The 266,795-nt window shown below is 44.7% G+C and overlaps 1 protein-coding gene across 1 annotated transcript; it reads left to right on the forward strand.

Annotated features, from left to right (window-relative positions):
• Window positions 1-87,204: 87,204 nt before the first annotated feature.
• LOC308355045 (contactin-associated protein-like 3) lies at window positions 87,205-236,805 on the forward strand (the record flags this gene model as incomplete). The annotated part of the gene is made up of 23 exons (XM_080822949.1): window positions 87,205-87,231; window positions 94,074-94,650; window positions 120,097-120,207; window positions 130,390-130,583; window positions 159,511-159,658; window positions 167,822-168,025; window positions 168,681-168,865; window positions 169,947-170,090; window positions 173,185-173,446; window positions 177,868-178,014; window positions 185,897-186,068; window positions 193,964-194,070; window positions 198,140-198,259; window positions 210,330-210,530; window positions 213,736-213,892; window positions 219,729-219,856; window positions 227,037-227,207; window positions 228,328-228,546; window positions 230,742-230,981; window positions 231,741-231,971; window positions 233,408-233,541; window positions 234,340-234,427; window positions 236,714-236,805. The coding sequence occupies 23 exons, from the start codon at window positions 87,205-87,207 to the stop codon at window positions 236,803-236,805; spliced, it is 4,059 nt and encodes a 1,352-aa protein (XP_080679075.1).
• Between the last annotated feature and the right edge of the window lie 29,990 nt (window positions 236,806-266,795).

A 266,795-nucleotide genomic window follows, 5' to 3' on the forward strand; every position in this document is an offset into this window, starting at 1 on the left:
AGGGTGACACACTCAGGACTCTATCTAGTTCTAATATTTATCATGTCACTGAGCAAGTAACTTACCTTTTTAATTTTTTATTTGAGAGACAGAGAAGGGGGGGACACAAGCAGGGGGAGGGACAGAGGGAGAGGGAGAAGACGACTCCGCACTGAGCAGGGAGCCTGACCTAGGGTTCGATCCCAGGAACCTGGGATTATGTCCTGAGCCGAAGGCAGAAGCTTCAACGACTGAACCACCCCAGTGCCCCTACTTAACCCCTTTTCCGCCTGTTTGCCCACCTCTGAGGATATTATGAATATTTGCTTTTAGAACAGCTTCTATTTTTAATTTAAGAATAGTTTTTAGAATTGAATGAAATAGAGGTCACTTAGAATAGTACCTATGAGAGTAAGCCCTCAAAAAATGTTTTAAAAAATCTGATTCTTGGGGTACCTGGGTGGCACAGTCAGTTAAGCAGCTGACTCTTGATTTTGTCTCAAATCAAGATCCCAAGCTCCTGGGAGAGAGCCCCGCACCAGGGTCCACACTCAGCGGGGACGCTGCTGGAGGATTCCCTCTCTCCCTCTGACCCTCCTCTCTCTAGCATATGCTTGTGCATGCACTCTCTTTCTGTCTCTACAATAAATATGTCTTAAAAAATCTTATCCTGAACATTTGGTGGTTGCATAATCGTTTTCATAACTGGGCAGTATCTCCTCGTTTACAAAGCACTTTTATACACATTGTCTTATTGGAATCAGGATATGGTCCTGGGAGAAGAATTTATTGTGTTTATTTACAGAGGAAAAAAAAGAAAACCAGACTTAGAGCAGGGGTGTGCTTTGTTCATGGCTGCAGAGCTAAGAGATGATCTTCTGATTTTCAGTCCAATGGAGGAGAAAAAGAAAAAATCCAAACACTGTAACAAGAGCCAATGAAGGGCACTACAAATTGCTAATGGAATCAATGCAGTAAGACGATGCAACATTTATAAATACTTACCCACCCAACGGTGGAGCAACTAAATATGTAGAGCATATATGAACAAACCTAAGAGAAGCAATCAGCACAAATACCATAGGGAACTTTAATACCACACACTTATCTCAATGATACACCATCCAGATAGAAGATCACAACGGAAACATCGGCCTCAGACAACCCGTTACTTAGATGGACTTGACAGATACACACAGAACCCTCCATCCAAAAGCAGCACATGGAATACTTTCCTCTCAAGTACACCTAGAACATTCTCCACCATAGGTCATATATGAGGCCACAAGACGAGTCAATAAACTCCAGAAGCCTAGAATTTTCCCAAATGATGACTGAAATCAAATCAACCATCTTTTCCAACCACAGTGATATAGAACTAGAAATCAATTACAAGAAGAAAACTGGAAATTCATAAACACAGAGACTAAACAACATGCTACTGAACAACCAATTGGGTTCATGGGCAAACCAAAATAGGAACACAGAAATACTTTGAGGCAAATGAAAAAATCATACAATGAAACAAAATTTACTGAATGCAGTAAAACAGGTTCTAAAATGGGGCACCCGATTAGTCGATTAGTCGAGTCGATCAGTCGGTGGAGCTCTGTGACGCCTGATCTTATGGTTTGGAGTTTCAACCTCACGCTGGGCATAGAGCTCACTTTATTTTTTTAAAGATTTCATTTATTTATTTGACACAGAGCGGGAGAGAGAGAGACAGAGGCAGACAGACTGAGCAGAGTAGAAGGAGCAGCAGGCAGTAGAAGAGGGAGAGAATGGCTCCCCGTGCTGACCAGGGAGCTGATGCAGGGCTCCATTCCAGGACCCTAAATCCATGACTTGAGCCAAAGGCCAACAACTAACAGACTGAGCCACACAGGCACCCCTTAGAGCTAACTTAAAAAAAAAAAAAGTGGTTCTAAGAAGGAAGTGTATACTGATACAGGCCTAACTCAAGAAACAAGAAACATCTCAAATAAGCAACCTAACTTGATACCTCAAGGAAACAGAAAAAGAACAAATAAAGTCCAAAGTTGGTAGAAGAAAGGAACACATCAGAACTGAAATAAATGAAATACAGACTAAAAAGACAACAGAAAGATATTTAAAAAAAACAGATCAACAAAGAGCTGGTTCTTCGAAAAGAACAAAGCTGACAGAGTCTCAGCCAGACTCAAGCTAACAAAAAAGAGGACTCATCATCAGAAATGAAAGAGATGTTCCCTGATACCATAAATATGCAAAGGCTCATAAGAAAGTACTATGAACAATTACACCCCAACAAGCTGGATAATCCAAAAGAAAAGGAGACATTCCCAGAAACATACAACCTGCCAAGACTGAATCCTGAAGAAACAGAAATCCGAACAGACCAATGACCAGTAGGGAGATTAAATAAGAAATCAAAAACTTCCAACAAACAAAAGTCCAGGACCCCATGGTTTCACCAGTGAATTCTATGAATCATACACAGAAAAAAATGAATACCAATCCTTCTCAAACTCTGCCAGAAAAACAAGAGGAAGGAAGGCTCCCCACCTCATTTTATGAGGCCAGCATGGCCCTTATCGAAACCTCCCAAGGTGCCCCAAGAAAGTGACAGACTATTATCTGTGATGAACGTAAACATAAAAATCCTCACCCAAATATCAGCAAACCAAATTCTACAATACAGGAAGAGGTACGAACCCGTAAGATTTATTTCAGGGATGCCACAGTGGTTCAACATCCACAAATCAAACTAATGTGCCGCATTCACAAAACGAAGGGTCGACGTCATAGGACCATCTCAACAGATGCAGAAAAAGCATTTGATAGCGTTGCTACCAAATCACTGCCCCCCCCACCTGTGCTTCTGCCACCTGGCTCATCCCCACACCCCGTACCACTGCCACACCACTGTGCCATCCCCCCACTGCCACCCTGCTGCGCCCCACACACCCGCCAAGGTCCCTTCCACCCCCCATTCCCGACAGGCCGCTGCCACCAGCGCTGCCACCCTCCACCCTGCTACTCCACAGCACTGCCTCTTTGTCCCACAACGGCTAACCCTCGCCATAGCCGCCCTGCTGCCCTGCCTGCTGCAACTGATGCCCTGCTGTGCCACCCCCATTGCCCTTACCGCTCCCGTGTGCACCTCCCAGCACTCTGCCACCCTGCTGCGCCACCCTCCAGTGCTTCTACTGCCCTGGTGCCTGTTGTTTCCAACAGCACCACCACTGCTACCGCGGTCACCCTGCTGCTCCCGCCCATCTCCACTGCCCCACCCGGCCCCCAAGCCATGCTGCACCATGGCCATGTACCTGCTGCGCCACTAGTCCCTCCCAACCACATCAGGGCCAATCCCTCCCGCTTTGCCTCTCTGCTTTGCCTCCACGTCTGCTGCCGTCCAACTGCGCTTCCTCAAGTCACTTCCTTCCTCAAGTCACTGCTGCCTCACTGCCCCTCCCCCCGCGCCATTTCTTCACTGCATACTGTCCCCTTGCTGCCGCGGCTGTGCAGAGCCACTGCCCTGCCCACACAGCTATGAACCTGATGCTCTTGCCCTGATGGTCCCACCAAACACCCCTGAGCATCTACCACCTGTTGGCCCCCCTACCCCTGCTCCGGTGCCTCCCGATTCCCTCCCCGTTGACCTGCTGCTGCCGCCCCACTCATCCCAGCCTTCTCGCAATGCTGCCACCACCTGGGTGCCCCTGCCTCGTGACCCTGCAGTCCACAGCACACCCCTCCTACTGTCCACCTTACCACCGCTGCTGCAGCTAAACTTCTGCCCTGTGCCCCAGGCCACTACTGACCTTCACTGTCCAACCCCATTGACATGCATTAAGGCCCTACCCCACCCTTCATGCCCTTCCTGTGCAGTTGCTGTGCCGCTGCCTCCCAGCTGATTCCGTCCCCCCTTCACACGCCACCACTTGCCGGCCACCCCACATGCACCCGTGCAGCCACGCTGTCCCACCCCGCCCACCAGCATGCTCATTACTGTCCTGTTGCCCCACCGCATTGATGAATCCACCCCTCTCTGCTCTCCCCACACCTTTACCCTGCCGAGTACACCACACCCCCACTACCAATCCTCTGCCCCTCGCCATCACTGCCCCCTTACCGCTACCCTGCTTCTGATCTGCTGCCACCCTGTGTCCCACTCTTGCCCTATACGTCCCGCTGCTTTCCTGGGTCCTGCAGCTGCTGGTCTTTGTAGCCCAGCCCTACGCAGGCCTGCCCTATTGACTTGCATGACTGCCCCACTTGCCACGCTGCCCCCTGCTGTTCCTGCCCACCCCTCCCTGCAGCTACCACCTAGCCGCTACCCCTACCCCCCACTCTGGAGCTTTCCTGATTCCCTACCCCTGTTGCCACGCTGCTGCCGCCCCAAGTGTCCTACTCCACCTTCCCTGCACTGGTACCACCAGGCGCGTCCCCCACGCAGGCCCTCCTTACTACCTTACCGCTGCCCAGCAGCTGCCTGGCCCGCCCTGGACGTCATCAGTGGGCCCTAAGAGAATTCCTGCATAAGGGCTGGCGGCAGGTGTGTTCTGGAAGTGGGTTGGAGATAGCGGCACAGGAGTAAATCCCAAGAAGGAAAATGCTGGCGTAATTATGTTAAGTGTTAAAATAGCCTAAAAAGCTAAACTTAAAGTGCTTTCAATGTCTCCTTCTTTTCCATACAGTGACTTTATTCATCATATTGTGCACCTGAAAATAATATAATCTTAAGTTAACTAACTGGAATGAAAATAAAAACCCTAAAAAAGATAAATAAAAATCTTTTAACATCATGTGCATCGATTGACATACAGACATTAAGGAAACAGTTTGCATAACAAAATGTGTCTATGTGTCTAAGTGCTCTTTCTCAACCCAGGCTGGTCAAAATCATGGGAAAGATGAGTTTTATTTGTCTTCAGAATCACTCACTGTTCTGGGCTTCCACGTATAGTGTACGGACATATGAACAAGCTTTTCTCAAAAACTAAAAGAAAAAAAAGCTCCCAAGAACCAGCACTAGATGTCCACCGTAGAATTGCATGAACAGAAATGCCCTCGTTGGCTTTGTTGTATGAGAAGACCTTGGGAGATACTCATTTGAGAAATAAGTGTCGAGTGAAATACATCATAAACAAGAACTTCTCCCTTACCGTAATGCTCACTGGGGAACTTAAGTCTCCATTTTACTTTGCTCTGGTCACCAGAAAAATCAAAATTTAACAGCACACTTAGCCCAGTGATTATGTTAAATTTATGCTTTGCGCTCTGTTAGCAGTAGAACTGAAACCTTGGGGCTGACTCTGTGATCATACTTGTGTTACTTTTAGGATAAGATATGCATTAATATGAATAAATTCACCCCTGTTATGTTTTCCACGGCAAGCATTTTCACTGACATGATTTCATGGGATCTTCATCACAGTCCAGGTGAAAGTAAAGGTAAGTGTTTATGGTATATAAAAGGTAAACAAAGGTAAATGCACAAAATATGAATCTGTGAAATAAGACAAATGCAGCCCAGTAAGTTTTGAGACCTAATGGGCTGTATTAATTGATCTACTAATGACTTGGATAGTATCCTATCCAGTAGATAGAGGGGCGCTCCAAGTGGCCACAAGAAAGAAACGACTTCCAAGATAGCCTGTGAGATGCAGTGCATGGGTGGTGCAGTCAGATTAAGTGTCACACTCTTGGCTTTGGCCCAGGTCCTGATCTCAGGATCTTGGGATCCAGCCCTTCACAAGGATCTGTGCTCAGCACAGAGCCTGTTTGTGTTTCGCTCTCCCTCTCCCTCTGACCCCTCCACAAATAAATAAATCTTAAAAATAAGACAGCAAGGGAGAAAATAAAACATAATCAGCTAAGAATCCATTGTTTTTAGCAAGATCACCCTCCTAAGGGAAACAGAGGGGGCCAATCAGTAGACTTCCTAGCGCTGACCAGGAAATTCCCACCTGAACTGGCTAAAGGTTTTATAGTTCTGGATGTTGAAACTGCAGTTGGGTGGGTATTAAGTCTTGACTTACCAACTTAGGGCCTTAAGCCATGTGAGGGCATTTTGAGCCTGTGGTTTTCCTTTTCAACAACCCCAGCTTTTGATCAAGCTCTCAGCTTAACTGAGAGATCTAAATTGAAGGCATTAACGCCACTCTCAGCAACTGCTCTGAAGTGCTCACAGTACTTGTTGCTCCTCAGTGTAGTATTCAGAGTTCTTGACCTGTCTGATTAACTCTTGTGATGTTCACAGGTCGCCACTGCAGTCTTACAATTTTTGAGTTGGTCATGCTCTTTTTTTTTTTTCCTGATGTTCCAGTCTTAGAAAGATCATTAGTGTGCAGGTTAGTGTCTCGGTTTTGCATTTAGAGCTTTTGAGAAAACATAAAGCACCACACAGATTATATTGATTATGATAAACCAGATAATTCCCAATGTTCGGAGTGCAACTTGAGGCTATGTACTCCAAGACTCAAAGCAATTAAAAACAAACGAGTAAGAAAGACCCTGCTGAAGGAGTCGCTCTTTTAAGCCACGTGGCTTCCTCAGTAATCTGATATTATTGGGCTTCAACTTCCCCCAGAACTGTTCATCCGGGTTTAGCACATGCTGTTGTCTACTGCACAGACCCAGCCTTGCTCAGCTAAGAGATAACCAAGGGCTGTCTTATTTTCAAGAACTCCTTTGGCCAGAGTGGAAGGATTCTCGTTGGGCAGACATTGCTTTGGCAAGGGGTCCTGCAACAATTTCAAGAACGAAGGAAAAGGTCTTGATCATACTCCATCTACGTTTGTCCCTAACCAGGGAAGTAAGGCCAGCCAAAGACATGAATCTTGGAACACAATTTTTCCTGGTAGTTCCCTTCTAACTCAGAACATGAATGTAGGGAAGTTAACCAATGAAATGTCTTATTTAGCTTGAGTAATTTCAGACCAGGGTTGACTTTTCTGGTAGCCTGAAATAAAAGGTAGCTCTAAATTCCAGAGGATACTGCTGTAGTAATGACCCGGTTGGACAATACAGATGAGGGTGTTACCTTTCCAGGCCATTGCCAGAATAAAGGAAAAGAGAAGAGAGAGAAATGATCACATGTTTGGTCAAAGCTTAGAGTCTTGATCCATTGTCTTGAGTGAGCACGGTCTACCTAGATGTCAGCTATTTCACTTTCTTCCAAGTAGATTCGGAAATATCAAGGGTCTGTGCAGGACCAGGTGTCAGGTGGAGACTTCTGTAGCTGTGGGATGTGCACTGGAGGCTCAATACCTATGAGTTTTGCAGAAGGAGACTTAGCAAGGTCCCTCTTTTACTGGCTTTCAAGGGTTGCCTTCCTCTAATGATGTGTCTCAAATACTTAATCACCAGGCTGAACTGTGTTGGAGAGGATCCTTTTAACTGTGATCTAGGAAGGCTTCCATAACCTGTTGATGACAGGCTTGAGCACTGGACATCGCAGTCTTACAGTAGTTGGATAGACCAGCATGCAACACAATGGATCAGTAAAAGGTTGTACACTGAGACAATTCAACGAAGTCTGCAAGAATTTCCTAAAGGCTCCTGTGGTTTGCCCAGTGAAATATGTGCCCTGGTCACTGGCAATCACAGAAAGTGTGCCCCAAGGGAGAAACCCATTTTTAACAGGGTCTTTGTCACAGTGCAATCATCAGTCTCTCGCAGGGAAAGGCTTTAACTGATCCAGAAAATACAGAAACAACAACAAAGGTATATGACAAACCCTACTAAGTGGCAGTGGAATGAACCCAGCTGCAGGTGTTCAAAGGGTCCACAGGAAGGAGGCCTGAAGCCTCTGGAGACAAAAAGTTGTTCAGGATTATGGACCTGACAAGTTAGACACTTGGTTAGACACTAGGTAAACAGGTTTTGTTTGTTTGCTTTTTTTAAATTTTTTTTTTTATTTTCAGCATAACAGTATTCATTGTTTTGCACCACACCCAGTGCTCCATGCGATACGTGCCCTCCTTAATACCCACCACCTGGTTCCCCCAACCTCCCACCCCCCGCCCCTTCAAAACCCTCAGGCTGTTTTTCAGAGTCCATAGTCTCTCATGGTTCACCTTCCCTTCCAATTTCCCTCAACTCCCTTCTCCTCTCCATCACCCCATGTCCTCCATGTTGTTATGCTCCACAAATAAGTGAAACCATATGATACTTGACTCTCTCTGCTTGACTTATTTCACTCAGCATCATCTCTTCCAGTCCCATCCATGTTGCTACAAAAGTTGGGTATTCATCCTTTCTGATGGAGGCCTAATACTCCATAATGTAGATGGACCACATCTTCCTTATCCATTCGTCCGTTGAAGGACATCTTGGTTCTTTCCACAGTTTGGCGACCGTGGCCATTGCTGCTCTAAACATTGGGGTACAGATGGCCCTTCTTTTCACTACATCTGTATCTTTGGGGTAAATACCCAGTAGTGCAATTGCAGGGTCCTAGAGAAGCTCTATTTTTAATTTCTTGAGGAATCTCCACACTGTTCTCCAAAGTGGCTGCATCAACTTGCATTCCCACCAACAGTGTAAGAGGGTTCCCCTGTCTCCACATCCTCTCCAACACACGTTGTTTCCTGTCTTGCTAATTTTGGCCATTCTAACTGGTGTAAGGTGGTATCTCAATGTGGTTTTAATTTGAATCTACCTGATGGCTAGTGATGATGAACATGTTTTTTTTTTTTTTTTACTGTTTTAGAAGACTTCCCACTGCTGTCCATTTATCATTTGAATCATCTTAAATGCCCTATGGTGGGTGAAGGAATGAAAAAAACAATCAAGAAAAATGGGGCTTGCCAGGGATCTGGCAAGATTTATGTATTTATGTATACATATATTTATGTATCTGGGAAGAACAGAGTGGTTGTCTTGGTTTTCCCGTAGCCCTGACTCTTTCTTTAAGTCACTCCCATTCTTTACCCACCTTCTTCTCTCTGATTCAGAAGGAAACAGGTGCCATGTTACAAGGACATCAGGATGGCCTGCATCTGGCAATGAGGAGCCATGTTTTGTTGAACCAGAATGGACCTTATCTACATGAGCCACAATCTTACAACTATAATACCAAAAAAAAAAAACTTAGTATGAAGTTTTATTTGACAATGATTCCCATGTAATTTAACATATCAAATAAGCTAAATTAATTTAGCAAATCCTTAGGGATGTTCCAATTCAAAGAGAATGAAGTGGGCCAATTCTCCAAAGGAAAAAAAAATTTTTTTTAAAGATTTTTTTATTTATTTGACAGACAGAGACCACAAGTAGGCAGAGAGGCAGGCAGAGAGAGAGAGGAGGAAGCAGGCTCTCCACCAAGCAGAGAGCCCAATGCGGGGCTCGATCCCAGGACCCTGGGATCATGACCCGAGCCGAAGGCAGAGGCTTAACCGACTGAGCCACCCAGGCGCCCTTCCAAAGAAAATTTAAAAAAATCCACAAAATCCTTCATTCTCTTGAGGAAGGACAACCAAATTCTGATGTTTTACCAGCTTACTTTTGATTGGAAAATTCTTCGTTCCAATCTTAGGCCCTCCTGACCATGCATGACATTCCTTTCCAAACATTCCCTTTTAAGAAGGCTTTACAACTTTCTCTTTTACATTCAGATTTTTGTCCTGAGTTTACCCTCTTTAGGTAACCAGCTTTGCTGTAAAACAAAATTCCTTTCTTTTTTATCCTGAAAAAAAAAAAAAAAAGATTTCCATTCCTCATTCCTTTACTTATGAAAAACACATATCTTACTTTCTTTGCATTCTGAGTTGTTTTTCTTATTATTTTCAGTAGCCTTCATTACATTACTTAGAGTTCTTAACTCTTGGAAAGTTTCATTTTTAAAGAAAGCAGTTGTGAACTGTGAACAAGTATTCTTTAGGTTGGGAAATGTATGAATGCATTTCATAATTTGATGAAATATGTGCTTCTTCATTAAACAATCTTTCAGGAAAGCAGAAAATGCATTTAAAAACAAGCCCAGTTTCTTTGCAATAAGGTAACCAAAAGGAGATAAACTCATGTTCATTTTCTAATAACTTAGTATTATCTTACCTAGTAATGATCTAGATATTTAATGACAGTAATTTCATTTAACCATTGACCTAACTCACCAAAACATTAAAGTTTCAGTTTTCCAAAAAGATTTGGAAGACTAAGACTTTATCTAAAATTTCTAAGTTTATTTACATCTATTCAATGTAACTTGTTCCTAACAGTTTCACTGAGATTACCCATAAAAATTGTGTGAGACATGGGATGGGATCAGTGAAGTAGGAGATGAGGACTGCAAGTTGTGCTTGTCCTGATGTGCACATGTCATGGATAGAAGTGTTGAATCACTGTACTGCACACATGGAACTAATATAACATGGTGTGTTGAGTAGCTGGAATTAAAATAAAATCTTACAATATAAAATAAAAATTAATTAAAATTTTAAAAATTTAAAATTAAGAAACATAAAAGCTTGTCATTCTTCCAAGCTATTTTTTTAACATTTTGGAATAGAGATCACATCTACTTATTTTAGTAAACCAAGGCACACAAAAGTTTTAATTTTAGTGCTGATAACGAAAGCCAAGTCTATTTGCCCAGATCATATGAATTTGGAACACATTTAGGTTAGTTTCTATCTTTCTGACAGTTTTAGAATGCCCAATTCTTACAAGTACCTGTAGCTCTCTACAAATTAATTTGGCAATATCCATCCAGTGAGAAAAATATCTCACATTGACAACATGTATTTGTGGACACAAAGAGCACTGCATGGAGCCTAGTGTCACTAACACGTATGGAGAAAACGTTAAGATCAGTTTGTGTCCGTGGAATATTAGGGAGACTGTGCTAGAGTTTAGGCACAGGATCCCTTTAGCAGTTCGTATTTTATATTTATGTATTATCAGCAGTTTGTGTTTTCAAAAGGCACCTTTCCTTTTGTTTCCCTCAGTCTCGGGCATCTGTAGGTTGGTCTTATATTTCAAAGATACGATAAGATGTATAACTTTAAAGAGAAAAAAAGCCAAACTTTTATAAGCCCCCTTTGATAAGCAGGAGAAGTTGGGAGATCCAGAAAAGGAGTAGGGGAACTTTGGATTGCTGAAAGAGCTGCATTTACAGTTCTGCTCAGATTTGTGAGGACAGTTGCTCTCAATGACTCACAGCCTTGTATTTACATGAAATGACATCCTGTGTTGTTGGTCCAACCTATCCAGCACATGAGCTTCAATTTGCTTCCTTCCCTCTGGGTGTGTAACTTGAATTTTAAGGATTTCTGGCAGTAAGGAATGACCCTGCTTGGGTATAAGATGGGCTCCCAAAGAGGGTGCAAAGATACTCTCTCCCAAGTTCCAGAGTCACTCACAGCGAGAGCCAAAGGAAGGAACCAACCAGCCACAGGTCCCCAGCAGGCAGAAAGCTAAGAACAGTTATGCAGGATGCCTCCAGCAAGAAGGCAGTAGCCTATCTCTGTGAGAGAAGGGATCCATCGGGATGGGTCTGGACTTGGAAGGATGAGACAATGTGAAATTTTATTATCCTCTCTGGATCAAGCACTGCAGACAGAGAGATCTGGAAGGAGCTAATTCTGCTAATGGTTTGTACCCATCCCTCTACAGTGCCAGTTTTTGCAGGACCCCTTCTGTAGGCCCTGGACTTTACTAGAATTTCCACCCGGCTGTATGATACCTATATAGTAGCTTGCCAGAAACCATCCAGTTTCATCAGGTCTGGGAAGAGCTCGCTTGGGGACCCTCCCATGAAGGTAGATACTGTACATGACCATGTCAGACATCTGTTTATGGCTGTGTAGTCTGCAGAGTGGAAAAACTATTCAGACTAGAATGAGTGCTCAAAGGAGCAAAAAGAGGAGCATGAGGAGTTATGTCAGTCTTCGATAGGTTTTTCTGTTTTTCTGTTTTAGGTACTTCTCCAACCTTTAATTTGTCATTAAATTTTTACAATGAATGTTTCAATGACTTTGGAATTTTGAAACATTTTAGAGACTTCTGCTTGCCAATTAACAGAGGTGTCTTAGTCTGCTTAACTGGAGAATGCTTGCTTCTAAGTGTATTTCTTAAGTGATCTTATCTAATTGGAAAGTTCCCCATTTTGGACATTGTATTTCTAGGTTCTAATTGTCCTGAGGGCTGGCAGCAGAATGGTAGGAAACTAACCACTAATGGAATTAACATCCATTTCTGCCCAGCTATATATCCACAAATAAGTTGTAGTTCACATTTCTGTCAGGCCTTATTTTTTTTTTTTTAATTTTTTATTTATTTTCAGCGTAACAGTATTCATTGTTTTTTCACCACACCCAGTGCTCCATGCAATCTGTGCCCTCCCTAATACCCACCACCTGGTTCCCCCACCCTCCCACCCCGCCCCTTCAAAACCCTCAGGTTGTTTTTCAGAGTCCATAGTCTCTCATGGTTCACCTCCCCTTCCAATTTCCCTCAACTCCCTTCTCCTCTCCATCTACCCTTGTCCTCTATATTATTTGTTATGCTCCACCAATAAGTGAAACCATATGATACTTGACTTTCTCTGTTTGACTTATTTCACTCAGCATAATCTCTTCCAGTCCTGTCCATGTTGCTACAAAAGTTGGGTATTCGTCCTTTCTGATGGAGGCATAATACTCCATAGTGTATATGGACCACATCTTCCTTATCCATTCATCCGTTGAAGGGCATCTTGGTTCTTTCCACAGTTTGGCGACCGTGGCCATTGCTGCTATAAACATTGGGGTACAGATGGCCCTTCTTTTCACTACATCTGTATCTTTGGGGTAAATACCCAGCAGTGCAATTGCAGGGTCATAGGGAAGCTCTATTTTTAATTTCCTGAGGAATCTCCACACTGTTCTCCAAAGTGGCTGCACCAGTTTGCATTCCCACCAACAGTGTAAGAGGGTTCCCCTTTCTCCACATCCTCTCCAACACACGTTGTTTCCTGTCTTGCTAATTTTGGCCATTCTAACTGGTGTAAGGTGGTATCTCAATGTGGTTTTGATTTGAATCTCCCTGATGGCTAGTGATGATGAACATTTTTTCATGTGTCTGGTAGCCATTTGTATGTCTTCCTTGGAGAAGTGTCTGTTCATATCTTCTGCCCATTTTTTAATATGATTATCTGTTTTGTGTGTGTTGAGTTTGAGGAGTTCTTTATAGATCCTGGATATCAACCTTTTATCTGTACTGTCATTTGCAAATATCTTCTCCCATTCCGTGGGTTGCCTCTTTGTTTTGATGACTGTTTCTTTTGCTGTGCAGAAGCTTTTTATCTTGATGAAGTCCCAGAAGTTCATCTTTGCCTTTATTTCCTTCGCCTTTGGAGACATATCTTGAAAGAAGTTGCTATGGCTGATATCAAAGAGGTTACTCCCTATGTTCTCCTCGAGGATTCTGATGGATTCCTGTCTCACGTTGAGGTCTTTTATCCATTTCGAGTTTATCTTTGTGTACGGTGTAAGAGAATGGTCAAGTTTCATTCTTCTACATATAGCTGTCCAGTTTTCCCAGCACCATTTATTGAAGAGACTGTCTTTTTTCCACTGGATATTTTTTCCTGTTTTGTCAAAGATTATTTGACCATAGAGTTGAGGGTCCATATCTGGGCTCTCTACTCTGTTCCACTGGTCCATGTGTCTGTTTTTATGCCAGTACCATGCTGTCTTGGTGATCACAGCTTTGTAGTAAAGCTTGAAATCAGGTAACGTGATGCCACCAGTTTTATTTTTGTTTTTCAACATTTCCTTAGCAATTTGGGGTCTCTTCTGATTCCATACAAATTTTAGTATTATTTGCTCCAGCTCTTTGAAAAATACTGGTGGAATTTTGATTGGAATGGCATTAAAAGTATAGATTGCTCTGGGCAGTATAGACATTTTAACGATGTTTATTCTTCCCATCCAAGAGCATGGAATGGTCTTCCATCTTTTTGTGTCTTCTTCAATTTCTTTTAGGAGTGTTCTGTAGTTCCTCGAGTACAGATCTTTAACCTCTTTGGTTAGGTTTATTCCGAGGTATCTTATGGTTTTTGGTGCTATAGTAAATGGAATCGATTCTCTAATTTGCCTTTCTGTATTTTCATTGTTAGTGTATAAGAAAGCCACTGATTTCTGGACATTGACTTTGTATCCTGCTACATTACTGAATTGCTGTATGAGTTCTAGTAGTTTGGAGGTGGAGTCTTTTGGGTTTTCCATATAAAGAATCATGTCATCTGCGAAGAGAGAGAGTTTGACTTCTTCCTTGCCAATTTGGATACCTTTTATTTCTCTTTGTTGTCTGATTGCTGTTGCTAGGACTTCTAATACTATGTTGAACAAGAGTGGTGAGAGTGGGCATCCTTGTCGTGTTCCTGATCTCAATGGGAAGGCTGCAAGCTTTTTCCCATTGAGGATGATATTTGCTGTGGGTTTTTCATAGATAGATTTGATGAAGTTCAGGAATGTTCCCTCTATCCCTATACTTATTTTTGACCGTTATATTTGACAGTTACCAAGCCAGTTCCTTAGGACACAAAACAAGCTTAGTAGGATCTTGCCATGTTTGCTAGATATCTGTAGCATTTGGGACAATAGCTGTTAGTTGTACAATAAGCAGGTGGACTAGAAGGTGGTGAGCTTGACTCATCGTAATGGAAGGATCCTAGGAGCTAAGACTTCTCTGAGCAGAGCTAACAGCTGGCAGGGATGTGTCCTGGAGTTGGGGATTGTGTGTGTGTTCCAGTGTTAGCTCTCCGTACACGAGTTTTCTTGAGGTTATCGGCTGTCCTACTGTCCTGCCAACCCACTCCCTGACCCACTTATATTATCAAGGGGTGTTCTTGGGCTGGCAAGGGCTCTAATGTCTTTTGAATGTTTGACCAATGCCTTCCAATTTTTGTTGGTTATTCTGCCTCTGAGATCCCTATTAGGAGTAGTCTTTATCTACAAACAAATGGAGACAAACAACAGTGTACACCTTGGTGTATGGGCAGTAAAGATACTACTGTGTTCTGGACAAGGAAGGCTCTGTGTGCAGCAACAATAATCCCAGGAACCATGTTTGGATTATACTCAGGGTACTGGGATCTGAAAGCTTAGGGGCTTGGCTCGGGGCAGACGTTTCTGCCAGTTCAACTGGGCTCTGGGCAAATATGTGCGCTCAATAGAGCTCTAGATAAACAGGCCAGCTCAGCTGGGCTCTGGGCATAACCCTTGGCCAGCCCATGCTGACCTGAAAGCCAATTAGATCAGGAGCCTGAATAGAAAGAAAAGGGAGCTGAGAACCAAGAGGAACCCATCCACAGGACTTGAAAATAGCAGGAAAGACAGGGAACACAAAGGACTCAAGGCTCCCACACCTGTTTCTCCTTGTGTCTGAATGTCCATGGAAGGCCACTTCTGATCCCATTGCTGCCACCAAATTTATTAAATAACAAAAATTCAACCAAGTAAATGTTAAAGATACAAAGGCTGTATTAATCAATCAATTCATGAGTGAGGCATCATCCCACCTTCCAAATGTAGGTGAGCTCCAAAGGATTACAGCAAAGGAAAAGAAGAAAAAAGGAAATTGATAACAAAAAGTCCATTGTGGGATGCCTGGGTGGCTCAGTGGGTTAAGCCTCTGCCTTTGGCTCAAGTCATGATCTCAGGGTCCTGGGATAGAGCCCCACATTGGGCTCTATGCTCAGCAGGGAGCCTGTCCCACCCCCCCCCCCCCCGCCATCTGCCTCTCTGCCTACTTGCGGTCTCTGCTGTCAAATAAATGGGTAAAATTTTTTTAAAAAAATCCATTGTATTAGGTATTATTTCCCTCCTAAGAGGAATGGTAAGGATCAATCAGGAATTTTCCTGGGGTGAACAGGAAACTCCCATGTTCACTGCTTCAAGGTCTCTTCTGGGGTTGAAATGTACTTGAATTAGACAGGAAGTTTTCATTTAGTGACCTGGGCCTTAAGTTAAAGGTTGCCATTTTGGGTCTGTAGGGTTTTTCTTTTTAAGATTTTATTTATTTTTTTATCAGGGAGAGAGAGAGAACACAAGCAAGAGGAGCAGCAGGCAGAGGGAGAAGAGCAGGGATCCAGTGGGACTTGATCCCAGGACACTCAGATCATGACTTGAGCATAAGGCAGACGCTTAACCAATGGAGACACCCAGGCATCTCTATGGCTTTCTTTTTAACAGATCCAAGAAGATGAAGACTGACTTTAAAATTTTAGACTTCTATATAGAAAGCTCTTCACAGGTCTTGTTATGTGCTTTCCACCCACTGCTGAAAAATTGCTCTTTAAGAACAGGGAAAAGTACAAACAAAAATTCCTTCTCATGGGCTCTCTGGAGCCTTAATCTGTGATGTTAATGCTCAGGAGTTGACTTCTGAGTCTGGTGAGTTACTGAACCACTGCCTGGCCAGGGAACATTCAGCCGTCTGCACACACTTTCTAAATATGACTAGAGTCCGCACCAATGAGGCTAATTTGGGATACCATGCCTGAATCACAAATAACCTTGAGTGGTTAGGAAAAGTATATTGGCCTTACTGTAGTGATCCTCCTTGGGACAGTAGTTCATCCTGCATCGCTCCCACACCTGGCACATACTAGAGCTGTAATAACGTTTGCTGAGCAGCATTTACCAATGGTAAGGAATACATTCCTGTGTACAATGGAAAAAGAGGCACGTTAGACTCACTCAATCTTCACTTGAAATTTCACCTTACTGTGATATATAAAATCTAAATTTGAGAAACCCAAGACCATATTAAAACCTCAGCAGCCAAATTATTATTTTCTGTAGAGCTGCAACGTGGCTCCAAGAAATGAACAGCATTTTGTTGCCTTCATCTTATTGTTTGTGATTTATACTTTGGGTAGAGCAAGATTGAAATGAGAGGGTATTTGAATGTTGAGTAAAACATCCCTGAAAGATGTATAATTGTTCTTATTTCCTGATCGAGTGAGATCATCAAAACTGGTCTTTTGTGCGTTTATTGTGTGTGAGGTTGCTAGGTGCTTTCATGTGTATTGTTGCATTTGATGCATACAATGACACTAAAAACATCACTGTGACCTTAATATTTTGGATGACAAAACTAAGGGGAGAAAGGGCAAGTGATTTTGTCTTTCTCATTTTCTCTGTATGTTCCAAAGCCTATACTATTTCGATTCCATGGGGACATATAGCAGGACATTATGCAACTGTTAAAAACATCAACATGAAAGAAAAACTTCTAGTCCTTTTTTTTTCCATTAATACTTGACAGAAAGGTACAGTATTCCCTTTGGTGGAAAAAAAGTTTCTAGGAGGTTATATCTTTTTCTGTAAGCACATACCTTTGTTTATTGAAGGAGAAAGAATCTCTTGATCAATCCTTCCATTATTGCACTCATGTTTGATGATACCTTTGTGTCCTTTATCCATTGACACTCCAGTCACAGTCAGCCAGCTGAATTTCATGTATGTGTCATTTGTTTTCCTGGTGTCTCCCAGCCGGGATTTCAGAATTGGTTTGCCATTCTATTCTTTCCAATACATCTTGATAAAATCAGGGGGAAAGTCCTCAAGAAGACCAAGATACGTTCCAGCCCTATGGAGTGTTCTTCGGCAATTGAAGGAAGAAGTATTGTGGGCTTGAGGGAAATATCTTCATTGGAACTTTTATCTGTGGGGGAAAATGGAATAGCAGATAAAAATATTATTAGAGAAAAAAATATATTATTAGAGAAACACAGACATTAGGTGGTTTGGAAACACTCAACACATAGTAAAAGGAAGGAAACTTGTTATAGAATTAGTCTTTACCATGGCCTTTCATCCACAATGGCTTAGGAGGTACTGATTGTTCTTAGCTTCCATAGGAAAAGAGATTCAAGACATTATGTAACTTGCCCAAAGTCACAGCTTTAAATGGCAGAGTCTGATTGAAACATGGAAGTTTATTATTTTTTTTAAGATTTTATTTATTTATTTGTCAGAGAGAGAGAGAGGAGCGAGAGCGAGCACAGGCAGACAGAGTGGCAGGCAGAGGCAGAGGGAGAAGCAGGCTCCCTGCCGAGCAAGGAGCCGGGTGTGGGACTCGATCCCAGGACGCTGGCATCACGACCTGAGCGAAGGCAGCCGCTTAACCAACTGAGCCACCCAGGTGTCCCTATTATTATTTTTTTGAAACATGAAAGTTTATTAAACAATACATAGTCACTTGTTAGAATGGGAATCCATTTCCACAGGTGTTTGATAATGTATTAGATTGACCTTTTAGCTTCAAATGTGGATCCCACATCCACTTCTAATCCTGAAGTACTTCTCTTTGATTTCTGATTTTATAGAACATCTTGTTCTCACATGAGAACCAGTCTAGGATTTTGATTGGGGCGATGTTTAAAGTGGTACCCTCAAAGTATTTGCAACACCTTAAATTTAGAAGCAATGTGCCTATATCTCTAAAACCTCTATTTGAAGCATTTATGATTTTCAGAAATGTTTACTAACCTTATCAAATATTGCACTGATCAGAATTTGTTTTGCTTTAGCAAATCTTCACTAAAAACACATCTTAAAGATTTCACTTTTTTTTTTTTGAAAGAGAGAATGAGTAGGGGCAGGGGCAGGGGCAGGGGAGAGGGAGAAAGCAGACTCTCGGCCAAGTAGGGAGGCTGACAAGACACTGGGCTCCAACCCGGGACTCCAGGATCAGGACTTGAGCCAAAGACAGATGTTTAACTAACTGAGCCATGCAGGTGCCCCTAAAAGCACATTTTATAATCAAGTTTTATTTGAAGTTAAATCATGACTAAGAAGACGCCATTTTTTGACTCTTAGCATTTTCCTTCCACCCCAAATTAATCTACCCTCCAAGCATCCTGACTTTTTCATTGACATGACCTGTTGAAAAAGTTATATATAACTGGTGTATTAACAGTTATTGTTCCAGAGCTTTTTGCAGACCCAATGTCAGGGAAACATCATGGTTTTCAAGGGCATGTTATCTGAATGTTGAAATGTTACCAGATTATACTTTTATTGTTAATTTAGTGATTGAAATTATACATAGTAGAACCCTTTCCAATTTGGTTCCCAACTGAAACATAAATGCTTTACTTATTTTCTCTTTGGGCTACTTTAGAGTTAGAATAATAATTTCATTGGCAACTTCTTAAGAAAAAAAAGAATTGAAGGCACCTGGGTGGCTCAGTGGGTTAAAGCCTCTGCCTACAGCTCAGGTCATGATCTCAGGGTCCTGGGATCGAGCCCCACATCGGGCTCTCTGCTCAGCGGGGAGCCTGGTTCTCCCTCTCTCTCTGCCTGCCTCTCTGCATACTCGGGGTCTCTCTCTGTCAAATAAATAAATAAATAAATAAAATCTTTAAAAAAAAAAGAAGAAGAAGAATTGGATTTCTTCCTTGAGAGGAAAGAAAAAAAGTTCTTGAGAATTTCTGCCTGTGCAACAAACTTCCTGATTTATTTTTAAGTTCCTGATTTGTATAAAACATCAGTTAAAATACAATGATGAGTGTTTTCTCATGGTGTAAATAGAATTGGATCTAATATACTTGTTTAACTTTGTACTTCTTGCTTATAGTGCAAATAGTATTTTTTATTATAATAGTAAGACTCTGTATATTTTCCCAAAAATATACCTTGTTTTTAACCTAAAAAGCATGTTATATAAAGCAAGATTTGTTTTTCAAAGTAATGATATTTCTGTATTTTTTGCCTCTAGGCAATGCAGTAAAGAATCTAGTCGTCATAGTAGAAACTTTGGCTTCTTATGGGAACACTTCTGGTTCATCATAGAAAAGAACTTGAAAATAAAATTATGAACTTGGATAATTTCTAGGTGGTCAAACATGATGCTTACTTCCTATTCCTTTCCCTTAACTAGATTCCCGAGTTTCATTATTTTCAGATAAAATGAATCTTAAACTCCCACAACTTTCTCAATGTGATAGTGAACTGAGCATTAAATAGTGTCCTTGGGAAGCAGGGGCAAGATGGCGGAGAAGCAGGAGACCCTGTTTCAACCCGTCCCCTAAATTGAGCTACATATCTACCAGAACACTCTGAACATCTAGGAAATCAGTCTGAGATGTAAGATTATACACTTCTGATCTCTGTGAGAGCAGAAGACACCAGTTGAGAGGTAAAGCAGAGTGGGGATGCTCAGACTGTTATCAGAACATAAACAGAAGGGGGAGGGAGCCACCAGAAGCAACCCCATTGGAAAGCAATTCCCCAATACAAAAGTGCCCTGTGGTAGGGGACCAGCAGTAACTTGGAGTCTGGTTAAAAGAACTCAAAAAGAACAAGAGATCTTAAGGGGCAACTGATGGAATCAGGCAGTCACGAACATGGCCTAATCCCACAAACCTAGGATGGCCACTACCGATGACAACCCATGCCAGAGAGAGTGTGGCAGAGCCTCCAGTCCATGGCCCCTGAGCCCCCAGCTTTCTGCTGCCTGCACCACCACTTGGCTGGGTGCACTCCTGCCCGCACGTGAGAGTCTGGTGTGAGCTCCTGCCGGTGCTCTCTAGGTCCACAGACTTCCACACTCTTCATGCCCTGCATGGACCGTGGGGTCTGTGTGCACTATCGCCCGTGTGTGAGAGTCTGGTGTGGGCACCAGCGGGTGCTCTCTGGGACTGTGGCTTTCTGTCACTGGCCAAAGGATCTGAATGATTCCAGGCCAGGCCTGAGAGAACGTTGCATGATCTCTGGTCAGGGTGCCTCAATGGCAGCCTCCCACGAACAAACCCTGCCTTGGGCCTGGACAGTAGTCCTGGCAAAGGCAGCCTCCGGAAAGGGGCTCCCTAGACCAATATCACTCACAGTTTTAGTGGCACGGAGGTGAAGAGACAAGCAGGCACCTCTGGTGACCACTGAGGCAGTGGCTGGGGGAGCGCACTGATTGTGGGAGGTTGTGCTGTTCAGCGAAGTTTGCGGGGGCGGGGTCGTCTATGTTTTCGGGACCACAGAGGGGAGTAGACTGAGGCTTTTCTCAGAGGCAGAGGTCAGGGTGCAGTTTGCTTTCCACTAAACCTCCAAAAAGCCGCCAAAGGAAAAAAACCTCCAGAGAACAAAACCCTGAAAAACCAGTTTCCACAGAGCCCAGCCCCTTGAGAGGGGTCGGGGAGACTCAGCCCAAGCAAGACTGACTGAAAAACAATGCGGCAGGCTCCTCCCCCATAAGACAAGCTAAAAGAATGAGAAAACAATCACCACACCGTCTCCAAAAACTATAAAACTCCAATATCAGGGGGAAAAGCAATATATTAGCTAATGGTATTTCCCTAAAACCTGTAAATTTCATAGATATAACTTTTTAAAAATTCATTCTCAGGATTCTTGTTTTTTAAAAAATTTTTAACATACTTAACATACAATTAGAGGTTTAATACAACATATTTCATAATAACTTTTTTAACTTGAATGTTTTTCATACATATACATGTGTTTTACTTTTTCTTTTCTTTCTTTCTCTTTTTTAAATATACATATAGATATAAGCGTCAAGGTATTCCTTTTTCCTTATTCAATACTATCCCTGTATATAAACCAGTTTTAATCTCCCTTTATCTCTGGAAAGTTGAGTCCTTTAACAAAGATATCAAGATAGTCCCAGGAAGAACCAAAATAACATTCCTCACCCACACTGAGGATTTATAACCACCTTCCAACTTTTTCTTCTGTCAGTGTTTCTGCATATCTTTTTTTTCTTTCTGGTATTATAGAAATCTTATTCTTGGAGTTTATTTTGGCTTTATTTCTTTTCTTTTCTTTATTTCTTTTTTTATTTCATTTATTTCTTTTTTTCTCATTTAATTTTGTCAGTCTTTTTGTTTGTTCATTTCTGTTCATATACATTATGAATCTTACTTTGGGGGCTCATTTTGGCTGGGCCTTCTCTTTTTTCTCTCTCCCTCTCTTTCTCTCTCCCTTTTTTGTTTTTGTTTTTTGTTTTTTTCTTTCTTTTTGGTGGTGACTTCCGATAGCTCTGCAATGTTCCAGATTGCACCTTGCCTGGATCGTGGTTGATATATTCAGCTGTACATCCCCTCATCCACCTCTCATCAAAATTACTAGGAGGAGGAATACCCAACAGAGGAAAAATTCAGAGACCGTGACCTCTGGTACAGAACTATTGGATATCAACATAAACAAGGTGTTGTAAATGGAAATCAGAGTAAGAAAAACAGAGTAACACCTAGCACTAGCTAGGTTTTCAAAGACCATTAGTGGAAACATAGAATCTCTAAGGGCTGAAGTGAGAGCAAATCTGGCAGAAGTTAAAAATGCTATCAGAGAGATCCAATCTAATCTAAATACTCTAACAGCTAGGGTAAAAAAGGCAGAAGATCAATTTACTGATCTAGAAAATAATGGATAGAAAAGAAGAATAAGGAGGAGGCCTGGAACAAGTAGCTTAGAAGCCATGACAACAGACTTAGTCTAAAAAGGATGCCATGAAATGTTCCAGTGTCAAAATTACTGGGAAGAATGAGGGGGAGAAGAAAGAGAGAGCCCTAGAAGATATAGTTGAATAAATCCTGGATGAAAATTTTCCTAACCTGGAGAATGGAACAAGTGTTCATGTCCTAGAGGCAGAGAAGACACCACCCAAGAACAACAAGGCTAGAAAGACCTCCAGACACATAATTGTGAAATTCCTGATTTATAAAATCAGAATATGTCTTCAGGGCAGCTAGGGGGAAGAGACCCCTTCATACAGAGGGAGGACCATCAGAATAACATCACACCTGTCCACAGCAACCTGGCAGGCCAGAAAGGCTGGCAAGACATATTCAGGGCAACAAATGAGAAGAACATGCAGCCAAGAATACTTTATCCAGCAAGGCCATTCAGAATAGATGGAGAGATAAAGAGCTTCCAAGACTGGCAAGGCTTAAAAGTCTACATGACCACCAAGCTGGCACTACAAGAAATATTAAGGGGGGAGGGTTCTATAAAAGAACAAAGAACCACACAGTGACAAAGAACAGAAATTTACAGAGACAATCTATGGAAACAAGGACATCATAGGCAACATGATATCAATAAAAGCGTATCTTTCAATAATCACTCTCAATGTGAATGGCCTAAATGCCCCCATAAAATGGCACAGGGTTGCAGATTGGATAAATTGACAGGACCAGTCCATATGCTGTCTAAAAGAGACCCTTTTGGAACCTAAAGATAGATCCAGACTGAAAGTGAAGGGATGGAGAAACATCTTTCATGCCAACAGACCTCAAAAGAAAGCTGGTATAGCAATTCTCATATCAGATAAATTAGATTTTAAACTAAAGACTGTAGTCAGAGATACAGAAGGACACTACATCATTCTTAATGGGTCTATCCACCAAGATGATTTAACAATTGTAAATATTTATGCCTCCAGTATGGCAGCAGCCAACTACATAAGCCAACTGTTAATCAAAACAGTCAGACTGATATGAATAATTAATAGTATGGGATCTTAACATGCCATGCCACATGTAATAGACAGATCATCCATGCAGAAACTCAATAGAGATATAAGAGCTTTGAATGACACATTGGACCAGATGGACCTCATAGGTATATACGGAACATTCCACTCAAGTGCACACGGAACTTTCTCCAGAATTGACCACATACTGAGTCACAAATCAGGGCTCAACCAATACCAAGAGATTGAGATTATTGCCCACATATTCTCAGACCACAGTGCTTTGAAACTGGAACTCAACCACAAGAAAAAGTTTGGAAGGAATTCAAACACTTGGAAGCTAAAGACCACCCTGCTTAAGAATGTTTGGAACAACTAGGAAGTCAAATAAGAACTTAAACAATTCATGGAACCAATGAGAATGAAGACACATCAGTCCAAAACCTATGGGACATGGCAAAGGTGGTCCTAAGGGGGAATTAGATAGCCATCCGAGCCTCACCTCCCCCCCAAAATTGATAAATCCCAAATACACTAGCTCTCTTTACACCTTAAATTACTGGAAAATTGACAACAAATTAAGCCAACCCCATGCACAACCCCATGCACAATCAAGATTAGAGCAGTGATCAATGAGATAGAATCTAGAGATACAGTGGAACACATCAAAAAAGTCAAGAAGTTGGTTCTTCGAAAGAATCAATAAGGTCAATAAAACAAAGGCCAAACTAATCCAAAAGAAAAGAGAGAGGACCCAAATTAATAAATTTGTGAATGAAAGGGGAGAGATCACAACTAACACCAAGGAAATAGAAACAATCATCAGAAATTATCAACAGTTTTATGCCAATACGTTAAGCAATCTAGGAGAACTGGATACATTCCTGGAAACGAATAAACTTCCAAGACTGAAATAGGAAGAAACTGACAACCTGAATAGACTAACATCTAGTAAAGAGACTGAAGCAGTGATCAAAAACCTCCCAAAAAACAAGAGCACAGGACCTAATGGATTCCCTGGGGATTCTACCAAACATTCACAGAAGAAATAATACCTATCCTATTGAATTTTCTTTCTTCAAATTCTCTTGAAAATTCCTTAAAAAAATAGCAACAGAAGGAAAACTTCCAGACTCAGTCTATGAAGCCAGCATTACCCTGATCCCCCAAACCAGGAAAGGACCCCATCAAAAAGGAGAATTTCAGACCAATATCCCTGATGAATATGGATGCCAAGGTTCTCAACAAGATCCTAGCTATTAGGATCGAACAGTACATTAAAAAGATTATTCACCATGACCAGGTGGGGTTTATCCCTGGGATGCAGGGGTTGTTCAGCATTCGCAAATGATTGTGATACAACAAATCAATAAGAGAAGAGAGGAAAACCACCTGGTCCTCTCAATTGATGCAGAAAGAGCATTTGACAAAATACAGCATCCATTCCTGATTAAAACCATTCAAAGTATAGGGATAGAAGGAACATTCTTCATCTTCATCAAGTCCGTGAAAAACCCACCGCAAATATCATTCTCAATGGGGAAAAGCTGACAGCCTTCCCTTTGAGATCAGGAACATGAAAAGGATGCTCGCTCTCACCACTCTTGTTCAACATAGTGTTAAAAGTCCTAGCAACAGCAATCAGACAACAAAGAGAAATAAGAAGTATTCAAATTAGCAATGAAGAAGTCAAACACTCTTTCTTCACAGACAACATGATACTTTCTATGGAAAACCCAAAGACTCCACCCCCAAACTACTAGAACTCATACAGCAATTCAGCAATGTGCAGGATACAAAATCAATGTACAGAAATCAGTTGGTTTCCTACACGTTAACAATGAAAATATAGAAAGGGAAATGGGAGAATCGATTACATTTACTATGGCACCAAAAACCATAAGATACCTGGGAATAAACCTAACCAAAGAGGTAAAGGATCTGTACTGGAGGAACTCCCTGATGAAATCTCCCTGATAGCTAATAAGATGAGCAGTTTTTTTCCACGTGTTTGTTAGTGTTTGTATGTCTGCTTTGGAGAAGTGTCTATTAATGTCTTCTGCCCATTTTTTTAAACAATGTGACTATCTGTTTTTGAGTGTTGAGGTTGAGGTGTTCTTTATAAATCTTAGATATCAGCCCCTTGTCTGTAGTGTCATTTGCAAATATATTTTCCCATTCTGTAGGTTGCCTCTTTGTTTTGTTGACTGTTTCCTTTGCTGTGCAGAAGCTTTTGATCTTGATGAAGTCCCAAAAGTTCATTTTTGCTTTTGTTTCCTTTGCCTTCGGAGACATGTTTTGAAAGAAGTTGCTGTGGCCCATGTTGAAGTGGTTACTGCCTATGATCTCCTCTAGGATTCTGATGGATTCCTGCCTCACGTTGAGGTCTTTGATCCATTTGAGTTTATCTTTGTGTACGGTGTAAGAGCCTGGTCGAGTGTCTTCTTCTACACATAGCTGTCCAATTTGCTCAGCACCATTTATTGAAATGCCCGTTAGGGAGAGGGCACCCTGCCGAGAGACTGGAAGAAGGCAACCCTTTTACAAAGGGACTTTTTAAAAAATAAAAAGTCTGTTTGCTAGATAACAACTGGATGTATGCATTTAAACGTGTCCCCTTAGTCTGCTGACCAGGAGCCCACTGTGTGCCCGGTATGGAATGCTGTGGAGGACGAACCTCTCCAGGGCTCTGCATGAGTTTTAATGTTTTCAACTGTAAGAAAGAGAAAACCCAGTTAGAAATATCTTTAAACCGTAGGAAAAGTCAGCCCACATAACAAGAAGGCCAGAGTAGGGCAGCTCCAGGGTTGATGCCTTCGGGGGCTCAGCGATGTCATCAAGGATCAGGTTGCTTCCACCTTTCTGCTCTACTATCCTCAGCGTGTCCTGCCCAGAGGAACCCCCACCTCGTGACCCCAGCATAGCTGCCATTGCTCTGGGCATTCACAGGTTGGCCTCAACAAGCATACAGGACACCAGAAGGAGGCAAGGGACCATTTCTTCGGGGTCTATTTCTTGACTAGACTATTTGTGGTTTACCCGGTGGAGCTGGGCATGGGACCCGGCCCCCTCTGAAGACATGGAAGGTGAGCCTCAGGAAGTAAGACACAGCATCAAATATTAGCACAGGGATGCTGACTAGTAATTCCTTCATCATCTCAGATGCCACAGGTCCTCATGGCAAGATAACGAAGGCATTATGGACTAGTGTCTCCTCATACCCTCACCACAGTAGCCAGAAGATATCAGACAGCTGGAATACTCTGGCAAGAGCCTCAGGTGTGCAGTTTCTTCAGCAGCCCTAGAAAGGAACCACTGGGGACACTCCACATCCTCAAATCTAGCAGCCCATCTCCTGGGTGATGGTTGCCTTTACGACATGCTCCTCTGTATCTTGTGACTGGGTTTTGTCCTGAATATAAATGTACTTTGTTTTATTGTTGTTAATGTTTTATTTCTGTTGCTTTCTGTTTTCTGTTTGTCTCCATTTCCCCTCCACTAGTTATACCAGTTCCCGTTCTTTTGTCCTTGACCTCCTCCGACTCACAAAGTCTCTGGCATTTCACTCAGACATGGTTGGGTCTTGCTTTGGGATCTCTTGGGAGGAGTTTTTCTTGTAAGAGACAGATTTGTCCTGTTTTCATCTACTAGTATATTTATACATACTCCTGTGATCTGTTCAAAGTCTTCCTTTGTTTCCTGTATATTTCCGTATTTTCTTCTCTTCTCTGCTTTTGGAATTTATTCTGATAATATTAAGGTTCAGTAAGCATAAGTTTGATTACTCTGGAGGATAACTTTTATAACGGTAAATAAAGTATATACATTTTAAGAGTATACGGTAGAGTATGGACATAAAACTCTATTTCCTGATTTTTAAAATTTCTTCCTTTTGGTTCAAAACCCAAAAATGGCTTTAATGACGTGGTCTTTGACTGAAGACTATGGAAACTAACAGACTGTAAAAAGCACATGGTCTTGGAGGCAGACAGACCTCTCTGGCAAGGCTGGTGGCAGGCGGCCATCTTTTTGTGGGTGTATTCTGTGCAGTGAAGCTAATTTTTATGGTTACCTTTTGAAGCATGCATCATTTTGATGTTCTTGATAATTCTGATTTCTACAGAATAGACTTGAAATTAGATGAATTAACCTTTTTTAAAAAAAATAGTAAAAGCTTTTAAAAAGCTTGGTAAAGACGTGCTAGCCTAAAGGAAAACACTTCAGATGAATGAAAAAACATCTTTTCTATGCCTCTCGTGAGAGATTACTCTTTGATTCTAAGTTAGAAAAGGGAAAAGCCCTGTTTGATTTTAGAAGCCACTTGGGTGCCATTTAATCCAACAGCAATTGTGCATGGAAGACCGTAAACAAGAGCGTTCCAGAGAACAAAAGTGCAGTGAAACAGCATCACGAGCAGCTCGAGAGATAAGGCAGGGAGAGCATTGAAGGGACAACTTCTCAGGGCACCTGGGTGGCTCAGTTGGTTGAATGTCCAACACTTGATTTCAGCTCAGGTCATGATCTCAAGGTCGTGAGATTGAACCCTATGTCAGGCTCCACACTTGGCGTGGAGTCTGCCTGAGATTCTCTCTCTCCCTCCCTCTCCCTCCGCCCTTCCCTCCCATCCCATCCTCTCTGAAAAAAAAAAAAAGTATCTTATCATAGATGCTTACCTACTGTCCATAAATAGTTACAGAAATATAAAATAGGGGCACCTGGGTGGCTTAGTGTGTTAAAACCTCTGCCTTCGGCTCAGGTCATGGTCCCAGGGTCCTGGGTTCGAGTCCCGCATTGGGCTCTCTGCTCAGCGGGGAGCCTGCTTCCTCCTCTCTCTCTGCCTGCCTCTCCGCCTACTTGTAGTCTCTGTCTGTCAAATGGATAAATAAAATATTAAAAAAGAAATATAAAATAGTTAAAAATTCATACACAACCATGTACATGAGTGTAAGCTTTAGTATCTGACACTCGATTATAACAGATTCAGCCAAATACACATTTTCAGAAGATCTTTATTATGAATGAAAAACTGATCAAAATGGAAGGAAATATTTAGATGATGAAGAGCTATTGAGTGGGCCCAAGAAATTGCGCCCCAATCAAATAGAGAGAAGGAAACTTCTTGAATTTTGAAAGAGTATCATTTCCAAATTCTGTGAGGAAGTAGTCCTTTTTCTTATTTTCTGGAATGTAAATCACATTCTGTAGGGCACAGAACAACCGCTGCATAGAGAGTGCATGGTTTTCTATAAATAGAAAAGATTTGTTCCATGTTCCTCATAATTTAACTGAGAGGACGAATCTACAAAATGATGATCTGCTTTTGTGCTGCAATTTAACTCTTGGAGGACCACTACACTCCAAGTGCTTTGGGTTTTGATGGCATAGGTTAAAAATTGCAGCAATGAAGAAGCATTGCTAACATGGACCTTTGGGTCAGTGGACCCATCAAACAGGTCTTGCATTTCCTCAAGATTCTCTAGGTTGCTCCAGACTGCTTTTCCCTTGGCCACAACCTTCTCTGTCTTCTGGGCATGCTTTTCATTCTGCATGCTTTGCCATGGGCACAAATATAAGTACAGGCTAATTTTTGCCCTTATCCTACAGAAATTTGTAGGGTAGATAAAATGTGCACAGAAATAATTGTAATAGTAGGAGGGATTTCCTATGAGCCCCGAGAGTGCTATTACTGTGATGGCAAACAGCAGCCCCCTCAATGATATTCACATTCTGATCCTCGGAACCCAGCATCTGTTACCATACGTGGCAATGGGATTGCAGCTTCAATTAAGAATTTTTAGAGGAACTGATAATACTGGATTGTTTGGGCGGATCCAGTGTAATCACAAGGGTTATTATGAGTGAAAAGGAGAGGAATGGTCAGGCGTCAGAGTCAGAGATACTATGCTGTGACTTTGGAGCTGGAAGAAGGGGCCACAAGACAAGAAATTCCAATACATCTACGAGTTGTAAAAGTCAAGGAAACAGATTTTCCTCTAGAGCATCCAGAAGGAACATGGCCCTGCTAACATCTTAATTGTAGTCTAGGAAGAACTGTGTGGACCACCGACTAAAGAGAATGAATCACTGTGAATTGTTTTAATCCATTGTCTGCGATAACTTGTTACGACAGCAGATAGGAAACACACGGGAAGGAAGTGCAGAGAAGGAATCACATTTTCAGCCGGAGCAATAGAGGAGATTTTACTGAAGGAAGAAGCATTTGTTGACCTTGGATGGGACTGTGACCTTCAAGTGAGGTAGTGCCATGAACCAACAGGCAGAGCAGTGGCTGTGAGGCATGTGTTGAGGTTCTTGTGAATGGTTGCATTGGCTAACCTGGGGACGTGGGAAGAGGAGCTTGGTGGCAGGACTGGGCAGGGATGGCAGGACATGGAATTGGGAACCCGGGCTTGAGGTGGAGTTACTTGGAAGAGTCCAAGCTCCAGATGAGCTAGTGTATTCTGGGAAACGCATCTGCAGTGGTGTCTAGTGGGAGAGGGGAGGGGGGAGAGCACTTAAGAGGAGGAAGAGACATGGCCATGGGCACTGAAAAGTGGGGTGGGTGAAAAACTGGGGGCCTGATAATGTGTAATTGTTCATTTACTCATTACAGAGAAATCTTCTCCAATGAAGACATACAAATGGCTATCAGACCCATGACAAAATGTTCATCATCACTAGCCATCAGGGAGATTCAAATTAAAACCACATTGAGAAATCTGTCTCAAGTGTTTTCCGATAGCGTCTCTCTGACTCTGATACCTGGCCATACCTCCTCCCCTTTTCACTTATGATGACCCTTGTCTAGATTCAGATCTGGGCACCTATCAGAAGCTGACACATTACAGCATGGGGGGAGGGAGACATACCAGCTAAATATCCCCACACATCCAGGTAAAGGCACCATAATAAGAGATGACGGAAAGGGGGGGGGGGCTGTCCTCGTGCTGCACATTATAATGGTGACAAGGTGAGCTCACCCTACCTGACCTAACCCTAACCTAAGGGACCCACAGTGGGGAGGAAAGGGTCCCACTTATCTCACATTTGTATGCAATTGTTAAATACTCTCGCTCTCTGCTTTTTAATTCCTAACAAAGGTTTGAAAGGATTTTCTAAGGAGACTAGGTCCGAAGGAATTTAAGACTCCTCTGGCTGAGTCCACTCATTACTCCCATTAAAACTGGTTTGTTGGTAGCACTTCAGATAGTTACAAGTGTGGGTGCCTGAGGGCAAGTGAGGGCCCCAGCAGAAGCCCTTGAGCTGCAGCATGAACATGAGCTTGAGAAACAGACGAGCACAGGAGGGCGTCCTAGGAACCTGGTGTCAGCGGATGCATAAAGTCAGAACAGCTAGCAAAGACCTGGAACATGGAAGTTCTTCTACATGGTGCCCAATATCGTAGATGTTCCCAGCGCACTGGGAGTGTTAGACAAGGAGAGTCACCAAAATAGGGGCAGGGCAAAAAGTGCAGTGAAATGCAGGGAATCATGTGACCCCCTTTAAGTAGGGAGTGACACAACTGCTTATGCATATCGATGGCCACCACCGTGACCATGCACAGAACAGGGTCTCCCTCCTCCTTCCTCCATCCCCTCTTGCTTCTCCACATTTCCCCTCAGTCAGTGATTTTCAGACTGATTTCCACAGACACTGGGGGTCCCTGTGGTTTTCCTCGGGGGTGGGCTGGCATGGAGGTGGTAGATGAAGGCTCGAGCAGAACCCCGACATTTCACCAGTGATTCCATCAGAGAAACACCTCGTTCATCTCTTGCTGTCTTGAGCTTTGGGAAGGGCTGCTTCTCAAAAGCAGAGACGGAATCTCCTGCCCAGGCTGGCCCCATTTCTGTTCTTTCATTACACAGACGAGTGCGGAACCCGAGGGTGAAAACTACATATCCCGCGGTAGAGAAAGTTTCCCGATTCTTCTCTGGAAGAGGCTTCACTTAGGGACGAGACAAAGGTGGACAAATGGAATGATTCTAGGGGGTCTTCCCCAAATTTATGAGCGGGGCAGCTTAGTGCTGGCTCATGCTGAGGTGCTTTCCTTCCTGCACAAGTGGAATTTGTGGAGGGATGGAATTCTCCAGAATGGAGGGTAAGGACTTCATTCTCCCAAGGAGCTGGAGCGGTTATGTTATTCATTTAGGACAGAGCTAAGGTCCTTGGCTAAAGCTGGTGGTTTAACACACCTCCTGGCTGATTTCCCCCATTAACAGGTATCCGTGAGGAGTGAGCTTTAGTTAATGACACCCGTTATGGTGTGCGCTCCATGGGTTTTGACCAAGGTGCAGTCACATACCAACCGGCAAAGTCATTTCCTTCTTCACAAAACTCCCATCGTGCTTTGCTTCTGTCACGGAACCCTCCGGTCACCGGCAAGCCCTGATGGTAACGGATCTGTGCCCCATCCCTTCTGCTTCCCCTTTCCAGGATGTTACAGATGGACTCAGAGACTGGAGAGCATTTCGGGCCAGGCTTCTTCACGGTGAAATGCATTGCCGAGTCGTCCACATGTTTGCCTGGGTCAGGTGTTCCTTCTGTTAATGGGTCGTGTTCCGTTGTATGGATGTAGCACAGTTTGTGAACTCACTCCCCTGGTGAAGGACTTCTGGACGGCGTTCACTGTTTCAGGACTAGGACAGAAGCTGGATTTACAACCCTGGATGCTGGTAACCTTGATTAACTCACAAAATGAGACCAGTAAAGGAGTTTATCTGTCCCCATGCACCCCACTTTCCTGGTCACCAGTGGTCTTTGATGGAAGGAAGATATAGGGAAATGTGATTTGACCCTACTCGCTTTCTGACCCCCGAGGGAAAGACAAATAGTCCTGGAAAGCCTGAGGGAAAGAGAGAAAGGGAGAGAGAGAGAGAGAAAGAGAGAGAGAGAGGAGAGGTGGCAAAACCACTCCCTGCTCATGCAGCGGGAGCCATAGCAAAATACGAAGCTTGAATTCTCCTTCGTGAAGGGAAGAAAAGTGCTCAGGGCGTAGACACAGAAAATTCAGAACCTGAGGTCATCGAATCAGTTGGGCTCTGCTGTGCTTCTCCTTTCTGGAACACCTGCCATAGAAAAAATGTTCCTCAACTCCTCAGGTTGTCACAAGCTGTCCCACACGTTAGCTCTGGTTAGATTTTCTTGAGTCAAGCGTAGATGCAGGGTAATGAGATACGCAACGTTGAAGAAGTGGCATAGGTCAAAAAGCAGTGATGTAAGACAACAGAGGATGTTTGCATATAGTAACTTGAACTGGGAAAACGATCTAAGTTCTCAACTCATTTATTCTGGTGTAATTTAATGAAGGCATGAGAAGTCTTCGGAAAGTTCTAGTGAGCCGAGATACTGCAAATTAAATATGAAGTGGAAATGCTAGCACATTTCTCCACAGGCTACTCTACATTAAATGAGTAAATCCTAAGACTGGATGTTTGATTTTGAAAATTAAAAAGACTATTTCCTGCCTAAACTAGACACTCGGTCTGGTTCCACGTCCTGGGTGTGGCATCCACTCCCTGAAATCTGTGACCCAAGTGACATCTCTTCCTCCTCCAGTGCTCCTGGCTGAGGCTGCTGGCCCAGCCTCCCGGTTCCCTGGGTTTAATCCCCAGGCTGCCTTTGCCCTCTCTCCTCTGGTGGTCCTGCCTTTTGTCTCTTACCCACATCCCACGGCGCCTTGGTCCTTACCACACTGTGCCAGGAGATGTGTGAGCCATGGTTCTGCTTCGTCTCCTTTCAATCTGAAAGCCTCCCCTGGCTCCCTATTACCTAGACGATGAAGCTGAATGTCTCTTGGCCCTTGGCCATACAGACAACACAGTGACAGGCTCACTGAAATTGTTCTGTAATACCGGATTGCTTCCTGATAATCTCAAGCAAGAGCACGTTCTGCATTCCAGGCTCGGCTGCCTTGTCCTGGCCCATCCCCCTGGTGGCTGGATCTCCTCTCCCTGCCTGTCCTCATTCTCCACGAGGACCCCTTAGCACTCTCAGCATGTATGCCTCATCGCCGCCAGGACGGGAGGGCTCGTAAGACCTGGAGGAGCACAAGACGATCAACGTGTCTGAAATAAAGCATGGATTGAGCGGTGTTCAGAGTCCAGGTGTCCCAGCAGCTGGCGGGCTGCCGTCCTCCCCTCCCCCATCCCAGTCAGACGACCGGGCCGCTGCGGACGGGCTGCCAGGCTGCCACGCTCCATCTGGAATGCAAACACTCCAGGCAACCCCTTCCTAGTTGTCAGAGCATCTTCCCCAAGCTGTTTTCACTAACAATGCCTTGGACACCAAAGGTCATGGGCATTTTGTACACCAGGGGCCCAGGCTCTGATACCAGCTGGGTGTGGAACAATTCAGATCCATTCTGATGTGAACTAACCCCGAGCTGGGGAAGACGCCCCAGTCCCACAAGACCATCCCCCACTTCAGAAACCAGTCACAAGTCCTGGGCCACTCACACTTCTGCTGGACCAGCTCTAGCCTGGGCATTCCAGGACCTGCTCCTCAGGTTTGAGAATTTGCTCGAATGGCTCACACAACTCAGGAAAGGGCTCTGCTCACTACTGTCAGTTTATTGTAAAGGCTCCAACTCCAGGACGGCCAGGTGGATGAGAGGCACAGGGCGAGCCATGTGGAGAGGGACAGGGCACTGCCACGCTCTCTTGGGGGTCACCAACCTCCATCACCTCCATGCCTTCACCAACCCAGAAGGTCTTTTTGGAATTTTCAGGGAGGCTTCATTACATAGGCACGGTTGATTAAATCGTTGGTCATGGGTGATTGACTCAACCTCTAGCCCCTCTCCTCTCCCAGGAAGTCAGGAAGGGGGTAGAAAATTCCAGCCCTCTAGCCACATGGGTGGTCTCCTGGCCGTCAGCTCCCATCCTGGGGCCACCAGCCATGTCACTGGAAAGCAGAAGCTACTCTCATTACTCTGACTCCAAGGGTCTTCTGAGCTCTGTGCCAGGACACGGGGACAAAGGCCTAATACATGTTCCCCGTGTTCTCATGGTTCCTTGGCTCAAACCCTCCCATGGTGCCCCATACACTTGGAGTAAAGGCCAGAGTTGCCCAGTGGCCCGTAAGGTGCAGCATGACCCAGCCCCGCTCAGATCTCATCTCCCACCATCTTCCCCAGTCTCACTCTTCAGCCACTGCCAGCTGCTGCGCCTCACACATAGCTGACATGCCCTGCCTTTGGGCCTTTGCACCTGCTCTCCCTTTGCCAGAAGTAGGCTTCCCAGATGTGTGAGCGGCTGCCTCCCTCACCACCCAGGATCTCTGCTCGAGCATCCCCTTGTTGAAGGGGCTTCCTTGGAAGGAGACAGCAGCCTTCTCCTGGGCACTCTCTCCCCTCTCCTCTATGTTTCTCCCTGCTGCTCACCATTTCTGACACCCTGAGTCCCCTTGCTATCCATTGCATGTCTTGCCTCTGCTCCCAGCACTGGAAGTCCAGAGAAGCCCCCTCTGGTGGTCTCTGGGTCTCCCAGGCTCTTGCATGTAGTGGTTCTTTTCCCTTCTGTTGGCTGGAGAGGGTACCGCCCCCCCACATTGGCTGGGTGGGTGTCTGTGAGCATCTATGCTGCAAAGAAGGCAGGAGGGAAGGAGTGAAGCTGCCTGGGCTCAGCCCACCATGACCAAGTGTAAGCCAGCTGATACCCAGAGATATGGGGTGAACCTGGGAGAGGAACCCCAGGTCTTCTGGCTCCCAGTCTCATTCGGTGGACTCCACTGTGGCCAAGATATCAGCATTGGCCACCCGCAGGACTGAAACTTGGAACCCATCTTAGGACTCCAGATCCCACCTGGTAGGTTTTCCCGAGTCAGTATTCATGTCCTGACCTGAGTACGTCTTACTTGTGGGCGGGGACAGACTGCCGGTGGTGGGACTGCCCCGTCAGCCGCCCCTCGCAGGGGCCAGGCCTGCAGGCGGTTCTGGTCCAGGAACAGCAGACAGTGGGGGTGCTGGTGTCACACGAGAGCACAGAGGGTAAGGGAGCTAGTCCGTGGGGACACAGACCGTCTTCTGTGCACTTGCTGCGGCGGAGACTCAGCTCAGTTCCCTCGCGCCCTGCGGCTGGCTCGCTGGTTCCAGCCCGGACCATTCCTCGGCGCACAGGTGGCCTCGCACCTGCTGTAGGTTCAAGTGAGGAGCACGAGACACGTCGTGTACCCCTTTGCTCAAGGTTTTATGATCTTTCTTGCAGTAAATACAAAGACTCCTAATTTTTTTATACCTCAAAGCATAAGAAATAATAATATGCCTATTCCAATAGACAGCAAGATATTGGTATTATTGATCCCAATTTCTGTTATTTATGATGCTTGATGTTCAGTCGAGCAGTGGTTTACCAACCAATGTCTATGATACATGAAGCACATGAACTATTTTTGGCCATACCATTCTTGCTCTCACGCTAATAGAGATGGTCAGAGAGGTAAGCATCTCGTATTTTGCTATTAACAACCTGCTATCTCCCCCTCAAATAATATGATTTTTAGTTGTCCAGCACTTTATAAAGAGAATGTCTGTCATCTTTCATATCCATCTACAAGTGGCTACTAACCACTTTCTCCACAAAACAAGGTTCTGAACAGCCCCTGGTCAGTGGTCCTTGGAGTGCTTACTCTAAGAGTGATCAATATTGACATATTGGTGGACAAATCAATCAATAAATGAATTCAAAAGGGGATAGGTTCACCCAAAATTGACTTCTGACTTAAGCACCATGTATTGTTTTCTTTTTACTTCAGTGTGTGTGTGTGTGTGACTTGCGACCTGTTCTTCATTTTATCCACCCATACAATTCTAACTCATTAATCAAATATTAAAATTTCTAAGCTGTTATATGCCATGCACTGAATATGCATTCTCTGTAAGTTTAGAGTGCAAATGTAACAACCAAATAAATTAAGGAGTTATCACTCACATAAAATCATTTGTCTGGGCCTGGGAGGCTCAGTGGGTTGAGTGTCTGACTCTGGTTTCAGCTCAGGTCATGATTTCAGGCTGGTGAGATCGAGCCCAGAGTTAGGCTCTGTGCTCAATGTGGCGTCTGCTTGAGATTCTCCCTCTCCCTCTCCCTCTGTCCCTCCCCCACTTGTTCTCTCTCCCTCTATCTCAAATAAATAAATAAGATTTTTAAAAAAGCAATTCTGCTTTCCTCACACCTCATCAGAAGATAGTAATAACTTAATAACTTGTAATCAGGAACATCTCGGACCAAAAAACTAAGAGGAAGCCAATGCGGGCAGACTGGTGAAATGATGTCTCTGTGCCTGTTCTGTCATTTGAGAAAAAATATCAGAGGTCAAGAAAGTGAAACAAAACAGAAAGGCACGTGGGCATTTAAAATAAAAAAAGGGAGGGCTTAGGGGTAATTTGTACTTTTGAAGAATTGGTTGCTACAAACTGTGGAGAAATGTGGATCCCTTACTTATATATTTATTTTAATAAGAGCACAGGCTCAGGGTTTCATCCCAGAAGCAAAGCCTCAGAGAGTGGTCCGGAGGGAAGCTTCTGCCCCACCCCATCCCTGCAGGCACAGAACCATCCCCCTTACAACAAAGGCATGCACTGCAGAGATTGTGTTGGGAATGGCACTGGGGGGTCGTGGGAGCCACAAGGGCTGGCTGAAATGCCATTCCTAACGGGGGATGGCCATTCCAGGCACCCAAAGAGCCGGCTGTCTTTCCCTCCCATTCATGTCTGCCAGCTCTGGGCACTGGCTGAGGAACAGGTGTTGTCCAAGGCCAACAACTACCTCTGGAGACAAAAGAAACAAGCAGAGCTCTGGCACTCATCCAGAGTCAGACCACAGGAGCCTTCCTGAACATGAGACACGGAGTGGTTTTCCTCAGAAGACATCTGCTGAATTTTGTATGGAAGGAGCCGGTGATGCCAAAGCTTCTGAAAAGCAGAGTAAGATCTCCTGTAGCCTCAGGGTCTTCAGGAAAGAAGGACCCGTGGCAGTAGGTGCCTGAGATGAGACCTCTACAGGGAGGAGCAAGTAGACACTGAGGGTCTACACTTGACCCTGGCCTGAGGGTTTCTGCTGCATTTGGTGGGAGACCTCTGCTAGGGACATTTGCATGAGATTAGAGTAATAAATTTAGAGATGTGGGGGGAGTGTTGAAGCACACAGTGGTTTCTTCACTGAAGACATTTGAGAGATTTTGAAGCTGTTGTCTGTTTGGCTCAAAGGAAGGTGGAAAAAGGAAGTGGATCTTCTCAACCCAACCAGATCCACCATGGATTCTCAACTGAAAGGTTTAGAGGGGAACTGAAGATACACTAAATCTCACTAAAGTTTACCCAAACTGCCACCCAGTTCTGATCGAATGTAACTCTGACTGGTGTAAGGCTAAATACCCATCTGAGGAAAAAAAAAAAAAGAAATGTAAGATGTTCCCTAGTGCATAAAGGAAGGATAACTCTGTCCTCCTAATGTCTCTGTATCATTTTGTTTAGGAAATTTGAAGTTGTAAGTGCTCTGTCTGCCTCTACGGGATGTGCAAATGCTAAATTGGGACTCTTGGCGTCCCAAGAGTGTCCTTCTTGAAGGTCTTGGAGGTATCTCTTCAAAATACAAACACCAAGGAGTATGACACCCCATCTTTCTGTTTCAGGGGGTTCAAGTTTCAACCCTTAGCTCCAAGTGGTAACTTCCTGTTTGTGAAAAAGACACTGCAAGTTCTAATTTTCTTTTTGATAGTTAGGACAATTTACAAGGATGCAATGGATGAGTGTCCCTGGCTGTGGGAAAGGGTGGGATTCTAGTCTGCCTTTGCAGTATCTTTAGTGGATTGTCTAATGGTTATACAATATCAGTTTAATGCTTACTCGAAAACAAAACTGTTCTCTTGCTTTAAAAAAAAAAATTGTGGAAATGTTTTCTGGGTTGGCAGCAGACTTTATTTTTGTGTTTTCCCAAAACTAGATGTGGGGCATCAGCCCCCACACATCCTCTGACATAGAAGAACCCCTCCAATAGTGGGGAACATCCCTGGGTCCTCTAAGGACATACCTGGCACACTCTCAGAGTGGAGCCATGCAAAGAGGCAAGATGACAGAGCTGGTGACCAAGAGAGACAAGGGATGATAGAAACAGAATCACAGATGACCTAGCTATTAGCAGTGGGAGACAAGGGCTTTTAAATAACTGATTGATCTATTCAAGAGACAGATGGAGAAGATGGAAAATGGAGGGTTTTATCAGAGGATTGGAATGTATGAAAATCAAATAAGCATTCTAGAACTGAAACAATACAGTATCTTAAATTATGATATCAGTGGATGAACGTAAGAGCAGATTGGACAGAATTGTTGCACCTGAAGACAAATCAATAGAAAATATCCAAAATAAGTCGGAAAGAAAATAAGCATGGGGGAAAATAAAATTATAAGAGACATGTAGAACATACTCAAAGTTTCTACGGGATTTGTAATTGGAGTCTCCAGAGGAGAGAAGAAACAGAATAAAGCAGAAGCAAAAATCACAAAGTTTAAAGAAATACTGGCCAAGGACTTTCCAGAACTGATGAAAAAATATTAACCCAGAGGTATTCGGTGAGCCAAAACCAAAACACCAAAACAAGACAAAACACCAGACCTTGGTCTTTTTAAGTAAAACTATTAAAAATCAATGACAAAGTGAGGCACCTGGCTGGCTCAGTTGGAAGACCGCACAACTCTTGATTTCAGGGTTGTGAGTTCAAGCCCTATGCTGGATATAGAGTTTCCTCAACAAATAAACTGAAAAACAACAACAACAACAACAACAACAGTGAAAAAAAATCTTTAGGGCTGCTAAAAAAGAGCCAAAACACTGAAATATTCCTTTCCTTCCTAACTACTTCATCAAACCATTTAAAATATAAATACAAATGGAACCACCACACTAAAGAACTCTTACTACTGTAGCAGAGGCTATAAATACATGCTTGTAGAAGACTGTTCCTGCTGAGTGAGGTTTGTTATTTAATTTGTGAGTATATATTTACTCCTATGAATATGGTTCTGAAAGCAGGACCTTTGGATGAGAAGGCAAAATCATAAAGCAAAGAGGCTATCAGTTGGAAAGTCATAGACATCAACCTCCAAGGGGAAAAGCTCAGAAGAGAAATAAGTCTGGTGCAGAGGAGACATGCAAGAAGAAGCTGGGAGTCCAGATGCACGAGAGCGCTGGAACTAAGAACGGTTACATTTGTAAACACACTGACAAGGAAACGTGTATGGTAAGAAGGATGCGGCATGTTGGCCCGTCATCTGGATTTATGCAAGTACAAGTATCCTGAAGTTCATTGACTAGTCTCTCTCCTATGTTACCCAGATTAAACAACATGACAACATTTCACCACCTTTTTAGTCCTTTTGTAATTCAGCATCAATATTCAAAAAAAAAAAAGCTCCACTGCCTTAAAATTGTTTCAGAAAAAAAAGGGGATTTGCTATGAATCAACTAAAATCACTTTTTTGAGTCATATTTATCCTCGCCAAGTCAGTCTGCTATACATAAAAATCAATAGAGTCTACCAATTTAGCTAAACAATGTGAGAACTCCAGTCTTTGTGGTTAACTTCTGACCTTCCTGATAAACACTGACCAAAAGGAATGAATACCCCAAGCTATTTCTCTTCTACCACAGGAGATGGGGAACCTTGTAACTTTCCCGAGTCTTGCCTACTTTCCATGAAAACTTTGTAATTTCTTTCTGTAAGAAGCTCATTTTTGGTACACTTATCATGTTGGGGGAAAAAGCTCATGTTTTCCCCCTGATGCTGGCCAATGGGGGAGCTGGCTATGTGGGAATCAGCGAGAATAACAAACGTGCAAACTGAGTGAAAGATTTGGATTCTGCCCCGTGAGCCTGCGGTCTGTAGATTGTGAAAGAGAAACACTGATTTTAAAATCAACACATAGAACCAAAAATAGCTCTAACAGATGCAAATAGTATATCTTATTAAAGGTGATCTTTGAACAGCAATCGTAACAATCATTTCATTTGACCACGAAGATGTTATTGTTATGTCCATGGTAACCTGGTATGGTGGAAAGAACATAGAATCAAATGGGGATTCAAAATCTAGTCCACTTCTTCCTGGGTATACTGTCTTTGAGAAGATGTTCAAGCCATTCATTTCTTGGTAAGTAAAATTAAATGAGTAATATTTCCATCAGACAGATGCTGTGAGAATTGAGAGAGAAAAACAAGAAAGCATTGAGTACAGCACCTGACACAAATGTCAGTCCCTGGTTCCTCCATCCTGCCTCAATAGTACAGACAGATAGACATAGAAAGTGTATTGAGTCACCCACTGGAGAAAGGGAACGTTAAGTAAGTGGCCATATGTATGTTGCTAAATGACTAAGGGATCTGAGCAGGGTGGAGGTAAAACTCCCCCTCAGCATGTGTTTTAGTCCTAAATGTCATCTTGTCAGAAGACCTACTTGGATTTAGGGCACAGGAAAAAAAGAAAAATAACTAGAAAATATTAAATGCAGGGTTGGGCTCTCACATCCAGATTTAGGCTTTTCTCATTAAAAAAAGAAAGAAAGAAAGAAAAGAAAGCGAAGTTATGAATGGCTACCATGTACTGACTATTAAGTATGTCCCAGTAACTGTGAGCTTAACTGTGTAGTCGTCAGCCCACTCAGTTGCTATGCAATTCTGAGAAAGGGGTTTTGCTCACTTTACTTTACAAGTGAAGAAACTGAAGCCAGGTGTGAGTAGAGAAGTGTATCAAAGTCAGGTACCCAGGTGGCACATTCGGTTCGGTTGGTTGATTGTCTGGCCCTTGGTTTGTGCTCAGGTCATGATCTCAGGGTCATGGGATTGAGGACATTGGGGTCTGTGCTCATCAGGGAGCCAGGCTGAGATGCTCCCTCTCGCTCTGCCCCTCCTTCCACTCTCATGCACTTGCAGGTGCATGCTCTCTCTCTCTCAAAATAAGCGAGTAAAATCTTTTTTAAAAAAAAGTCAGGAACCTACTCAATGATAGAACTAGCATTTAACCCCAATCTTTTGAATTACAAAGCTTCTATCATTTATTTGTTGTAATGCCTCTCTCACGGTCTACACAAATATACCAATATTTGTTCATTGGTTTCATAGTGAGAATGCATAGTCAAGGGGACACTTAAGGAAAGAAAGAAAGGAAAGAAAAAAGTAGGAGGGAGGGAAGAAGGTTGGTAGGTGTGCTCTCTAGGGCTTAGATTTTTTTTTGTTTCTGATTTAATCATCTCTGACTTATAGACATTTCTTAGAGCCTCAAAAATATAGCACAAGTACTTCTACTAAATCCAAGACAAAATCAAGATTACACTTACTTAACTGAACAATCAGTCCCGCAAGGCAGGTCAAACAAAGCTGCAGTCTTGTCATCCTGCCAAGTAAGTGACACCTGCTTCACTCCCAGTGGAGGAGGCCCCTTATGGTGGATTCTACCCACAAGAGCTGCGGTCCAGGACATCAGTCTCTGCTGGGTTTGCACGAACGGGGGCTGCCCAAGAAGACACGACCCACACAGGCACTGGATGGAGCAATACTTTCCTCCCGTAAGAAGAGACAGGGCAAGAACGGCTTTAGTAGCGAGCTTGTCTCACCCCTCAGCCCATGCACGGCCATGGTCTTCATGCACCCCTCTCAGCTGCAGGGGGAGCACGCCATTTCCTCCCCGGTGGGAAGAAGGTAGAGCAGTGGGCTTGGCCAGGTGCCACATGACACCTACACACACTGAACAGAACAAAGAATTGCATGTCAAGCCGGGAACAGGAGAAGACAGTGTCAAACAAGAAGAAAGGCGGCACAGGCTAGGAGGGCTCCTGTCTCCTGCAAGGAGGTGGTTCACGTCCGAGGCCACTCTCTTGATCAAGAGTTGGCAGACGGCATGACCGTTGCTTCCAACAATTACTATGTCATGAAATTAGAGTTCCATTTTGCTCTTTTTAGGTCTATAAAGCTTGTTTTTTTTTCTCATCTGAAGAAAATATATATGGGAACTTTTATCAAAGCAAATAATCATTTATGAACAGTTTGGAATATTTGTCATAAAAACACGATGCCAGTCACACCTAAAACTAACCAATTCGTGGTAATTTGTGCCAGTAGAAGATTTCAAGAGAAACTGGAATTGATACTGTTATTTGGTTGTAATAAAAATACTATCAGGCCACATAGTTTGATAATATTTTATTCATTTATTTTTTAAAGAGTATTTCTTTATTTATTTAAGAAAGAGAGAGCACAGAGGGAGAGGGAGAAGCAGACCCCCCCACAGAGCAGGGGGCCCGACGTGGGGCTGGATCCCAGGACCTGAGATCATGACCTGGGCTGAAGACAGAGGTTTAACCATCTGAGCCACCCAGTTTGATGATAATTTTTTTGATAATATTTTAAATGGCAATAATAAATATGGAAATTTTTATAATTGATAGAAATAATTGACCTGAAATAATACTGACAAGAGATTAAACTACACATAGTAGAAGAGTTTACTGGGCAAAACCGGACAAATCTGAACCTTCAGGACTTCGGATCATTGTTAACCAATTGAGGAGAGGAATGACCTCATGTCAAACAAGGCACCGTGACAAAAACTAGACTCAGGAACATAGTATATGATATCGCACAGAGCAGGATTGATAAATCTGTAATTTCTATAAAATTAAGACAGAAAAGAACTGAAATTTGTGGGCTGCAAATAATGAGGTGAAAATTTCAAAGTATTTTCCCTGCGCTGCAAAGCCTTTGATCAAAGAATTAGTGGCTATAGGCAGGAATTTTAATGGGAAAGAATCCATCGAGATCATGACAGTTGCACATTTTATGTACAGTGTCCTCAGGGTGGAAATGACAAGGTCAAAGCCTGAATCACTTGAAACTGGCAGGACAAGACAGGAAACTAGACATTTCTTAACAGTGGTTTCCTACCCTTGGCCTTACGTTTTAGAGGCTTACATTGTTCATGGATAAAGTAAACATGTTTCTAAGGGACCAGAGCCCTTGACTTTTCTGTGAGGATGTGGAGATCTCCTTTGCTCCTACCAAACCTAGCACACTTTATAATTTCTTCTCTCTTTAGATGAGTTTCCAATTCTGGCATCTTCTTAAGGACTTTTCATTTTTTTTTTCCATGTTCAACTTGTGACTGTGAATTTTGGCTTCCATTCCCAACTCCTATTTTGCAAAAGTGTTTGCAGAAACCTAGACGTACAATGTTGCATTTTTTATTGGCAGCAGTGAGTCAGACTTGGCTGAGTATCTGGCTACACGACTTACTTACTATGCGACTTTAAAAAACTACTTGTATTTCTCAAGCCTCCATTTCTAAATCTCTAATAAGGAGATAACAGCCCTCGATTAGTGTGTTTGTGGTGAGGGTTAATAAGACCAGCCTTACAAAGGGCTTTCTGTGATTCATATTCCATAAAGGGAGCATTTGTCTGCCTTCCCAGCAGGCGGACTGTGAATCAGATCTTGTTTGTTAATTCTTTCTTCAAACACACCTTCATCATCTCTATACTTGAAGGGGTTTACTCTACACATTCAGATTTCTCTCTTTGAACTCATGCATCCCATTGTCAGAGTCACAGACTCATGTATGTATATAACCGTTGGGATTGTGAAAAATCTCATTATTTCAATGGGTGTTTGGTGTGGAGACATGTGTGAGTCTTCACCTTGAGGCCAACAAATCAGAAGATGACTTCCATTGCAAAGAGAGTTTATTATACTCCGAGGTCCCCACAGGAGGGGGTCTGCACCACCGAGGGCCACGTGGGAGTCAGGAGACTAAGGTGCAGAGGCAGAGGGGATGAAGGGAAAATGTGGCCAAGGACCTATCTTGGGGTCTCCGTGGGATTGAACAGGTGAGGCAGGGTGGGCAGTCTTGGGATTGGCTAGTTTGAACCATGTCAGTAGGCTGTAGGGCAGAGGGGCTGTCCCGAGCTGCCTGGCTCCTGGTCTGGGGCTGGAGCATAAGAACCCAGCACCCAGGGGGAATGGCTGGGTGTGGAACTAACCAGCTGCTCAAGGAGAGTTACTGATGGGCCTCCAGTTGGAGCCTCAAAACTAGGTCAAGACAAGCTAGAGAAAGCTGTACCCCGCATAAGGGTGAAGAAATACGGACTCTCCTGCCGTGGGGAGTGCAGCTCATGCCCTTGGAGGCTGGTTCTTAAATTAGGGAACTCAGGAAACCCAATGTAGCTGGAGGCCTGGGGCCATCTCATCATGGTTCCTGAGCTGGGGGAGCACACCCTCATCGACAGCCATGATGTCATATAATAAACCGGCAGACTCCTGGCTCACACCATGGGCCAGCGAGGGAACCAGCAGTTTGGAGAAGGTAAAATTTCAATTCAGAGGAAAATATAATTTCCTCCTGGGTCTTGGCATAAGCCGGAACGTGCAGAAGAGCGTGGGAGACGGGAAACGGATTAGCGCACGTCTCCGGAAGAGTGTTTTCTGGTGAGGAAAGACCTGTGTGGGTGTGAGGACTGTTTTCCCTGGGTGGGAGGATGCTGGATGTTGTCTAAAGACAGCCTCAATGACAGCAGGCATCAGCCAAAATGCCAGGTCACCAACTAAACTCTTCATCACATCGAAGAAAGCCATTGGTGGTAGTGCATTCCAAAGCAGCTCATGAAGAACCACATGGTTCCATCCGAAATTCCAAGCCAGACCTAGGAAATCGAGTGTGAAGAGGAAGGAAATGGAAGTCTAATGCTCAAGTTGCATTTTTAGCCTTTTCATCTGGGACCTCCTTATCCATGAGGGTACAGCTGACAAAAAGGCTGGACTTGAATTTCTTTTAAAATTATGAGGGAGGGGCGCCTGGGTGGCTCAGTGGGTTAAAGCCTCTGCCTTCGGCTCAGGTCATGTTCTCAGGGTCCTGGGATCAAGCCCTGCATCGGGCTCTCTGCTCAGCGGGAAGCCTGCTTCCTCCTCTCTGTCTGCCTGCCTCTCTGCCTACTTGTGACATGTCTGTCAAATAAATAAATAAATAAATCTAAGAAAAAAGAATCAGGTCAAGTCATTTAGGGAGATGCGTTTCGAGCTGATTTAAAAAAAAATTATGAGGGAAAAAAGTGAATATAAATAATAATGACTATATTAAACAACTAGATTTTTATACTAATACAGTCATATGATGGAACTTTTAATACTTTCTAATGGAGGAAATAGTCCATGGAGCAAATATGCTCACTCAGTCAGTGAGAATAACGGCCCCAGCATTGCCCCCACTCTCCTCCCCAGACCCTGTGTCCATGTGACTCCACGTGGACAAAAAGGACTTTGCACGTTAAGGGTTTGGGGATGATCCTTGAGTACCCGGTGTGATCTCCAGGGTCCTCTGAGGACGGAGCAGGCGTGAGAGAGAGAGGGAGGAGATGTGACCAGAGAAGAGGGGTTGGAGTGACGTGCTTTGAATGTGGAGAATGTGGCCACAAGCCAAGCTAGGTGGGCGTCCTCCAGAAGCTGGAAAAGGAAGACGGTCACTTCTCCCCTGGAGTCTCTTGAAGGGACGCGGCCCCGCTGACGCCTGGTTTCATGGCAGAGATCTGACCTCCCAAACCATAGGACCACCAGTTTCGGCTGCTTGAAGGTGCTGAGTTTATGGACTTGTCAACAGCTTCCATAAGAAACTACGACACCCATGAAAGTCGCAAAGCGGTCCCCTCACCTTTGGCAAATCTCTGACATAGTCGGGCTTTAAGTTCTTCCTCTGTCATGGAAGGAGATTGAAACAAGTCTCATTTGCACACTCAGATGATTTCAAGGCCAGATAGGTAGCGTAATCTGGTGACTCTAGACCCTGGTTAGGAGCAGGAAGGCGGCCTGTGGCACACTGCTGCTGGCCTAGCCAAACAAAATGCACTAGGAGACATGGGTGGGAAGGAGTTGCGTGAAGTCCCTCTCAAAGTCCTTACAGAATTTTTGTCTTTTAAAGATTTTATTTATTTATGTGACAAAGAAAGAGAAAGCCCATGTGTGGCACGGAAGCAGGGGGAGGGCAGGCAGAGGAAGAGGGAGAAGCAGGCTCCCCGCTGAGCAAGGATTCCCCACTCGGGACTTGATCCCAGGACCTCTGAGATCATCACCTGAGCTGAAGGCAGGCACCCAGCCTACTGAGCCACCCGGGCATCCCATCCTTATAGACTTCTACAAGAGACAGGTCAAACTCTTGAAACTGTAAATAAACTTGGAAAAATGTCATATTATATTAACTAGTAACTTATACCAGCTCAAGATTTTATAGTTTCAGGGTGCCTGGTTGGCTCATTTGGTTAAACATCTGCCTTCTGCTCAGGTCATGATCTTGGGGTCCTGGGATCGAGCCCCATGTCTGGCTCCCTGCTCAGGGGGGACCCTGCTTCTCTCTCTCCTCCCTGCCTGTGCTCTCTCTTGCTCTCTCTGTCACTATCTGCCTCTCTCTAAAATAAATAAATAAAATCTTTTTTAAAAAGAAGATTTTACATGCTCACTGTTATCTACATGTAGAAAATGGGTTCCGACACCTGGGAGAGTATTTGGCATAAAACGTGGGTTCCTGAAGAGCGTGCTTTGAAAAGAGAAACATGCCTTTAGACCAAAGGTCCTGAATTATTCCCAAATCAGACCTTTCCCACCAGCATGCGAAGCCCATCTACTTTGAGTTCGTAAATAGCAAGTGTTTGCTTACTTGTTTTTACACATGTTTGGAATCAACACATTTACCCACCTTGAGGGAGGAAAAAGGATTCACTCAGCCCGATTTCCTCTATAATCTCCCTTCCTTCCTGGAATCAAGATTGCATCTAGGTTTTTCTCTCTGGATAGGACTGAAATAACTCCATCAGGAACAGCAAGCCGTGTGCCTCCTGCTAGACGAGCAGTGGGCACTGCAGACAGATGTCACTGCTGCATTTCCCATCCAAGGGAGGACGATCTAATGAGGAATTCCAATGTCTCTTTGATACCAGTAAAACCAGTAAAAGGCATCATTGTCGCCTATAAAAAGAACAATCCCTAAAGTCAAAATAATTCTGGAACTGTGTTCTTCAGCATTGTGGAAAAAAATTAATACATTTTTGCTTTAAGGATTTTCCCTCTTTCTTTAGGAAAAAAAATAAGTGGCGTCCAGAGCTAGAAGAGCTGGTCCAAGTGGCTTACTTGGTATTTGCAAAGTATTTTCCTACTAATTAAATTGTGTTATATCTAAGGTTACATCCATAGTCTCCTAACCTATTTGCAGTTAAATTTTAGTAATAGGAATAATAGATATTTTAAGCCAATGTGATTTCTCAGATGCCTACAAAAAGCCAATTACTAGTATACATTCCCAGACAAAATTAAATACAGTGATAAGAAGATATTTTGTTCAGAGCGATAACAGTTAACTCAGAAAATATCTTCTTAAATTTTATAATTTCAATGACAAGTTTGTTTTTCAATTGATTTGGAAGATTTTTAAGTTTTTATTTTAAATCCTGGTAGTTAACATACGACGTTCTATTAGTCTATTAGGTGTACAATCTAGGGATTTGAGATTTGGAGATTTTTTTAATGAAGGCTTTCAGAATGGTGACTTTTTTTTTCTAGAATCAGAAAAAGTGGAAAAATGTATTATTAGTGTTTAATATCAAAATATCTTTGGGAGACTTATAGTTCTGCCTCTAGCAAATTTATTTCCACGGCATTTAAAATTCTGCAACTGACGAGTGGAAAGCCTGAAGACTCTGACATATGAAGCTGGACTGTCACTTCAATATCACTACTGAATGCAGACCTAGGGCGCCAGTTTGCAGAAAATGAATAATAAACGTATAACAAGCATTCCTGTGGACGGCAAATATGCCGACATCACAAAGGAGACAATAGAAGGCTTACACTGCAGTGCAAGTTGAGAGATGCAGATTTCTAATCAGTGATCAAGCCAAAAAGCCACATCAGACAGATATTAACCAAGTGTTCTGTCCACCAGGACACGAGGAGTCCCATGCCAAACAAGAACTTAGAGTTCCTGTCCCCATGTGATTATCAAGTGCTGGGTAGGACAGCATAGGAAAGCACATTAAAAAAATTTTAAAAACCCCACAAAATACACAAACTGGTTATTTTAAACCACAAAATGATTTGAAGGTACGAAACAACATTTGAGAGAAAATTAGAGAATCACATTTGCATAAGAAAAGGCAATATTGGAGCTCAGTCCTGGATGCCAGTTGGAAGCAGTCGAGTCTGGCAGAGGGAGCACATGGTAGGTAGAAGGAATAAAAACTGGTGCAAAGAGCCAGGCTTGTTCTAGAAACCGGACAAATCCCAGTGTGAATGTGGCAGAGTAGGGACAGGCATGGGAAGTGGCAGAGGTGAGTGGAAACTAGGTCTGGAAGTTTACGAGCACAGACCAGCATACTCCTGTAAGAACACTTCCCAAGGCAGGGGAAAGAACCACCTCCGAGCATCAGAAGGGGGGCACCTGAGTGGCCCAATCCGTTGAGCATCTGACTCTTGGTTTCGACACGGTCATGATCTTGGGGTCCTGAGATGGAGTCCTGCTAGGGCTCCAAGCTCAGTGTGGAGTCTGCTTGGAATTCTCTCTCCCTCTCCCTCTGCCCCTCCCCCTGTTCGTGCACTCTCTCTCTCTCAAATTAAAAAAAAAATATATATATATATATATATATATATATATATATATATATATATCCCTGGGACTCACACAGGGCAGAGAAAAATGCCCGGTCTCTCCAGCCAGCATGGGAAAACTTCAATACATGAGCACTCAGAATAGTTCTCAGTCCTGAAGAGTGGGGAACACAGCAACATAAACTACACATTGTCGGACCTCCACCTAAAAGACCTTGAGAGCAAGACCCAAAAGGATAAAATTATTTTCAAGTAATTTAACTACATCCCAGAACCAAATTAAAGTACATTTATAGAAATACTAAAATATTCAGCTCCAAAAAAAGTAAAAATTACAATGACTGGCATCCATTAGACATTATTGGGCATGCCAAGAAGCAGGACAATTGAACCGCAATGAGAAGGAAAAATAACCATTCATTAACACTGATCCAGAAATGGAGAGATTAAAGCATTTTTAAACAAGGACATTAAAACAGACATTATAACTATAGTCCATATTTTCGAGAAGCTATAGGAAGGAACCTGTGAAGTAGAGGCAGGGAAGTTATATAAAAGATGCAAATCAATTTTCTAGATATTAAAATGAAAAATGCTCAGATAAAAAGTACACAGGATGAGATTAACTGCAGACTAGATATTGCAGAAAAAAAAATCAGTGAACTTGAACAAAAAGCAAGGGATCTTATCCCAAAGAAACTCACAAATAAAAATTTTAGAGACTTAAAAAAGAAATGAATACCAAGAGAACAAGAAGACAGACCAAAGAGAGTGAGAAGATATTTGTAAATCACACGTCTTATAAAAGACTCATATAAAAATATGCAAGGAACACTTAAGGATCAACACTAAAAAAAAAAAAAAAAGAAAAATTGAACAACCTGTTTAAAAATGGGCAAAAAAGCTTAGTAGACACACCAACAATGAAGATACAAGTACGTCAGGTAAGCATATGCAAAGATGCTCAATGTCATACATGGTTAGGGAATTATAACTTCAAACAATAATAAAATACCGCAATGCACCTGTTAAGATGCCCCAAATCCAGAATGATGATGACGTCAAATGTTGGTGAGGATAGGGAACCCCAGGAATTCTCGTTACTGCTGGAGGGAACACAAAATGGTATAGCCACTTCAGAAAACAGTTAGGCAGTTTCTCAAAAAAAAAACAAAACACACAAAACAACTGAATAAACACTTAACATGCAATCTGTTGATCAAACTTCATGGTATATACTCCAGTGATCGAAAACCTATATACACACAAATGCCTACACATGCATGCGTGTAGAACTTTTATTCATAATTTCCCACAAATTGGAAACAACCAACATGTCCTTCCTAAGTGGGTGGGCAAAGGAACCATGCTAATATTCCTATAATGGAATATTATTTAGTGATAAAAAGCAATGACATATCCAGCCATGAAAAAACATGCAAGAACCTTAAACGCATATTCCCAAGTGAAAGAAGACAATATAAAAGGGCTACATGCTGTGTGATTCCAACTCTGTGACACTTTGGAGGACAACACTAGAGATACAGTAAAAAGATCAGCGGCTGTCTGAGGTTTGGGAGGAGAGGGGATAAGGGGGTAGAACACAGGGGATTTTGGAGCAGAAACTATTCTGTATGATTATGATGGTGGTTACATGTCATATTAGTCAGGGTTCTCCAAAGAAGAAGAACTTGCATGGTGTGTGTGTGTGCACGTGCATGCGTGTGATGGGGAATTGACTCACACCACAGGCGTGTGTGTGTGTGTGCACATGTGCATGTGTGTAACAGGGAATTGACTCACACCACAGTGGAGGCTGAGGAGTCCCACAATCTGCTGCCTGCAAGCTAGAGACCCAAGAAAGCTGGGGTGACTCAGTCCACACCCAGGACTTGGGGACCAGGAAACCAGTTATGTAGACTCTAGCCCGAGGATCAGGAGATGAGATGAGGTGTCCCGGCTCAATGGTGAAAAGCAAGGGCAAATTCTTCCTTCCTCTGCCTCTTATTCTATTCATGCCCTCAACAGATTAGGTGAGGCCCACCCACACCGGGGAGAGCAATCTATTTTCCTGAGTCCATCAGTTTTAATACTAATTTCACCTGGAACACACTCACAGATACACCCAGAAATAATGTTTAATCTGGGCACTGTGTGCCCAATCAGATGGGCACATAAAATTAGCCATCACAAATAACAAACCCCGGGTCAACATGACACATGAGTCTCCTTAAACCATACTTATCCTCCAATAAGTACAATAAGAAGGTCATATTTCTACCTGACTCTAACATGATATAACAATCTGACACTCAACAGAAAGTGCACCAACCCCATCCTCGGAAGAGGAGGCAAGGTCCTTGAGTAATATAACTTAATGTAAAATCAATAAAGCTTATGTACTAGGACATAAAATCAGTACATCTTAATGTTACGTGATAATAAGAGAGTAACCCCCCCCACACACACATTCATAACAAAAAAAGAATAAATACCCCAGACACTTGTAGTCCTCATTTCCGTACCTGGTCACATGATTGTAGCTGGTATAGGTCCTTCTTCCCCTGTCTGTTCTGTATTCCCTTCATCTTGAGCAGGCACGTCAGCCAGTTGTGGTTCTTCATCCGGTGGGGTGACCCACGGCTTCATTCCTGAATGGTCTGGGTCACTGGCAGTCCCGCCTGGTTGGGCTGTTGTACGTTTTCTATTGAACCTAATCCCAGAGCATTAGGCTTTGCAAGGGCTGCCTTAAGGGACCCCTGTATTCCAGATGCACACCTCCTCACCTTCACTGTGGAACTTGTAGTCTGCAAATCGTCCCCTCGGTGGTCAGGGCCAATGAGACTGACCCCCCTGACTGTTGATTCAGAGGCACGAGGAGCCCACAGCGGCCGAATGGAGGTGTTAACTCACGTTTAAGTGGAATTGTTGTGTCTCCCGGTGGAAGCATTCATGTCTTTGGAGCTAAGGCCAGCAGGGCATAAGGTTATGGGAACACTAAAGGCTCGCAGGGGTCGCAACTGTCCTACTTCCGTTTTGACCCCCCGATTCCTACACCCGTGAGCCTTGGCTGTGGAGGAGGCAGCACCACGTGTCAGACACGGACTCAGGGCACACATGGCGCCCTGGAGAACCCTGGCCCAGGAGGAGCTTTGCCTGCAAGTTATAGCCGCCCCGGCGGCACTGTAACCGAGTCTTCAAATTTCATGTTTTACTAAGCCAACTGCTTCAGGATGGTGGGGAACATGGGAAGATCATGACTCCCGCCACCGTGGGCCCATTGTCACTCTTGGTGTGCTGTGATATGGGTTTCTTGATCAGGAGCAGTGCTGTGTGGAAAAGCATGCCAATGGATAAGGCGTTCTGTAGGTCCAGAGATAACAGTTTTGGCAGAAGTGTTCATGTGGGGAAGACAAGTCTGTATCCTGAGCAAGTGTCTATTTCAGTAAGCACACAATGCTGCCCCTCCATATGGACGTTATCCAGTGTTATCAATCTGCTACCGACCAGCTGGCTTATCGCCCGGGGGAATGGGCCGTATTGGAGACAGGCTGGACTCCGCCGCTGGAAGATTGAGCACTTCATGGTGAGCATGGCCAGATTGGCCTTGGTGAACGGAAGTTCACACTGCTGAGCACAGGCACAACCTCCATTGTGCCACCGTGGGCACTGTCGATAAGCTCCTTGGGCAATGACAAGGGCGACGGGCGAGACAGGCTGACTTGTATCCACAGAACGGATCATCTCATGTACTTGAGTATCAAAATCCTCGTTTGTGGAGGTTACCCTTTGCTGAGAATTCACATGAACACAAATACCTTCACATTTCTGACCCTTTCAGAGAAGACCGTCTGTATTTCTCTTCCCCATATTTCCTTACGACTGATTTTCCAATCCTGTGCCTTTCAGGTCCCCGACCATCCAGCCAAACCATTGGCCACAGACCACGATCCAGTATAAAACCACAGGTCTGGCTATTTCTCCTTCTATTTATCTTTCAACCAGGTGAACTGCCTGAAGTTCTGTCCACAGGGAGGATTTTCTTCACCACAGTCCCACAGGGATGTCCCAGAGAGGGTGTTGTGCTGTGGCAGCCCACTGTTGGGTCTGTAGAGTAAGCAGAACCATCTGTGAACCAGGACTGCGTCTTCCCTTCCTTTGTCAGTGAATCATAGGGAACTCCTCGAGAGGCCCTACGTGCACATGGAGAGAGAAAGCAGCGTAGCAGGAGTGGGGGCCACGGGTATTTGGGTCACGTCTCCATGTCACTTATGTGTGCCTCCAGGACCTGGTCTGTACTGATCATATATACATGCTACTCCCCTTGGATGATGGGGTGCTGTTGCGCAAGCCCCACTTTGTGGCTTCGTGAGTAAGGTAGCACTCAGTTCATGGTGGACAGCTGAGGTCACCTGGTAACTTAGTGGTCATGGTCAAGTGTTTAGTCTCTTGGCCCAGAAGCTGGCAAAGAGCTGTTTCTCAGAAGGAGAGTAGTTATCTAGCGGATGATAGAAGGGCCTTGCTCCAAAATCCGCAAGGCCTGTTCTTCGATGCGCCTAGAAGGGCCTTCAAAAGGCTCCGAACAGCAACCCTCTCTGCCCCTAGATCTTTAAGCATTGTATGGCCCAAATGGAGCATCACAGGCCCGAGCAGCTGACCAGCTCAGACAGCAGCTTGGACCTCCTGCAGACCCTTCTCTTGTTCTGGGTCTCACTCTAAACTAGCAGCTTTTTGTGTGGTTCAGCAACAAGGCATGAGTCACAGACTCAAACGAGGAACACATAGCCTCCGAAATCCAAAGAAGGCCCCCAGGCATCACACCTCCTTCACGGTGGCGGGACGAGTCAGATATAGTAACAACTAGCCTTCATCTGAGACAGGATCTCTCATCACGCCCCACACCACTGGACATCTAGAAATCTCACCAAGGTAAAGGCCTCTGCATTTTGTCCCATTTAATTCCCACTTCTGACACTCAAAGGTCTCATGTGAATCTAGAGTAGTAAATTACTACTTGTTTCTCATGAGGTTCAGTAAACGTAATGTCATCAGCATAATGGGCTAGTGAGATGTCCTGTGGAAGGTAGAGGCCATCAAGACCCTGAGAACTAAATGAGGTTGGAGAGTTGATACGCCCCGACGTAGGACAGTGAAGATGCATCATTGGCCTTGCCAGCTGAGAAAGCTGCCCCTGGTGTGGGCCTGATGGACAGGTATGGAGATAGAGACATCGGACGGATCAATGGCTGCCTGCCGGGTACCAGAGGACATGGGAAATCACTCAAGCAATGATTGAGTGCCTTACGGAATCCCTGTCTGGTTAAGGACACAATAATCCACTGCCATTCTCCAAGCCACATAGAATGTCCTTGATGGGTGCGCAGAACCCCCAGTCATTCCAGGAATGTAGTGGTTCTCTTGCTTTTCTACTTTCCTAGGTAGATGCAGTGGTTCTAATGGCTCCCACTTGGCCTCTCCTGCAGCCGTAGAGTCACTCTCCAGGTCAGGGGACAAAGGTAAGGATTCTGCTAGCTGCTAAGTTATGTCGATTCCAAATACACCTTCCAGAAGTGAGGGAATAACCACAGGAATAGTCACAAAATAAAACCAAAGCAAGCAGAAGGAAGGGAATTATAAAAGCAGAAATGAATAAGATAGAAAAAAGAAAAATAGAGAAAAGCAAAGGAAATAAGCAGATTCTTTGAAAAGATCAGTAAAATTGACAAACTTCTAGTAACTGGTGAAAAGATAGAGGGAGAGAGAGAGAGCGCTCTCAAATTATCCATATCTGGAATTCGGGGCCTCACCACAGACCCTGAAGACATGACAATGGTAGTAAGAAAATTCTGTGAACGATTCCACCCACATACATTTGATAATTTAGGGAAAATAGACCAATTCTCAATAAACCCCCAACATAAATGAGAAATTCACACCACTCATCCAATATTGGACACATCATTCGAATAGCCCGAAATCTATTAAAGATATTTAATCCATAATTGAAAAAACTTCCAAAACCAAAATCTCTTAGCCCAGTTGTTTTCACTCGAGAATTCTACCAATATTTATAGAAGAATTAACACCAATCTACAAAATCCCTTCCAGAAAGTTGAAGAGGAAATAGTTCACAATTCATCTTATAAAGCTCGTATTACCTTGATGTGAGAACCAGACTCTTCACTCTGGGGAACACATGGATGGTTACTGGAGGGGAGAGGTTGGGGTGTGTGGGGGAAGCAGGGGTGGGGATGAAGGCGTGCACTTGTGATGAGCACCAGGTGTTGTATGGGAATGTTGAATCACTGCACTGTACACCTGAAACTAATATAACACTGCATGTTAACTAAATGAAATTTAAATACGATTAAAAAAAAACCCAGAGTGTATAAGCAAGGAAAACTGTAGATCCATAGCGCTCATAAACATAGATGTACAAATCCTTAACAAAACCTTAACAAGTAAAATTTGACAATATAGCAAAAGAATTGTACACCGCGTCCAAATGGGGTTTGTGCCGGGGATGGCATGCCTAGGCATCTGTCCAAGTGAAATTACAGCTTAAATCCCTGCACCCATTGGCACATCATGGTTTATGGCAGCTTCATTTGTAATAGCTGTAAACTGGAATCAACCAAAATTTTTAAAAAGATTTTATTTATTTATTTGACAGAGATCACAAGTAGGCAGAGAGGCAGGCAGAGAGAGAGAGACAGGGAGAGAGAGAGAGAGAGAGGAGGAAGCACGCTCTCTGCTGAGCAGATAGCCTGATGTGGGGCTCCATCCCAGGACCCTGGGATCATGACCTGAGCCAAAGGCAGAAGCTTTAACCCAATGAGCCACCCAGGCGCCCTGGAATCAACCAAATTTTTTAGAAACTTTTTAGAATAAGCAAATGGTTAAGCAAAGCATAGCATATCGATACTGTAGACCACTATTCCTCAGTCAAACGCATGGACAGTTGCTGCGTGTAGGTATTCTGACAGATCTCGAAGACACGATGCTGGATGAAAAAAGCTCATCTTAGAGTTGGCTTTTGAAGGGCACGTAGTGTATGAGTACGTTTATGTAGCATTCTTGAAATGAAAAAATGGCAAAAAAAAAAAAAAGGAGATGGGTAAGTGATTGCCAGTTTGTAGGGCTGGTGGATGGGGCGGGCTGAGGAAGGAGGTGTGTGTGACTGGGAAAGGGAGGCAGGGGGAAGATCTTTGTGGTGATGGATCAAGTGTGTATCCAGGTATCAGTGAAGGCTACACGCGTCATTTGTGTGTTGTACCAATGTCAGTCTCCTGGTTCTGACAGTGTTCTATTGTTAGTAAGATGTAACCAGTTGGGAAAACTGAAGGAAGATTACATTGAGCCTCTTTGCTCTACTTTTGCAACTTTCTGGTGATCTCTAATTATTTCAAAACAAAACATTGTAAAAAGTAATGTGCTAAAATAGGAAAAAGTCTGTATAGAAGTTTTTTTTTTTTTTTTTTTTAGAATGCTCACTTGTTCAAGACATTTCAACTTTAAGGCAGTCATTTTATCATTGGTAACATAATACGAGAAGCATGATTTTTATAAGGAGACTTTATTTCAGGGAGAATTTAATGTAACTTTTGACACAGTGCATTAGAAACATTACTCTGCTGAATAATATTAGCTCACTTTTGAGACAGGTTAACCATGTGCACATAAATCTAGTAATTGATGAGTAATGTTAGGACAGAAGAGCAGTCTCTTAAGATACATGATACCATGCTATATGGAAATTATCATTAATTTGGGAAATTTTGCAGAGCTCTGATGTCAAGATAACTGACAAGTCCAGTGCTCCTGAGATTTAACGAAGAATATAAAAAGTTTACAGAGTAAATTGAGGTAAATGGATTCAGTGCTGGAAACAGAGTTGCAGACCTGGTGGAGAATTGAGCCTGCATGGTGAGATATTTTCTGAGAGATTCTGAAGAGATTTGGTGACATTTCCAAGTTTGCCCAGGACTGGGGACTGCGTCAAGTTCAAGACTACTCAGTCCCTGATCCATGATCTTCCCTGGGAGCCACCCTCTGTTCCTCCCCCTACGTCCCCCTGTGTCTTCACACACTGGCTTCATGCCTGTGTGCTCTCTGCCAGATTTGGGGCTGCGGTCAGCGTCCCCCACACACGTGCCTGATGGCAGGCTGGGTCTGTCTCTCTCCCAAGAATCAGCCCTCAATGAGTCCCATTACAGCTAACAAGCTTCTCTGCAGCTTAAAATACTTTAGTCAGAAGAAAGAAAAATATTTTAGAAGTCTCTAATTGGAGCGATCTCAACCACATATTTTTCATCACCAGCCTTTGTATTCCAAGCTTTTGTAAGCCCAGTTATTCTGAGACACATTTTTATGGAGAAAGGAGAGGGTCATTTTTTTCCTACTTTAATTGTACCCCTTCGGTCCTTAGAGTTGTCATTACTGAGTGCTCAAGACCGAAAACATTCACGTGTTCATATTTACATTTGGGAAGATTTACTTTAAAAGTGCCCTTTTAGGGACACCTGGGGGCTCAGTCAGTTAAAACACCTGACTTTGGCTCCAGTCATGATCTTGGGGTCCTGGGATCGAGTCCCACATTGGGCTCCCTGCTTGGTGGGAAGCCTACTTATCCCTCTCCCCACTCATGTTCCCTTTCTCTCTCAAATAAAAAAAAATAAAAACTTTTAAAAAATGCTGTTTTAATGCATTCCCACTAATAAAGTCATGATAATACCTTCTGTAACAGGGCAGGATAGGGGACTGTTGTTTCTCTGTAACCTCTAATGTGATTAGGGCTGGGCAAGTTGTGGGCATTGGATCAGTGTGAGCCTGAGACAGTGCCTGGAAACCAGGTCTGGGATGAGCCCACTGGGCAGCCGGCCTCGAAGGCTGGGCCCTCCATCTGTATCATGACCGGCTGGGCCCAGAGCCCATTCGGCTCACATATGCTATGATTCTCTCCCACTACTGCTTAGGGGGATCAAAATGACTTAAAAAGTAGCTTGGGAAGAAAACTCTGCTTGACCTAATATGGGAGAGGATTACTCTTCCCTGTTTTGAGTACTTTCCCTAAAATACGTACCCGCAGTTGTCTGGCTGTCCAAGCGTTTTTCATGAGCTCAGGGGGAGATGCAGGGAGCTGTTTCCATGTGCTTTTTCTCTGCCAACTGTCACAGAAGAAAACCCTGTAACGACTCTGCTTTTGCAACATGACCTGAATAACCAGCTTGTGTGGTGATCACATGTTCTCAGGGTGTGATCTTAATTCCAGTTCTGCTGGGAATGAACCACGTGAGCCCCTTGGAGTCTGTCTCATCGGTACTAAGAAGAAAATTGAGAGCACACGGCTGGAAGTGAGGAGAGTTCCCTGCTTGCGTCTGTGGATGTTTGGGAATCAGGAATGAACTTGCCAACTGCACAACTGACTGTTATATTCTGGAGTCAATGGTAATGGATGAAGGGACAGATCCTACCTTGTTGGCACTTCTGATAGCCAGCTAGGAGGCACAAGCCTTGGACTCAGCAGACACGATCCCCCAACCCAAGATGCAATCATGAACATGCGGGGTAAAGGTAAAGGAGCAGCGGCATTTTGTCGTGGTGACAGTAGTCTTCTCCGGTGGCTACTGGACAGTGTGGGGACAGTGGCCTTGCTGGCTGGACGGGGGAGAGGGGCATGTCTGGGGCAGCTGAGCTAGGCTGTCAGTGCCCCAGGCTGTGTCCTGGCTGATCCCTTGGCGTACTATTTTATAGTACCTGGTTGCAACTTGAACTAGCAACCACTGTTGCTTTCACTTATGAACCGTGTGATCACCTGCTTCACGAATACTTTCCTCAACTGAGTTGAGGATCCTGGATTTGGACATTGTCAGACCCATGGGAGGTCTGCTTCCATCAGCAGACACAACAGTGGCCTCACTGCATGGAGGCTGAGACTGCTTTCTGGTATCCCAGTCTCTGCAAATCCCTGGGCAAGTTGAAGGGAAAAGGGTCATGGGATGGGCAGAAGGCACCCATTCCAGTTATCAGTGGTTCCTAGGTCTTGGCCTCCTTACAGTCTATATCTTTTTTTTTTTTATAAATTTCTTTTTTATTTTTTTTAAAGATTTTTTATTTATTTATCTGACAGACAGATCACAAGTAGGCAGAGAGGCAGGCAGAGAGAGAGGGGGAAGCAGGTTCCCTGCTGAGCAGAGAGCCCGATGCGGGGCTCGATCCCAGGACGCTGGGATCATGACCCGAGCCGAAGGCAGAGGCTTCAACCCACTGAGCCACCCAGGCGCCCCCTTACAGTCTATATCTTATCAAAACTAATGAGGCAGCAGTAATACCGCACTGGTTGGACCATGAAGGTCTCAATGTCCCCAGAAATGGAGGTCTGGTTTGGGTCACCAGGTAAAGAAGGGGATGAGCGAAGTGCTACCTGAGAGTGAAGTGAGCATGGGGCAGGGAGCAGCTGAAGGGCATCACGTCATAATGCCAGGACTGTTGCAGAAGCACATGCTGACTCATAGTTCCTTCCTTGCTCCAGAACTAACTTCCCTTGCCCTCCCCTTGCTTTGTGAAACCACTTATGTAAGCACTTCCTCGGGGACAGTTAAACCCACCATTACTCTGTGGGTTTCAGAGGATGGAGATGTGCCTGCGACCATCTTGGAGGAGAGAACTGGGTGGTGCCCAGTGATGCTAGGACTGGGGCAGGACACAGAGGTGTTGCAGTCTTTACTGTTTGAAAGATAAAACTGTACCGTGTTAATCACGAACACTTATAATTTCTGGAATTCTAAGTGTGTATGAGAATGTGTGTGAATTTGGGGGAAGGCATGCTTGTTATTTTTTTCACTGTCCAGCCCCTACCCGCCTCCTGGCTTGGAGGCAATTCCCCAGATGTGATCTCCTATTGATAATCAACGTGCTGCCTGCCACTATGAACGTCGCTTCAGTCTCCCTCCAGGTGTATGTGTGTGTGGGGGGGGTGGCTCACGCTCTATCCTCGGGGGACTTTTTTTGTTTTTTGTTTTTTTTTTCCCTCTCATGGTCTTTACTTTACATTTTGTGATGAGAGCACTGGGTTTTACACACGACTAATGAATCATTGAACACTACATCCAAAAGTAATGATGTACTCTATGTTGGCTAATCAAACATAATTAAAAAATAAAAAAATAGAATTAGGAAAAAGAGAACACTTGACATAAGATCGAGCCCTTAGCAAATTTTTGAATGCACCGTATTTAATCATAGGCATGACACGGTGCGGCAGATCTCTAGACTTAAGTCAACCGGCAGCCCTGAACCTTGTGCTTTTGACTAAATCCTCTTCGTCTTCCCTCCCCCAGCCTCCGGCCTCCACCATCCCACCCTCTGCTTCTCTCAGTCCGGCTGTTCGAGATTCCTCATGCACGCGAGATCATGCCATTCCCCCCCCCCCCCGGTGTGGCTTAGTTCACGTAGCAGGCTGTGCCTCATGCTCCCCCAGGTTGTCGCAAACGCAGAACTTCCTTCTTGTGCAGGCGGATTGGCGTCCGGTGACAGACACACCCCGCATCTGCATCCGTCCCTTCCGTCGGGCGTCCTCTATGCTGTTCCCGTGTCCTCCCGGGGGTGGATAGTGCGGGGGTGCGGACATCTCTACGGAACCCCGAGGCCAGTTCCTCTGGCTGTGCACTCCGCGGCGGGGGACACTCCTCAAAAAGTTAAAAAAAGCTCCGGGTGGGCACTAACTGGGCAAAGATAAGGGGAGTGGCAGGCTCTCCCCAAGAGGCTACCGTGGCCCTTCTGCCCCTGTACCCCCCCAACCCTGACTCGGGGTGTTTGGTCTCTACTCATCTCCCAAGCAAAGCCCTTCATCCCCCCGCTGGTTCTGCGAGCTCACTGTGGCCTTTACTAAACCCTCCTTTTGTGAAGAAAAATTGTCAAATGATGTTGTTCGCAGCTAAGAACCCTTCCTGCCACAAGGAAGTGCGGCATCTGTAGTCCGGGGTTTACCGGGGTTGCGATTTGGGGTCGGCTTCGCAGTTTCATGACTGAGGAAGTCACGGCTTCTGTCCCTCAAGATCTGTAAGTCAAAACAGAAGTTGAGTCGGACAATGATGGGGACGAAGAGGGGTTCTGCGGCTCTGGGGTTTTGAGAAACACCTCAGGAACCTGAAGGACATCAAAGGGCTGCAGAGAATTTCAGTCATGTCCCAAGGGCATTTTCATACATGCCTGCCCCATGCTCAGTTGGGAAGTCTGTCATGCCATGGAATTATTTATTTTCAGGAACTTTCTGAGCCTGAAACTCTATCTCCAGGGAATGCCAGCCTCTCCCTGGAACAAAAATCCTTCTCATCAAAGGCTGTGTGGGTGGGGTCCCGGGATCCTGCTCTCGCAGCTGCCTCTGTGGGGTCTGATTTTTGCCGTCTGTCCTTCATCACTAGAGCAGGCTCTGGCATGAAACGTCGCTGTTGAGTGTGACGCTGGAACGCCCATGACTTGAGTCCGGTGAGGATTTGGGGCCAAGATGAGTCTTTACACTCTTCCTGGCAGTGAGAAAAGAAACTCAAAGCCTGTTCTGAGCGAGATGGGAGCCACTTAGAGGAGACGACAGGGTCACTGCTGAGGACGGGAACGTTGACAACAACGGCGGGTCGCAGCAGGCACTTGCTGTGGCCGGATGTCCTGAGTCCTTCACTGCGTGAATCCTCTCAGTCTCCCTTTGAGTTCGATGCATTATTACCCCATTTTACAGATGGGGAGCCAACAGAGAGGTTAAATGACTTGTCCAAAGTTGCACACCTGCTGTGAAAAGTTGATGGTCAGAGTAGCCATTTCAGTGCTATTTGACTTTTTAAACTATGTGCCTATATTATTTTTGTGACAAAATTTTTTTTTGTATTTTGTATCAGTGTATTTATTTATCAAAGCATCAAGTGATTTCAAAATCTTCCTAAAATTCAAGATTTTGACATTTTTAGAAATTTTAATTTATTTTTAAAAATTTCTTCTCAGTGTTGTGACTAAAAATTTTTAAAAATCCCAGTTGAATAGAGGTTTATTTGCTTCCTTTATATTTTGTGGGACCTAAAAGTTGCAGTATTATGCTTGCAAAAGTTGATGCAAAATTCGATCAAGATCTCTGTCATGCAGTATTTTGAATTGGCGTTATAGGACTGGACACAAGCTATTAGAAGTGACCTTCTTGTTAGCCAGAACTCCTTGAATTTAATTCTATTCAGGAATCTCAGCTATTGTCTTAATGCATCTTTAAATAGAATTACCAGAATGGCTGGGCACACCCCTACTTGAAACATGACTGGTCTAATTGCTTCTACTTAGTTAAGTAGTACATATTACAGCAGATCTCAAGTTGATTTTAAATTAAGTAAGATCTAGTAAAACAAGGACTAATGTACACTGGATTAACTTGTGTGTTGTTTGGTTTTGTTTCTTTTCCTTGTTTTTCCTTTGAGGAATTTCTTATCTATTTTTTCTCAAAGGAAAGCAGGAAACTAAAAACATGTTAAATGAAGATTATCCATATTGTAAGATCCGGACTTTGGATGAAAAAGACTTTATAAATAATCTTTCTTTTTGAAATATTTATAATAATTCAGGTCATTCCTCATAGTCAGTTGTATCAGCTAGATAAATAAATTTCCAATTTTTTGTATTTCGTACTTACGGAATATTATGTAATGCGATGCAGTCCGCTTTATGGGATGAAGCATGAGTTTAAATCAGGGACTATGGCTTATAATGCACTTTCATTTCTTCTACAGAGATAACGTACACGTTGCAAGAGTTGAGCCTTATTGACTCTACACAGGCATATCTTTTTGGAAGAGGAGTAGTGAGTCTGATGAATAGAATAAAGGTTTAGAAATGGATTTTGGCTAATACACACATGTATTATGAAAATAATTTTATTCTATTCTCTAAAACATTATGTATGAGTCTTTTCCCTGGAAATACTTCCTATGCGAGTCAGGCTTCTTCACATATATGCTAATAGATAATGTTAAGTGTGTTACAAACCTAATTTAGTTAATATTTTTTGAGTTTACCTTCCAGTTACCTCATTTCAATTTTTATAGATTATAAGATATAAAAACACATGAAACTCTGCATTTTGCCTTGTGTGGACTGTCCGTGCATGAGCACTACCAATTTTAACCTACAGTGCCTGTCCCAATGTGTCCAAGAAAAAAATAAAGTCTGGGGTGCCTGGGTGGCTCAGTGGTTTAAAGCCTCTGCCTTCGGCTCGGGTCATGATCTCAGGGTCCTGGGATCGAGCCCCGCATCGGGCTCTCTGCTCAGCAGGGAGCCTGCTTCCCTTCCTCTCTCTCTGCCTGCCTCTCTGCCTACTTGTGATCTCTCTCTGTCAAATAAATAAAAAAAATCTTAAAAAAAAATACAGTCTACACTTACATGCAGAAATTCCTCCATCGCTTCCAGAAAGTAAATAATTGATCAATATGCATATGTAATAAGAAAGCTTTTTAAAATGTGCCTTTGAAATTCGGTGGTCTGTACAAATGTTTGTAGGGTAACACATTTGATGAATATGACTAGAGTTTATGGTACCAGAGGCTTTGTGGTTAGGTGGTTGAATGTCTTCCTCAAAACGTTTGGGTGAAGTCACACCTGTGAAACTTACATGGGAGACATGTCCAGCAGGGTTGTCCTCTCTGATGACGTTACTGCCAGTGGTTATCTTAGTCTCTTAAATTCAAACAGGTAATTGATTGATGCTCCCAAGCCATCTGTGTGTGGCTCTTCAAGTTTACACCAAGTCCCCCAGGACCTAAGGCTTAATCCCAACGTGTGTGTGTGTGTGTGTGTGTGTGTGTGTGTGTCCTATACAGCTGAAGAGTACACGCAAATGTGGTTTTCACTTGATATGGAGATGAACGGGAGACTATAATAGGGTACAGATCACCTCGAAATACCTGCTGTCTAAACATCCTTATCAGAAGTTAGGTTCTCATGTGATATTAAAAAATCATCAGCAAGTAATCATATTATCAGTTTTAGATCTTAAACTCTTTTATAAGATAACTTCCATTTAAAAGAATCACGCTAATTCAATTTCACTTGTGTCAGAATGCATTGTCCCCAATACAGTGAAAATTGCCAGAATCATGCCACAGAATTAAACAGCCAGATACAACAATTGGGAGAATTCACTTTCCAAACATTCTTCCTCTCTCCGTGGCTCTCATGTTTCTTCTTTCTGATGTCTCATTTCTTTTCTTGGCAAGCCCTCCACATAACACAAAGGTTATTTTGTGAATCCCTGTAATCTGGGTGTCCGTCTCTTCTTTCATTCTTCCCAGTACTTCTGAGGACAGAGCCACCGCTGTGACTGGCCGATGGCAGCGCTGGCTGTTTGTACCGTGCTCTTTTGTATTCCCTTCTTTGGAGTGGCGTTCAGCTGAGCGGGTGGCTCCATAAGGAGGATGTGTTCTTCTGCCTGTGTGTGTTGGGGGGAGTGGGGGATTACTGTAATTGTTTTTATTCTAAAATAAATGCTCAAAACTTCAGCCCAAATTAACATTGTGTACAGTTTCCTTGGCATTAACAATGACACTTAAAAATCGTATTGAAACCATCCGTGGTCTGGAAGGAAAATGTTTTAAGGGTCTCTTGCCCCTGTGATTCTCCTAACCTTCACTGAAATCAGTAAAACATTGACATTCACTCTGGAGTTTTATACTTTTAAACATTATTGACTTTCTGGTAAGAAGTCAGATGTTAAGACCTTGGAGCATGCACTCTGGTGAGAGACAAACTATTAAATGCTACTCGTTTAACTTTATGATACAAATCTTTATTTCACCAGCTTTATTGAGATACAATTCACATGTGCACCTGCTTGAAGTGCACAATTCAGTAGTTTCTAGTATATTCACAGAGAAGGCAATCATCCTCACAGTTAATTTCAGGACTTTTTCATCACCTCAAAAAGGAATCCCGTACCCTTGATAGATGACCCCACATCTCCTTAAGCCCCTGAGACTAAGTCACTACTAATTAACTTTGTTCAAATCTCAGAAATGTTCATGAGTCAACACTTTCATATAAATCTCCAACTCTCTCTACCAGTACTATTTCAACTTAAGAACTTTATTTTTGAGCATTTTGGGGTTTCTAGAAACACTGAGTAGAATGTACAGAGTTCCCATATACTCCCCTCACCCTCACAACGCCTCCATCCCCCTTTTCCTATTTTTAACATGTTGTATGAGTGGTACATTTGTTACAGTTGATGGGCCAATACTGAAATATTGTTGTTAATTAAAATTTACATTAGGGCTCACTCTTTGTGTTGTACATTCTAGGGGCCTTGACAAATGCACGATGTCATGTATCCACCACCATAGTCTCCTACAGAGTGTTGCTGCCCTAAAAATTCCTGCAACGCCCCTATTCATCATTCTTTCCCTTGTCCTTAGCTCCTGGCAGCCACTGATCTTTTTACTATCTTCATAGTTTTGCTTTTTCCACGATGCCATATGGTTGGAAAAATATAGCATGTAGCCTTTTCAGACAGGCGTCTTACACTTACCAATATACTTCTAGGGTTCCTCTATGTTTTGTTTTGCTTGATAGCTCTTTTTTTTTTAATTGAGGAATACTATTCTGTTGTCTGTATATTGTCTTGGCTTATCCATTCATCTATTGAGGGTAGATGTGAAGGAGTGTGATTGCTGATCATATGACTGGAGCAAGTTTAATCTTGTAAGAGTTTGCCAGCCTGTCTTCCAAAGTGGCCATTCCATTTTGCAGACCCACCGGTCTGTGGTTTTCTAGCAGTGTTTAATTTAGTGAAATCCAAATTATCAATTTTTCCCTTCAAGAAGTGTGCTTTTTGTGTTGTGTCTAAAAATCATTGCCCAGCCCTGGATGACCTGGATTTTTCTCCTCTGTTAAATACCTTGGTGTTTTACATTTAGGTCTGTGATCCTTTTCAAGTTAATTTTTGTGAGAGGCAGCCTCACCGTTGCTCCTCTGTTAAAGACCAGTTGACTGTATTTGTGTGGGCCTGTTTCTGGGCTCTCTGTTCAGCTCCATTGATCTCGCCATCCATTCTTTTGCCAATACCACACAGTCTTAATTACTGTAATTTTAGAGTGCATGTGGACGTTGGGTGGTGGCAGTCCTCCAACTTTGCTCTTCTCCTTCAATATTGTGCTGGCTCTCCCAGTTTTTTATGAACTTTGGAATACATTTGTCAATATCCAGAAAATAACTTGCTGGAGTTTTGATCTGGATTCATTGGATCAATAGACCAAGTTAGGGAGAATTGACATCTTAACAGTTTTTGATCTTCCTATAAAAGGGAGACAAAATATCTCTCCATTTATTAAAATATCCTTTTAATCGTGTCGATCTTATGTCTGTTTTGTTAGGTTTATACCTAAGTATTTCATTCTTTTGGTGCTAATGTAAATGATGTGTTTTTAATTTAAAACCCAAGTGTATATTGCTGGTATATATGAAAGCAATCAACTTTTATATATGAAAATATACCCTGCAATCTTGCCATAATTGTTTTTTGTTACCAGAATTTTTTGTTGATTGTCTCAGATGCTCTGCATAGATGATCACATCATCTAGGAAAAAAGATAGTTTATTTCTTCTTTTCCAATCTATATATTTTTTATGTCTTTGTCAAATGCTCTTTCCACATCTACTGATATGATCAGTCAGTTTTTCTTCTTTAGCCTGTTGAAATGGTGAATTTCACTAATCAATTTGCTAACACTGAACCAGTCTTGCATACCTGGAATAAATCCCTCTTGGTCTTGGTTCTTTTCATATGTTATTGGATTTGATTTGCTAATATTTTATTGAAGATGTTAGTTTCTATACCCATGAAAGATATTTGTCTGAATGTTTCCTTTATAAATAATATTTTATACGTTTTTGATTTTAAGATAATGTCAACCTCGTAGAATACATTTACAAGTATTCATTTTGGTTCTATTTTTTTGGAAGAGATTTTACTGAATAAGCATAATTTTAGCCCCTAAAATATTTGGTAGAATTCACCAATGAACCCATCTGGCCCTAATGTTTTCTGTTTGGTAGATTATTAATGACTGATTCAAATTCTTTAGTAGACCTAGGCCTTTTCAGATTGTCTCTTTCTCTTAGTGTGAGTTTTGGTGCTGGAACAAATGCATATGTATGCAAAAAAAAATCTGTACAAAGACTTCAGACCTTTCATATATATTAACTTAAAATACATCATGGAAATAAATATAATCAGTGGAACTTTATTAAAATGAAGTACTTCTGCTCTAACAGAAAGATACTGTTGACAGAATGACAGGTCAAACCATGGTCTGGGAAAAAGTATTTGCAAAGACATGTATCTGATAAAAGGCTAGTACCCAAAATATACAAATATCATTTGATTCTTGGAACTCTGGAGCACCGTCATATTTTTGAAAAATAAAAAAAATTACAAATATATAATAATTATAGAAATATATAACAAACTGGTATTTAGAATTAATTTTTGAATGTGATATAAAAAGCTGTTCTTTGATTTGTTTTCACATAAGGCAGATGCAGCGTTTTGCTTGTTTCATTAAAACTATGTAGTTTGATAATATTTTTTAGTCTCATGGGCGGTCTACTGATTCCATGTTAACTTTTATTAATTTCAATAATAATGATTCCCGATGTAGCACTTATGGAGGCATGACCCATTCACATTTTTCAAAAAGATTTTATTCATTTGACAGAGGGGCTGGGGAGAGGCAGAGGCAGAGGGAGAAGCAGACCAGCACTGAGCGGGGAGATGGGCATCAGGCTCCATCCCACGACCCTGACATCATGACCTGAGCTGAAACCAAGAGTCCGATGCTGAACTGACTGAGCCCCTGGGGCCCGGCCCATTTGTATTTTCAAATATGAGCAAGGACTTCCCTTGGGACTAATCTCTGGTGACCAGACTTGTCCCTGGGTCTTAACCAACAAAGTAACTTACATGTATTAATAATCTTTAATTAACTGACTGTAATACTGTAGATACTGAAAGTGTGATCCATGAGTTTGGCTTCAGAAGGAAGAATAGTTTGAAAATAATGAAAAAAAATCCATATTCTGGTCGTCGATACTCACATGATGCATTAGACAAGCTTGAGGGCGCCTCCTCTAACATCTCCCTCTCATGCTGACAGACAATTCCGTCCGGTGGGGCTCAGCCTCACGTCCAAGAATGCAGGATTTCCTCATGAGAAACCTGAATTAAAACAGTTCTTTTTTACCGTTATCCTTCTTTGGTTTTGAAAAGTCTGTTTTGACATAGGAACAGCTTTTTCATTCATGTATGCTCTCGAGTTTTGTGTTGCTTTGTGTGTGTTATGAGTGTGAAATAATGGAACAGGGACAGGCTGCAAACTTCAGAAGTGGTGGAGGTCACCTTCATCACCCCCAAGTGTGGGTGGGAGGAAGCAGGAAGCAGTGCTGCCAGGGGTGTCGGGAGGGAGGAAGGTGTCCTGGGACGCTGCCGTGGGGTTGGCAGTGGCCGTTGTCCTGGACTTATCTGGGACCATCCAAAGCACATCAATCAAAGAAAAAGACATTTGCAGTTCACCTAGCTTTACAGGCTACGAGGCCCCAAGCACAAGGGCACGCACTTGCTGCTAACCTTCCCTTGTCTTGGAAGAAAGCATACTTAACGGAGAATCCTTCCAGAGTTCTGGATTCCTAAATCCACTCAGCCTCAACCGAGGGGTGTGTCTCTGAGCAGAGGAGAGGCTGTGCAAACTAAGGTTTAACACAGGACACCTACGAAGATGGAGAATTTACTTTGGCTTTCTTGACTTTAACTTCATAAGAGCCATGTAAAATAGGCATGTTTTTAAAACGTTTCCTTTACTTATTTATTGGAGAGAGTGAGTGGGGTGTGCATTTGCATGACTGGAGGGAGGGGCTGAGGGGGAAGGAGAGCGAGAGGGCATCTCAAGCGGACTCCCCATTGAGCGTGGAGCCTGTCGCAGGGTTTGATCTCAGGACCCTGAGGTCATGACCTGAGCCCGAATCAAGACTCGGATGTTTCACTGACAGCCACCCAGCACGACCCCCAGCGCTAGCTGTTTCCAACAATCTGCAGAGAGGGGATGGATTTCTACCCGCAGTTTGGTTTGGTTGTCAGAAATGATGGCACCACACAGACACACAGACACACACACACACACACACACACACACACCCTGAGAGGGTGGGAAAAGGTTCATACTCACATACGAGACTTTCCGGGGAAAGCAAGGGAGACTTCCCAAGCTGGTGCTCATGTCAGTAAAAGGGGGACAATATGAGGGAAAAGTACATTGGCAATGATTTTACTTTTTAGGTTCTGGTTAGCTTCAGAAGTGTGTTATTTATATTATTTTTGTATGCCTATTTTAATACTCACTAAAATACCCTTTGTTAACAAACCCATCCACATGAATAGAACTAAATTAAAGTCAGGCCAACGCATGAACCAATGATCCTTGGGATTCGAGAAGGACACCAAGTATCCATTTAAACCAGGGAAAATCTAAATTGTTCTCGGTGCTTAAGAGTCTCTCTTTTTATTTTCTTTTTTAATTTTTATTATTATTTTTTAAGTTTCTTTTCAGTGTTCCAGAATTCAGTGCTTAAGATTCTTTTAATAAAAAGGAAGCTCAGTGTCTGAGGGGCCCTCCTCAGTTGTGAGCAGCACCCCAGAGCTGGCCCTGAGTCTGGAGGGCTCAGGCAGCCTCTGCAGGACTCCTCCCTGTCCCCGGGGCCACGCAGGTGCCCGTCCTCTGCCCTGCAAAGCACTTCCTAGTGTTGCACCGTACGTGTGCATTTTCCGATGATAACTTTTATTTTAGAGAATATTGGGCACAGCTTAACACCTCCTGGCTACAATCCGTTTCCCCATCATGATCCTGGAACTGTGACACCCGGCAGGTTCTCTGGGAGGCCCTGGCGGCTGTCAGGATCCCCCAGCCACACCCCCCCCCCCCGGAGGACAGGGGCACCGTGCAGATTGAACAGCAACAGGACAGCCTTACAGAAGGCCAAGCCACGGCGGAGTAGAGGGCACGCTTTTTATTTACAACTCTTGTCCAATTCCTTCTAAAGGACAGAGAAGAAACAATTAACCCCAGGAATCCACAAAGATGGGGGGACGGGGGAGGCAGATGCCTCCTGAGAAGTAAATTGCCTTTCAGTTTCTAGATTTGGTGGATTGTTATCTGGTCCAATATGAACACCACCATGAGAAAAGCTTTTGTTCTTGTAATTACACCACCGCCGCCTGGCCCCCCTTGGTGGGGGACGTCAGTGATTGGATGCATGCGTTGTAATTACCTCCGCATCCTAAAGTGAACACAAGCTTCAAGTAAATCACGTTTCCTTTTTGTTTACTTCTGTTAACATGTCAGTAGGAAAGAAAATGGCTCTAATGACTTTTGAACTAAAAGTAATGAATAAATAAAATAACTAATAATATTTGATTATGGAGCCATTGTGTGCTCAGACTTTTTGTACAGACATCCGAAAAGTCATAATGAGACTTAAAATGCCTTTATTCACTTATTTCAACAGATGTCAATCTACATTTTGGAATACACTTACTATACTCAGAATATGGCAGATATAATCACAAACACCAAGAATAATTTTGGAATTTTCCCAGAATAATTTATGGAAACATTAAGTCGTGCTTCGGCTGCCCACGTTTCCCCTCCTCTCTCGTTTTATTCTGGTAACCCAGCCGTCAGACGTCCCCTGGGGCCCCCCACTGGCCTCCACACAGGAGAAGCCCCAGGCCCGCCGTCTTCAGGAGCAACTCCGGTGTGTCTGAGGGCGAGGGGAGAGGGGAGCCATCGGGGCAGGGGACAGTGGCGGCCAAGGAGGTGACGAGGTGTCAGAAGGAATGTGGTGTGTGCACCCGCAGAGAGGCACAGGGATGGGGCTCCCCGGAACTCAGCACGGGGGTGGGGGGCAGCAGGAGTCCTGGTGTGGCTCTTGAGCTGGAAGGGACGGATGGGACAAGAAGGACGGGGGTTTCATCCTCCCCCGCGCTGGAGCCTGGAATCTCACCCAAGTGCGTTTACCGGGGGAAAAACCCCATAAAATGCTGTAACATTTCCTGCACCCTGAGCTTTGGAAGTCGAAGCCAGCACCTGTGCGCCAGCCTGCGATACCCTGACTCCTCCCGTGCGTCGCCGTCCCGCTCCCCTGTCCTTGGCTTTGCTCACCTCCGCCAGCTTCCTGCACGTCACCACCTCGGAGCTGGGGTCCCCAGCGCACGGAGCACCGTTTCCAACACCCCCTCATTCAATATTCCAAATGTCAGCTACATTTTCTACCCTTTCAGCTCAACGGCTCCAGGTCTCCGTGTCAAGGTCGTCGGTGTCACTGAGAAGCCAGATCCCGCCTTTTGGGACTGGTTTCCAGTAGTTCTTTCCCCCTTGTTCAGGTGAGTCTCCCCCATCGGTGGACACTAGGCTCCCTCCCTGGCACATGCCCCCCGCAGTTTAGATCCTTTCGGCCTCCCCATATTTGCCTCCCCGCTGGACCGAGCCCCACCTAGCACCAACCAGACCTTCCTGTGAACAAAACAGGAGGAGCGAATCTAGGCACTGAGCTCACCAGACTCCCCCAAAGTGTTTGGTCCCTCACCAGCCGCATTCCACCGTGCCGGGACCCCAGCACACTTTCCAGCAGGCTCCTGCTCCGTGTCTGTGACAGCTCCCTGCCAACGAGCCTCCCGCTCCCCTCCGCTGGTGGCTTTACCTCCTACTTCATTAAGAAAATAGAAACACTTGGCGGATTCTCTCTCCCCAGGTCCTCCTCTTGCTGGCAACGGCCCACATCGTCTGCCAACACTTTGAAGGAGAAAGTTCCCCTGCACCTTCCCGCTCCTGCTCTGGGTCTCTTGCCCCCTCACCGCGTCACGACCTCCTGTCTTCAATCACCCGTGCTCTGTCTGGCATCACCGGAAGTCCTCTCTAAACCAGCTTATCCCTGACACAATATAGTCATGCTCTGGAATCTTCTAAAACGTCCGCTGTAAAACCACCCATTTCCAAGCCTCTACTTTCTGAATTCCCTTTCTTTTCCTTGGGAGAGTGTTTACAAAATCATCACCCATGTTTGCTGCGTCCACTCTCTCCAGCCCTTCCTAGTTCTTCACTTTACTCAGATCTGGCTGGTGTCCTGATGCTTCTGCAAAGTCATGGCTGCCCATGGCCTCCAAATTGCCAAGCACAAGGGACACATTCCCACCTCATCTCACTCAGCCAGTACACGGGGACGCACCCAGCTAAACACTCCGGCCTTCTGAAAATGTTCGCCTATCATCTGTGCAAGCAAATGAACACCAGCCAAATGAGGACAAGCTCTTTATCCAGAGCTCGCGCCAGCCAGGGAGTCAGCCCCCATCGCTTGGGTCGGGCAGAGACTCAAAGACAGATGGGCATGTGGGGGAACTTTCTGGTGGAGCAAAAGGAAGGTTCAGGGTAGCCCCGAGCAACAGCCGCTGGGGACGGCTAACGAGCAGGTGCACATCCGGGGGATGGGGGTTGGGGAGCATGGCTGGCTTTCTCTGGTTGGTCCTAAGGTGGATATGGGACCAAAAGTCAGGAAAGCTGCCAGTTACCAGTCAGCATTTGGCTGTTTTGGCTTCACCATTACAGAAGTTATTGTTGGGCTTCCTGCATTATTCAGAGTTACGAGTCTGCCTTACAGTGGGCAGACTTACTGGGCCAGGTAGAGAGAAGGGGCTGGCTTCCTGGCAGGTCACGGAGGTTTGGAGTCAGTGCTTTTTGTCTATGGTCTGGCCATGGGCCATTTGGATATTTGGTCTCAGTGTCTTCAAGAGTCTTGTGTGCTCCCGACTGCCTTCCCCAGCTGCCCTTCTCCGTGGTCTTCCCTGCCCTCCTGTAAGTAGGGAGATCTCATGTGGAGGAGGCCTTTGTCCTCCATCGATACCCCTTTCTTGGGGGCCTCTACAATCCTGTAAACTTTCACCTGAGTTTGAGAGGTTGGCGTCCTGTAAGCCTGTGTTCTCTGAGGTGCCAGGGTTTATTCCTGCAGCCTCTCTTCGGGGCTCTAGACCCAGACGTGCCCCTGCCTGCGTCACCTGCCCAAATGGGAAAGACCCAAGGCTACGGAGTCACTTGTCAAACTCGGACCGCGAGCTGCCCCTTTTGGTTCTCAGTCCTCCAGGTTCTCTGTGACCTTTGGGATTTTCATTATTAATGAACGATGAGTGACTTTGGAAGCACGTTGAGCAGATAAAAGACAATAACAAATCATGCCGGTGTGTCTGAGAAGTGGGAGACGCTCCCGCCCACTTCCCTCAGTGCCTCCTCTGGGACACACAGCTGCGCCTCCTGCCTCAGGTCCTGGTGGCTCCTGGGCATTCCAGGGTGATGCTTGCCCAGATGACAGTGGGCATGGCCTGGAAAGACGCTGGGAAGGGAGCCAAGGTTGCCTTGAAATCAGGAAAATCACTGGGTTGGTTTTTTTTTTTTTTCTGTGTATCTTTAAACAGGTGCACCTTTGGAAATGCTCCTTTGAATTAAAATCACAAAGTCATACCATTTTTGAGGGAATCTCATTTAAATAGAGCTTCAGACTCCCCTATTTTTTTTTTTTTTTTAGTAAAAATAAGTCTTTTGAGTCATCATACCTAAGTAATGACTGTCACTGGAGCTTATGCTCTTGGGGGCACTGAAAAGAGCCAGGCTCTTTGTTCTTTGACACGCGGCTTCCCCACCCAGCTCCCCTTTCTCCCCACTTCGATTTTGACTTCCCTAATTTTAATTGAACGCTGAGAGCCCAGTTAAAATTTCACAGCCCTTGAAAACCTTTCCAGATCCTTTAAGTCATGTGTTTCTCCCTAGTTATGCCCTAATTTCAGCTGGTTTGTACCTCTACAATGTTTATGAACGCTATCTTCTATGTTCTGGAAGACGTCTGTCAACTCCGCTGCTCTGTGACCTTCTCGAGGACCGGTGGGATGCCTTAGTCATCTTTGGACCAAGTTCAACCCTTGTTCTGGTTCAAAATACTAAGTAGAATGCATCCTTTGACTTGAACAACACTGAATCTTTGTTTAAAATTCATTTTCCCAGGTCTACAGGTGCTAGGTGCTGGAGGGACACAATATTGTTTAGAAGTAAAAAATTGGTGAATACGCTTACAAAATCAGTCTCCTCCCAGCTTTCCCTCACTCAGAGTTGCAAATATCTCCGTTTCAGGTATTTGATTCATTCTTTTTGACGGTATCCAGCAGTCAGTGCAGTTTCAATGAACTTGCTTGCAAGGGAAAGAGCCCCTTTAAAGAAGATGCTGGGACTTGGAGAAGGACAGCTATGGGGAGGGGGGAGAAGACACAGAGGTGTCCAAGCAACCTGCAGAGGTGTCCAAGCAACCCAGAAGAGAACCATCCTTCCTTCCCTCTGGTCCTGGGAAGGAAGAGGTTCTCTTCTCAGAGGCAAGGAAGGATGGTTCTCTTCTGGGAAGACAGTGGAAAGAGCCAGGGCGGGGAGGTGGTGCTGAGGGACGGTGTCCCAGCATTCAGGAAAGATGGAGATTTACGCTCTAACTTTCTAGCTCACATCTCCGCTTCAGACGAGAGAGCCCATTATCAGACCTGCACACAGAGTGCTGGGCTTTAACTACCCTAGGAGAAACAGGAGTCCAAAATTACAATGGCAGACGACAAATATGGGTCTAAGAGTTTTTAACAGAGAAGCATAACAAATATGCTAGGTATCGTAAAATCCTGGCTCTTAGGAACCCAGATAAAAGCAGGGAAGAGGTTGCAGAGCTCCTACTTGAAAGGGACCAGTGTTCCTGTGTGTGGACCCGTGCAGGTGACCCTCCCCTCATGCACCATAGTTTATGGACTGGCTCATGCAGTATGATTCACCCTGGCTCTTTGTTAAAGTACAATTTTCAAAAATTAAACCCATGACTCTCATGCAAATATAAAATGAGTACATGCCATAGATTTAATTAGCTCATTAATAAGAGAACCAGCATGGTGGTAATGCTGGTTGGAGAGAGCAGGATGGAGTGGGAGCCTTTACAGGAGCTGGAAGAGAGAATTCTTCCGTAAGATCATTAATTTTGGGTAGAAAACCACCTAAGTTTCTGTAGTGAAAACTAGCTAAAATCCTGAACTTTGGGGGTTATTTCTTTTTCTCTCAGACGGGAATCATTTGTACCCACTGGACAAAGTTCCTTTGGATTGCTGCTGGACAAGAATCGTTTCTCTACAAGTGAGGCCCGAGGCTTCCAGAGTTCTAACACAGCACCGGCAATATTAAACAGCAAGACAAAGAAGCAAAAGTGCACGCCTGCAGAGTCAGATAACCCTCAGGCAGACCTGGCTATCAACTTTTAGCTTGGCCCCGAGAAAGAGCAAGCTAAAATCTTTTAGCTTCTCCTCAGGTGTCTGGATAGTTTTTCTTAATGCCAATTTACAAGGGGTTTTCTCTTGCTCATCTGACCCACAAGTGTCTGGAGACTACATGTTCCTGGGGAGGGGATTCCCAGATGTATTCTCCAGCTGCCCCACAGTAAAAGTGAATCTTGAAACTGTTCACATGATTTAAAAGAAAAGCCAGACTATGTAGGGTGTGACTCTGAGTGAGGGCAGAAACTTCTCTCAGAAAGCATGGTATTGGTGAAATGTCACAGGCTCCAGGGAGCTGCATCATTGGAGAGAGTGAAACATTTGCTGATATAAGGCAGTGCAACACTTTCTGTCTTCTGATAATCCTGAGGCCCATATTAACACCATACCCAAAATCCATAGGCACGTTGTGCTTTCTCAAGGGTCTGCCACGTGTGCTGAGCTACCATCATGCTTAAAACATGAATTTAATGGCTTTACTTTGAACATGTTTAAAGGGAAGTATGGAAATAGTTTCTTAAATAATATCTGTATATAGGACTCAGGTTACACAAAGCAGATGACGTTCCCGGACACTGCAGCTCTCCCAGGTACCATAAAAGGCAGAGGCAAGACAAAGATACCAAGGGATGGTGCTCAGGAGAGAATACCCCTGTGACTAATGTGATGATTTGATCAACTCCAAAGTTATTCTTATCTCACCACTAAAACACGTTTTCTCCTTTATTGCCAATGTTACAGAAGAAAACTTTTTCCTCCACCCTCTTAGACTCGGTCCCGGAGGGTTGCAAATTAAACTAACAAGATACAGATTAATGGGAGACAAGACGTACAATTTTTATTAATCTTTTATTATGTATGAGAGTCCACAAAAAGGGAGTGAAAATCAAAGAACCAGTTAGACACGGGGGCTTATATCCATTTTTAACGAAGGAAAGGGGGTTTGGGCTTTGGGGGATGACACATGGTAGGAAAGTGCCTAGGAAATGGATGAGAGAAATATATGGTGGGTGAGAGTTATCTTGGTAAGGTTTGTTTATGGACGTATCTCAGCACAGACCCTCTCTTCTGCCTGGTACAGAAGCAGATACACTTTCTAAAGGGAAGGTAAAGCTCTGATTTTAGGCGGAAAAGGGGAGGGAAGGTTCTTGCTGCCTCTGTTGATTTTCAACTGCTTTTAGCTCAGAACAGTCTTGATGTTAATGAGGCCTATTTTGGGGGGTGGCATATCCTGATCCCCTTCCCTAATATTTCATCTCCTTCCAATACATGGGGAAGGAAGGATCTGTTTTCTGTCCTATGATAGGAAGGATCAGTTTTGCTCCCATTGTCAGGAATCCTTTTTGAGTGTTTGTTAGTGAAGTGACATTATGTTCTTTAATTCCACCACGTGTCCGCAAAGAGGACAGGTTCCCGGATGCTGTCGTTCTCAAGATATAATTCCAATGAGCTTCTTGTTTTCATTTTAGTGCTAGAATTCTACAACCTTTGTGCTTAGTGTGGTGGTTTGTTTTTCTAAGTGTAAGACAGACTCCACGGCCGCTTTCCCATCAGCACCCTGGGCTGGGTTGCTCAGGAGCCGTGGGACAGGCTGCTCCTTCTCCACACCACTGTTGGACTCCAGCTCTTCTCTGTCCTTTTATGCTATCGGTGTGTGTGTGATGGTGGAGCAGCAGAGCACAGAAGGAATAAGTGCGATGTGTTCACGGGTGCCTTGAAATGTTTCTTAGGAGGTTGTTTTGTTTTGTTTTGTTTTCCCACAGCACAGAGGACACCTTGGAACATCTCACTGAAGAAGTACCATCTGACCATGTGCCTTCGGGAATTCCAACAGTAAAAATCATAATGCTCGTTGGCTAATATTGTACATTCTCCTTTTTTTGGTAAGAAAGTCTTTCTTTCTAAGCAACTTCAGTAAGGTATAACTGAAATGAACTAAGCCACATGTCTTGAAGTGCGTGATTTGACAATTTTTGATATATATTATATATGTATAAGCATCATTTTCACAATCTAGAAAATGAACATATAACTATCTCCCCAAAGATATTTCTTGCTCCTTTATAAACATTTCTGCTCCCTGTCCTTGCTGTGCTCATCAGTGGACCAGCACTGATCTACTTTCTGCCTCTGTAGTTTGGTTTGTGTTGCATGGAGAATCTGACACGGAGTCACAAAGTACTTGTTATGTTTCCCCTGGTTTCTTCTTCCATGGGTGAGGATGTTGCAACTCCTCCCCTCCTTGCACTTGTCTACATGTGTATTTTTAGTGTTGTGCGTTCCGCTGTACAGATACACCCCAATTTGTGTACTGAGGAATACTTCATCTATTGACAGATGTTTGTGTTGTTCCCAGGTTGGGCTAATTATAAAAAAACACAAACATTTGCTATTGTCTGAGAGAGAGAGAGAGAGAGCGTGAGCAGGAGAGTGACGGAGGGAGGAGCAGGGTCCCCGCTGAACAGGATCCCAGGGTTGGCTGATCCTATCATGACCTGAGCAGAAGGCAGACCCTTCAGCAACTGAGCCCCGGGCGCCCCTGTCATCTGCCTGTTTAGTTGTAGCTGGTATGTGTGTCTGTAAAGTAATTCCATTGTGAATGTTCTTTACGTCTCCCTAATGTCTGTGACCCCGAGCATCTTTTCCTGTGCTAGTCAGCACTCTATCCATCTCGGGGGAAGCTTCTCTTCAAAGTTGTCCCCTTTTTAAAAAAGTTCGGTTGTTTGATTATTACTTTTTTTTTTTAAAAAGAAGATTTTATTTATTTATCTGACAGAGAGACACCACAAGTAGGCAGAGAGTCAGGCAGAGAGAGAGGGGGAAACAGGCTCTCTGCTCAGCAGGGATGCTGAGGCAGATGCGGGGCTCGATCCCAGGACCCTGAGATCATGACCTGAGCCGAAGGCAGCGGCTTAATCCACTGAGCCACCCAGGTGCCCCAATTATTACTTTTTTATTGAGGCATAATTGATACACTTTGACCTTTATTAGCTTCAGATGTATACAAGAATGATTCAATATTTGTACTTATTGTAGAGTGGTCATCGCACTAAGTCTAGTTTAAACCCACACCACACAGAATACACACAGTTTTTTTTCCTGGGATGAGAACTTTAAAAATTTACTTACTTTTTTTTTTTTAAGAGTTATTTATTTACTTTCCAGTGGGCGGAGGGGCAGAGGGGAAGGGAGAGAGAATCTCAGGCTGACTCCCTGCTGAGTGAGGAGCCCACGCAGCCACTCCACCGGGGCTGGATCCCGCAGCCTGTGACATCGGGACCTGAGCCGCGGTCCCGAGTCAGGCGCCCGGCTGACTGAGCCACCCAGGCGCCCCTCGCGAGTTGCTTTCTCAGCAACTTCCAAATCCAAGACACAGCATTATCGAGCATAATCTACGTACTGTACATCACGGGCCCGGGACTTAGTTATTTTACGCCTGGAGGTTGGTGGGTCTTGACCCCTCTTTGCCCGCTCCTGCCCCCCAGTCCCTCACTGCGGCGGCTGCAGTCTGTTCTCCGCACGCACGACCTCCTGTTTTGGTGCCTGTTGCTTTCAGACTCCACGTGAATGAGATCATTCATTTTTTGCGTCTCTCTGTCACATTTACTGCGACGGCATGGTGTCCTCAAGGTTCATCCTGTCTTTGTCAAGCTACACTCCTTCCGGGCCCGTTTTGCTGAGACCCTGATCACGAATGGAGGTTGCACTGTCACATGTTTCCGCTACGTCCACTGGGAGACCATGTGATGGTCTGCCCATCATTTTGATAATGTGGCGAAGCGCATGGACTGGTCTGCAGGTACTGAGCTGTCTTGCGCCTGGAATCAGATCCGCTTGTCATGACATAAGACCCTTTCACGTGTTGTTCCGTTTGCTTTGTTAATTTTTTTTTGAGAATTTTTGTGACTCCTATTTTTTTTTTTTTTTTACATCCTTGTCTGGTTTTGGTATCAGGGGACTTTATTTTTTGTAAAATGAATTGAGAAGTGTTCCCTTCATTTCTGTTTTTTGAAGAGATTGGGGATTGGTATTCTTCTTCTTTGAATGTTCAGTATAATTCAACAATGCAACTGTCTGGTCCTGGACTTTGTTGTTGTTGTTGGGAGGTTTTTGTATACTAATGTAGTCTCCTTACCAGAAATTGGTCTGTTCAGATTTTATTATTGAGTTTCAACAGTTATTTATGTATACCAGTTTTTAAAAAATCAAATCTGTTACTTGCGAGTGCCTTTGACTGGTTCATGATTTCTGTTCCTATTTTCTTAACTGAACACTTTTTTCAAAGAACAGACATTTTTCATCTTGGTAAAATCTAATTTATTGACTTTTCTTATATATTGTGATTTTGGTGTCATATCTAAGAAATATTTGCTTAATACCAAGGAACAACAAATGTTGGAGAAGTTGTGGAGAAAGGGGAACCCTCTTACACTGTTGGTGGAAATGCAAGTTGGTACAGCCACTTTGGAAATCAGTATGGAGGTTCCTTAAAAAATTAAAATAGAGCTGCCTTATGACCCAGCAATTGCACTACTGGCTATTTACCCCAAAGATAGAGATGTGGTGAAAGGAAGAACCATATGCACCCCAATGTTCATAGCAGAAATGTCTACAATAGGAAAAATGTGGAAAGAGCCAAGATGACCTTCAGCAGATGAATGGGTAAAGAAGATGTGGTCCATATACACAATGGAATATTACTCAGCCATCAGAAAGGGTGAAAAACCAAATTAATCATCAACATGGATGGAACTGGAGGAGATTATGTTGAGTGAAGTAAGTCAAGCAGAGAGAGTCCATTATCATATGGTTTCACTTACTTGTGGAGCATAAGGAATAGCATGGAGGGCATTAGGAGAAGGAAGGGGAAAATAAAGGGGGAGAGGTTGGAGGGGGAAATGAACCATGAGAGACTATAGACTCTGGGAAACAAACTGAGGGTTTTGGAGGGGTGGGGGTGGGGGATGGGTTGGCCTGGCGGTAGGTATTAAGGAGGGCACAGATCGCATGGAGCACTGGATGTTCTATGCAAACAAGGAATCATGGAACACGACATCAAAAACTAATGACGCCCTGTACGGTGACTAACATAACACAATATTTAAAAAAAGATATGTTTTCTTAATTCAAGGTCATAAAAATTTTCTCCTATATTTTCTTCCAGAAGTTGTATTGTTTAACTTTTAAATTTAGGTCTATGATCCATTTTGAGCTAGTTTTTGTATAAAGTATGAAATATCAATGGAAGTTTATTTTTAAAAAGTTGACATAAGGATCAAATTGCTCCAGTACTAGTTCTTGAAAATTCCATCCTTTCTCTACTGAATTGCCTTTATACCTCATAATGAACCTCCAAATCATTACTCTTATGTCATAAGATTTTCCCAAACCCAGTCAGATCCCCATCTTGAAAAATCCACCTTAAACCATTTGAGTTCACACTCCAAACCCTACAAATATACTCCCACATCCCTGCATCTGACTATGGCTAAGAATCTGTCAAGATGGTCTTCTTGCTTGATGCTGGAGGTTTGATTAACTCAGGTGTGCTTCACTGAGAAATTACCAACCGACAAATTCCAGTCCCATCTGACAATTTCCCTATTCCATGCTGACATAATTATTAAGGAATGTGTTTGGATGGGAGATGTCTGGTAGGGTACAGAGTCGACCACCCCTCAATTAGACAGAGAACACTCTCAATAATGCAAGTCACACAGCGAGGTTTATTTCCAGCTAGCTGGGGTCCAAGTATCTGCCCGGTGCAGCGGGTTTCAACAAAGACCCCGAGCACTCAAAGCCAAGGGTTTATATAGCATTTTTTTAAAAAACATCCAGCTCACAGTAACTTTCCGTCACTTCAAGGACCATACATACTTTTGGCTTGCGCCCCCCTGGTGGTTTAGCAAGATAAGCTCTCTTCAACATCTGATCCCTGTGCCGCATCCGCCTAGCCGTCCTGGTGGTTTAAGCTGATTAGCTGCAGCCGGGGTGTTGCAGGGTGGGATACTTTCTTGGAACTAAAACAGGGAGGGGGTCCCTGGAACTAAAGCAGGGAGGGGAAAGTTCAGCCCTTGGGCCTGAGATGGCTGCCCAAGCTAAGACGGCTGTACTTATGCTAACCCACTCTTACGATGTCATGTTTAGTTGGAGTTCTTTTTGTCAGGTGTGATTTCCATAGGGAATGTTTTGTAGCACAGCTTACAATTTCCCATTGTGAAAAGGTCCGATAGTGGCTTCTGAAAAGCACCTGGGTCAAAGTCTCACTTCTAACTCTTTCATTTTTAAATTAGAATTCCTCACACTTTAGTAGTTAATCTGCATTTCATAGGAATGTTTCTCACTTTTAATTGTTTATTCATACAAAAAGTACTCTCGAGGAACGTCCATCTGTAACAACTAGAAACTATAGAACTGTAGGACCCAAACCCCTAACATTTTATCCTGCCGTCCCCAGGCAAGGGACACTACAGATTAGAGGCTATGGTAGGATAGATTAAATCCTTGGGGTAGAAGTGCGTGACCCAAAATGTATTAAGTTATTAAATATGTTCTTAAGAGACTCTTGTGGCTATTTCTATTACTAATAATGGATTTGTGGAATTATCATCTTACTGGCCCCGGCCATTTTCCATAAAGAATTTTTATAAAAGACAGGTGATTTTATTTTCGCATTGGAACTGTGCCGACTGAGATTTGCAGCGCTCCGGTGAGGCCCAGAGCACCAAGGCACCATGTCAAGGCTTGTTGGACTCCGTACCATCTCTGTCCACAGAGCCCCCCTCGGGAACCTCACGTCCGCTGGAACCGATCTGGCCCTCTCTGCCCAGTGCCGACCGGCAGCTTTCTTTATTTCTTCTTGCTTCTTGTATACAATCTAGGTCATGGCCTGGAGGAGTTGCCCAAGGGGTTATTTACCGTACACGTCAGGAAACCCCTCTTGTGTGTTCTTCAGTCTGCGGCCATGGCGCTGGCCGTGGTCTGGGCTCCCTCCTTCACTGTCACCGTGTAGCTGCTGTGTCGGGGAGCCCTGGCAGCTGCCGCACAGTCGGGCATGACAGTCTAGACTTGTTCCTGTTCTGGACACGTCACAATCTGAAAATTAAATGCACACCTCTTACAAGACAAATAGAAATGGAATGTTCTTCTCTACACTCCTTATCTGCAAGCTAGGTTCTCAAACCTGGGCTGCTGTGCCCTTTGTCTTGTTTCTGTCTGCCATCTGTACCCGCGCTAGGGGGTGACTTTGGTCCGCAGACTCCTCTCACATTATCCACCCACCAAGTGTCTTCAACCATGTGTTGGTTCTGAGGAATAAAATCTGACTTTCCTGGTGGTGGGTACTAAGGAGGACACGTATTGCATGGAGCACTGGGTGTGGTTCATAAACAATGAATTCTAGAACACTGAAAAAAAATTAAATTAAAAAAAATCCAACTTTCCAAAAATCCCAAGGAAGGAGTAGCTTCCTTTCAGCTAGTCACTGGCACGTTATAGACTTTGTGAGGCCAGCTTTTCTTCTCACTGTTTGGAGATTAATTCTGTAATTCCTTCATTCTTCAGAACCATAATTATCCACATGGGAATTCAACAATTGCTTCTTTAAGCCACTTTGAACCACACTGGGTAGGAAATGTTCTCCTGAAGATTGGAAGATCTAGTTGGTGGGTGGATTGGGTTTCCCTGAACCTTCCATAGTGTTCTCTGCTTCATTGTGCTGAGAAATAAGTTTGCGATGAGGCCATCTGGAGTTCTGAAACACAATTGTCGACATGTATAAAAATTTCTCAAAGCTGTTTTTCTTGAAGTAACCTGATTTTCTTATGATTAATTCCAATGAGTAAAACAGTATCACATATTTAATAACCTAACAGATTTTCAGCTTCAAAGTCATGAGCATGCCTATGGAAAGGAACATTTCATCAGAGATGAGAATGGTAAGAATTTAGGATGGCAGTTGTCATTTAGGGAATTTTTTCTGGGAAAAAAGTTTGGTTAACCTTTTCTGTAAAGGGTCATATGGTAAATATTTTAGGCCCTGGAGGACATATTGCATCTTTCGTAACTACCAAACTCTGACATTGTGGGATGAGAGCAGCCCTAGACTATACCCAATGACTGCGTGTGAGTGCGTCTCCAGTAAAACGTCATTTTTTCATTTTTCATTTTTCATTTTCATTTTCATTTTTGTTTTTTATTTTTATTTATTTTTTATTTTTTAAAAGATTTTATTTATTTATTTGACAGAGAGAGAGACAGACAGACAGACAGTGAGAGAGGGAATACAAGCAGGGGTATCAGGAGAGGGAGAAGCAGGCTTCTCACCAAGCAGGGAGTCCAGTGTGCATATGGATCCCAGGACCCCAGGATCATGACCTGAGCTGAAGGCAGATGCTTAACGACTGAGCCACCGAGTTGCCCCCAAACATCATTTTTTAAAGGATTTTATTTACTTATTTATTTAGAGAGGGAGAGTGCACATGCAAGCAGGGGGAGGAGCAGCAGAAGGAGAGGGAGAGAATCTCACGCAGGCCCCCCACTGAGCAGGGAGCCCGATGTGGGACTCAATCCCTGGACCCTGGGATCATGACCTGAGCCGAAGGCAGGTGCTCAACCATCTGAACCACCCAGGTGCTCCTCAGGAAAACATTATTAAAACAGGGACAAACCAGATTTGGCCCTCAGGCCAGAGTTTGCTGACCTTGGCCCTAAACAGACCTGTGAAGTATCTTGTTAATCTCTGATGCTCTCCATGACCTCTTTTTAAAAAATCATCTCCTCAGTACACCTGATGTAGAGTTGCCAGATTTCTGTCTAGCACACGTATGTCCCCCCCAAACTACGTGATTCTCTGCAATTCAAATTTACGTCGGTGTGCTGCATTTTCCCTGGCAACCCTACTCCAGTGGTCTTTCCTTTGCACACGTCACCCTTCCTTGGGGCTTGATGTCCTTCCCCAGATCAAAGCTAAGGATCCGAGGAGGGAGATTTTAAGGCAACACTGCCTGCCTTTCAGTGAGTTGCCTTTGTTACATGTTTGAAACAATAGCGAGGAAAAGGAAACAAGGTTTTTGTCTTATGCTAAGTATTAGCAAGTCTGTGCTGAAACAAGAGAGATTCCGGGGTTCAGAAGTTCATTCCCATTCCCTGAAAACCTGCCCCGCTCACAGGTACCGATGATTTCTATGTAAGGTTAATCCCAATGGAGGCTGCATGGAGGGCAGTATTTCAGGAGGAGAGGTCGCAAAGGACAGCCGGAAGATGCTTTACACATCAGCGGTGACAGTATCACAGTACGTTGCAGAGGCCTTGGTGCATTCTGCCCATCACGGCCCTCTCGTCTTTAACATCCCAATTATTTTTGTTAATTCAGTATAAAAAATTCAGAGACACCCTTCTTGCCTACTCTGGTTGATTAGTAACTAAGGCATTGTTGGAGACCACGTGTGGGAGAATGTGGAAGGCAGTTTGCTGATTTCACAAGATTAAGGGATTTCATAGCTCATCTTAAAGGACGTTCTGCCTTGTACTCGAGTTCAAATTACATTCCAGGCTCACTCTGAAAGGGATAGAATTGTTTTCCAGAAAATGTTGGCAAAGTTCTGCTCGGCTGTGAGAAGTCAGTTCTCATGTTCTCTGGCGTGTGAGAGAACACTCTGTCTTTCCCCATAAACACTGAGGGAAGGAAAAGAGGCCCGGGGGGCTTCTGACGCTGAAGGTAATGAAAGGCGCCTTCATACCTCCTTGTTCGGCACCATTAACCTTCCCGGTAATTGAAACACGTGGAAGGGGGAGGGAGTGAGAAGCAGAGCCTGGTCTACTTCCTGGCAGGAACAATTTCTTAAGCCCTACTTCGAGCCACCACTTTTAAATCACACCTTTCTAAATCAGCCACAGCCACCACTTTAAAGAAAAATAAAGACTCTAATGATACAATCATTTCTTTCTTCTGATCTTGCCTATGGATAGAAAGTGTGCCCAGTGCTATACAGATGGGCATTTGTTACATAATTCATGTGACTGATACAGTCCATCATGCTGTAACAGTCCATCATGATGTAACAACAAAAAAGAGTGTGTTAAAGGCAGACCACGTGAGATCCATTTACGATTCAAAGTCGTTTTAAACTGACAGGCCAGAAAAGGATTTCATTCTCCAAATATGAAGCCATTCTCTGGAAATAAGATGTGCAAACCCAGAATGAGATGCAGAGTAATGTCACAGGATAATTACAACACAAATAAAATGAACCCAGTCTTATAAGTGTGCATAAAGAAAGAGTTATCATCTGTTTCATCAGTGACCTGGTACTTTTCATCCACAGGCAAGAGCAGTGTCTGTGTGTGTGTGTGTGTGCGCGTGTGTGTGCGCGTGTGCACGTGCACTGCGGGTCTTTATTAACATTTTCCTATTCCAATTATTCTTTGTGCATACAGGCATGCATTTCAGTGATAAGAGAAGAATATTTAGAAAAGCACTTTAAAAAGTAGTTATCTTTGCAAAAGCTAACATTTCCTATAACTAAAAGGCAAGTCATCAAGCTGGGTTTTCCGTAGTTTCACCAGAAACATGTTGGCCATGAGCCTTTTCGCAGCAAACACTTCTGCCACGTTCCTAATTGGCCATAAGGCAATTTTGCCATAAAAGATAAAATCACAAAAAATGAAAGAGACACATTCATTGAAAAGGACACCACAAAACATGAAAAACCAATAGCAAAATTCAAAACACTTTGCTGTGAAGTGCAAAATATTTGAATACACTTAAAATGTGTGTAGATTCATGGCAACACTGCATAGGACTTATTTGATTTTCTGGATTGTACCTAAACACTTGTCTTTAACGTCTTTCTTCATACTTTTTTTCCCCTTTTTTTGCCTGTCGAGTTGTCTCCTCATTGGGCATCACATTTTTTCCCACTAAAATTCTGTCCTTCATTAAGAGGAGTATCAGTTTCCAAAGACCAGAACACATATTTGTAACTGAGTTCCGTGGCGTGTGTGAAAGTCCTCCACACTGTTGTTTGCTCTTGGCATATTGCGAACGTGTCCATCGACAGACGTTCCAAAGCTCAACGGGCAATGTCGGTTCGGAATCGCGCCACTCCGTGGGCCACTGTGGGGGTTAAGATTTACATGCTGTGACGATGAGAGCAGCATGTCAATGGAGAAATGAAACCAAACTGTCCAACCAAACTGCCATCCGACCATTTTTTTTAGTCCTTTAAATTTTTTATGGCAAAATGGCTTCCCTGCTGGTTGTGCAGCAAAAATGCTTGCTTTGAACACACTTGCAGCCAAGACGTCTGCTACAAAGACGCTTTAAGGAGAAGGTATCAGACACAGTCGAGGCTCACGTCATGTATAGCATTGTCCGCGGGCATTTCAGAGCTCGTTGTTGCAGATAGATTCGATTCGCTTTTCCATCTACCTGAATTATGCGGCTGTTGTTCAAGCTGAATTATAAAAATGTTAAACGTGGCTAACATTTAAATTAAATGAGATGGAAAGAAAGCAAGGTGTCTCAAAGTTCCGGATACAATTGTACGTAGAAATGGGGAGAACATGAAGGTGAAGCCGGATCTGGCGCCCTGGCCCTTGATTCCGCCTTCGGCCGTGAGATTTGCTTTGGTCGGTGGAGGGCTCGCCGAGGTGCTGGCGGAAGGGCTTGGAGCAGACTTGCAACTTCTCCTGCATCTCCTCTTGCTTCCACACCCCATTGTAAGAGGTGCTGGGCTTGTTGGCTGGGCTTGTTGAGGCATCCCAGTTGGGGCCATTCTAGATCGGCCAATGGCCAGCATCTCCAACACCAGCAAGGTGAGACCAGAGCACGTGCTTGAGCCGGCCATGGCCTTGAGCCTGGGGAGCTCAGTCTGGCGGTGTCTCCTGCTGAGGTCTGAGGCTGTTCGACAGCATTACTAGGACAGTAACGAACTGATGAGTGGCTTATGGATGTGACCTCTCATTTGTCAGTCACATTTCTGTCTGCAATCCCCTTAACTGTTATCCTCTTGTTCTTCTACTCCCTCTCCCCCTGCCCAGCCCTAAGCAAGAGCTAGTCTAGTTTCTGTCTCTATAGATTTGTCTTTTCTGAGAAATTCTTATCAATGGGCTTATATAATACGTGGTCCTTGGGGCCGACCTTCACTTAGCATGTTTTCAAGGTTCCTCCAAATACTTCAGTAGTATTTCTTCCCCACTCAACATTTTAATGACTGAAATTCATCCAAATCAATGTCTGTAAGTCTACTAAAGTTACAACTTTTGTATCGACAAAGCTATATTTTCTTTCTTATTTTTTTTTCTGGGATACAATATGCATACCATAAAGTTCACCATTGTAATCATTTTTAGGCATGTAATTCAGGGACATTTCATTCACGATGTTGTGCAAACCTCACCACCACACCTGCCAGAACTTTCTCATCTTCCCCAGCTGAAACTCTGTATGCACGAAACACCGTCTCCCGGTGCTCCCACCCCACAGCCTCTGGTGATCACTAATCTACTTTCTGTCTCTTCACTTGTCTCTGAGAGTGCCCTTAGAGAAGTGGGATCATATCCTGTTTGGTTTCTTGGGACCGGCTTGTTTCACTCAGCACGATGCCTTCAGGGTTTTCGCATGTTGGAACATACATCAGAAGTTCCTTCCCAATAAGGCGAGATAGTATTTAATTGTCTGCATAGACCACATTTCGTTTATCCACTCATGTGTTGACAGGCGTCTGGGTTGTCTTCACCTTTTGGCTCTTGTGAGTAATGCTGCTACAAACATCTGTGCTCAAGTTCGTGTGGGGGCGCGTTTTCTTGTCTCTCGCATGTGGAGCTGGTAGTCGCACTGTTAGAGTCACTCCACATTTACCACTGGAAGAGCCCCCAGACTGTGTCCCAAAGCGGCTGTGCCGGGTTGCGTTCCCCCAGGGGTGGGCGAGGACTCCTAGTTTACTTCTTCACCAATGTTTATTATTATCTCTCCTACTACTACTACTATTATTATTATTATGGTGAGTCTCAGTATTTTTAAATTCGACACAGTTTGGAGCATGCTTTATTGTCAAAATAAGTTTCAAATACAAATTTATCAAAAATGGTAACATTTCATCACCAGTGATTACAACAATATAAATTGCACTTATGAACATCATTTCCTTAAAGCACATTAAACCTTTTAACAACAACAAAAAAGGATAGAATCAATACAATTTCTTGTCCAAGTATCAACCTAAAAGGGAAAAAAAATGCAGCAATGTTCCTGCTTCCTGACTTTCTGAAGAGCAAACTTTCTGATTCTTGATGGCAGGACACAAAACATGGTATAGAGGCACTATCAGGGCCTTCTGGTAGACGTCCCACTGACACCAGAGCCAACTCGATTCTCAACCAAATTTAGAAAGTGTGTTTTATACCTGGAATTGGACGCTCAAGATGTCATTATTACTCATCTTACTCTGTAATAAAACCAAGACTTCACACTGCCCACATTTTCTTTTCTTTCTTCAATTTTTTTAACATTAAAAATATTTTATTTATTTATTTGGGAGGGAGAGAGAGATAATGAGGGACCATGAGAGGGGCAGGTCAGAGGGAGAAGCAGACATCCCGCTGAGCAGGAAGCCCCATGTGGGACTCGATCCTGGGACTCGATCCCGACCTGAGCTGAAGGCAGTCGCTCAATGGACTGAGCCACCCAGGAGCCTTTTTTTTTTTCTTTACATTTTCTTAACTTGTTTGTGCTGACCATGATTTAGAGATTAGGTATGTGCTTCTGAAAAAGAGTTTCTTAGCTTTTCACCATTAAGCCTAACAATTTCAACAGCTAAACTCATAAAAATGTTTAACTCCCTTTTGGGTTCTACTCAAACTCTTCTCAAACTGCAGTATATTAACTGGCATTTGTTTTTGCCCTAAAAGCTCATTTAACAAACGAATCTCTCAACCCAAATGGATTTATTTATTTATTTATTTTCGCTTTCCATATTGAAACAGGTACAATTTAGAGTTTGAATGTATAAAATTGTATTTCAAAATCGTGCCCGTTCCAGTAGGAGGACTCTAAAAATTCTTATGCCAAGCTCAGATGTTGATTTTAATCTTATAGTGGAAAAATAAAAAAAAAAAATTAGGGAGGGCACGGATTGCATGGAGCACTGGGTGTGGTAAGAAACAAACAAACAAACAAACAATGAATACTGTTACGCTGAAAAGAAATAAAAAAAGAAAAAACTTTTTAGATACATCCCATGCTGCCTCCTTCCTCCTGGCCCCAAAGAAGTGAGGAAAAAAATCAGAGGTATCTTTCGTGACTTCTATAGAATTAGAAATGTGGTTGCAAAGGTAGAAAGAGATCTCTGTAATTTTTTTTTTTTTTAAAGAAGAAGAGACTGTTTGTAGAAACTCATGTCGTTGACTCCATGAATGCCTCTGCCAGTGGGTTGTGATTGGAGGAAATCCTAGCATCTGCCTTCTTTCCCCAAGGGTGCGCTTTGGCTTTTGCCGTCCCTCAGCATGTGAAGGATTGGTGCTGGGGAAGGTAGTGCTTGAACTGGGGGAGTGCGGGCCGCCTGACTCTGGGCGCCATCTTAATTTTAAGCTTCTCTGATTCCACCCAAGCATCAAGGAAACTGTGGGATGATCTGGGAGTAATCATGTGGAATGTTTCCTCACACACTTTGGGGAATACCACGCAGTATTGTTTTTATACTCCAAGTTCTTCGTGGGGGCTTATTGTAGGCTGTCTTAGACACCAGTGGTCATCACAAAAGGTCCTACTGGGTTGAAGGAGACTGAATTTGTAAGAAGTATGAAGTTGACCACTCTTGTAGCTGAGATTTATGTAATCAGATGCATTTGGCTGTTAAAACCTCAGCCTTCCAAGGACTAATTACAGGGAACACAGCTCATCAGAGAGAACCTGGAAAGATACTGTGCAGTGTGCCCTATATCACACGTGGGACATTTATTCTCGCTGGGGTCTGTCTCTCGATAATTGTTCTTTAGGATTTGTTGCTCAGGAGCTTATGGGAAAAATTACTCCTAACAGAAATACTATTATATTTTGTTCACAGTATTCTAACTTTCAGAGGATTTAATGACAAATCTGTTCTCACTATGAGGGTAAAGTTAAATGTATTTCTAGACTTAAATAAAACATGCAGAAATAAGAATTTATAGGGAAGAAATTGCTGAATGAAGAGAGGAATGAATGGCATCATGTTTCAGTCTGCGGACAGCCTTCAGAAGAATCTACACTGTGATGGGCAAATTGGTCATTCCTCCGCTCAGGGACAGAGGGGACCCAGGTGTGCAGGGAGGACAGAGGACATTGGCAGGAAATACTAGGGGCTCGGTTTCCCTTGGAGTATTTCCATAGACAGCCTGTGTGCAGTGACATACACGAGCGTCTACACCCCTCTGAACGTGAGCAGTCATTTCTTGTCTTCTGTTGTGACTCATGCTGAGATTAAGTTCTCTTTTGTGTTTGGTACAAACTCTGACGGCCGCACACACACACAGTCTGGGGGTCTGAATCATCAGCTCTAGCAATGTGCCAGATTCTGTCTCCACATTTTTTTTTCATCTTTCCTACTTAAAATAGCAAAGAGCTACGGAGAAGGGTCAGGGAATGGAGTGCATTAGCTCCCGGTTGTTGGTGGTCCCCGGGCTGGCGTACCCTCTCCTCCCAGCCCAGAGCTCCCAGTGACATGCCCACCTGATCAGTGCCCTCCAGACAGGCACAGGATGTTAAGCTTCAACACACATTTTCTCCTTTAGTGCTTGGAGCTGTCCTCCATGGAGAGGACCTTATGGAACAGACCGGGAGGCTGAGGCTCCCAGGTGTTGAGCAGCTGACAGAGGCCCAAGGCTGTTGCCGGCTGTCAAGGCGTCTCTGCAGCTGGTCCACACTGCGGGCTCCAGACTTCTGCGGGGGCTTCAAACCCGCGATTCCCTCATGGCTCTAGGTCAGGCTGTGGTTCCCACGACATAAACCAAACAACCGAAAAATAAGCTACTTAGTCTCCTCCTGGAGGACACAGCTGGAGAGGGAGGAATGGACGCGCCACACGGGTCACCTGCTCACAGGGCTCTGCTCTGGGCACTGCTCACCCTGGCTGCCCTTGTCCTGGGAGGTCATGCCGTGACCCCAGTGCTGATGTCCAGTCTGGCATTCTTTTATTTTTTTTAAGATTTTATTTATTTATTTGACAGAGAGAGAGAGAGCACAAGCAGAGGGAGTGGCAGAGGGAGAGGGAGAAGCAGACTTTCTGCTGAGCAGGGATCCCCACTTAGGACCCGATCCTAGGATTCTGGGATCATGACCTGAGACCAACGCAGACACTTAACCAACTGAGCTACCCAGGTGCCCAGGTCCAGCATCCTTTTAAAAAGAAAACCACAAGCCCCAAATGGAGTCATTTATGCTAGACCAAGCCACCAAACTGGGGCTTAATACCTAACCTAATCAAAGTTTCAACCTCCCCCAGAAATATAGTCTTAACTGATCAATCCAGGCTTCTCTGGTCAGCATCATCAATGTATAAAGGTAACCTGTCACATGGGTCCTCTCCAACCCCCAAAGCAAGATGAAGTAATCCACCCAGTAAGACCCCTTTTTCCTAAAGGAAGATGATCCTACCCCAAATAATCCTTTTTTTTTCCTTTTTCTGTTTATGACTCCCTCGTCCTTAAGAAACCTTTACCGTTCTAGACCCCTTTGGAATTCCCCTCTGTTTGCTAGATGGGATGTTGCTGGATTCCTGAATCAATTAATAAAGTCAAATAGACTTTAAAATTTACTCAGTTGAATTTTTGTTAACAGCTCAATGCCGTGCTCTGCAGGGGGGAGGCCACCCGGGGGTCTCACTCCCCCCTGTTGCTGGGTCTCATCGGACTTGTAAAAACCCATCCTAATCCCCGCGCAAGTAATTTACCACCACTGTCCTTTTTGGCTTTATTGGTTTCAGTTACTGAGGTGCTGACCAAGGCATTCTAAATGGGTTTCCTGTGAACCACTGAGTACAGTTTGTTTTTTTTTTAATTTAATTTTATTTTTTCAGTGTTCCAAATGAGTATAGTTTTCACAGGGTGACAACTTCTCCGTTGTGGAGACACTGTCTCTGTGTGAAGGTGTTCTCAGAGTTCAGTGAACCTGGCTTCCAATCCTGGCTTGCTGTGTGACTCTGGGCACACCCCTAACCCTCTCTAAGGCCCAGCCTATCTGTCAACAGGGCTTAGTATTTACTTCAGAGGAATGTTGTGACCATTTATTTAGGCTAAGGATACACACACTTACAGTGCTTCATTTATCGGTCATTTAAAAAAAGTATTAGACCCTTAATGTAAATCGTTAATTTATATTTGTTTTACAAAATTAGAAATAAAATGTCCCAGTCCCAGGACTCCTGGCAGGCCCGGGGGGAAGTGTCTGATGAACGAAAGAAGGTCATTGCAATGCTTCTGGTTTTTTTGCAAGGTTCTAAACACACCTTCTGAACAGGTTTTGTTGTCACTGCCTTTTGCTGGGGTCGGGGGAGGGGAGAGTGTCCTGATTCCCAGGGGCCAAGTGAGGGTGGAGGAAGCCATGAAGTCGAGATCAGAATCTCTGTATTTGGTCTAATTCTCAGTCCTTCCAGCTGTTAATACTATGACTTTGGCAAAGCTATTTAAATTTTCCATTTCTGGTTTTGTCCGCCCCACCTCCCAGGCAAAATAACCATAAAAACACCTTTCTGCTTGCTGCGCTCTCAGGCAAGTGGGGGTCTGCTAAAGGTTAAAGTTCCTTCCATATTCCGGTCACTTTGGGCGGCATAAGGATGCCTGGAGCCTGTTTCCCCATCTCAGCACATTTGTCACGAGTCTGATCAGTTTTAGGACGGTATTGATCTGATGTCGCGCTCCTAACTCCTGGATTTACACCTGCTAGGGGTCCTTTCAGGGAGGAGACAGGCCACTAAGTTGCCAACTGAGTTCCAGGTCACAGGTCTTGAAACGCTTCTCCCTCCATGGTCTTCTGGTTTTTAACTTTATGCTGTGAAGCCCCCACCCCCGTTGATATGCTTTTCCTTTAATACGCCATCATTAAAAAAGTATGCTCTTTGGGGAACTGTTACGAGAGAATCTGAGTGGAAAGCAACGCACGTACAGTAGACACGCGTTGTTTCAAACGCTTTCATTCTTCAATTAAATCTATTCAGTGCACCTGCTCGGTGTAAGGTCAGCTCGGCATGGCATTTGGAACAACATTCCTTCTGCCAAGGTGCAGTTTGTGGTTTTATCTGTCGGTGGGCTTAGCCCTCAAATCTCCAAGCAGGGCTGTCCATAGTAAAATGCTGACCCGTAGCTCAAGTGGGGGAGGGTTTAAAATAAAAATTAAAATATATATATATATATACACATATGTGTATATATATATATATATATATATATATATATATATATGATTTTCCGGCCTTATTGAGCTACAAGTGGACACAGATCACCGCCAAAGTTTACAATGTCCATCACGGACTGGCCTGCCTACGGAGGTCACAAGGTGTTTTTGCGTGAATCATTAAATGAGTTCAGAAGGCAAGAAGTCTCCTTTACAAGAGTTTTCCATTCACGTAAACGTCGTCTTCCAACCCGGTTAGCTGTTTCTCTCCCCGCCTCGCCTTTCCCACCAGGGACACCCGCACGCGGCACAGGCGCACCCGCGCACCCATCCCCAAGCCTCAGGAGACCCTTTCCTGGCGCCGGGGTGGACGCTCCTTGGACTGCGGCGGGCCAGGCCGGGCCGCACGGTCGGTGGGAGCCCCTCGCATGAGCGAGCCGGGCTGGCAGCGGGGGCAGCGGGGGCAGCGGGGGCAGCGGGGCCCCGGGGTCCCCAGCGCAGCGCGGGCGTCAGGCAGGCCGGGGTCCGTGCGCACTTCCGCCCGCTGCCGCCAGGGGCACCCGGGGCCTTGCGGGGCCGCAGCGTGGGCACTGGGCGGGAGGGGGTGGGTGTGGCCGCAGAGCGCGCGGGCCGGCAGAGGCAGGGCGCGCGGGCCGGCAGAGGCAGGGCGCGCGGGCCGGCAGAGGCAGGGCGCGCGGGCCGGCAGAGGCAGGGCGCGCGGGCCGGCAGTTGCGGGCGGGCCCACCGGAGCCGCCGGACGCCGCGGGCGCAGGGGCGCGAGGCCATGGAGCCGGGCGCGGCGGCCTTCCTCGGGATGCTCTTTGTCTGGGCGGCGCGGCCCTGGAGCCCGGCGGCGGCGAGGGAAGCTCGTGAGTACGCCCGTGCTCCGGGAACTTGCCCGACTCTTGGGATTCGTGCTCCCCTGAGCGCGCGGGTTTGCAGAGGCACCGCTGCGGGGTGCGGGGAAGGGGCGTCCCGAGGCAGCGCGCCGCGTCCCAGAGCCCGCAGCGGGGCTCGCCGGGCTTTTCCCTCCCGCCAAGTCGCCAGCGCAGCGAACCGGGTATTTGCGGTGTCCCTGTGGGGAGCGGAGTCTTTCGGGGACAGCCCAAGTTCTGGTGGAGCCCAGGGTCCGCTCGAGAACAGGCGGGGGGGCCGGCGCCCGGGGGGGCCAGGCCGGCGGGGCCGTGTCTCTCGGGAGCCGGAGGTGCGCAGCCCGCCCCGGACCGGCCCCGCAGCTCGGGAAGGCCGGACCCCCTGCGCCCCCGGGAGCGCAGCCTGCCCTTTGCGCTCGCGTCAGGTCCGGCTCCGCGCGGTGGTGGGTGCGGGGTTCGTCGAGGCCAGAGCCTGCGGGCGCCGGGCGAGCTCGGGCTGACCCGTCCAAAGACGCCGCTGCGCGTCCAGAGGCTCGGCCCTCCCGGGATTTCACTCTGAACATCAGGAAAAGTTGGAAGACCGCTGCTCAGACTGAACTCGCCATCCGAGGCTTTTCTTCCCTTAAGGGGTTTTAAGAAAGTCCCTCCTGTCTTCTCTCCTGGCTCCTATTCAAGAAAAATAAAATAAAATAAAATAAAATAAAATAAAACCAAACCAGATCAGGCGTAGGGCTCAGGTCAAGCTGGTGTGCGTTTCCAGAAAGGGCTAGCGGGTTCGTTCGGAAACTGACCTTGCTTTGGGGGTGTCCGGATTCAGCCCTTGCAGGGCCGCCGGACTCTGCCCTCACCGGGAAGTTGGCTAAAGTGAAAAAGCTTTGCACCTGAAGTCACTGTCCCACTCCTTCGTCCGTGGATGCGGGAGGGCGTGATGATTGTCTGGTATCGTCATCTAGTATTAGCTCATTTAATGCCATATCGGGTATGAGTCACTCCTCAAAATGAGCCTTAATCTCTTTTCAGCAAATACTGCCCCGTGTTTCAGACGTAATTTTAATTTAGCTTGGTACGACAACTGCTCTGATTTAATTAAAATGGGGGCATTTAGGTAAAATCAGATCCTCAGATCCTGCAATAGAGCTCTTTTCATTTTGCTAAAAAATTAAAAATGACCACTGCTAACGATTCGTTGATATCAGTAAATTGTAGGATGATTCACATCCTACTCTGAGGTACCATTAAAAAGTCACTGGCAGTCACTCCTACTTAAAGGAAAAGATTCTTCAAAAATCCTTCCTGTGAGGGAGAACAGAGTGCCGTGTTGACTTTCTCATCTCTGTGGTGCTGATTACAGCGTATTGGCAAGATCGGTTGTTGTGGTATTTATTTTCACTTAGTGTTTTACTCCCTGAAGCCCACAGAGGTATCAGGCTCTTTGACACTGAACATCCTTCTTCGGAATCCTGTGCTCTGGGATGTTCTGTGTTTGAATATCCGTGCAGACACTTGGGTCAGACGGGCTGGGTGTCCAGGCTCAGCCCCTCTGGGTCTCGGGCTGACTCCAGGTGCTGATGCTAGTCTGTGCTTTTCAGCCTGTGTGTTTAGGTATATTTAGTACTCTTATGAAAAGTTCAGTAAATTCAAGAGCTCATGTACATTTGCAATGGAAGGATGTTTTAGACACTCAGGTTAAAGTCTTTGATCAGATCGCCACACAGATGACACCTTCACACATGGAGTATATGTTTAAATGACTTTGCAGATTTAAAGATTCATAGAGGCCATGCAGATGGCCTTTGATAATTTCTCAGTAATCTCATCTGGCCACATCATCTGTAGCAGTAGAAATAAATGGTCAATGAATCTCATGTCTAGATTTGCTAGTTTGACCAAATCAGTGTTTTTTTTTTTAACTCCTGCGTATTTGGGGCGTGTGTGTTGTAATGTGTGTACAAGCAAAATATGTCAGCACATATTTGCAATCCGTTATTACTAAGTCAAGGTAGAGGGGTCTTTTTTGTTCTGCCCCAACATTTGAGAAATTCTTGCGGAGTTTGCCGGCAGCGTGGGATTTAAGGTACAAACAAGAAATCATGAACATGAATATTGCTGAAGTCTTTTGTTGGCTATCCTCCTTGCCACCCCCCACCCTGCCCCGTTTTAGTGTTTTCAAAACTCAAATAATCCTTTCAGATAGAACTTTAAAATGAACAAACATGAAATATTCTTGAGCACTAGCTAGAAATTAGAGTTGTATATGAGTAAAAAAAGACAAAGGTCTTTGCCCACGTAGACCCAAAGACAGAGTTACTCTCTTTAGAGCAAGTTGTCAGTAGTAAAGCAGCCAGCCAGGGATCAGCCTCGGCAAGGTTCCGGCCTAACAGGTCCTCTCAAGGAACAGGACTTGTTTGAAAGATTTGACATCTCAGAGATTACACATGTGCGGTACGAACATTTCTAATCAGTGGGAAATTTCATATCAGGAAGATGATACACGGGAGGGAAAATTTTTCTAAATAGCCATGATCGTGGGCTTGTTTTGTTGCTCTGTATTCTCTGTCTTTTTGAAGATAAAACAAGGTGCATTCTGCAAAACAGGGCTTAGGACCTATTTTTTTTTAAATGTGAACATCTCCCTGGTCTGCCTTCTAAAACTCTCTATCCTGAGTCAAGATGAGAGTGTTCTAATACGGATCTGTCCTCTTAAATAACTCAAGAGGGAAGTTAGGATATAGATTCCAAGTTAGAGCCCTGCTTTCTGGAAGTTGCTCTGTAGGCTGTTGTTGGCTCCTTTACTTCCTACCAAGAGCCACAAATGGAAGAAGGTGATAGCTCCTTGCTTTAGAATTACGCTGGTGAGCCCACGATTCCTTTATGAATTCCAAGACCCTTTGGGAGGGAGAAGAGATATAATCTGAGTATGAAAACATCAACATTTTGGTTGTTGTTAACCAGTTTCCCAGATTGTGCATCGCTCTGAAGGGTCATGTGTACCCCCTCCCACTTGGGAACAACAGAATTGGAAGGTAATTCACAGCTGAATTATTTTCCCCATGTAAGTAAAGTATAAGCTAGGGCTGACAGCTGCTGCCCCCTTTCCATCTCCACCAGAAAAGGACCCAAGCGTATGTGAGAAATTTCAGTCATTGATGGTGATTATTTGACACAAGTGATGACATTTTTACAGATCCAAGATTCCGTTTAGTGAGCATGACTGACTTGTTTTCACTTTGTTAAAGCTCAGTGCTTGTAATTTTCTCTAGAAGCTTCCTCGTGAATCCTTCCTTTCCAAAGTGCCCTTCTTGTTGCAAGAAAGAAAGATATATTTCTGGTCCACTACAGGTGGGGCCCCCACTTCTGTTCTCGGACTGATCATCTGAATTTGTTTTCATATACTGACACCTGTCCTCTTCCCCAGTAAATCCCTGCATACATAGGAGAGATGTCTGACCATGACTGGGGTGTGGACCAAGCCCGTTTTAACAGCAGCCGCGAGAAACCGAACCGTGGTCTCCACGGGCCTCGTAGGGCTGCCGCCTCGGCTGGAAGATTTGTACGGAGTCGAGCCCTTCCTTTGTCGAGCCTCGGCTTCTGTACGTGCGGAAGCTGTACTGTGTCTTCTCTGACGCAGGTGCATGAATATAATCCTGTAATAGAAATGATCACACAGTATTATCCCTTTAAAATGTAAATAACGTGCCCGGTTTGGTATAGTATCGAGGCCCTTGTAGTCTTTGAACCACCCTAACCTGGTGACACGATGAGCCTTAGTAATCTGGAATAAAATATACGCCTGCGGAACCTGGTAACTGGACATAATTCTGTAACTACTAAGAGGAATAAAATCACAAGCATGTGTTTATTTTATAGAGAGAGTGAGCAGGCACACGTGTGGGAGGGGCAGAGAGAGAACAAAGAATCCCACGCAGACCCCCCTTCAACACAGAGCAACCCCGCGTGGGCGGGGCTCGATCCACGGCCCTGAGATCACGACCTGAGCCAAAATCAAGAGTTGGTCGCTGGACTGGCTGCGCCACCTGGGAGCCCCATGAGCGCTCATTTAAGTAAACGTATTTGTCACGTGTCTCTTCTCGAGGGTTTTGTTTCTCAGGAGGCTTGTTCTTTCAGCCGACATGGATTCTTGTAATTATTTGCTAAGTGTCGTCAAAATTCTTTGTTACTGTCTGAGCGTCCGCGATCTCCGGGCAGGCCGAGAGGGTAAGAGGCTCCATAGGGTCTGTCAAGGCGTTTCGTCTTGACCCGTGTGGGCTAGACTCCTTCTGGGGTTTTCACTGGTTCTGGCCTCTCTTTGCCTCAGTAGCCTGCTCTGTGTTTGTCTGGAGGGAGCCCAGGCCTCCGTGTTCATCAGCTGCGGCAGGAAGGGAGCCTGTCAGAGGGGCGCCCCCGGAGCGGTGAATGTGGGGTCCGCTCCTGCCGCCGTGAAGCGTGTTGGGCAAAATGAGGCCGGGATAGATGGGTGCGAGCTGTAGCGAGCAGCGGCGTTCAGACAGTCCGGAGAGAGCCTGCGACAAACCAGTAAACAGACCCGTATTTATAGCGTTTGAATGCACTTCCCAGAAATACTGAGGTGGTGAGGATGCTTTTGGGAACACGGAGAAAACAAACCAAAAACGCACACAGTCTGAGGCGATCCTCAGCACAGCGTGGTGGGCAACAGCAGAGCCCGCTCTTCCAGTTCTGGGAGACCCTTCGCAGGACAGACGGAGTGACCCGAAGATACGTCATCAGGGACCCTCCCAGGCCTGGAAGGAGGTTTTGGGGAGAGGACTGGCGGTCATGAAAATCTGCTTTTTCAAGTTGATTTTGGGGGGAAAAACCCCAAATCATTCAACAATACTTCATAAAGGACCTATTCACTAACAGAAACCTCTCAATGAACTGAGCAAATTTCAAGTTGAATTTCCCCCCTTAAATCAAAATTAGTCTTTGACTATAAAAGTATAAAATAGTTCCAACAATTTGGAAGTAGCAGAGCCAAGGGCCTCTCCCCACCAACTTCCTAGAGCCTTGAAGGCTCGGCTTCAACATACAAAGTGCTTCAGAGTGACCTCTGCAGGATCCCACTCCCCCGGCCCCCCGTGGCCACTGCCGTGCTGCTGCTTTCGGCACGGGCTGGTTCGTGTTGAATAACTTTTAAAGACTGAATTATTTATGTTAGCCTATTTATGAGAGGCATTAGACCATCCAAACAGACATACTCGTTATTCCTCATTTGAATTCTATGGCATAGGACGACATGCTTTAAAGATGTCTTTTATCACGTGTTGTGAAAAATTATACACAACTTGTAAATACTGTGGAAAGAGAGGACGACAGCATGACCTTTGTACCTTCCCTCGGAGCATTGTTCCATAGGCCCCCACGATTGTCTAATTCTTCCGAATAAGGCAGCGTGACGACTGGGTCATTTCCTGTTTGATCAGAGCTTAGACACTAAGACAGTACATGTTACACTGATTTATTTTCAGATACACGTGGTAACTATGAAGGTTTATTGCCCTGTCGCACTGCTGTAGGACAAGAAATGGTGTCATGTATCTCATCTGGGTGGGGTCTTTTACTACTGTTGAGTACTGTGGGTTAGACAGTCGTGGGGGGAGTTAGGTATAGGTGCTGGGTTACTCATGCAGAGAAACATGGAGAATTCTGCTTCCTGAACTGGAGAATAAATTACTTCAGCATGTGTTATTTTCAGGGACCATGACAAGCTGTAAGTTTTTGTCTTCCCGAGTAGGCTTGAGATGTGGCTTTCGCAGAATCTATGGTCTGGGGTTCTGTCCCCGATTTAGTGGTTGTTGCCAGGGAGAAGGAATTTCCAGGCCATGCATTCACCACTGGGGGGCCAGGACTGGTGGCCCTCATGTGGGGCTGGGGGTTCGGTGACCTCCCGGAGGGCTGAGACCCAGCACTCCCCTGCTCGGTCCCTGCCGTCCCCTTGTCCCCTGGCTTGCGCTGCTCAGATGCCATGGGAGTTTTCTCTGGGGCTGGTGAGCCCGCGGTTAAGTCGCCAGCTCAGATGACCGCGGGCATGACCTGCTCCCTGGGGACATTAAATCAGGCCCTGCCTGCAGGACCCAGGCTCCAGTTAGTTCTTATTTTAACGTCTGCGAATCCCCGGGACAACCGGAGAGGTCGACCGGGGAAGCTAAGCGCGTGGTGTGGGAGTGCTGCCCAGCCCAGCGGGGGCAGTGTGTCCGGCGTGTGCGTGTCGGTGCGTGTGCGTGCCCGTGGGTGTGCCCATCGGCGCGTGTATGGGTCCGTGTGTGTGCATGTCTGGGGGTGTGTGCGTCCGCGCGTGTGCCTGTGTTGATGCATGTGTGTGTCCGCCTGTGTGTGTTGGCACGTGTGCATGTCGGTGTGTGTGCGTGTCCATGCATGTGTGTGTGTCGGTGCGCGCCTGTGTGCGTGTCAGCGTGTGTGCGTGTGTCGGTGCGTGTGTGTGTCCACGCGTGTGCGTGACTCTGTGCCCAGATGTGTGCGCGTCAGCACATGTGCGTGTCGGCGCGTTTGCATGTGTCAGTACTTGTGTGCATGTCGGTGTGTGTGCGTGTCTGTGCGTGTGCGTGTCTGCACGTGTGCGTGTGTCGGTGCGTGTGTGTGTGCATGTCGGTGCGTGGGCGTGTCTGCACGTGTGCGTGTCGGTGTGTGCGTGTGTGCATGTCGGTGCGTGTGCGTGTCGGTGCGTGTCTGCGCGTGTGCGTGTGTCGGTGCGTGCGTGTGTGCGCGTTGGTGCGTGTGCGTGTCTGCACGTGTGCGTGTCGGTGCGTGCGTGTGTGCATGTCTGTGCGTGTGTGTGTCTGCACGTGTGCGTGTCGGTGCGTGCGTGTGTGCGTGTCGGTGCATGTGCGTGTCTGCGCGTGTGCGTGTCGGTGCGTGCGTGTGTGCGTGTCGGTGCGTGTGCGTGTCTGCACGTGTGCGTGTCGGTGCGTGCTTGTGTGCATGTCGGTGCGTGTGCGTGTCTGCACGTGTGCATGTCGGTGCGTGCGCGGCCAACCCCAGGGTACAGGTGGGCACAGAGTGCTTCGAAGCCATCATCCGCAGAGCCTCCGCGAGCCTCATCCTCTCCCCGTGTCTGCACCGACAGTGAGGCCGAGTGACCGCCTCTGCTGACGTGTGGGCTTGGGCTGGCCCTGGACTTCGTGTGTAGACCAGTGAAAAACTGGTCTGTCAGGACCAGGGCCCTGGCAAGCATCTTTCAGTTTCAAGTGGCAGAAAACCCCATCACATGGACTTACCCCAGGAGGGGAACTGTGGGCGCCCATCGCTTCATTTCAGGCAGGGCTAGGGCCAGCGGGTGAGGCTGTGCCCGGAGGCTTGGTCTCTCCTCCTCCTCCCAGGGGGGCCCGGTGTTCTGGCGGTGCTCTGTCTGGCAGATCCACGGCCAAGGTTGGGCTGCCCAGCCGCACCGCTGGGGACAACGCTCCCGCCTAGCTGGACTCTGGCCCTCATCACTTCAGAGTGGTGTGTGCTTACTTGTCCCTTGTTCTGAGCTCCAGGAAAGCAGGGACTTCTTGAGGGGACAGGGCATAGTTCTGAGAGACAGTGGGCTGTTGAGTACGTAAACAGGCCAATGATTCACTTTCCCAAAACTTCCAGCCAAATCCCTAGATCTGACTCTCTGTATTGTCTCTGCTGGGCTGTGCGGCCGTTCCTACCAGGGGACTGTGACAGGGAGGGGGTGGCCTTCTGACCCACCCGGGGTGGAGCCAGGAAGGGATTGGGATTCGGTCCCTGACCCGGTGCTTTGCCTGCATCATCCTGACAAGGAAGCGAAATGCACCATCCATTTAGGTAATTAGTCTAACATCTATTATGAAAGCACTGGCTTTCAGGCTCTTATCTGCTTCATATAGCAGATGGTTGGTTACGTGCATGCCTCCTTCATTAGATTTTAAAGTTCCTGAAAACAGAATCACATTTATTTGTCCCTACAGCTTGGCTGATGGTGCTAAGTATTTACCAAGAAAAGAAGAAATTAATATATTGAAAATATGCTATTTTGAAAGTATATAGAAGCCCTGCAGCATCCTCATGGGTATTCTATGATCATTCTGCAGGTAGCCTAGTAAAAAGTTAATTTTTACACGAGCATCCCTGACTCAGCATTTGTCCATGGAAAGATTCCACTCACTGATTTCGAATGTTTCCTTTTCTTTCGGTTGAAAAATGCATGACATAATTTCTGGCCGAAGGCCAGGTGAATGGTGCATGTTCTAAAAGCTGCTGGGACCCTAAGGGGGCACTGAAAAGGCTAAGTGTCAGGGACACTACCCAAGACCAATGTGCGGGAACGAGGAGGCCTCTGGGCAGGGGTCCTTGGACGAGATGTCTGTTTCTAAGGAGATCCTACATCAAGCCCGAGCCGGGCTCCATATTCGGGGTGTGAAATAGAGGTGCTTGGGAGCATTGTGTCACTGGAGGTCCCCAGAAGCCTGGTTCACCCACTAGATGCTTGACGCCATATGTCAGCCCAGTGGGAAAGGCTGACTGTACAACACGGCAGAGGACAGGGAGGCCGACAGATGGCCCCTGCACCTCAGTGTGGCTGTCCACTGCCGTCTGGGCAGCCAGGAGGCTGCGTTCACTTGAGCCACAGCTGTCTCTGGCATGCAGCCGTGGACTTGTGGCTAGGAACCCGGCACGCCCAGAGCAAGCTCCTGTGTGGTCTCAGGCTTGATTCCCTTGGTCTGGGCTGGGGGATCTTCCCAGTCAACAAAACCTGCTACTATTATAGAAAATGTTTATGACTCACAGGCTCGAGGGCTTGATGGTGCCTAGAGAATATCTCTACTTTCAAATGAAGATTGCTTCTGACCCTGTTTTCAGAATGACGTAGTGGGGGCACCATTTCCACGGTGCTGACTCTAGCAGTGTCCTTTCAAGTAGCACAGAACTAAAATTCAACAAGGGTCCTCAAGGCACTGACCATACTTTCAGAGAGGTGAGGGGGTGGCTAATTGAAGTGTGGTCAGTACCCCAGTACAGCATAGTGACTGGATAGTGACTGGCTAGCTCTCTCCTTCATGCTGTGCTTACAGGGAGGGGGACGGCCATCTGTCACCAGACAACCCAACTTCAATGCCACTGAATACTCCCAGGCTGTACCCTTCATCCCATGACGTACTCATTTTGGAACTGGAAGCCTCTACCTCCCCCTGCCTTGCTCCCATTTTTGCCCATCCCCTCTCGCCATCACCAATTTGTTCTTTGTATTCATGGGTCTCTTTCTGCCTTGGTTCATTTTGTTTTTTAGATTCCACCTAGAAGATGAAATAATATGGCATTTGTCTTTTCTGTCTGGCTTATTTCACTTAGCATAATATCTTCTAGGTTCATCTGTGCTGTTGCAAATGGCACGACCTCATTCTTTTTTATGGTTGAGTGATATTCTGTTTATATATATATATATATATATATATATATATGTGTGTGTGTGTGTGTGTGTGTGTGTATGTGTGTGTGTGTGTACACACACACACACATACATCACACATGCGTATCACCTCTTCTTTATCCATTCATCTATTGATGGACAGGAAGGTTGCTTCCGTGTTTTGGCTTTTGTAAATAATGCTGGAATAAACTTGCGGAGTACATGTATCTTTTTAAATTAGTGTTTTGATTTTCTTTAAGTAAATATCTAGTAATAGGATTACTGGATCATATGGTATTTCTATTTTTAATTTTTAAAAAAGACGTATTTATTTATTTTAGAGAGAGAAAGAGAAACCAAATAGGGGGAAAGGCTGAGGGAGAGGATCTACAAGCAGATTCCCTGGTGAGCGTGGAGCCTGATGTGGGGCTCCATCTCAGAACCCAGAAGATCAAACCTGATCTAAAACCGCGAGTCAGATGTTTAACCACCTGAGCCACCCAGACACCTCTATTTTTTATTTTTTTTTTGTGGAGGAACTTTGTACTCTTTCCATAGTGGTTGCATGGATTTACATTCCCACCAACAATGCATGAGGGTTCCTTTTTCTCTACATCCTCACGAACACCTGCTATTTCTTGTCTTTTTGAGTTTAACCATTCTGACAGGTGCAAGGTGATATTTCACTGAGGTTTTGATTTGTTTCCCTGATGCTGAGTGACCTTGAACATCTTTTCATGTGTCTGTTGGCCATCTGGATGTCTTCTTTGGAAAAATGTCTATTCAAGTCTTCTGCCCATTTTTAATCACATTATTTATCTATTTATTTGGTGCTGGATTGTATAATCCAACTGATGCTACTTTTTATCTGGCTATTTTTTTGGAAGTCTTCTAGGATACGTAGTATCTGGCCATCAATACAGATGGTTCGACCTTTGTGATTGTTAAATGAGTGTTAGTCTCCAAGCCAGACATATCTGTATGTACTTTAGGATGCAGTCTCAGTTAAAGTGGATATGAAGACACCAGTGTGGACCCCTAGAGAGGGAGTGTTCCAGCTTGATTCTCAAAGATTAGGTTTAGCGCTCTCTCTTCCATTTGTTCCTGTTCCCTTTTCTTTAATTATTCCACCACTCACTTGTTCAAACCCTCCATGTCTCTGGAACTGATGTGCGATAGTTGTCTCCACAGTTTCCCTGTTGCCAGTTTACCTCCTCCTAATCCAGTTTATTCTACTGCCAGAGTAATCTTTCTAAAGATGATCTTACTTTCCCTGGTAGAACTTTCATGTATTTTCTTATATCACACACACACACACACACACACACACACACACACACACACACACAGTCCTTGAAAGGTCCCTTCTCTTCACTCACTGCTTTCATCTCCTCCTTTAACTGACCCTGAACTACAGATACCTCACTGCACTGACATTCTCACCAGGGCTTTCTCTCTCTCTCTCTCTCTCACATACACACACACGCACACACACACCTGTTTCCATTTCTGTCTCCTCATGCCTTGTCTTCCTGTTGAATGTGTTTTTCTTCTGCAATCATCTAGGCTCATGGATCCATGTCCAGGAAACACATACCTACAAAAAAAATAAGAACAAAACACATAGAAGAAACAAAGCATCACAAGGGAGAATCAGAAGAAATGAGAAAGTGTGCAGATAAAAATAAATGTAGATGTTGAGATCAATTTAGAATGTACAATTTGTTGTATAGGTGTAAGGAAATAAAAGATGGGGAGAATGGAGAGAATAAGGATGATCAAAATGATTGAGCAGAATTGAAAAAGAACAGTGTTGAAATGAAATTCTTTATCGTTGGTGTAAAGAATTCAGTGGCTGCTGACATGGCAGATTAGACACAGGTGGAGAGAGACTTAGCAAATTAGAAGTCAGTCGTGGAATAAAAAAACAGCATGTTCCATAGGGAGACAGGCAGGAAATATGAAAACCAGGCCAAGGGGCATGGAGAAGAGCACAAGATCTCTGTGTCAGATAGGAGTTCTGGAAAGAAGAAACAGTTAAGATGTGTTTCTATAGAAAGGTGATCTATAGCGGCCATCTATAGAAATTGCCCAGAATTGAAAAGTCACCAATCTTTAGATTCAGGAAGACCTTCAAATCCCTAGTAATACAAAAATATTACCACCCACAGCTACACTTTATGTTGGAACTGTTGAACCCCAGAATAGAGAGAAGCTGGTAAAAGTGGTCTGAGAGATGAATGACGAACAATAAAAGCAGGGATGTGAACTCTTAAGTTTGTGAGAGGGAATAATTGCCAGCCAGGAATTGTAGACTTACTGCTTTAAGGTGAGATAAAGTCATGCATAGAAAAAATAAAATCCAAAAGTATGAAAGACCAACAAAGCTTCACTAAAGAAATGTTGATGGGTAAGTTTAGCAAGAAAGGACATGATTACAGAGGGCAGTACGAGACGTAAAAATCTAGCAACTAGTGTGCAAATCTGATCACACATTTGAGCAACAATAAAGCTGTATGTAAAACATCAATGTGCAGTTTGTGCGATGAAAAGAAAGAAGACAAGTCTATGTGAGCAGTGGAAAGCCAACATGGAAAGGAGTGATCAGACGTAAGGCATTTTATGATCCTTGCATTATTTTGTGGAGGGAATTAAAATCAGTTTGATTGTAGGCTTTGTTAAGTTGTAAACCAGAGTGTAGTACAATGTTTTAAGGAGCCCCACAAGAAGAATAGTAATAGGAAGTATACCTTCCAAGCCAATAGAATAAAAAAAAAAAATGGACTAGGTGGGGGACAGATTTCAGACTATTCAAAAGAAAGAAAGAAGAGAGGGAAAGAAAAATAAGAAAGCTTTGGATAAAATAGGCAAACAAGTACATAAAACAAACTGTAATGAAGTGATAAGGATATAGCGATTTGAATAAATTATTTCCAGCTTTTATATTTTGGGTATAGAATATATTGGACAATATTATTCAGGATTTCAATTATATATAGAATATTTACATTTTCGGACACCTGGGTGGCTAAGTGGGTTAAAGCCTCTGCCTTTGGCTTGGGTCATGATCTCAGGGTCCTGAGATCGAGCCCCGCATCGGGCTCTCTGCTCAGTAGGGAGCCTGCTTCCCCACCTCTCTCTGCCTGCCTCTTTGCTTTCTTGTGATCTGTCTGTCAAATAAATAAATAATATCTTTAAAAAATAAAGCATATTACATTTTTACTTGACCAAAAAAAAAAAAAAACCCAAATCAAACCCAGTTTCAATAAATTTGAAAGAATTATCAACTTAAAAGTAGAAGAAAATTTCCTATAACTGAAAAGGAATAATGTGTTTTGATTACAGAAGCTCTTGTTGTGCCGAGTTAAATAAATGGAACACAATAATGGGAATTGTTGAATAAAGATAGTGGAAGTGGGAAAAACAGGGAAACGTGGTCCCAGTTTTGTTCACCCAAGATAATGGTATAAGCTGATTTGCTATAATGAAACGAGAGCTGGTTTGACTTCTTTGGAGCAGTAAGGTCAGAAGCAAAAGGAAAAGCGGAAATAAATACAAGTTATGAGGGAAAATAACTTTTTCATTGGAAATTTACAGTCATGAGTAGGGAGAATGACAAGGGAGAGTAAACTTTTGCTCATGGTCTTTGGGAAATAAGTAAAATTTTGCTCAAGGCATTGTTCAAAAATTGAGAGTAAGCATTGTGTTAAAAATAGGATAACCAGTGAAAAATGAATTAAATGAGATATTTTGCATGCTGCACAACATCGTGAAGTTTTTTCCTCTTTAAGAAAAAATGTTTTCTGTTTCATATTTTAATTTGGTTGTATGTTTATTCATTTATTTTTCTCTTATCTGATATTGAGAATATTCTTGATTAAACAAAGAAAATGTGTTTATGCTTGAAAGCAGGTGAATGGGCTCGTTTAAATGTGTGGGTTTTCATCTGATCTCCTTTGCTTATGGACTGCTGTAAGGGTTACAGCGATAATCCTAAGTGTGGCTTTTGGCACCATGGGTGGATTTGGGTGGCACAATTTAATTCGTGCTCGTAGCACTTTACTCATACACTTGCGATGTTATTAAGTTTCAACAATTACTGCTGATAAATTACGGAGGCATTTTTCTACAGGTGTCTGAAATCTCGAGCTATTTCTCATATTTTAAAACAGAAAAAAACATTGGATTTTATCATGCATTTTTCTGTTAGAATCTGGAGTTCCCCGAGGTTAGCAGATTTGTATCTTTTATAAACTAATTTTAAGTTCTGTGGTCTTATATAATGCCTAGATGATGCAGATAGAGAGGTTTATAAAAGAAAAGGCAGTATATACACATGGTGTGTTTTGACACATGCTGTGAATTTTAAATCTCTACTAGCTGTCAAACATTTCAGCATTTCCCCTTGTCTTCGACACAAGTGCTGCATCTCGGTATGGCTCGAAAGGTTGGTAGAGGAGTGAAAAAACCCCACCCTCTTTGGATGAATTTTGAAAAGAAATGTTTAGTTGCACCCTTGGAAATAACACCAAATAGATATATTACCTTTGCAAACATGTCTAACGAGATACTGGAAAAAGTACCATTTTATTCAATGGTGATCTAAGTTTGTATTTGCTTGATGCAAACACACACACACACACACACACACACACACACACAGACACATGCTTCCTAAAAATGATTGGATTTTCCACTTGTGTAACAGCAGTGGTCTCTAGTTTTGAATAAACATGAACCATTAAACAAAATGATTGTTTTATGGAAATTTTTTGGGCAGAGACCCAAGTTTTCAGTGAACTGTTACTATTTAAATTCAAATAATTTTTAGGTAAACATTACATTAAACAGCAATGCTGTCATGTACCAGGACCTCAGTGGGCTGTTCTAGAAAATACTTAACTGTGAGTGGATTGTACTAAAACTTTCAGAATCATCTAATTCCATAATATATCAAATTTCATAATACCTCCCCCCCCCATGCATCTTGTGTACATTCTTGGAGCTCTACAAAGAAATTACTGCCTGTGGTTTCCTCCCTCCAACAAAATGGGGAAAACTGGTATTTTGTGGAAGGGTCGTGTACAAATATTCGTGCTTGGGCTGCATTGATTGTACCTGCTGCCACCAACTGCAGATGCTTTTGAACAACTGTCCTTGTTGACTCTGTCAGAGGAAAGAGGAAGGGCGGGAGGTTGGGAGGGAGGCAAGGAAGAAGGGGAGGGTGGGAGGGAGGCAGGAGAGAGAGCACAAGGCAGGTGGATGCAAATGACAGAGCTTGTGATGAGACGTTCATCGGTGGTCACACCAGATTTTGAACCTCCCAGTTGATTATTTAAAGCACAAAATACATATTTCTCTGCAGTGGCGTATATTCTGTTTCTCATTCTCATGAAGCGGTGAGTTTTTAGCTTGGGAATACGCTAGTTATTTTGTATTTATTGTTTTAAATTCTTTCCAGTGAAAATGCCCAAATACTAAATATTCTTTCCAAGATAATAAGTTCGAGTCACCTAAGCCTTGTCCTAAAAATTCAACTATTGGTGATACTATTTATGGCAAATAGGATAGGGTGTTGTTGGTTGTTTTTGGTTAAAATTCGTCAGTCCTTAAAGTCATGTGGACTTGCAGGAGAAACATTCCTTAAAATATAAATGAACATCTAAATCCTTTCATGTGTCCTCGTAAATTTTTAAAAACTTTGTTCTGTCGTTTTTGATTGTCTTACCATCAGATAGTAGAGAGGGAATGAAATCACTTTGTTTCCAAATTTTTGGTGGTGCAAATTGAGAAACTTAAAAAATTTGTCCAAAAGTTTCAAAATAAATTATGCATTCCCCCAAGAAATATTTATTAGCTGTTGCTCCATGAAACAGCTTACGGAGAAGCACCATCTATAGAATGAAGCTATGTGATTTAATGAGAATCACGGTATTTTGGTAACACGTGTGAATAATGTCTGAACAAAAAAATTAAAAACAGGCGCACTCCATTGTTCTGTGGCCATTCTAACAACGTGAGTAGAGTCTGTGGGATATTAGACTCTGCCCCTCGAAATGGATAGCCCAGATTTAAGGGTCAGCAAGGCAATTCTCCAGCCGGCGAGCTATGACTAGTTAAATTCTTTTTAAACTCGAGGTTTAGGGCCACATCAATGCCAACGTGAGTCGACAGCTGACTTTCTCAAGTGCGGCCCTCTGAGTAGGAGCAGGAGAGGGTTCCGGATTCTTGCAGTCATGTTTCTTACCTGTTGATTCGCCAGGCCTGGTTTAAACGCTACCCACAGAGCACAGCACGGGTGCCCAGCTGCCCCCGTGACAGCAGGTGGCCTGTGGAGCTGCTGTGCCCGGAAGGGAAGCCTGCAGGCTTTTCCTATCAAGACGAACTTGGCTGCTTGGGAGGCATGAGCTCAACACGCGTCGAGACGAGATATAACTTAGATATGGAATTTCAGAAAGTCGCTCTCCACCTCGTGGCCCTGCTGAATTCAGCACATTTATCAGATGCCTGCCCCATGCCGGGCAGTGTGCTAGAAGCCGAGGAAATAAAGATAAACATTGGTTCTTTACAAAACCTGCGGGTCCTCCATGAGAAGCGGGATGAGTCATTACAAATGGTGCTGTTGTAATGCTGAAGCCACAGTCACCATTGGGTGTCCGTGCCTTTTGCGGAATATAAGATCTTTGGGGACCTTGGTGGATAATGATTGAGATCATTAAAATTCTGCCTTTCAAACGGTGCAAATTCTTGGCTCTTTAGTGTGCGGAAGGAGGGCAACCCGTGAGAAACCTAGAACTGTTCTCCCCCAGGGCCGCGGTTCCTCTGAGGTTGGGAAATCACACAGTTTTGCATGATTTTAAAACCAGGAAGGAATAGATTTGAATTTTTCAGCAAAGCACTAGAGCAAAATTTCAGAGTCTTCTTGACGTAGAGCTGGAATAAAATCAGTGTAAAGATGAACTGTTCGTGTCTTGTCGCAGGGAAGTTATTTGGATCACAGCCTTTATTCTTAAGTAAATTCTCAGTTGTTGATAAAAAGAAAGCCTTTGCTTTTTAGGAGGCATTATTTTTAGAGCAATTTTAGGTTCTCAGTGAAATTATGCAATGTATAGGGATTTCCCATATTCCCGTTCTCCCCACACATGCACAGCCCTCCCCTATTACCAGCAGTCACCCCACAGTGCTTCCTTCCTTCAAACTCATGAACCCGTCACTCACAGCTCATGATTTATGTGAGGGGTCACTCTGAGTGTTGTACACTCTATGGGACTTGCCAAATGTGTAAAGACCTATATCTACCATGACAGTGCCCTAGAGAGTAGCTTCGCTGCCCTAAGAGTTCCCCCCCTTACCCCCCCATTCATTCCTGTCTACCTCTTAAACTCTGACAGCTACTTTTTACTGTCTCTATAATTTCACTTTTTCCAAGTGTGTAGCCTCTTCAAATTGGCTTCTTTCACTTACTAACATGCACTTAAGGTTCCTTCATGTTTTTTCATGGCCTGATAGCTCGCTTCTCTTTAGTGCTGAAAAGATCCCCTTGTCTGGTTGTGCCACTGTTTCTTTAGCTACTTGCTGACTAAAGGACACTTTCTTTGACTTAAGGCTTTGGCCATCAGTGAGTAAAGCTGCTAGAAACAGCGTGTGCATGTTACTGTGTGGACATAAGCTTTCAACTCCTTTGGGTAAATACCAAGGAGTAGAATGCATGGAGGGAGTATACTTAGTTTTCTAAGAACCTACGAAATTGTCTTCCAAGAAGACCGTACCATTTTGCACTCCCACCAGCAATGGATGAGGGTTCCTGCTGCCCTCCGTCCATGCCGGCATTTTATGTTGGCCCAGTTCCAGGTGTCGGCCATGCTGATGGGCGTATGGTGGTATCCCATTGTTTTAATTTCCACTTCCCTGATGACAGGTGATGTCGGGTCTCTTGTCATCTGTTTATTTGACATCTGCACATCTTCTCTGTTGAGGTGCCAGGAAGTCTTTGGACCGATGTTTAAACGGAGTTTTTTTTTTTCTTTTTAATTATTGAGTTTAAGAATTCTTTTTATATTTTGGAGAGCGGTTCTTTGCAGATGTATGTTTTTCAAGTATTTTCTCCCAGTCTGTGACTTGTCTTTTCATTTTCTTGACAGTGCCTTTCGCAGAGCAGAAAATTCTTTCATCAACACCAGCATGTCAATCCTTTCTTTCATAGATCATGCCTTTGGTGTTGCATCTAGAAAGTCATTTGCAAACACAGGTCATCTGGATTTTCTCCTGAGCCATCTTTTGGGAATTTTATTGTTTTGTACTTTACAGTTAGATCTTTGCTCTATCTGAGTCAATTTTTGTGAAAGGTGAGAGTCTGTGTCTAGACTCTTGATGTCGCACGTAGATGCCCAGTTGTCCCCACACCATTTGTCGAACAGCCCGTCTTTGCTCCATTGGATGACTTCGCTCCTTTGTCAAAGATCGGTCGGCTCTATTCTGTGGGCCCATTTCTGGGCTTTATTCTGTTCCATTGACCCATTTGTCATTTCTTTTGCCAATACCTTGTTGTCTTCACTGCCACAGCTCTGTAATAGGTCTTGAGCTAGCTGGTGTCAGTCCTCCAACTTTAATATTCTGTTGGCTGTTCTGGGTAGTTTTTCCTCTCCATGTAAACTTTAGAATCGGTTTGTTGATATCCACAAAATAACTTGCTGGGATTTTTATGGATTTGCCTTGAATTATAGATAAAATTTGAAGAACTGACCTCTTGACAGTATTGAATGTTCCTGTCCTTAAACGTAGACTATCTCTCCATTTATGCAGTTCTTTGATTTTATGCATCAGTGTTTTGTAGCTCTCCTCATACAGGTTGTGTCCATGTTTTGTTAGCTGTATGCCTAAGTATTTCATACTTTTGGATGCTCATGTAAATGATGCTGTGTTGGTATTTTTTAAAAATATTTTATTTATTTATTTGATGCAGAGAGAGAGAGATCACAACTAAGCAGAGCAGCAGGCAGAGAGAACGGGGGAAGCAGGCTCCCTGCTGTGCAGAAAGCCTGATTCGGGGCTCGATCCCAGGACCCTGAGATCATGACCTGAGCCAAAGGCAGAGGCTTTAACTCACTGAGCCACCCAGGTGCCCCATGGTGTTGTATTTTTAATTTCAAATTCAACCTGTTCATTGCTGGTATATAAGAAAGGGTTGACTTTTGTATATTAACCTTATATCCCGTGTGCTGCTATAATCACTTGTTAGTTCCAGGTTTTTGGTCAGTTCTTTTGGATTTTCTACATAGATGATCATGTCATTTGTGATTTGTGAACAAAGATTTCTTCCTTCCCAATCTCTATCCCTTTTATTTCCTCTTCCTGTCTAATTGCACTAATTAAGACATCTAGTCGGATATTGAAAAGGAAGGGGGAGAGGGAACAACCTTGTCTTGCTCCTGATCTCAGTCAGAAAGCTTCAAGTTTCCTACCTTTAGGTATGATTAAACTTTAGGTTTTGGGCAGATATTCTTTTTCAAGATGAGAAAGGTCCTCTCTGTTCCTTAAGAGTGTTTACAACAAACAGGTGTTGCATTTTGTCAAATACTTTCTTCTGCATCCCTTTATATGATTGTATGGTTTTCTTCTTCAGCTTGTTGATGTGGGCGATTACATTAATTGCTTTTTGAATGTTGAAGCGGCCTTGCATACCTAGGATGAATTACACCTGCTCTCTTTGTACATTGTGGGATTCAATTTGCTAATACTTTGTTGAGGACTTTGCTTCTATGTGTATGAGAGATGTTGGTCTATGGTTTCTTGTAATATCTATGACTGCTTTTAGTATTAGGGTAATTCAGTTGTCATAAAACACATTGAAAATTATTCCCTCTGCTCCTGGCTTCTGAAAGTGTTTGTAGGGAATTGGTAATATTTGTTCCTTAAATATTTGGTAGAATTTATCACTGAAGCCACCTGGACATGGTGCTTTCTGTTTTGGAAAGTTATTAATTATAGATTCAGATTCTTTAATAGATAAAGGCCTCTACAGATTGTCTTCCTTCTTGTGTGAATTTGGCAGATTGTTTCTTTTGAGGATTAGTCCATATTTGATAATTAGATTATCAAGTTTGTAGGTGTAGAGTTGTCCATATTATTTCTTTATGACCCATTTAATGTCTGTGGGATCTGTAGTGATGTTCTTTCTTTGATTTCTATTATTAGTAATTTGTGAACTAACTCTCTCTCTCTCTCTCTCTCCCCCTCTCCTTTTAAGCTAGCCTGGCAAGAATCTTTTACTGACCTTTTCAAAGGTCGGTAAATGATTTTGATTTGATTGATTTTGTCTATTGATTTCCTGTTTTCAATTTTATTTATAGGTACTCTAACAAGAAGACTTTTTCAAATGTGATTTTGGGCTTTTGAGTTGCAGATTTTCTGGAAGATCAAAGCCAGATCATTAGTCAGGAAGTTCTTTTTATTGACAAATATTTGCCCGGTTACATCTTCTCTACCATTTGGATTCAGCATTTGGAATATATTATTTTGTAGTTTAGAATTTTCTCAAAAATACGTAAGACATTTTACAAACGCTTTGATCTAAAAAAGGAAACACTACCAGTATGAGTTCACTCAGCTGGAGGGAACATGAGGTATTATTTAATTATAAGAACAATAATTATTTCAAATTCATACTTAATAATAGTTGCAATTAATGAGTATTAATTTGCTATATCACCCCACTAAAATTAATGGTAAATTAATTTACCTGTTACTGTTACTGTTTGACTTACAAAAAAAAGTGAAACCTTCTATGCCGAGGAATAATTTTACAGGCAACATCTGGATCTAGAGCTAATCATTAAATAGCTCTCATTTAATGCAGTGAACATAAACCCAACCTTTGAAATAATTCACAATATAGGTTGTGATAGGAAAGCCAGCCTAGAAATAAAAACAAGAGTGCTTAACTTCGGACTGTGCTAATGGGTAGGCAAGCACTCTCTGCATGGGTGAGATAAATAAATTAGCCAGGAACGTGGTGTAATTTGCCCTTTCTGACTTGGTTCTCACAGAGATATGACTGTATTCTATTATTGGCATGCACAACTTATTGGAACAGACAAGAAATCTGAAATCACCTCTGCTTTCCTTCAGCTGAGCTCCTAACAGTTTGGGCTTTAAGGATCATGAAACTAAGCAACTCAGACTCGCAGTTGTTCAAACTCATGGGATGCCCAGTTGGTGCCAAGTGTAGTCCCACAATGGGTAGTAGCTGGTCTGAGCACACAGCAGCACACATTTTCAGGGGCAAGTGAGGGTGGGGGTGGCTGAGATGGGCTTGGAAAATTAGGCGTGGGCCCCTAGAGCATCCTGTATGCGATGCTTACAGAATGTCCTGTTGCTTCTAGGGAGACATTACCATCACACACACATGCACAGATGTGTATACCTGAGGGTTGGAGACCAGCCAGTGCCTCTGAACCCTGGCCAAGGTCAGTACCGCCGTCCAAAGTGCTGACAGCATGGATCGGAACCTGTACGGATTGGGACTCTATAAGCACACACCTTGGGAGGGGAGGCGTGGGGGCTCCAGATGTTCACAAATTTCTCAGTGGCCTTCATGGGCCACCAGGGATTGGGGAATATTGGAGCAGCAGCCTAGCTCCGGGCCTCATTCCTCCTGATGGAGAGAGATTCCCAGGTATCTTCAGGCTCTTCTGAGTCCAGATGTCCTTGCCGGTCCAGTGGCCAAGGGGCACCTCTGTGTGGGTCTGGACCTTGATTCCAGCTGCCCACCTGGGAGGAGAAAGTAGGGCTGGAAGTGGAGGGGAATTTAGGTCATACTTTCTGTTCCATTCCAGGGACTGGAGTCCATTGTGATATGCTAAAGGATGAAAAACAAGCAACAAACAAACAAACATGAATTTTCTGTGTTGAGGAATTTTTAATCTCATCCAGAAGATAAGGCATCCTGAAAAGATACCACTTACACATAATTGAGTACAAACTGAATTTGAAGTGTCAAAGAAACCAGAACAAATGTATTAAGGACAGGCTGTGGCTAACCGACAGAGTCTGTCTGGGCTTCTCTTCTGTCTGTGGGGAAGGGTAGATTTAAGTAGTTTTAGAAGGAGATCAAGAGCCTAGAAAACCCCCAGATCAGCTCACCTAGAGTGGGAGGACGAAGCCAGCTCTATTTGCTCCAGTTGTGGGAAGTTCCAAATTTCTAAGATTTCACCTTGAAAAAATGTATGTGATTTTAAAAAACAGAAGCTGGAATATTGTTTTATAATCTCAGTCTAAGGCTGTTCTGCTGGTAAGACATACAATAGGCTTTTGATTAAAATGGCATTGTAATAGGTGTGCCTAGTGAGACAAGGTCTGAGTATTTCATAAATATGGATTTATTATATCAGAATGCACATAAGGATGTCTCTGGCACTCTGATCTGAGTCATACATAAATCATGAACAATTGTGGTGTGCTTGTTTTTTCTCTAAAACCCATGACAATGGACCATCACTTTTCCTTTAGCATTCTTAAGCCCCTCTGATAACCTCACTTGGAGTACATTTGAACCACTGGAGGACGAGTGCGTCTCAAAATTAAGATTATTCCATGGACTCACTCTCATTAATATGGGTGGTTATTATGAAGGGAAATAAAATTGCTTTAGCTTACTTAACTGCAATATTCCCTATTTTCATATGTTAATTCTCATAAGCTTATTATTTATACTCAACTTGCTTTCCCCTCTAAGTGATAAACAGTAGTTGTTTAAAATTGTTTTGCCATCTCACTTGTCAAAATCCACACTTTGTGAATAATTCTTGTACCTTTGTTTGTTTTTTAAAAGATTTTATTTATTTGTTTGACAGACAGAGATCATAATCAGGCAGAGAGACAAGCGGGAGGAGGGGGAAGCAGGCTCACCACTGAGCAGGGAGCCTGACTTGGGGCTCGATCCCAGGACCCTGGGAACATGACCCGAGCCAAAGGCAGAGGCTTTAACCCACTGAGCCACCCAGGCGCCCCATAATTCTTGTACCTTTGAAACATTTCAGGAATCATCTTTTTTTTTGATAGAAATAATATTTATCAGATTATTCATGAGAATGATACTCATTTAATGGGATTCACATGTTTTATAATGATGTGAAGAAAAAAGAAAATTAAACTGGGTCTTGACAATTTTTGCTTCAGGAATCATAGTAGAAAACCTAAACATTTCAGGTTGAAAACAGTAGGTAATGGACGTTTGGGATGGCTCTGGAGGCTTCACCTTACATGGATTAAATTCAGCTAGAAACACTCTGAATGCCTGGGAAACACTGTCCAAATCCTGGACCTCTCCTCTCCAGGTACCTTATAAGGATGTGACCACCTTGTTTTTGACCACACAAGTCCTCAACTTCTACTATGTTGGAGTAAATTGGAACACTGGTTTTGAAGCCTCTAAGTTAGGGTTATAAAAAAAAAAGTCATTTAAAAATAAATTTTATAAACTGTTCTTCCAAAGAAAGATTACAGCACAAACGCTATTACTTCTTCTTTTTTTTTCTTTTAAAAGACTAAGCTTCATATGCCTTCTTTGAAGAAAGAATTAAAAAATGACAATATGGTTTGGAATGTTGAACACTACCTTTTACATCTCTCTATGGGGAACGTGTCCTTATAGCATCTTTTGAAAGAACTTAATAAGTGTTGACTTGTCTTAGCAGAGTGAGAATAATAAAAGCAAATACTTTCAACCCTCAGCAGTCCTCTCAGTGCGTGAGTCCCCATTGTACTCCCTGCCATGTTGCTGTGTGAGTTCCATTATCGTTGTGTAATGGGCCACTCTACAGTTGTGGGGGTTGGCTCTGCATTGCATAATTGTGTGATATCATCACTGTCCAGTCGTGTGATTCCCCATCGAACTGAGGAGAGAACCGAGGCTTAGAGAAGAGTGAGTGACACCCAAGAGTCGGCAAGGCTGGTGAATGCCAGTCCCACCCAAGTCCAGTGGCAAAATCTATGTTAGCTTCAGTGGTGAGATGACAACAGTGTGAGCAGAGGGGACTAGCATCAGGACAGAACCCTAAAGGAAACCGTGTGGGGCCAGGGCTGGGAAGAGAGCAGGCTTCCCTAGACACACAATTAGTGGGAATAGCCCTCTCTTGCCGTCAATCTGCTGTGTGATTTCAAGGTGCTGTTGAGGTCCCCGGGACCCCCTGTGTACAGGGAGACTAATGCGGGCCTGTTCTGCTCAATGTGCTAGACCCTGAGAGACTTCTAGGCTAATACTCGAGTTAGCTCCATTGACCATGACCTGTAGATAACACCCCTCTTCTGGAATTTTCTGAAGTACTAACCATACCCCAGTAATAGGCCAACACTTTGCGGTGCCTGTGCACACACCCATCATGGGGGCTTCCTAGGCCTTCCTGTGCCACAGACCTCTTTGGTTATAAATGCATTAAAATATATATATATATATATATATATGTGTGTGTGTGTGTGTGTGTGTGTGTGTGTATTTTTATATATATATATATATATATATATATATATATATCCAGTTACAGTGAAGGGCTGATATCAATAAATCAGAAATTGTAATATAATGTCTCCTTTGTTATTAGCTCATTAAATAACAAAATCTAGTGCTGAGTCAAATACGATTATTTGGAAGTAAGGAGGAACATAAATGATACTTCTAGATATTGTGACAATGATTGCTATAGGACGGTCTGTAACTTATGGTGGTAACAAACAAACAAAAAAGCATGGGCACTACTGAAGATGCTGTGGTTTGTCTATGCTCATGATCAAAGTAAATGCTGAATTCTAGCTGGAGGTTTAATGGAAATAAAGATGTAGTTTTTCTCTGTCTTCACAGGCTCCTTAAATCATATCTGTACCCCGTGTTATGAACTGCTGAGTCATGGTTCCCCAATTCAGTTTCTATGAAAAACCCTCTTGGGCCTTTGATTGGACTTCTAATGAGTCTTTAGCTCAAACTGGGGATGACTGAGCATTTAAAAATGCCGTCTTCCTGTCTGTGATTGCGGGAGTCTGTATTTTACTCAGTTTTTCTTTAATGTCATTCAGTACAGTTTTTAATTATTAAAAAAAATTTAATTATAAAAAAATCCCCATAAATGTTCTGCACAACTTTGTAAGATACATTCTTAGATACTTCGTGTATTTTGTTATTATTTGCTATTCTAGTTATCTTTGGACCCCAGCTAGAGTTTAAGATGAAATCGGTTTGGGGATGTTGAGCTATTAAACCAGTCACTTACTGACTTTTGGACTTTCTGCCTCTGCAGTCGTATCATCTGGAAGTGATGACATTTTTTTTTCTTTCCTAATTCTCTGCTTTTAACTCTGAAATGTTCTCTTATGTACTGATAGGACTTTGAGAGTGGCTTTCAGCAGAAACTGTGATGCCTATTAAAGTCTTCTTCCTAATTTTAAAGGAAATTCTTCTAACAGTTCTCCACTGAGGGGCAGTGGGCTGGAACCAACTTTTAGCAGCCAGCAAGAGCCATTTATTCACTTTTCATGAGTTTTGTAAGCCAGTTGTTAAAACACAGTCATTATTAAAGATTAAGTTGTATAAAGTTACAGTTAAGTAAATCATGTTAAAAACAAAGGTAAATTCTCCAAACTCACCATGTACTACTCTCTGTCTTGGCATCTCACTCTTGTCTACGCTCTTGAGTTTATTTTAATCTCTTAATGTGCACGGTGGAAACACTGTATAATGAAGTGACATGTGTGACCCTCTTACCCTTGCAATGGTTCGTGACATCACACTGACAGCTAGGAATTGCCCACAATGGGAGTATGTACACCACCGAAGATGGCAAATGCTACCAATCAGGGGTTTTATTTTGTTTACCACCTACTAACACACTTCCGATCAAGACTGATGTTTGCCATAGGTTTTAGCATTTTCTTGGCCTGTTAACTAAAAGCAAGGAAAGGAGGGAAGAGAGGAGGGAGAGGAAGAAGGAAGCAGGAAGGGAGGGAAGGAAGAAGTCGGGAATGCCTGGAACAGTGGGTTAATCTGAATTTGGGGTTTTCCTCAGATCGCTGTGATGTCCCGCTGGCGTCCACGTTGCCACGAGAGTCCTTCAGCTGCTCGTCACAGTTGTCCAGCAGACACGGCCCGGGGTTTGCAAGTCTTAATCGCAGAGATGGTGAGTCTGATGCTCTCTTGCTGTTAGCCCATCACGAGTCTTTCTCAGAGAGAATAACGACCATTCTTACTTAATATTCATTCTTGCGGCTCGAAGGGGAATTATATTGCAGTTGGGTGGAAGTGAAGAAGCAGGTTCAGTGATGTATCATTTCTAGCTTCCTGCGTCTGTAGCGTTCTTCTTTTCTGTTGGTTCTGACATTTCCCGTCCCTGCTGATGGTCGGCAAGTGGTCATAAATGAGATCCGAATCAGAAGGGAATTACTGGAGGCTCCAGATTATTTCCATCCTTTTTTAGTTTCAGAGCGCCCCACGGATGGGTGACTTTCAAGTGTGCTTATTGTGGGTAACTAAAATGACAAACACGGGGCTCCTGGGTGGCTCAGTGATTCGGGGTCCTGGAATCGAGCCCCACATCTGGCTCCCTGCTCGGTGGGGAGCCTGCTTCTCCCTCTCCTCCCAGCTCCTGTTCTTTCTTCTATCTCTCTCACTCTCTCTCTCTCTCTCTCTCAAATAATCAAAGTCTTAAAAAAACCCATCAACAAATGAATGAGCCAATGTCACGGGCACTGGGAACACCCAGCAAGCCACTGGCTGGCACCAGTGAGATGGGAAGCTGCCACGGAGTAGTGATGGGGAAACAGCCCCATCCCAGGACCTGGCCTGCGAGGAGCCGGGGCAAAGCCTCCTGTTGAAAATAGGTTCTGATCGTACCTGTGGGAAGGGAGCAAAAGGCCTCCTTCCTTGGGGGGGGGGTGGTGTTCGTTCATTCATTCTTGCTCCTTGACTGTCATGGACAAAGTTGCTTTCACTTTTGCACAAATAATAGTTCAGCAGACTGAGTGAGTAATACATGCACTGAAAACGCAAATGTTTTACTACCTTGGAAAGGGATAGATTAACTTTATTGGTGAATGATCCATCCAGAAAGTAACATTTTAAATTGACCGTGTCCCCCCCCCCCAAAAAAAATTGACTGTGTCCCACGTAAATGTAAATTCTGAAGATTATTATGATGGAACGGAGCATTTGCCTCCCTTTATTCGGTATTTCTAAGATCACAGTTTAAGTATAGCTTGAATTTTATTGTGTCCTCAAAAGTCAAGCGCAGGAACCCCACAAGAGATCAAATAGACTGATGGGGCCCCGCAAGGACACAGTGGAGGATTTTGGTGAGTTTCGGGGTGGAGAGATCACACCGCTGAGGACCACCTTCATGACCTTTTACTATGAAGAAACATTTCTGGCCAGATATTTTCTCCTTCAGATAGTTATGAAGCATCAGTCATGATGACTTTCAGTCCTCTGGTGAAAATAGCCTCCTCTCATTGAAGCCAGTTTTCAATTAATAATTAAATGATCAAATTTACTATTTTTGGTCTGGTGGTTCCTCTAATACCAGCTTAACATCTAAACTTTCCAATGGTTGCCCAAAGACTGTAAAAACCAAATAAGCATCATCCTTAATTAGTTTAAAGGATCCCAGGGGGCCTGTGTATCGTGTTTCTGATTTGCATATACAGAATATCTTTATGATTCAGGCCTCTGGCCCTGTCAGTGTGGTGGCACTGGGAATTTTATAAGCATCAGAAGGGAAAATCCCAGTGTTTAAGATGAATTTATTTCCATTATACTTAATTAAAAAATTAATAACTTAGACTATCATAAGCAGCCATTATAAAATTGTAAGTATCAAATGTATTTACTATAGGCAGATCACTCTTTGCAGATTTAAATTAAATTTTTAAGAGTGTGGCAATCAACTGATGAGGTTCTTTCTTGTGGCTGTTGCTACTCTGATTATACACAATACATATTTCATTAAATATTCCTTCATTTTACCATCTGATTTCATACCCATTCCTAAGGCAGGATTCAGACAGCACGGTTTGTCAATGTTCCTTTGGAAGGATTTTCTATGCATATTTTCTGTTGAAAGCCAGCATCCCAGAGGTATCTGGGTGGCTCGGTTGGGCCTCTGCCTTTGGCTGGGCGCATGATCCTGGGGTCCCTGGATTGAGCACTGCACCAGGCTCCCTGCTCATAGGAGAGCCTGCTTCTCCTTCTGCCCCTCACTCCGTTTGTGTTCTCTCTGTCTTTCTTTTTCTCTCAAATAAATAAGTAAATAAAATCTTAAAAAAAATTAAAGCCAACACCTCAGATTCTTTCCTGGAATTTCTTTTGACTTTGTAAATGCTGGAGAACAGATTAGTTCACTTCAGTTTAGGATATTATGATGTAAAATGTGGATTGTATAAAATATGGAGGATTATAATAATGATGACGATGATTCTTCCTTTATAGTACTTGTAGTTTTTTGAAAATTTGGTGCAAGATCTGGTGATGGAAGCCGTGTTAGACAACTTGATTATATGATTAAAGTGTCCTTGGTCTATATTATGGTACCTGGAGGTTGTAAAGAAAGTGTCTGTCTTACCTCCCTATTTTGCCCAGCAGTCTTTGAGCTTTCAATATTCTTACGGAAAAGTAGAACTATCTGAACCCTCATGGCTCCTGCCAGGGATTTTGTATGTAGCTGATCACTGCATCTACCTGATGTATAAGGTAGTAAGACAACAGTCAGTACATAAATTTTCTTTATTTTTATTATTCTTAAAGATTTTATTTACTTATTTTAGAGAGACAGATAATGTGAGCGAGGCGAGGAGCAGAGGGAGAGAGACTAACAGATTCTGTGCTAAGCATGAAGCCTGACACGGGGCTCGATCTCACACCCTCCAGATCATGACTTGAATGGAGATCAACACCTGAGAATTTGCTTAAGAAGAAAGGCTGTGATTCAGATCACTTCCCTAAGAAAAGGCATAAACACTTTATCTTTACATTGATTTTCCATCCAGCCATGTTCATCCGCATTGCCCCTTCTAGGAATTTCCTATTTTTCTTCCCAGGGCCCTTGCCTCAGGATTCGCCAGCTAAGGTGGCCTTCATGTCTGTCAAGGTTGTGGGGTCCAGTTAGCAATCCTTCCCGCGGCACCTGGGATCCCTGACGGGTCACAGGCACCATATTGAAATTGACACAGGAGTCCTGAACTGCTCCTTTAACCTGTGACTCAGGAGGACCATAACCAGGGACAAGGGCTGCTGGGTCCTCTCCAGGCCCCCCGTGGTCAGCTGCTCTGCTGCCGTGAACGTGAAGGGAGGCCTGCCTGGACTAGGGGCTGGTGGGGGGATGATGATCCCAGGGCCCCCCGTTCTCTTTCCTGTCATCCTTGCAGCCCGACTGTTGTCCCGTGGCTGCATCCCTCTGAGGAAATCCGGGGAGTGGGCTTTGCTCCGACACATTCACATGCCGTCCTTTGAATGCCCCCCCCGCCCCCACCGTGTTGCTCCTCACGTGACGTGATGCTCAGGCCTCCCCATTTTTGCATTCATTACGACACTCTGTTTCCTGCAGCAGGTAATCGGTCCACGACTCGTCGTCGGAGGCTCTCACGGCGTGCTTACGAACGGCTAGGAATTAAGCCATACAGCGTCCTTCAAGAGAACGAGAGTTTTAGCATCAATGGAATTTTCTTTCTTTTTCCCCAGAGGCGTTTGGCTGACTGAGCAGTCACAAACGGGTGGCTAATTTAGTTGTCATGGTTTTGTTTTCTGAGCAGCTTCCCCTGCATTTCCTGACACGATCCTCCACCATGTTGGAGTTTTTAAAAAGGAGACATTGCCTTGAGAGCGTGCAGCTTGGCTCCTGTGGGGAGCAGTGGGCTGGCCTGGCCTCCTGCCCTTCTGGGCCCTGAACTCCCCACGAGTCTGCCCACAGCAGAGGGAGGTGCCCCTGTTCCGATGGCCTCGGGGCTGATCTGATATCCCGTCTGTTCTGCGTGAGTCGGGGGGCCGCTGAGAGGATGCCCTCCTAGGATTAGGACACGTCCCAGAGCCGCACTCCTTGTAAACAGAGATTTCACAGGACCTGAATGAGCTCAGTCACACATTTTATTCGGTCATAAACGAAGGATTTACGACCTGTTCGGGTCGTGACAGGCTTGCTGCGCAATTCTTGCTCTGTTTCCACAGTGGGAAATCGGCAGGACCGTCTCATGTTTTGCCGGGGCAGAACTTCCAACGAGTCGGAGCTGAGAGCCTCCGGTCAGATCTCAGGGGGTCTCCACGACACGTTCAGGAGTCTGTGTGAGGACAGCAGAACAAAACACACGGGACTGACCCATTTTTGTCTGTTTCATGCAGACAGAGCTGCAGTCAGAACGCTTGGTGCTTAAGGGCGTGGAAATCCGTCCCTGGGGAGGTCACACGTGAGTGCCTGTGGGGCGCTTTCTCTTCCTCAAGATCACTGGCACTTAAAGAAAACTCAGGGTGACAGGTGTGCACCGAGCACGTATTTTCATTTGCCTTCCGAAGGGTCTGTTTACCAAGCCATTTCGGGCGTCTTTGCATTGCGTGTAGGAACCCGGCTCACACTGAGGCAGCTGTGGTGACGGTTCCGCTCTGGGTGCCCTTCGTGGGAAATCTCCTGTTCTCCCGGCTGAGGCTCCTAACGCAGTGCAGGAAGCACACAGGCAGGGGAGTTGAGGGCCCCGAGGCAGGGTTTCTGGGCCTACTCCGTCCTGATCTCCGGAAGGCTACCTGGACACAGCTGGTGCTGCCTCTTGAGGAACCAGAGTTGCAGCAAATGCCTTCATGCCCTCAGTAACAGCAGCGTCTGACCCAGGCTTCAGTGCATCCAGCCCTAGGACCCCTGAGTGGGGAGGTCAGGGGGACCTCGACACCATCGCCAGAGCCTGTCTGCCTGCTGGCCCCTCTTTCCTGGGGATGCCCATGACCTTCCTGGGGACGCCTGTCACCTTCCTGGGGACGCCTGTCACCTTCCTGGGGACACCTGTCACCTTCCTGGGGCAGGCAGCGATGGGCTCTTGCTTCTCTCCTGCCCTTCCCGCTCCTGCTGGGCCCTGCCTGGAACTCTGAACGAGGAAAGAACACCATTGCTGGATGGGATCCCCTCCCAGACAACGGAGTATTGACTGCGAGGGGACACTCCCCTTGGCAACAATTGTAGCAGAGCCACTTATGTGCTCGGCATAGACACTCCGAAGATGGGTAGGTCTGTTCACGTCCAACTAACCCGCTTGACTTCTGCTCTGTGGGTGCCATTTCTCCCTCCAAATTCAAGTTAGTTAACACGTAGTACAGTGTTAGTCATTCGTCATTGCGAATGACACCGAGGGCTCGTCACATCGCGTGACCCCCTTTGGGCCCATTGCCCCGCTACCCCACCCCCGCCCACTTCCCCTCCAGCCACCCCGGTTTCCTGGAGCGAAGAGTCTCCTACAGTCTCTTACGGCCGCTCTCGTGCTTGCTGAGGCTTGAAGAAAGCGTGAGGTTTGGTTCTTCACCCCGGGGGTCATGTTCTTCTCTGCGTGAAGCCAACGGTTCACACGAGCACGTGTTCCGTGAGCACCAGGGGCTGTGGTCACGGTCATTGCCATTAGCAGACAGAGCAATTCAGGCCCCGCTGAGAGTTTCCTAGCCAACCTTTCCTCTCCCCGAGGAAGTGTCCCTGCTGCTGTCAGAGCCACCAAAGCGGGGGGAAGCAGTCACACAGGATTAACTAGAGACAGAAACCTTCCGACAGATCGATTTAAATACAGTCTGGCTGGCGGTCAGCAGACAATCTCGAATAACCCAGGAACTGCAGGGAGATGTCTGTACAAGGGGTGGAGGGTAGAAGGGGGCCAAGCTTTCATCCAACAGCCTCACAGGAACCTCAAGTGCTGTGTCTTCCTCATTGGCAGAGCAGGGACCATCGTGCCGGTCCTGTTTGCTGGGTGTGGGGCTTGTGGGGTCCCACGTGGGGCCCCAGGCGAGGTCCTTGGCCCATCACCCATGCGTGACAAGTTTGTCTTTCTTCGCCGTCTTACCTTTGTCTGAGAAGAAGTGCAGGCAACAGACCTTCAGTGATAAGGTCACCGGAAAGCTCAGCACTGCGGCTGTGGCCCCCTCATGACCTGGAAGCCATGGTGGGGACGGCCCGGTGTAACGGTGACTGTCATCCAGCCCCCAGCAGCCCGTGGGAGGGATGACACTGGGTGCTGCACACATCCTCCTGCCATGCGTCCCTCACTGCCCACTAGCTAGCACACTGTCCCCAGGAGGGAGAAGGATGTTCTGTGTGGGGTGACCTTCCAGGCCCTGCAGTTTGCTCTGCGCAAGTGGGGCCCCCAGATAGGTTTTCCTTGGTACACATTGTGACACTGTATTCAGGAAGGGGCAGAGGGGGGAGAGAGGCAGGTGGCGGGGGCAAGGGATGCACACTCCCCCTGCACATCAGCCCCCAGCAGCGATCTGGGGGCACGGGGACCTTGTTAGCCTGCTGGAGCGAACCGCCCCTGGCATAGCGGATTCTGCCGTTCCATGCCTGTCGCCGCCCCAAGTTCATCTGTTGGCTTGTTGTGTATGCCAGAAGCATGTCCTCACCGCAGGTCAGGAGGAGATGTTCAGGGTCGGTTACTTGTGGGTGGGGGAGGCTGGTTGGCAGGTGGGCAGCGGCACCTTGGGAGAGGCTGGTCCCGGGGCAACATGCTGGTGGCATCATGATCTGCTTACTGATTTGCTTCCCCGCACGGGTGACGCCATGCTGGTGATACTTCCTGGCCTCGAGAGAGGTTAAAATTCACGGGGAAAGATGATGACATGCCAGCAAGAGTATCATCAGCACCTTCTACAGGACTCTGCTGCGAACTAGGATGAGCCTGGATACAGGACGTCAGTAGTCCCTCAGAGATCGAAAGTGATCTGTAGGAAATTTCAAATGTGGAATCTCCACATTAAAACGATCTGCTGAATGCCAACACCTAATTTTTAAGGTTATTTTTGTGACAATTATAAAAATCACGCCCGGCTGCCAAGGAATGTCCCTCGGACCGTGAGTGGCTCTCAGCTAGAATACAGAAGGGCTTCCGGTCATCCGCCGCGAGTGGGGCCCTCGGACAAAGCGGCAGAACCAATCTTGTCACGAGAGGCAAGAAAGGTGGCAGAACTGGCGTGGGCTGAGGACACAGAGGAGACTCGGTGTGTAAACAGCCTCCTGGTGCAGAGGAATGGGGTCAGTGGGGACACTGGGGAATCCAAATAACTTTTGTCTTTGCATTAATACTGTACTGTGTAAATACCTTCATCCTGATAGAAGCCCTATGACGATGTAGGATGGTAACTTTGGGGGAAACTGGTACAAAGGAGACAAGAATCCCCTCTACCACGTTTGTAGCTCTTTGGGCAATTGGAAGTTATTTCAGAATAAAAAGTTAAAGATGCATTATAGGATAACCCAAAATGCAGCGCATTTTGGATTCTGGGTCAAAGAAAATCATTGTGCTTGCGGTACATTGAGAGGAAAATTTGGAATACCTGAAAAAGATTCAGTCTGGGAGATCTGGGTAGAAAGAAACGAGAAAGAATCTGGGTTCTCCTGAAGGTTGTGCTTGAGCACGTGCGGTGAAGGGGGGACGTGGTGAAGGGGGACGTGGTGAAGGGGGGACGTGGTGAAGGGGGGACTTGGTGAAGGGGGGACGTGGTGAAGGGGGGACTTGGTGAAGGGGGGACGTGGTGAAGGGGGGACGTGGTGAAGGGGGACGTGGTGAAGGGGGGACGTGGTGAAGGGGGGACTTGGTGAAGGGGGAGGTGGTGAAGGGGGACGTGGTGAAGGGGGACGTGGTGAAGGGGGACGTGGTGAAGGGGGGACTTGGTGAAGGGGGGACGTGGTGAAGGGGGGACTTGGTGAAGGGGGGACGTGGTGAAGGGGGGACATGGTGAAGGGGGGATGTGGTGGAGGGCGGGACATGGTGGAGGAGGGGACCTGGTGAAGGGGGGATGTGGTGACGGGGGGGGACGTGGTGAAGGGGGGGAAGTGGTGAAGGGGGACGTGGTGAAGGGGGGACGTGGTGAAGGGAGACTTGGTGAAGGGGGGACGTGGTGAAGGGGGGACGTGGTGAAGGGAGACTTGGTGAAGGGGGACGTGGTGAAGGGGGACGTGGTGAAGGGGGACGTGGTGAAGGGGGACGTGGTGAAGGGGGGATGTGGTGGAGGGCGGGACATGGTGGAGGAGGGGACCTGGTGAAGGGGGGATGTGGTGACGGGGGGGGACGTGGTGAAGGGGGGGAAGTGGTGAAGGGGGACGTGGTGAAGGGGGGACGTGGTGAAGGGAGACTTGGTGAAGGGGGGACGTGGTGAAGGGGGGACGTGGTGAAGGGAGACTTGGTGAAGGGGGACGTGGTGAAGGGGGACGTGGTGAAGGGGGACGTGGTGAAGGGGGACGTGGTGAAGGGGGGACTTGGTGAAGGGGGGACGTGGTGAAGGGGGGACGTGGTGAAGGGGGGATGTGGTGGAGGGCGGGACATGGTGGAGGAGGGAACCTGGTGAAGGGGGGACGTGATGAAGGGGGGACGTGGTGAAGGGGGGACGTGGTGGAGGGCGGAACGTGGTGGAGGAGGGGACCTGGTGAAGGGGGGATGTGGTGACGGGGGGGACGTGGTGAAGGGGGGGAAGTGGTGAAGGGGGACGTGGTGAAGAGGGGACGTGGTGGAGGGGGGGACGTGGTGAAGGAGGGGCATGGTGGAGGGGGACGTGGTGAGGGGGGACGTGGTGAAGGGGAGATGTGAGGGGGTGAGGTGAGGGGGTGAGGTGAGGGGGGACGTGGTGAAGGGGAGACGTGAAGGGGGGATGTGGTGAAGGGGGGCATGGAGAAGGGGGACGTGGTGAAGGCGGATGTGATGGAGGGGGGATGTGGTGAAAGGGGGATGTGGTGAGGGGGGACATGGTGAAGGGGGGATGTGGTGAGGGGGTGAGGTGAGGGGGGACGTGGTGAAGGGGGACGTGGTGGGGGGGACGTGGTTGGGGGGGCGTGGTGAAAGGGGCATGTGGTGAAGGGGGGACATGGTGAAGGGGGATGTGGTGAAGGGGGGGACATGGTGAAGGGGGACTTGGTGAAGGGAGGATGTAGTGAAGAGATATCCGTTCCCGCCCCCTGGGGACGCCCCCATCCTGATACAAGTGCCCACTTCCGTTTCCCTCCCAGGTGTCCTGGGACCATGTCACAAACTTCCTGACATACACTCAGCCCTACAGGCCTTAGCAAACCCAGTGGGGGGGGGGTCCGTAAGAGCCCCTCATGGGAAGACGGTCAACGTGGTTTAATGCGTTAAGTCTCATTATGAGAACCTCAAGCGAGGGGTCAGAAGGTGGGGAAAATTGTTTTCCAAAACCCTCCTTTCATATTACAGATGACTTCCATGACTCGTGTTTTCTGGACACAGATAATTGGCAAAATATCAGTTCCAGAAGGTGTTTCAAGCTTATTTTTCAGTTTTTTAATTGCTTATTCATTTAAAACCAGAAACTTCAATGTGACGTCTAACTCCAATTTCAAAACCCACGTTTCTGGACCTGGAAGAACAAAATATGTCCCAACACAGCCTCTGGGAGCCTCCTCTGAGTCTGCGTCTCATCTGTTTCTCACTGGACAAGACAGAGCCTCGTGATTTCTGCTCTGCACCTGTTGTCTCGAAAACCTAGAATGTCCTTGTTATTCACTCGCTCTGTGTTCTCCCTCAAGCCCCCCGCTGCCCCTCAGGCTCTCCCTCCCTGCGCAGGAAAACCTTCACGTCCACCCCTGCTACTCTGTGTTTCAGATGGTTCTACAAAATGCCTGTTTCTCGCATGAACCTGTAAGCGTATGAGTGTCGGGTTTGCCATCACCACCCTTCCCATCCTGTCATTCAGTACGGTACTTCCTCGTGCTGGGATTCCAGAACTAAGCTTTTCTAGTTCTACCACGGTCTGCATGTTTTCCTTCAGGTCCGTCCAAAGGCACATCATACATACAGGCCGGCGGAGACACTAGTCTCAAGCAGGGATGCGGTGACCTGGTGTTTGGTCGGCCACCTGTTGCTGGGAGTGCTGGACACCCGAGAGTCAGGGTTATGACCGAGAAACCAGAGCAATTCATGAGGAATGTAGGATTCATCTGTTTACTTAACCCGTGGTTCTGAGCACGTGTGTGTCTGTGTGTGTGATCATGGGGGGTTATATGTTCTAGAATTTGGAACTCTGATTTTCATAACTTTTATTTATGATCTCTTTCTTCACAGGATAATGTAGGTCTTAAAGATTTCTTTCCCTTTACTATTTTCTCCTGCTTCTGTTTCCTCTCAAGGGGCCGGTGGCTGGTCTCCACTTGTATCAGATAAATACCAGTGGCTGCAGGTCGACCTTGGAGAGAGAATGGAGGTCACAGCTGTGGCCACGCAGGGAGGGTACGGGAGCTCCGACTGGGTGAGCAGCTACGTCCTCATGTTCAGTGACGGCGGGAGGAACTGGAAGCAGTACCGGCGAGAAGAAAGTGTCTCGGTATGTTCCTTGCTGAGAGCCGTCTCTCGGTATGAATTGTGCCAGTCACTGCCTGTTGCTACGGATCTGTCAGAGTGAGCACAGAGACGGAGCCCCCGAAGTACCTGAGCATGTTTTCAAGTGAATATAAGATGCATGTGGCCCTGTATGATCTATGCGCTAAGTCAAACAGCCTGGTGCTGCAGTGAAACACTGAAAACGTCTCCCTGTTGTTCCTGGACGTAGTGTGTGATCGAAGGGGTGGGGTCGTGTGCAGCCTAGTGTAGTTTCCCTCCCAGAGCCCGGGAGTTGGTGTCCGTTGTTCAGCCAAGTAAATTCGTTCTTCCGAGTCCTCCGGTTAAGTGAGATTTCTGAAGTCTCCAGACACTGCCACACACGTCATGGGCAGTCTCCGTTTGGAAGACAGCATGTTGAGGGACACATGTCTGGCTCCAGCAGGAACCTGGGCACTTGTGTGTCCCCTTGTCGTTAATGGGGGTAGATCTCAGGGATTCTTTGGAGTCACAATGACTTAAACTCTCTTACACCAGGGACGTGCTTTCTGCTTCTGATTCCATACCCGCACTTCTTTGAGAAGAATTAAATTTCATTTTCCTGACCTTCTGAATATTAAAACATATGGAATTTATCAGATATGCAGAGTTTTGAGTCTTCGGATCATAGGGTGCCCTGAGGGAGGAGCTCTGAAGATAGAAGGGGGTACATGTCTGCTGTGTTGCTGTTGGCTGTTGGGGCAACAGGGGCAGGGCTGTGGCCTCAAGAAGATTTCTCAGGTGGAGAAGGAATTACTTTCTTCTTATTATTAAAAATACACTTGGGGCGCTGGGGTGGCTCAGTTGGTTGAGCTTCTGACTGTTGATTTTGGCTCAGGTTGTGATCTCAGGGTCCTGGGATCGAGCTCTCTGTTGGCTCCGTGCTCTGCGGGGCGTCTGCTTGAGATTCTCTCTCTCCCTCTCCTACTGCTCTCCCCTCTTCCTTGTTCCCACACACTCTGTCTCATGAATAAATAACTCTTTAAAAAAATACACTTTAGATGGTTGTCACGGGCTAGGGGAAGGGAGGAATGGAGAATTACTGTTTAATGGGGACAGTGTCAGTTTAGAAGATGAGAAAGTTCTGGGGATGCATGACGGTGACGGTTGCCCAGCCGTGTGATTGTTAGTGTTACACAATGGCATGATTACAAGTGGCCGAAATGGTGAATTTTATATTAGGACAATTTACTCACAATAAAAAATATACAGTTTAGGTTCCATTTAATTTAGGTAAGGATATTTAGTTAAGTCTTAAAAATTCTATTGTCATGGTAAGAGGGGAAGTGTCAGCGAAAAAGCCGTTACTTATTAGGTGGTAGCTTGTTGCATATCTGTAACTCTAACAAGCAACAAAATTATAATACTAGTTGGGTAACAAATTGGCCTCATTTGAACTCCCTTAGAACTCTTTTACTTAGTATAACTTCATAGGTTATGGCCTATTTAATTTTTTATCTCTGGACGTCTTTCTAGTTCATCAATAGATGTTGATTTAAATTGAATCAGGAAGAACTAGCCAGTTGTCTAACGCTGGATAAAAGAACAAAATAGGCAAGAATTTGTGTATAGGGGACCAGCTGACTTTGATACCCCAAACAAGCAGTTGCCAAGTGTGTAATCGGAAGTACATCTGGACATTGAGCTAATTCTAGGAATGCCAGGTCCAAACCAGGGTTAAGACCAACATTAATTAAGAATGAATAACAGTTAAAAGTTAAGGAAGCATTTACCTATATAGAGAGCTTTTGTTCCAAATTAAATCTTGTTTTTCGAAATCAGGTAATGGATGGCTAATGCATGCTTATTCTTGGTTGTATTAACCAAGGTTCATATTTTTACCCCCATCCCACCCCAATACACGGATGCGACATTGTGACCATTCCTGTTTTTTAGTTATGTGGTTTTGGGGGGACCCAAGCCCAAGCCTCACCATGTGGCACCTTGTTTCAAGGAGCCCAGGGGAGTAAGGGCCAAGGATAGTGGTGTTACGGACCCTAGACCACACAGGTGAGGACAGATGCTTGGACTCCTCGGTCCCACTGGCCGTCGCATGGTCAAGACTGCTGTGGTGGCCTTCCTCCCACACCCGGGGAGCTCGCTCACAGAGACCCACCTTGGTGAATGTTTGCTGGATGAGTGCAGGGTTGGAATCTACCTTCCCTTGAGGTAGGACGATTCTCCTGAGCTCCTTGCTCTGCCCCCTTTGAGGCCCTTGTCTCGGCTCAGGGCTTCTTGAAGCTCTCCAGGGCAGGAATCCCTTCTGCACTTTGGTCTCCTCTAGGAAAGGCGCTCCTCCTGGCACGTCCTTCAGCCATCCGCACGGCGCAAGTGGTGCTGTCTCCGCCCCAGACTGCAAACATAGCCGGCTCTGGCCACAGTAAGTCCCATGAGCTGATAATTAAGATTCTACCCACAGTCTCTTGAAGACAATTGGGGTGGATTTGGCTGCTCTCTGGCCCCTCTCACACAGAGGGCCTGCTCTTAACCCAAAAGCACGTACCTTCCCGGACGCCTGTCCCGTTCTTCAGGTGCTGGTTTTTAATGTGTGCTTCACTGCCACTAATTTGAGAGTTGATGACCCGACCGAACCAAGCCCCACCTCGCGTAGGCAGTTGCAGAAAGGGTGTGCAGGGTCTGCAAGGTCAGACTGGGGTCTGGGCCAATGCCAGACTCACCAGGTCCAAGTGCAGTTCTGAGACCAGTCGGTTTATAGCAGAATGAGAGCAGCACTTGACAATTCCATTATCGGTCACTTCCGTGTACTCAGCCTTGTGAGGACAAGGATATCTCCTGCTTAACTGTCCTGCTGCTCACCTACAGTGTATCAATCACCATGGCAGCCCCCTCTACCCTTCTGTGTGGATGGTGCTTAACTGTTGTGGATGGCGATTGGATTTTATACGTTTCTTCCCTTCTTGGGCTTTGAGGGCCATTAGGTCAGGGACTGATCTCCAGGGAGGCCCAGGCCTATTATGGTTTCTCGATAAAGGGCTGTTGGGTTGCATTAAGGGAAAGTTGCTGTTCTCAAATAGGCCTCAACCAGATGTGTAGTTAATGATATGGAAACCTTAGCCACCCATGGGATGTGGCTTATGCAGTGGGAGGCTTTTGGTGCCAAATATGAGAGTGAGAAGTTTAACACTTCTTCCCCACAAAATTGTACAAGGATGATACCTATTGAGCCTAAGGTGGTCTCCCATGTGCCCTTAACTGCAGGTCTCAGTAACAGCAGATAAATGCTGGATTCCGTCCTGGAAAACTGTCCTTCTCCCTCCCTTCTTCCCTCCCTCCCTCCCTTCCTACCTTCCTTCCTTCTCTGTCAATGACGATCTTCCCCAACCTGAAAACCTTCACTCTGTACTGAAATTGCTTGGACACTCCCTGCATTCTCGCTCACTACTCTCTCACATCTCACACACTACTCTCTCATGTCTCACACACCACTCTCTCATGTCTCGCTCACTACTCTCTTTCACTCCACTCATTCATCTCATGACTATTTCACATCGGCTCTGGAGTCAGGGTCTCTGGCTTGTTTGTCTGTCTATCCTTTGTAACTACTTCATTAAAAGGATTTTTTTCAATTCCTTGAAAGAGCACAAAAATAAAAATTAAAAAAAATCCTTTTTTGTTAAGCAGGAAAAGTGAACAATGGAAAAATTAAGTTCTTACAGAAAAGTTTCTGCAGTAGCCCAGTCATTGAAAGGAAACTTTGTTGAGCTGAGTCTCAGGGAGGTGGAAGGCAGGGAAGCTCAGGGAATCTCCAGCAGAGTCTCCTGGGGATTCTTCCCAACGCCTTGCTACTCGGGCAGTGGAGCTTCAGAGGATGATGTACCAACATTTGGTCTCAGATGGAGGGACCATCAACTCTACACTTTTCTACAACTTGCAGATACCGTAAATATACAGAATGCGCAAGTGTAGTGTATACTTAAGCATTCTGTATACGTACAGTATCTCCGCAAGTTGTAGAAATTGTAGCGACCTGCAGTTAGAACAGTTTTCCACCTTTGATGCAGAGTACATTTTGTAAATTTGTATAGACAAAGGCAACAAGGAAATAAATAATAGTATTTTGCAAAAGAGGATGACAGGTTTTTAGTATTTAAAAAAATGTTAGTGTCGCTGGTCCTAAAACTCTGGGATGGTGAGAATTTCTGATTAGCAATCCTCAAATTTCCAGCCAGTACTGTCGAGGCATCAGTTGAGAAGCTGGAGGTCCTCTAAATACATTCAGATTTCTCACACTGAGAGGACTGCTGGTGTGTTCCAGGGGTCTGCTAGCCTGTTCTGTAAAGGGACAGATAATAAATGTTTTTAGTGTTGTAGACCATACAGTCTCTGTTGTAGCTCCTCCCTTGTGTGAAAGCAGCCACAGGCATTGTGTAAGTGAATGAGCGTGGCTGTGTTCTAGTAAAACGTTATTTACAAAAACATGCACTGGTTGCATTTGTCTCTGGGCTACAGGTTTCTTGATCCCTGGTTTAGTCCATTTTGTATCTGTCTAGGGTGTGAGGTAGGGATCTGTGCTCATGGATTTTTCCAGATGGCTGCCTAGTTGCTGCAGTATCATTTACTGAGCAGTGTTATGCAGGGAACAGGATTAACATGGCAATCTGAAGGAGACCAGTGTTTTTCATGTTTCTGTCATGAGGTCTTATGGGTGACTTGTCTTCATAATGGGTCGTCTTACTTAGGTAAGAAGTAGTCTTTCCCCTTATTGTTTGTTCATCTCCAGATTAAGTTTCAAACTTCTACTTCTGTCTTATTTCAGAACTTGTGTCAGAGATAATCAATCTGGGATTTCCTTTACTTTTGAGAATTTGAAGGGCTTTTTAAAAGCACTTATCCCACGTGACCTTAAAAGATGGGCGTGATGGGGCGCCTGGGTGGCTCAGTGGGTTAAAGTCTCTGCCTTCGGCTCGGGTCATGATCCCAGGGTCCTGGGATTGAGCCCTGCATCGGGCTCTCTGCTCAGCAGGGAGCCTGCTTCCCTTCCTCTCTCTCTGCCTGCCTCTCTGCCTACTTGTGATCTCCGTCTGTCAAATAAATAAATAAAATCTTAAAAAAAAAAAAGATGAACGTGTTAAGCCCTCCTTTCTAAGCCTCTAAACTTACATTCTCAAGTTATGACGTACATGCAGATAGGGAAATGATAAAAGAGACACAAAAATTAGAAACAAAGATAAATTATCATTGTATGTTCTTGGAGAATCATAGAAAATCTCCTGGGAAATAAAAAATAATAATAATAAAATAACTCAGCGATCTATCTCCTCATGAAAGTAATTTCCAAAATTAATTTCTCTTTGTGCCTATAAGTAATTAGTTAAATGATAAAGGAACCATGGACTTCATTTATAATAGAATGACAAACAATAAAATTGGCAAGAAATGCTCCAAAAAATACTTAAAACACCATTAAAGGGCATCAAAGAATAGTGAGATTAATCCTTGTCCTTGGGTATCAAGACTTGATAGTGTAATGATGTATGATGTATGCTCATCCTTAACTAACCCGAAATAAAATAAAATAAAGGCTGTCTTTCTTCCTCCCTCCCTTCCTTCCTTCCTTCCTTCCTTCCTTCCTCTCTTTCTATTTTATTTATTTGACAGAAAGAGAGAGAGAGACAGTGATAGAGGAAACACAACAAGCAGGGGGATTGGGAGAGGGAGAGCAGGCTTCCCATCGAGCAAGGAGCCTGATGCAGGTCTCAATCCCAGGACCCAGGATCCCAGGACCTGCCTTACCCAGGTAAGGCAGACGCTTAACCACTGAGCCACCCAGGTGCCCCTAAAATGAGGTCTTCCTAACTTTCATTTTAAAACGTTTGCATGCAGAAGTAGGCACAGCAATTGGTAAAAAGAATAGTATTAAAGGGAATTATTCCTATTAAGTTAATAAAATGCCTTACGAAGCTTAAATGTAGCTATTTGAAACTACTTAATATTAATATTGTTTATATTAGCATATTAATGCAAAGATTAGTGAAGAAACATAATAGGGTTCGTTAATAAATATATTTACAGAATTAGCAAAAAATAAATGTGGCATTTCAAATTAGTGACGGAAAATGGATTATTCAATAAATGATACTGGGACAACCTGGAAAAAAAAATAAAGTTGGATCCCTATTTTTTTTTTTTTTAAAGATTTTATTTATTTATTTGACAGACAGAGATCACAAGTAGACAGAGAGGCAGGCGGAGAGAGAGGGAAGCAGGCTCCCTGCCGAGCAGAGAGCCCGATGCGGGACTCGATCCCAGGACCCTGAGATCATGACCTGAGCCGAAGGCAGCGGCTTAACCCACTGAGCCACCCAGGCGCCCTGGATCCCTATTTTATACCTTAAATAGATACAATTTAAAATAAATCAGCCACAGAGAAAGGGCTAGATGAAATTAGAAAATGTTTTGTATGGCTTATTGGAAAGAGCATGCTAAGGAAAATGGGACACCCAGATGCTACGAAAAAAAAAATTGATAAATCAGGTTAATTTAAAAATGATGTGGGGAAAAAATTGCTGTAAGAAGACACCAAACATAAATTGGGGGAAATTTAAATATATATGACAAAGAGCAAGTTTTCTTCACTTATAAAACATTCTTATAAATAAATGGGTGTGATTTAAAAAATCATTTAAAAATGGGTAAAAAGGGACGCCTGGGTGGCTCAGTCATGAAGCATCTGCCTTCAGCTCGTGTCATGATCTCAGGGTCCTGGGATCTAGTCCCGCGTCAGGCTCCTGCTCAATAAGGAGCCTGCCTCTCCCTCTGCCCTCCCTCCTGCTTGTGTGCATTCTCTTTCTCTCTCAAATAAATAAATAAAATCTTTAAAAAATAAAAAATAAATAAAAATGGGTAAAGATAGGGACGCCTGGGTGGCTCAGTTGGTTAAGCGTCCTCCTTCAACTCAGGTCATGACCCCAGGGTCCTGGGATCCAGTCACACACAGGTCTCCTTGCTCCGTGGGAAGCCTGCTTCTCCCTTTGCCTGCTCTGCCTGTTCTGCCTGTTGCTTTCCATGCTTTGGCTCTCTCTGACAAATAAATGAATAAATAATCTTGAAAAAATTTGGGTAAAGATAGAAATAGGCTGTAAACAAAACGAAACAGAGAGTTTTATAAATGCATGAAAAGTTGTTCACTCTCACAATCCCTTGGAGGGCAATTTCCATAAAATTAAGTAAAGGGGGTCCCAAACACCTGCCGCGTAGCTCTGAAGATGACAGTCCAGAAGGAGCAGCACCTTAAGTCCCCTCAGTACACTGTCTACACTGAGTAGAAACTCCACTCCTGGGAACGAATCCCACAGGGATACGTGAGCTGCACAGACTACTCCTGTGAGGACAGTCCTCACGTCCTCACAGTCACAGTCCGGTTCTCTGCCGCTGGTGAGTGCAGAGATAAAGCATGCTACAGTGCAATATTGCATAGAATGCCTTCCTTTGAAAAGAGGGAGGTGAATCTCTTTATTGATAACGAGTTTTAGGAAATGCTATTTTAAAATGAGGAAAAGCGATGCACACACTGTGCCCCCATCCGAAGTCCCAGAGATGAACGGGCACATACGCATGCATGTGTGCACACGCAGTAATTCTGGAAAGACACACAACAAATTAGTAATAGCATTTCTCACTCTGCAGAAGGGGCTGGGGCTAAAAATACACAATAATTATTATTTTTAAACTACATGTATATATTGCTATTCAATTAAATACTGGGTGTTGAAAGGGTTTAAAAATACAAAAGTTAATTTTTATTGTGGTAAAAAGCATATAACATTAAATTTACTATTTTAACGGGTTTTAGGTATTTAGTTAAGTATAATTACTGAAGATAATTATATTGAGTTAATATGTATATTCGTGTAGTTGAGCAACACATCTCTAGAAGGTTCTCATCTTGTAAAATGGAAGGAGGTCTGAACACACTGAACACCAAGTTCCCCTTCCTCCTCTCCCCAGCCCTCAGAAACCACATTTTAGTAACTGTGTCTGGGACTTTGACTGCTTCAGGTGCTTCGTGTAAGTGGAATCCTATAGCATGAGTCTAGCTGTGGCTGGCTTGCTTCACTCCGCATAAGGTCTTTGAGGTTCATCCACACTGTAATGCGGGACAGGACCTCTTTCCTTATAATGGTTGCATAATATTCCATTGTCTTGATACACCATCTTTTCTTTATCTTTTGTGACGATCTGAATGTTTGTGTCCCACCTGAAGTCACTGCTCTAACCCAAACCCCCAACGGTGATGATGGCATTAGCAGGTGGGACTTTTGGGAGGTGCTTAGGTCACGGGAGTGGAATCCTCTAGAAGCGGATGATGCCTTATCAAAGAGGTTCAGACACATGCCTACCCCCTTCTGCCCTGTGAGGACGCAGTGAACGTGTGTGGCCCAGAAAAGGTCCTCACTGGTCATGTTGGCACACCATTCCCATACTTCCAGCCTCCAGAACTGTGAGCGGTAATTTTCTGTCATTTAGAAGGCACCCAGTCTACGGTGTTTTGTTCTACCAGCCTGAATGGATTGAGATATCCCTTCTTCCATCAATGGCCCCTTGAGTAGCTTCTACCTCTTGGCTAATGTGAATAATACTGCATTGAACATGGGTGTGCACCTGTCTCTTGGGGATCCTAGTTTGAAGTTTATTGGACATATCCCCAGAAGTGTAATTGCTGGATGTGGTGATTCTATTTTAAGTTTTTGAGGAAGCTCCAAACTCTTTACCTCGAGAGCTGCACCATTTTGCATTCCCACCAACAGCGCACAAGTGTTCTAATTCCTCATCTACACAGTGTGTTTCTGTGGTTCTCTCACCCTTGAGCTTTGTAAGGACAGGTAATCCCCGGTGGACCCTGAGCGGCCCCACACGTCCTTGCTAGGTATGCCAGGTGTGCAAGTCCCTGGCTGTGGTTAACGGAGGCCATTCTCAGGGTGTATCAGAATAACAACCCTGAGAGCTGAGGGGCTGCCTCCCCCAGACCCAGTCCGGGTTTGCTTCTGCTCACTCTATGTGGATCCCCCCAAGCTCTGTGCTCTTGTCCTCTAAAGCAGTAGGACCCTTTGCATCTCTGTGGTTCTCAAGAAGGCATGATGACCTGACCCCATATTCACGAAGCCACGTCTTCTCTGTTGGGTGAATGGCTTCCAAAACGGTGTCATTCCTGGCTATGTTCCTCGATGATTGTGACTTCCATGATGCCAGTCTCTCCCTGGTGGCATTTGGAAACTTCCAGTTACTTACTTCTCCTTTCATGGTGCTCTGTGTTGGCCTTTCTCCCCAGATTACACCCTTGACATAAATTGTGTCGATTCTAAGATCTACAGGCTAATGGCTACAAGGCATATCATGTCATTCATGCTGTTTTGATTACACATAAAAAAAATGAAAGTATGCTTGCCATTTATTTGAGATTTTCAGCTGAAATGAGGATTTTGGCTTGAGTGTCCTTCATGTAAATAGAATCTTAAGTCATTTCCACTATGACTATATTCCTAATATAGGCTTTTTGATACTGTAGTATAGTATAAATACTATACTATATAAATACTCTACTATAAATACTATTCCAACTTAAGGGATACCTTTTTAGGTGGGATTCATCTTGCATGTAAAAGGGCAAGCTGCCTCTGGAATTATGGTACAGAGGCCTTTGTGTATGGAGATGAGCGTGTCTGTCTGTCCTGTTCCTGTGCACCAGCTGAGTTCTACACCTGAGACACCAGATCTCCTGCCATTCATAGTCACTGTGACGCTGTGCTGTGCTCAGAACTTTTTACTTTCTTAATGGCATAATCTTTTCCCTCCTGCCCTTGAGGAGAAATCAGTTAAAACTATCAAAAGAGTCCAGTTTTGAAAAAGAGTCCAAGGTCAGCCACCTTTTCCAGGAGGAGCGGTGAGCAAGAAAGGAGGGCAGGCAGTGGATGTCCCAGAACTTTGCCTCACGTCATGTCTGTGACCAAGAGAGAAGTTTAAAATCCTCCCCATTTGATGTGCATTAGGCAAAGGCACTTTATTTGGATTTGATCCCGTCTTCTATTGTGTATTTTTTTAATGGTCTTAATCATTCAAACCCTAGTGGCTTATCTTCCTTTCAGAGCTTTGATCACTGTAATGACTCAATAGCCTTCTTTCTTAAAAGAGAGAAGAGATAATTTTCAGGACCACGGAAAGAGACCCCCCCTCCCCCCCGCCCCCCGGGATGCTCAGTGCCTTCCGCAGCAAGAGCTTTATTACCAGAAGTTCCCACTGAGGGAAGATTCAGACCCAGCATCAGCTCCTATTTCCTGGGAGGAAACTTGAGGGTTAGCAGAAAAGTGTCTCAAAACGGAAGGTGAAGTTACTGTGGTAGTTCTTTTTTCTGTATGCCCCCAAATAATAACAAGTGAAATGCTCAATGCATTCCTCACCTTGTCAAAGATTTTCTACCCTTAAATTAAATAAATCTGTTAATCGATTATTAAGGTGGCACACAGTGATCTCCAGCTCTCTTGGAAAACCTGCCTCTCAGACCCTCCTGGCCACCTTGAGGTGGGAAGGAATTAAGTCTATCCCTGTAAGATTTTCCTAGGTACTGTTACTAAGTACCTCGGGCTCAACACAACAGAAATTTATTCTTTCATGACTCTGGAGGCTAGAAGTACAAACTCAATCTGTCGTCAGGGCCCTGCTCCCCCCAAGGGTCTAGAAGAGAATCTTCCATGTCCTTCTAATACTTTGATGTTGTTGGTGATTCTTGGGGCCCCTGGCTTGTAGATGAATCACTGCGATGTCTGCGTCTGTCATCACATGGCACCTTCCGTGTGTCTTCTTGTTGTCTCCCCTCTGCTCTCGTCTCTCTTGTTATAAACAAGAAGTTCTTGCCTCCATCACCACGTGGAGAGCCTCAGACACCTGCCACTTGACTACCAGTTTCCCCGCAGCTCCCCAGGCAGGGGGCTGGACAGCACCCCAGAGCCAAGGCTCTCCCTTCAACAATTCCATGTCATTTTCAACTCTCCTTTTAAGTTTCTCCTTCACACTCGGTGGCTGAATGTGCTTCAGTTTTTCTTTCTGCTTCTTACTCCTGATTTTAGCATTGTGACTCCCAAGTTATACTTTTTTTTTTTTAGACATTTTATGTTGTTTGCCAAAGGCGGATTTTGTTACCTCGGTCCTGCTTAGCCTATGGGGCAGCCTCTGGAGATGATCCCGCTCCTGCTTTGCAGTCCCCAAGAAGACCGGTGGGGACAGGCTCACAGACAGCTTTCTGGGAGAGGCTGCCACCTGTTCTTGGGGCAGGGGGCAGTTTTAGTGAGACCTGGCTGCTCAGCTGTATGCCCTGCCCCCATGCAAACCATAAGGGGGTGGGAGGGGAAGCCTCTGATTTTATCCCTATGGAGTCATGGATTGTAACTTCCTGGGTTTCCCTGCTCTGTTTGGATTAATGAGTCAGAGTTCATTACTCTGAAGATAAAAGGTGTTGGTGGTGGCTACATCTAGGTTAAGAGACTGGGCTTTCTGAGCACCTGGGGGGCTCAGGTGGTGAAGCTTCTGCCTTGAGCTCAGGTCATGATCCTGGGGTCCTGAGATCGAGCCCCGCCTTTGGCTCCCTGCTCAGCGGGATGGCTGCTTCTCACTCTCTCTTGTCCTGGCTCGTGTGCTCTCTCTCAGTGTATGCACATGCATTCTCTTTCTCTCTCAAATCAATTAATAAAATCTAAAAAACAAAACAAAAAGAAACACCAGAGTGGGCATTTTGGGGCCCTCACCGTGTGAAGTTGGTGGGGGGTATATTCCCACTATGTGAGGACAGGTGAGAAATTGTGCCAAGCGTTCTGCCGCTCTGTGACTCCAAACGAGGCATGATGGCAAGTGGGTCCCATGTCACTGCCATGATGTTCGGGGTGGGCATGGTGGCTGATGCACAGGGTGACCAGGAGATCTGCACTGGGGGGGCGGGATTGGGTGGGGTTCCCCATCACCCCAGGGAGTGTATGTGCAGGTATTGGGTTTCTCACTGGATCACAAATCAGGCTGGGTTTCATTCACATTAATGAAAGTGCACTTTTTGTTTAAATATTTCTTATTGTGGTAAAACAGACATAACACAGAAGTTAACTTTGTAACTATTTTTAAGTAGATGGGTCAATGGCATTAGCACTTTCACATTGTCGTATCTCCAGAATCCTTACCATCTTCCCGAACTGAAACTCACTGCCCTCTAGACACTAATTCCCCATCCCTCCCTTTCTCCAGACCCCAGCAGCCACCATTCCACTTTCTGTCTTCATGAATTTGACTCATCCGGGTACTTCATCTAAGTGGCATCGTAGCATTTTTGTCCTTTCGTGACAGGCGGATCTCATGTAGCATAATGTCCTCCAGGTCCATCCGTGCTGGGGCGTGTGTCGAAATCTGAAGAATGGTCTATGGCATGTATATGCCAGTTCTGCTCATCTCTTGAGGGATCCGTAGACTTTTCCACCTTTTGGCTGTAGTGAATAAAGTTGCTGTGAAATTGGGTGAACAAATATCTCTTTGAGACCTTGCTTTCCGTTCTTTTGGGTATATATGAACAAGTGCAATTCCTGGACTCTATGGCAATTCTATTTTTAAGTTTTTGAGGAGCTGTCTGCTTTGCTGCTTTACATTCCCACCAGTGTACTACGGCTCCAACTCATGCTCATCAACACATCTTATTTCCCATTAAAAAAAATAGCCAAACGGTGTGAAGTGGTGTCTCACTGTAGTTTTGATTTGCATTTCCCTGATGACTTCTGATGTTGGCATCTTTTCATGTGCTCATTGGGCATTTGTATATTTTCTCTGGATAAATGTCTATTGAAGTACTTTGTGCATTTTAAAATTAAAGTGTTTGATTTTTTGTTGTTGTTGTTGTTGGGATGTACACAGTTCTTTATGTATTCCAGATATGAACCCCTAATCAGATAGAGAATTTGCAGATATTTTCTGTCATTCATGGGTTGCCATTTCACTCTGCTGATGGCATTCTTTGATGCACAAAAGTTTTAAATGTTGATGTATTTGAATTTATCTATTTTACTTTATGTTGTCTGTGCTTTTAGTGTCCTATCCAAGAAATCATCACCAAATTTAATGTGTTAAAGCTTTTGTCCTGTTTTTCTTCCCTAAGAATTTTTATAGCCCTAGGTCTTATGCTGAGGACTTTGATTCATTTTGAGTTAATTTTTGTATACGGTATAAGGTGAAGGTCCATTTTTATTCCTTTGCATACTATTATCCAATTTTCCTAGACTTGGTTGTTGGAAACCTGTCCTTTTCCTGTTGAGTAATCCTGGCACCCATGTTGAAAATTATTTGTGGATCACATTGCAAAGCATTAACATCTTAAATATATCAAGTTTTCCAAAACATGAACAAGGTATTGCCTTCCAGTTATAAGTGTATTCTTTCATTTCTTTCAGCAGCATTTCATAGTTTCCAGTGTACAACTCTACTACCTCTTGGTTAGGATTATTCCAATGTATTTTATTCTTTTTGATGCTGTTATACATGAAATTGTTTTCTTAGTTTCCTTTTTAAATTATTCATTGCTGGGGTATTGAATTGCAGCAGATTTCTGTATGTTGATTTTGGTCAACTATCATTGATTAGTTCTAAAAGTGTTGTTGTTTTCCTGGAATCGTTAGGGTTTTCTACATATAAGATCATGCCATCTGCAAACAGAGATAATTTTACTTGTTTCTTTCCAATTTGGATTCCCTTTCATGCCTAATGGTGCTGGCTTGTACTTCCAGTATTAGGTTTAGTAGAAGTGACAAAATCTGGCATCCCTGAATTGTTCCTGATCTTGGAGGAAAAGCTTGTAAACTTTCCCTGTGGGGTATGATGCTCACTGTGGGTTTTTCATATATGGCTCTTATTATGTTGACATAGTTTCTTCTATTCCTAGTCTGTTGAGTGCTTTTATCATGAAAACGTGCTGAATGTGGTCAAGTGCTTTTTCAGCATCAGTTGAGATGATCATGTGACTTACCCTTCCTTTCCTAATGTGACCTGTGACACTGATTGTTTCTTGTATATTGACTCATTCTTGCATTCCAGGAATTAATCCCACTTGGTAAAGGTGCATAATCCTTTTCATATGGTACCAAATTCAGTTTTCGAGTATTTTGTTGACGATTCTTGCACTCGTCTTAATCAGGGATGTTGGTCGGTAGTTGTTTTTTCTTCTAGTATCTCGGGATTATGGAGTAATGCTGGCCTCATTGAATGAGTCAAGGAGTTCTCTCTCCTCTTCATATTTCTGGAAATGTTTAAGAGGATTAATGTTGGCTCTTCTTTAAATATTTGGTAGAAATCACCAGTGAGGCCATCAAGTCCAATGTTTTTCTTTGTAAGGAGACCTGATGACTGATTCAGTAGCCTTACTTGTTATGGATCTGTTCATATTTTCTATTTCTTTTTGGGTTAGTCTTGATGAAATTTCATATTTCTAGAAATTAATCCATTTCATCTCAGTTATTCAATTTGTTGCTATACAGTGTTCACAGTATTCTCTTGTAACCCTCCCCTATCTATAAAATCTGTCATAATGACCAACTTTCATTGTTGCCTTTAGCTGTTTGAGTACTCTCTCTTTTTTTAATTAGTGAGTGTCACTAACAGCTTGTCAATTTTTTTATTTTTGAAGACTCAACTCTTGATTTTGTGGATTTTCTCTGTTTCTATTTTCTATTTTGCTTATCTTGTTTTGTTTATCTTATTTTTATTCTCTATTTTGCTAATCTTTATTATTTTCTTCCTTCTGCTAGCTTTTGATTTCATTTCTTCTTCTTTTTTTTCTAGTTCCTTGTGGTGTAAAATTAGGTTGCTGACTTTGAGATATTTCTTCTTTTTCAATGTAAGCATTGATAGTTATAAATTTCCCTATTAGCACTTCTTATGCTACATCCCGTAAGTTTTGCTAGGTTGTGGTTTCATTCCCATTTGTCTCAATAAATTTTCACATTTCCTTTGTGATTTATTCCTTGACTCATTTGTTGTTTAAGGTAATGTTCAATTTCCACATATTTGTAGATTTTCCAGTTTTCCTTCTGAAACCTTTCTGGTTTCATTTCATTTTGATCAGAAAAGATATTTTTCATGATCCCCATCTTTCTAAATTTTTTACGACTTGTTTTATGGGCTAACATTCTGGCCTATACTGGAGAATGTTCCATGTCTTTTTGAGAAAGATGTGTATTCTACTCTTGTTGGTTGGAGTATTTTGTAAATGTCTGTTGTGACCAATTGACTTATAGTCTTGTTCAGGTCCCCTAATTTTTACTGATCTTCTGTCTGATTATCTGTTTGTTATTGAAAATGTGGTATTGAAGTCTCCTTCTTTTATTCTAAATCAATCTATTTCTCCCTTCAATTCTGTCAGTTTGATATGTAGCTGCTCTGATGTTGGTTGCACATTTATTTATAATTCTTATATCCTCTTGGTGAATTGACCTCTTATCATTATATAATGTTCTTCTTCAGTGCTTGAAACACTTCTTGCCTTAGTCTGTTTTATCTGATATTAGTATACCCAACCCTGGTCTTTTGGTTAGTAATTGCATGGAATATCTTGTTCTATCCTTTTTATTTCCAAATCTATGTTTGTGTCCTTACATCTAAAATGAGTATGTTATAGACAGAATAAAGTTGGATCCTGGTTTTTATTATTTTTTTTTTTTTTAGTTTTTTGTTATCATTCCGCCAACACAGGCCTTTTGATTGGGGAATTTATTTCACTTACATTTAAAGTGGTTACTGGTAGGATGGCCTACTATTTGCATTTTGTTATTTGTTGTCTTTATGTCTTAACTGTTTTGTTCCTCCTTTATTGTCTTCTTTTGAATTTAATTTTTTTACTCATTTTGATTTATACATTTTGATTTAATTTTCATTTCCTTTTCTGTAAATTCTATAAATATTTTCTTTGTGATTTCTATGGGGATTGCATATAATATCTTAAAGTTATAATAGCCTGTTTTTACCTGATATTTAACTTTATTGCATACAACACCCCTTCTTTTCACCCTTCTACCCACACCTTATTATTTATTTATTTATTTATTTATTTATTCACCTACACTTTACCTTATTGATGTCACAAATTACATCTTTATATATTTTGTACTTAGTAACATAGATTTATAATTATTATATATACTTAAACATATATTCATGGCTATTTGTTGTAATTTTGTAGAAGAATAAAAAGTGGATTTATGTATATGTATGTCAGTAATTTCTCAATAAAAGTGGAAAGGAGTAACAATTTAAAATTACAATAGTACTTTGCTAGTTTTTGTATTTGTCCATGTATTTGTCTCTCCTGGAGAATCTGATATTTTCATATGGCTTTGAGTTGCCATCTAGCATCTTTAATTCCAACTTGATAGACTCTCTTTAGCATTTCTTGAATGGCAGATCTAGTGGTAATGGACATTTTCAGTTTCTGTTGTTGGTCTGGGAATGTCTTTCTTTCTCCCTCATTTTTGCAGGATATTTGCCTAATGTTGAATTCTCCCTGACTTGCCTTTTTGCCTGAGGAATCCACTAATAGTTTTACAGAGGCTGCCCTGTATGTGATGAGTCACTCTTCTCTTGGTGTGGGTCTGTTTGTTTTTATCCTACTTGGCATTTGTTAACCTTGTATTGCTATATCCATGACTTTCCTCAGATTTGTGAAATGCATGGCCATTATTTCTCGCAGTAACTTCTCTGCTTTTTTCTCTGTCCTTTTTCCCCTGCATGTCCCATAATGTCTATATTGGTCAGTTTGATGTTCTTCCATCATAAGTCTCTCAGACTCTGTTCACTGTTCTTCCTTTCTTTCTCATTTTACTCTTCAGTCTCAAAAGTTTCAAATGACCTGTCTTCAAGTTCGCTGAGTCTTTCTTTCTGTTTGCCTCTGCTATTGAACCCCTTAAATGATTCTTTTTTCAATTCAGTTTTGTATTTTTCATCTCCAAAATTTCCATTTGATTGTTTCTAATAATTCCAAATTCTTTGTAGATATTCTCATTTTGCTCATATATTTTCTCGATTTCCTATAGTTCTTTTGTCCATGTTTTCCTTTAGCCTTTAGAACGTACTTAAGGCAATTGTTTTAAATCCTTCCCCTAGTAAGTCCAAAGCCAATATTTCTTTAGGGATGGTTTCTGGAGATGTATTTTGTTCCTTTGAATGAGCCACATTTTATTTCTTCTTTGTACACCTTGTGATCTTTTGTTGAAAACTGGATATTTTTAAAAACAGCCCCCCAGCTTTGCATGCTGCCTTCATGCAGGGGAGACCCTCACTATTCACCTTGGCATGCATTTTTCTCATGCCTTTGTTGTCCCTCGATCTGTGCGCGTGCTCTCTTCCCAGGTCTCTCATTGATATGGCTGCTTTTAACGTCTTCTTCTCTGTTAGGCTCACACCTTTTCTCATTTTAGGGACGTTAGCAGTTCTATTGTATTCCTCAATCAGTAATCACTTGCCCCAGCTGTCTGTGTCTGTAAATACCTTTAGGACGGTTTCCACAAGTCGTACCTGCTGCTTCCAGTGATCCCCCCTTCTGTGGTGTGAGCCACGTTTGGTTGTCTGAACTCTTGTTGAGTGTCCCAAGACCAGTCCCTCAGGGATCCCGTAGACAGGTTAGAAATCAAAGGGTTGCAGAACAGTCCACTCTGCTCTCTCTGGTTTGCAGCGGGGACTAGCTTGTGGCGACCATTCTGCTCAAGCTGTTCTGCCCAGCACGGTCACGGAATTTCCTGCCCTGCCACACATGGCTCATTCTTGACCGGGCACTCACTTGGTTGCTGTGACTCTTTGGCCATTCCCATAGTTCTCATATGTTATTTTAGTCAGTCTCCAGTTGTGTATTTGGTGTTTCTGTGGAGGGAACAGGCCTGGAGTTTTTTTATGTGTCTTCTTGCTGACATCACTTTCCTGAATTTTTAAGTAAGTTTTTAAAATATCCAGTCTATTTCAAAATGTGCTGGTATGTACATGTTTGTGTTCCGTTATTTTCATCTGCCAGTTTCCATATTTTTAATATAAAAACATAGTGTTAGTGGGTTCCAGTCACTGGTGGAAGAAGAGGTCTTTACCCTGCCAGCCTGATATGTGTGATGCCTAAGAGGACCTTTAAACTGCACAGGGATATGGTCACTTTTACAGAGACCGAGTGACCGCCATATAAGTGGAGAGGCTCCTTGTTGTACACAGATCTGCTTCCTGCACTGAGGGCTGGTATCCGTCTCTCCAGATGCTGCTGGAAACACCAGGTGTCTGGATGCTCACAGCATGAAAGGGCACTGACAAGGCTCCTGGGTACCAGGGACCGTCCCACTGGTGCTCAGGCCATGACAGTTACTGTAATAACCCACTGGCGACCCAAGCAGTCTTCCCTCCTCAGAGGAGGTTTGTGGGCAGCTGACGGAGAGCTGGAGCCCCAGCTGGGACCAGCACTCAGACAGGCTCCTCACCTGTCCCTGTCAACCTACGGTCACATCCTGTGTGCCTCTGTCGCTGGCTCTGCAAAGCCCCTTCGCCCTTCCCTCCTCCAGCCCATTTTCAGGCACCCGCACTTCCCATTTCCTATCAGATGTTTCCTGAGGGTCAGCTGGATGTGACCGTCACCGGGGGGGGGGGAAGCAGTGCCATCTTGGGGACTCACTAAATGACCACTTCTGTGGGGCACATCCTCACAGCCCAGGGACCCTAACAAGTGCAGCAGGGAGGCCACTGGCAAAGAGATGAAAGGTCTGTAGGCCCCCTCTCAGGGCCCTCTCCAGGGCACCCTCTCCAGAGGAAGGAGGGACAGCCCCCCCTCCGACCTCAGATTGGGGAGGGTCGAGGACCATGGATCCACGTGAGTCTCTCAGGGTGCCGGATCTCCCCCCAGGGATCCCTGGGGGAGCTGTATCCACACGAGGAGATGAGGACCCTGCTCCTGGTGGCTCCCACCCATGCCCAGCTAGTCACTGGAACTCTGCCTGATGCTGACTTCATGGCTGGTGGTTGGAAAAGAGGGAAACCCGACAACAACGAAAGCCAGGCTGGGCACCAGGAGACAAACCACCTTGCAACCTTACAAGAACTGGTCTCACTCCGTTTGACTCAGTCCTGATCACTAATTAGCTTCGTTTCAGATAGTCTGTAAAGATAGATTCCCAGCCCACGTTCCCAGCAGCCCCACTCCCCTCCACAACTCCGGGCACTGTGGGGTCGTCCCACTGAAGCACATGTGGGTCTGTGCCCTGAAGCCTTGCCTGGGGACCATGGTCGCCCTTCCTGGCTTGGACACTCAGGGTCCCTCACAGTGCAGGTCCTGACCCGTCTTGCAGGCTCATCCCCTGGCCAGCCCGTGTCCTAAACGTCCTCCCGTGTCCCGGGGGCAGCCTGACAGCCCCCCACAGCCTCCTTCCAGCTCGGCGTCTTCCCTGCTGGTGTGCCCTGCCCCAGTTGTCCCTGCTCTGGTGGCCTCCGTCTAAACTCTGTGCCATGAAAACCCAGCATCCACCTCTTCCTCCTCCAGGAAGCACTCCCTGACTTCTGACCAACGCACCTGCTGCCTTTCCCCATGGACCCTGGGCTCTGGGGTTCCCGATCTGGTGGTGCTAGTTCCCACCCACAGCCCCAGCCTGGGCAGCCCTGAGAGCCCGCTCCAGCCCCTTGCACTCAGTGTCCAGTGTGTTTCCTCACCCTTCAGTCATTGGAATCTTGTAAGGAAGTATTCACTGCATTTCCGGGTGAAAGCAGCTGTCATCTCATAGAAAATAACCTTTTTAAATGATTCCCTGTGTATAGAGCATATTGTACTTCTATCACTGGTGGGTGGGCAGGGCTGATGTAAAGTATTTTACAGGATTCCTGGTGTCCAGTCAACAGAGAGATGACGGAAGGCAAGGACAGTTATGACAGCTTCAGCACAATAATTTTGAATTCACAAAACCCATTCATTGTAAGACTGAAAAGTCGTGTGTGACATAAGCCTATTGCATAAGCACATTGTTCTGGGTCCCCTGCCCTTAGATCCTCTCCGGACGGGTTAGCCTTTTAGCTGCATTCAGGACTTCTGAATTGCTCATGCTACAATATCCCATAGCTTTATGGTTTATCTCATTTAGTAAAATGATGCTTAAAAATCACACTTGAATAAATACTGAGCAAAGGTCAAACTAACTCTTTTCTTAATCATAAAAAGATAATATCAGGGACTCTGTCTTTTTGTAAGGCATTCCAAAATTATGTAAGTTAAATTACGTTTACTTCGCACACACTGTCTTTTTAAAATCAGTCGTAGATGGTAAGTGATCTGAGGGACTGGCCCGCTCAGACGGAGCTATGCAGCTCCGTCTATGTGCTAGATGTCCTGACATCTTCTGATTCATGTTTTAAGAAGTTTTTTAGTTTTAAGAGACTGTGGCAGAAGTAGGACTTCTGTCTCAATCATTTGTCATGCAAGGTCCTCCTTCTAGTGTATTTTACATAATTGGAATTGACTAGTCATAAGCCATGGCTGTGGTCATGAGAACAGGGTCAGTCATGAGCAGGGAAGCAAGGATTTGGGGCGGGGAGGAACTGAGCTGTTGTGATCCACTGTGCAGGAAATGGGCTCTCTGAGTTCATCAGGCATCTAGGATGTAGGGCACCTTCTAGAAGTCTGGCTTAGTGAATCACTTAGCTTTCCCAGACCACATGTATTTGCAATGAAGATTCTGTTTTCTGCCAATACCATTGTGTTGTGAGTGGGGGAGGTCAGTCCCCCTTGTGGGGTCGTTAAGGAACATTCCAGCGTGGTTGTGGAAGTCACGTGCAGGAAAGCTAAGAAATGACCGGGCTTGTTACGCTCACAGGTGCTAGGGCGGGAGGCACAACGGGCACTCCTTGCTCGTGGCCGCACGGCAGGTGGGCCCAGGAGGTAACCGTATCCAGCAGGTGCAGACCTGAGCCACTGAGAACCCCTGGGCAGCTCCCTGTATTTCAGGTTGGGGTGGCCACAAAGCCTTGCGGGGATTTCACTGGTATGTTTGGAGTCCCTGGGTCACAGACAGGGGAGGGCGAGATGGGGACCTTGTGACAGGAGCCTGCCTGACCACCCTGGTGGGCCCGGGAGGGGGCTCACGGCCTCTGCCTGGTGATGTTGAGTCATCAGGGAGAGAGGAAGTGCTAACAATTTACGATCCAGTCTTCACCCTTTCTTCTCATTTTCAACCTTATTTTCCTTCTCAGGTAAGAGAACCAAGACTCTGGTACTGCCCGGGACAGGCCCAAAATATATAAACAGTCTTTCATCACCTGAAACTGACAGAGAGGAAGCATTTCAGTTCATTAATGGTGACGTGGAACTGAGATTTGTGTGTTCTGCTGAGGCTCAGGGGTCCGTGGCGTCCGCTGGGCCCTGGACCCTCCCTGGCCACCTTTCAGACTCCTCGGTGCATCTGTTACAGTCTAAAAGAAAAGGACACTGAGCCTTTTTTTTTTTTTTTTTTGTTCCTTCTTTTACTTCTTCTTCCTACCTGGCCTGGTTCCACAAATCATCAGCCATGGGACTCGTGTGCTTTCCTCTCAGTCTACAAATCACAAGCACCCCTTCCCTCCTCCATGGCGGGGGCTATCCAGGGCATCACTGTCCCCTCAATTTGGCATGGAAAGAGTGGAAGTCCATGAAGAGTCAAAGATGTAGGCACAGACGCTGCAGGACAGTCAAACTCTGTATTAGAGCTACTTAACAGATACTGTTTTCTTCCCTGGTCTGCCACTGCCTCACTAAGACTACATGTATGTCACATGTGGGCAGAAGGCTCTTATAACCCTCGTTTGCAACAGCCACCATTGCGTCCTGGGAGTGGGTGGCCGGGAGCTGAGGTGGGGTGCTGCCCGGTGAGGGGGCAGGGAGCCCAGGGGAAGCAGTGCTAAGCGTTCTCACTGCCCTTGATCTCCCCTTTTACTATCCTGGGCCATGGTAGGACTCTGTGGGCAGATCATGTGGTTTATTTACTGAGTAACTTATTTAATAAACCCAGGTGGGGCTTGAACTCAAGACCCTGAGATCAAGAGTTGCACACTCCTCTGCCTGAGCTGGCCAGGCACTTGGCAGTTAGCCTCTTGAAAGATATGGGAAGCCACAGAGAAGGTTTCAGAAGTATTTTTTTAGTTGCCCAGTGGTATTCAGTCTCCCTCAGAAGTTATTTAAAAATGGGGAGTTTTTGTTCAAGACGTCTAATGCTGGTATGAATTCCCCCCCCCCAATTTATTGTGCTGCAGTTGACGTGTGACATCTCCCTGGGTACTCACGGGGTCTTCCCTCCATGTGCACGTTCCCTGGGGTCTCTGTGCATCCAGATTTCCTCTTGTAATGTCCCAGGCTCGTTGGATCAGGACTCACTCTAATGGCCTCATTTTACCTTGATCACCTCTTTATAGACCCTGTCTCCAAACAATCACATTTGGAAGTATGGGGGGTTCAGGCTTCCACATATGAATTAGGGGTGGGGGACACAATTCAGTCCATCACAGTAAGTTAGATGGGTTCCCTATTTTAAAAATTTTTTAAAAATTTATTTATTTGACAGACAGAGATCACAAGTAGGCAGAGAGGCAGGCAGAAAGAGAGGAGGAAGCAGACTCCCTGGGGAGCAGAGAACCCGACATGGGGCTCGATCCCTGGACCCTGGGATCATGACCTGAGCCGAAGGCAGAGGCTTTAACCCACTGAGCCCCCCAGGCACCCTGGGTTCCCTACTTTATAAAGTATTTTAATGTTAAATTAAATACATATGGTATCTCAAGTCATGGGTACTTCTCAATGAGAAATCTTCTAAATTTTATACAAATAACCCATTTGATATATCATTATTTTGAACATATGCAGGAGGCTAAGAGGATCGTGCTATTCTGCCAATAATCTGAGTTGTTAAAGAATGCCCCCAAACTGTGCCTGGAGTCAAGTTTATATTTAAGTCAAGTTATATATTTAATTCTTTTCATTCAGTTAACTTACTTAATTCCTTCAAGTTGCCGATAGGAGAGGCACACTATTAAACACTCATTTGAGGCATTTCTTATAACACTAACAATACCTCCTTTTGTTCTTTGGTGTCACTCTTCAAATACTGAAGGCTAATTCAGTTTCCAGAAAATACGCTTGTGCCACGTATCAAACCACACACCTTTTTTGCGATGTTCTGGTATTGTTTTCAGTAACCATACATTGCTTTTAAAGTATGAATTTTTGCTACTGGAAATGTTTTTTTCTGGCTTTTTCTCTACTTTCAACCTCTTTGCCAACACCAGTGGGACTTCCAGATAGCTTATAAAATGTATTTCTCCTGATCACATAAGAAGTTAGGGACGGGAGGAGCGTTGAGAAACCCTACTGGTTTTTCTGCAGAGTCAGAAGCATGTCTTGTCTAGTCTGTTGGGTTCGTATTTCAAGCAGAAGGTAAAACTAAACAGTAAAGGCCTATAACTTCTCAATGTGCTTTAAAAATACTTCATTTCAATAATATTTTGGTAATGTTTACATTATCCTTTTATACAGCTGAGTTTACAAAAGCATATTAATGAAGAGTAGCATTCGGGACCGTGTTTCTGGCACCTGCTTTGGCCCTGGGACGTGGATGAGCCCAGGGCCAGGCGCTATGGGTTTCTGGGAGGTGTAGCTGTGCTCAGCCATGGGGCAGGTTCACTCTCCAGGTAGGGAAAGGTGCTGGGACCCAGAGACGTGGTCCTCTTTTTTTGCTCAGTCACTGGTTTGACTGTGTGACTTGATTCCACGGAGCCCATGAAAGAAATCAGGAAATGCTTACTAAGTGCACATTTTTTCTGACACACTGAGATTGTCACATCAGAAGATGCTCATCGGGCACCTGTCTGGTTGTTTTAAGTGAGAAGGGAGATTATTCGTTCACTTTCTAGGACACTGTTGAAGTCAACTCATCCGCATGAGTTAAACTCTAGCGCTCACCTCGCATGAAGCGCCTGCCTGACTGACATATAAGGGGTCAGGCCCTCCCTCCGGGTCATACTTCTGACATCCCAGTCTGGCTCACTCAGTAAAATGACAGGAGGAGGATTTCCTTGAGTTATCTATGTGTAAATGTTGCGTACTTTCTAGTTCACTCAAATATTAAAAATAATTCATAACAAGATCACTTACTTTAAAGCAACTGAGTACAACTTTGACATGGTCTAACGACAGGAAATAATTTTAGTACGTCCCTTCATGGTCCGTGAGCCTCTGGAAATAATGGGGACAAAATATTATTTTTAATAGTAACAGTAATTATTATTATTCCCCCATTGCTCATGAAGAAACTGAGATGTGGGGAGATTTAAGCATCTTGTCCAAGACCATCATGGCCCTGTAATTAAAATGGCCGGAATTAGAGCTTGGGGATTCTTGCACACTCTCTTGATCCCAGCAACATCCTTCCTCCCAGCTCAGAGCTCTTAAAATAAAATGAACAGCGGTGAGTGAATAATGAAGCTCGGATTTCCTAGGGGCCTGCAGTAGAGGCTTAATATTTATTTATTTTTTAAATCACCAAGACCTGTTTCTATAGGCAACACTGCTTATTTGGAAAGAAGGCATTGGTATAAAGGCCGACCTTAGGACACAGATATTTCAAACCTGAAATGAAAAATACATAATAGGCATCTTGAGGTCATTTGTTGACTCCAATGAGGAATTGTGATGACTCAGTTTACACCCGGGACCATGGCTCCGAGGGAGTCTCCCAATGATTCCTTCTCCAGATTTAGAGTCGACTAACGTGACTGCTAACTAAATCAGTGCAGAGTTGGCAGCTTTTCAGAGATGTCACCGATTCCTAAAACAAATTATCTCCGAAACATATTTCTAGCACGTGAGCAGAGCCCGAGCCATGGACTCGGGTTACCTTCAACCTAACTAATGTGGAAACAGAAGACTTCATCAGACATCGTCTGCTCCTAATAGTGGACAAAGGATTCAATGTGATGCCTTTAAAGTGACCGGATATTGAGTCCGCGTCAGATGAAGTGTCCCTGGTGATCAGTCATGGGGAGAGTCTCGTCGGTGTGTTTTTTTTTCTTTCTTTTTTTTTTTAATAGAATGTGTTACAGGTTCTGTGACTTGTTTATATTTACAGAAGAATTTTTGTTGTTGTTGTTAGGTTTTATTTACTTATTTGACAAACAGAGATCATAAGTAGGCAGAGAGGCAGGCAGAGAGAGAGGAAGAGAAGCAGGCTCCCTGCTGAGCAGAGAGCCTGATGCAGGGCTCGATCCCAGGACCCCAGGATCATGATCTGAGCTGAAGGCAGAGGCTTTAACCCACTGAGCCACCCAGGTGCCCCGTCGTCGGTGTGTTTCTTAATGCTAGCGAGCCAAGAGGGATGCCAGAAAGACAGACCCATGGAACTCCTCCCACTAACTCATCAAAATTGTAAGAGAGGTTTTCTTGTTTTTACTTTACACACAAAAATGCTGGCTTCCCCGAGGTCAGTGCTATCACGAGAGATGGGGAAGATGGGGTTTTCATCTTCCCACTTACTAGAACACAGAGTGGGCCTTTGTTCCTGCAAGTTTGTGTGACCTGTTCACCCAGATCTGTTCTGGAAAACCAAAGCAAAAATACATACGGCAAAGAACAGATCACACCACCTCTTAAGAGATAAACACTAGCTTCACCAAAATATATGGGATCATTTCAGTAATGAGCCCTGAAAGTGAGAGTAACATGCTAGTAGGGATCCGTCTTGTGCCAAAGTCATTTCATTTAACTTCTGTATCTTTAAAGAAACGCATGACTGATTTCTACCCAAAGGGACTGGTGATAGTTCTTTGCAAGACAAAAATAATGTGATTCCTTAAAATTAGAATGAATTAACATGGTCACACAGCTGTGCACACATACATACATACGTTTCAATATCTGAATGTAATTAAAATCGTGTGTGACAAATGTTTCATATACAGATTCTCAGAAGTTTTAAAGAGCGCCTTCTGAATCTCCTCTTTTCTTAAACTATTAAGACATTATTGCCACTTGAAATATTCCTTAAATAGTATTTTGTCTAAATTCCATTAAAACAGCGCTAGAATTTCCTTTTGCTATATGGCATTGCCATCACACAGTCTGAATGAAGGTGTCCAGAATTTACCTTCCATGGACAAAGTGCTTCAGAAGGAAGTGATGATATCCAAGGAAAATAAAACAATTTGTTCAAATACCTTTCCTAGTTTTTGTCAGTTACCCTCAGATAAACATGGACTTCAGTTCTGAGGTTGAATTGTAATCTTGGCATCACAGTAAATGTGGGAGCCGATGGTGATCTGCACATCTTGGGTCTTGAACCTGAGACAGAGTGTAAGGAATGGGATGCAGAGTTGGACAGATGAACAGCCTCTGCCAGATGTGCCCGCCATAACCAAAATGGCAGCCAAGGCCATGGCCACAGTGGCTGGTACTTGTGGACCACCTACCTCCAGGGAGGTGTGGGAACATGATTGTCAGGTATTATCTCATGTAATAGCTCCTCAACCTTCAGAGTTTGCTGGGCCAAGCTGGTTTTGTGAATGAAGGCAGTGGGTCTGGGAGCCTGTAATGACAGCCAAGAGCATGTTCTGGACAGTGGTGGTGTTGGTACAAAGCAGCTCCTGCCCACGCCAGCCTGCACATCCTGCAGGAAGCTGGGGGCAGGGAGGGCACATTCCTGACTTCCCATTCAGAGCACAGAGTCAATGGAGAGGGTTTGCCTGCTCTTGGTGTAACGGTTGCCAACCCTTGAAGAACAGGGGACGTTGGACAAAGATGGCGCTTCCAGGGAGCAAGAGAGAGAGGCCAGAGGGCTTCCCAGATGATGTTTCGTTCACTAGCCAAGAGGAAGTGTTATAGGGTCTGAGACTGGCCCTGATACCACATTTAAGTTTTCTGTATTCTTGGTTCCATCTGTTCCTACCTGCTTGTCATGGCTTACAAGCCCGAGTAGTGATCCGGCTTAGTTTGGTTGGGTTTGGATGTTAAGAGAGGTCTAGGGTTTCACAAAGCAAAATGACAAGATGGGCATTCTTTTTGGCCCAACTACGAGCTTTGCTCCCGTGTGGCATGAGTATGTCTGACCCTTTTAACTGTGGTGGGAGGTGGAGTGTGTCCTTCTGATGCAAGGGAGCATAAGAAAGGGTCAAGTCTTCTGATCCCTCATTTTATTACTATTATATGAAGGAGTATTACGAGAACATCTTTGGCCCTCTGGATGATAAAACTTGGAGAGATCAAAGAATGTAGAACCTGAACTTTTGACAGGGGGTTCCAAAGAACTGAGCATTGAGGTAGATTTACCAGTTGACATAGGTTTTTAGAAGAGAGGCACCATACCTGGGGCTCTGTTTGTTTTCAGAGCGTAGACCAGTAAGGTCCTTGGATGGGGCAGCATTTTTCGCTAACATGCTGTGTTACGATTGGAAAACCTTAGGCTGCTATGGCTTTGCTGTTGCATAGGTCCCCTGGGAAAACTGATGGACAGTCTGAGGAAGGGTCGATGGAATCAGTTTTAAAAGGGGGTGTACAGTGTCAGGGGCAGACACCGAAATGCCCAGAGCAGGAAGAGCCTGTCGAAATCCTGGTGTGAAGGAGGCTAGTGGAGGTTCTGGGGCCCAGGTAGCAGGACAGAGGAGCCCAGCATCTCAGGGGACTTTGCAGGCGCAAATTGTCAACACGAGAGCTGTGGTCCTGTGACTCACACACCAGCTTCTGGAAGATCGCTGTTCAGGAGTTAATGCTAAGGTAGGCAGGACCGTAGGGGTGAGGGGAGCGGATTCGCCGACAGGGGTAACTAAGTCCATGTCATCTGAAGCCCGCCCACCTTTTTCTTCCTGGACGCAAGTATGGAGCACTTCAGGAGCGTTCAAGAGAGGGTGCGGGTCAGGGCAGAGAGGCTGCGTGGGGACGCACTTCCTGGTGTTGGAGTGTGTGCTCAGTTCTCCGATTCTTCTCGCATGTATGTGTTACCTTTGAAAAACTGAGCAAATCATTAGTAACATCTAAAATAGATTAAAACATTAGTGATATAGCTGTCTAAAATAGATTAAATCATTAGTGATATGATCGATGTGTGTATATGTGAGCATCACCCTTTTTTGGGTTTCCCCATATGCTGATCTGCATATGAAATCAACGTGGTGAGAAACGAGTCACTCATCCCCTGTAACAACGTCCACTATGCTCACACTGGCCCCTTCTAGCCTGAGGCCAGGTGTCTGTGTCCGGGCAAGGGCACCCCTCTGTCTTGTGGGTCTCCCCAGTGCTCCAGAAATGCGGCTAACTTGGGGGCAAGCTGATTGCACACTAAGAACACTGCGACTGAAATCCAAAGCCCAGAATCTAGTCTTGGCCATGCTGGGTAGCCGCTGTCCTACCGCCACAGACTCTTTCTACTTCCTTGGACTTCCGTTTTGCCTTTATAACTGAAGGGTTTGGAACTAGAAGCCTGTGTAGGTCCCTCCCAGCGCTCAGACCCCAGAGTCGAGGGTTCTCCCTGCGCGGATGGCCAGTTAACATCGTGCTCGATTGCCTTGGATGTGGGGCTGCAGGAGAGCATCTTCGCTGCTTAGGGATGAGGGAAACGCTTTAGGGGAAGAGCAAGCCTTCAAGGGTGGCCGGTTTACAGCCAGCTTAGTGGTGCCGCTGAAACGTAAATCACCCTGCAAATAAGGAAAGCTTAGAACAATGGTGACTAATCCCGGCCCTGAGGAAATGTGGTCACATCCCTCTTAAACATTAGCAGACTTTCTATAAAGCAGGCAGGCTTTTGCCTAAGAACAGAGTGAAGCTTCTGCCCCTAACCCGCAGGAGAAGAGCCGGGAGCTCTGAGTTCTGCAGATACACTGATCCTTTCTCCGTTCTCTCCCAGGGTTTTCCAGGCAACACAAACGCGGACAGCGTGGTGCAGCACCGACTGCAGCCTCCCCTCGAAGCCAGGTTCCTGCGCTTCCTCCCCTTAGCCTGGAGCCCCAAGGGCAGGATCGGGATGAGGATAGAAGTGTACGGATGCGCGTACCGTAAGTGCTGTTTACCCCTCTCCCCGCCCCAAAATCAGTGACAGAGGGACAGGCTCTCATGGCCAGGCGGAAAACCGAGCTTGACTTGTTTCTAACTTTTTAGGCATCTCTGTGTGTTTTTGTGGAAAGCCTGGATACTGAGGTCTTTAGTTACTTTAGTTGAACATAGAGATGGGCCCGAACTGAGCCTCAGAATCCGAGATTCCCAGGAGAGAGCAGAGTACCTGTTTTAGAGTGGGTGCGTCATCCAAACAACGAGGTCCAAGTCAACCACAGCAATTCACTGTGATGGATGGTGCCGTTCTTGGGCACTGAGGTGACCCTGGTGTGGGGATGCAGGGGACAGCAGGTGATCTTGTTTTCCCCATAATCCAAAATGACTCTGGGCTTCTCCCATATTCACTGCTCGAATCCCCACTTTCCTCGATGTGAACCCTGGTTTGAACATCATTTATGTGTTGTGTCTTCCCTCCTTTCCCCACTGATGAGCAGAGGGACAAAAGTCACAGCCAATGTGAGTGTGAACACAAGCAGAAACGCATTCAGTGACATCTGTGGGTAAATTGACTCTACCATTGCCATTTTGATGATTTGGAATATACAGGAATTTTTTAAACGAGTACAAAAAGAAAAAATATTAAAGAAAAATTTCTAGAAAACTGGAGAATAACTCAAAGAGTATGTTGGCTGGGAACATCGTGGGAGGTTGGGTTTTTGGTCACGCTTCATTTCATACCTGATCAGGGCATTAGCTTTGCAGAAAAGTGTCAGTGAGATCTGTCACAGGCAGAATATTTAATATGTCAGACACAACCTAGCAGACATTTTCTCATTCAACAATCACACCGGCCAGACGGATCTGGTATGGCCTCGAGGGAGAAGAACTTTACCATGGAGACACGGAGATGTTTGCGAGAGCTATTCCATACTGGACCTAGGATTTAAAAACTGTCTTCCCCCCAAATTTGGTTCTCATAACTATTATATTATGCGGGGTTTCGTTTCTTTGTTCCCTCACATGGCATGTCAGAATTTATCGGACAGTTGCTATTTGCAAAGAACTGTGTTAGGGACTGGATGTAGGGGGCCCTTCTAAAATGATTGGTTTTCTTCGTCAGGATTTTATGAGAAGTCATAAAATTATACAAAACAAATGTGAAATATTGGAACACGGTCCTGGGGCCTAGGGAGGAGGGTGGTTAGTTTTCTGAGTGAAGGGCTTGCGGGGTGAGCTGGGGTAGGGAGGGCTTCTGGAGGGAGGAAGGCAGGAGCACACAGTGGCTGTGGGACTCTGGGCTTCTCTGGTCTCGGGGCCCGGGAGGGTGTGGGCGCTGTGGGGCACAGGGAGCCACTGCAAAACAAGGATACCATTGCCCGTTTGCTGGTCCCACAGGCAGGGAGACTTTCTGGAGGTGGTGCTCACCATCCCAGAAGTGACCCCATCCTAGATTCAAGCGTCCCCTTCGGCCTCAGCTCCACCATCTTCCTGAGCTCAGAGGGGCTCCACTTTCCAAACACTGTCTCTGTGTCGGCCTTTCCACGCAACATTCACTGGAGACGGTTTCGCGATGCTGTCCGCCCTTCCCCCCCTTTCCACAGGCCATCGCCTTCCCTCCTTTTGTGTCTGAGATCCGTGAACGTGCTCACTGCTGCAAGCGGCTGGGACACCCGATACTCCGTTTTCTCTTTGATCCCATAAAGTCAGCGTCTCCTTCCTCCCTTTACTCTGGAAACGGCTTCGGGTTTACTGACTTCAAAGCAGAACAGGGTCTTTGATGGTGATTTGCCGTTAGCCGGATGTTCTTCGTGAGGTGGTACCACCTCCTTGGGGGGAGAGGTCAGTCCCAGGGAGATCAAAGCTGCAGGCCTGGTCCCGGGAAGGACCTGCGTGCACCCTAAAGTCAGCAAACACGAGCTGTGCGCCACGGGGGGCTCCTAGCCTAAAACTGTGGACCGATAACAGTCACGGCAACTTGCAAAACTACGCGGCATCTGTGGCTTACTAGTGGAGCTTCTGTCTTGTCTTCATTCTTACTATTAATGAGAGCAGTTGTTCAAGCATAGAGCTTTGCACTTTTGTTTTTGACAGTAATTGTATATGTTATGATTTATAACCCAAAGTGCTAATTATTGCCCCCTCCATTTCTACTTTCACTGCTCTGTTGATATTGAGAAAATGTCCAGATTGCTTATCTTGGCATATAATGTCTCTTAGATGCAACTTGTCTCTTTGGTTTCACTTCTTTAAACTCCAATTACAATGATATTTGCTGTTCCTATAAACACCATGGCTTCATGGCTTCCTGGTGTGGCACACACAGGTTCTCTACCTAGAAATCCCTCCCTTTCCCCCACTTCTAGAGTGCACGTGGAGTGTGTGTGAGGTCTTCTTAGAGTCCCATGCCCACCAGCAGCCCCATGGAAGGGGGGAATCCAGGGCCATATTCCCCACGGACTTGTTCTAGGCTTTGTATCCCACTCTAAAAAGGTTTCTCTTTGGGTGTCCTCTGCTTTCTTAAATTTTCAGTTAACATTTACACACTCTGATCAGTTTCATGTTGACATCCTTGACGTAGGTCTCTGTAAGCCACAGACACCGACACTGGCCCTGGGTCCTCCTTCATTTCTTTCTCGACTGTTATTCTTCCCTGGGGCGTCTTCTGCTCCTTCTTTTCCACTTTGACTCCTGTGTTCATGGTCTGTGTCTTCTCAGGCATTCCCTTGAGCTTGTACTAGTCCCATCCTGTGGTGGTGTAATGTCATCTTGTGTTCATTAGCGTGTTGTTTGTCTGAATAAGGGAAGAGAGAGAGAAGGAGGGGAGGACAGAAGGAAAGAAGAGGGAGGGAAGGAGTGCATGAGTCCTTGGGAATACGGACTATGTAGGCACAGAATGGCCAACACCATGGGGACCTACCAGTCATCCCCGTGACACTCTGGTCCTGTGTCAAGTCAGGCCTGAAAATAAAATTGGGAGTAAAACATGTAATTGGCCATTTTAAAACATTGTGTTTATCTGGGGCACATGGGGGGCTTAGTCAGTTAACCATCCGACTTGATCTCAGCTCAGGTCTGTTTCTCAGGGTCATGACTTCAAGTCTCATGTTGGGCTCCACACTGGGCATGGAGCCTAGTTAAAAAAAATTAAAATATTGTGTTTATTTTAAAAATGTACTGACTGTTACAGCAGAAATTTATAGGTTTTGTTTAGCAACCTCAAGACATCCTTGATATTTATATATTTCTGTAAATATAAATATATATGTAATATAAATACATATGTAATATAAATATCATAAAATTTTAAATAAATAATGCATTAAATTATCCCTTAGCATCACACTTAACTTTTACAAGAAGGCTCCTGAAAAATGTGTTCGTACGTAATTCAACTAATTAAATTATTGGGGTACTTGAGATGGAGGTCCACTTATTATGAATCAAAATGGGAACCAGTAGTTTTGTCCATTGCAAGAGCGCAGAACCTACATTCCAAAATGGAAAATGTGATATGATGCTTCGTTGAAAATTTGAAGTGTTTTTCCAATTTATATGATTGTATTTTATAATTACTGGTTTTATTAACTGTGACTATTTTTTAATTAATTTATTTATTTTTATAAACATATAATGTATCTTTATCCCCAGGGGTACAGGTCTGTGAATCGCCAGGTTTACACACTTCACAGCACTCACCATAGCACATACCTTCTCCAATGTCCATAACCCCACCCCCCTCTCCCGACCCCCTCCCCCCAGCAACCCTCAATTTGTTTTGTGAGATTAAGAGTCACTTATGGTTTGTCTCCCTCCCAATCCAATCTTGTTTCATTTATTCTTTTCCTACCCCCCCAAACCCCCCATGTTGCATCTCCACTTCCTCATATCAGGGAGATCATATGATAATTGTCTTTCTCTGATTGACTTATTTCACTAAGCATGATACCCTCTAGTTCCATCCACACTGTTGCAAATGGCAAGATTTCATTTCTTTTGATGGCTGCATAGTATTCCTTTGTATATATGAACCACATCTTCTTTATCCATTCATCTGTTGATGGACATCTAGGTTCTTTCCATAGTTTGGCTATTGTGGACATTGCTGCTATAAACATTCGGGTGCACGTGCCCCTTCGGATCACTACGTTTGTATCTTTAGGGTAAATACCCAGTAGTGCAATTGCTGGGTCGTAGGGTAACTCTATTTTCAACTTTTTGAGGAACCTCCATGCTATTTTCCAGAGTGGTTGCACCAGCTTGCATTCCCACCAGCAGTGTAGGAGGGTTCCCCTTTCTCCACATCCTCGCCAGCATCCGTCATTTCCTGACTTGTTAATTTTAGCCATTCTGACTGGTGTGAGGTGGTATCTCATTGTGGTTTTGATTTGTATTTCCCTGATGCCGAGTGATGTGGAGCACTTTTTCATGTTAACTGGGACTATATTTTGATGGCTATCACCAGCATGGGCATGAAGGTGAGGGAACCTCTACTTTTACAGTTGGGCTGTCCCCCATCCATGCTTGGAGAGCTAGCCCATGCAAACTCACTGAGCGAAATCTTCTCTGTCCCACAATATGATGTTTTGGTTTAATTTTTTTAAAAATCTATTGCCTTGGGGCACCAGGGCAGCTCAGTGGGTTAAGCCTCTGCCTTCAGCTCACTTCATGATCCCAGGGTTCTGGGATTGAGCCCCACATCGGGCTCTCTGCTCGGCGGAGAGCCTGCTTCCTCCTCTCTCTGCCTGCTTGTGATCTCTGTCAAATAAATAAAATCTTTGAAAGAAAATCTATTGCCTTTAAAAATGGTGTATGAGTGACATATGTTTAAAAATGTCATGTTATGTTTAGTGACGTGTCCATTTGTTTTCAGATATTCGGACTGATTCATGAATGTTTGTAAGTGAACACCATCTACAGATTCTCTTTGACTAGGCCAGTGCACACACTACCACTGTAAGTCATTCTTGTGACAGGGCATACTCTTACTTATCACATGGACTTCATGTTTATCATGAGGGGCTTCTTGATCAACAGTATAGCCCATTGTTTGAACCATGTTGGCTGCTTTTGGGTGCCTATCTGTAAATTGAGTGTGACACATGCCATATGATTGGTGGGTCTTACCTTCTTTCTTTCCAGACAGTTCCCCAGAGAAGACCTCCCCGTTGATCCACTTCCTCCTTCCTGACTATGAGCTTCCTTGTCTCTAGTTTCCTAAGCAGCCCACAGTAAGACTAGGCTATTCCTGGTGAAATGTGTTCTTTTCATGATAGCTGAAGTGAGAAGGTGAGGGGAGCACTGTCAGCTCTGGAAAGGCCAAGCCATGTCTGTCCTCTTGGGTTTCATCCCAGCACCTAGTGGGTGCTACACCCATGTTAAATGAAAATAAAGTGTACTTGTGGGAACCAATGGAAATTAAGTCAGGGCAGTGTGGGGGTAGGGGAGGAAGGGAATATGGGGGAAAATGGTCTTTTAATAACAAAACTGTATTTTCCAAAGCCACATCCCTGCCAAGGCAGGGTCTGAAGCTACGGATGGTCCATATAAAACCAGTCTTCTGTGATGTTCCACAGGAGCCGTAGTATTTACCTATTTTTTGACTTCATAAATATAGATTCATGAAAGGCCACAAAAAGAGTGTATTGAATTATGCAACAGGCAGATCAACAGAAATAATTAAATTTGTGATTTCCCATCTAAAATAGGGTTTTTAATACTTATTTATTTATTTTTTTTCAAAATTTATTTATTTGACAGACAGAGATCACAAGTAGGTAGAGAAGCAGATAGAGAGTCGGGGGAAGCAGGCTCGCCGCGGAGCAGAGAGCTCGACGTGGGGCTCGATACTAGGACCCTGGGATCATGACCTGAGCCAAAGGCAGAGGCTTTAACCCACTGAGCCACCCAGGTGCCCCGGGCTTTTAATATTTAAATCGAAGAAGGATCGCCACATGTCTTGCGGTGAGCTGGTTCTTATCACGGCCACCTGTAAGCAGTCAGGAATCTGGCTCAGAAAGGATCACTGGCTAATGTCGCTGAGTGCGGGATGACAGGCGTCTGTAAAGGGCCAGACAGCACACATTTTAGGTCTGTGGGCACCTGTGCTCTCCTCCATGATTCTTCATTTTTTTTGTTTTTTATCGAACCTTTAAAAATTAGCTCATGGGGCCGTACAGGCTGCAGAGTGATGTAGGTCATTTCAGATGAAGAGAAACAGCCTCACATTCCAGACTTCTGAAAGCAATTCCTCATTTTTATCTGTGCTGTTTTAACTCCTCTCCACTGAGCTTACATTTGTTACCACTTAAGATTTTAGTGAAACCACCAGGACTACTACAAGATATATTGTTTGAAGTGGTTTTGTTTTACTCCATTGATGACATCTTTAGATTATAACTCAGCTCCCTTCTAGGCTTAGAGGACCTGTCAAAACACATGTTAAATGTGCCTCGTAAGATAGAAGGTGATGATTAGCTTGTGGTTGTTCTAGGTACGAGTGTTAGGGATCTCACTGGAGAGGAAACAAAAACATTACAACAAAAGGATTTTCAGCCCATTCTTTTGTGTTTCTATAAATCCAATAAATTTTTCACTACTCCATTTTGCCTGAGGGGAATGTTCCTGGAAATATAATCTAGGTTCTTTAGAGCAATGGTTCTCACACGTAGTCACCAGACCAGCGGCATTGACATCATCAACATTGCTAGGGGACATGTTAGAAAAGCAGACTCTCAGGTCCCACCCCAGGCGAGCAGAGTCGCAGTTCTGGGATGGGGCCGGATCTGTGCTCACCCAAAACACCAGGACAATTCATTCGAATTTGACAAAGGGATATGTTTTTATCAGACGTTCATTTAACTATGCAATGGAGAATAATTGCTTGTTTCCATGATTTTTAGACACACTGCTGTGTTTATATATTTTCCACCATGTACGGGAACCAGAATCAATCTCCTGAATTTTCAGAAGGTGGCTGCATGAAATAAAGGATCCCTTAGAGTTGTGAACATAAAGGGTTTACTGTATACATTTTGGTTTGTCTGAATGCAATGCAGGTCCTCGTGTACATTGGCCCCAGGCTTTTGTGAAGTTAAATAAACCCAACGTCGTATCACGTCGTATCATCGGCTCAGAAGACATCAGCCTCCTGTTTCTTTGGCTTCCTCTTGCACCTTCATTTATTGCACACACACATTTGAAACAAACTCTTTTTCAAAAATTTGAGTGCAGCGTACACACAGTGTTACATTAGCGTCAGGTGTACAACATGGTGATTTGACAATTTTACAGGTTGTATGGTATTCCCCACCAGCGTGGCTGCTGCACATCCCCGTACAACTCGATTAGAGTATCGTTGACTAATTTCTTGGCCGTACCTCTCACACCGTGTCTTATTCGCTCACTCCATGACCGGAGCCAGAAGCTGCCGCTCCGCGTCACCCACTTTACCCAACCCCCACCCCATCCCTTTGAGAGCCACCAGTTTGTTCTCTGCATTTATAGGTCTGGTTCTGCTTTCTGTTTGTTTATTCATTTCTTTTGTTTTTAGATTCCATGTATGAGTAAAATCATATGGTTTTTGACTTTTTAAGGGCAGTAAAGTCTTGTCTTTTTACTTGTGAAATATGAGAAATACGAGCGATTCTTCTGGGTAGTATGAATCCCTTTGTGTGTCTCCTGTTCTGTCTTTGGTTGCTTTGACCAGTGTTCTTTTTACATTAATGATAAAATATAACTTTTTCAATAAAGAGAATGCAAGTGACCTTGATAGTGGGAAAAATAAGACTGTCAGAGAGGTGAGGGACAATCGCAGCTTCGTAGCCACGATGTGCCACCGTGGGGAGTGACTTTAACTGTTTTATTGATCTTCGTTGTTTGCAGGATGAGAAGTGGCCAGTACAAAGCCAGAAGCAATTGGGCTTAGTCAACAGAAGTATTTCTAGCTGATACATGTTAGGGAAAATGTCAGAAAAGGCAAAGAGTAGAGGTTAGGGAATCTCAACTACGGGTATCGGGGAGGATAGGCAGCACCATTTCCCCCCCCCTGGACTAAACAGACCAGAGATATATTATGTGTGCATGTGTTTTTATGTCAACTTACTCATTTCAGTGCATGAGTAAAGGTATATTATACTTAAATTATTTTCTAATTTCTCCCGCTATAGGATCTGAGATGGTTAACTTTGATGGGAAAAGCTTCTTGCTATACACATTTAATCAAAAATCCATGAGTCCAGCAAAAGATGTTATTTCTTTGAAATTTAGAACCAGGCAGACTGACGGGATTCTACTCCACAGAGAAGGACAAAACAGCAAACACGTCACCCTGCAGTTAGTTGGAGGAAATCTCATCCTATTGCTTAATTCAGGTAAAAATTTCCCAGTGGATGTTTTCAAAAATATACCTCTCTAGATGGAAGTGTCTTTTTATGCTTAGTTTTTCACAGTTAAATAGCTAATTTATCCTGAAACCAGAACACTTTCGGGAAAGAAAGAAGACCCTAGAAATAATTACCCTGGAGCAAGAGGCATGAAACAGAATGGTCTGGGCAAATGGAAGCGTGGTCGCTCCGCGGTTGAGGTGTACTACGGGGAACATGCATGTATCCCAAATGTACTTCACTGTAACAAGTTTTATAGCTCGATTAGTGTGTAAGACCATTTGCACAGGTTCAGTAAACAACCTGGTAATATTGTAAAGACGAGGGGTGGATCCCCGAAACCATGAGGCAGTGCTCTTCGTGAAGTTCTCAGGAGCTGTGAGGCCATGTGTTTCATGAGGTTCTCAGAAGATACTTCCAAGAAAAATGAAAATGCAATAACTAATAATAATAAATACAAGAAAAGTGGAAGAATCATTCCTGAGTGAGAGAAGGTTGTACATGAGGCTGAGGTAAAAGCAGTTGACCAGCTCTCCAGATAGAAGTGTGCAAGGAAAGTGATTGGGGGACATATTGACCTCCCACACGGCACCATGGTACCGAGTTGGATGGGGTGGTTCATTTGTTTCACCTGTGCTTGTAGGCCGTACTAACCTACCCTGCCCTGACGCCCATGCGACCCTCACCCTGGGCAGCCTGCTGGATGACGAGCACTGGCATTCTGTCCTCATCGAGCTTGGGAACACGCATGTCCACTTCACAGTGGACAGGCACAGTCAGCATTTCCAGGCCAAGGGCAAGTCCGACTACTTGGATCTTGATTATAAGGTGTGAACATTTCTTTTCAAGTATTATAGATTTTATTATTTAAACACAACATAACCTTTTAAGAAAATACCGCTACATAGAGAAATACCCATTGCTAGTAATTTGGAATTCTGGTGAAACGTTTCCCATGGGTGATGTCAGCCCAGAGAGAGACCCACGTGCATTGTTGAGATGTTTTATCACTCATAGGTGTGAGTTCTCCCCTGGGAGGAAGTAGTCGTTGAATTCGGAAAGTGTGTAGTTGAAGAGCTATCAGTATGACAGGCGGCACAGTAAAATACACGTGTCCAGACGGCTTTCCATATTATCTCTGGTGTTGGCCGTGACCCATTCTTTTGGAGATCTCTGTGTTTTAGGGCGATCGTAAACAGAATTAGCAATCTAGGGTGCTTGGAGAAGTAATCACCATACATTCCAACCTGCTTTTTTGAGGAACGAGAGAGCCAGAGTCAGGCGATTCAAAATACTGTTTCTCGGGACATTTAAAGGCTTAACGCATCCCCAGCGTGTTGCCCGCATGTATCTAACCAGCACTGGAGAACACCTTTTATTCTGCCAGTTCTGCGCAACACATCTATCAGAGCAAAGGGGATGATTTCAACATTCATTTAGTGTAAGTGGCCTCAGCCGAGGAGGCCAGCTGCAGAGCCTGGTCCTGAATGAGATCATCGATGCCTTCATTATTCTAACCGATCAGCAGTGTCCTGGCAAATACCCGGACCCTGAAGCTGGGTTCTAGGAAGGTTTGTAAAGTGGAATGTCATCACGGTCAGCCGCCTTGTCACCCAGATCAAGAGTGACTGTGGAAATGAACGTACAACATTCCCCATCAGCTGAAGTGACATAGCCCTTTGAGTAGCAAATTGTGAGAAGGGATATTTAACCTACTTATCTAAATGTAATAAAGAAAGCCTCGGTACATCTATGTCTAAAAATTCACTTGAAATTAACATGATAATGTTAAAATAATGCCAGATAGATTGGAGGCAATTATCCTATAACTGCTGAGCATACGTGTTTTAGGCAGACAATCAGGAAATCATTAAACAATATTATTTATGTCATTTTTTTTCTTTCTAAGATCAGCTTTGGAGGGATTCCTGGACATGGAAAATCAGTGGCATTCCCACATAAAGACTTTCACGGCTGCTTTGAAAATCTCTACTATAATGGAGTGGATATCATTGATTTGTCCAAGAAACACACACCACAGACCCTCGTCATGGTAAGAAAGCTACACATGAGGTCAAAGGAGAAGGGAACTGCAGCTTGTCTGATGGACCCAGTCTAGAATATGCCTCTCCTGAAGGCAGGGAAAGTGCCAATCACGTATACCTTTTAGTTCGTTTTTGACTTAATTCACTAAATAATTAACTTGATTTTTAAATTTAATTTTCTAAAATTTTAGTTCCAGTCACTAACATACAGTGTAGTATTAGCTTCAGGTGTACAGTTTAGGGAATCAGCATTTCCTGCATCACCTGGTGCTCCTCACAAGTGCCCTCCATCATCCCCACCACCGGCTTAATTTTTACAGGTGTATGAAAACAGATGTACGGTTTCACAAATGCATCATGGCACATCTGAATAAAGACTTTTCGGGGCAGGGTCTCTGTTTGGGATTGATTTCCTCTTGCTTCTTTCTACTGTTACTGAACTCCAAGCTCAGCTGCCTGTCACTCACTCGAAAGGCCAGTACTCGAGAGATGAATTTGGGTTGGGAAGGAATTTGAGCTTAATTTAATTTGAGGCCCGGAACCTGGGGAGAAGGTGGACTCTTGTGCAAAAGCCAGCTGCCGGGTTTCTGCCCGGCCCAGTGATTTGCAGAGGGGTTAGGAGTGGGTTGGTGAAGGGAGCGGGTGGTCTGCTGCATCTGTCCATCCCGGGCAGACTCCATGGTGCCGGCCACAAATCCTACCTCCGTGCTCAGGGGCTGTGCCCCGGGGGTCTGGTGCCTGTTTGCTGATGTGCAGGAACACCCTATTGTTCTGCAAAGGGAGGCCGAGGCCCACAGATACACAAAGGGAGGTTAGTAAAATCAGTCCTGGGAACTAAGGAAGAAAAAGGTTTGCCAGAAAACTTGCTTGACTCTTCGGAAGGCAGATGTGGCTTCGAACAGGCGACTGGGAACATTTGGGACCTTCTTGCCCCAAGGCCAGGGGTCTGTCTGCTGTGGATCTGGGGACTTAGGTCAGCGAATAAGGAGCATGTTATCTCGAGGCAGGCGGACCCCTCAGACGGGTTGGACTGTTGTCAGGCTTTCGTCTCGCCACGCGGCTGCAGGCCATCCCCCCGGGCCGGCGTGTTACGGAGCTGGCGTCTGTCCCCCCGGCCGGCGTGTTACCGAGCTGGCGTCCGTCCTCCCGGCCGGCGTGTTACGGAGCTGGCGTCTGTCCTTCCACGTTTGGTTCCTTAGACCCGAATCCTCTACAAGCAGTGCACCCAGCTTTGTGAATATCGATGCCTCCATATCGAGTGTCGTTTACAGAAATGGGATGGTTTTATGTAAGCTTTTCTCCATCTCCATTTTCCAACTCAGCGAAACCTGTGGGAATGCTTTTTTTTTTAAGACTTATTTATTTTTTATTTATTTATTTTTTAGAGAGAGTATGAGCGAGAGAAAGAGAGGATCTCTCAAGCAGACTCCCCACTGAGCTCAGAGCCACACATGGGACTCAATCCTGGGACCCTGAGACCATGACCTGAGCCAAAATCAAGAGTCGGTCACTCAGCCGACTGAGCCACCCAGGTGTCCCGATTTATAAGAGAGTTTTAGGTTTGATATATCACCTTATGTCATTAATGATCCAAATATTTCCTCAGATTAACCAATTTTCTATGAAATATAAGATCATGTTATAATATAATTATATATCATATATCATATCTTTTATATTAAATGTTATGGGCCATGTTGAGTATATAAATGCCTTTATTGATACATAGCCAATGTCTCAATGTATTTTTTTAATAGCTTTGTAGTATTTGGTCTTGCTTTGAAATACTTCTGAAACCCTAGACTCTAGATACAGTCTCAAGGATTTTCCTGTAAAAAGTTTTAAGGCGGTTTCATTTATTTATTTACTTTGAAACTGAAAAAAAATTAAGTCTTCAACTGTCTGGGCTTTACTCTTTGTGTGGATCAGTAGTTATTTTAGGTCTCACGGGTACCCATTCATGCCTGAGTTGTTTAGTGATCAGACCCAACCTCCGCACACAGGCTTGAATCTTACCTCTCACCACATACTGACTGTACCTGTGGTCTCAGATCTTTCTGTGGGTCAGTCACTGGGCTCTGCTGCTGTGTTTACCCCATACCAATGCCATATTGACTTGATTACAGTGCTTTTATGGTATATATTTTGGAGAGGAAGGGCAATGTTTGGGCACATATTCCTCTGGAATTTATGAAAATTTATCTAAATTTTTAAAAGAATTTATTTACTTGAGAGAGAGAGAGAGCACATGCAGGGGGAGAGACAGAGGGAGGGAGAAGCAGACTCCCTACTAAGTCCTTGATCCCAGGACCCCGAGATCATGACCTGAGGTGAAGGCAGAGGCTTAACCCACTGAGCCCCCCAGGTGCCCCACTTAATTGGAGTTCTTTTAAGAACTTAAGTTCCTTTCTCCCAAACACTATGATTAAAGGTAAGTTTGCTCCTGGAGCAGTAGATATAATGTAAAGCTCAAAGGTGTGTTTTTTAGTAAAATAGAATGAAATAAAAGCAACAGGAAGCCAGCGGGTCAGGCTGGGGAGAGCATGCTGGTTGACACGGCCCATGGGAGCCTCTAAGAGGCTGACAGCCCACTCAGGCCGGCCACACCCCTGCCTCAGATGGGCCGAGGCTTAAGGCCTGCCTGAGCCAGATGTTTGTGTCCCCTGAGTAATGGGTGTGTAAGCATTCACACAAGCAAGGGGAGTGCAGGAAGGGCCCCGGAGCCGCTGTCCATGGTGCTGGGCTTCGTGCCGCACGTAAACAGCCAGTGCCTCGAGGTATAAGAAATCTGGCTCCTGTGTTGTGTCCTGCGCCCAGCACAAGGCCTGGGAAAGACGTATCTCCAGATTCCTTTGCCAATGCCCAGAAATGGAGGAGACAGAACTGCCCTAGAAGCCTCAGAAGGAGGTTTGCCCAGCCAGGGCAGTGTCACGGTTTGAGGGACCTGTCAGGTAAATCTGGACTGCAGCTGGGTGGGGAAGCCTAGGTCTTGGGTCCTTGCTTGCTGGAAGGTTGATAGGAAACTGCACCTCTTGGAAAGCCCGTTGTTCATGAAAGCATCCCTTCTGCCCCTTCCTAAATCCTTTTCCACTGTATTCACAGGGAAATGTGTCCTTCTCGTGCTCACACCCTCAAATTTCGCCCGTGACTTTTCCGAGCTCCAGGAGTTACTTGGCTCTGCTGGGCACCGTCGGAGAGGACAAGGTATTGGTCGCTTTCCAATTCCGAACGTGGAACAGGGCAGGGCTGCTGCTGACCACTCAATTCCGACATGGGCCAGCGGCTCTCGTCCTCGTTCTTAATGATGGAAAACTCAGGCTGAGTCTCTCCCAGCCCCGACACCCGGCGAGGGACGTCACAGCAGGTAATAGGCGTTTGCTGTGACCGCACGGTCCTTCTGTCACCTTTGCGTTAAACGTTGACTGAATCAGTAAGATACTCGTAATCCTTCTAGAGGGAACTAGAGTTCTTTCACCTTTGAACTAGGTACCTCCAGGCTGTTGGTGTGTGAGTCAGTGTGAGCCGAAGTTAGCTGCAGATCACACATACCTCTCAAAAAGTTTAAAAAATAACCTTGTTATCAACTGATGGTGGGGAGTTGGCAGTCCGCTTGAAACACTGGAGAACAGTAGCCTAAGTTAGAGTCCTGAGAAAAGAGGTTCCTTATACCGTCTTTTGAGTCTATACACACACCAGTCATAATATTTGAAGTTACAGTTTTTCCCAGATTTTCTGTTCCTTCGGGAATCCCTGTTTCGAATGAGGCTTCTTATAATTGTGGGTGAATGTTCTGCTTGGCTTCCAAGAAGGACCCACATTTCTAAACTCCCTTCCGGGGTTGTGTTATCCTCGGAGTCTGGGGACTGTTTTGCGTTAGAGTGCTGGTGAAAATGTAGAGCCAGGTAGGTGTCACTCCACGAGTGTTGACTACGGAAGGAGCACCTTGCCTGACCCAGGTTACCAGGTCAGGATTGAAAGCCAGGAATGAAATGTAGCTCCTTGTTTCTCTTTATAAATAAAAGAAAAAATCTGACCACTGGCATAGGGAGTTCCCTTTTGGACCTCAGCAGATGAGCACAACCAAGTCAGGTTTTGGAAACTGCTTCACTCTTGGTTTGTGTAGATTTACAAGCTGCGTGCCTTATTAATGAAGAGATGGTGTTTTGCTGTTGCTTCATGTGAGTACACACCGTTCTCCCTTCCAACACGCTGGGAGTAGTTATTTAACTTTTTTTGAAGGCTGGCACTGAAATATTATAGAAACTTTTATCGAATTGATTTTTTAAGCTTTCACTGGGCAATGCGTTAGTTTTTGGAAGCAAACCAGAGGTGCATTTTTCTTGCTGTTTTTTTTAGAAGCATTTGAGGGGTGATTTTTGTTTTGTTTTGTTTTGTTTTTTTACCTTTGAAATACAGGCCTGCTTCCAAGATACTCAGGTCTGGTTCCAGACCACCCCAATACAACAAATATTGCAATAAAGTGAACCAAATTGATTTTTTTTGGCTTCCCCACGCATATAAAAGTTATGTCTGCAGCATACCATGGTCTGTTACATGTGCAGGAACTTTATGTCTGGAAAAACAATATACGTGCCTTAATTTAAAAAAATACTCTATTGCTAAGAAATGGTGCCGCGTGAGCCTTCAGCGCGTTGTAATCGCGGATCACGGATCAGTGTCACGGATGTCGCCATGATGGAAGCGTCTGAAGGGTCGTGACACAGACGCGCAGCAGGAGCAGATGCTGTCGGAAACGTGTCCCCGAGAGACACGCTCCGGGCAGGGGCCATGAGCCTTCCGCTGGGGAAAGGCGCGGTGTCTGCAAGGCACAGAAAGCGAGGAAGAGGAGACAGATGGCGACTGCTTTTCATTCCAAACCCTGGATGAAGCGCAAAAGCACCTACCAAACCAAGAACCAAAGTTGAAAGGCTGAGTGAGACGTAATCACGCCAGATGCCAGGAAAGGACACCCGGTCACCGTTCATCCTGCTTCCCGCTTTTGGGTCCTATTTCCGAATAGTTACCTCACTGTGTTTGTGAAGGGATCTGGAAAGGTCCGGAGTGTACAACCTAGTGTCCGCGCGCTTGTGGAGCCGGGCCAGTGGAGCGTGGTGGGGACAGAAGGTCAGTGGGGGGGAGGGGAGCGTGCTTTCCCTTTCTGTAGGAAGAGACAGAGTCCACCCTTTCCCGAAGGGCCTCGACTGCCCAGGGCAGTGTTCTCTGCGATCAGGACGGATTTTGCACAAGCTGGTGGGAGACGTGTGTGAGAGGACTCACCTCCCAGGCCCATTTCCAGAACCACCTCTGTGCTGCTAGGGCTGATGGGCTCGAAAAGTGCCACCTGTGTTCTCCCCAAGCCTCGGGTCCTCGTCTTCAGAGGGACACTACTGTGACCGATGGTAGAAGAAATGATGTTGAGCCTACAGACCACGAGCCCCGTGCCTGCTAGTCAGCAGTCACTCCAAAACCTTTAGTTCTCATTATTCCAAAACTAGTCCCAAGACCATCACTGCCGCGCCACCCCCCCCCCCCCGACCAAGACTGCAGCCTTTGTGGAGCTGGGAGGTGGGTGGGACAATGAGCCTCGTGTTCCCAGTAGCACAAATCAAAACCCCCCCGCCCCTCCCTTCTCCATCCATCCTTTGACTGTAAGTGCTGCCTGGGAGACAGGCCGTTGTTCCATCAGAAGTGGGGAGGGTAGAAGACACACAAAAGAAACACAAAGGTGAGAATTATAATGGGGAGAAACAGAATGATCGTAAGAGCAGGCATTTCACTTTTAAATGAGAATGCCGAATTTTATTAAAAACAGTTTTTTTATTATAGAGGTAAATGGCATCTATTACCCATTGAAGGAGATATTCTGGAGTGTTTTCTGCAAGTTCTCCCAGGAAATAACTCTTTGTCCTAGACAGGTGGGGGGAGGAGGGGACAGGAAGGAATTTTAACATCAGATTTTATTTTATTTTTTTAAAGATTTTATTTATTTATTTGACAGACAGAGATCACAAGTAGGCAGAGAGGGAGGTAGAGAGAGAAGAAGAAGCAGGCTCCCTGCTGAGCAGAGAGCCCGACATGGGGCTCGATCCCAGAACCCTGAGATCATGACCTGAGCAGAAGGCAGAGGCTCAACCCACTGAGGCACCCAGGTGCCCCATTAACATCAGATTTTAAATGGATGTGGTTCCCTCCCGACAGATCATGTTAGGTAAACTTCAAAATAAATATCGAATGGCAAGAGTGGAAGGGACACTCCCAGGTTCTTGTTTGTGGATACGTGGCCGTATTTTCTTTGGGGCTGATACACCCATGAGCTAGAAAATAACTTCTGGCCCTTGCAGGTTGACTTCCAAACTTAGAGGGCTCTAAGCAGTCAGAGCCTTTCTCATTTGCAAGAGGTATAGGGTAATCTATCAGGACAATTCCCCAAGACGATCAAATGAGAGTCAGGCAGGCTCATTTGTGAGCTTGGGCACAACATCAAAGAAATTAAGAGTCTCACTTTGTTTTCAGTGAGCTGAAGTATTTGTTTATGACCTGTTTCCCTGTTGGGCAAGATAATTTCTACAGATCCCAATTGTTCACTGTGCTCCTTCACAGCAGCAGGTGTCTCTGGGGCTGTGACAGTGGCCGTGACCTCCCCGTGGATGGGAGGAGTCCCTTGCCTTTGAACGAATGACTCGCTTTGACCAATGGAATATGGGCATGAAGGCAAACACAATTCCCTCATCCAAAGTTAATGTTAATATTTAAAAATATTTCCTACTGGTTTTTGTCCATTTTTAGACAGTGATTGAGTATGCACACACACACACACACACACACACACTTTAATGTGGTGCTTTCTAAACTTTACATTTTGTTCTATGAATTTTCATGTTTTAGCAATACTTAAGTTGCTGATACATTTTTTCTAAAGAGTTATATTGATATATATGATATATTTTTCTAAATAGTTTACCAAGATTATATATGGTAATAATACATGAAAGTAGGGACAAGATTTTATTTTTATAACAACACTTTTGGAAAATCTTATGCTTCTCAACATCCTAAAATATTAACAAACTAGAAGAGGGGGAAGTATGCCCTGTGCCAGGGGACTAGGATATTTGGTCATGTTAGGTTGTTCAGGATCCTGTTGTGTTAGTCCTTAAAGCCCTAGCACTGGGAGAAACTAAGATTGCGCTGTCCAGGGCAGAATGTTTGGACTGTCCACTCTTGATTCTTCCTTCCCCCTTCAATTCAGCTTGCTTTCTTTTCTCTTTTTTTCTCCCTGTACTTTTCTGATTTAACCGAGCAATGAGAAAGTGAAACACAGCCACTGCCGTGTGCACATATGTCTTAATACTCTTAACTGACCACAGTAATTTTTGCTAGAATATAATTTGTGTTAGAACACGACTGGCCAATCTATGACTGTGGGAGGTCAGAGGCAAGGACCCTCTGGAACCACACATTTACTCAATGAGCCTCACTCCGCAGGTAACCCCTTCCTCCTAGATAAACATGACCAGGATACCACGTGATCTCATTGCCTGTTAAGAAACCCCGAAGCCCACATCTGTCCCAAGCCTCTCCCTTTCTCTCTGAGAGGCCCAGCTGTCCTCTGGGGTCAGTCTCCATTGCCCAGCCAGCTAAATAACCTGGTGGGTTTCAGGTGAGTTCATGGTGAAGTTTGGTAGGGTGTCTAAGATCATGACTGTATTGTTCTCAAGCATGGCTCTGTGTAGCTGCATCTATAGGGTTTTTAGGAATATCTTACCCAATTTTGTTTACTTCCAGGTGCTGGATTAAGTGATGGGCAGTGGCATTCAGTGTCCCTCTCATTGAAAGTAAATCACCTGAATGTGATGGTGGACGGTGAGACAGCCTCTGTGGCTCATTCCCTGCGTGGGCAGATTGATTCAGGGGACACCTATTATTTGGGTGGTAAGTGAAAGGAGCTGGCGGTGCCGGCAGTCAAACCATCCTTGTCTTTCCAGCTCCTGCCTTCTGACAATCAGCAATTTTAAATGAAGGTTAATACTGAAGAGTGAGGTTTCTTTTTCAGTTTAGTCAATGAGAATGTTGAGCAAAGGCAGTAAATTTTTCTTAAGGACTTATTTACTTATTTGAGAGAGAGAGCACAAGTGGGAGTGGCAGAAGGAGAGGGAGAGAGGATCCCAAGCAGATTCCCCATTGACTGCAGAGCCCGGCATGGGCTCGATCTCATGACCCTGAGATCATAACCTGAGCCGAAACCAAGGGTGCTTAATCTATTGTGCTTAACCTATTGTGCCACCCAGGTGCCCCGGACAAAGGCGGTAAATTATGGCATAAAACGCAAGTCTACGGGGGGCCTTGTTTCGATGTGCATTTGCTAAGACTGGTTTTGAATTTAGCACTTGTTTTCACTGCAGTCACCTGGAAAGCTTCCAGAATGCTAGGACTTGTCTCTGTCCCTAGAGATCTGATTTCTCTGGCTCTGAGGCCCGATGCCCGGGGAGTGGGCTCTCCAGGTGACTCTGTGCAGGCCACTCTGAGGGTCCTCGCTCTCTGTCTAATCTTTTGTGCTTCACTGTATTTTCCGAAGACCAGATAACCCTTAGAACCTTTCCTTCAGGTGTTTTTATGCAACAGTTTACTTGTTGCACATGGGCGGTCTTCTTTTTGTCAGCCGCTCTCCTCCCCGGGTGGCCAGGTCCTCCGGTGTGGCCCAGGAGCCATGCATGGCAGCACCACTTTCAAGCCTGTCACAGGTGCAGACGTAACTCCCCCGACTTCGTGAGCCAGAATCTGCATTTCCCCAAGATCCCCAGCTGCTCTGTTGCCCTAAACGTTCAGGAAGCGTTCTGTTGCCCACTGTGTACGCACAAAGACGCCGTTGCCTACACCAGAGCAAGAGAGGAACTTAATGGCTACTGACACTCACTCACTACCTCTTGGTGAACTTTACCAAGACAACACCAGGCCATCACCCCGACTGTGGGAGACGGCGGGTTTGCTTGTTCAGTAGAACTTTGACCGAGTCTGTCCAGGATCCGTGCAGCCAGGGAGGGGGAGCTTCTGAGGGTAACAAATGTCCATTCTGAGGCATCCGTGTGAGGAGTCTGAGCCACCAGAACTTAGGCCTGTCGGTTGTGAGACTTCCTTCTAATCGTGGCTGGAAGCCATCCTTGATATTATTGCTGTTTTGCATTTTATGGTTGTTTCTTTCCAAAATAAGTTTGAGGTCATGGTGGAGATAATTTGATAGCCCAACAAGAAAGTATAAAATCCTCCCAAAGAGTTGACAGTAAGCCCACACAGGGCGTTTAATCTTTCAAGCCTCCTAAAGCAAGCATCACTGTGAGCGTGGAGTGGTGCCAGGAGCGTGAGAACATTGGATTGCTCACTCTCCCCACCTGCCAAATATGGTGCACCTCTGACCCAGACAGGTTTTTAAACCTTTATGCTTATGATGGATTTTAGAGCTCTGCAGAGGAACCGATTCCTTTAAAACTAAATAAAGAATTTATCTGGGAGCTGTAACTTAAAAGGTAAAAGATTTTGAAACACTAAAAGGGATAGGAAGAAAAATCCTTGCTGTATCGTTTAATGGTGCAAAATGGAATACTTGTTATTTTGTATTAAAAAGTAAAAAAAAAAAAAAAAACTTTCTAAAACCACAGAGTCTTCTCCCATATTTCAGCATTGGGCATGTTCCAAATGTGCAACGCACAGCTACATGAGAACAGGTACTTTCCATAAATACTTACATGTTGACGTGATATGAAGTCACTATGTAATTCATGTATGTATTTTAAAATACTACTCATGTTTCTTGAAAGAGCATTTGTGGGCTAACCCCCTAATGTACACAATTAAACACTACAATGCTTTTAGTGTCTCCCTCGCTCCTCTAAATTCTCACTCCCCCGGTTAAGGATTACCCTGCACCCCCCTTTTTTTTACAAATCTTTGTATCACCTTTTTATGTTTTAATCAACGTGTAGCACCATGTCAGTTTCAGATGTGAGCATATGACTCAGTGTTTGTCTACATGAGGAAATAATCCCACAATAACTAGTTAATATCCACAACCATACATAGTTACAATTTTTTCTTGTTATGAAAATTTTAAGGTCTACTTTCTTAGCAACTTTAAAATAGACAAAGATATTATTAGCTGTAATCACCATGCTGTACATTGCATCGCTATGACTTATTTATTTTACAACTGAAAGTTTGTAATTTCTAATGTATTGCTTTTCTTTAGAACCTATATCCACGTAGGGGACTTCACACAGTAGTGTCCTGTGTTCCCTTGCTTTTCAGTTTACACACAGGGCACTGCCGTGGGCCTTCTTCTGGGTTCTTTTTACTGTTATTGCTGCCCCTGTTGTTCTAGATTAGTTTTGGGGATCCAGCCCTGCGAGTATTTATAGATAAAGTTAATTAATTTTTACTGCCCTGTGGTTTTGATGTGTACGACACCATGTTTCACTTATTAAATACGCCATCCCGTTTTATTGTAGAGCAACAACTTGATGGTGCCCGTTTTTTGCTATTATAAAAGATGTGATAAATATCCTACAGCTGCCAAGAATCATCTTGCCAGTGATTTTAAAATTTTCCTTATGTACAAACTATCAAGCTTTCCTAATAGGCATAGTCAATTTAATGAAACCACCTTTGGTGGTTTCCAGCCTTTGGTCTGTGAAAGGACCCTAGAGATTTGGAGAGAATGTGTTGAAAAAAAAAGCATAATAGGCTTTTCTTACATGTTTTCATAAAATTGTGTCGATGTGCAGAAAAACTGTCTCGTTAGTATAGTTTCCAATAACAAATCATATCTCTAAGATGAGCAGAATTACAAAGTTTAAACATCCCATGAGAGAGTATAATGACTTTTCTTCATTACCAGTTTGCTATTTTTTGGTTGTAATTAAAATTTGGCACTGAGTGGCAAAAATAATGTAAGATCTTGCAATCACAGCACATTATCTGTAACTAATGTATAAATTCAGAATGACCTGTACGTACTCTGCTGTAAACACCCACTTGATTCCTACAGAGCAATTCCAGGCACTGATTCAAACCAACGTATTCAACTCTCCTTTTTATACCAACATAACAGCATCTTTTTTCCTGGAGAAGGAATATACACTTTCCAAACAACCCAGATAATGCCATCACCAAGCTGGAGCAAACATTCAAAACCAAAACACCCCAATTTACTGATGTTAAATAAGAAGATGAGCATTATTTGTTGCGAAGGAAAAGCAGGAGAGGCAGGTCTAGGACCGGTGAACATGCAGCCCGATTCTCAGTAGTTGCGCTGTGCTCAAAGCTGTATGCACAGGGGAAGAATCCCTTGTTCAGAGCCCCTCGTCTGTATGGTCCGTTGGACTCCCCAGCTCTGTTCTGGGGAAGGGGGGGCAGCAGTTTCAAATTGAGTGGGAACTTTGAGACCCAAAGACATCAAGCCAAAGATGTTTTATCCAATCCCAAGAATGGTGTATGCCAGTGTCTCTTTAATTATCTTCTTAATGGATGTCCATTGGGACCAGAATATGCATTGCATTAACAGGGAAATTCACTTTATCCAGTGCACGCTCCATAGCAGTATAGCGGTATTGATGGCAGTCAGTGCCCCATGTTCCAAGACCCTCCTTAGCCCGCTCTCCTGATGGAGGTTCAGTGGCAAGTCCCTGCTCACCATGTGATCAGTGACTCTTTTTTGCTGTGCTTTCCCATAAGGGCAGGTTAGGGCGTCTTCCTATTACAGTTAGGGTGGCCACATAATTTATTGCCCAAACCAGGACGTTTTAGTGAATGTAGGGGATGATCTCGATAATTATGGCAGGACAGCAGGCATAAAGCAGGACTCTGTGGCTTTCTTTCCATGACAAAGTTCCTCTCAAAGATTCGTAGCCTTTTTACATGTGATGCAGGTTTCCCTTTTCCCTTTTCTATTTCTCCTCTGTGTGAGCTTTGTTTGTAAATTGTTCTTCTGACAACAGTTTTGCTCTACGCTACCTACACAGAGTTCGGTGCCTGCGGGGAGGGTAGTGGGAAGCTACTGTCCTCTGGATTCCTTTTGTGGAATCATGGTGCTGTCCACCAGCACACATGCCCTGCAGAGTTGGGAAACATTAAGTTATGCTCTGAATCTCTCGAGGGTCCTTGTGTGTGTGAGGCCTTAGCAGACCAGGGAACAATGACGGCTGTAATGAGGTCTCACCTCATGACCCATTCTGGAGTCATGACATCCAGAGACAATTTCTCTGTCATCCTCAGAGGTACTTAAATTTCTGACTCCTTCCATGGTGATGGGTATGTGCCATTGACTTAGCAATAACTATCCCCTGTCCACTTGCACTGTCCGTCCCGATTCAGGTCATGGAGGAATGACCCTCTGCCATCTTACCATTGGGACTTCGGGCAATCTGTGTGGATGAACAGACAGCTGGTGGTCTGGGCTTGTTTTGGGCCGTGGCACCCCTTGCTTCTTGACCTCTCTCTCATAACTGGAGCAAGGAAGGACTTTGCGGTTTGACCTTTCCTTCTTAATGTTCTGCTTTGGGAAAATTTTCTTTGTGGCCGCTGGATTCAGTTGAGTCTTTATAGGAACACTGAGGTACTGCACTATATATATATATATTTTATTTTTTTTTAGAGAGAGAGAGAGTGTGTGAGCAGGGATGGCTGGGGAGGGACAGGGGGTGAGAGATTATCTTGCCCAGTGCAGAGCCCAACACGGAGCTCGATCCTATGACTCTGAGATCATGACATGAGTGGAAATCAAGAGTTGGACGCCCAGCTGACTGAGCCACCAGGCGCCCCAGATACGGCATTGTATTTTAGATGCGTCTGAAGTTTGTGATCTGGAGAAAGGGGAAGGTTTATTGGCTGAACGTTTCTGATCCTGTATCCTAACATTCTCAGTCCCTAAGCACCGTTGGTAGAAGTCACCCATAAAGATGCAAAGACACACCAGGTGTCTTCCAAATATATCCAGCCTCCAGAAATTCGTTTACAAACAGAAATGTGCATATTTTCACATAAAACAAGGAAAAAGGAAAGGGAACCTGGACAGTTTGTCCGTTCTTTGTGATGTAACATCACATTTGAAGTGTCGACGTCTCCATGAGGCTAATTTACGGGGCTTCATTGTGCCCAACAGTGGGTTTCACCGGACGAAGGCCTTGGCTGGTTTGGGGTGTATTTGTCAGGAATGCAAAGCCTCAGTCACTGAAAGAAGAGGAAGGATGACCGTGTGCGTCTTGTGGAGATTCTTAGGTGCAAGACTGTGTCCATTGGGCAGGAACGAGAGGAGGCTCCGTCTTCAGTCCCTGCCCTTTGAAGGTGCACCAGTGACCCTCATGACAAAAGTTCAGAGAGAGGAGAATGAAAAACATATAGGTATAATGAGTAAAATATTTATGAAATTACTGATTCCAGGGGCACCTGGGCGGCGTAGTTCAATGTCTGACGCCTGATATCGGCTCAGGGCATGATCTCATGATCTCGAGATCCGGCCCCACGCTGGGCTCCCGGCTTGAGTCTCCCACCCTCTGTCCCTCCTCCCCTTGTGCTGTCACTGTCTCTCTCTCTTTCTTTTTCTCACATAAACAAATAAATCTTTCTAAAAAAAATTACTGATTCCATTTCATTTAAAAAATAAGAGACTTCTAAAGTAACCTCAAATCCCACCTGTAAATATTACCAAAAACTTCCTTAATATTTAAATGCGTGGAAAATGATTTTTTAATGATTTTTTTAAGAAAGATGAATAGTTATGACTCTGTATTTAACAAATTAAAAGAAAACATTCTCCTGGTAATGATGTCAATGAGACATAATTGTGTAAGGCACAGAATGAATTAAATAGGTGAGTTTCTCAGGAAGCATACAATTTGTTTCACAATTTCTTGGAATTAAAAGAATATTAAATTATTAAAAAGTGTTGTGCTCCTACTGTGTTTGCATCTGAAGGTAAAATACTCAATTAAGTGAATGCTTTGAGGTTTTATCCCACGTGGCTACAGGTAGGTTCCCCACGAAGCTGGCTCTCTGCTTGGGAGACTCACGTGTGCCGTGGTTTAGTGAGGTTAGTTCTCGGGAACGACCCCTGCCGAGGGGGAGAGCAGCTGGGATGAGCGAGGCAAGGCGAGGCGTGATGCCGCAGAAGCCTCAAGGGAGCTCTGAAGAAGCGTTGCCCCTCAGGGACGTCCCCGTGGAGGCTGTGGGTCACGGACCCACCCATTGCACCCATGGGCGCTGGCCGTCCCTGGGGACGGTACCACCCATGAGACTCCACTCCCCGCAGCCAGGGCAGCTCCTGGGGAGAACCTCAGCCTCAGTCCCCAAAATCAGGGGCGTGTGTGAAATAGAGATGAAGCTGTGTCTGTAGATTTCTCCGCATGGTGGCCTTTCACCAAAGCATTTGCGGTGAGTGTGTTTCTCTTTTCCTGTCCCCGGGAATCTGGTGGCGCAAACATCGAAGGACCTGCGATTGCTTTGAGGGCGGCTCCACAGAGGGTGGGAGAGCACGTGCCAGCCTGCTGGCCCCACGAGGGGAAGGAGGCAGCTCTGAACCCCGATCGGCTTTGACTTTGATTTCAAAGCTGGGTCCTTGCTCATCATGGGTGTAAGAGCCTTGTCTTCGTGGGAAACCAGGGGGATACAATAAAGCCACCGCCTAGGCATTGTGGTTTGTAACGGTAGAAGATAACCTGAGGCGGGTTCAAATTTTTAAGGGTGTTTTGGAGCAAACACTGATCCAAATCACACAACACTAAAGTAGAAGTGGTCGGGAGTGCTCCGTGGGCCGGAGCCGGGGAAGGGCTCCTGGGGAGGAGGGGCGGCAGCTCCGGCTGAAAGCGGGGGAGGCGGTCTGGGGCCACTGTCCGTAGGTTCTGGTTTCAGAGCGTCGAGGAGCCATGCGAAGCCACACAGAAATCAAGCTCATTTGCAGCCTCAGACTCTGGTTTGCTGTCCTGGGCCACTAAAGCTTTTGGTGAGTCACCGCAGTCTGATGGCCTCTTTCCTTCATTAATTTAACAGTAATTTTCAGCAAGCCAATTAGTGAATGCAGCAGAACTTGTAAAAATTTACTATTATTGAAAACAGTCAAAGCCCGTTTCTTCTTGCATGGGGTGCTCCAGGATGCTAACTTCTCCGTGATTCTCAGGGCCGTATCATTGAGATACTTGTTAACTGTGTGTGTGTGTGTGTGTGTGTGTGTGTGTGTGTGTGTGTGTGTGTTAAAAGGTATTTGACTAAAATGCCTCATTCAGAAACACTTGGAAATGTAAGTCATTTACATTGTCGTTAGATGTCTCTGACTGTACAGTCAAACCTTGTTTTAACTGTGTTGCGCTTGCACACGCACACACGCACACGCCTAGAGTAGGAACCTCACATACATAATTATTTCTCAAGCATTTTAAATTTTGTAGGTCCTAGTAGGCCTGTGATTTTTTCCTTCTGATTCTGTTATCCCATGGCCTTTACTTCATATAGTTCAATATCATGCTGAAAGGACCGATTTCTTCGGGTGGTTTCAAAAGAGAACTCAAACTCAGCTTAGAGGAAACGGGCCTTGACTCTACAGGTAGAGTCTATCTTCAGCTCATCTGTCACCAGCCTGGCTCGAGTTGTTATTTCTGTGCTTTACCAAAACCAGTAGTGTCTGTTCTCAGCCGTCCACGGCCCCGTCCTTGAGGAAGCGTAATCTTCAGGCATCTGAGAGCAGGAGGCGGCAAACGTGCACGTACAGAATACTGACAGCTGTTTCGGTCATGACTGTTGACTTTCTCCTTTGTGCGTCTCTGTGTTCATTCAGGCTGTCCCAACAGCAGCTCTGGCCCTGGATGCAGAGGTCCTCTGGCCGGGTTTCAGGGCTGCCTGAGGCTCATCTCCATTGGCGACCAGGCAGTGGACCCTGTCACGGTACAGCAGGGGTTGCTGGGGACTTTCCGTGACCTCCAGATAGACACCTGCGGCCTCACTGACAGGTAAAGCCCTCCCAGGTCATTTTGGCATTCCTGATTTCAAAATTTTTGGATAGTGGGTTAAGAACAAATGAGCCGCTGAGGGAGAGTACCTCCTTCTAGCCCCTTCTCTCTTCCTGATAGCCAACCCTTATGGAAAACTATAATTAATTGAAGACTAGAAAATGACCCTGTTTAATTTCAAACAGTTGCTCCTTTCAGATGGTGTCTTCTTAGAAGACATACTGTTGTGAGTTTTCCTTGCGTGTGTCCCCAAGCCTCTTAGTTTTTACAGAATCCTGTTCGTGGTGTTGTAATTGTTGACGAGTATAAATACTGATGAGTAAAAATACTTCTAAAAATTCTTTCACGGCACAAAACAGATTATAATATTCTAGAGAGATGATGCATTGTTGAGGACCAGGAGGTTGAAAGCCACATGTGGTCAGCGGGATTCACCCTACGGCCCCTTCTCTATGTGGAAAATGAAAAGTAACTCTTCCCCCTAGACGGGTCTCAGCCTTGGAGATTCCTAATCACACAAACACAAGGAGGAATGGAGGGAACCCAGTTACCACACACTGAGCACGGTACCGGTCAGTGAGGACACAGTGGGGGACGGGTGCAAGGGGACAAGACACAAACTTCCAGCTCCAAAAGAAGTACGTGTGGAGATGTAATGAGCAGCATGATGACTGTAGTGAATGCTGCTGTGCGTATTTGAAAGTCGCTGAGGATCTTGAAAGTCCTTGTCGCAAGAAAGAAATTTTTGTGACTGTGTGTGGTGCCGGATGTTAGTGAGGCTTCTTGTGGTGATCACGTCACAAGATACACAAATATTGACTCATTCTATTGCACACCTGAAACTAATATGTTATAAGTCAATTATACCTCAACTTAAAAAAAATAAAAGAAAGAAAACCCCCTAAACCGTAGGACGTTAAAATTGCGAAGTCTTGCAACTTTATTCAAACTGTCTTGTTTGTCACGCTCTTGGACTTTCAGGTTTTCTAGCTAAAAGGGATGGCTTAGCTTGATGACATTAAATTTTTTCTGGGCCTGGTATGTCTGCCCTTCCTGAAGCAGGACTGCCTTACGTTCCTGTCGAATAAACGAGCACATTCCCTCCCACATCTGTGCGTGGCCAACCTCTTCCAAGTTCACTCTGTGCAAAGTGCTTTGTGCAGTAAATCTATTCCCAGTTTAACAACACTAGTTGGAATCCCACGTCATGTCCAATAAAGTACAAGTTGTGTTGCAATTTGGCATTGTGTTAGAAAACCATAAGTTCCAGTAGCTTGAAATATTAACTCATAAGAACTTGCTTTCCTTAATGCACATGTTCATGGGTATCGTTTATATTCTGTTCATTTGTAGGGAAAAAAGGAGATTCAAATAATTAGGCAAAAACTCTGAATCCTAATTCTCAGATTATGAAATGTATGCTGGCATAGGAACTAGCTTCGTCTGTAAGTTATAGCTCCCGCCAGCTCTGGACTCCTGAATCTTAGTATTGGGAGGGGGTTCAGAAATACTTGCTTGGAGGTAGGGGACAGCCCTCCCCAGTGGGAATGGCTGTCAGTGGCTCAGGAGGGTCAGGGGTCAGGTTGTTGTTTAGTCGTGGAGCTCGTGAAGCTCACAGGAAGTTACTTCAGTGCCCTGGGAATTCCCGCACAAAGAATGATACAATCACTGTGTTTCTCTTTCATAAGAAATGCATGTTGCCCCTTTGTGCAGAAAGGTCTTTAGCCAAAACACACAAAAAACCCCAAAACAAAAAACCAACAACAAAATATGCATGAGGTATGCCTCTGTGTGTGTGTGTGTGTGTGTGTGTATCACCAAAATAGAAAGATTTCCCATATCACACCCAAAAATGGTTGTTAGAAGTACGTAGCAGCAATGGATGGGGACCTCTGGGATCTGGGATATTAAGTTTCCTTCTCCGCTCAAAGCAGAAACTGAGGTTCATGGCAACCCTGTAAGTGGGTCTGAAAAGAGCCATCGGCACCTTGGCTGATGTAGCCAATAGTTGTAATTTTTTATGGTTTTCGTGGTTTAACATCAGAAAACACGTCCTTACTCTGCCCTGTTAGAAACGTTCCCTCTTCCTTAGTGCTTCAGGCCACACCTCCACCTCCACATTCAATGCACCACGAAAGAGATTCACGTGGAAATACGACAGAGCAACCATCCGTGGCAGGCTCTTGCCGGCACTTGCTTCATCCGAGCCCGGCCGTCCGCCAGCCCGCACCTTGCTTGTCCAGAGCCAGTCATGCTGTGCTCAGGTGAAGCTGAGATGTATGACTGAAATGCAGGGGATTTTGTAACTCTTATCTGTCAGGCAAAGGAGTTAATAATTCACGATGCGTAACAGCATCCTGGCCCAATGGCACAGCAGGTTATGAAAAGATGTTTGAAGCCAGCTGGGGATACAGGAGACCTTCCTGAGCTGCACAAGGATTCATGCATACGGTGCTTTGTGCACCCCAGGCTCCCATGACATGGGGAAAGCTGTGGGTCTTTGGGGACAAGGCTTCGGGAACGAGGTTATCGTGGTGAGGGATCATGTCTTACAGCAATTGTGTTTTGGACATTAGAATTTCATGTCCTATAACTCAGGTTACACAGTCCTTTCCAGGTTTCTTTTAGGATCACAGGAATGCCACCTTGAACATCTCTAGGCATGGACTGTACTGATGGGGCCGCTTTGCCCACCTCTGTGGACTTTGGCCAGCGTTCATCTTCTAGATGCTAAATGCAACATCATGTCCTCTACATGTTGTTTTTTTAGAGATCAGTAGACTGAAGTGGAACTGTGGGGGGGTTGTGGAGACATGCGGGACGGGTGCCTAATTTGTGCTGGGACAAGGCAGGGCTATCAGAGAGGAGGGAGAGACACCTTCCCTGGGGTGGGAGGTGGGTATGTCAGTTGAGTGAGAGAGGCTGGACATCTAGCAAAGGTTCAGCCATGAGCCCAAACGAAACTTCTGCCATGAGTCTGCCTGTTTGAACATGGCTGCTGTAGAAATTGGGTGTCTGAGGACAAGCAGCAGGGATGGTGAGAGATGGGGTTGTCTGGCTGGGAAGGGGCTACACCGCAGAGCCCTGGTGGCCAGCTCAAAATCCAGACACTGATCTAAGGTTCCCCCGGAAGTCACTGAGGGCTCTGTGCTAGGAAGCCACTTGCACAGCTAAGCAATACTGCTGACGGGGGAAGATGGTTTGGGTGTGGGCCACAGAGAAAGGGTGTGTGGCCCGGAGGCCAGGTAAGGGGCTGCCTACCCATGGGAGAAGGGATGATAGCCTGAGGTAGGGAAGAGAAAAATGTAGATGATGTACGTGGTGTTTGGTGAACAGAAGCACAAGCTGATGAGTGCGTGGCTATGGGGGGATGGAGGGGGACTGGTCAGGATGACCCTTGGGTTCCGGCTTGGACATCTGGATAAGGGGTGGTATCGCCACTCAATGGAACACTGAAGAAGCAGCACAATTTTTGGAGGCACAGAGTCACGAGGCTTAGTTATTAAATCTGAAGATATTTTGGGACTCATAGAAGTACAAAATCCTAAAGTTGAGGAGAATCTCAAGCGTGGCATCTATTGAAGTTTCCGTCTCAAAGTGGGGATCTCTTTCTCACTGTAGAGAAGAGAATCCTGCTTCTGTTCTATCTTTCGGGAATGAGACCCTTGTCCATTCACCAAATGCTTCATCAGTGTCCTCTTTTCCACCCAGATTTCTACCACGAGTCTTCATATTTCCTGCTCTAAGTCTAGGCACAGCTTACCCCCATAGTCCAACAAGTACTCAGTGAATTCCCTTCATTGGCTCTCCTCTAGGCTAACATCTGTTCTCTTAGCAATTGTTTAGAGGTCAAGGTGTTAAGCACTCTCTCAATCCTGATTGCCCTCCTCTGCACCAACCGTGGCCAACATCTTCCCTAAATACAGAAGGGACCTGGTCCATGCACGATATTTAGGATTCATAACCCCCCTCCCCAAAGAAACTGGTGCAGACTAAGCTCACCTCATCTGCGTGTAAGCATCACCAGCATGCTGGACTTGTGGTTTCCACCAATCACAAATGTGGGGGTGTGCCGCCATTTTAGTTTTCTTACTACAGCTGGTGCCTCTTTCTGGTCTTCCTTGTGCATGCTGGGTCCTGCCAGGAAAGCTGGAGGTTTGGGGTAAGGAAGCTGACCTCAGGTGTGTAGAGTCAAGGAAACTGTCCTAAATAGGCCAAGGACATGGGACAACAGTCACTAAGGGAAGGGCCCGGGTACAAACAGACCTGCTCTATAATCATTGGAGGTGAAGAGATGTTCTTCCATTTTCCCAAGAAGCTCACCTTCTAGTTCTTGGCATGGAATCAGGTGTCCCCACTCAAATGCCAGAAGACCCAGCAGGAGAGAGTTTATGTGTGTCCTTTGAATGACATTGGGCTCATTTCCAGCACTTCCTCCCAAATAGCAAAGGAGTGCTAACTGCATAGGAGTAGAAGGAACCCAAAGTTATCCATTCCTTTGACTCCTTGAGAGAAATAGGCATTGAGCTCCAGAGGATAACAAGTACTTATGTAAGTTCCTGCAAATGTATGAGGCTTTTGACTATATCAAGAGCTCTAACTGTGTATCAGGAGAGGCCATGCAGCTTGTCAGGGCCCAAGTAATCTGCCTTTAAGTTGATGTCGGTCTTCATTTCTACATCATTGACAAAGTTGTGATGCAGAACATTCCTTTGTGAGGATATTCACAAATTTGTTTTACCCATTCCTCATTTGATGGACACGTAGGTTGTTTCTACTTTTTGACTCTTATGAATAATGCTGATATAAACATGAATGTACAGGTTTTTGAGCAGACCTGTGTGTTTGGTTCTCTTGGGCAGATACCTAGGAGGGGAATTGCTGGGTCAGGGGTGAGTCTGTGTTGAACTTCCTGAGGGACTTCCAGCTTGCTTTCCAAAGTACCATTTTATATTCCCAGCAGTGACATAGAACCGTCCAAATCCTCCTCGTCCCTGCCTGTCCCTGTTATGATGTCTTTTTGATGAGAACCATTCCAGTGGGTGAGAAGTGGCATCTCGTTGTGGTTTTGATTTGTGCTTTCCTAATGACTAATGATGTCGAGCATGATTACATACGTGTATTTTCCACCTGGTCATCTTCTATAAGGCATCTGTTCATGATTATATACATGTATTTTCCATCTGTTCAGATCTTTTGGCTCTTTGGACCCAGTTTTTAATTGGTTGCTCATTGCTCTTATTGTTGAATTTTTAAAAGTTTAAAAAAATTTTTTTTTGTTTTTTTTTAATTTTTTATTTTTAAAAAGTTTTATCTATATTTTGGATATTCATCCTCTGTCAAATACGGATTTTGCAAACACAATCTTCTAGTCTGTGGCCTCTATTCTCATTCCCTGAAGTTTTAAATTTTAATGTAGCCTGAATTATCAATTTTTCTTTCATAGACCATATCTGAAAAGTCATTGCCATGCCCAAGGTCAGCTAGATTTTTCTCCTGCGTTCTCTTCTGGGAGTTTAACAGTTTGGTATTGTACAATTAGGTCTATGATCTAAGTTGAGTTAACTTTAAGTTCTTTTAATCTGTAATTAAAACACAGTTGACATATTGTATTAGTTTTCAGTGTACAATAGAGTGAATCAGCCATTACATACATTATGAAACACTCACCGTGAATGGTGTCGTTGCCACCTGTCACCACACAAACTCACTATAATATTATTGACTATATTCTCTATGCTGTATTTTTCATCCCTGGCACTTATTTTATAACCGGAAGTCTGTACCTCTCAATCCCATTCACATGTTTTGCCCTTCTCCTCTCCCCATCACCCAGCAACCACTAGTTTGTTCTCATATTTATGAGTCTGTTTCTCTTTTTTATGGTCTTTTGTTTGCTCATTTGTTTGTTTTTCTTTTAGATTCAACATTCAAATGAAATCATATGGTATTTGTCTTTCTCCATCTGACTTATTTCACTGAGCATAATACCTTCTAGGTCCATCCGTGTTCCATCAAAAAGCAAGATTTCTTTTATGGCCAAGCAGTCTACCGTTGTGTGTTTATATACCACATCTTCCTTGTCCACCCATCTGTTATGACTACTCAGGTGGCTTCCTTGTCTTGACTGTTGTAAATAATGCTTGCAATAAACATAGGGTGCCTGTATCCTTTTGAATTCATGGTTTTGTTTTTCTTGGATAAATACCCAGAAGTGGAATTACTGGATCATATGTCATTTCTATTCTTACTTTTTTGGGGAACTTCCATACTGTTTCCGGAGTTGATGCACCAGTTTACACTCCCACCAACAGTGCACAAGACTTCCCTTTTCACCACATTCTCCCTAACACTTGCTACTTCCTGTCTTTTTGATACTAACCATCCTGAGCAGAGTGAGATGAGATCTCATCGTGGTTCTGATCTGCCTTTCCCTGATGATGAGTCAAGAGCATCTTTTCACGGGTCTGTTGGCCATCGGATGGGCTTTTGGAAAAACATCTGTCCAGATTCAGTGCTCATTTTTTAATTTATTTGTTTTTCTGATGTTGTGTTATACTCATTCTTTATATATTTTGGTTATTAAGCTCTTATCAGATATATCATTTGCAAATATCCTCTCACATTCGAAAGGTTGCTTTTTTGTTTGTTGATGGGACAAAACTTTCTTAGTTTGATGTAGTCCCAATAGTTTATTTTTGCTTTTGTTGCCCTTGCCTGAGGAGGCATATCTAGAAAAATATTGCTAAGGCTGATGGGCAAGGGTTTACTGCTTATGTTTGCTTCTAGGAATTCTATGGTTTCAGGTCTCACATTTAGGCCTTTAATACATCTTGAGTTTATTTTTGTGTGTGGTGTAACAAAGTGGTCCAGTTCCATTCTTTTGCGTGTGGCCGTCCATTTTTCCCAACATTCATTGAAGAGACTGTCTTTTCACCATTGTATGTTCTCGCCTCCTTTGCCATAGATTAATTAACTATACGACCGTGGGTCTATTTCTGCACTCTCACTTCTGTGCCATGGATCTCTGTGTCTGTTTTCATGCCAGTACCATACTGTTTTGGTTACTGTAGCTTGGTGGTATAGTTTGAAATCTAGAATTATACCTCTAGCTTTGTTCTTCATTCTCAAGATTGTTTTGACTATTCATGGTCTTTTGTTGTTCCATATAAATTTTAGGATTTTTTTTGTTCTAGTTCTGTGGAAAGTACTATTGGCCTTTTGATAGGGACTGCATTCAATAGGTAGATTGCTTTGGGCAGTAGGACGTTTTAACAATACTAATTCTTCCAATCCATGAGCGTAGCATGTCTTTCTGTCGGTTTGTGTCATCTCTGGTTCCTCTCATCAATTTATTATAGTTTTCCAGGTACAGGTCTTTCACCCCCAAACACTTTTCTGGCCCCCGATGTCTCAGTTTGCTAATGCCCCATTTGTCAGAGCAGGTCCCATGCCCAACCCAGGTCGAAGAAGGCCAAGCCTCTCGGTGGGGAGGATCTGCAGGTCCCACTGGGAGGACATGGAGGCCGGGAGGGGAACAGGTGCGGCTGGCCGCCTTTGGCCTTTGCTAGCACTTGGTCTCTCAGATCATGGGTGAAACCAATCTTGCCTTATTTGTGAAAAAGCAAACACATTTTTTTTTGATAGAATGCAATGTGTAAAAAATTGATCTGCTGCCAATCTAGAACAATTGGTAGCATCTAGTGGGTTTCTTATCTGTGGTGGGTACTGCATTAGGAAACCTTCTTGACAGACCCAGCAGGTTTTGTCCATGGTCTCGTTTTTCTCCCGGAGGCCCTGTCGGTACCATGTTTCACTGTAGCAGGTTAGCGCTAAGACACGCATTTTCTCCTGACCGAACGTGGGGATCAGCCGGTGTATCTGTTCTCTTGCAGGTGTTTGCCCAGCTACTGTGAACACGGGGGCGAATGTTCCCAGTCCTGGGACACCTTTGACTGTGACTGTGCACGCACTGGCTACACGGGCGCGACCTGCCATTCCCGTAAGCCTCACACCTCGTCCCAATTTCCGTGCGGTTCCTTTCCCTTTCCGTGACGTGGTGTATGTGTCTGTATCTGTGCAACCGTGAGGTGGAAAACAACAAAACCAGCAGGTATTTTAGAGACTAATTTGTGTCTGGTTTGGTTATTTATTTATTTTAGAGGTGGGGAGGGGCCGGGGGAGAGGGAGAGAGAGAATCCCAGCCCTGTATGGAGCCCGACATGAGACTCGATCTCATGACCCTGAGATCATGACCTGAGTTGAAATCAGGAGTCGGACGTTTAACTAACTGAACCACCCAGGTGCCCTTGTCTGGGTTATTTTTAACCAATTTTATTTCCTAGTGATGTTACGACAGCTTACGGAAATCCATAGTATCACATAGGATAGGAAAAAGTAAAATAAAATAGGAGGCAAAGGAAGATAAGTATAGGAAGATAAAATGTAACAAAAAGTGAAAAAACAAGCTCCCCTCCCCCCAATACAAAAAGCAATCTAGATGGCGTGGTGGTGTTACTTGTTCTGTTCCTTGGGTTGGACCCAACTTTGGTTCTCAAATCCTGTCTGGCAAAGTAAAGAGGACAAAGTACTGATGGTCAGTATTTATAAAATCACACGGGGAGAGACTCTGGAGGAGCACAGGATGGGAAATACCATGGGGGGTTTCTAGATGTCAGCCAGAAGCCAGGCAAACGTTCAGGTCCCTTGCAATCTTGGTGCTTTTTGATGACGGTGGTGGTTTACACAGTGGGGACTTACTGCATGCCTGTGGGACCCTCACTCTGTCTAGTTCTGCACGTTTCAACTCCTTTAACCCTCAGAACTGCCCTGGAAGGTAAGTACTTTATTTTCCACACTGTGCGCTTGAGGAAAGACAGAGGTCATCTTCTTTGACCGTGGTAGCACCGCTGCCAGCGAGGGCTCTCGACCACCTCTCCATCCCATTTCTTCCACTTCGAATGGAAGGTGAACACGGGGGAATTATTTTCTCAATTTCACAGCTAAGCACACTTTATGGACCCCTAATTCATTGCCACTAGAAGCTCACGACAGAGCCCCGAGATCTTCACTGCTTTCTAATTACTAGCTTTTGTTGTCTATGTTTTTATTCTACTTTTTCCTTTTTTTGTGTATCAGTGACATCTCTTTTTTAAAAAATTTATATATTTTTATTCCAATTCCATTCATTAACATGTAGTGTATTATTAGTTTCAGAGGGAGAGGCCAGTGATTCATCCGTCTTCTGTAACACCCAGTGCCCATGCCATCCCATGCCCTCCTTAAAGCCCATCACCCAGTGACCCATCCCCCCACCCCTTCCCCTCCAGCAACCCTTGTTTGTTTTCATGAGGATCTCTTATGGTTTGTCTCCCTCTCTGATTCCATCTTATTTTATATTTCCCTCCCTTCCCTTATGCTCTTCTGTTTTGTTTCTTAAATTCCAATTTTGAGTGAGATCACATGACGGTTGTCTATCTCTGATTGACTGACTTCACTGAGCACAATACCCTCTAGTTCCATCCATGTTGTTGCACATGGCAAGGTGTCCTCCGTTCTGATGGCTGAGTAACATTCCATTGTATTTTCACACCACGTCTTCTTTGTCCATCCGTCTGTCAGTGGACGTCTGGGCTCTTTACCTGGTTTGGCTACGGTGGGCATTGCTGCTATAAACATTGGGGTGCACATGCCCCTTTGGATTATGACATTTGTATCTTCCAGGCAAACACCCAGTAGTGGAATTTCCGGGTCACAGGGCAGCTCTATTTTCACCTTTTTGAGGAACCTCCGTACTGTTTTCCAGAGTGGCTGCCACCATTTCTGAGTCCCTTCTTTTGTAGCATGTCTTCCGTCTCTGGGCCTTTAGAGAGACAGCATGACATGAAAATTCACCAAGCAAAGCATGGATTGTCCCGTATCCAACCTTAAGTGAACTGAACCCCGGGGAAGCAGGCATCAGGGCTGGGGTGAGGAGGCCCGGTCACCGAGCAAAGCATGGATGGTCCCGTATCCAACCTGAAGTGAACTGAACCCCGGGGAAGCAGGCATCAGGGCTGGGGTGAGGAGGCCCGGTCCCCAGCCCAGGGGTTCTGCAGAGGAGCCCGGAGGCTCTGCAGACAAAGGGAGGTCACTCCCCCCCCCCAAATCCCATAAGTTCAACCAGAGCAATTTACCTGCATCTCTGTTTACTATTACGGTGCCAGATAAGAACTTGCCGAGGCGACTGTCTGGAAGGGGCTGGGCATCTGGGCAGTCTGAGGCTGGGTAACTGGTCTAGAGGTTCAGCTGGGAATGGGGTGGCCTCCTACCTACAGTCTCTGCCCATCACATCGAGCAAGGTGTCCTGCACAGACTTAATGACTAAGGCACCGTTGCTAAAGCATTACCGGTAACTCTGATTCAAACATTCAAACAGCTCTGAGTGAAAAAGTCCCAAGTGTCATAAAAAACGGTCTTTCACTCGTGCCTCCATCATTTGACTTGGTCGAACGACTGAACTGACTTTACTGTGGTCCTCTGTCTACCGAAGTGAAGGTGGGAGAGTTCCAGAGCCGCAGGAAGGGATCAGAGACGATGAGATTTGGGTGTCAGGGTCCAGCGAATGTGTCTGCATTCACACGTACAGCAGGTGTCTTCCTAGTGTTTCCTTCTCTGCCTCTGGTCCGAGGCAGGCCCAGCCCCAACCCAAACGTAACCACCATTAGCACTTTGCGTCTGCCCCACTGGACACTCTCCTAGGCAGTTACGAGCATATTTATGTATTTGCAGAAACACAAACATGAGTGGGCAAACTGCCCGCATGTCTGGGAAAGCAATCCGTGTTGTCTCCGTGGCCATGAGAGTGGATGGCGGTGCTAGGTGTGGGACAGATGGGGGCCAATCTAATCTGACACACTGACACTCAGCCATAATTTATAAAAGAATGTCATGTTTTGCAAAATCCTTGGGAAGGCAGACATGACTTTGATCTTCTTCTTCTGTGAGAAAGGAGAAAATCCCTCTGCCCTGGCTGCCCTGCCTCCCGTTCTCCCGGATTCTCTTCACTCTTCAAAAGAGGCAGACTTTTAAAAAGTAGATAATTCAGTGAGCTTAGAATGGTGTCTGTTCTCCACCCACACTCGCCCCCTCTGTCCCTGCTAGGATCACTCCGCTCTGTGGCTCTGGCCTGGCCACTTGCGGGTCTGTGTCAATGTTAGTCACTTGCCTTGTGATAGCAAAACATTTATTGCATGTATAAAAAATTCAACTAAGGGGGCGCCTGGGTGGCTCAGTGGGTTAAAGCCTCTGCCTTCGGCTCAGGTCATGATCTCAGGGTCCTGGGATCGAGCCCCATGTCAGGCTCTCTGCTCAGCAGGGAGCCTGCTTCCCTTCCTCTCTCTCTGCCTGCCTCTCTCCTTACTTGTGATCTCGGTCTGTCAAGTAAATAAATTAAAAAAAATTCAACTAAGAATCGGGATATGTTGAAATTACTGAGAGATATTTCATGTGTGTGTGTATATATATATATATATATATATATATATATATATAATTTCAATTTGCTTGAATAATCATTTGTGAAGCATCTCAGGAAATTTCCTTTTAAAACACACATTATAAGTGGAGTGAAGGAGAGTTGCTGATTTATAAAACTCCTCTGGAAAGTAATGCATTGCACAAGTAGATCGTTTTAAGTAAACAGAGGATGTAATTACTGAATAATTTAATACATCAACGTGGTTATTAGATAATAACAGATCACTTAGGGAGATAAAGCCATTGCACTTCCAAGGCTTAGATATCATGGGGCAGAATAGGAGATAGCGGGAGGCCAGTTACTGTGGTTTTGGAATGAATCTTGTTGCTAGAGCTGGCAGGGTTCATATACAAACGGTGATAACCTCTTAAAATCTTTCGCTCCAAGTTTCAGGGTCTTCATGCTGCCTGACTGACACAGGGCAACACTCCCCTGGAGAAACCGTCCCACAGAGCAAGGCAGAACGAGTATCACTGGGGAAAGCATCCCATCACTAAGGACAGGGAGGGATCCGTCCCACTGCAGCCCTGTCTGAGACCCCTGTCCTTTGCAGCTCTGTTCGAGCAGTCCTGTGACGCCCACAGGCACAGAGGGGACTCCTCAGGGTTCTACTATATCGATTCAGACGGAAGTGGCCCGCTGGGACCTGCTCTTGTGTACTGCAATATGACAGGTACGCTAATGATACGCTTTATTGTGCCCGTTAAGCTCGTGTGATTGGTTGCTGTGTGCAAAACCACAAGGTTTAGCTCTGTCGAGGAACGTGTGTGTTCCTGTGTAACTATGCATAAGCAGTATTTCATTTTCCCTAGAAACCCAGTTATACATGGTGGATGGATACAGGTGTGTCGTAGGCAAGTCCTGCAAAGGATCAGTGCATGTACCGTGGTGAATGACAGCTACCTGTGTACTGATGCAACTTCGGATGCCTCCTTTAACCTGTGTGTGTGTGTGTGTGTGTGTGTGTGTGTGTGTGTGTGTGTGTCGGTGGCCACATCTTCTCTTCTGTGCTCATGTCACATTTCACTAGCAGAAACAACCCTCCTTTACAAACTTCCCATGCTACTCTAGCGACGTGGACCTGGTGGGGACTTCGGCAACCTTAGAGTGTGACCTTGCAAAGTCTGAGACACTGGTCAGAAAAGAGTCAGCTGTAAATGGTTCTCAGGTAACCCTAATCAGGTTATAATTTGCTTTCTTTGCTCTGGCTATATGTCACCCCGATAGGGTTGCAATTTCTAGATGGAAGGAGTCATTTATGGGGGAATTGACAATGGCGGTTCGTGACAAGCTGGAAGTTCTGCTGTGGTTTCTACACCTACTCTCACTCCATACACAAAATCTGAGCACTTTGGTGATGGTGAATCTAGTGTTGATCTGAATTGGATCAGTTATATCTTCCAGCCCCAAAACTATCCCCAACTTTGCATTGGATGGATGTATGACTGTTGGGGGCCTTGGGGCAAGCATCTTATCATAGAAACTGACCAAAACACTGCAACGGGATAAGAGGCAAATATATTGACTTACTTTACCGGAAGGTATGTGCAGTGTTAAGTATGTAAGGATCTTTCTACATATCCTGGGCTCCAGCGGTTGTAACAGGCCTTCAACTTACTCAATTTCTGCTTTGTTTTCATGGCTCAAGTGAATGCCAAGAACAGAGAAAGCTAAATAAAGATGCTGGCATCCCAGTAATACATTCTAATTTTATCAATCACATGTCTAATTACCACAGAAGTCTAGGACCTATTAAAGATTTTCATATATTTTGTCCTATAAGCAAAGTTCCTTATACACTGAAAAATTTTGAGATCTGGAGAAAAGTGAAAATGATCCCAGCTGGCACATTGCAAAGGTGAGTAAGTTTTCAATGACTGAAGTTGTTTTCTTGATAATTAACTGCTGGCAGGGTTGGTAAGGCTGAGGTCACCTTTATTAAAAAAAAAAAAAAAAAAAGACATTTGCTGCCAAAAGGCGTGACAGGCAGCTAACTGCCTGATTGTCTGCAGTGTACGGTTACAATAAAAGAAAAATAGTTTAACACGCAGGTGGACACGTGGTCCAGGCTTCCCCAGGAAGCTTTCGTCGTGCATATTTATAAAGTGCCTTTGGAATGTGCCGCTGGCTCATAGACACTTGTTTTAATACGAATTTCCTAACATCGCTGACGTGTTTTGATGGTCTGTCATTGCTGCTGCCTTTTCAGAGCGAGCCCACTAGCAGAGGGAAGAGTAGTTATGGTCAAAGTGCGAAGAGAAAGCAAGAACAGAGCTCAGGTTTTGATTCTGGGTAACACGAGAAACTATCTGATGACATATAAGCCAGGGTTTTGTTTGTTTTTTATCCTCGAGGCAAGAAGGAGCCTCTAGGGGCGACTGGGTGGCTCAGTGGGTTACGCCTCTGCCTTCAGCTCGGGTCATGATCTCAGGGTCCTGGGATCGAGCCCCGCATCGGGCTCTCTGCCCAGCAGGGAGTCTGCTTCCCCCTCTCTCTCTGTCTGCTGCTCTGCCTACTTGTGATCTCTGTCTGTCAAATAAATAAATAAAATCTTTAAAAAAAAAAAAAGAAGGAGCCTTTAATAGGTAAAATCTCTTGGCCAATGTATATGAGAAGAAGGCCTCACCGACTGTCTCCTGAGGATGTGAATCACTTTCCTCCCAGGCATGACTCGAAGGAATGTCCAAGTAATGCCCCACACTGAGGAGTTGAAAAAACAGTGCCTCCCAACATGGAGCTCCTGTGTCCTCAGTACCCGCCCTGCGCTGGGCACGGCGGTAACTGCAGCAGGGAGGGAAGGAGAACACTCCCCACCCCCTGTATGCGGTGCGCAGGTCTGTGCGCAGAACCAGAGCCCTGAGAGCTGCTGCTGGAGCAGGTGGCTGGTGCGCAGGGGCAGGTGCCGTGACGCTGACTAAGGTGGGGGCGGGCGCACAGACCGTGGATGGGGGAAGGGTCACAATTTTAAATAGACCCATCCAGGAATGCACTCAGTTTGACAGTTAGGTTTGCTTCCAGAAAACCCGAGCAAGCCTCCAAGCAGAGGGAGTGCTCCCGGGATCCTAATCTGTTGGACAGATGTGGGGGGAGGAGGACCCGAGGGGGACCCTCGAGTCACACTGCTGGAAAGTGACAGGTCCAGGACTCCCACTGGCAGAGTAGTTGGGGCCTTTGGCCACCAGGCTGTGCCCAGCAGGAGCAAGGAGACCCGTTAGTGGGGATGGGGCAGAGCAGGGGGGAATGGAGGAGGGGAGGGAGTCGGGGCCGAATCCATGGACCGAATGTGACTGGAGGAAGACAGGCATCTGGAACGTCTTCCATGTTTGCATCCGAGCCCTGGAAGGACGGTGCAGGTATTAGCAGCAGGGAAGAGGCGGGTCTGCAGAGGAGAGCAGCATTCCCGCAGTGACTACGTGAGGTTGCGTTTCCAGCTGTGCGACTAGTTAGTGGGGACCTGTTGGTCATAAAAACAAGTGCAATGTGTCATCTGAAAGCGTGCTGGGTAGTTAGAATCTCCTCGGCACTATGAACTTCTAAAAACACATTTTGGAGAGTGACTTTACACATTAATTGAACAGACCAGCAGGATCCCCTTTGCTTTGGGGTGGCTGGTGGATGCTGTCCAGCATCCCACAGCAACATGGGCCGTCTCTGGGTCCCCACACCCTTGTCCACTGTCCACAGAAGGGCAGCTCTGCTCTCAGCGGGATCGGGTTCTGTGGCAGCATCCCAGGAAAAGCTGTGTTTTTATGAAGCTCCCTGAGAAATTCGGAGGTACATACAGATTCAGAAGCCATGGCCACGGGGCTTGGATCTTTGGTTTCGTTGGCACAGCCTGCCCTGTGTCCACCAAAATTAAAATGGAAAGAGGGCAAAGGGCATCACAGAAGGGAGAAATAGAGCCGATGCAGCTGTAAAATTCGGTGCCACTGTTCATTTCTCGGTCCAGGCCATGGCTCCGTTGCTCCATTTGTAAAATTGGCTGTGGTGGAGTTTAATGAGCATCTGCGAGGGCAGCAGAGTGGCTCACATGCGTTCAGATAATACTGAAGGCATGGATTCTGTAAGTTAAACATCTTCCAAACTCTCTAACTTAATCTTGGAAAGTCTTAGAGCTTTAAAGCGTGCATGTGCGTGTCTGTGTGTGTAGGAATTCGTGAACGTTAGGGGTCATGATTTAATGATTGATATTGCTATATGTTTTTATTATCAGATAACACTTAACAACCATGTACGCCTTCATATTGCTTTGCAAATGACCAAGCAAAGTACAGATCATTGTATCACAAGGCCTTTTGGGTAATTAGGTTTTTAGAAAAGTTTCTAGCTGCCTTTCATAAAAGAAAACCCCTGAGGTTGGTATATTCTTATTCTATGTGATGAATAAATGGCATGAAGTTCCATGAGTTAGGGTTGAGCTGGAGCATGGAACACGCACACATGCACACACACGCACGCACACATCCTGCTTTGTTAGAAATACTGTGGAGAGGATTTCCAAATAATGGTAAATGCCCAGGTTTTTTATGAAACTCAAAGCCATAAGGAAAGCGTCATGCTAAAGACAGAGAAATGCAGAGCCAACTCAAAGACGACAAATATTTCCAGAAGCTACACTGCGAAGTTTTTAATCAAAAGTTTAAAACAATCCAAGGTGATCCAGGAAGGAACCAGAATTACAGTCCCATGAGGTCCCCCAACAGACCTCGTTGTGACTGTGGAAGAACTAAGATCCTGGCCTTCTTCTCCCGGGAGGGAAATATTTCCGCTGCAAGGCCACCTTCTCCATGAAGCTACCAGGCCCGTGGACAATTAAGCATTCTTTAATTATTATAAACAAATACTCACACTTGGAGAAACATGCAAAACACAAAATTCTAAAGCAATGGCTACAAGTATATACTTGGTAACAGCCTTCCAAACTCATGCCAGAATATACTCTGAATATACTCCGTATAAATTTTAGCATCTTTAGTATAAAAGCAACCAAAACAAAAAATAAACTATTTTGAAGGGACTGTTTATGCAATTTGTTAACAGATCGATCCCCTTCCTATGCAGAAGAGACAGAATCTAACTTCATTGATGCCAGGATGAGAAACGTGAGCTCGATGGCTCTGCCCGCGGGGACAGCGGGGCCGTCTGTGCCCCCGGGAACCCCCCGCAGTGGTCCTCTGATGTGTTCCTAGTCGTGCTCCAAACACTGGTCCCCAGACACGGCACCGTGGGAACATTTGTCTCAGGGAGGAGATGGCATGAAGGCAGAGCTATGACTCCGCATCAGATTCATAAGAGTCGGCATGGGCTCGGGGAACACGTCGAGCGCACGGCTCCACACCTGCCCGCTGCCCCGCTCAGATCCTGATTCATCGACTCAGCGTGTCCGTGACCCAGCACTTACCATGGACTCTGCCATGCTTGTGCTGACCGAGCCACCGTGTTTCTTAAACAGCCTCCTTCTTCCCATGACAGAAATGGCGAGTGGCCTCCAGCCGGCGTCGTGGCAGGACGGAGGGCGGCCAGTCAGCTGCTTTACATACTCTCCCATCAATTTCAAAAGGAAATTCTCTGCGGAAGGGACACCTGTCAGGGCACCCTGCTGTGCTTTTTATGTCCGTGGATTGGTGTGGATTTTCTGTTTCTTTTGCCTCTGTCTTCCTGCAACAGCTTCTGTCTCAGCCCAGTCAACACCTCCCTCTCCGGTCAGATGTCCGATTCAGGCGTTTGGTCGCCCGTCCTCACCCCTGACCGCTGTGCCGCGGGCTTCCAGGGGCCACACCGCGTTTGAGTAAGAAGAGGAATGAACGTCTCTCGTTGACCTTCAGACGAGGGAGGGGGACAGATGGAATTCAGCTCACTGAACATACTATGACTATTATAGGTTGCATTTGCTATTTTAAATATAGGCATACCTCATTTTATTGCATTTTGCTTTACTGAGCTTGGATTCAGATCAAAGGGATTTGCTTTTTTTTTTCTTTTTTGAAACAAATTGTAGGTTTGTGGCAGCCCGGCGTGAAACAAGTCTACCAGCCCCATTTTCCAACAGCACCTGCTCACTTGGCATCTCTGTGGCACATTTTGGTGACGCTCACAGTATTTCTAACTTTTTTGTTGCCATCATATTTGTTATGATGATCTGTGACCAGTGATCTTTACTATTGGGGTTGTTTCCAGGCGCCATGAACTATGTGCATCCAAGACCGTGAACTTCATTGGTAAATGGCTCTACCGACTGGCCATTTCCTCACGTAGGCCCCTCTCTGTCCTTGGGCTCGCTACTGCCAAGACACAGCAGTACTGAATTTAAGCCAACTCACAGCCCTACCGTAGTCTCTGCATGTTCACCTGGAGGGAGAAGCTGCTTGCCTCCCACTGTCAACAAAGGCTGGACACGACGAAAGCTCAGTGAGGAAGGCGTGTTGAAAGCGGAGGCCCCTGATGCCGGTTAGCCGAGTGGTGAACCAAAGGAAAAGCTCCTGAAGGAAATTAAAAGTGCTGCCTCGGTGAACACACGAATGAGAGGAAAGTGACACCGCTTTATCGCTGATACAGAGAACGTTTTAGTGGATAAGAGGCCCAGCCAGCCACGACCTTCTCCTCAGCCAAAGCGGGAGGCCCCGACTCTCTCCGGTTCTGTGCAGGCAGAGAGGGGAGGACGCGGCAGGAGCGAAGCCTGAAACGAGCAGAGATCCGTGCTTGAGGTTTAAGGAAGGAGGCCGCGTCCGTGGCACGGAAGTGCAAGGTGAAGTGGCACGCTGCCGTAGGAGCTGCAGCGAGTGACCGGGAGATCCAGGAGATCCGGAAGATCCGGAAGATCCGGAAGATGGCGATCGTTCCCGAAGGCGGCTGCCCTGACCAGCAGATTTTCAGGGTGGACGCGAGAGCCTCCCACGGGAAGAAGGTGCCATCGAGGACTTCCCAGCTAGACAGGAGGAGTCCGTGCTGCCTTCAGAGCTTCCACGGACAGGCTCATCGTCTGGTCGGGGCCAGCGCAATGGGTGACTTTTAACGTGCAGCAGGTGCTGATTTATCATTTCTCCAATCCTAGGGCCCTTAGGAATCACGGCAAGTCTCCTCTGCCTGTCCTCTGTGAATGGAACAGCGGAACCTAGAGGACAGGACGTCTGTTCACAGCATGGTGTACTGCGTGTTTTAAGACCATTGTTGAGACCCGCTAAGGAAAAAAAGGAAAAAGATTCCTTTCACATTATCATCACTTACCGACTGTGCACCCAATCGCCCCAGAGCTCTGATGGAGTCGGACAGCAAGATTTATGTTGTCTTCATGTCTGGTAACACAACATCCAGTCTGCAGCCCATGGATCAAGCGGTCATTTCAACTGGCAGGTCATCGTCATTAAGAAATAACATTTCCTAAGGCTGTAGCTGCCCTGGATAGTGATTCCTCGGATGGATCTGGGCAAGGTCAATTGAAAACCTTCTGGGAAGGATTCACCATCCTAGATACCATGGAGAACATTCATGATTCATTGGGAGAGATCAACAGGTCACCATAACTAGGAATTTGGAAGAAGTAGATTCCAGTCTTCAGGGATGACTTTGAGGGGCTCAGGATTTCAGAGGGAGAGGTCACTGCGGGAGTGGTGCAGACAGCAAGAGAGCCAGAATCAGAAGTGGAGCCTGAGGACGGGACGCACCCGCTGCAGGATACAGCTTGGACGGATGAAGAGTTGCTGCTGACGAATGAGCAGAGAAAGTGGTTTGTGGAGGTGGGATCTACTCCCGGTGAAGGCGGTTGAAAGAACAAAGTGTTTAGAATATTGCATCAGCTTTGTTGACAGTTTGGAAGAAATTCTACTGCAGGTAAAAAGCGAACCGATGGCATCCCATGCTATAGAGATGTCACTCAGGAGAGGAGGAGTCAGTCGTGCTGCAGATGTCACCGTTGTCTTCTTTTCAGAAGTGGCCACGGCCGCCCTGACCTTCGGCACTGCCACCCTGATCAGTCAGCAGTGCCAACAGCAAGGCAAGTCTCTCCAGCAGCAAAGATCGCGGCTCGCCGAGAGCGCCCACGATGGCTGGCATCCGTTCAGCAAGAGGCATTCTTCCATCCAAGTACTAACCAGGCCCGACCCTGCTTAGCTTCCGAGATCAGACGAGATCGGGCGTGTTCAGGGTGGTATGGCCGTAGACAGCAAGAGGCATTCTTGATCGAGGTATGTACGTTTGTTAGGCATCATGTCATCACACACTTCATACTGACTCCAGGAGGGCGGAGAGGTGAGCTGTACATGCAGTGGAAACCGAAACGTTCTTCTGACTCGCTGTCTTGTGGTATATGTGTTATTCAGGTGGTCTGGACCGGGGCCTGCATATCTCTGGGGTATCTCTGGTGCCTGTAGATAGGGACACTTGCTGGGAATTTGTAAAAAATAAAATAAAATAAAACAAAATAAAAAGTCTCTGCATGTGGGTTGGAGAGTCTCCTTCATGAACACATGCACAGCCGCTGCGGAATATATTTTTCTCTGCTTAGGAAGAGTTGTGATTCCATTGTTCTCTGCTTTGCCCTTGAAAACTGAGACAGACAGTAAGCATGGCATCATCATGTCACGTGTGGCAGGTTTTGCTCGAAAATAGCATCTCTTCCAGAAGATTCTATAATGTTGAAATGTTAGAATTTGTAAGGAAAAAAAAAGAGAGAAAATATGTTCCTTGATGATAGTCATGCACCACGACCCTGCATCTCTTTTCTATGGGCTTTTGCCTGGTAGGAACCCTTCCTGCGCCCACGGAGGGGACGTCATTCTGGCTGATCTCCTGCAGCTTCTAAAGGGAGTTCCCAAAGTAGGCGCGCCCAGCATGCGTGGGGACACACGACTTCCGGACCAGGTCCTGTCCCTGCTCCCAAGGGAGTGGAAAGATGCGTGTTTTGGGAAAGTTCGTCCTCCTGCTCTCATCAGCACGGCCCTGCCTGTGGGTGGACGGGAAGATGGTCTCGACAAGCAGTGAGAGCCCAGCCCTCAGATGGCGGCTCGGCCAGCACTGTGCCTGGTTAACGGCCTTTGAAGATGGCCAGAACCATGGTTTTCAGTCTTTTGATGTCACCTGGTTCGGTCTCCCCATTTACCAAATTTGGCATCAAAGGCTTAGAGAATTTTTTGATGATTCCAAGAGCACCAGTTAGGGCCTGTATTCTCCCATTGACCGTGACACAGTGCTCCGTCTGTGTCTAATTTTGTAAGTGTCTACACAAGGTTCTCTCCGAGGAAACTGCTCTGCTCTCCTGCTGTGCGATGGGCTGAAACGCAGGGGGAGACCCTAATGACATTCCATGGTACTGACACGTGGGAGGTTCCAGGGGCGGGGCCCTGTGTCCCTCCACGTTAAACAGCAGGTGTCCACACGAATGACTGAGCAGACACATAAGGCTACACTTAGTGTGACCTGTTAAGTGACAAGATGACCCTCTGAAACTCCAGGAGAAGAAGACCGTGAGGTAGCTACACTTCTTGGAGTATCTAGTTGTGTCTCAGAGCGTTGTCTTGTGTGGAAAATATTAAAGTGAATCATGCAAAGCTCAAGGCCTCCAGACTGTGACAAGAATGGCTGCCCTTGTAGGGGCCCTAATGCAAGTATTGATCCGGAGGGACCCAAAGGGGTGGGGCTGAGACAGGGCGGCCTCTGGGCCTCTCCCAGGACCCAGGGGCTGCCTGCTGCAAGGAGCCGTCCCTCTCCTTGGTGAAATACAAGCGTCCAATCCTCCTGGGCTCTGGCACATGGACAACACGGCAAGGCCAGTGCCTCCTAGGTCTAGCGCAGGGGCAGATCAGAGCCGCCGATTGTCTTCCTCTGGCCCCCACTGGACGTTCACAGCAGCTGCTGGGCCCTCCCAGCCCTGTGTGCACATAGGTGCCCATCAGAGCCCGTGATCTGGTTCTATTTTCCCAGGAGTGTGTTTTCCTTTGAAATCCAGGATAAGACCCAGGGGCATGAGGCACTCTGGAAAGGTCACGGGCCTCAGCGCTCTTTGAGAACTTGAGCACCTCAGAAAGCCTGGTGGCCACACTGCGTGGTGCTGTGGCCCCGTCTCCTGGAGTTGGGTGAGTGGGTGCTCCCGGGCTCCCATCCCTGTTCTGTGCAGCAGGAGGATTGGGCCGTGAGGCAGATGGGAGCCGCCCGCTGTGGTGTTTCCCTCCGGATCGTGGTGCTGCCAAGTCCTGAGAAGGGTTGGGGCTGTCCGGCCCAGAACACAGGGTTCACGTCATCTTGTGACTGCAGGGACGCCTGCTAGTCTCCCCTTCCCTCTGCCGTCCTGTGTCACTGTGAGTGCCCGTCCTCCACTGGGTCCTTCTCCTGCACGTGGAGGGCAATGGGTCCCGTCGCCTCGCGTGTCGCCTGCCTCCTCGTCTTTGAGCTCGAGCACCCGCTTCCCATCAGAAGAGATGCTGGCAGCTGGCTTCCCTTCCGAAGACCTGGTGTTGGACCCAGCTTGGGCTTCATTTCAGGCTTCTGTCAGAAAGGGGATTCTTGCCTTCCCGTTCCTGGAGATCAATGTCCATCTCATGAGGGACAGACCGACCCCCTAGGCAGGCATCAGGGTTTTTGTGATCAAGTCTTTTTTCTTCTTTTCCCTTGGGGAGATGAAAACGAGCATAGCAGACCCACCGAGGGGCCACATTTCCCCGACCGTGGAAAATACACATCCGTTTCCTTTTTCCCATTCAACCACCTGCTTCCCCTTAAAAGATGCCTTGTATAGTTCAGAGATACAATCCACAGTGTACCAAGTGTTGCAGGTTGCCAAGTGGATATAATTTGGCAAAATAAAAAGAGAAACTAGGGGTATCATAAGATATGGTGAGTCAGTGTTATTTTTTATATCCTGCTTATCAAACCAAAGCATCACGTTAATGTAGGTTGGTTTGCCCAAGCAAACGGTGGGCCAGGAGCCCTGGTTAGCCTCCCTGCTCGTGGGCAGACGAGAGGCTCCACTGAGCTGGAGAACGTGATGTGATGGGGCCTCATTCAACAGTTCAAAAGTCCTGCTTGAAATTTTCCCCATGACAGTTAATTTCCTCCAATCTCGTTTGTGCTCAGTATATGGTGCGTAACAACCAAGTGTCTTTCCATCATGCTGGTCCCTTCAGTTCCCTGGTCTGTCTCCTCGTCCTCGAGAGCTTCCGTCACGCTGCCTCTCCAGGGTGCCTTCCCACTACAGTCGGAAACCTATGAAAATCCCACATTGTGCCACATCGAGGAAACATAACAAGCCCTCGCTGGGGCCTTACAAGTGATATTTCTAGAAAGGACAAGCATTGACATTTCTCTTTTTTTCAAAAGGAAGCTTTGAGATTATGTTCACACTTTCCCTTCTCTCCACTCAAGAATCTCTGATTACACTGTAACATGCACGACCATGAGTCCATCACACGGCCACCAGCCTGCGGGAGCCCCTCAGGCACAGCGTTTCTCTTTGTGCCATAAACCATGGACATAAATGACCCTTCGGCATTAGAACCCACGAATCCCCGAGCCCAGCCCCTGGCTTCTCCTTCGGCACTCTCACCCCCTTTCGTCTGGTGGAAGAAACCCTGACCGTGAATGTGAGTAGGTAATTGCAAAAAATAACACCAGGTCCATTTAAGAAATTTTCCAGGAAAATGTTGAAATATAAAATGTCTGGTGAAAACATGATTAAAGGGGGGGAGAAAAACCTGTGGGATTCAAATTGCTATAGGAACGCTCAGAGCCCCTTAAATGAATTTGATTTTTTAACCTTGATTAACCTTAAAAAATCGATTTGATTTTTTAACCTTGTTTAGGTCTTAGCCATTAAAAGTAATAAGAACAAACCTCACGTGACTGTTTCCAGCCCCTATAATTTGGAAATATGTCGACCGATCATGTCTGTACCAGATGCGTGTTCCAGAGGATGTTTTATGTGATTTGATGTTATAAGTGAAGTTGGGTTAGGACAACATGAAGCCAGCCTTTTGGCCCCTGAACCATGGCCCTTTTACACTGTGGGAGGACCTAGATTTGGGGGGAAGGTAGAAGAAAGGGAGATCTTTCTCTTCTGTTTGAAACAGCGTGGAGGGCTCATCCATTGTTTCAAAATCTCTTTTAAAACTATGGGTGATCAGTGGAGCAGAAACAGGTCAGGATTCACCAGCAGACATGAGTGAGTCGTGCTCCTGGCAGGAATGGGTCTATCAGCGACTCCAGCGGGCGCTCGTTTGGGGCTGGGCACTGAGTGAGATGCTGACACACGATCAGTCCATTTTTGTGAAAAATACTGATTTCCTATCGTTTTGCATGATCATGTGAGCTGCTCATTCCCCCCATGGGTCTCTTATGCATTTCTTTGATTACCAGAGGAAAAAATGCTGAGTCCAGTGGAGAGTAATATGTGTATTAACATAAGGGCACATACACACACAGTGAAAACTTAGCTTCTTCTTACAGTAATGGAAAGGCATAAATTAAGGGACAAAACGTTTTACTTATAACTTTGAATATTATAACACAGAGTTTTAAGAATTGGCCCCCTGACGATGTTGGCTGCATTCAGGGTAAGACGAATTCTAATAAAGAGAGTCCCCGTTCCTAACAGTTTAACCGTGTCCCTTATGCTGACTCCAACGCCAAAGAGACCTGATAGCTACAAACAATAAAACCCTAATTCAGATAAAAGAGGCTTCCGACTCTCACATTATGTTTAACTGCTCCAACCTAGTCACAGTCGCTGTCTCCCTCCCAACCCTGTTTCTGCCCAGAGGACACCACCTGGATCTCGGTACAGCACAATGGCTCCCAGCTGGCCAAGGTCAAAAGCTCGAATGGAGGAAGCCCCCAGCCCGTGTTTTTCAAGTACGCAGCCAGCCCGGACCAGCTCCAAGCCATCACGGACGGTGCGGACGACTGCCGGCAGGAGCTGGTCCTGCACTGCAAGAAGTCGAGGCTTTCAGCTGGCCGCGGTGAGTCATGGGAGTCCCTCGCCATCGCGGGCTGCCGTGCCCACCGGTGGCAGGGGCCTGACCCAGGTGCCATGTCGCGATCGGGACGTTACAGAGATGCTTCCTCGGAGCGGAGAGCGGGGTCCGTATGTGTGGCCCCTCGCTCAAAGCGGAGAGCGAGCTGGGAAGTCTCTTCCCAGACTCAAGTGGGCGACGGATAGACGAAAGCCTCCTCACGAGGTCATCGGAACGCTCAGGGCTCAGCCACCATGAAGGGCGGCCACGCCTCCGAAATGTTTGGTCTTAGACAGATGGGGAACAGCACGCGGGGCTCAGTTATCTGGAGGCGATTATCCTGAGAGATTCTTCATCATGGGCTGAGTGTGATTAGTCTCTCGGTCATCATTAATAGGGAGCCATGTCGGTGTCACGCAGCTCCTCTCACGCAGCACCCCGGCTAGTGGCTTTTCATAGCGCTTCTATTCTTGAAAATTTTACTTTTGGTTTCGTATGTTCTTCCTTTGAAATGCCTCATTTTGTCAGAACGGTAGTCAGGGTCCTCTAAGCTCAGGGTCTGAACCTGCCGCTCAGCAGCCCGGGGGTTCCTCTCCCCAAGACTTTCGTGCTCAGACACTGACCTCGCCAGGACCGAACTGCACAACGTCGATGAAAGGCATGAAGCAAACGCTGTTCCTTGGCCTCGCTCCAGCATGTGGAATGCGTGGTTAGTCCTGGGGGATTAGTGCTCCTTGCGACTGGGTTCCTGCCAAACAGATGAGCCAGCTAAACCGGGTCGCTCCCAGGACGGAGAAAGCAGCCCCCGGGGGAGGAACTCAGGGCGGCTTGGGCTGCTGGAGCAGGGAAAGAGGCGAAGCAGAGCGGTGTAGACGCCAGCCGCTAGCAGGGCCGGCAAGCAAACCCCCTTGAATCTGGGAGCAAACTCTGCGCGCTGGCATGTGGTCTGTGCCACAGCCTGGACACGCGGCCCAGGTCAGTAAAGAATCCCCACACGGAGGGCGGGCCTCTCCCTACCTGATTCGCAAGTGATTCCTCGGCTGTGCTCCCTCCCACAGCAGTAAATAACGCAGCCACGGCCGCCACCAAACCGAGGCTTTAACTGGGGTTGGGGTGGAGACGGAATGAGGGACTTGTTAACTACACAGGCTGGAGGCTGCCCTTCCGTGGGCTGCTGCTGGAGAACTCGCACAAACCTCCTTCAGACGGGCGCAGTCCAGCCCGTGAGCCCAGTGGCCCTTCATTACGGCGCAGGCGAGGCCTAAACACTGTCGCCTGAGACACCTGAAAAGGGTCGCACTGGTTCACGGTGGTCATCCACGGACATGAATGGGCGCAAGGAGCCTTCCCCGGGAGCCCTCAGTGGAAGGTTATATGGTGGGAAACCACCCTAGGTGGCTGTCGGGAGCTTAAGAGTGTCATGGAGCGGACTGGGAACGGGAATGTCAGTCAGAATCGAGTTTTCCCCCCAAGAATTATCCCTGTGTTCAAATCCTCAGTTGTTACCAGCTCACTGGGGTTTATCGTGAGAGGAGAGAAGGCGGGGGCCTGGCTCCTGTGGTTTTCTGGGAGGGCTGCTGGGGAGCCGTGGGCCTCAGCTCTTGTTAGGGTCCCGCGGCCTTTGCCTGCAGCAGCTGGTAGGTCTCTATGCTGCAGGTGTCAGGGGCTGCGGTTCTGGGGGCCTAAGAGGGAGCTCAAGGGCGGCAAGTGCTGATTCCAGGAGACTGTTCGGTCTCCGTGCCGTGGGCGTGAAGGTCCCTGAGGATGGCCCTTGTGGCCGGAGCGGAGCACAGCCAGCCAGGGGCTCAGGTGCCGGAGGTGGGGGGAGCCCTGTTCCCTTCCCTTCAGCCTCTTCTTCCTCTTTGCATTGTTCTTAATGATCCTTTTGCACGTTCTCTGGATTGCTCCAAGAAAGCTTGAATGGAGCCCAATGCATTCTGTACCTTGAACAACACTTGCTGGTTCTTGCTTGATAGAGGAAATGAGAGAATCGGGTGTGAGCAAACATCCGTGGGCAACGATGTCTTTGCTCCTCCGTCTATGGAAAGGATGTTGAATAATCCCATGTTTAAAATGGTGTTTTAAAAAGTGTCTGTTGAGTGGAAAAGATCTTCCACCCCCTACAGATAAGTTTCAACACACTGAGGGGAAAAAACAAACGTTGCCGACATTGATTTCTTGGCGCGCATCTCACCCAGCGGGCCTGCGGTGGGTGGTCATGAGTGCGGCCCGTGTGCGCCCGCTGGGAGGCTGTGGGCAGCAGGTGAAGGCTCGTCGCACAGGGGACCATAACGAGCGGTGGCGGCTGTAAGTTAGGGAGAAGGTGGGACGTGTTCCAGATTCCCGGTGGGGCCGGGTGGGGACAACCTGAGGGTCTGAGGGAGGGAGCACGCTGAAATGGACAGGTGTCTTCGCAGGCGGCTGATGGAGGTCACTTCCGTTTCTCCTGCTCTGACTCTGTTTATGAGGCACTGCTCCCCTCCACCCTCCCGAGGGCCCTCCTTCCCTGTCATCCTCACCCTGCATGTCTGTCCTGGGGCCTCAGCAGAGGACACAGCCCAGAAGAGCTGAGGGGGCCTCTGGCCCTGTTGGAGCATTTGAGCATTGAGCTAGACTGGCCTCAGTTGTCCAGAGCCCAGGACCCGCCTCGGGCACGAGGGAGGCTTATCAGGCCATGTCTGTGGTTTCCAGATACAAAGCCAACGTGTCAGTACGAGAAACTCGTTCCTCCAGCACACTTGGAAGACATGACGGGAGAGTACTGGTCTTTTCATCCCATAGATAAGAAATCCATATTTTGTCCCATATTACATCTTCCAATGGCATTTTAGGCTCTCGAACAGCTTTTGGATGCAGTGTACAAATTACTCTGGTTTTCATTCATTCCTTTTTTTTTAAATGACAGTTCTTTCAATGTTTTGTCCAAATAAATGATGTCATTGGAGTCCTCAGGAGAAATGTGTAGATATCATGCCTGAATGAGTTAGGGACGATTTGCTCATTTTCTAATAAAAGTAAAACATATGGTGAGAATGTACGTCTAGATGTGGAAATGTTTCTTAAACCTTTGGAAGTCCTCCTTGAAAGGACCCTGTTGTGGAGTTAACCTCTGCTCATCTGTGTTTTAGACAGAGGGGAGTAAAGGACTATACTGGGGAGGCAGGCAGTGGGGGGCAAAGTAGGTGTCACTTTTCTCATACTTGTCTTTCAGATGGAACCCCCGTGAGCTGGTGGGTTGGAAGAACCAATGAAACACACACTTACTGGGGAGGTTCTCTGCCTGGTGCTCAAAAGTGTGCTTGTGGATTACAGGGGAACTGCCTTGATTCTCAACGTCACTGCAACTGTGACACTGCCCGGGATGAATGGTGATTTCCATATAATTTCCCTGTGCAAACTGTAATTTCGTGTTGCTTAAACTGTGTAAGTTAGGCAGACATTGGACAAGACAGTTGTATAAAGAGAACAGATTAAAGTATTCCCCAGCCAGTTCGAGGTGTAAGCTTTGATGTGTACAGTGTAATTAGTCTGAGGATGGAGGCGTTAAGGTAGCTATTTCTGTTTACCTGTGAGTAACTAATCATGTCCATTTTTATTTTTTTCCTAATAAGATAGGAATACCAGATTAATGTTTCCCATCCACTGAAAGTACCATTATCAGAGTTCCTACGGTTAAGTTTAACCCGATAGATACGATGACGGCCCCGTGGCCGACCCCGGCATGCTTGCTCACCTCCCTCGCTGCCAGCTGCATTTTTAAATGGCCTCATAGGGGAAATCAAACAGGGTCTAGGGTGCATAAAAGGGGATTATGGGACACAAACCTTGCCCTGTCGCTGGAGGTCTCAGAAGGCTTCTAAACCCAGAGAGAAGGTGGAAAGGGACCGACCTTCCAGCTAACCCCCCAGGTAGCAAGAAATAACTCCCTGAAAACACACGTCCCCAGACCTGCCCTCACACAGATCCAGAGTTCAAATTTACATGGTCCTTGGATTAAGTTAGTGTGGCCACAGGTCAGCAGTACCGATGGCTCATCATAGAAGTATGTGACATTCTTGCTAGAGGCCCGCCCTCCCCAAGGATTCCCACAGATAAAAATGCCACCAAACATGAGCTCACAATCAGGGCTATGCAGCCCCAGGGGACAGAAGTGGGAGGCAGAAGAAACCACGGAGTAAATGGATGCCTAAAAATCCCAGATCACGGATACCTTAAGAACATCAAATAAAATAAATGCGTGAGCTGTTGGAAAAACAAGGTCTGGGACTGATTGAGAAAGCAACCAGGTACTATTGACAAAGGTGATCGCAACTTACAAAAGAACCGAGTGAAGGTTTAGAAATGAAAATATTCTCACTGAAATTTAAGACTTGTCAGATCAGATACTGGACATGTGGGATCAGAACACTGGAAACAACGGAAAATGAGTGTAGATAAGTGGCAGGGACTCTAGCCCAGAGAGATGGGCATGGGAGGAAGGAAAGCAGGGACAGGGAGGGGAGAACTGGGGTCAGAGTCAAGTTTCAACAGAGGAGACTGGCAATAATTAAGGGCCAAAATAGCCAAGAAGTGGCCAGACTTGAAAAAAAAACTAGGATACCAGGCAGGATAAATAAGAGTAAATCCACCTGTAGAAGCATCATGCCGAAATCAAGGAAGATTAAAGAGAATGTGAAAGGGAGTGGAGGTGACCAGAAGGTGTCAAAGCAAGGACTGTCGGAGCCAGACAAGACCCCCTCTGTGGACCCAGCAAAGCCTGCAGGTGCCGGCACTCCCCTCGCCGTGTAGCATTAAGTACCGTAACTGTCCGGTTCCAAGTGTGTCCCCAGCCAAGATACAGGGACACCCAGACAGACAGACACAGAAGAAATACACCACCAGCCGACTCCAGAAGACGAAGTTTCAAGAATGGTTTTTAAAATGAAAGCGGGTGATCTGGTAAGGAGAGTCCCAGACGCTAGAAGAAACATCGAGGAAAGAAATGTGTAAACTCAGAGGGTAACAGAAACACAAGAGGCAAATACGGGACACCGGTCATGTGTCAGGCATGTACCCTACAGAAACAGGAGGGAGCGGTTCTGTCCAGGAAACAAAATGATTGTGATCGACAGAGGACTGCAGCCAGGGTTAGAAATAAGAACATGACTGAACTTAGAAACTTGTTCTGTGGAAGTTTGTCAGCACTAAACGGCTCATAGCGCATTGAGATTTCCAGTGTAAGCACTGAAGGATAGAAACGGTGTAAAACTCAAGTCCAAAGAGGGAAGGAAGGAAAAACAGGATTTTAAGAACAGTCAATTCAAAAGAAGGTAGGAAATAAAAGTTACAAAGGAAGAGGAAACAACGAGCAACAAAATAATGTAATATGAGTAATGAGGCACAATAAATGTGACAAAAATAGTCATTTAAATGCAGATAGGTCATTTTGAATTAAAAATAAGTATATCTTGTTTGTACACCTAGAAATATTGAAAGCAAAATCCTAAAACAAGTTACCAAGCAAATGTGCAAAGAAGTAATTTAAGTTTATAAGTCTTTTTTTTAAAGATTTTATTTATTTGACAGGGAGAAAGGGTGCCTATGCCCATAAGTGGGGGGAAAGGCAGAGGGAGAGGCAGACTCCCTGCTGAGAGGGGAGCCCAGTGACTTGGGGCTCATCAGAGGACCCTGATATCATGCATGACCTGAGCCAAAGTCAGATTTTAACCATCTGAGCCACCCAGGCGCCCCCAAATTTTGAAGTCTTAATATAGAATGATTAGTATCACCATATCATGATGCTTTTTAATTTCACCAAAAAACCCCTAATAATCCTAAACTCGTATGTTTCTAACAAAAATGACTCAAAATGTATATAGAAAATAAATGCCTGAATTGAAAGAAGGAATATACAAATCAACCATTGTAAGGAGAGGTTTAGACATACATCTGTTAGCAACTGGCAAATCATGTGGATGACAATTATTAAGGATATGGAATATTTTTATATGAAATCAACGGATTGATTTGGTAGGCCCTGAAAATTACAGAATATATAATTTTCTCAAGCGCACATGGCACATTTTTGCAAAATGATTTTCTTAATGTTTCATAAAGCAAAACCCCCAAAATTTTACAGTAGTTGTTATGGTACAGACAATTTCTCTGATTACAGGACATTGAGGTTAGAAATGAATAGCAAAGGGATGAAAGTATAGGCGGCATTTCAAAGCCACAAATGATTAGAAACAAGGAAATGAAGATGACATTTTTCATAGGAAATATGGTTGCCTACCAGGAAAACCCAAGAGGATAGACAGAAATATTATTGAAATTAATGAGAATTTAGTAGGGCTACCCACTGAATCTTAGAATAACTGAATTCCTACAAAGAGCTTATTACTGTAAGAAAATATCATGAAAACCACTTACAAAATCAGCATGAAGACTGTAGATCCTGCAATAAAGATAACAGAAATATGCAGAACTTTTATGTTTTCTTATGAGATTGTAAGAAGATGTATCTAAATGGAGATATCACACGACTGCCATGAGTGGGAAAAATCAGTATTTTCTTGGTTCCATTTAATTCCAACACCAGTCGTTTGCTGAGTGTTTGGGATGGTGACGTGCTGGGAAGATGTGCGTGGGAAAGCAGTGGTCAGTGGTGGTTCTGAAGGTCGAAGCAAGGACGGGAGACTGGTCCCCCAGGACTTGGAGTGTCAGGGGACCGCAGGCTCTGAACCAAGGGCATTTGCCGACGGGATGAGCGAAGGGAACAGCACAGCCCGAGAGCGAGCCCGGGAGCTTTCAAAACAGGGAGCTCTGGGCGGCGATGGTTCCGTGGTCCCCAGTCTCGCTTTCTCCGGACCAATTAGGAAACGTGAAAGCCAACTCGGTGTTTGTTCCCTGCGGCCTTTCCCAGAACTCAGGGGTCGCGGTGGCTGTGTTGCACCTGCCAAAAAGTGTTCTGCGAAACACCAGCAGAAGAAGCATCTCTGGAGCGCTGGGAACTGAAGACCAAGAGGAAGGGGCCTTGGCAGTCCCGTCACTGCGGGCGCGAAACCTGTCGTGAGCATCGTCATGCCCAGAGAGCAACTCTCCCAACCTTCGGGGAAAAGAGAGAAACATGGAGAGGCAAGAAAAAACCTGAGATAGAACTAAATTCGGCAATTTCAAATGAGTCTGGGGACCCTGGCAGTGAATCTCGTCCTACATGAAGCGTGGACATGTGGGAATGACCTGTGCTGAGAGAGAATTCTCAGTTCTGAGTTGTTTAAAATTTCCTCAGGTTCAGGAATTTACTTTGCAAACAACAGAATGAAAAAATAACGTATTATAATATCTGCCTTAACACACACAATTACCCATTATGATTTTCCTTAGGTTTTTTTGCAGGGCTCTCTGTGCTTTGTCATTGCTAAAAACAATTAAAGTGTAGCTTTTCACTACATTATAAATGTAGCTTTTAAATGGTTCTTTAAAATTCAGTTACTCAATGAATAACTAATGCCCTTGCATGTTCCCTCTAGATGCTCTACCAAAATAGCAATGACAGGAATGAAAATGCTTATTTGTAACATTTCCTGGTACTTAACACCAGGAATGAATTTTGCTGTGTTAGCCCCACGTTTATAACAAGCGTTTTTTCAGACTGACTCCCCCCGCAATCCATGCCACCCTCTGGCTTGTGACCGACCACCTGTCCTGGTCCCAACAAAGCCAGGTGTTCCGTGTTTGGGACGACCTGCCTGTGTGCTTCCAAGCACAGAAATCACAGGGCCTTACCCAGATAAAGCCCTGGGGTTTTGTTCCATCTGATTTTTAAAAACGATCTGACTCCAAAAAAATTGTTTCTGAACTTTCAGGATATTAGTTCAAAGTTTTGATATCTTGCTAATATTCACCGGCAGTCCCTTTGTAACATTTTTAAAGCAAAATAAAAATGCTAATAATTTTAAACTTCCTACCTCGAAAGAATATTTTTGATGCCTCAACAGAATTGGAATGATTAACTATTAAGTGATGCAGGGTCTTTTTGAAGCAAAGCGATTGGGCTGAACCATCCGAAATTGCTGGTTGTTTTGACTTGCAAAAACGTCAGTTTCCGACGCTTCCGTTTGTGTACATCGGAGCGAGTGGGGCTTTATAACCGTCCGAAACTGAAACTTCCTAGGCTCTACACAGATGCAGGGCTCCTGAAGGATACATTAGACAAACTATTTTCTGTTCTAAACCCAAAGCACATACGTAATTGAAGCAGGACGTAAGAACATGAGCAGCTCACAGGTGCGGAAGAATCTCCTTTCTTCGCCCAGAGGGGTGGCTGGTGGCACAGCTTCCTCCCAGGACCCCTGGCTCGAGTCTGGTGTTTGTTACATTGGAACCATAGATGTTCAGTCCCAAATATTCACTTATGTGATTTTATTGTATTACAATTATATTTTCACAATTGTTTATAATATCCACTAGATTCCTTGGGGACACTGATGGTGGTTTTTATGCCCACGCCCCTGACACGCAGGACCTGGCAAGGAGTCGCTGTGCACCAAATGTGGCCGAATGAACAGATAGTGACAGTCACGACGAGCACTTCCCACGCATTACCCCATGTATTAATTTTAAGAGCACATTGTATCATACCTTCTGTTTGGTTTAATCAACCGTCTCCTTCTTTCTTTCTTTCTTTCTTTCTTTCTTTCTTTCTTTCTTTCTTTCTTTCTTTTTTAATGGATGGCATCAATATGTAAGGAAATGCTTAGAAACCACGATAGGAATTTTGGAAAATTGAGTAAAAAAAGAAAAATCTGGGGATTGAAAACCTAAATCTTTTCAGTTGGGTGGTTTGGTTTTGTTTCTTTAATGAAGCCAAGCAGATCTTGCACATGTAAGTTTTGCATTTAAATCTCACAAGGCAGCTAGATGGGAAAGGGCAGCAAACTGCTTCATTGCAGGGAAATATAATGTCGTGCTCGCAGTGACGGTGATGACGTCAGCCCTGCCCGCTGTTATCTCTGTGGTCATGCAGAGGAACAAGGATCTCTGATCCTCAGAGACCTTATTAAGTAGGTTACTGTGTCAGAGTTCAGACGAGCCCTATGATTTCCTTATTGTTATATATTTACAAGTTTAGCTTATCACGTCTTGTGCTACAGTAATAGACTATTTGCTCCTTCTCTGGATGTCGTTCAGAATAACGCTAAGGTGGTCATATTTGTTTTGTAGGACCCGCGACACAGTAGTCCTTTCCCATAAGGAGCACCTGCCAGTCACTCAGGTTGCGATGAGAGACACGGGCCGACCACAGTCAGAAGCGGCTTATGCGCTGGGGCCTCTGCTCTGCTCGGGGGACAGTAAGTAGAGGCAAGAGGAGCTGTTCTGACCCCTGGAAATGCATGTCAGTGTTTTAGGAGACATGAATACTCTGCATCTCATTAGGAATGTGTTAACTTACAAAAGAAGTGTACATAGGCATTGTGCTTGAGGGAAAAATGAGGAATATGTATTACCTTCGGAGTGTGTGCCCTCTGTGTAGTATTTGAGTCGGACTAGTGCTGTGAATGTCGGTGGGATGATCTGAAACACTGATCACCCAGTCAGCAAGATCTAGTGATTTGATAATTAATTAATTGGAGTAAGTAAGTATTGGCTGAGCGCTGAGATGCCTAAAACTGGTAAGATACTGAGAAACGAGGTGACGGAAGCCATCACGTGCCTGTTCGTCGTCACCCCTGACAGTTTGCGAACCTCAGTGGTCCTAACTGTCCTCCCCCCTCCCACGGCATGTGGATTTCTCCGAAGCCTTCCGTCTCCCAAACTAACTGAAATAGAGCGGATCCACTCTATCTTTAATTTACTTCCTTCTGATCCCTCTTGAATGTGTCCCCTTCCGGCCGTCTCCTCCGTCACCCCCTACAAACTGCCTTTTCCAGGCGTCAGTGAGGCCCCAACCCGGCTAAACCTGCCCTCTGCTCTCAGGCGGCGTCGGACCTGACCTTGGCCTCCTGTCCTCACTCACTGTGATTCACGTCTCTGTTCAGCAGCCCGCTTACCCACAAAAGTCTGGGTTTTCCCTCCTTCCTTCCCCGCGCCAGTGGCATTATCCTGTTGTTGTGCCCCTGCCTGCGTCCTCAGCCCTCCGTCTCTCTGCTCGCCAGTGCTGAGCTGTTCCCAACAGGCTCGTGGCTTTAAATCCCACATTGAGGTCAATGATTCCGCCATCGCTATACCCCAGGCCGTCTCCCTGCACTCCCGCCCCTGCCATGCAGCTGTTTAGGCTGTACCTCTCTGCCTCGATAGGCATTTCAGAACAGTTTGTCCAAAAGAAGGAAAAAAAAGTGTTTCCACGACAACCTTCCCCAACTCAGGGCATGGCAACTCCCTGCTTCCTTTCGCTTAGACGGAAAATGTAACAGCCACTCATAACTTCTTTCTTCTCTTAACACACATTGGACTCATCCACAAATACAAATGTATCGCTTTGAACTTCAAAACTGGATCCAGCGCCCCCTCCCAGTGGCTTGACTGGCCTGCTTGCAGCTGCTTCTGCCCACTTAGCGGAGACGCCACAGAACGGCCAGAGGGAAAGGTCAGGGCACGTCAGTCCTCTGGCCCAGACTCTCCACTGGCACTCGTGTCAGAGCAGAGGCCAGAATTCAACGTCTACCAAGGCTGCGGTGGCCAGCCCTTCCTGGGGCCGCATAGGAGATGCTGCCATGTGGAGAAGTCCTGGCATTTCTGAGCCTTGCCATTGAGAAAAAGAACGTTTCCTACGTCAGATGACAAAAATATTGAGAGGTGGATAGTCACAGTGTACGGAACATACGAACATGCCTTGACGGATGATAGTATGAAGAATTGTTCTTCCCACTCATGACTTAGACTGCAGACCTCACTCTGTGTCCGGATAGGACGAATTAAGCATGCCCACCCCATCTCTCCCATGAGTCCCCTATGAAACCTGGGCAGAACGCCTGAAACAGTTATCTCAGGGCACTGGGAAGCCAGCAGCGGCAAGGAGGAGAAACCAGAAGGCATCATTTACTTTTCCCTCCTGTATCTGTCGGTCAACCCAGACGTGGGCACTGGGTCACAGACAGAGAGGTTCCAGGAGAAGCCCTTGAGCCCTGGCTAGAGGCCAGAACAGAAAGTTTCTAACTCTCAAGGAATGCAGGAATCCCATTTCCCTCTTTTTCTATCCAGGCAGACCCATGACGATAGCAGCAGAAGCTGCCCAAGGAACACACAAAAGCCAGGACTTCAGAAGGGGACCTTTGCTCTGCGTGGGGCAGCTGTGGCTCAGAGATGGTGGGGAGACTCCTCTTATTTTTGTTTTTTTCCTCCACTCACCCATCGCTTGGCAATGGACCAGGTAGAGTTGCATAGGAGAGCGTTACAGAGCAGTCTCAGTAGAGCCTGTTTTCTAGTTCTGTGACTGACAAGGGAGACCAGGGGACCAGAAAGTACCTGGAAGAGCAGAGGGAGGCAGCTGTTCAGGAGAGCATACTGTATGTTGTTCATGAAATCCGAGGCTCACCTTGGAGCCACACATGCATGGATCCGGTCCTAACTGTAGACCCAAGAAGTTGAGAACTGAATGGAGAGTCGACCACCCAAGACCCAGGCTGGCCACTGGGTTGTGCACGAATGAGGTAGAGTTGGGTCGTGCTGCAAAGGCTTTGGAAACTGGACTGCCATTAGAGACAGCCCACAGAAGGCAGGTTGCAATGTGTGGCCCGATCCTAACTAGGCCAAGTGCCTGCAAAAAAACCTAAATAAATTAAAAACAAAAAATAAAATTTGTATATGTGTATATATGTGTATATATGTATATATACATGTATATTCATATATATATATATATGTAATCAACATGCTCCACAACATTTGAACAGAGCCCAGAATTTATTAATATAATATTTAAAATATCTAGGAAGTCATCCAAAATTACTTAGCACAAAGAATCAGAAAAATCTAAGCTGGCTTAGGAAAATGTAGTCAACAGATACTAATGCAATTGTGACACAGTGGTTAGAATGAATTGATAAAGAGTTTAAAACAACTATTACATAAGAACTCTAACAAGCGATCATAAACACTTTTGTAGCAAATAGAAAAAGAACATTTCACCAAAGAAATAGGATATCCAAAGAGCTAAATGAAAACTTTAGAGCTGAAAAATATGAAACTGAAATAAAAGATGTCCTGGGTGGACCAAATAGTGGATCTGAGATGAGACAGTCAGTGGCCTTAATGATGGGAATGACTCATCTGATCAAAAGAAAGAAAAAATCTAAAAATGAACAGAGCCTCAAGGAACTCTGAGTCAACAACAAAGGATCTAACATTCATGTAATTGAACATCCAGAAGCAGACAGAACAGTGCGGTGCTGAAAAAAAAATTGAAAAAAAAAAGGCTGAAAATTGTCCAAGTTTGGTAAAAAACAGACTTGAGAAGTTGAATGAACTTGAAACAGGATAAACTCAAATTCACCTCCAGACACATCATTATCAAACTGCTGGAAACAAAGGCAATGGAGAATGTTTTGAGACCAACCAGAGAGGAGTGATGTATCATCTGCAGGTGAACTCCTACTCATATGGCCATGACTTTCTCATTAGAAATATGGAAGCCGGGAAGGAAGTGGCAAAACATTTCTCAAGGGCTAAAAGTAAAGAATTGTCAGTCTGGAATTCCATATTCAGCAAAAGCCTCCTTCAGGGATGAAGATAAATAAATTCTCAGACGAAGGAAAGCTAAAAGCATTCCTTACCAGGAAATACTTTAAAAGACTTTCTAAGGGAAGATTCAGACAGAAGGGAAATGATACCAGAAGGAAATTTGGGACCTCGGGGGTAAAAAATCAGCTTGAGAAATGGTAACTATCAGGGTATATATAATAGACTATTGTCCTGTTGAGTTACTTTAAATATACTTGTGGTTGTATTAAAAATACAATATTATTTCATAAAATTCTTAATTTGTACATATGGAATACATTTGTACAGATGGAATACATTTGGCAGCAATAAATAAAGGGCACTCGGTAAACTGACAGAATTGTTGGCCAGGTTTTGACATATGAGTCCAAGTAGTTAAAATGTAGATTCTGAGCAGATTCTGAAAAGGTAAGTGTATATATTGTCACTCCTAAAATAACCAATCAAGGAAATGCTATAGACAAACAAAAATAGAAAACTAAAAAATGTTTAACCCCAAAGGAGACAGAAAAGAACAAAAAAGCATAAGGAAAAAATAACAGGAAAAAAATAATAAAATGATAAAACTAAATTAAACTTGTCAACATTTATATTTAATATGAATGGTCTAAACAAACCAGTTAAAGGACAGATGGTAATGACTCCACTATGTACTTTGTACAAGAAACTCACTTCAAATATAATGATATCATAAGTTTAAAAAGAGGGGCAGGGAAAGATATTCTACACAAACACTAATTGAAAGAAAGCTGGGTTTCTGTATTAAAGTTTTTGCTTGAAAGCATAGAAAATTAACAGATACAAAAAGCGATTAAGAAGACATAAGAATCCTAATGAGCTTCAAAATACATAAAGCAACAACTGACAGGATGGAAAGGGGAAGTAGGCAAAATCATAATTATAATTAGAGATTCCAGTACTCCTCTCTCATTAATCTTTGGAACTAATGGGGGGGAAACAAGCAAAGTGTACATAAAACTTGAATGTCACCACAAAGCAACAGAATTTAATTGACATTTATGGAACACCCTACCAACAGTAAAATACACATTCTTTTAAAATGCACATGGATACACCATATTCTGTGTCACAAAACAAACTTGAGCACATATCAAATAAATCACACAAAAATACATTCCCTGACATAAATGAATTAAACTAGAAACAAAGAACAAAGAGAGTGAGAAAGTCTTCAAACACTTAGAAATTAAACACCAAACTGCTAAATATTAAATGAGTCAAGGAGGTCTCAATAGTAGACCTTATAAAATATATTGATCTGAATGAAAAGGAAAATACAACATATCAAAAATGGTGGAAGGCAGTTATGTCAGTGCTTGGAGAGATAGTAATAGTATTAAATGCTTGTATTATGAAAGTAAAAGGTCTCAACTCAATGATTTAAGCTTTTACCATAAGAAATTAGAAAAAGAAGAAAAAATAATTCAAAATAGCAGAAGGAAGGAAATAATAAAGATAAGAGAAATCAATTAAAGGCAGAGATCTATAAAAACAAAATATTTATAAAAGAACAATAAAATAGATAAATCTCTAGCAAAACTGTTAGAGAGAGAGAAGAGAAATATTACCAATATGAGGCATGAAAGCTGGAGTATCACTACAGACCCTACAGACATCAATAGGATAATAACAGCATACCACAAACAACTCTACACACGTCAGTTCTCCAACGTAGATAAAACAGACTAATTCCTTGAGAACCACTAACTACTAAAACTCACTCAAGATAAATTGAACAACTAGTTGGGGCGCCTGGGTGGCTCAGTGGGTTGGAGCCTCTGCTTTCGGCTCGGGTCATGATCACAGGGTCCTGAGATCGAGCCCCACGTCGGGCTCTCTGCTCAGCAGGGAGCCTGCTTCCCCTCCTGTCTCTCTGCCTGCCTCTCTGCCTACTTGTGATCTCTGTCTGTCAAATAAATAAATAAAATCTTTAAAAAAAAAAAAAAGATAAATTGAACAACTAGTAGAGACCTAGAAGTATTGATGGAATTGAATCCATTCGGAGATGACTTCATTGGTGAGTTCCACCAAAGAAGAAATAACACCATGTTTACACAATCTCTTTTAGCAAATAGCAGAGGAAATTCTTTCCAACATTTTATAAGGGCCCAACATTGCCCCAGTACCCAAACTAGAAAAAGAAAATGCAAAAAAAAAATTAAGATAGAGATAACTACGGACAACATCATCACAGACACAAATACAAAAATCCTCAACTACATTAGCAAAAAAATCCAGGAACATTTAAAGAATAATACACTATCGCCAACTGGTGTTTACGCCAGGACACAAGGCTGACTCAGTGCAGCTGACCCTGGAACAACATGGGTCTGACCTGGGCAAGTCCATTTATGTGCAGATTTTTTTCAAAAAATACAGTACCATCCTGTACATGTATTTTCTCTTCCTTGTGATTTACTTAATAATATTTTGTTTTCTCCAGCTCACTGTATTGTAAGAATACAGTATATAATACTATAACATGCAAAGTGTGTGTTAATCAAATGTTGATGCTTCTTGGTAAGGTGTCCAGTCAACCTGTCCAGCAGGCTATTAGTAGGTACATTTTTGGAGGGTCCAAAGTTACATGTGAATGTCCAACTGTGCAAAGGTCAGTGCCCCAACCCCCTTGTTGTTCAAGGGTTGACCATATTTGCAAATCAATCAATGTCATCTACCATATTAACAGTTTAAAGAAGAACAATCACACCAGATGCTTTTTTTGCATCAATTGATATGAACATGATCATTTGAATTACTATGATTATATCATGAATTAACATGATACATTCATATCAGATACCACTCACAATAAAATTCTTAGCAAACTATGAATAACAGGGAACTTCTTGATCCTAATAAAGGTTGTCTATATACAAAACAGCTGGCATCATAGTTACTGGTGAAAAACTGAACCCTTTCCCTGCAGGAGTGGGCACGAGATAAGGATATTCAATCTCACCGCTTCTGTTCTGTGACTTCAGTCACACTGGACGTCCTAGCCAGTGTGGCCACTGAGGAAGGAAGGAAGGGCATCCAGGTTGGAAAGCAAGAAAGAAAACTATTTGCAGATACACGTGTGATGGGCAGACATGTTTAGAGCAGCTCTGTTTGTGAACGACCAAAGCTGGAAACCACACCGACGTTCTCCAGTGACAAAGAAATGGTGGCCCGATCCACGTGAGGAAGGACGATAGGGCAGCAATAAGTCGTGGCACACTGAGTGCATCTCGAGGGATTTCCGCTGAGTGAGAGGAGCCAGTCTCAGAAGGTTACCTACGGTGTGACTCCGTTTACATGACACTTGGAAAAGGCACAACGGTAGATCACAGTGGCCAGGGCTTAGGGGCAGAGGAGGGTGTGACTGTAAGAGAACAGCCCGAGGGAGGGGGGAGACGGAGCTGTCCTGGGTCCTGATTTTGGTGGTGGTTATACAAGCCTACGCATGTATTAAAGTTCATCTAACGGTACGTCCCCCCAAAGTCAATTTGACTTAATGGTAATCTATAAATAACATCATCTTCTAAAAAACGCAGGGTATTTCCAGTGATTATCTGTTCACTCAGTTGCAGTCTTGTCCATCTTAATCCTTGAAAGAGTCAGTATCTGGATATTCACCTCGTGGCTGTATGTTTGGAAGAACCCCCAAGTGAAGGCTTGCATAGATAATGAATGCATTTAGTAATGGTAAAAATGGTAATAATGGTAAAAAAAAATTGCTAGAAATGCAAAATGTGGTTGTTATTCTGTTTCCTTGCTATTGTCACTTTTTTTTTTTTTTTTTGGAAACAGGTTCATTTTGGAATTCTGCTTCCTTCAACATCGAGACCTCATACCTTCACTTCCCTACATTCCGTGGAGAGCTCAGTGCTGATGTGGCTTTCTTTTTCAAGACAACAGCACCTTCTGGGGTGTTTGTGGAGAACCTGGGGATCACAGACTTCATCAGGCTAGAGCTGCATGGTGAGTTGCCCCCTGGGCAAAGCCACCAGGCCTCAGTATATAGCAATAACCCTTCTGGGAACCTAATTCCCAAAGTACTACTATGCTTTCTTCATCACTTGTATTCCTTTAGTACATACTAAAGGTCTAATACCTTTTTTTTCAAGATTTTATTTATTCATTCGACAGTCAGAAATCACAAGTAGGCAGAGAAGCAAGCAGAGAGAGAGAGAGGAGGAAGCAGGCTCCTTGCTGAGCAGAGAGCCCGACATGGGGCTCGATCCCAAGACCCTGGGATCATGACCTGAGCCGAAGGCAGAGGCTTTAACCCACTGAGCCACCCAGGCGCCCCTCTAATACCTTTTTTAAAAAGATTTATTTATTTGAGAGAGAGAGAGCAGGGTTGGGAGGGGGGAAGAGGCAGAGAGAGTCTTAAACAGACTCCACGCTGAGCATGGAGCCCAGTACAGGGCTTGATCTCGTGACCCTGAGATCACAACCTGAGCTCACACCAAGAGTCGAATGCTTAACCAACCTTACCACCCAGGAGCACCTAAAGCTCCATTATTTTAAATCCTTATTTTTAATAGGGAGGAAAACAGTGATTCACAAAACACACAGCAGTCTGTCCAATTCTGTGCTGCCCTAACTGTGTGTGCAATAAGGATCTTTTAAACCAAACTGGTCCAGTAACTACTCCCTAAATTGCAGATTCATTTCATGTAATTGACTCGCCACATCGTTCATGCATGTATGCAAGTCTCAGTTCCTGGCTTCAAAATTTCATGGAGGGCTTTTTAAATAAAGTACATGAGGATTCCACCCACCTTGAAATAACTTCGCTGATATGTAAGAAGGCAGGTCACAGGCCAGTTTCCCTCCAGTGGGGAAAGATCCCTAGTCCTTAAGGTTTAGCAAGATGAGGAGCATTCTCTGAGGAGGAATAGGGTAAAATGGCTTTTTCTTCCCCCAGGACACACATTTCTGTTGCCCTCCTAGCCAGCTCAGAGTGACATTGGTCAGCAGCCGTGTCACCGTCCGCTTTCATAAGGAGCATGTCATGCCCCTGCCCTCCTGTCTCCCGAGACTGAATTTCCTCCCTGTGGAATGAACCGAGCTGCTCTCCTCTCTGTGTTTGCAGCTCCTGCAGAAGTGACCTTTTCTTTCGATGTGGGGAACGGGCGATGCGAGGTCACAGTGTGTTCTCCCACTCCCTTTAACGACAACCAGTGGCACCACGTGAGGGCCGAGAGGAACGTGAAGGAGGCGACCCTTCAAGTGGACCAGCTCCCCAGCAAGACGCAAGCCGCGCCCGCGGATGGCCATGCCCGCCTGCAGCTCAACAGCCAGCTCTTCGTGGGTGAGTGTGGCTGCCCTCTGGCTGGGCCGTGCTGGTGGACACAGAGAAGACGTGAGCCGTCCAGCCGTGACGGCAGCAGGTGCACGGGGCTCATGTCGGCACCGCGGACTGAGGGCTCCAGCAAGAGTCGGGCTCTCTTTCCACAGATGGTTGCTAATACAGTTTCCATAGCGCGTTGTTCGGGATCATGGTTTCCCTAGATTTCCCAGGTCACAGATGAGATAACGGATGTCCAGAGAGAGCGAGAGATGTAGTCTAGAAACTGAAATAGAAGAGAAACCCAGTCCCCAGTGGGTGGGTTCCCAGGCTGGACCTCAACAGTATTGACGACCTGCGTTAGCTTTAGTGACTTCTTATCAACACTATTTATAAAACGGTTAGCAAATGTCACCCGGAACTCCCGGCTTCACTTCTCAGTGCAGTCGGGGAATCTGCCGTGTGACTGTGCCCGAGTTCTCAGTGTCCCCTCTAACACAGCCCGCAGGAGGACTCGCGTGGCGGTGTCGCCCTCCTCCGCTGCCCAGTCCTTGCAGACACCGGGTTCAGAACTGGGCTGGCTCTGTTCTCGCTGCCGGTGCTTCAGGGATGAAAGCTCTGGGTAGAGGAAGTCTTCCTTTTCATGTACTCGCTTATTTTTTTTAAGACTTTTTTTCTTTTTCTCAATGGGAGAGATAAGTTTTGCTACATTACTTTTCAGACAACTCTATTCTAATTTGGAAAGCAAGCAAATCAATGACGTAGCTCTTCCTTGGTCATTTCTCATGTGTTTTCAAGTAAATAAGGAGCTGGTCCTATTAGGAACTAATCTAAATCACAGACTAGCCTGCAGTCTGCTTTGCCAGAGGACACCTACAGCTTCTGGGGACTGTGCTATGCAGGGAGGTGTGTGTGTGTATGTGTGTGTGTGTACAACCCATGACACAGAAAACTCTAAGTCTTCATGTCAAGTCATCAAACTGTGATGCAAATTAAACAGTTCTGTTTTCCGATTCGTAATCCTGAGGATCAAGGAATGGAATTTCTGGGAATGAAGTTGGCATGAACACCTACCTGGAATTGACATCCTCACAGAAACAATGTTTCCAGAGCGTGGGAAGCTGGTGGAAAATGCCGATATATGTGCCCCAGGCCCACCGAGTCAGAATCCCTGGGAATGATCCCCAACTCTGTTTTAGCAAGCGCTCCAGGTGACCCCCGCACCTCCAGATTTGAGATTAGGCTCGTGTGAGGCATGATAGAAAGAGAGAGAGCTACTCAGTGTTCAGGGACTGTTACCCTCCTGACCTCAGAGCCGGCAGGCTGGAGCGAGGCAGGCCTGAGCCTGGGTATTATTATTATTTTTTAAAATTTTTAAAGATTTTATTTATTTATTTGACAGACAGAGAGAGAGGGATCACAACCAGGCAGAGAGGCAGGCGGGTGGCGGGGGAAGCAGGCCCACCGGTGAGCAGAGAGCCTGATGTGGGCCTCGATCCCATGACCCTGGGATCATGACCTGAGCTGAAGGCAGAGGCTTAACCCACTGAGCCACCCAGGCGCCCCCAGCCTGGGTTTTAATGTCAACCCTACTTTCTTTCTTTGCCCGTTCCTCAATTCCTTTTTCATGGCATTGTTAATGGGAGCATTTCTAAGAAAGGATGGTATTCCATATATAATTTGTTATTATATATAATATATGTATTATATTATATACAAGTGTATAACAAATATGTAACAAAATATGTATGACAGATGCATATACAAATTATAATGTATATTACATATTAACTCTATACAATGTACATACATTGCATGTTACAAATTTGTAATATATATTGTATTGCAAAGATTTTCAACTATCTAACTTTATTGTGCCCATCACAGTTTATACACTTTAACTTTAAAAAGGAGAGATTTTTTTTTAATGAAGGAACCAACTTAAAAATGTACAAATCTTTCTAAATAGAACTTGAAGAAGTACTTTTTAGAGTAAATATTTACCAAGCTCAACTCCAAAAATATTTCCGTCCACGGTTTATTCGATATCGTTGGATGATTCTTAGTATGTGATCACAGCCTAGGTTTTCAAAATCGCATGTGTTTGTAGAGCTTCCGGCGGGTCCCTTTTCTGACGCGATCGGTCCACCCGCAGTGGGACGTGCGGTGGAAACGCCACCGAGACCCCCAGGGCACGGCTGTAATTGTTTCCCTTGTAGGCGGGACGGCCACCAGACAGAGAGGCTTCCTGGGGTGCATTCGGTCGCTGCGGTTGAACGGGCTGGCCCTAGACCTGGAAGAAAGGGCCACGATGACGCCGGGCGTGGACCCGGGCTGCCCGGGACACTGCAGCAGCTATGGACACCTGTGTCGCAATGGAGGGAGATGTAGGGAGAGACCCAGGGGCATCACCTGCGACTGTGCCTTCTCTGCGTATGACGGGCCATTCTGCGAGAGCGGTGAGTGTACCCTGGGCAGGACGGGGAGAAGGAGGCACCTCATTCGGCTGTTTGCCTCGTGTTTCTGGCATTTGATCCTTTCTCTACGAAAGGATAAGGCAGTTCTCTCTGACCAGCTAAAGGAGAGTTGTTTCTCTCCCAAATTTGTCCATTTATGATTCTGTTCTTGAGAAGCTCATGATGACTTCTGTTGGATTCAGCATCATTCACGCGACACTGAGATGGACAATAGCTCTAAGTTTATGTTTACACTTGGCATTTAATGCTATATAACTCTGAGATGAAGCATTTTGTGGGCCATAATAAAATATTGTTACTCAGTTTGACATCATGCGAATATACATGGGGATAAGTTATCTTTTTATCCATACTTGATTATCTTTTTTTTTTTAAAAGATTTGATTTATTTATTTGACACAGAGAGAGAGAGATGCCAAGTAGTCAGAGAGGCAGGCAGAGAGAGAAAGAGGCAGAAGCAGGCTCCCTACTGAGCAGGGAGCCCGATGTGGGGCTCGATCCCAGGACCCTGAGATCATGACCTGGGCTGAAGGCAGAGGCTTAACCCACTGAGCCACCCTAGGTGCCCCTTGATTATTTTTTAATCGGAAATATTTCTAAATTAAAAAAAAAAACAGCAAAGCGTGACATTCTTGTTTCCTGTCTTGAGAGACTAAGGGTTAGAGATAGTGTGTAAACACACGCAGAGAAGAGCCTCGCCTTGACTTCGTGTTAATGTAACAAAAATGAGTGTCATTCCAGAGATTTCTGCGTATTTTGGAACCGGCTCGTCCGTTGTCTACAACTTTCAGGAACATTCTAACCGCACCGCCAGCAAGAACACCAGCTCCTTGGCGGCTTTACTTCCTGAGGGTCTGACGCTGGCTGGAGAAGTGGCCACACTGAGCTTCCGGACCACAGGGACGCCCAGCTTACTCCTCTATGTGAGCTCCTTCTACGAGGAGTACCTGTCCGTGATCCTCGCCCCCAACGGTGAGTGCTGAGACTAAAAGAACAAGGAGGCTGGATTAGAAAATAAGGTCCACAAGGAGGGGGACCCTTTGGGTGTTTAACTATGAAAAGGAAACACAATTGCGTGGCTTGCCGTGCTCGTTACACTAGTTCATGATAACCCTCAAGTGTTTATCACTAAAGTTCACATTTCCATGATCACATTTAAGATACATTTCCCCCGTGGACGTTTGATCATTTTAGGTATTTCACGTGCCGCGAGGCTTCTTGCTATTCTGGGAAGTCTTTCCTTCTGTACGTGAATAAATGAGTTCTGCAATTCACTTTGAAACGAGATAGCTCACTTTGTACATGGAAAATAATTCCTCCTCCTTTTTAGCAAAGTAAAGAAGTATATTTATCTAAAATCCACTATTCCTAAGCATCACATGAATAGGATTGCTCTTTACTCATCGGTGGGTGGGAAGCCATTCATGGCAATATCTACATACGAAGAAAAGTGGGATGAGAGGTTCCCAACTCATGGCCACCAAGTGTTTCCAAGACTGTTGCAGGTGGAGCATTAGACCAAGCTGTAACCTCGCTTCACAGAGCGGAAGGACAGAGACCTACTTTCTGGAAGATCTGCTCCAGGCAGTATAGGGTTATGGGGTCGTGGGCATCCCTGTGAAGGACATCAGGAGATTTAGATGTTGTAGCACATCATTGGTCTTTCTTCTGTTTCTTGATTATGGCAGAAACATTGGGAAAAAAATTCTAGTTGTGCAAAAAAAAATTCATTATGCAAATGTCAGCAATACATTAAAATGCATTAAAATAAGTCACATTAAAAGAAGTGATGCTTATAGAAACTGAATGTTAATGCAATATTGCTTGAGGTTTTACCATTTAATATTACGAATATCACATGAATAATTAACTTTGAGCCTAGCTCTGACTTCCCATATGCTTAACTTAGAATTTTTTCCTTTTGTTAAGGAAAATGGAAGAACTTGGGAAAATACCATTTGGTCTTGACTTTTAAAATAGTGTAATTGGGGGGCGCCTGGGTGGCTCAGTGGGTTAAAGCCTCTGCCTTCAGCTCAGGTCATGATCCCAGGGTCCTGGGATCGAGTCCCACATCGGGCTCTCTGCTCCTCAGTGAGCCTGCTTCTCTTCTTCTCTCTCTGCCTGCCTCTCTGCCTACCTGTGATCTCTGTCTGTCAAGTTAAATAAAATCTTAAAAAAAAAACAAACAAAAAAATAAAATAGTGTAATCGGATTCTGAATTCAGCCCTGGAATAGCAAATAAGTGATCACTCTTCCAGGAATAGAGACTCTCGGTACCCTTAAGCAAATGCTCAATAAATTCAAATTATAGGAAATAAATAAAAACAAAATGTGCTTTAGAACCTGTATTGACGGTTTTTATAAAATTCAATTTTACTTAAAAATGTCATTTTTTTGGTCTTGTTTAGGAAGTTTGCAGATCAGGTATAAGCTGGACAAACACCAAGAACCTGATGTTTTTAACTTTGGTTTTAAAAACTTTGCCGATGGGCGGTTTCACCAGGTGACGATTCACAGAGAAGCGGCGGGGGTCTCTGTAGAGGTAAGGGGTAGATTCACAGCAGCCACAGTAACCAGACTTGTGGCATTCAGTGTATGACCTCCAGCAAGGCTTTGAGAATAAATCCTAGTAAAAGAGAGACACGTTTAGCAGTCTTCCCAGAAAGTCCTGGGGACAGAAAACGTAGTCAAAGTGTTTTCTTTAGCAATGTCCTTTCTTTGTTTAGCAAGAGGCTGACAGGGTTCTTCTTAATATCTGACCTCTGAAAATGCCAAGCTGTCCTCGTTGGTAGGGGAATGTTGCCCAGTTTCTCCCAGCGATTACTGGAGACATTCTGACGAGAATGAGAGCCTACTTCCATCTGACTACAAAAGAGCAAAGGCGGCAGAAATGTAAACACAAGGGGAAAAGCAAGATTTTGCTGAAAGTGGGAATACATTTTTTAAAAGCCTCCATGTTTCAATTATTCATTGTCACTGGGCTTTGAAGAATAACCTTTATATATTGACTCTGTGCCAGTAATATGTTTTGTGGCTTGTGTTACTAATTTCTGTTTGAAATAAGCAAAAGCTTTAAGGTTTGAAATAGCTTATTGCATTTCTTTGTGGATTGTACCAATTACAGATCCCTAAACCATGAAGACAAATAAAGGGGAAAGAACAGGCAATGGGGTGGTGTGAAATCCGAGGTATTAAAACAATTGCTATGAAACCGATTCCCCTTCGTGACAGCCAAACGTATGGCTTGTTTTTACCGTTTTCCTTGGTCTCAGACTCCCATTCTCTTATCACCAACATTACTCGCCATTTTGATGTTTGCTTCTCATGGAATATTTAATAGGTTAACCAGAATGCAAGGAGACAAGTCGTCCTGTCGTCAGGGACAGAATTCAATGCTGTCAAATCCCTTATGTTGGGGACAATTTTAGGTAAGTGTCAGAAAGAGCATCGTCCCCCACGCCCAACCCCGACATGGGTCGGAAGTGTCAGGTTGCAAACTCGGGGAGGGTTCATGAGGCTGAACGAGGCTCCTTGTCGTATTCGTGGTTTCCCAGCAAGTGACAATCAAGGTAGAAGCGGCCCTCTTGTCCGCGTGTGCCTGTAATCGCCAGTGAGGGCTGTCTGCTAGGGGAGCCACGGTGACCCCGGAGAAGTGTCTGCACACGTGCCCTCTCGCTTGGCAATCAAGCGGAATGAAACTTGGTATTTTTATAACAATCGAGGAAAGGCAAAATCAAAGCAGGTGTCACGTTCACAAATTGTATATTAATCAGGGGTCAAATGCAGAAACCACCCAATGGTAAATATAGATTTACATTTACAAGAAGAAAGGACTCACATTTTCTTTGAGCAAGTGAGTACGTGTTGGCGGTAGGCTGGGCCTTGCTCTGAGATGTGTTCAGTGCTCCCAGCTACCCTTGGAAGGTCAGGATCTGAAGACCCCCACGCCCCTGTAGGGCTGGTAAAAGCAAACCCGACTACTCAAGCATCAAATTATCTATGCCTTTGTTTCCCCCCTTGTCACCAAGAATTAGATTGAAATACAAATAACGTTTGAAAGATATTTTTTCCTTTTGATTGTTTCTATTGTAAACTGTATGTGCTGTTGATATAAAAAGTTATTTGGGAGAAATCCTCTTGTGGTCTTGGGTAGAATTTCTGCTCTGGTACGTGACACTCATCTGGCTGTGTTCGGACCGAGATAATTCATGGACTCTTTACTACCTTTTCAGCCATTTGTACCTTGATTCTTTGATCATTTCTTCCATCCCTGACACATAAAACATCCTACAGACGCTGGAGATTTAGAGACGGCCCACGAGTGCACATTCAAAATAGGGTGAGAAGCATAGTAACTGTTAAAACGGTGACATTTTTCTAAAAGATGATGGGCAATAAAATGATGAGTTCTTATTTTTCAGAGGAAATGGGGCAGATCGCAGTGTGCCCTTGTAAATGGTAGACGCAGATGCGCATCGTTTAGATGGTAGAGGGGACGGGAAGCTACGAGTGGGTCCTGGGTGTTACAGGTGCGGGTTAAGCCAGTGAGGCAGGGTCCCGGGGTTCTTTGCTGTGAAAACATAGTCTTGGCATCGTGTAATGGATACCAACTTTGGGCCAAAGTGGTCCTGCTTTCTAACTGTGCCTTAGTGTGAATAAAGAGTCGGGCCCCATGATGTGTCGGCAGAAAGGCTTTGGTGTGGCTCGCCGTTCCTGCCCCCTCCGCACGTGCCGTGTGGGCCTCCAGCAGCTGCCGCAGGAGTGCAGATGAGTACAGTTGTTCCCCTTGGGCGCCGGGAGAAGTCTGTAGCTCAAACAGCCCATGGGAGAGGGAGGGGAACAGCTCAGTCTCTAATGTGCGACTTCAGGTATGTTTTCTAGGCATTTCTGGACATCCATGTTTTTGTGATATGAGTAGATTTTTTAAATTCTTTTTTTAAAAGTTTTTATTTAAATTCTAGTTGGCTGACATACAGTGTAATATTAATTTCAGGTGTAGAATTTAGTGATTCATGAGTTAGATACAACACCCAGTAAGTTTTTTTTTTAATTCTATTTAGAACAGTGGCAAAAAAAAAAAAAAAGGGTGGGGGAGGTTTGCCTGGGTGGCTCAGTCGTTAAGCATCTGCCTTCGGCTCAGGTCATGATCCCAGGGTCCTGGGATCGAGCCCTGCGTCTGGCTCTCTGCTCAGTGGGAAGCCGGTTTCTCCCGTTCCTACTCCCCCTGCTTGTGTTCCCTCTCCCACTGTTTCTCTGTCAAATAAATTTAAAAACCAAAACCAAAACCAAACCAAACCAAACCAACAAAAACAGTGACATGGTACAGAAAACCCACAAGAACTGGGAAAACAGTGGCAAGAGACAAGGTCCTCCTCTGGCTTTGACCCGTGAGAGCAACAGTATACAATAGTGGGAAGAGGTTATGAAGTTCCTAAACAGTCAGAGCCCATGTTGCGTTTCACAGAACAGTGGGATGGAACGCCATCCTCGGCGGTCAGCTGAAGCGTATAATTTTTTATACAATCCAAGTGGAAAAGAATTTTTAATATCTAAGTGGAAAAGAATTTGCTCCCTTTTTATGTGCTGCTGAGCTCCACTCTCTGGCCTGACCGTTACCATCCATGGCTTGAACAGAGTGAGGAGTAGATCATCTTAGGGGTGTGCAAGCCTCAGAGCTCAGCTTACTTACGTGCCGGTGCGATCTGTGACTGCAGGGATGGTCCTGCCTGCCCCCAGCAGAGTCATCCCTCCGTTGTTGCTGGAGCAGGTGTCTGTGGGCACGCTTCCCGGCCAGGAGGACAGATAGGGTCAAGGAACAAAAGGAACACACCACACACTGCCTGCCCTCAGTGACTCCGGCTCTGACAGGAGAGATGAGGCAGGTTCAGAAGTGACTGTGGCACAAGGTAGGAAGTTGCCAGCAGAAAGTGTGAAATTGACAAACATTTTTAAAGACAATTTAGCTTTGGATGTATTATCTGTAAAAGGGTATGTCATGGATTATGGAAACTGATTTAATAACTAAACTGCCTTATATAAAGGGAATCATTTTAATAAAAAAGGAGAATAATACATTTTATCATATACATTTTTATTTTCCTGCAAGTTCATATGCAGAGAGCAGTAGCACGGAATCGAAGATGTTCATGTTTCTATTCAAGAAAGGTCTAGTCAAAAAACATCTCTCTTGGGCTATAGAAATTAAAGTTGAAATTCAGCAATGAAGTTTATTGCCTGAAGCAACTGAGTCTAATAAAATTATAAATATTCATCTCATCTGTACCTAGAGGTACGCATCTTGATCAAAGGCTAATAAAACTTTTCGAGTTTTGGGTAACTTTATTTCAGGATAGCTTCTACTTAGCAGTTAGTAACTATGAGAAGATGACTCTTTTGTGTTCAGATTTGGGAAATATAAGCTGAGCTTCCTTTCATAAACTTGCAGTAAAATACACCAACAGACTGGCTAATGACGAGCCATTCATTTTCCAAAGACAGTTGTCCCGAGCTATGTCAGGCTGTCCTCCGCTTATTTTTGGTTAGCTCCCTCGACTCAACAACCTGTCCATTCAGTAAAAAAGTGTTGGGGGTCCCTGATGTGCACTTGTACTTCCCTGGGCATTTTGAGTCCCAGAAACAAGACATATTGTACCTGCCCTCAAAGTGCTCTCAGTACAGTAGGAAACATGAAGAATAAAATAGTGTTCATGACGAATCTCCTTTATCATCATTATTATTTACCCTAATATGTGTTGGGAGGAACAGCTCAGGGTCATCTTCTAAATTAACAGGCCATTCTTCCCATTCTTCAGTGGTCTTATTAATGATGACTACTCAGGTCAAGTGCTCCCGGTTACTATAAAATAATTTTAGTAAAATCCTAGTTTAAGTGCAGATCGTTAAGTTTCTAATTTTCTGTCCAGTCTTGATTTAGATGTGGCCTGTAACCCTGAAGTATGAGAGCTTTAAAATACAACAACCCAGTAAGGTGCCCTGGCATTTTCACTAGGTTTTATTTCTCTAAAGACTTTTGTGTAAATGGTATTCTTTGGATTTTGTCTTTTGTGCATTAAAGAGCAGCAACAGTAAAGATCCCCAAAATACCAAAATGAAAATCTGTTTTGAAGGGTGCAGAGTAATGATGTGCCTTTCTCCTTCCTCCTGGGAAAGAGTACAATACGTGGAAGGTAGTTCAAGTCCGTACAGTCATGCAGATAAACCTTAGTGGGGAGAAGAACCCCACGGAAGGATCTTGTGTTGAAGTGGAACTCCATATATGAGAATAGGGTTATAAATAATGTGGGAGTTACTTACTGATGCCTTCATGGACAGACTACAGTTTGGATATTAAAAACTCCATTGACTTCTGTGATGTATGTTTTGTCTTTGCTCTGCTCTGCCTAAGAATTTATCTCATTTAGGAGGAAAGTCATAGGGTGGAAGACACAAAAAGTTTATATAATTTTAGCAATGTGAATACAAATGCAAAGATCCTCAACAAAATATTCACAAATTGAATCCAGTAAAATCTAATCCAGTAACACAAACAAATTGTTATACACGACCAGATAAGATTTATCCTAGGAATTTAAGGTTGGGTCAGCAGATAAAAACAATCAATGTAAAACAGCATATTAACAGAATAAAGGACAAAAACCACGTGGTTGCCTCAATAGGCACAGAAACAGCATTTGAAAACAATCCACTGTGCTTTCATAAAAAAAAAAAACCCAAAAAACAAAGTAGGAATAGAAAGAAACCTCCTCGTATCAAAAAAGACAGCTACAAAAACTCCATGCCTGGGCACCTGGGTGGCTCAGTGGGTAAAAGCCTCTGCCTTCGGCTCAGGTCATGATCCCAGGGTCCTGGGATCGAGCCCCGCATCGGGCTCTCTGCTCAGCGGGGAGCCTGCATCCTCCTCTCTCTCTGGCTGCCTCTCTGCCTACTTGTGATCTCTGTCTGTCAAATAAAAACAAAACAAAACAAAAAAACTCCATGTCTGACATCACACTTAATGGAAAATAATGGAAATCTTTCCCTAAGATCAGGAATAAGATAAGGATGTCTACTCTCACCGCCTTCCTTCAGGATTGTACTACAGGTTTGAGTGAGGGCTACAAGGCAAGAACAAAAGAGTAAAAAGTACCCAGAATAAAAAGGAAGAAGTAAAACTAACTCTATTTGTAGAGAATGGGATCTTGTAAGGAATCCATGAAAAAAGCTAATGGAGACAGTACACAGTTGGAGCAAGGATATAAGATCAACATACAGAAATTTATTGTATTTTTATACTAGCAATGAATAATACAAAAATGAAATGAAGACCAAAATGTAAATTCCACTTAAAGTAGCATCAGAAAGAACAAGATACCTTGGAATAACTTGAACAGAAGAGGTGTGAGACGCCTGCGCTAGAAACTAGGAAGCACTGCTGAAAGGAATCATGGAAGATTCACGGGAACGGAAAGACATCCGTGCTCGGGGACCAGAAGTGTTAACGTTGTTAAGTGGTGGGGCTCCCCAAATTGATCTACAGGTTCAATACAATTCCGATCCAAGTCCAAGTGGCAAGTCGATCCCAAATGCATACGGAAATGTGAGGGAATCCAATTAGCCGAAACCATGTTGAAAAGAAAAGTGAAGCTGGAGTTATCACCTTGGATTTTAAGCCTTGGTACAAAGCCATGGTGTCAGAACTGTGTGCTGTTGGCATGAGGACAAACATATTGACCAACGGAGTAGATGAGAGTCGAGAAGTCAAACAATTTATCGTCAGTTGACAGTAGACATGGTTGCCGGGCCCATCCAGGGGAGGAAGACTCGTGTCTTAAACAAATGGGACAGAGCCAACAGGTTAAAAAAGCGACGTTGACCCTACCTCACACCATTTAGAAAAATTAACTCAAAATGAATGATACTCCTCCAGGTAGGAGCTACATTTATAAAACTCTTAGACCAAACTATGGTTGTGCATCAGCTATGTGTGAGGCGCAGCAGCTGGCAGTGGCTGAAGAGTGAGACTGGGGAAGATGGTGGGAGATGAGATCTGAGCGGGGCTGGGTCATGCTGCACCTTACGGGCCACTGGGCAACTCTGGCCTTTACTCCAAGTGTATGGGGCACCATGGGAGGGTTTGAGCCAAAGAACCATGAGAACACGGGGAACATGTATTAGGCCTTTGTCCCCGTGTCCTGGCACAGAGCTCAGAAGACCCTTGGAGTCAGAGTAATGAGAGTAGCTTCTGCTTTCCAGTGACATGGCTGGTGGCCCCAGGATGGGAGCTGACGGCCAGAAGACCACCCATGTGGCTAGAGGGCTGGAATTTTCTACCCCCTTCCTGACTTCCTGGGAGAGGAGAGGGGCTAGAGGTTGAGTCAATCACCCATGACCAACGATTTAATCAACCGTGCCTATGTAATGAAGCCTCCCTGAAAATTCCAAAAAGACCTTTTGGGTTGGTGAAGGCATGGAGGTGATGGAGGTTGGTGACCCCCAAGAGAGCGTGGCAGTGCCCTGTCCCTCTCCACATGGCTCGCCCTGTGCCTCTCATCCACCTGGCCGTCCTGGAGTTGGAGCCTTTACAATAAACTGACAGTAGTGAGCAGAGCCCTTTCCTGAGTTGTGTGAGCCATTCGAGCAAATTCTCAAACCTGAGGAGCAGGTCCTGGAATGCCCAGGCTAGAGCTGGTCCAGCAGAAGTGTGAGTGGCCCAGGACTTGTGACTGGTTTCTGAAGTGGGGGATGGTCTTGTGGGACTGGGGCGTCTTCCCCAGCTCGGGGTTAGTTCACATCAGAATGGATCTGAATTGTTCCACACCCAGCTGGTATCAGAGCCTGGGCCCCTGGTGTACAAAATGCCCATGACCTTTGGTGTCCAAGGCATTGTTAGTGAAAACAGCTTGGGGAAGATGCTCTGACAGCTAGGAAGGGGTTGCCTGGAGTGTTTGCATTCCAGATGGAGCGTGGCAGCCTGGCAGCCCGTCCGCAGCGGCCCGGTCGTCTGACTGGGATGGGGGAGGGGAGGATGGCAGCTCGCCAGCTGCTGGGACACCTGGACTCTGAACACCGCTCAATCCATGCTTTATTTCAGACACGTTGATCGTCTTGTGCTCCTCCAGGTCTTACGAGCCCTCCCGTCCTGGCGGCGATGAGGCATACATGCTGAGAGTGCTAAGGGGTCCTCGTGGAGAATGAGGACAGGCAGGGAGAGGAGATCCAGCCACCAGGGGGATGGGCCAGGACAAGGCAGCCGAGCCTGGAATGCAGAACGTGCTCTTGCTTGAGATTATCAGGAAGCAATCCGGTATTACAGAACAATTTCAGTGAGCCTGTCACTGTGTTGTCTGTATGGCCAAGGGCCAAGAGACATTCAGCTTCATCGTCTAGGTAATAGGGAGCCAGGGGAGGCTTTCAGATTGAAAGGAGACGAAGCAGAACCATGGCTCACACATCTCCTGGCACAGTGTGGTAAGGACCAAGGTGCCGTGGGATGTGGGTAAGAGACAAAAGGCAGGACCACCAGAGGAGAGAGGGCAAAGGCAGCCTGGGGATTAAACCCAGGGAACCGGGAGGCTGGGCCAGCAGCCTCAGCCAGGAGCACTGGAGGAGGAAGAGATGTCACTTGGGTCACAGATTTCAGGGAGTGGATGCCACACCCAGGACGTGGAACCAGACCGAGTGTCTAGTTTAGGCAGGAAACAGTTTAATTTTCAAAATCAAACATCCAGCCTTAGGATTTACTCATTTAATGTAGAGTAGCCTGTGGAGAAATGTGCTAGCATTTCCACTTCATATTTAATTTGCAGTATCTCAGCTCACTAGAACTTTCCGAAGACTTCTCATGCCTTCACTAAATTACACCAGAATAAATGAGTTGAGAACTTAGATCGTTTTCCCAGTTCAAGGTCATATATGCAAACATCCTCTGTTGTCTTACATTATTGCTTTTTGACCTATGCCACTTCTTCAACGTTGCGTATCTCATTACCCTGCATCTACGCTTGACTCAAGAAAATCTAACCAGAGCTAACGTGTGGGACAGCTTGTGACAACCTGAGGAGTCGAGGAACATTTTTTTTATGGCAGGTGTTCCAGAAAGGAGAAGCACGGCAGAGCCCAACTGATTCGATGACCTCGGGGTCTGAATTTTCTGTGTCTACGCCCTGAGCACTTTTCTTCCCTTCACGAAGGAGAATTCAAGCTTCGCATTTTGCTATGGTTCCCACTGCATGAGCAGGGAGTGGTTTTGCCACCTCTCCTCTCTCTCTCTCTTTCTCTCTCTCTCTCTCTCCCTTTCTCTCTTTCCCTCAGGCTTTCCAGGACTATTTGGTCTTTCCCTCGGGGGTCAGAAAGCGAGTAGGGTCAAATCACATTTCCCTATATCTTCCTTCCATCAAAGACCACTGGTGACCAGGAAAGTGGGGTGCATGGGGACAGATAAACTCCTTTACTGGTCTCATTTTGTGAGTTAATCAAGGTTACCAGCATCCAGGGTTGTAAATCCAGCTTCTGTCCTAGTCCTGAAACAGTGAACGCCGTCCAGAAGTCCTTCACCAGGGGAGTGAGTTCACAAACTGTGCTACATCCATACAACGGAACACGACCCATTAACAGAAGGAACACCTGACCCAGGCAAACATGTGGACGACTCGGCAATGCATTTCACCGTGAAGAAGCCTGGCCCGAAATGCTCTCCAGTCTCTGAGTCCATCTGTAACATCCTGGAAAGGGGAAGCAGAAGGGATGGGGCACAGATCCGTTACCATCAGGGCTTGCCGGTGCCCGGAGGGTTCCGTGACAGAAGCAAAGCACGATGGGAGTTTTGTGAAGAAGGAAATGACTTTGCCGGTGGGTATGTGACTGTGCACCTTGGTCAAAACCCATGGAGCGCACACCATAACGGGTGTCATTAACTAAAGCTCACTCCTCACGGATACCTGTTAATGGGGGAAATCAGCCAGGAGGTGTGTTAAACCACCAGCTTTAGCCAAGGACCTTAGCTCTGTCCTAAATGAATAACATAACCGCTCCAGCTCCTTGGGAGAATGAAGTCCTTACCCTCCGTTCTGGAGAATTCCATCCCTCCACAATTTCCACTTGTGCAGGAAGGAAAGCACCTCAGCATGAGCCAGCACTAAGCTGCCCCGCTCATAAATTTGGGGAAGACCCCCTAGAATCATTCCATTTGTCCACCTTTGTCTCGTCCCTAAGTGAAGCCTCTTCCAGAGAAGAATTGGGAAACTTTCTCTACCGCGGGATATGTAGTTTTCACCCTCGGGTTCCGCCCTCGTCTGTGTAATGAAAGAACAGAAATGGGGCCAGCCTGGGCAGGAGATTCCGTCTCTGCTTTTCAGAAGCAGCCCTTCCCAAAGCTCAAGACAGCAAGAGATGAACGAGGTGTTTCTCTGATGGAATCACTGGTGAAATGTCGGGGTTCTGCTCGAGCCTTCATCTACCACCTCCATGCCAGCCCACCCCCGAGGAAAACCACAGGGACCCCCAGTGTCTGTGGAAATCAGTCTGAAAATCACTGACTGAGGGGAAATGTGGAGAAGCAAGAGGGGATGGAGGAAGGAGGAGGGAGACCCTGTTCTGTGCATGGTCACGGTGGTGGCCATCGATATGCATAAGCAGTTGTGTCACTCCCTACTTAAAGGAGGTCACATGATTCCCTGCATTTCACTGCACTTTTTGCCCTGCCCCTATTTTGGTGACTCTCCTTGTCTAACACTCCCAGTGTGCTGGGAACGTCTACGATATTGGGCACCATGTAGAAGAACTTCCATGTTCCAGGTCTTTGCTAGCTGTTCTGACTTTATGCATCCGCTGACACCAGGTTCCTAGGACGCCCTCCTGTGCTCGTCTGTTTCTCAAGCTCATGTTCATTCTGCAGCTCAAGGGCTTCTGCTGGGGCCCTCGCTTGCCCTCAGGCACCCACACTTGTAACTATCTGAAGTGCTACCAACAAACCAGTTTTAATGGGAGTAATGAGTGGACTCAGCCAGAGGAGTCTTAAATTCCTTTGGACCTAGTCTCCTTAGAAAATCCTTTCAAACCTTTGTTAGGAATTAAAAAGCAGAGAGCGAGAGTATTTAACAATTGCATACAAATCTGAGATAAGTGGGACCCTTTCCTCCCCACTGTGGGTCCCTTAGGTTAGGGTTAGGTCAGGTAGGGTGAGCTCACCTTGTCACCATTATAATGTGCAGCACGAGGACAGCCCCCCCCCCTTTCCGTCATCTCTTATTATGGTGCCTTTACCTGGATGTGTGGGGATATTTAGCTGGTATGTCTCCCTCCCCCCATGCTGTAATGTGTCAGCTTCTGATAGGTGCCCAGATCTGAATCTAGACAAGGGTCATCATAAGTGAAAAGGAGAGGAGGTATGGCCAGGTATCAGAGTCAGAGAGACGCTATCGGAAAACACTTGAGACAGATTTCTCAATGTGGTTTTAATTTGAATCTCCCTGATGGCTAGTGATGATGAACATTTTGTCATGGGTCTGATAGCCATTTGTATGTCTTCATTGGAGAAGATTTCTCTGTAATGAGTAAATGAACAATTACACATTATCAGGCCCCCAGTTTTTCACCCACCCCACTTTTCAGTGCCCATGGCCATGTCTCTTCCTCCTCTTAAGTGCTCTCCCCCCTCCCCTCTCCCACTAGACACCACTGCAGATGCGTTTCCCAGAATACACTAGCTCATCTGGAGCTTGGACTCTTCCAAGTAACTCCACCTCAAGCCCGGGTTCCCAATTCCATGTCCTGCCATCCCTGCCCAGTCCTGCCACCAAGCTCCTCTTCCCACGTCCCCAGGTTAGCCAATGCAACCATTCACAAGAACCTCAACACATGCCTCACAGCCACTGCTCTGCCTGTTGGTTCATGGCACTACCTCACTTGAAGGTCACAGTCCCATCCAAGGTCAACAAATGCTTCTTCCTTCAGTAAAATCTCCTCTATTGCTCCGGCTGAAAATGTGATTCCTTCTCTGCACTTCCTTCCCGTGTGTTTCCTATCTGCTGTCGTAACAAGTTATCGCAGACAATGGATTAAAACAATTCACAGTGATTCATTCTCTTTAGTCGGTGGTCCACACAGTTCTTCCTAGACTACAATTAAGATGTTAGCAGGGCCATGTTCCTTCTGGATGCTCTAGAGGAAAATCTGTTTCCTTGACTTTTACAACTCGTAGATGTATTGGAATTTCTTGTCTTGTGGCCCCTTCTTCCACCTCCAAAGTCACAGCATAGTATCTCTGACTCTGACGCCTGACCATTCCTCTCCTTTTCACTCATAATAACCCTTGTGATTACACTGGATCCGCCCAAACAATCCGGTATAATCAGTTCCTCTAAAAATTCTTAATTGAAGCTGCAATCCCATTGCCACGTATGGTAACCGATGCTGGGTTCCGAGGATCAGAATGTGAATATCGTTGAGGGGGCTGCTGTTTGCCATCACAGTAATAGCACTCTCGGGGCTCATAGGAAATCCCTCCTACTATTACAATTATTTCTGTGCACATTTTATCTACCCTACAAATTTCTGTAGGATAAGGGCAAAAATTAGCCTGTACTTATATTTGTGCCCATGGCAAAGCATGCAGAATGAAAAGCATGCCCAGAAGACAGAGAAGGTTGTGGCCAAGGGAAAAGCAGTCTGGAGCAAGCTAGAGAATCTTGAGGAAATGCAAGACCTGTTTGATGGGTCCACTGACCCAAAGGTCCATGTTAGCAATGCTTCTTCATTGCTGCAATTTTTAACCTACGCCATCAAAACCCAAAGCACTTGGAGTGTAGTGGTCCTCCAAGAGTTAAATTGCAGCACAAAAGCAGATCATCATTTTGTAGATTCGTCCTCTCAGTTAAATTATGAGGAACATGGAACAAATCTTTTCTATTTATAGAAAACCATGCACTCTCTATGCAGCGGTTGTTCTGTGCCCTACAGAATGTGATTTACATTCCAGAAAATAAGAAAAAGGACTACTTCCTCACAGAATTTGGAAATGATACTCTTTCAAAATTCAAGAAGTTTCCTTCTCTCTATTTGATTGGGGCGCAATTTCTTGGGCCCATTCAATAGCTCTTCATCATCTAAATATTTCCTTCCATTTTGATCAGTTTTTCATTCATAATAAAGATCTTCTGAAAATGTGTATTTGGCTGAATCTTTTATAATCGAGTGTCAGATACTAAAGCTTACACTCATGTACATGGTTGTGTATGAATTTTTAACTACTTTATATTTCTTTTTTAATATTTTATTTATCCATTTGACAGACAGAGACTACAAGTAGGCGGAGAGGCAGGCAGAGAGAGAGGAGGAAGCAGGCTCCCCGCTGAGCAGAGAGCCCAATGCGGGACTTGAACCCAGGACCCTGGGACCATGACCTGAGCCGAAGGCAGAGGTTTTAACCCACTAAGCCACCCAGGTGCCCCTATTTTATATTTCTGTAACTATTTATGGACAGTAGGTAAGCATCTATGATAAGATACTTTTTTTTTTTCAGAGAGGATGGGATGGGAGGGAAGGGCGGAGGGAGAGGGAGGGAGAGAGAGAATCTCAGGCAGACTCCACGCCAAGTGTGGAGCCTGACATAGGGTTCAATCTCACGACCTTGAGATCATGACCTGAGCTGAAATCAAGTGTTGGACATTCAACCAACTGAGCCACCCAGGTGCCCTGAGAAGTTGTCCCTTCAATGCTCTCCCTGCCTTATCTCTCGAGCTGCTCGTGATGCTGTTTCACTGCACTTTTGTTCTCTGGAACGCTCTTGTTTACGGTCTTCCATGCACAATTGCTGTTGGATTAAATGGCACCCAAGTGGCTTCTAAAATCAAACAGGGCTTTTCCCTTTTCTAACTTAGAATCAAAGAGTAATCTCTCACGAGAGGCATAGAAAAGATGTTTTTTCATTCATCTGAAGTGTTTTCCTTTAGGCTAGCAGGTCTTTACCAAGCTTTTTAAAAGCTTTTACTATTTTTTTTAAAAAAGGTTAATTCATCTAATTTCAAGTCTATTCTGTAGAAATCAGAATTATCAAGAACATCAAAATGATGCATGCTTCAAAAGGTAACCATAAAAATTAGCTTCACTGCACAGAATACACCCACAAAAAGATGGCCGCCTGCCACCAGCCTTGCCAGAGAGGTCTGTCTGCCTCCAAGACCATGTGCTTTTTACAGTCTGTTAGTTTCCATAGTCTTCAGTCAAAGACCACGTCATTAAAGCCATTTTTGGATTTTGAACCAAAAGGAAGAAATTTTAAAAATCAGGAAATAGAGTTTTATGTCCATACTCTACCGTATACTCTTAAAATGTATATACTTTATTTACCGTTATAAAAGTTAACCTCCAGAGTAATCAAACTTATGCTTACTGAACCTTAATATTATCAGAATAAATTCCAAAAGCAGAGAACAGAAGAAAATATGGAAATATACAGGAAACAAAGGAAGACTTTAAACAGATCACAGGAGTATGAATAAATATACTAGTAGATGAAAACAGGACAAATCTGTCTCTTACAAGAAAAGCTCCTCCCAAGAGATCCCAAAGCAAGACCCAACCATGTCTGAGTGAAATGCCAGAGACTTTGTGAGTCGGAGGAGGTCAAGGACAAAAGAACGGGAACTGGTATAACTAGTGGAGGGGAAATGGAGACAAACAGAAAACAGAAAGCAACAGAAATAAAACATTAACAACAATAAAACAAAGTACATTTATATTCAGGACAAAACCCAGTCACAAGATACAGAGGAGCATGTCGTAAAGGCAACCATCACCCGGGAGATGGGCTGCTAGATTTGAGGATGTGGAGTGTCCCCAGTGGTTCCTTTCTAGGGCTGTTGAAGAAACTGCACACCTGAGGCTCTTGCCAGAGTATTCCAGGTGTCTGATATCTTCTGGCTACTGTGGTGAGGGTATGAGGAGACACTAGTCCATAATGCCTTCGTTATCTTGCCATGAGGACCTGTGGCATCTGAGATGATGAAGGAATTACTAGTCAGCATCCCTGTGCTAATATTTGATGCTGCGTCTTACTTCCTGAGGCTCACCTTCCATGTCTTCAGAGGGGGCCGGGTCCCATGCCCAGCTCCACCGGGTAAACCACAAATAGTCTAGTCAAGAAATAGACCCGGAAGAAATGGTCCCTTGCCTCCTTCTGGTGTCCTGTATGCTTGTTGAGGCCAACCTGTGAATGCCCAGAGCAATGGCAGCTATGCTGGGGTCACGAGGTGGGGGTTCCCCTGGGCAGGACACGCTGAGGATAGTAGAGCAGAAAGGTGGAAGCAACCTGATCCTTGATGACATCGCTGAGCCCCGGAAGGCATCAACCCTGGAGCTGCCCTACTCTGGCCTTCTTGTTATGTGGGCTGACTTTTCCTACGGTTTAAAGATATTTCTAACTGGGTTTTCTCTTTCTCACAGCTGAAAACATTAAAACTCATGCAGAGCCCTGGAGAGGTCCGTCCTCCACAGCGTTCCACACCAGGCACACAGTGGGCTCCTGGTCAGCGGACTAAGGGGACACGTTTAAATGCATACATCCAGTTGTTATCTAGCAAACAGACTTTTTATTTTTTAAAAAGTCCCTTTGTAAAAGGGTTGCCTTCTTCCAGTCTCTCGGCAGGGTGCCCTCTCCCTAACGGGCATTTCAATAAATGGTGCTGAGCAAATTGGACAGCTATGTGTAGAAGAAGACACTCGACCAGGCTCTTACACCGTACACAAAGATAAACTCAAATGGATCAAAGACCTCAACGTGAGGCAGGAATCCATCAGAATCCTAGAGGAGATCATAGGCAGTGACCACTTCAACATGGGCCACAGCAACTTCTTTCAAAACATGTCTCCGAAGGCAAAGGAAACAAAAGCAAAAATGAACTTTTGGGACTTCATCAAGATCAAAAGCTTCTGCACAGCAAAGGAAACAGTCAACAAAACAAAGAGGCAACCTACAGAATGGGAAAATATATTTGCAAATGACACAGACAAGGGGCTGATATCTAAGATTTATAAAGAACACCTCAACCTCAACACTCAAAAAACAGATAGTCACATTGTTTAAAAAAATGGGCAGAAGACATTAATAGACACTTCTCCAAAGCAGACATACAAACACTAACAAACACGTGGAAAAAAACTGCTCATCTTATTAGCTATCAGGGAGATTTCATCAGGGAGTTCCTCCAGTACAGATCCTTTACCTCTTTGGTTAGGTTTATTCCCAGGTATCTTATGGTTTTTGGTGCCATAGTAAATGTAATCGATTCTCCCATTTCCCTTTCTATATTTTCATTGTTAACGTATAGGAAACCAACTGATTTCTGTACATTGATTTTGTATCCTGCACATTGCTGAATTGCTGTATGAGTTCTAGTAGTTTGGGGGTGGAGTCTTTTGGGTTTTCCATAGAAAGTATCATGTTGTCTGTGAAGAAAGAGTGTTTGACTTCTTCATTGCTAATTTGAATACTTCTTATTTCTCTTTGTTGTCTGATTGCTGTTGCTAGGACTTTTAACACTATGTTGAACAAGAGTGGTGAGAGCGAGCATCCTTTTCATGTTCCTGATCTCAAAGGGAAGGCTGTCAGCTTTTCCCCCATTGAGAATGATATTTGCGGTGGGTTTTTCACGGATTTGATGAAGATGAAGAATGTTCCTTCTATCCCTATACTTTGAATGGTTTTAATCAGGAATGGATGCTGTATTTTGTCAAATGCTTTTTCTGCATCAATTGAGAGCACCAGGTGGTTTTCCTCTCTTCTCTTATTGATTTGTTGTATCACAATCATTTGCGAATGCTGAACAACCCCTGCATCCCAGGGATAAACCCCACCTGGTCATGGTGAATAATCTTTTTAATGTACTGTTCGATCCTAATAGCTAGGATCTTGTTGAGAACCTTGGCATCCATATTCATCAGGGATATTGGTCTGAAATTCTCCTTTTTGATGGGGTCTTTTCCTGGTTTGGGGCATCAGGGTAATGCTGGCTTCATAGACTTGGTCTGGAAGTTTTCCTTCTGTTTCTATTTTTTTAAGGAATTTTCAAGAGAATTTGAAGAAAGAAAATTCAATAGAATAGGTATTATTTCTTCTGTGAATGTTTGGTAGAATCCCCAGGGAATCCATTAGGTCCTGTGCTCTTGTTTTTTGGGAGGTTTTTGATCACTGCTTCAGTCTCTTTACTAGATGTTAGTCTATTCAGGTTGTCAGTTTCTTCCTATTTCAGTCTTGGAAGTTTATTCGTTTCCAGGAATGTATCCAGTTCTCCTAGATTGCTTAACTTATTGGCATAAAACTGTTGATAATTTCTGATGATTGTTTCTATTTCCTTGGTGTTAGTTGTGATCTCTCCCCTTTCATTCACAAATTTATTAATTTGGGTCCTCTCTCTTTTCTTTTGGATTAGTTTGGCCTTTGTTTTATTGACCTTATTGATTCTTTCGAAGAACCAACTTCTTGACCTTTTTGATGTGTTCCACTGTATCTCTAGATTCTATCTCATTGATCACTGCTCTAATCTTGATTGTGCATGGGGTTGTGCATGGGGTTGGCTTAATTTGTTGTCAATTTTCCAGTAATTTAAGGTGTAAAGAGAGCTAGTGTATTTGGGATTTATCAATTTTGGGGGGGAGGTGAGGCTCGGATGGCTATCTAATTCCCCCTTAGGACCACCTTTGCCATGTCCCATAGGTTTTGGACTGATGTGTCTTCATTCTCATTGGTTCCATGAATTGTTTAAGTTCTTATTTGACTTCCTAGTTGTTCCAAACATTCTTAAGCAGGGTGGTCTTTAGCTTCCAAGTGTTTGAATTCCTTCCAAACTTTTTCTTGTGGTTGAGTTCCAGTTTCAAAGCACTGTGGTCTGAGAATATGTGGGCAATAATCTCAATCTCTTGGTATTGGTTGAGCCCTGATTTGTGACTCAGTATGTGGTCAATTCTGGAGAAAGTTCCGTGTGCACTTGAGTGGAATGTTCCGTATATACCTATGAGGTCCATCTGATCCCATGTGTCATTCAAAGCTCTTATATCTTTATTGAGTTTCTGCATGGATGATCTGTCTATTACATGTGGCATGGCATGTTAAGATCCCATACTATTAATTATTCATATCAGTCTGACTGTTTTGATTAACAGTTGGCTTATGTAGTTGGCTGCTCCCATACTGGAGGCATAAATATTTACAATTGTTAAATCATCTTGGTGGATAGACCCATTAAGAATGATGTAGTGTCCTTCCGTATCTCTGACTACAGTCTTTAGTTTAAAATCTAATTTATCTGATATGAGAATTGCTATACCAGCTTTCTTTTGAGGCCTGTTGGCATGAAAGATGTTTCTCCATCCCTTCACTTTCAGTCTGGATCTATCTTTAGGTTCCAAAAGGGTCTCTTTTAGACAGCATATGGACTGGTCCTGTCAATTTATCCAATCTGCAACCCTGTGCCATTTTATGGGGGCATTTAGGCCATTCACATTGAGAGTGATTATTGAAAGATACGTTTTTATTGATATCATGTTGCCTATGATGTCCTTGTTTCCATAGATTGTCTCTGTAAATTTCTGTTCTTTGTCACTGTGTGGTTCTTTGTTCTTTTATAGAACCCTCCCCCCTTAATATTTCTTGTAGTGCCAGCTTGGTGGTCATGTAGACTTTTAAGCCTTGCCAGTCTTGGAAGCTCTTTATCTCTCCATCTATTCTGAATGGCCTTGCTGGATAAAGTATTCTTGGCTGCATGTTCTTCTCATTTGTTGCCCTGAATATGTCTTGCCAGCCTTTCTGGCCTGCCAGGTTGCTGTGGACAGGTGTGATGTTATTCTGATGGTCCTCCCTCTGTATGAAGGGGTCTCTTCCCCCTAGCTGCCCTGAAGACATATTCTGATTTTATAAATCAGGAATTTCACAATTATGTGTCTGGAGGTCTTTCTAGCCTTGTTGTTCTTGGGTGGTGTCTTCTCTGCCTCTAGGACATGAACACTTGTTCCATTCTCCAGGTTAGGAAAATTTTCATCCAGGATTTATTCAACTATATCTTCTAGGGCTCTCTCTTTCTTCTCCCCCTCATTCTTCCCAGTAATTTTGACACTGGAACATTTCATGGCATCCTTTTTAGCCTAAGTCTGTTGTCATGGCTTCTAAGCTACTTGTTCCAGGCCTCCTCCTTATTCTTCTTTTCTATCCATTATTTTCTAGATCAGTAAATTGATCTTCTGCCTTTTTTACCCTAGCTGTTAGAGTATTTAGATTAGATTGGATCTCTCTGATAGCATTTTTAACTTCTGCCAGATTTGCTCTCACTTCAGCCCTTAGAGATTCTATGTTTCCACTAATGGTCTTTGAAAACCTAGCTAGTGCTAGGTGTTACTCTGTTTTTGTTACTCTGATTTCCATTTACAACACCTTGTTTATGTTGATATCCAATAGTTCTGTACCAGAGGTCACGGTCTCTGAATTTTTCCTCTGTTGGGTATTCCTCCTCCTAGTAATTTTGGTGAGAGGTGGATGAGGGGATGTACAGCTGAATATATCAACCACGATCCAGGCAAGGTGCAATCTGGAACATTGCAGAGCTATCGGAAGTCACCACCAAAAAGAAAGAAAAAAAAAAAAAAAAAAAAAAAAAAACAAAAAAGGGAGAGAGAAAGAGAGGGAGAGAGAAAAAAGAGAAGGCCCAGCCAAAATGAGCCCCCAAAGTAAGATTCATAATGTATATGAACAGAAATGAACAAACAAAAAGACTGACAAAATTAAATGAGAAAAAAAGAAATAAATGAAATAAAAAAAGAAATAAAGAAAAGAAAAGAAATAAAGCCAAAATAAACTCCAAGAATAAGATTTCTATAATACCAGAAAGAAAAAAAGATATGCAGAAACACTGACAGAAGAAAAAGTTGGAAGGTGGTTATAAATCCTCAGTGTGGGTGAGGAATGTTATTTTGGTTCTTCCTGGGAGTATCTTGATATCTTTGTTAAAGGACTCAACTTTCCAGAGATAAAGGGAGATTAAAACTGGTTTATATACAGGGATAGTACTGAATAGGGAAAAAGGAATACCTTGACACTTATATCTATATGTATATTTAAAAAAGAGAAAGAAAGAAAAGAAAAAGTAAAACACATGTATATGTATGAAAAACATTCAAGTTAAAAAAGTTATTATGAAATATGTTGTATTAAACCTCTAATTGTAATGTTAAGTATGTTAAAAAAATTTTTAAAAACAAGAATCCTGAGAATGAATTTTTAAAAAGTTATATCTATGAAATTTACAGGTTTTAGGGAAATACCATTAGCTAATATATTGCTTTTCCCCCTGATATTGGAGTTTTATAGTTTTTGGAGACCATGTGGTGATTGTTTTCTCATTCTTTTGGCTTGTCTTATGGGGGAGGAGCCTGCCGCATTGTTTTTCAGTCAGTCTTGCTTGGGCTGAGTCTCCCCGACCCCTCTCGAGGGGCTGGGCTCTGTGGAAACTGGTTTTTCAGGGTTTTGTTCTCTGGAGGTTTTTTTCCTTTGGCGGCTTTTTGGAGGTTTAGTGGAAAGCAAACTGCACCCTGACCTCTGCCTCTGAGAGAAGCCTCAGTCTACTCCCCTCTGTGGTCCAGAAAACATAGACGACCCCCGCCCCCGCAACCTTCGCTGAACAGCACAACCTCCCACAATCAGTGCGCTCCCCCAGCCACTGCCTCAGTGGTCACCAGAGGTGCCTGCTTGTCTCTGCACCTCCGTGCCACTAAAGGTGTGAGTGATATTGGTCTAGGGAGCCCCCTTCCAGAGGCTGCCTTTGCCAGGACTACTGTCCAGGCCCAAAGCAGGGTTTGTTCGTGGGAGGCTGCCATTGAGGCACCCTGACCAGAGATCATGCAACGTTCTCTCAGGCCTGGCCTGGAATCATTCAGATCCTTTGGCCAGTGACAGAAAGCCACAGTCCCAGAGAGCACCCGCTGGTGCCCACACCAGACTCTCACACACGGGCGATAGTGCACACAGACCCCACGGTCCATGCAGGGCATGAAGAGTGTGGAAGTCTGTGGACCTAGAGAGCACCAGCAGGAGCTCACACCAGACTCTCACGTGCGGGCAGGAGTGCACCCAGCCAAGTGGTGGTGCAGGCAGCAGAAAGCTGGGGGCTCAGGGGCCATGGACTGGAGGCTCTGCCACACTCTCTCTGGCATGGGTTGTCATCGGTAGTGGCCATCCTAGGTCTGTGGGACTAGGCCATGTTTGTGACTGCCTGATTCCATCAGTTGCCCCTTAAGATCTCTTGTTCTTTTTGAGTTCTTTTAACCAGACTCCAAGTTACTGCTGGCCTCCTACCACAGGGCACTTTTGTATTGGGGTATTGCTTTCCAATGGGGTTGCTTCTGGTGGCTCCCTCCCCCTTCTGTTTATGTTCTGATAACCGTCTGAGCATCCCCACTCTGCTTTACCTCTCAACTGGTGTCTTCTGCTCTCACAGAGATCAGAAGTGTATAATCTTACATCTCAGACTGATTTCCTAGATGTTCAGAGTGTTCTGGTAGATATGTAGCTCAATTTAGGGGACGGGTTGAAACAGGGTCTCCTGCTTCTCCGCCATCTTGCCCCTGCTTCCCAAGGACACTATTTAATGCTCAGTTCACTATCACATTGAGAAAGTTGTGGGAGTTTAAGATTCATTTTATCTGAAAATAATGAAACTCGGGAATCTAGTTAAGGGAAAGGAATAGGAAGTAAGCATCATGTTTGACCACCTAGAAATTATCCAAGTTCATAATTTTATTTTCAAGTTCTTTTCTATGATGAACCAGAAGTGTTCCCATAAGAAGCCAAAGTTTCTACTATGACGACTAGATTCTTTACTGCATTGCCTAGAGGCAAAAAATACAGAAATATCATTACTTTGAAAAACAAATCTTGCTTTATATAACATGCTTTTTAGGTTAAAAACAAGGTATATTTTTGGGAAAATATACAGAGTCTTACTATTATAATAAAAAATACTATTTGCACTATAAGCAAGAAGTACAAAGTTAAACAAGTATATTAGATCCAATTCTATTTACACCATGAGAAAACACTCATCATTGTATTTTAACTGATGTTTTATAAAAATCAGGAACTTAAAAAAAAATCAGGAAGTTTGTTGCACAGGCAGAAATTCTCAAGAATTTTTTTTTCTTTCCTCTCAAGGAAGAAATCCAATTCTTCTTCTTTTTTTTTTTTAAAGATTTTATTTATTTATTTATTTGACAGAGAGAGACCCTGAGTAGGCAGAGAGGCAGGCAGAGAGAGAGGGGGAAGCAGGCTCCCCGCTGAGCAGAGAGCCCGATGTGGGGATCGATCCCAGGACCCTGAGATCATGACCTGAGCTGTAGGCAGAGGCTTTAACCCACTGAGCCACCCAGGTGCCTTCAATTCTTTTTTTTTCTTAAGAAGTTGCCAATGAAATTATTATTCTAACTCTAAAGTATCCCAAAGAGAAAATAAGTAAAGCATTTATGTTTCAGTTGGGAACCAAATTGGAAAGGGTTCTACTATTTATAATTTCAATCACTAAATTAACAATAAAAGTATAATCTGGTAACATTTCAACATTCAGATAACATGCCCTTGAAAACCATGATGTTTCCCTGACATTGGGTCTGCAAAAAGCTTTGGAACAATAACTGTTAATACACCAGTTATATATAACTTTTTCAACAGGTCATGTCAATGAAAAAGTCAGGATGCTTGGAGGGTAGATTAATTTGGGGTGGAAGGAAAATGCTAAGAGTCAAAAAATGGCGTCTTCTTAGTCATGATTTAACTTCAAATAAAACTTGATTATAAAATGTGCTTTTAGGGGCACCTGCATGGCTCAGTTAGTTAAACATCTGTCTTTGGCTCAAGTCCTGATCCTGGAGTCCCGGGTTGGAGCCCAGTGTCTTGTCAGCCTCCCTACTTGGCCGAGAGTCTGCTTTCTCCCTCTCCCCTGCCCCTGCCCCTGCCCCTACTCATTCTCTCTTTCAAAAAAAAAAAAAGTGAAATCTTTAAGATGTGTTTTTAGTGAAGATTTGCTAAAGCAAAATAAATTCTGATCAGTGCAATATTTGATAAGGTTAGTAAACATTTCTGAAAATCATAAATGCTTCAAATAGAGGTTTTAGAGATATAGGCACATTGCTTCTAAATTTAAGGTGTTGCAAATACTTTGAGGGTACCGCTTTAAACATCGCCCTAATCAAAATCCTAGACTGGTTCTCATGTGAGAACAAGATGTTCTATAAAATCAGAAATCAAAGAGAAGTACTTCAGGATTCGAAGTGGACGTGGGATCCACATTTGAAGCTAAAAGGTCAATCTAATACATTATCAAACACCTGTGGAAATGGATTCCCATTCTAACAAGTGACTATGTATTGTTTAATAAACTTTCATGTTTCAAAAAAATAATAATAGGGACACCTGGGTGGCTCAATTGGTTAAGCGGCTGCCTTCGCTCAGGTCGTGATGCCAGCGTCCTGGGATCGAGTCCCACACCCGGCTCCTTGCTCGGCAGGGAGCCTGCTTCTCCCTCTGCCTCTGCCTGCTACTCTGTCTGCCTGTGCTCGCTCTCGCTCCTCTCTCTCTCTCTGACAAATAAATAAATAAAATCTTAAAAAAATAATAAACTTCCATGTTTCAATCAGACTCTGCCATTTAATAGCTGTGACTTTGGGCAAGTTACATAATGTCTTGAACCTCTTTTCCTATGGAAGCTAAGAACAACCAGTACCTCCTAACCCATTGTGGATGAAAGGCCATGGTAAAGACTAATTCTATAACAAGTTTCCTTCCTTTTAATATGTGTTGAGTGTTTCCAAACCACCTAATGTCTGTGTTTCTCTAATAATATATTTTTTTCTCTAATAATATTTTTATCTGCTATTCCATTTTCCCCCACAGATAAAAGTTCCAATGAAGATATTTCCCTCAAGCCCACAATACTTCTTCCTTCAGTTGCCGAAGAACACTCCATAGGGCTGGAACGTATCTTGGTCTTCTTGAGGACTTTCCCCCTGATTTTATCAAGATGTATTGGAAAGAATAGAATGGCAAACCAATTCTGAAATCCCGGCTGGGAGACACCATGAAAACAAATGACACATACATGAAATTCAGCTGGCTGACTGTGACTGGAGTGTCAATGGATAAAGGACACAAAGGTATCATCAAACATGAGTGCAATAATGGAAGGATTGATCAAGAGATTCTTTCTCCTTCAATAAACAAAGGTATGTGCTTACAGAAAAAGATATAACCTCCTAGAAACTTTTTTTCCACCAAAGGGAATACTGTACCTTTCTGTCAAGTATTAATGGAAAAAAAAAGGACTAGAAGTCTTTCTTTCATGTTGATGTTTTTAACAGTTGCATAATGTCCTGCTATATGTCCCCATGGAATCGAAATAGTATAGGCTTTGGAACATACAGAGAAAATGAGAAAGACAAAATCACTTGCCCTTTCTCCCCTTAGTTTTGTCATCCAAAATATTAAGGTCACAGTGATGTTTTTAGTGTCATTGTATGCATCAAATGCAACAATACACATGAAAGCACCTAGCAACCTCACACACAATAAACTCACAAAAGACCAGTTTTGATGATCTCACTCGATCAGGAAATAAGAACAATTATACATCTTTCAGGGATGTTTTACTCAACATTCAAATACCCTCTCATTTCAATCTTGCTCTACCCAAAGTATAAATCACAAACAATAAGATGAAGGCAACAAAATGCTGTTCATTTCTTGGAGCCACATTGCAGCCCTACAGAAAATAATAATTTGGCTGCTGAGGTTTTAATATGGTCTTGGGTTTCTCAAATTTAGATTTTACATATCACAGTAAGGTGAAATTTCAAGTGAAGATTGAGTGAGTCTAACGTGCCTCTTTTTCCATTGTACACAGGAATGTATTCCTTACCATTGGTAAATGCTGCTCAGCAAACGTTATTACAGCTCTAGTATGTGCCAGGTGTGGGAGCGACGCAGGATGAACTACTGTCCCAAGGAGGATCACTACAGTAAGGCCAATATACTTTTCCTAACCACTCAAGGTTATTTGTGATTCAGGCATGGTATCCCAAATTAGCCTCATTGGTGCGGACTCTAGTCATATTTAGAAAGTGTGTGCAGACGGCTGAATGTTCCCTGGCCAGGCAGTGGTTCAGTAACTCACCAGACTCAGAAGTCAACTCCTGAGCATTAACATCACAGATTAAGGCTCCAGAGAGCCCATGAGAAGGAATTTTTGTTTGTACTTTCCCCTGTTCTTAAAGAGCAATTTTTCAGCAGTGGGTGGAAAGCACATAACAAGACCTGTGAAGAGCTTTCTATATAGAAGTCTAAAATTTTAAAGTCAGTCTTCATCTTCTTGGATCTGTTAAAAAGAAAGCCATAGAGATGCCTGGGTGTCTCCATTGGTTAAGCGTCTGCCTTATGCTCAAGTCATGATCTGAGTGTCCTGGGATCAAGTCCCACTGGATCCCTGCTCTTCTCCCTCTGCCTGCTGCTCCTCTTGCTTGTGTTCTCTCTCTCTCCCTGATAAAAAAATAAATAAAATCTTAAAAAGAAAAACCCTACAGACCCAAAATGGCAACCTTTAACTTAAGGCCCAGGTCACTAAATGAAAACTTCCTGTCTAATTCAAGTACATTTCAACCCCAGAAGAGACCTTGAAGCAGTGAACATGGGAGTTTCCTGTTCACCCCAGGAAAATTCCTGATTGATCCTTACCATTCCTCTTAGGAGGGAAATAATACCTAATACAATGGATTTTTTTTAAAAAATTTTACCCATTTATTTGACAGCAGAGACCGCAAGTAGGCAGAGAGGCAGATGGCGGGGGGGGGGGTGGGACAGGCTCCCTGCTGAGCATAGAGCCCAATGTGGGGCTCTATCCCAGGACCCTGAGATCATGACTTGAGCCAAAGGCAGAGGCTTAACCCACTGAGCCACCCAGGCATCCCACAATGGACTTTTTGTTATCAATTTCCTTTTTTCTTCTTTTCCTTTGCTGTAATCCTTTGGAGCTCACCTACATTTGGAAGGTGGGATGATGCCTCACTCATGAATTGATTGATTAATACAGCCTTTGTATCTTTAACATTTACTTGGTTGAATTTTTGTTATTTAATAAATTTGGTGGCAGCAATGGGATCAGAAGTGGCCTTCCATGGACATTCAGACACAAGGAGAAACAGGTGTGGGAGCCTTGAGTCCTTTGTGTTCCCTGTCTTTCCTGCTATTTTCAAGTCCTGTGGATGGGTTCCTCTTGGTTCTCAGCTCCCTTTTCTTTCTATTCAGGCTCCTGATCTAATTGGCTTTCAGGTCAGCATGGGCTGGCCAAGGGTTATGCCCAGTGCCCAGCTGAGCTGGCCTGTTTATCTAGAGCTCTATTGAGCGCACATATTTGCCCAGAGCCCAGTTGAACTGGCAGAAACGTCTGCCCCGAGCCAAGCCCCTAAGCTTTCAGATCCCAGTACCCTGAGTATAATCCAAACATGGTTCCTGGGATTATTGTTGCTGCACACAGAGCCTTCCTTGTCCAGAACACAGTAGTATCTTTACTGCCCATACACCAAGGTGTACACTGTTGTTTGTCTCCATTTGTTTGTAGATAAAGACTACTCCTAATAGGGATCTCAGAGGCAGAATAACCAACAAAAATTGGAAGGCATTGGTCAAACATTCAAAAGACATTAGAGCCCTTGCCAGCCCAAGAACACCCCTTGATAATATAAGTGGGTCAGGGAGTGGGTTGGCAGGACAGTAGGACAGCCGATAACCTCAAGAAAACTCGTGTACGGAGAGCTAACACTGGAACACACACACAATCCCCAACTCCAGGACACATCCCTGCCAGCTGTTAGCTCTGCTCAGAGAAGTCTTAGCTCCTAGGATCATTAAATTATGATGAGTAAGCTCACCACCTTCTAGTCCACCTGCTTATTGTACAACTAACAGCTATTGTCCCAAATGCTACAGATATCTAGCAAACATGGCAAGATCCTACTAAGCTTGTTTTGTGTCCTACGGAACTGGCTTGGCAACTGTCAAATATAACGGTCAAAAATAAGGCCTGACAGAAATGTGAACTACAACTTATTTGTGGATATATAGCTGGGCAGAAATGGATGTTAATTCCATTAGTGGTTAGTTTCCTACCATTCTGCTGCCAGCCCTCAGGACAATTAGAACCTAGAAATACAATGTCCAAAATGGGGAACTTTCCAATTAGATAAGATCACTTAAGAAATACACTTAGAAGCAAGCATTCTCCAGTTAAGCAGACTAAGACACCTCTGTTAATTGGCAAGCAGAAGTCTCTAAAATGTTTCAAAATTCCAAAGTCATTGAAACATTCATTGTAAAAATTTAATGACAAATTAAAGTTTGGAGAAGTACCTAAAACAGAAAAACAGAAAAACCTATCGAAGACTGACATAACTCCTCATGCTCCTCTTTTTGCTCCTTTGAGCACTCATTCTAGTCTGAATAGTTTTTCCACTCTGCAGACTACACAGCCATAAACAGATGTCTGACATGGTCATGTACAGTATCTACCTTCATGGGAGGGTCCCCAAGCGAGCTCTTCCCAGACCTGATGAAACTGGATGGTTTCTGGCAAGCTACTATACAGGTGTCATACAGCCGGGTGGAAATTCTAGTAAAGTCCAGGGCCTGCAGAAGGGGTCCTGCAAAAACTGGCACTGTAGAGGGATGGGTACAAACCATTAGCAGAATTAGCTCCTTCCAGATCTCTCTGTCTGCAGTGCTTGATCCAGAGAGGATAATAAAATTTCACATTGTCTCATCCTTCCAAGTCCAGACCCATTTCGATGGATCCCTTCTCTCACAGAGATAGGCTACTGCCTTCTTGCTGGAGGCATCCTGCATAACTGTTCTTAGCTTTCTGCCTGCTGGGGACCTGCGGCTGGTTGGTTCCTTCCTTTGGCTCTCGCTGTGAGTGACTCTGGATCTTGGGAGAGAGTATCTTTGCACCCTCTTTGGGAGCCCATCTTATACCCAAGCAGGGTCATTCCTTACTGCCAGAAATCCTTAAAATTCAAGTTACACACCCAGAGGGAAGGAAGCAAATTGAAGCTCATGTGCTGGATAGGTTGGACCAACAACACAGGATGTCATTTCATGTAAATACAAGGCTGTGAGTCATTGAGAGCAACTGTCCTCACAAATCTGAGCAGAACTGTAAATGCAGCTCTTTCAGCAATCCAAAGTTCCCCTACTCCTTTTCTGGATCTCCCAACTTCTCCTGCTTATCAAAGGGGGCTTATAAAAGTTTGGCTTTTTTTCTCCTTAAAGTTATACATCTTATCGTATCTTTGAAATATAAGACCAACCTACAGATGCCCGAGACTGAGGGAAACAAAAGGAAAGGTGCCTTTTGAAAACACAAACTGCTGATAATACATAAATATAAAATACGAACTGCTAAAGGGATCCTGTGCCTAAACTCTAGCACAGTCTCCCTAATATTCCACGGACACAAACTGATCTTAACGTTTTCTCCATACGTGTTAGTGACACTAGGCTCCATGCAGTGCTCTTTGTGTCCACAAATACATGTTGTCAATGTGAGATATTTTTCTCACTGGATGGATATTGCCAAATTAATTTGTAGAGAGCTACAGGTACTTGTAAGAATTGGGCATTCTAAAACTGTCAGAAAGATAGAAACTAACCTAAATGTGTTCCAAATCCATATGATCTGGGCAAATAGACTTGGCTTTCGTTATCAGCACTAAAATTAAAACTTTTGTGTGCCTTGGTTTACTAAAATAAGTAGATGTGATCTCTATTCCAAAATGTTAAAAAAATAGCTTGGAAGAATGACAAGCTTTTATGTTTCCTAATTTTAAATTTTTTAAATTTTAATTAATTTTTATTTTATATTGTAAGATTTTATTTTAATTCCAGCTACTCAACACACCATGTTATATTAGTTCCATGTGTGCAGTACAGTGATTCAACACTTCCATCCATCACATGTGCACATCAGGACAAGCACAACTTGCAGTCCTCATCTCCTACTTCACTGATCCCATCCCATGTCTCACACAATTTTTATGGGTAATCTCAGTGAAACTGTTAGGAACAAGTTACATTGAATAGATGTAAATAAAGTTAGAAATTTTAGATAAAGTCTTAGTCTTCCAAATCTTTTTGGTAAACTGAAACTTTAATGTTTTGGTGAGTTAGGTCAATGGTTAAATGAAATTACTGTCATTAAATATCTAGATCATTACTAGGTAAGATAATACTAAGTTATTAGTAAATGAACATGAGTTTATCTCCTTTTGGTTACCTTATTGCAAAGAAACTGGGCTTGTTTTTAAATGCATTTTCTGCTTTCCTGAAAGATTGTTTAATGAAGAAGCACATATTTCAGCAAATTATGAAATGCATTCATACATTTCCCAACCTAAAGAATACTTGTTCACAGTTCACAACTGCTTTCTTTAAAAATGAAACTTTCCAAGAGTTAAGAACTCTAAGTAATGTAATGAAGGCTACTGAAAATAATAAGAAAAACAACTCAGAATGCAAAGAAAGTAAGATATGTGTTTTTCATAAGTAAAGGAATGAGGAACGGAAATCTATTTTTTTTTTTTCAGGATGAAAAAGAAAGGAATTTTGTTTTACAGCAAAGCTGGTTACCTAAAGAGGGTAAACTCAGGACAAAAATCTGAATGTAAAAGAGAAAGTTGTAAAGCCTTCTAAAAAGGGAATGTTTGGAAAGGAATGTCATGCATGGTCAGGAGGGCCTAAGATTGGAACGAAGAATTTTCTAATCAAAAATAAGCTGGTAAAACATCAGAATTTGGTTTTCCTTCCTCAAGAGAATGAAGGATTTTGTGGATTTTTTAAAATTTTCTTTGGAAGGGCGCCTGGGTGGCTCAGTGGGTTAAGCCTCTGCCTTCGGCTCGGGTCATGATCCCAGGGTCCTGGGATCGAGCCCCGCATCGGGCTCTCTGCTTGGTGGAGAGCCTGCTTCCTCCTCTCTCTCTCTGCCTGCCTCTCTGCCTACTTGTGGTCTCTGTCAAATAAATAAAAAAATCTTTAAAAAAATTTTTTTTTCCTTTGGAGTATTGGCCCACTTCATTCTCTTTGACCTGGAACATCCCTAAGGATTTGCTAAATTAATTTAGCTTATTTGATATGTTAAATTACATGGGAATCATTGTCAAATAAAACTTCATACTAAGTTTTTTTTTTTGGTATTATAGTTGTAAGATTGTGGCTCATGTAGATAAGGTCCATTCTGGTTCAACAAAACATGGCTCCTCATTGCCAGATGCAGGCCATCCTGATGTCCTTGTAACATGGCACCTGTTTCCTTCTGAATCAGAGAGAAGAAGGTGGGTAAAGAATGGGAGTGACTTAAAGAAAGAGTCAGGGCTACGGGAAAACCAAGACAACCACTCTGTTCTTCCCAGATCCCTGGCAAGCCCCATTTTTCTTGATTGTTTTTTTCATTCCTTCACCCACCATAGGGCATTTAAGATGATTCAAATGATAAATGGACATCAGTGGGAAGTCTTCTAAAACAGTAAAAAAAAAAATGTTCATCATCACTAGCCATCAGGGAGATTCAAATTAAAACCACATTGAGATACCACCTTACACCAGTTAGAATGGCCAAAATTAGCAAGACAGGAAACAACGTGTGTTGGAGAGGATGTGGAGTCAGGGGAACCCTCTTACACTGTTGGTGGGAATGCAAGTTGATGCAGCCACTTTGGAGAACAGTGTGGAGATTCCTCAAGAAATTAAAAATAGAGCTTCCCTAGGACCCTGCAATTGCACTACTGGGTATTTACCCCAAAGATACAGATGTAGTGAAAAGAAGGGCCATCTGTACCCCAATGTTTAGAGCAGCAATGGCCACGGTCACCAAACTGTGGAAAGAACCAAGATGTCCTTCAACGGACGAATGGATAAGGAAGATGTGGTCCATCTACATTATGGAGTATTATGCCTCCATCAGAAAGGATGAATACCCAACTTTTGTAGCAACATGGATGGGACTGGAAGAGATGATGCTGAGTGAAATAAGTCAAGCAGAGAGAGTCAAGTATCATATGGTTTCACTTATTTGTGGAGCATAACAACATGGAGGATATGGGGTGATGGAGAGGAGAAGGGAGTTGAGGGAAATTGGAAGGGAAGGTGAACCATGAGAGACTATGGACTCTGAAAAACAGCCTGAGGGTTTTGAAGGGGCGGGGGGTGGGAGGTTGGGGGAACCAGGTGGTGGGTATTAAGGAGGGCACGTATCGCATGGAGCACTGGGTGTGGTGCAAAACAATGAATACTGTTATGCTGAAAATAAAAAAAAAATTAAAAAAAGCAAACAAACAAAACCTGTTTACCTAGTGTCTAACCAAGTGTCTAACTTGTCAGGTCCATAATCCTGAACAACTTTTTGTCTCCAGAGATTTCGGGTCTCCTTCCTGTGGACCCTTTGAACACCTGCAGCTGGGTTCATTCCACTGCCACTTAGTAGGGTTTGTCATATACCTTTGTTGTTGTTTCTGTATTTTCTGGATCAGTTAAAGCCTTTCCCTGCCGAGAGACTGATGATTGCACTGTGACAAAGACCCTGTTAAAAATGGGTTTCTCCCTTGGGGCACACTTTCTGTGATTGCCAGTGACCAGGGCACATATTTCACTGGGCAAACCACAGGAGCCTTTAGGAAATTCTTGCAGACTTCGTTGAATTGTCTCAGTGTACAACCTTTTACTGATCCATTGTGTTGCACGCTGGTCTATCCAACTACTGTAAGACTGCGATGTCCAGTGCTCAAGCCTGTCATCAACAGGTTATGGAAGCCTTCCTAGATCACAGTTAAAAGGATCCTCTCCAACACAGTTCAGCCTGGTGATTAAGTATTTGAGACACATCATTAGAGGAAGGCAACCCTTGAAAGCCAGTAAAAGAGGGACCTTGCTAAGTCTCCTTCTGCAAAACTCATAGGTATTGAGCCTCCAGTGCACATCCCACAGCTACAGAAGTCTCCACCTGACACCTGGTCCTGCACAGACCCTTGATATTTCCGAATCTACTTGGAAGAAAGTGAAATACCTGACATCTAGGTAGACCGTGCTCACCCAAGACAATGGATCAAGACTCTAAGCTTTGACCAAACATGTGATCATTTCTCTCTCTTCTCTTTTCCTTTATTCTGGCAATGGCCTGGAAAGGTAACACCCTCATCTGTATTGTCCAACCGGGTCATTACTACAGCAGTATCCTCTGGAATTTAGAGCTACCTTTTATTTCAGGCTACCAGAAAAGTCAACCCTGGTCTGAAATTACTCAAGCTAAATAAGACATTTCATTGGTTAACTTCCCTACATTCATGTTCTGAGTTAGAAGGGAACTACCAGGAAAAATTGTGTTCCAAGATTCATGTCTTTGGCTGGCCTTACTTCCCTGGTTAGGGACAAACGTAGATGGAGTATGATCAAGACCTTTTCCTTCGTTCTTGAAATTGTTGCAGGACCCCTTGCCAAAGCAATGTCTGCCCAACGAGAATCCTTCCACTCTGGCCAAAGGAGTTCTTGAAAATAAGACAGCCCTTGGTTATCTCTTAGCTGAGCAAGGCTGGGTCTGTGCAGTAGACAACAGCATGTGCTAAACCCGGATGAACAGTTCTGGGGGAAGTTGAAGCCCAATAACATCAGATTACTGAGGAAGCCACGTGGCTTAAAAGAGTGACTCCTTCAGCAGGGTCTTTCTTACTCGTTTGTTTTTGATTGCTTTGAGTCTTGGAGTACATAGCCTCAAGTTGCACTCCAAACATTGGGAATTATCTGGTTTATCATAATCAATATAATCTGTGTGGTGCTTTATGTTTTCTCAAAAGCTCTAAATGCAAAACAGAGACACTAACCTGCATACTAATGATCTTTCTAAGACTGGAACATCAGGAAAAAAAAAAAAAAGAAGAGCATGACCAACTCAAAAATTGTAAGACTGCAGTGGCGACCTGTGAACATCACAAGAGTTAATCAGACAGGTCAAGAACTCTGAATACTACACTGAGGAGCAACAAGTACTGTGAGCACTTCAGAGCAGTTGCTGAGAGTGGCGTTAATGCCTTCAATTTAGATCTCTCAGTTAAGCTGAGAGTTTGATCAAAAGCTGGGGTTGTTGAAAAGGAAAACCACAGGCTCAAAATGCCTTCACATGGCTTAAGGCCCTAAGTTGGTAAGTCAAGACTTAATACCCACCCAACTGCAGTTTCAACATCCAGAACTATATAACCTTTAGCCAGTCCAGGTGGGAATTTCCTGGTCAGCGCTAGGAAGTCTACTGATTGGCCCCCTCTGTTTCCCTTAGGAGGGTGATCTTGCCAAAAACAATGGATTCTTAGCTGATTATGTTTTATTTTCTCCCTTGCTGTCTTATTTTTAAGATTTATTTATTTGTGGAGGGGTCAGAGGGAGAGGGAGAGCGAAACACAAACAGGCTCTGTGCTGAGCACAGATCCTTGTGAAGGGCTGGATCCCAAGACCCTGAGATCAGGACCTGGGCCAAAGCCAAGAGTGTGACACTTAATCTGACTGCACCACCCATGCACTGCATCTCACAGGCTATCTTGGAAGTCGTTTCTTTCTTGTGGCCACTTGGAGCGCCCCTCTATCTACTGGATAGGATACTATCCAAGTCATTAGTAGATCAATTAATACAGCCCATTAGGTCTCAAATCTTACTGGGCTGCATTTGTCTTATTTCACAGATTCAT

Source organism: Martes martes (genome assembly GCF_963455335.1).
Source record: "Martes martes genome assembly, chromosome: 14".
In the NCBI taxonomy this organism is placed as follows: Eukaryota; Metazoa; Chordata; class Mammalia; order Carnivora; family Mustelidae; genus Martes; species Martes martes.